Genomic DNA, 284,339 nt, shown 5'->3' with positions numbered 1-284,339 from the left:
GAGCATAATATGGCACCTTTAAGATGCAGAGATCGGGTTCAGTTACGAGCTTTGGGACAAACTCCACTCATTTCCACAAATAAGGATCTTTATTATTTAGTTACAAGATAAGGATTAGCATACACACAAAATTTCCTTAACAGTATGAAAAATACTCAGCATGTTATTTGAAAACATATCTAATCACTTTTTGCCTAAAGTTAATGCTTTAAAATATACTTAAATATATCAAAAACTTTGAAATAAAAAGTGCGGTCTTAAAAAAGGTTAGACACATCCTAATTGTATTTTGAAAACCCTTAGATTTTTATATTGGACCCTCACATGGACCCTCCACGTGAACATCATAGACCAAAAAGAGTGGATGTCATCCTGCATTAGTCAAAAGCCTGTTTAAACCATCAGATACTGTTCAAAGGTGAACATAAATTAACTTATTTTTTAAATCCAAGGCTCTAAAATGTTTTGACTTAGTACAGCACAAAACAGCTTAACTACTGTTGCTGCCACAAACATTCAGGAAATGTTTCATGATAGAGAGGGTGGTTATAATTTGACCTGACCTGAAGGTAAGAAGTATGCATACTTTTTTTAAAAAAGTTTTTGTATCCCTGTACAAGGATACAGAAGACAGACTGAGTGCAGAATTAAAACAAGTTCCAGGTACATGTCTGTTCAAAAAGAGGCTTAAAGAAATGATTCTCCTTGAGTATGTTATAGATTAAAAAAAAATATGAGATGTTAGCTTGTTGTAACACAATTTTAAAGGGTATGACCAATACATTTGTTAAGAAGGCATAGGTATAATAGTTTTTTTTTCTGTATAAATGATATGTTGTATATTCACTTTACATGGCAAATCTAAGACTGTTATAACTTAAGTATAGTAAAATTCAAAGGATGAGAAAAGTTGATACTTCTTCCTACTTCTTTTCACTTATGTAAATTGAGAACATAAAAAGTGATTGTTTTGTTGTTGTTTTTTTCTGATTATCACTTATTTTTATTTTTCACTGTTTAAGTTGTCATCTGGATAAATGAAATAAAGATTAATTCAATTCAAAGGTTAAAAATATGCAGGTCTGCAGCAGGATAAAGCAGGTATACAATCAGTTTCATGTTAACACTTTTCATTTTATGTAGTTATGATCAGTGGAGACTGAAAAGTTAAACCAAGGCTTTTCACACATGCACATAGTCTCAACACACCTTTGTTTGAAAGTGTTGTGAGCAACAAACATATTCCCCCAAAAAAGGTTTTGATGGATAGACAGGTCAACAAGTTAACCTGACAGTTTGTTAACCTGACTTAACTTGACTGTTTCACAATGTTATCAGAACCACGGAGGATCGAAAAAAGTGAAGTTACTCCCTTTCTCTTTGATGGAAAACTGCAGCACACTAACATCTTTAAGTTGAGATATGAGAGAGAATAAATAATTCTCACTTTCACCTCACTGTGCAGCCCAACCCTAAACACACCCCCATCCAAACAGGGCCTCACTCCAAACAGAGGGAAAAAAAGCTGCATCATCACAGGATAGATAACTGTGACTAAGACTATTAGCTAATTGAGAGTTCTGTTGGCCACTTCTACAGCCGCCTACCAAGCTGACACAACAAAAAATGCACCCAGCTTCTGCAGTGATCATCTCTGACTCCAAGAGATGCCCGCAAAGTAACTCATAAAGTATTCTTTACATGACGAAAAAACATCTACCCCGTTTCATAAGAAAAAAAAGAAATGTCTTATATTAAACTATGTGCTGCACTTTGATTTTATGAGTACTGGTACATCTCAACTTCAGGAATAGAGGGCAAAATTATGCTTAAAAGGCAAGATGTGAAATGACTCTGTTGAAAAATGGTGAAGCATGCCTGAAAATTCTTTCTTCAATCTGATCCCTATTGTTCTACTACCCAGAATCCTCTATGTCTGTGCATGGTTTCAACATAATGCAAAGAGAATAACTGACTGGTTTTGAACTTATATTTTGAAAGGAGCAGGCACTGTCAATTTGTGAGAAGTTACCCACTTTCTGCACAAATGCAAAAAACAAAACCTGTGGTTATGTGCAGAAATAAATCTGATGTGAAAGAGATAAATGAGAAATGACAAACGATGAAAGACTATACAAATACCTAAATAGGGTACAAATAGATAACATATACTTCGCTCCTGTGAGGAACAAACAGTTTGGGTTGATTTCAGTGCTCTCTGAACATCCTTCAAGAGTTATTTTAGTCTTCCACATGGGATTGTATGAGTTACTAGTACTGTGTGTCACTAAGTGAGTACACAGGCAGTAATGAGTGTCAGTAAGCTCGACCCCTTCAATGAGAAACTGCTTGGAGAAACAAAGTGCAAGCTTGGTCACAGTTTTCAGTCCACTGCCACATAATTAAAGATGTCATGAGGAGGATCCGTTTTAAATAGATTGCCTCACCATCTTCTGACCTGGAGTCTCATGCACTGTTGTAAAAATGTGATTTTTAACCAGGTGTGTGTTTGTTTTGGAACAAATTTTCTTCGTTCAACACAACCTTTGACCAGATTCAGGGCGACGAGGTAAGGTATTTATCAGCACAGTTATGTAGCGCTGTGGGTTGAAACATAACAAGCAAACAGCGTGAGTTTGTACCGTACGCCCGTAGCCAGCTAAACGCCCAGTGCTATGGTGTTTATTTAGGCTAATGTGACAAAAAGCACTGTCAGTTCATACAGTAGTTTAGTAGCTGTCCATTTGTAGTGCTACTGACAGCCTGATGCTGTGAGACGTATCGGTAATGTGTAATGTTAGTGAATCCTGGTTATGTCCTGCCAGTCGTCTACCAAGCAGAGCTAACATAACCTCACTCTTCATTTTATTGATAGACTCTCAAGTTTGAACAGACCACTGCAGAGTAACTGCTGACTGTGGGTTGTTATGCACATCATCACAAACAACTTAACCCTTTAGCCTTTAGCTCGAGCTGTATCACTCTCCTGTTTATCTTTTTTCTGCTCTTCTGTCCTTTTTCTGTCTGACAGTCAGGCTCCTGTGTCCACCATCACTACAAAATTACTCACGGAAATAGTTTTTAGCAGAGAAAAACAGATCTCTCTTCCCTCTTCTAAACGTCATCAGCCGGTGTGGTGTTGTCATAGAGACTTTGACGTACCATAAATCAGTCCAGTGTTGCTCGACCCGATTGAGAAGCTACAAAGTAGCATTTTGAAGTAACCTATATTGTGGCTGATAATGTCATTTTACAGTGTGAATTACGATCGGAAAGAAATCTAGAGGGAAGACTGTTTCAAGATCACTGTCAGGCTCCTCACAGCTCCTTTAAACAAATTTTGAAAGACCCTGGCAATTTTCTTGGTTTAAGCGTGCGCTCTGTTTTTAACTCTTCAGCTTTTTACTTTGCCACCTGAAAGCCCTTTTATTTTGCAATACTTGAAGACACAACACAGTCGTGTTCTTCCACCTGAAGCTAGCACCTCAGTTTGTTTTTTTTACTGAGAAGATGGTATGAGGAGGATCTGTTTTAATTGCACTCCCTCACCACCTTGTGGCCCGGAGTCTCTGCACACTGTTGTAAATTACTTTTAGTGAGGCATGTGTTTGTTTTGGAATTAAATGGAGATCGAATCGAAATACATTTTCTTTGTTCAAGACAACTTTTCCCTGGATACAATGTGCAGGGGTCTTCATTTTATGGATAGACTCTAAAGTTTGAACAGACCACTGCAGAATAACTGCTGACTGTGGGTTGGAATGGACATTATCACAAACAGTTTAGCCCCTGTGTTACAGAGAGATACAGCCTGAGCTCAAGGCTAATTAGCCTTGAGCTCAGGCTGTATTACTCTTCATTTAGCTTTCTTCTGCTTTTACATCCTTTTTTTTGTCTGACAGTTAGGCTCCTGTGTCCACCATCACTACAAAATTAGTCATAGAAATTGCTTTTAGTAGAGAAAAACACAGATCTCTGTGTTTTATCTCTTCTCACTACTCATTTTTGTCAGCTGGCGTGGTGTTGTCATAGAGACCTAGAGGTACAGAGAGGTCAATCTGGTCCAACTTGACCCATCAGAAAACCAAGAAGTAGCAATTTAAAATAACCTGTAACCAGCAATATTGGGGCTGTTGATCTGATTTTAAAGTGTGGAGAACAGTCAGGCATATACCTAGAAGAGAGACTTTTTCAAGACCACTTTCAAACTCCTCACAGCCCCTTAAAGAATACTCAGTAAGTTAAAACTTAAATTTGAAATTATCCATTAATTAGGTGCTTTGAAACATCCTTAGTGCACACTACACTCAACAGAAATAAACAGAAACCATGTCAAGACTAGAGACAAAATGCCTTTAGAGGGAGACCAGGCCACAAAGAAGAGGTGACAGGCAGATACAAAAACTCATGCAATGTTGATCAATGTAAAGAAGTCAAAAAATCTAAGAACAGACTCAAAGCAGTCACACATGTCCTGGCTTGCAAGTTTGCTTCTAAAAGCAGTTATAAATGTCTGATATAATGTAAAAGTGCATACTGTTATCTGAATTTCAATAATTAAGCTCCCCACATACAATACAAGGTTCAGTCATGTTACAAACAGGGAGAAATACTTTGTACTTTCAAACTTCAGAAGTATCAAGACTGAGTATAAATTACCTTAGTTTGTGTACTTCTACTGTCTACGGTTCTGGTAAACCACAAGGTTTGATCAAATCTTTGAGCAGAAAGTAGTGGTAAGCAACGGGTTAATTGCTTCTGTACAGTAAGACAGTGTGCATTAATGCATGAAGTACATGCATTTCCCTGTGCGTGCTTTAGTAGAAGGATATTTGTTCAAAGTGCTGCCTTGTGCACACTTCACTCCTCGGAGAGAACAGACTCCCTCCCTGCAGATTTCTCCTCATTAAAATAAAGGACGAATCAATGATTTCTAAACCTTCTGTTTATGAGGGAAATGGAGGAAACTTGCTGAGCAGTCTGGCATGTTCTGCTTTACTGTATCACAGACACATTTACACTGATAGACATAGAAATCCACCCACTTTGTCCAATACATTTTCATTTAGTTGTTTGTGGTTAAACCATAAAAATTATCATAGGATTGATGGTTTTTCACTTTGGTACATTTAAATGTTGAGATGTGCTGTAAATCTGACTGGGAACACGTTTAGCTTTGATAGCATGTCATAAAACAACCTTCATAAGAGAGTTTGATGATTCCAGTTGTGGCATTTTATTATATTCTCTATTTTATTTTATTTTCATACACCTCTCCTGCTATCGGGGTGTTGCTACAATTTGCGTTTTCTTTCTGTCTTTCTTGTTTATATGTTTATAAACGATATCTGCAGATGTCATGACAAATTAAATTCATTAGCAAATGGTGATGGAGGTACTGAGGTGGAGTTGATTCTGTGACTGAGATCAGTAACACAACTAAGACATCATAACAGTCCTCTACTGACACACTGTGGTTACATCAGGTACTGCAGATTTTTAGATTTTCATTTACTTTAACGTCCCCTGATTTTATTTGATGTTGCTGTCAGGGTGGCAATCTGTACTGTATGTGTCCACCACATCTATTCAGTAACTAACTGAGCTAGGTAGATAGTTATGATGTGTTGATGGAGGAATTACAAGAGGAGCCTTTGATGTGTAGGAATTGAGCCAAACAAAGTAATGCAACAAAAAATTGTGCAGAAACATTCTGCATTAAAAATCTAATCTTATTAGACTTTTTAATAGACCATTACATCTGATGATATTTTGACTTTTGGTCCTTAAAGTGCACTTTATGTTCGGGATGCACACCGCACATAAGGCTGTCATCGCTGTTTATGATTCCAACAAATGTATCAACCAGTAAAAAGTTCCCTTCATTTATTTTCGAAAAGCCTCTGCATCATTGTCTCATCCTCTTACTTTAATCTTGTGGGAGTGATGTATTATTTTTTACCACTATTATTATTGTAGTGTAGTGGAATGGTATCCTTAGTCCCAGCTACTTTGCAAACCTATCACTACCTGGCCTGTGTGACGTCAACTCGACTCTCAAACACAGTCTGATCAAATACATCAGTGAAATAAGTTTAACCCACAGACTGTATAATTAATGGAGGTAGTCTCCCTGTCACCTGTTAATTTCTAGAACAGGTTTTTAAAGCAAATCAGCTGTTGCGACCATATTTGTGATGAAGACTTCACCTGAGTGTGAGCTGTGCCTCTAATTTGGCACACTCGCAATCTAAATATCCTCTTAACTAACCGAGTTAGAAAGAAGTTCACCCATCGTACTGTGTGTGCCGATAGTGAAATAAGCGATTCAGAAAGTAGGTTGTTTTTTTTTTTACCAGGCTGTAAATATGTTTATTTCTGCTGTGTGAACTGCTTTTTTTTGGCTTGGTTTGTATGTGACTTCCTGTACTTCCAGAGCCAGCCTCAAGTGGACACTCGAGAAACAGCTGATTTTAGCACTTCCACATTGTGTCATATTTTTAGACCGGAGATTGCCGCTTGGTTCAACCACAGACATAATGACATCTGACGTTATTCCACTGAGCAGAGTAGAGGTTGACAACCCAGTGACTAGATGACAGGATGACAGAACAGGAATTTTCTGCTTTACAAAAAAAAAAGTTAAAGAAACATGAAGAGCCAGGACTGTTCTGAGGTTGTACAGGGTTTTTTTTAGTTAGTTGTCATGATTGCAGTCAGAATTGGTAAAGAATATTTCAAACTTGCATCTTTGCACAAATTCTTACCTACATCACCTCTAAGTTCACATACACATTTATCAATGTTTCCTTCCAGTTCCTGAAAAAACAACAAAAGCAATAACGAGACCACTGTTTTGTGCATTCATACACCACAAGTAAACCCTTCAAAACCATACTGCTGCATATGTTTGCATCTGCTGACATCTACTGGTCACGTTTCGACCTCAGTTTTGTTTGAGCAAAGCCTTCCTCAGTCGAACATTAATACACTGAACTTCCTGCTCCCTGTATGTTCCTCTAAATTCTCTCTGAAGGAAAGTCTTTAAGATTCCAGTCTAACAGGAAGTAAGCAATTTGGCTATGCATGTCTTCTGAGTGCTTTCATACACATCAGATTTATTCACACATGCACAACATTCCTGAAAATTTTGGAACAGCCAGCATAGTTGATAGCAAACATTTCTGGACTCTTTCCTGCCAGCCTTCTGATAGACTTTCTGCAAGACATCAGAGCCAGCCAACGTGAAAACACAGTAGGAAGTACTTGAGAAACAAAAGCAAGATGAGAGCAGCACACATCAGTCTATGTGCAAGGAGGATTGATAGAAGTGTAAAATCTGTCATCATAGTGATGGCCTCTGATGTTTGGTCATGTTGTACATATCCCACTGTGGCTCTTCAGCGTATATATTCGATCTCCTGCTTCCTGAGGCTCACCTCTTACCCAACAAAACCTCATCAAACAGGGCAAGACTTTATCCTGCGGGGGTTGGTAAATTTGGGTGCAGATTTTCTATAAACTTCAAGAATGTGGCAGGAGTAAAAGAGGCTGTTGATAATTTAACAGTACATAGCACTTACACACTCAGTGTGAATGTGTCTCCATGAGTTAGAGCAATATGAAGATAAGGCCAAGGTCAGGTGAGGAGCAAACATTGTCAAATAACATTTTCAAGTTGTAAAACAGAGTTTTCCTTTTTCTTCCTCTCCTCATCCTGCTGACTCTGAGTGACTTCAGACTAAGTCCCAACCTCAGCATCCCTTTCACAGCATCCCAGACAATTCACTGAGATGAAGCTTCAAAGCCTTGAAACTGGCCTCCTTATCATTAAATCATGTCCAGTGTGTACGTGTGTGTGTCAGCATGGAGCCTGCGTCACAGTGTCTGTCAGCATGACGCATCTGGTCCTGTTTGACCTTGCTGTTGTAAAAAAAAAAAACACACAGATGAGGAAGGAGATGGAGAGTTCTGATTTATTCTCTCAAGCTCATAAAATAAGCCCATTAAAGATAACAAGGCCACTTAACAGCATCAACACAGGGGGGCAGCAGATTCACACACATGCACTACTACACACTACACACAGCCGGCCTTCTACACTGACTACTCAACTGTGCCCATGTGAGAATGTGTGTTCTTGTGTGTGTTGATTTTCAAGGTTGTCAATCAAAACACTTTGATCAAACTGACAGCTGAGTGTCATGTGTATGTGTGTGTGTGTGTGTGTGTGTGTGTGTGTGTGTGTGTGTGTGTGTGTGTGTGTGTGTGTGTGTGTGTGTGTGTGTGTGTGTGGTGGGGGGGGGGGGGGGGGGGGTCAATATAACTGAATGAGGTACAGAGGGTCATGGTAGAAGATTTACAGCAGCTGAAGATTTTTTTGCACAAAATGCCTGAAAAAGGAAAACTTTATGGAAATAAAACTGTCTCATAATTTAATTTTTAAAAAGTTCATGTTTGTCATTGAAACATAGTTATAAAACACACCAATCTGCATTTTTGTTGTTCAGTATGTTTACAGTGCACACGATTCTCAGATTAAGGTCATGTTCCCACTAAGGTGTTCATGTTTAACACAGTGCTGAGTAACAGGAATATTCCTGTTTATATTCTTATCAATAAATGCTAAATAAAACAGAAATGTATGGTAATACTGGCAGCAACATTAAAATATATATTGACGGGGGAGCTTTTCATGCCTTTTATCAGGTAGGAGAGGACAGTGGAAAGAGTAGGACACGGGGCAAGAGTTGGGAATGGCATGCAGGAAACAGGCTGGATTTAAACCTGAGCCATCTGCCCTAGGGTGAACGTCATGGGGCACAACCTAGACCACCAGGCCATCTGCACTCCTGGAATTCAAAGGACATGAAGGAGATAACAAGATTTTATTACTGTTATATTTTTTTATTTTTCTTATTTACAATGCCTGCAAAGTGACCAAAATCAATTTATTTCCTTTTAAATAAGCATTTAACAACCAATTTGTTTACATGAGCCAATATTCTGGTCAGAACAGGCATATGCCAGGGGCTTTATTTAGGTTTGTCAGTAGGGATGTCCCGGTATCGGTATCGGATCAATACCAGCCTTTTATCAAGGTATTGGTACTCGAGAAGGCCTCAGACACTAGCAGCAGATACTCTAGGCAAGAAAATCTTACGTTGGGATCCTCCTCACCACTAGATGCTGCTACTTGCTGCGGTTTAACACCACTGCAAATGTGTGCCAGGTCCTTTTCAGACAATAGCTGTGTCCCAATTCAGGGGCTGCAGCCTACGGAGGCTGTAGCCTTCGGAGGACCCGGCCTTTGTAGCATGTGTAGACCGCAAAGGCCGAACTGAATTGAGACGGTCTGGTCTACGAAGCATTTCCTGTTTGTAACCCTCGACGTCACACAGCGCCGCCCTTACCTGTCAGGCTTACATTACTTTTAAACACACATAAACCAAAACCTCACATTTAAACAGGATGATTTTTACTATCTTTTTATCATTTTGTATTATTATTATTATTATTATTATCCCTATTGATAGAGTAGAGAACCACCATTTACATGAGAGTAAGGCAACAACGTACATTTTCAACATTTGATCAAGTGCTGGGGGGATGATAAATGAAAAAGTATAAAATACAAGCTGCTGAAATGATTTAATGTGTTTTTTGAATCCCCTGTAGAAAAAAAATAAAAAAAATAAAAAATAAAAAACACTAAGTTTTTTTCCCAAGAGAATTAACATTTATGAACATATTTTTATACAATAATGAGATGATTTATGAAGAACTGTTTTTATATTAAGTATATTACTTGAAAAGAGCCCAAACATTTTCACACAGAAAAACAAAATATTCTTTGATGTTTTAGAAACACAATCACATAGTTGTTGCCAGATATCCTTCATATCTGTATAAATCAGGACTCCTTTTGGAGTTTGGCCGTGTCTATTATGTTCGGTGTTCATGCGCAATGAATCTTGGGATATGTGAGGCTATGAAGGATTCACCGAACCCATCCTTCGCGGCCCCCGAAACGGAGGACGGATTCGTCAGCCTCCTTTGGAGGAGCCTCCGTATTGGGACAGCCTCCAACGCACCACTGTGACGTAACCGGTCTTCAAATCCAGCCTCCATAGGCTGCAGCCCCTGAACTGGGACACAGCTACTATGATTGAACCAGGAAGAGTTAACAGTTTAACTTTTTTATTTTGCACTTTAGTTTAATTTAAAACATACTTTAACTCTAACAGTTGTAAGTTTTATTGTGCACTTTTAATAAATATATTTTTAAATATTTATCCAAAAAAATCTTAACTCAGAAGGAGTTGTTTGTGTTTTATTTGGACTTAATGGCAGAGTGGCTGTGCTGTCTTTGATCAAAATGATCTGCCACTGATAATTGAAATTTTATGTATCAAAGGTGCGAGTAGTATCGGCACTCGGTATCGATGAGTACTCAAGAAGGAGTACCCGTACTGGTATCAGCCTGGATAACAAGTGGTATCGAACATCCCTAGTTTTCAGTTGTTGAAATTTGATCTTAATGAACTTATGGCAATCAAAACAAGATGATTTTACATAATTCATTAGCAAATTGGAGTATTTCCTGTATTCTCATTTAAATGAGAATATGATGTTTGTGTAGACGTACTGTTTGTACCTCCAACTGCTGAGGCAGTCAGCCTTGTGGTGCAGAATTTAGTTGTTCATGTTAAATCCAAAACAAATGAAAACTCACCACCTTCTTTGCCTGGCGTATCTGATGAAAACACTGCAGTATCTTTACAACTGCACCAAACATCAACATGCTCCACGTAACAACACGAGTAAGTCTCTGTAGAGACATGACTACTCAGTGACTGATTTTTAATACTTGACTTGAACTCTGTTGAGACAATACAGCCAAATTGTGCCAAGTAAAAACAAAACTTTTTGATAAAATATATAACCCTTGAGGAAAACCTGCCATCACTTGAGGTCACCGTCACATGAATTAATCAGCAAAAGGAAATAGTCCAGCCTGATATGAAAGAGACAGGAGCAGACAGACTAGTTGACAGAAAGGTGTGAATGGAGAAAAAAGAAAGGAGGAAAGGACAAATGAAGGATGAATGGGATGTAAAAGAAAGATCGGAAAGTAAAGGAGAGAGGAAATAAAAGGAAGGAGAGGGGAGGACTGATGGCTGAATGGACAGGAGAGGTGGAAGGAGAGAGGGAGACAGAGTATAAATATTAAAATGAATGATGTGCACTCTCCAGTTAGAAGTGCAGCTGGCAGCGGAGTGATGTCGCCGAGCCAGCAAAACAAACTGAGTGATGTTGGCACTAATACAACCCAACAGAGAGACAGCTACAGACAGTGAGACAGAGACACAGACAGACAGCTACAGACAGGGGACACGGACAGACAGGACAAGGGACGTTTTACTTTCCCCACCTGTGTAAACATCTCTCACCAGCTGAGACTTACACAAAGCTGTCTGCAAATCACCCAACACTTTTGGACCAAGCCATATATACTTCAGAGGAAACGTGCTGTAATTTCAGGCTGGATGATGGCCGAAAGCAGCGTTGCAACTCCAGCAAATGAGATGAATGAATGATTTTCTCAATGGAAAGATATCAGGGAGGTGGTGAGAGTGATTGGGTGTTAATTTGAGAGACTTTTTAACTCATTACACTGTTTAAGGTGAGGTTTCAAAATCCTCATAAAAAGGTTTGTCATTTTTTAATCAGCTCCAACTTTATCATAATACAAGCTGAGAATGCAGTGGGGAAAGAAATTCATGATCTGCCACATTAAAGAAAGACCACACTGCTGATGAGTGTTCGGACAGAGTATTGCAAAGCAACGTAAATGTACAAACCTGCCTTCAAGATGAGGAGCACTCCTCATACTCACTATTTAGGCCCTGTGAGGACTTAATAAGTGCTATTGAAATTATCAGTGCAAAAATCAGTTATTTCCAAATGTTATTTGTTAGTATCCATGGTCAGGTTGAACATAAATCTTTTCAGGGCTCATAGTCTGAAAGTCCCTTTGACAACACCACACCAGCTGGCAAAATTAAGCAGTGAGAAGAAAGATCTGGGTTTTTGTCTGCCAAGCACAATTTTTTGGATTCATTTTGAAGTTATGGTGGACAATGGAGCTGGACGATCAAAAAGCAAGAGGACAAAAAGAGCAGGAGAAAGCTAAACAGGAGAGTGACAGTGTCTGTGATCGTGTTCATTCTAACCCAATTGCAGCAGTTATTCTGCAGTGGTCAGTTCAAACCATAGACTGTATAATTTATGGACATAGTCTCCCCAGCCTCAACCGTATGTTTCTGAAACAGATTTTGAAACATGAGTTCATGTTCTTTTCAAGGTGAAATATATTTTTTGTTGGGACAGTAAGAATTTCCTGGGAATAAGCCTCTACTCACTATTTTTGAACTGTCTATCTGATGGTGAGGGTTGTAACACTGCTGGTTTAATTACTGATGATTGAAGTTGAACACACACACATGCATGCCTTCTTGTATCTTGTATAATAAATTGACAAAAAATATATATATATTCTTGTCCAAGTGTATCTCTGCAGGGTGTCCTAAATTTAAATTCATCACCCTAAAATGTGAGATCAGTTTTTCCAGTAGACACCCTCAGACCTGATGTGTGCAGAGTTTTTGCCATTACATTTATAAGGACCTTCCCGAATAATGTCCAAAAATGAAATGATGTGAGGATGAGTCATTTTTCACATAAATTAGGGATCACATTAATCCACCAGTTCCAACTTTTCTCCTTTCTGGAGGCTTTTTTTTTAAGTTTTGAATGTCAGACATCACATGATCCAAAAGTCAAAGAGTGTCATGCTGAAAACGTGAACTCTACCAGGAAGTTTCGTAACTGATGGTTTAAGTTGAATGAAAGATGAATATTACAGTGGTCTGCTCATTAATGGCATGTTTGTTGTCATCACACATGTCATTTCAGACCTTTGTTCAATCATTCTTGTAAGTACACTGAGGCCTTTACATGCTTTCATGCTCAGCAGGTGAACTCATGTAAAGGTTAACTCTACCCTCTAACCCTGTCCTTCACTGTTTGTTGCCTCATTTTCCCCCAAACCACAGGCTTTCTCATCTTACCATGACCCTGACAAATGTCACTGCCTGGAAACAGACAGTATCTGAGAGCTGCTGGCACCAAAGAGGTTAAATAAACATGGCTTAAGAGTGTCCTGTGTGACTTTCAGGGAGAAATCTCTCATTTGTTTCTTAGCACTTGTTTTGTTTTCTTTGTCCCATAAAAAAAATCATAAATGTACTTCAATCTTTAATAAAGCTGTATTGTATTACTTTAACCTCACATTGGCTGCTGGAAAGTAGTAAGAACCAGTTGTTTTTCAATGTTCAGATGATCAAAAATGTCAAACATGTTGACCTGACTTACTGCAGAGATTTTTTTACTAGAATTTTGCAGCCTTTAGCTCATGATCTATCACTCCTGTGTTTAGCTTTATTGTGCTCTTCTTTCATTTTTTGTCAGACAGAATTATGTGTCCACCATTACTACAAAAGTAATCCAATAAATTATTTTCAGAAAAATACAGATCTATCTTTTTGCCGCTTAACTTCAATGGCCAGCGTGGTGTCGTCATGAAGAATTTAATGTGCCGTAATCAATCTGGTCCTGCTCATCCGTATCAGAAGACATTCACTGGAGGATGTGCTGAAACTTGCAAAGGATATGCTTCACATTTTAAAACAAATGTCCTCTGAGTGTTGACAACATACATTAAATCTGATTTTTTTTGTCACCACACAAAGGTAAAAATTACTGATGTGTGTGATGTTTTTAATGCTGTGAAATAGGCAGACATTTACACAGTCAATCATGGAATTACTTATTATCACTTCTGGTGCAAAACTAATGATTTTTGCTTCTTGCAAATTCTGACTTCTGTGAACAACAAAGAGCCAGCGACTGCACACAGAGCCAGAGACAGCACAGAGAGAAACTGTGCACTCCCCCAGAAAATCAGAGAAGGATAGTTGAGAGTGATCAAGCTACCGCAGATATCGTGTTTGCACTAATCCCATTTGGATGAGATCAACCATTCAGTGTGGACAACCATAAAGTCTAAAGAGGCTTTAGGAGAGTGGGAGTTACAAATTCACAAGACCAAGGGTAATAAAATGTTTCACACCCATCAGCAACTTTTACCTCCATGTACTGCAACCTGACATGGTAAGTGGGGTTTTAACCCATCGTGTCTAATAAAAATCAACGTCCCCCCTCCAGGCATCTCTGACACACCTGATCTGATCTGCAGCTGGGTCAGCAGCTGTCTGCCTGCCTGCCTGCCTGTCTTCCTGCTTGTTTGTCTGTCAAAACAAAACATGGCAACATAAAGTCTGTCACCTCCAACATTGCCTCTGTTACAAAGCTCAGGACTCCATGGGCTCAAGGACACGTCACTCTCATCATATCTCATTAGCAGCTGTTGAGGAAGAAAACCCCAGGTAATGGTCAGAGCAGCTGTGTGGCGTTCAGAGTGAGCAGTCCGCACGCTCTTTACAGCTAAACTCACTTTCCTTTCACTGATTACTTCCTCCTCTCTGTGTGAAGGTGTGTGAGACGCTCAAATCAGCCGCTGCAGAGTTTGATTGCAAGAAAATACCTGCAGACTAAAACTTCTGACACACTTTGGAGACTCCAAGAGCTTGTTCCACCTCTAAAAAAATACACACCAGCTTTAAGGCCACGTTCTTCATTGGTTACCTGGGAAAGAATCACTTAACTGTGTTTTTAAAACTTTGCAGGGTTTTCAACATATTTGGTGTATAAATTCTAATGAACACACAGGAAGTGAACATTGAAATGATAGACAAGCATAACTGGACTCAAAATGAAAAGTAAGTGGAAGTGATAAGATGATTTGCAAACAGGAGCAGTTCAAAGGAAGAAAAGTCCTCACAACAAGAACACAAAACTCAGCAGAAAGCCGAGAAAGCCAACAGATGGTGTTTACTCTCTCATGAGCGAAATGCTATCACAGACACCTCAGCCTGATTTAAAATTTGATATGACAACTTGCTGCTGAAGACTCTGTTGCAGACTTCACAGCAAGTTTTGTGGTTTTCATCTCAAATATCAAACTGGACAAAATTTAGTCAAAAAGAGCCAAGGCTTTAAAATCAAAACTTTATATTTTAATAGTCTGTTTTAACACTTAAAACAAGCGTAAACCTTAAGGTACAGCACACTGTCGTGACTAACCGCACTGACCCAGTGGACCAGTGGAGGTCAGGGCCTCCTGCAATGACTCAGTCAAAAACCCTTCCCCAATGCTCAGGTTGAAAACCTGGAATTATACACCGAGGACTGTGGCAAAATCTGAGGCAACAAGAGTTCATACATTGCAAATACAGCAGTTCATTCTGAGTCAACCTTCAGAAGAGCCTGAATAACTAGCTTGAGGCTTCTGCTTTTATTTCACTGCCTAGCATCTCATGTTTGTCTGACTTTTAACCCTTTGAGCCACGGCCTCTTTTTTTGGTCTCTGCTAGGATTATGACCAACCCAAATTGAAAAGGATATCTCTGCACCTACAAGGTGTATCTGAATCATTCTGATATCATAATAAAGGGGACACTTGAGAAATTTATTCAGAGGTGTCTGAATTACTGGCTCAGATGAATAACTCAAGAATTACTTTAAAAAGAAAACCAGCAATTTACACGTGATGAGTGTTTTGTTTTATGCCTTTTGTTGCAGAGTGACCTTAAAGTCCAACAATCAGGGACCTAAGGGTTTAAAGGGTTAAATCTTTTTGAAAGCAGATTCAGGTCAGACCTATAGAAACCATGGAGTTAAACTTTACCCTTCATTAAAATTAGTCACATTTTTTTGAATTCCATGCAACTCCTACCTTGCAAATGATCACAGCGGACATCGTTAACCATGAGTCACTCTTTTGTTCCCACGGTGACAATCTGCACACGGCTGTGTTGTGACACCAATAACCTCAGGTCTTGGGCAGGACAATGACGAGCTCAGAGTTACAATTAATGATTGTAGGACCACACGGCTGACTGTTGCACATGATTTCATGTTAATTCAAACTCGCACAACTGGTGTCATACAAGGTTTGAAACACGAGTTGACTCAATCTCAATGCACCCATTGTATCTACCACTGCACTGTAAATGATGAAACCTGTATTACAAATTAACAGGACAAATAAAGAGAATTTTTAGCTGCCTGCAAAAAAAACAACTGAAAAAAACTTTATCTTGTGACAAAACAATTAATCAGTGTTTCTAAAATTTTAAAAGAATACTTTTAATGACTAATGCAGTCTAAAAATGATTTAACTGCCTGAATCACTTTAAGAGGGCACGTTTGCAAATCACAAGTTTCCTTAAGCATGCTAGATAAAACTAATCAAGGGTTTCAGCTACAACAAGTGTGCTTCAGATCCAAGAGGCAACATTTGATTAGTAAAATGAAGTCTATGCAGAAGTGCTAAGATGACTGTTCATTGAGAATCGGGTAGACCAGAAACTACGCACACACCAAGCCAGAAAAACTGACTTTTACAGCATTAAAAAACCTATTTACAGCATGGTTTAAAAAACAGCTTGGGTCTAAAACACAAAGCTGGCTATGGGCACACAGTGTACAGGGGTGATTTTTTTTTTTTTTTTTTAACTCTGGGAGGAGAAGGTATTAGGATCCTCTGATTGTCCAGTCAGTAAAACAGCCCCTATAGCTGTTAGAAAGGAAACTCAAAGCCTGCGTCATGACCAATGTGGCTGCATCTGTGGATTGGCTTTATTTCACAGTTTCAGGAACAGAGGTTTGTTGATGGTGAAGATCTACTGCATGTTGTTCAAAACATGAATAAGTCAAAGACTTGTCCAAAAAGTTTAGAAATCACTGCCACGCAAAAACAAGGAAATGGATACAAAAGGTATTGAATATTTCAAATGAGGGTGTTGAGTGCAATGTTTCAAGTTAAAATAACAGTGTCTACACTACCTGGACATGGCAAAAGTAGCAAGTTATCAACAGCAGATTTCTGAGTGGACAGGTGTTCAAAAACCCTCTGGTGACTGCGACAAAAAACACACATGAAGAGCACATGCTAAACGCTGAAGGTCCCTGTGGTCAAACCCAAAAATGAAACCCTTAATGACCCAAAAGTATGAGAAAGGTCAACTTTAGTATGCCTAAAATGGTACACAGAAGCAGCAGGAGGTTTGTGATTCTTTTCTGTGGAGCGATCCAACAAAATTGGAACTTTTTGGGGCCCATGGGTGCGCAGTATGTCTGGATAAAAAAGAATACACTACACATTGAAAAGAACACCCTGCCCACATTTCAACATCACAAAGCGATACTTTTAGAAAGAGGTGGTGTTTTGGTGTTTCAGAGATTTAAGTCTGAATGACAGGGCAGAGAAAAAAAGCTATTTTACACTAAATCGAACTCTTAACTGCTACTCACAGTCTCTCCTGTCTTCTCTGGCAGCAGCCTCTGAGTGATTATCAGGACTACAAAAACAGCCAGTGTTGATAGAGAAAACACTTCCCTCCTCAGACTTCTTTAGGGGGCGTACAATCAATGAAGACACAAAGCTAAGGATTTCCTGAGTTGTTTGAATTGCTGTGGGGTAAAAGCTCCAGCACTTTTTGAACACACAGGTTATTGATCTCACAATAAATCTTTCAGCTTCCAGTTCAAACCGCCATCGGCTGTAAACCCTGTTGGGAGAGAAGCTCTGCCATCTGTCCCTGGATTGAACTACCCAGCACAAAGTCAGCTCTAATCAAGAAGAAAGAGGCGGTACATGGGAAAATATCACTGGAATAAGGAAAAAAAGATACTGAAAACTAAACAAAAAAACACCTACATGGCAAGGTTTTAACACTTTAAAGTATGCAGTCTCTAAGATAAGAGTCAAAATAAAAACAGCTACATTTGTATTTTTGAAAGAAATGGAGATGAAGAACTGTGCTCTGATGGCACCCACAGAGCTCAACACCAGCATATTAAGCTCAACAGGGTGATTATCACTGTAAGTAGTGAAATAATAAATGCACTGAAAATAAGATATAAGAAAAAAAATCCTGTACATTTATTTCTACAAATATTGTACAATGTTTTTTTTTTTTATTTTCAATTCACTATCAGATTATTTTGTATGATCTAGTTACTCTTTCCAGAATTTTTCCTTGAGTTTATGACAAAGTGTTATTAATGCACAGGCTGTTTTATCTGTTTAGAGCCGGTTTAGAAACCCAAAGTGTTAAACACCAGAGGGATTTTTCCCTGCTCACAGGTGACCTAACATGACCTCCCTTTGCAGCACTTTTAATTTCAGGTCTTTTCCTTGAGGCCCTTGGTCTCTGCCTTGTCTTTGATAATTGTGTTTAGGGGTGGACTGGGACCTTGTTAGGACTGCTGGATCCCAGATATGATTAAAGTAATTAGTGCTGCACAATAGTAATTATGTTTTATGGCACCTCCTCTGTCTCCAGTTAACCTGCTCAGAGCCATATGTTAGGTTGGTAACAGATAAGCTGGAGGAGTTTGTTTGTGTGAGATATGAGGTGTACAGGATAATGAATAAAGTCTCCATGGGAAAAAGGGCGGAGGATAAAGGGATGGACAAGCAGATAAAAAAAATTGATGTTCTGACACAAGCTGATTGGCTAATACAATCAGTGAAGGTACTCTTTATATTTCAATCTAGTTTTCTACTAAAGAAGCTGAAACAACAAGAGTTCCGTCAGAAAGCGAGAAATAAGTTCACATCTTTACCTAAAACTGTTTGAGATGCATTTTTTAAGCTTTTTGCTTAAACAGAATAAATAAATTACAGAAACATGTCAACTGCAACTTTCCAAAATGTCATAAACCATGGCCTCCATTGGCACATGATCACACACGCTAGGACATCCCCAAGACACAACTTTGTTGTTGTTTGTATGAAAACGCCAATAGTGGAAGAAACGACTGTTCTTTCAAGGCTTATTGATGATGTTCAGAAGTTACTAAATGTGAAAGAGAAACCCAGCTCTACAGCTCCTCTTGGTTTCATTTTTGGATATTTACGTAGTAATCGAGTCTCAGCTCCTGTCTCCAGCTGCAGCAGAAGCTCTTTTAAACTCATAAGACTTCAAATCTTATCCAAAGAAACTTATTAAGTATGTTTAACTTGATGCATAGGCTGCTATTTCTACTTCTTAAAAGAAATTCAGGCCTTATTTTTCATTGTTGAGATGAAATAAGATGTTACATCAAGAATTATCAGGTGAACATAGCTTATCTAAAGTGCCTCAAGATACTGCATGTTGCTCCTTTGTTGGGCTAGGTCTTCAGAGTGTTACCAAAATCCCCTGCAACAGTAAGGGCACCAGTTCAGGCCCCCAGTAAAACTGTGATGCTTCTTCTCAGACATCGGCCTATTGCAGCTTGAAAGGTTCTCTGACAAGGGTGTCAAACAAGATATTAAACCTAATTTAAAAAAGTCAAAGAATTTAGCTTTCTCTAATTGCAGATACGTTTACATTCAGTTAAGTCCTTTTGACCTTGAGGTGCTATAGGTCTATTGATTGTCATAAAAGCAGGATGCACAGATACTGTTTGGGAGAAACTGATGCCTTATTCAACTGCTGATTAAATCCAGTAAAAGTGGTCCCAATATACAACCCAATGTTTTTTATGACTATAATTTTGGGGCATTTACTGTTTCAAACAGAAAAAACAACAACAAATTCATAAAATGTGGGAGTATTGAAACTGAAAGTCATTACTATAGACTATTTTATAATCATCTCTAACTCTGCCGTTCTGAACAAGGTGGGAACACATCCTCCAATCCATGACTCTGTTGTTATATGTGGTGTAGAAAGTGAAGTGTACTCACTCCCACTGTTTCCTCTTGGCCTGTGGTGTGTTGTGCTTCTTGTGTGCCTGATGAGCCTGGATGACATCACGGTAGTCCACCAGTCCCCCCCTCCTTCGAATCAGCGGGACTGAGGGGTCAGAGTTACTGGTCACCAGGGACATGGACCCCCGGCTGGAGTGTAGTCCGTATCCTCCCCCTCCATTCATAAAGGGCACTTCATTGTAGTGCTCCACTCGGACATCATAGACAGTGTGATAGTAGGTAGGCTTGGGACCCACGCTGCTCCCACTGATTGGGGGAGGACGGCAGCGGAGCGGCCGGTTGAGGCCCTGAGAGGAGGAGGAGCAGGAGGAGGTCTGGGGCCACACCACCGAGCCACCATGGTCCTGATAGAGGGGGGACAGCATGGAGCTGGAGGGGGACAGAAAGAGCCAGAGAGGTGTACTTAGCAGCTCCAAAAACGTGTGTTCATTGAAAGATGTGTCATATATCCACATGAAAATAACAAGAGGTGGAGGATCCAGATGCAGATGAACTTAAAAAATGTTTTAGTTTAACTAAACTCAAAAGTCCAAAACTAAAAAAAAAATCCAAAACAAGGGGAACACAAGCGGAAACACACAACACACGACAGGATACACAATGAACTGACAAGAACTCAAAAAACACAAAGACTATATAGACAAGGGAGCAATTAAACACAGGTGTGAAAGGAGACACAGGTGAAACACATGAGGAGCAATCAAACAGGACGGAAACACAAGGTGAACTTAAATGAACACAGGGAAACTAAAGACAGATACAAGATAAATCCAAAACATGGAAACACTAAGAATGAACATAACAAAAGACCTACACATGACATGAACCAAACCAAAGCCAAAAAGGAATAAGAACTATGGACTAAAAGAGGAAACAAAGGGAAACACAAGTCAAAAATCATAAAGAATAAACACTAAGACACATACGTAAATCCAAACTCTGAACCCAAAAGACAAACCAAAGATCATATCCTCACAAGATGTTTGTTTTCTATGTCTTTTATATTTTCAGCTGTTTTTAAAACTTTTATGACCTCACCGAAGCTATGTTTCCACCAACATGTCTGGGGTATTTGTTTTTCTTTGTGCAACCCCAAAAGCTTTAACAAAGTCCTTTCTGGAATGAATAAAGTTGTTTGAGACTCGTAAAACGTGTATTTTTTTTTTGCTTTTCCAGATTTGTGGTTTTTGGCTTTGAATGTGTGGCTAAAGTCCCTTTGGGTTCCAGAAAGTCACACAGTTTTGGACTCAATCATAATTTTCCCACCATGGCGAGCTCCTTCAGTGATTGGACTGCTGATGCTTAGCAGGTTGTTGTCCTGCTTTTTAACACCATGCACTACTTTATCACTCATCACTTTTTTTTGTTATGCTAATCAAAAAAATATTTTCTCAAGACACTTGAAGAAGAAGCCACCTTGTGCAAATAACAAAAATAATTACCCTAATTCAAATGTCAGAAATTCAGTTTGTAGTCGCCAGGAAGAGTCTGTAACAGCAGCTTTTTTTAAGTCCACATTTGGGTGTGGTTTTTGCTCTTTCACTCCTGAAAGTAATCTTGAAATAATCTGTGTCAGATCTGTGTCACGTCAAGATCCCCCCCCTACACACACAAATATACACACACTCACACAAATACAATGGTACGTCCCCTCTCTATTAAACTAACATATTTGGGTAGAATTTTGCTACGTTGGTCGAGAGCGTACAGTGCAGCTGGTCTAAATGCTAACAGCTTATTCTAGTCAAAACACAACTACAACAGACTACACAGAGCCACTGAAGTTAGTTTGCTCTTGAATATAATATCATTTTCGAATTAGACCTTGGGACAGAGAAGGGCAAATGATGAGCAATAAGCAGCCACAACCCATTCTTATCAAATTCTCCCTCGTTTGCTTAGAGCTCTGATACACACCAGAATGTTTGGCAGGCCCATTTTTGCAGTCGACTTTGTGGTTTGTCCCTTCTCAACTTTTAATCACAGGAACAAGTGTAAGTCAAAAGACACAGCCGAAAAAGGTGAAGAATATAACCCACATTATTTACAGTGGCACATTAATTAGCCAGACAATAAATAAAAGTAAAAAATAAATAAAATAATACAAAGGACATAAGAACATGAGAGGTCTGGAGAGAAAGGGGAACTGACAGAGCAATAAAGAGGAAAACTCATCGTTGACAACATGAAAAGAGCAAAGACACCAGCCTCGTATTTTGATTTAAACTATGTGATAAAAGATGCTTTCTGTGTGCGTGTCTGTGCATGTTTAAATGTTTACTGGAAACTGGAAACCATATTTTCCTTGCCTGTTACCTGCTGAGACTGCATTGCACATTATTTCTGCCTGACACTGTGTAAAGCGAAAAACTAATTCACAGAGACAGGCACACACACACAAGTACACACACCAAGATTTACGCTCCAACACTGCAGGTACAATGATGGAACATACTGCTATGGTAAGGACTTTGTCGGTGATTGAGGGTGTGTGTATGTGTGAGTGTGTGCACGCCGCAGGGCTTGAATAACACAGGTCTGGTTGTATTAGTGGTAGCAGCAGAGAACACACAGACTCAGGACCATGAATATAACACAGAGCAAGGGCAAAGTACAGAAGTAACACGGACACAGAGGGCTCTCGGGGAGGGGAAGAGATTAAAAAGAGGGAAAGAGAGGTGAACGGTCAGATAAAGAGAGAACAGGGGGGTGAGTAGACAGGAGAAAAAGGAACAAAAAGTAAGAGTTTGGAAAGTTGAAAAAAATGCAGCCAGCTTTTACCCCAAAGGCTCAGCAAAATGATGGAGAGATCACTTTAATAAAAGGTACAAAGGCAGCAAGAACGGAGCACAGACAGCGAGATTAGGGGACATGACAGATGAGTGGGGGAATGACTAAATGCTGAAAAGCAAAACTCACTGTCAGTTTTTCTGACTGTCTCTGACCCTTTTTTTTACGCCTGCACTCCAAAAAATGTCTCAACACTTTCACTGGGAATGAGGAGAGGTCCATGTGTCAAGGCTGATGGTCAAATCAGCTCACCCCAACCTACGTTCACCAGGAAACAGGCAGGGGGATGTTTGACTGATTTAAACTTGTTTATTCTCCTCTCATAGTGTTTCACTGAGAATAAAAAGTAGTTTAAAACAAAAAAAGAAGGGCTTTTGCCACTTTTTAACTTTTCATTGCTCTTCACCTGTAAAATCCTGCAAGAACCTGCTGAAATTTGCAGTAAGATGAATCCATTATCTGTCTACAGACAAATATCACAAACTGATCCAGAGGATTGCAGTGGTGGAGACAAAATTTCAATGCCTAAAAGTAAATGTAGATATTGTGTTTAACTTTCATGTATCATTTAAAATAAATGTTGCTGGAAAATTCTGCTCACCACTTGTTGTCATATAAAGTACAGCAATAAATCAATGTTTGCTCCAGATATAATTCAGGTTCTTGCAAGAACAGAGAAAAACAGCTTCCATTTTCTTAAGATTTTGGTACAGTTATACAAGGCTGGCTTTGAGGTGCACATCTGAAAGGTCTTGGTGGAAATTTAAGGACCTGAACACTCTGGAGCTGTCTGGAAATTAACTGTTACAAGTTTATGATGACAGCAGAGATACCAAATAAGGAACTACTACGACTCAACATCATATGGATATACAGTACAAAGCAGCAATCATAGTCCTCAACAAAATGTCTCCAACAAGCAGTAGTTACAATTAATCTTTACAGGAGACTATGGTTGGTTGTCCGATTTTGGCTCTGGCCAAGACACATGACTCCAACATCATGTGAGGTGCTTTGCAAAGCAGCCTCCGCCATCATAGCATGAATACAGTATGAGTGTGAATGTGACGTAGAAGTGGTCAGAGAACTGGTGAAAGAAAAACAGTTCATTTTAGAATAGCAACTTGTATCTTACTTAACGAAGTGATTCCTCCTGCTGCCTCCTCAAACGTCACTGATGTAAGAACTGATGAAAAATGAGACGGCTCACCAAATCAAACATGGCTCAGAGAATAAGATTTTTTTTATCAGATATTTTTCTATTGTTTGAGTGATAAATCTCAAGGCAGTGGTTTCATATGAGAGGTACAGCACAGGTGCAGAGTTTTGGTGCATTTAAGAGGCAGAGAGAGGAAAAGACGAGCGATGCTTCAAAGTCACAGAAGAAGGATTCTGATTGGAAGGTCATTGAACTGAATCCCTGGGTAGCACTTTGTAAAAGGAATGGCCACAGAAAGTGGATGAGTAAAACCTTTTCCTTCCCCTTCAGCAGTTCTAAGCAACTACTTGGTCCATAATTTCTCCAAACTTACGGTGAAAAACACCTATTCATCAGTACAGTGCAAGGTAGAGAATCATTACAGAGGAAGCTGACTGCTGAAGATGTTTTGCAGGAACAAGGCTGGACGTTTAAAATCTTTGTGTAAGGAAATATCTATTATTACAGCTGAACAGTGCATTTCTTTATCTTAGCTGAACATGCACACCTGTCACTTTAATGTTGTAAAGTATAGGCTACTGTTCCTCTAAAAATGTATATTTGCTTTTTTCAATACCACTGCAAAGTAATTTTAAAGATCTTCAATTTTATTTATCTTATGTATTGGGTATTGTAATTGATTGTATTAACTTTTAGAAATTGTTAGAAAAAAGTGCATTTTTCTGACTGCGCCTGAAGTGATCTGTTTCGCTCATTGACAATAATAAAGAATAATGCAAAGACTGAAAAAGGTTAAAATGAGTCATGCTCTGGTTTGCTTTTCACCAACACTTGGCCTTTGTAACAAAAAAATCCTTAAGCTGTGCCACTAAGTGTAGAAAAATGTCAAAAAGAACCTGTTTCAAAGGATGAGTGTTGTAAATGGAGGACAGCACAATGCAGAGCAGCTCAGTCTCTCACTATTTTGCTATCAGCTCTGGTTCCTGACGCAGCAGAGTCAGCTCAAACTTCTGAACCAGTTGCTGGTGTAACCTCCTCCATTGTTGTGTGATTGAGTAGAATTACAGCTGACAGCACTGTCAGCTCTGACCGGAAGGTATTATGTTTCTTTACACAACCTAGATGCACACTCCACTTAATACGAGGAAATTTAAAGCATTAGGATTTCAATGTGCCCTTTGGATAAACTAAAGGACTAAGAGAGTAGTTATTAAGTTCAATATGAGGTTTCTGCTCTGTAGGTACACTGAACCGCTCAAAGAGTTTTGCAGTTTTGGTATTTTAAGTTGCTCTGAAAATCTACCCCAGAGTCGCCTGCAAAGAGGACTGACCTATCCTTCTACTTGGCAGCTAAACACAGCTCCTGTCTGACAGCCCTGACCTCTTTCTACCTGTCAACCTCCCAAACGCTCTGACCTCTCAGGTCACTGCTCCCTGACTACTGCATCCATCACAGAGCAGGTGAATGCAAACACAATTTGTCTTTCTCTATTAGGTATTGTATGAAACTGAAACAGCCTCTTAATCTGCTAACAGCTAAAAACCTGCCAAGGTCATATTTTTGCACTACATGGTGAAGTTTGATGCGTGAAAAGGATTCTGAACATTGTGTCTGATTGTAAACTATATAGACCTTTAGTTTAGCTCCAGAAATAAGGGCGAAAATGTAACATCTCAGACAAATCCTAAATAGTGCTAAAATAAGTGTTTTTAGAGATGCCAGGAGAAATTTTTAAGCCGCAAAGCTACTTTGAAGGTGTGCCGGACTGATATAAATACAGAAATAAAGGTTATAATGGTTCTCCTTTAAAGGTGCTGTGCGGAGTTTCTTGGTGAACTTGCAAAAGTCTCCCTTCCTGATATATCCCTGATATCATAATCCACACTTTAAAATGAGATTATCAGCACCAACATAGGTTATTTCGAAATGCTACTTCTTAGCTTCCCAATCAAGTCAAGCAGGACCTGAATCATTTACAACACGTCTAGTCTCTATATGACAACACCATACCGGCTGACAAAGTTTAGTAGCGAGAGGATACATCTGTGTTTTTCTCTGCTGAAAACTATTTCTGTGATTAATTTTGTAGTGATGGTGAACACTGGAGTCTAACTTCAGAAAGGCCTCTCCAGATATTAATAGATTGCATCACTGATTCTGTGTTTCATGCCTTTAATCTAAGCCAAACTCAAGAAAATCAAAATGTCTCCATCACTGAAAAACAAAGGTTATTAGCCTAGTCAGCTCAAGAAAATGTCTTACTTTCAGTAGTTCAAGTCATATCCCTCACCCTTAAGACCTCAGGTTTTTACCTTTTTCCTTTTCTCCTTGGGACCATCATCCTTTGATGCAAGTGATGTAAGGGTATTCTACATATAAGTAACTGTAAACAAGGATTCATCCTAAAGCACACACCTATGGGAGCAAATAGGTATGACATCAACTGTACCCAACAACCATTGCACTTTAATAGTTTAGAGAAGTGCTTTCAAAACATAATGCAGGGTAAAAAGTGAATAAGCAGTATACTGGATTGCTGCCATCTTTGTTAGACTTGTAATCCTGTCCAGCTACTGTAAACTAACATTCTTTAGATTCAGTAATAGAAATACATACTTACACACAACAAAACATAAAGATCACAAAAACCCATGAAACAACCCTTTGATATGTTATAAATAGAGAATCTGTGTTTGAGCCTCAGCAGGTGGGTAGATTATGAAATCCAAGCAACAAAATGCACATCTCATGTCTGCAGAAACATTAGCCAGGAACACTGAGGACTTCTGCGGTAAATGAAGTGTGACAGTGTCTTTCCTGGATCGTTGAACCGTAGGGCAGTGCCCATTTATAGAGTGTGTGTTTATTGCTTGCTTTAAAGGTGAGTTCTTTAAAGACAAACCATTAGGACCAACAACAAACTGCCCACTATAAACAGCCAAATCCAGAAGTTCAACCCTATGACGTGACATCCTGAATTTAAAAAACAAAAAAACAAAAAACAAAGCAGTATTCAATTAGTAAATGGAGATCAGGCGATTTTTGGCTTTGGGAAATGTAATTAAATGGTAAACTGTCTCGGTGAGTCACCACACTAGCTGGGGACATGAATAAAATCAGCTGGCAGTGCGCTGAGATCCATTATTCAGAGAGAGTTAGCCAAAATGATGGAGCCACCGAGGAGACAGAGACAGACAGAGATATTACTGCAGGTTGTAAATCTGAGTTACTGATGGACAGACAACCATGACGAAGACGGACAAAGATGTCTCTTTTTACCCAAACACAATCAAACCTCTGACCACATCATTGCTCCTCTGATCCCAGCTGGTTTCTCACTGTACAAGTATTTACCTTTGGTTTCACCCAATGAGACACACAGACTGCTTCACTCCCCTGAATCCCCACTACTACAAAGAAGCCACATCATGTTTACTCATCTGAGCCTGGTTCGCCCATGGCAACCACTTTTGATACCCATCAAAGTCTGGGAAGCAGGGAAAACAGAAAAGGAAGAAGTACCAAAGATAACTGAAACCAAGTCAAGGACAGCAATGGAGAAAAAATTCTGATAATTGATTTCTCTACAGGAAGAAACTGCACAATATTTAAGTCTGTTGTCTGTTCAGGTGAGCAAGAAACTAGAAATGCTGGTGGTAAAAGTTTAAGCAATTCTTAGTCTGTGATTTCAGAAATAATGATGCCAGAGACTCATTGAGTCATGAGGTCTTATGTGGTTTAAGTCTACGTGCTGCATTATTGTTCAAGTATGAATAATTACATTCCACATTGGCTGTTTCAGGAGAACTTTGAGGGGAATGTAGACAACAGAGCTTGATGAAAACATTGGCAAAGTTTTCTCTTTTCTCTCCCTGACCTTAAAACTAGGGCTAATTTTGATGGCCTACAAAAAGCTACTCCTGAGAAAGACAGAATAAGAAAGGAAGAATATTAATTAATGGAATGTAGGTATGAGGTAAATACAACTGACTGAGTCTGGCTTGGTGTTTTTGAACCAGATGCATCCATTTCCACAAGATTCTGCACAACCACTGAGGACCCCAGTTTGAGACCTTTGGCAGCTGTCACAGATCAAGATGGCATCCACCTCTGCTTACAACATCAGGTAGGATGATATAATAACTATGCCAGGCACGCTGGGTGTGAAGCTCAAGTTCCCGCTGATGTGCTTGGATGTTGCCAAAGTATGTGTCATCCTGGGCAGAAAGGCTGAAGTGAGCCTTCTTCAGTGCCAGGATTTACCCTGCTGAGGTTCAGAACAGACAAAGTTTTTCATGGGGTGGATGTTACACACAGTGCCAATGAAAGCTATGTCAAAGAATTTTTCATTGTGTGTTTTAACCCCCGTGAGCAAAGCAGTATGTTCCACCTCTTTGTTTATCTTGTCCTGAAAAGCATTCTCCTTTCTTTTTTAAAACAGGTATATTTGCCTTCATGGGCAGTGTGCTGTTAACTGCTTGTCAAACGCAGAGTTTGGTTTTGAAACAGTCTGAAATTTACACCAATGCCCTTCAATGACTTAGTGCACAGGGGGGTATTTGTGCCGTCCAATGTTCTCTGTGAGCTGCTTGACATGATTACGGTGGGGGTTTTTTTATTACTTTTGATGTTTATTCAGGTCAAATGTATTTTAAGGCCAAACTTTCAGACTGTGTGTTCAAAAAAAAACAACTGATTATTTTTTGTTCTGCATTTGGTAATCAGTAGATTTCAAAAAGGTGGTGAGTATGTGATGGAAAGGTAAAGCTGTATGAAGATTTCTGGCTTTCAATCAGTCAATAGTGGGTGAATGACTGTTCACACTGTTTCTTATTTGAATGCTGTACACCTGCTGTGTTGTTTTTTGTTTCTCCCTATCACAGAGGCCAGAGAAGCAGCACACCTGTGTGCTCTTACAGTGAAATTATTCAAAGTGCTTCACTTATTCCATATTTTTTCATGTTACATCATCAAAATTGATTTCTTCAAAAATGAAAAATGTTACTTTTTTCATAAAAATCTAATCAAAACACCTCATGATGATAAAGTGGAAAAAAATATTTTCGTTAATGTTGTTCTTAAAGATGCTATGAGGAGAATCTGTTTTAACTGGACTGCATTACCACCTTTGGCCTAAAGTCTCATGCACACTGCCATGAAGACATGACTTTTGACAAGGCGTATGTTTTTTTGGAAACAAATGGAGATTGGACTGAAACAAATTTTCTCTCTTCGAGACAACTTTCCTGGTTATGTCCTGCCAGTCATCTACCGAGCAGAGATAACGTAACCTCACTCTTTATTTTGTTGATAGACTCTCAAGTTTGAACAGACCACTGCAGAATAACTGCTGACTGTGGGTTGGAATGAACATTATCACTAACAGTTTAGCCCCCGTTTTATCCTTTAGCTTGTGCTTTAGCCTTAAGCCAATGCTCTATCACTCCAGCTTTCTTTTGCTCTTCTGTCCTTTTTCTATCAGACAGTTGGGCTCCTGTGTTCACCATCACTACAAAATTAATCCACGAAATCATTTTCAGCAGAGAAAAACACAGACCTCTTTTCTCACTACTAAAGTTCGTCAGCCTGTGTGGTGTTGTCACAGAGACTTAGACATGCCATAAATCAATCCAGATCAGAAAGCTAGAAGTAGCATTTAGAAAAAACTATATTGGTCCTAATAATGTCATTTTAAAGTGTGGGTTACAATCAGGCATATACCTACAAGGGAGTGTTTTTCAAGATCACTATATTATAATAAAAGCAACCAATAAGAATCATAGTAGAGGAAACATGCCTGAGTTTTGTCCACAGCCAGCAGAAGGTCAGTGTAATTACAATAATTTTGTGTTAGTTAGTGTAATTTTTCAATCATAAATATGTCTGTTTTCTAATAATAGAGCATAATTTAAGAGCAGGGCAAAGGTGGTTTCAGTATACTGTGAAGGTGATGATTTATTCTCCATAACTGGACAAATACATGTGTACTGGCTACACTAGATCTATGCTTTATAAGCTTCCCTTATAAGCTATTTTATGGCGAGACCACTAATTACAACAGTGAAGACAACACAAGTACCTCTTGTGAATACCATGTGACTCTTAACTCAATAACCCCTTTGTTGCTCATGTATTTTCTGTCGTGATATACTTTTTAATCATTAGTACATCAATATTGTTTTTTGTGACGAGGAGTAAACCTGCAAAGGATCCAGCATCTGCTTTTGGGAATGAGACTTAAAAGAGTACTCGAGTGCATTTACATCATGGATTGTGAAAAGATGATGTTGATGTTAAAAAGAGGGACTTTGTTGTCCTGATCTACAGCTCTGTTGACAAATATTGGCTCATGTGCTTCTCAGGTTATATGACTTCACTGCAAGAGTGCAACAAAGTCATAAACATCTCGGCTTGAAAATACAGCTTTTGTTGGTGAACAACATGCTGATATCATGAAGAGCCTACTATCAGACTTTCAACAGATTATATTGACAATGTTAACTTTCATTTACCGAACAAAACTGAAACATCGACTATTAAACTGACATCTCTGTTTACAGTTCATGGGGCTACCTTTTGATCATCTGCACCTACTCCTTGACATCCTTGTTTTACTAAAAGCTGAAGCTCCACTATGAGTCAGGAGATGAATGGCACAACTGACACTGTGCTTGGGACATCACCAAGTATAGAAACAATCTGATTTATGTACATCACAATTTTTTATCTCATAGCCAACAAGTCCCTGTTCTCCTGCACTATATCCACTCTGAATCTGTCTATTTATTCTCTTCCTTTATCCTGTTTATCACTGTTTGTCTTTATTGCCGGGCACCATTGACCCCTTTATCTTTAGTCAGTTCTGTGTATTCTTGTCTCAGTTCGACAGTGTCACACTCTGACAGCATCACTGTTTTTTCTCAGGCCAGTAAGGATCTATTCAGTCAGGCAAAACTGATAAACAGAGGGCCAGAAAATACTGAGCTCCACTGATGAAGGATAGATAACCTGGGGTCTGAAACAGTGGGTTGGGAAAGAGATGACCCAGAAGAAACAGGTAAGAGTGCAGGTGTGAGACTGTATTTAGTCAACAAGGATACAAACACACATTCACACATCTGTCAGGACGACTTGGCTCCTTTCTACAGCTCAGATTCTGAGGGGGTGGAAGCAGGAGGAAATCGGCTCATGGATCTGTTGGTGTCAGCTTTGGTTCAAAATAGTAAAACAACAAAGAGTACAGGGAATATTTTTGCCTGAGAGGTACAGTATTACCTTTGAGAGATGTGTACATGGGAGTTTTATATAACTCACTCATCCAGTGGCACATTCATCGATGCTGTACAACAACCTGGGAGAAAAAAGCGTAAAGTCCATCATCGCCACAGACGTGTTTTTGGTTGGGAGGGGTCCCAACCGAGTAATATGAGCTGCAATTTTTTGAGGGTCGGCAAGTGCTGTTTAAAATTTTTAGCCAGAAATGAGCCTTTTGATTTTTGCTGGAATTACTACTTCAACGTTTTACTTGAAAAATACTACACCCCATCATTACAGCCTGTAACTGTAATTCTGTTGAATTTATTCCAAACAAAAATCTTTTCCCAAATACTTGCAACTATTCGAATTCTGTATTGAGCTGTGTTACTTTTTCTTTCCAAACTATGGCACCAATAAGGAGAGCAAAGATCTCTGCAGTGAAAGGTACATTACCTGCTGGTTTTCCTCTCTAGGTCCTTTATCTACCGAGGCTGAGCAAAGACAAACAGGGTTATTATTACATTGAGCTGAGGACGCCCCGGGGCCCGGAGGCTTTCTGTTCTGTGTTCCAGTTTGGATTGAGTCTTGTCTGTTTGTCAGTCAAATGTCATTTGACACAAAGCCTGATTGACTGTGGAGAAAATATAAACATTTGACAAGAAAAATGCCACCACATGTAAACAAACGCCTAAATATTTCTTGATTTGCGGATCTTCTGTGGTCTTGCATTTGCTAAATAAATTTACTTTCATTCCTCTCTACCAGTCTTATACACTAAATGATTACATTAACATGAGACAGCATAAACAGTTTCCCTTTTCTGCAACTACAAGCCTATTTTTACCCATGCCTTTACCCAGTTGGCTTTTCTGTCCTCTGACCAATCATCAGTCTATGATAAAAGCAATACCATCACAGTTATCTGTGGTTTTCAAGAATGGCTCAAGGAATATAAGCTTATTTTGATACTGGCAAAGTGTAAAAAAAAAAAAAAAGTGTCCAATTAGTTCCAAATAGCCTAATTATGATCAAACATACCATGTGGTGTGACACTGAGACTCTGTAAAGACTAACGATAATTATTTTCGCCTGACTTGTTCACTCCCGTGTAGTCTTCCCAATTTTCTGCCATTAATTTGTTTGTTGTGGGGAAAAAAAGACTTGGCGTGACTTCTCATGGCTATCCCGTGGTATTTTAGATGCCTTGTAAGCCTTACCTGTCTGTCAGGTGCTCTTCTGCCCAGCGGGTTCAAAGCCTGTGGGTTCCGGGGACTCCAGACCCGCCCCCCGGCTCTCCGGTGGCCCCGACCTGCTCACCTGCCGGGCGTTCTCAGCTGAAAACCAGTCAACGGTGCTGGGGGGACTGTGCGTCCGGAGAACAAGCTGAACCGTGTCTACCACCGGGGGGAAGGAAAACTCCATGATCACATCCACAACATCCCGAGAAAAGTCAGGTCCGCTGGTTAATGAATGTCACAGTGACGTCAGCTTGAGAGGGGATCCGAGAATGTGTGAGAACACCACGGTGTAAACTGGAAAGCTGGGAAAAAATCACGGTATGTTCCGATCCAAAGGTCTGATGTTCTCTAAAGGACGTTTGACTCTGTGCACTGAATGTTCCTCTCCTCACACTGCTCCCTCCCTCTCCTTCTCTCCCTCTAAATCTCCCTTTCCTCCCTCCTCTCTCGTTTTCTCTGTCCCTTTCTAAAAGTGTCACCCTCACACTTCTAGCTGCTTTGTGAATTATACTGCGTGATTTGCACTTTTGTTGATTACTTCTTAGTTCTACTCAGCCTAATAAAACTCAGTATATCATAAAGTGTCACCCTACTACTGCTGTTTCTATAAATAGAACCACATGTCTCCACCATCATTGGATGTTTTAGAATGAAATATGCCTCACATCTCCTAAAAACTATTCACACTTCTGCACATGCCGAAGAACAAAAACACACACAGCCCCAAACAGGTAAGATAAGGCTATTTTTAACTGGGGGGAAAGAGTAAGAAGAAATGTATTTATGAACCTGCATGCCAAATGTTAGGTCATCTTGTCAAAGTTTATTAGCAGGTTACAAAGTAACTTGTGCTCAATGTCAGTCAATCAACTTGTGTCAGTTACTTTCTTGGTGTTGCTGCAACCAAATAATTTGTTCTGGTCACCATTTAAGCGACATCCTAAAGGCGTCACCATGAAGCCGATGTGGTAGTGCTAAAATGTGCAATTCTTTGATATTCTGCTTAAGGCTGGCTGCAGAAACACCAATAACCAAATACACAACAAGTTCGGTTCAAACTACAGTTTTGGTCTTTAAAACTAATTTCCCCTTTGGCTAACATTATATGCACCCACAGCTGTTGACAAAAAGGCTTCATGCCTCATCCAAACTCAGACGTTCGATGCGTTAAGCTCAATTTTATCAAAGGCCCAAGTCTATGAGGGCCTACAAACAGTGGTCTCAGAAGCAAACAGGTGACATCTATTGGTGGAACTGTTAAACAGTGATATCTTCACTGTACCCTGTCATTTGCCGTGGTGTGGAAAAATTCTGCCCTGTGAATTCACACATTAGTCTAAACACCACACTACACTTTTGTGAGGTTCTTGTAAAGGGAAAAGTAATGGCTACAGAGTTTTTTTATGTTGTGAGATGTAAATAAATAAGTGCTGTAGAGATTAAAGTGTGCCTATGTTCCTACATTTCTAAGATCTGTTTCAAATTAGGCCCTATGTTCCCACAGCTCTGAAATTTTTCCAAAGTCTGGTTTTTGTTTGTGTGACTCAAGAAAATAAAATCAAAGCTTGGGCATCTGTGAGATCTGCCTTAGACAAAACCCTTATTAATCAGGCTTTTTAATTTTTTCTTGTAATTGGTTGTGATTGTGAAGATTTCTACTGCTGATGATCAAAAGAAATTAGACATTCATTCATTTACTATTAAGTGCTTCCAAGAAGTTCTTGTGAGAGGATAAGGCTTAAATTGAAGCAAAATGTAGGAACATAGGGCTGACCACATAGAGGCAAGGATTGTAGATCCTTTGTGAATTTGGACTTCTAGGCTAAAATCTGAAGAACAAACTGACCTTACTTTGTGAATTTATGATTTTTTTTTTCTTATTTACTGGTCTCTAGTTTAAAAAGAGTTAATACGTTAACATGCTACTTCAATCCAACGAAGGTCATAGTCCGATTGTATGGCCACGAACGTCTCACTCCACTTCAATAGGTGGCACTGTCTCCTTTTTAGTTAAGCGAGACTTCATGTGTATCAAACTAGTTTTGGCTCACCCATGAGAAAACAACATTCTGACAACAATGAGACAACAAAAATAAGCTAAACGGGAGAGTGATAGAGCATGAGCTAAAGGCTAAAACACAAGCTAAGCTGTTAGTAATATCCATATGCAGCAGTTATTCTGCAGTGGTCTGTTCAAACTTGAGAGTCTATCAATGAAATGAAGAGTGAGACTCTGTTTGCTCTGCTTGGTAGATGACTGGCAGGACATTAGCAGGAATTACTGGTGTTACATATTACAGATACATCTTAAAGCACCAGGCTGTGAGCAGCGCTAAATATAGCCAGCTACTTAACTACAGTACAAACTTACAAAGTTTGCTTGTCATCATGTTTCAAACACCTAAAGTTGTCTTGAACACAGTAAAGTGTTGAAAAGAATATCTGATATTCATTCACTTTTGAAAACAAATACACTTTGTTAAGAGTCATGTCTTCATGACAGTGTGCGGGCAATTCTGATCAAAGGTGTCGCTGCAGTCCACTTCAAGTGGATAGCCTCACAGTCCCTTTGGCTGGATATAAAAGACAGCATACAGGGAAGGTCTGGCTGATGTTCTACCAGCCGCTATAATCAACCTGTGAAACACTGTGTGCTCCGACACTTTTCTATCAAAGACACCTTTGACTCTTCAAACAGTTTGAGCTACAGCAGCTCCTCTGTTGGACCTCACATATACATCACTGAGCCTTGGCAACCCATGATCCTGTCTCCCTTGACCAGTTTTCGTCAGGGCTCCATCTCACAAGAGCTAAGGAGATGCTCCAACTCGTCATCTTACCATCACAGTACGTCCCTTGTCAAAAGTCATTCACTTCTTTGCACTAACCTTCACAACACATTAGCTTCGGGGACGAATATTCACAAGATCATTAATGTTATTTTCTTCACCTGTCAGTGGTCATAATGTCCTGACCTGATTAAGACCTGCTGATTTGGTATATGCAAACTGAATCAAACATCTGGCTAGGTATTTTTTGCTGAACCTCAAATACAAACCTTGATTTATCAGAGATTGACAAAGGGACATAATAATGAATTCTGGCTTACTGGCTGTTTCCTCCTTCTCTCTGTTTTGTATTTCTTTTGTAATGCTCCTTTAAAAAAAGAGTGTCTCTAAGAGGGGGAGAAAAGGGATTAAGAAGTTAATAGAGAAATGTGGAGATCCTTTAGTCTGTCTGAAGTCTGAAGCTGAAAGACCAATGTCACACAGATCTGACTGTTTCTCTTTGAGGCTGCAGCTCAAGAACTTTCCTCAAAATGCTTGCAAGCTGCTGAGCATGCTAACATTTGAGTGTGTGCAAGTGTTGGCATTTCTGTATGGCTTTGAGTATTGTGTTATGGTCCAAAAGTCTTTATAGTTTGTGTTTATGAGTCTGTGTCTATGTGTGTTTATTAGTGTGTGTGTGTGTGTGTGTGTGTGTGTGTGTGTGTGTGTGTGTGTGTGTGTGTGTGTGTGTGTGTGTGTGTGTGTGTGTGTGTGTGTAGAATCTCAGAATCAGCATCTTCTCACAAACAGTGCTGTTGTTCACGTCCAATAATAACACCTTGCTCCCGAAAATTAAAGCCTGTGGCCTTACACTCCTCACGAAACACACACACACATACACACACACACACACACACACACACACACACACACACACACACACACACACACACACACACACACACACACACACACACAACACACACACACACACACACACACACACACACACACACACACACACACACACACACACACACACACACACACACACACACACAGGAATGAAGTATTGCAGAGGTTGAACACAGTTTGACCTCATTTGAGGACACAGAGAGGGACCCTGCTCATATCCTAGTGGGACTTGGTAGAATGCAATAGACATGCAGAAACACATGACTATACACACACACACACATTCACAGCACACACACTAAAAGTAACACAGGCTGCAGTGTTGAGGCCACTATGCAGACTTAATCTAGAGTAGCAGACCCTCCACATTTTTAACAGTGTGATAAAAGTGATAAGCAGAGTAGAACGATACCTAGAGGTAAGGGTGAACCTGCAGTGACTGAGACGGTAATGTGGATTTGTAACTGATCCAAGTTTGCCATCTAAGCAACATGTATGCATCAACATTTTTGGTTGTATCCTATTTCAATGAGATTTTCTTTATTCCTAAATCATAATTAGCAGTGGCATAGCCTGACTCATGATGTGGCCTCTAGTAAAGGTTTTCAACTTTTGCCTGATTTTGGATTTATAACGGGTTTAGATCATGTTTGAATGCTTGACATGCTACCCCCCAGCTTGACCTTTAACCCTGATTAAGCAAGAGAGAGATGACATAGTTTGCGATTTGTTGGCTTTGATGATATAAACCTAGAGTTACTTCAAAGAAAGAACAAGAATTAGAAAACACAATGAATTCATTCCTTGAAGGGATTTTTTTCTTTCCTGTGTTGTTTGACACAACAGGCCTGGATACACACAAACAGGACCCATAAACACAGATCGATAAGGAGAATAAGAAGAAACATCACAGGTTTCTTCCTCATCATCAGCCAGTGCATTACTGTGTCCGCTGCCATGTACACCTCAGGGCACCTCAGCAGCTCTGCAGATACCTGTTTAAACTCTGTGCCAAACTCTGTGTAGTGGTGAGCCTTAACAATTCCCCTTTCACATCCCAAGTGTCCGCGGACTGAGCTCCAGCTGCCCTGAAAGCAAAGACAGCATAACACACAAAAAACCCATCAGTGTACTGGGTTTAGTTAGATAACTACACATTTTGTCATTTCGGCAAACAAGTATGTTTAAATTCAACTGATCTATTTTTTTGCTTCCAGCATAGCTTTGTTTTCATTTGCACATAGCTTAAGTTAAATAGATGTTTAAATAGTTACTATGTTCTGTCATGCTGCTATACGGGAGAGCAATGTTGTATTTTAGTTCTATAACATCTATACCTCTCTTACTGTCTATCTTAAATAATAATGTAAAAATACAAAATACAAAATGTAATAAAAATATGTAATAAAGCCTGAAATGTGATAACACGTCGATAATGAAACCAAAGCCTGATATGTAATTTAAAAAATGATAATAAATTAAACAAAAATGTCATAACTGGCCCAAAATGTAACCCAAAAAGTTATTACATTCTGGGTCAGTTATTTCATTTCAGGTTTTATTATATTTTTTAAATCAAATTTTTGGTTGTTGTTACGTTTCAGGCTCTATCAAGCCTCTATAGGAGGAGACCCACACCCCATAGATATGAAGGCTCATTTTAAGTTAACCAAATCAAAATGATTCAACAGACTTATAACTGTTATATTTCATCTCAACAGGTCTGTTCTGGCAAATATTCATCCAACTCACAGCTTTGACTGAGTAAATAATATGTGGGGCTAAATAACTTTTATTTAAAGACATAAAGCTAAAAAACTAATCACTCTTACCTTTTCTTGTCCACACTGCCAATAAACAGAGGAGGAAACAGCTCTATTATGAGCAGATTAACTCAATAGTGAAGTCCACAGACACCGTACTCATGTTATCTTCTCATGTTTCATTAGAAACTCACTCATTAGTAGAGCTGCTCTGCCCTCTAGTGTCACAGCATGAGAAAGAGGCTTGTTTTCCTGCAGTCTGGCCCAGCAGAGCAGAATATGGAGATTGCATTTAATTAAAAAATCGCCTCCAGCCCGTCACCCACTGAACTCCAGATCTACATTCAGCAAACAGTGGCAGTTTTTAATATCCAAATTACACAGATCAATTCAGGTGATAACTGCTGACTCAGACAAATTCAATATCCTCTCCAGTGATAGCAATCAACAACAAACACAGCATTATGACTGGGATGGACTGGTTCAGAAATGAGAACAATGGGATGAAAAAAAGAGAGTAAACAGAGTGAGTCAGGAAAAATTGAGGAGAAAATCCAGAGCAGTTTGCTGGAAATGTAGCTGCAGTGTGCAGCTCTGTGTGTGAGGCAGAGCCAAGCCTGAGGGGACATGAGTTATATGTCACTAAATCAGTGTCACATGCAGCTGACTCTCCAGCTCCATGTCCAACATCAGCACACACATATACAAGCAGTTACTGCTGAGTGTGCGTGATGAAGGAGAAAGAGCAGATGTGAAGATGTAGTGTGTGTTTGAGTTTGTGTTTGGTGACAAGTCCTGAGCAGAGTTGAGAGGAAAATTACCACTAGATTACGTGACATATATATAAAACGAAAATGTGCTCACTGAAAACTCAGATGTGATAGATTTCTGTTCAAAAAGGTAAACAGTTCAGGACTTATTCTTCAGACCTCCTGAAAACTGTAAATAGCCTTTAGGTTCATAAACGGGTTAGGGTTAGGGTTAGGGTTAGGGTCATATTATAAATTAAACTGTATTATCACTTAGGCTGTCAATAGCAACAATTCACAGACGTCTTCAGGAGGGGGTCTTTAACTGTTGCATTGTTGGTAACAAGCAACTCTTAAACCTGGGACAGTGTCAGAAAAGTCTGACCTAGGATAAAAGAAAAAGAAATGGATTATTGCACAGTGGTCCAAGGTCCTCTTCAAATGGAAGTTTGTTTTTTATTTTCGTATTGGAAATCGAGATCCCAGAGTCTGGTAAAAAGTGAAGATGCACAGAATCCAAGGTGTTTGAAGTAAGGGCAGAAGTTTCTGCAGTCGGTGATGGTCTGAGGTGCCACCTTATCTGCCGGTGTTGGTCAACTGTGCTTTCTCAAGTCCAGAATCAATGCAGCCATTTACCAGGAGACTTAAGAGCACTTTATGCTTCCTTCTGCTGACATTTATTTTTCAAACAGGACTTTGCACCTGCCCACAGCCCCCACACCAAACAGTCTATTAGCCACCATATTACTGTGCTGGACTGGCAAGCAAACCCCCCATCAGGAATCAAGAGAAAGATATGAAACTCTCAACTTCAAAAGACAGATCTGTAAAAGGCTGCTATGACAGTACCTCGGCTAAAGCAGTACCACAGACTGAAAGCACCCACATTGATGTTTTAATTCTTGATAAGGAAGCCCAAACCATGCTACAAGTGTATAACGGAACATAATTTTCAAAAGTTGGACCTTTCTGCATTGGAAATCCTATTTTTGATTACTTCTAGGAATTCTTTTGGATCCCTGATTTCCATTACAAACAACTAAAGTTATCAAATGAATGACAGCGTAAATGATACAGATTCCTCTAAGTCAGAGGAGATCTTTTGCAGGCTTTAAACCAACTTAAACTTCAAACTTAGGCTTAATGCCTACAAACCTGTCAAAATCCTGGCTCTTGTCCTAGATAACCAGCTTTTTTCCCAAACCAGTGTTATTCCAGAGGACTCTGGTTTTCAATCACAAAAATCTGTACTTTTTTGTAGATATGACCAAAATCGCCAAGTTCTTCAACTTCATAAAATCTACAAAATTTCTTACAGAGACTTATCAGTCTGAACTTTTAAAATCTATTATGTACTTTATGTATATTTAAAAAGGATCAAGTTGTATATGTAGGTAAAAAGTGTGCATAGAGATCTCCGTAAAAATGTAAAAGGAAATGAGTGTACAATAAGCAATGGTTTTTCTTCTATCTCCTTTCTGTTAATTGGATATGTGTTGTAGGACTCCCTGGATGCTGACTCAAGGTTATTCAGTGATGTGGAAATTTAACAGGCACCTTAATGTGACCGTCATTGTTGGTTTTTGCTTTTCTTCAGACACGCCTCAGTCAGACTAATGTGAGCTTTAAGATGACACAAAAAGTATTTTTAAGTAAAAAAAAAAAAGTTAAATTTGAAAAATTGAAAAATTGAAAGTTGTGTTGTTTCCCTCTATTTGAAATAAGAGTAACCGCTCTCTTTTAAAACCATACAACTTTATTTACGACCTCCTGCAACATTTCAGCAAATCAGAGAGTAACATTTTTCATCAACAATTAAATGTAGAAAAGGTTAAAAAAAGAGGAAAACATCAGAGTGCAGTCAGAGACCATTTGATCTCTTTGTCGATGCAGTGTCCATCTGTTTTCGCTCTCCTCTCTATGTCTGCTTTAATATCCTTCTCTCCATCTCTGTTTTTCCTCCATGATAGCCGGAAGGCCAATCCGTTGATTCATCATTAACTTAAAACATACCCAATTTAGATTTCGTGGCTCTTCTGTGATTGACCCTGGGTTACCATGGCGGCGACATTGGCTGTGGGTTCTGGAGGTATGACATCACGACAGCTGAGATGGAGAGCCTGGAGAGAAAGGGACGAAACGTCATCTCAAGAGGAGCTTCAGCTAAGGTCCTGATCACTTTCATAAAATTTAAAGTTCATTATTTCCTAGCAGACTTCTTAACCTTTTCTCAAAACTCTTCCCTTTACAATTTTCTGTCTTTATCTCCATTTATTCAAGCTCTTATTTGTTATTTTATCTCTTGTTAATAAGTTATAAGTTAAGTGGTCAGTGTTTTTACTTCTGATGGCCTTGTATGAACAATCTACCCCAAACCAATGAACACTTAGTGGTAATATAGGTGGGGGACCAATTATTGGCCTTGGAAGATTAAAAGGGCTGATAGTTTTTTTGGTTTGTTTGTTTGTTTGTTTGTTTGTTTGTTTTTTGCTTTTAAGGTGTGTCTTGTTGCTCTTTGAGCTTTACTATGACTATAATGCATCAGTGAAACACCTGTGTCGAACAATAATTGCTTTGTGGACAGACATTGTTTCATCTGCGTTAGTGGCAAATGTTTCTCTTTATCTAATCAATTCATGTATCTTTGTTATACCAATTAATTACTGCCAATTCAAGTCAGAGATGTTTTTTTAATCATGAAGCATGGCAATGTGGGAGTATTACACTCTCACTGAGTGGAAGATCAGTGAGATCCAGTTTGCAAGAAATGTTCCAGTGAAATTAAAAGAAGGACTTCAAAGAAGAGCCCACTCAAACTAAAAATTAGAAACAAGTCGTGCAAATAAACATTGCAAGATAAGTTAGCTTTTGGATAAATTGTTTTATCAAAAAACAGACTTGGCTTTGATTTTCATAGTTCATCTCTAAAATAACCTTTTTTTAGGGCTGGAAGCAGACCTCTGTGTTTTGGCAAAAGCCATTAATGATGTGTACGCGTCTCTAATCTTTGCATTTGTTTCTTCAACACATTTCTTTCTGAATAGCTGGCATGTAATCACACCATGAAGCTTAAACATATACAAAAGTCCCTGAGAGGCTTTAGTCATCCACGCATGTAGGAAGGCACAGCTCTTTCATATTTTATCAGCACTCACCCTTGTTTAATAGCACAGAGATACTCTCATTATATCTTGGCTACTGACAAATGTCCTGAAACTGGCCTTGAACCAGGTGCCAGGAAGGAGCATTTAGTTCACCGTCTAACATTAAATGCTGAGCCAAACATCTTGCGTTACGAAACTATGAGAGCATCAAGCTTGTCTCCATGCAACCTCATCTAGACGATTGGCTCAGAAGGTTTCTCCTCATTGTGAATCAGTCTGTGAGGCCTGGACGGGTGCCCTGTTGTAGTAGTCTTTTATAAGCAAATGGAAATGTCCCACCTCTGGAGGTCAGACAGTTAAAAGCTTTTGGGCATTAGAGCTGGCTCATCTAAGCACCAGTAGCAGACAGACACAAGTCTAACCTACAGTTTGAAATCTGCATAATTCAGGACTCTAACATAAAGACACAGCATGTTCTTGGGCTCTTAAGAGTTGGAAAAAACATTTGGACTCTAGAATCTCCACATCAAGGTTTAGAGGGGCACATGCCGAAGAAACCTTGATAGTTTCCACTGTTCTCTCATGAATTGCATTGTCTCCAACCTTTAGGTTTAACAAAGGTAAAATAAACATTTGAACTGTCTCCTCTGTAAGAGGTCAGGCAGCACTTGTTTCATCTTTTTTATCCTTTCTTCTAGTCTCCTTGATATAATCCTCTCAGTACAGCCCTTTTGGTAAAATGCAGCTCACTGTGCTGAGACATTTTGTTATATTTTAAAAGAGAGATTCTGGTATTTTTTTTAATATTTACATATTCAGGATCAAAATGGATTACTTTATCAAACAGCAGCTGAAGCTGGCACTGACAGCATCCCCCAAGGTTTTCAGTTTCAATTGGAGGGGGGGCGGCATTGTGGTGCCCTGGGAGCGCTAAAAACCCTTTTTTCCTGCATTTCTGGTGGTGGTTGCAACATTATTTCTCCCGACTTTATGTACACTACACTGAGTGTGCTTGTGTGTGTGTGTGTGTGTGTGTGTGTGTGTGTGTGTGTGTGTGTGTGTGTGTGTGTGTGTGTGTGTGTGTGTGTGTGTGTAACCTTGTTTCTATTTTGTCTGGCAAAAGAGAAATGGGATCATGTGGAGACAGAAATCAGATCCTGACATGTAAACAGGATACAGGAGACTAGTTTGTTTGTTAAATACAACAAACTACAGACCTAGGCCCATATTCACAAAGTATCCTAAGGCTAAAAGTAGCTCTTAGTGACATCATTCTTTAAAAATTTGGAGAATTCATTTTTTATAAGAATAACACTGGAAAGATACTTATGTTGTCACCAGAAAAAGCTCTTACATCCCTCTATTGACAAAAAAAAGCTCATAATACATATAGGACACCACTAAGTGATGGGTTTGATTTTTTTTTACACAACAGACAGTGGTGTTGAAGAGGTTTAATTTCTTTTTAGGAGTTCCAAAAAAAAGTGAAGTCATAGATGTTTCGAGGGAAAAGGGAGCTTAACCTAATGAAAAGGTTTTTCTACGATGCTGCTCAACAGATTAGCAAATTGGCTTATTTGGCTGATTTATGTTAAAGAAAGTAAATTTTTAAGTAATCCATGGTTGCATATAGTGCTCAGGGCTGATTAATAAAAACAGCGACTCCTTCATGAATAAACCCTTGATACTCACATGAAGCTGCTCATCATCTGTTTAGTGTCCTCTGAGCTTCTTGAGTTTGCAAAGCTGATGAAAGAGCAGTACACGGCAATCCAGGCACACCACTTCAGCTGAAACACGTAGACATAAAAAAGGTTAGCCAGTTGAAAGAGCCAAAACTGATATTAATACAATGGCACAGCTCAAGGCAGTCAAAGTCAAAAAGGAACATGGCTTAAGGTTTGCTTTGGAGATGCAAATTTAATTAACAGTTGACACCCCAGCAGAGTTGACTAACGGCACTGGATCAATTTCCATTTTGGTTTAGTTTGCGCTTGTGATAATTTACAGCTGCTAGCTTCCATATCATGGTGTATCCCCAACCCAGTTGTCCCCAACCTGTTATTCACACGGAAGCCTTTGTTTTTAAAAATGTGCAACCCTCAAATTCACCTTCAGTTTCAATGAATGAACTCTGAAAAAGTTCCTGGAAAAGTTGTTTGTATTGAGAGAAAGAGAAGAAGTTCTTTGTAGATGCAGAGTAAGTCAATTAAACAAATGACACGCTATTATACTGGGATGCCCCTTGGGCCTGCGGATCTCCCCCTTTTGTTTCATTTTTGTGTCCACTGTGGCCAATGTCAAAAGCTTCCCTTCATCCTTTCATCTAAAGGTGAGTTTACCTTTAATCTTCTAAATGGACTGACTGGGCTGGACCAAGGTCTACCATTCATCCCTTTATTGTGGAACACACATATAAAACCTTGCAGAGACTGAGGATCAGGGAGAGGTTGGAGTCAAACAGTGTGTGTGTGTGTGTGTGTGTGTGTGTGTGTGTGTGTGTGTGTGTGTGTGTGTGTGTGTCTGTGTGTGTGTCTGTGTGTGTGTGTGTCTGTCTGTTTGTGTGTGTGTGTGTGTGTGTGTGTGTGTGTGTGTGTGTGTGTGTGTGTGTGTGTGTGTGTGTCTGTCTGTGTGTGTGTGTGTGTGCTTGGGTCACCTTCAGCATTAGCCCACACATGCTGAAAATCATGCCTAGCAGGTTCATGTAGTCAGGTGTGGGGTCCTCCAGGGTGGGGTTGGTCTCTGTGCTGGGGGGTTTGTATCTGGAAAAAAAATACAACCAAAACAAACAATGAACTGCAATTGATGAGATGAACAGCTGACTCCCCCAAACCGCAGTTCACCTACTTTGAAAGTATAGGAAGGGAATTGCAGAAAATTTCTCACCATACTTTGTATGATACAGCACACAATATCACTATACTATACTACACTTTACTATGCTATACTATACAATTGTCTTGCAATAAGTGATGTGCTGTAATGCAAAATAATCCTCAATAACAAATCACAATATCTACTGAAAAATACAAAAGCCTTTAAAGGTTAAGCCCTGGAACGGTATTGTTAAAAACACCACAAATATCTGTTGAGTAGTGACGCAGTGAGCAGTATTGATTGGGAATTTTTTAAGAACTTTATTAGCCTACAAACCATACCACTTATGATACGATTGTAGCATTGAAAAAGCCAAGACTATGATAAAGTATATGAACATAAACCTAATAAACTGTGGTCTGTTTTGAATCAATTAAAAACTTAGAACTGGTGTTTTATAATTTGTAACTTGACGTTTTTTTCCACTTACAAAACAACTTGGGCATGGACTCGTTATGAGCCGGGTTTATACATTGGAGGCTTACTTAAACAGCAACTAGGATTGAGTTCATTTTTCATTCATGAGGGTATAGGCTTCCTATCGCACAAATTTTTTACGTGTTAAAAAGCAGAAGCCTGCTCCACAGGGGTGTTAACATACATGAGAAACGTTCAACTTCTATTAATACAAGCTGCTAATAATCAACTAACATGCGATAACAACTATAAATTGCACAGTAAGTTACACTTATTTGTAGGTTTATACGTATATTGTCGACGTTAAATAAATCTTCCGCTAATCTCTTTAAGCTTTCCCCAAGAATTGTGTTAAAGGTTAGCACGTTAGCTGTTAGCTTACGTTACCCAGGCTAAAGTGCTGAGAAATTACCATCATGAATAACGTCCTTTTTTCTTCATGAAATCCTCACCTTAGAATCTTATTTTGCCTCCTTGGATCTGCCATGTTGTTGGAAGACATATTTGAGTCAAATCAAAGCTTCGACTGCCTCCAATTGACGAGAATTTTCAACTTCGCTGACAGTAAGACAGCTGATAAAGCTTCTCATGAATGGAGCAGGGGAAAGGGGGGATCACTTCCGGGTAATTTCAAAATAAAAGCAAGTGCTCATCTTTCATCCAAGATGTAACATGTTAGTGGAATTGTAGACTTTTATTTTGACATGACTCTTTTTCCCAATGTGCATTGCGCACACCGGCAAGTGAATACTACAGAAACCAGAGGAGACCGTCATATAAACAAAACAGTTTTATTAACTGCTACATGGTACCAAAATGTTAATCCACTGGAAACACGTTTAACCTTGAAGTGAGTAAAAAAATGCTTCAAGTAGGAAATGTTTGGTTTCAACTTATTGAATGCTAGTTTTGTCTAAACTTCCCCCATGCTCCTGTACTGCAAACGAATCTTGTCGGAAAACTTCCCATGGTAATGGTGTTTGCTGTTGTCTTTTTTTATTTTTATTATGTTTTCAGCACAGATTTTGTCATGGCGTTCCCCCAGCCCAAACCTGAGGCTCCTCAACTCCCCAAACACCTACTCAGGACCATTGATTGTCAACAAGGAGCTGTCAGGGCTGTTCGCTTCAATGGTACAGGATGAGTCGCAAGTGGCATGCCTGATAACCAATTTTTGTTCTTTGTTTTTGCTGGGAGTATCTCTAATGCTATTTTTAATACTTTTAAGCTTGTTTGTCAGAGGACAGATCCAGCTGAATATATTAAAATATTTCTCACAGCACCCTAAAGATAACCTTTAACTGGGTGTCTTCAAAATCAATCTTAAAATTACAGAACTTCAGTTAATGGTATTTGTTTGGTTTATAAATTGTTTTACTCAATCTTTGTCCATCAGAGGGCGCTCCTACTCCATAAGATACATTACTCTCAACACTGTCTACAGCTCAAGAAGCAGAGCATCTTGCTGAACATATGTGGGTCTCGAGAAGGAGCTTTGCTGAGTATGTTAGGAATGCTAGATTAGTAAACACAGGTGTCCAATCCGTTGCCACAACCGTTAATGTTCATATAATCATGATAATCATGATATATAAATTGATATTTTTAACAGTTCTTCTTCCAAAGCTCTTTTACTGTTTACATTATGGATGTAACTTGTTCATGAAATATTTTTTATTGCCTCCCTCTGTCTTATGCCTGCTTGTTTAGCCGATGGGAACTACCTGCTGTCTTGTGGCAGTGACAAATCTCTAAAGCTCTGGAGTGTAAGCAGAGGGACCCTACTCAAGACATACAGTGGCCATGGATACGAGGTCCTGGATGCTGACAGGTGAGGAAAATGGCAAGACTGTCTGAACTACTCATAAATGTCACATCCATAAAAGCTAAATAAGAATATCTGAAGAGACATCTTCACTAAAATTTAAAAAAGTGTTTTCTTGCTTGTTGTTTCAATAGTTCTTACGACAACAGCCAGATTTGCTCCTGTAGCTCTGATAAGACAGTGATTCTGTGGGACGTCGCAACAGGCCAGGTCACACGCAAACTCAGAGGACATGCGGGGGTCAGTTCTGCACTTTCAATCTATATTTCAGGATATTTTTCTGTCTTTTTAATGTTTCTCCATTTTACTTAAGCTTTTGCTTTTTTAACTTTTAATTAATGTTAAATGTTCTACTTGCAGAAAGTCAACTGTGTTCAGTTCAACGAGGAGGCAACTGTCATGTTGTCTGGTAAGTTTTCCTGCAGAAAATATTCTTACAATACAGAATTCATCAATCATTACTGGGTAGGACGATGTATGTCCTGGGAAATATCCTGTGATCTAGAGACTGAAGTTAAAATTTCTGTCATGTTTTAACCTACCCTTCACTCAGGCTCTATAGATGGGACAGTTCGGTGCTGGGACACCAGATCCAGAAGATTTGAACCCATACAGATCTTAGACGAGGCTCGGGACAGTGTCAGCAGCCTGAAAGTTGTACAACATGAGCTACTAACAGGGTCAGCACAGTCAATCACAATGCCATCGGAAAAATCTGTTATTTACATTTCGGAGTGATATCAAAATGTTATTACACTGTGCTTAAAATATTTCTCTTGTTTTCAGGTCAGTGGATGGCAGAGTGAGGCGCTATGACCTGAGAATGGGACAACTGCATGTTGACTTCATCAGCAGTTAGTAGATTTATATGTATTAAAAACAGAAAACAATAATGACAAGCAGTAAAGAAAATTGCTTCAGTGGAAGTAATGTATTTAATGGTAACATTACAACACTAAGAATATCTATTTATAATTGGGGAAATGAAACCAGGACACTGCAAACAATATTGAAAAGAAAGGGCACTGTAATTTGTGTATAAATGCATCTCTGGGTATGTTTCAGGTCCCATCACATGTGTGTGTTTTAGTCAGGACGGTCAATGCACCCTGACCTCCAGTCTGGATTCAACAGTTAGATTACTGGACAAGAGCACAGGGGAAATGTTGGGGGAGTGAGTACTTGTCATTCCTTTTTATACAAGAACTTCATCTTAAGGTGTTCAATGATACAACCAAGCATATATTAGAACTGTTTAAATGTCAAGTTTTAAGTTTTTATGTGTGTGTCACATGCTTGTTTCGCTCAGGTATAAAGGACATAAGATGAAGGGCTATAAGTTGGACTGCTGCCTGTCTAGTAAAGACACCCACGTCCTGAGCTGCTCAGAGGATGGACACGTCTACTGTTGGGACCTGGTGGAGGTAGTTGTCTGGTTACTTTTGTTGTCATGTGCATTTAAAGCCACAGGGGGTGAGATTTTTTCAGCTGAACATGCTCAGCAGAGCAACTGAGGTCAAGTGATCATGACAGGGGGAGATAAAAATGGTTGGGAGTTAGAAAAATGAAACTTTTTTTAGATTTGGTTTTATAGTGCTTCTTTTCATGAAGTACAAATAAGTGTACATTCATCAATCTAAAGCTCTGCAAGAGGAGAGTGATGGAAGCAACACTGTTACTAGGTGGCTACATTATTCTCAGTTCTGATTTCACACACTGCAAATAGTTGGCTTGGTACTTCACAAGAGTAGAAACATGGATATCCTGAAACTCCAGCTTTCTAAAATTCAAGCAATGTCAATTTATTTCTCTAAAATATTTCATTTCTTTGTCTTATTTTTTTTTTACCTCCAGGGTTCTTTGTCCTTGAAATTACCCGTAGGAAAAGCTGTCGTCCAGTCATTGTCCTTCCACCCCACTGAGACCTGCCTCCTCACAGCCATGGAGGGACGTGTCCAGGTGTGGGGGGCAGAGCTCGAAGACACAGAGGATGCTATGACCACATAGCATCTCCTTCAGGTCAAATTCCTATTCCCCATAACATGTCTTTGTAAACTCAGCAGCCAGACATGGGACTCATAAAAGGCTTGTGTGGGAAGTTCAATCAGAGTAAATTTGATTTGGGATGAAACTGAGCTACAGAGACACACAGGGTTGATGCAGGTCATTATGAATATTAGCTCAGGAAAGATTTGGCTCTGGGGAGACAATTATTGAACATATGCTACTGATACTGTGACAATTTGGGGAGAAAGTTAAATTGAAATTTTATAGATGTATATTTTGTGCATCTGAATTTTTAAATTGCATGTCATACCATTACAAAATAAATATACTTTTGTATTGAATAATAAACAATTTCTGTTTAAATACCAAAACAATTTTTTTTCTCTTTTTGTTCAGTGGTTCTCAAAGTGGGACAAGGGGATTCATTATTACTACTATGATTTCACCAGTAATTAGTAATTTATTCTTTATTTCTTTCACTTTTTATAAATAAAATGTCTAAAAGCATAGTTTCATTCACACCATGGGCCAAAACCATTTCCTGAGGGAGGCTGTGCTCTAAATCTGGTCAATAATGTCACTTCAACCAACTCTGTTTTGTTCTGTAAAAGTTTATCTTTATTAAGATCTTAATATACAAATATTCAAGATATGCAAAATAAATTAATCAGCTTAATATAAAGGAAACAAACAAATAAATAAATAACTTATCTTACATAAATACATTTCTTTTGTCTACAAGGCTGGTCTGCTTAAGTCAAATGCGTCTGAATTTCAAAGAGCTTCACTCGGCTGTGTTTAGATTTACACAGCTTCGTATGCATGATACATTCTGTATACAACCCCAAAGTTAAACTAAAAATTCAAATGTAAAACAATCAGCTTGTTTACAAAAGTAGTCAAGTACTTGTTTTTAAAATCTTGTCTTTGCTTGGTTTTCCCTTCTCAGAATTAGCCCAGAAATGCTTTTACAATATCAGAGAAAAACCTCCTTTAACCAGCATGTAAACTGTTCGTGAATGAAGAAAAGACGCTAACATTTTAGCTTGTTATCACTGATGTTTGTTAAATCTTTTTAAGGAAGTGGAAGTAAGTCTTAACTTGATGCCCATGGAAACTCTTGAATCTACAAAATCTGATCCATGAGGTTTTCCACCCAAAAATAAAAATAGATTTTAGCTTCTTCACTGAATGAATGGAATGGAAGGAAAATCTTCAGATACCAACTTTACAAGAGAACCTGCCAGCAAAGTCATCCTCACAAACCATCTACGCTTGGCTGTCTATCCAACACAGCTGCAGCCTGCCGCTGACAGCTTCTCCACCTTGTGCCAGCGGTGAGAGTTGTCGAGGAAGGCCATGTCCTCATGGTGGGTGGGCCTGCAGCAGGGTACGTTGTGCCACAGCTCCCCAGGCGCAGGTTGAGGGAGTACCCCACTCAGCAACAGGTTGGTGAGAGTGAGGTCGTGGTTAGAGCGAGCATGGGGACACATCCCGCTGCAGTATTTAAAGAGGACAGTCTCATCTGAGTCGTAGCCCAGCCCGAGGTCTCTGACCTGCAGCAAGATGGAGCGCAGGCCACACTGAGAGTCAAGGGTGGATCGGCGGGAGCGAATCATGGGAAAAGGTGATGGGTCATCTCTGGAAGCTTTTGTTGGGCCCTCTTCTATAGCTGGATTTATTCTTGTGTTGTCCAAGTTTGTTGATGTGTCAGGAGATCCAGTTGCTTGTGTCTGATCTAGAAAAAGCCAAAAATATCTTTACATTTTTCTAGAAATAATTGGGATAATGTTACAAGTAGAAATACAATTTAAGTTTCTACAATAATGCATCCGGGATTAAGTTGTAATTTTGTTTCAGCAAATCAAATTTGAATGTTATGTGAAAGTTGCATGAAGGTTTGAAAATCTCATTTTCCCTTAAGATTAAAAAAAAAAGCTACACAACTTTTTCACAATTTATTGACTTTACACTTCAGCTGGTATTCAGATTGATTAGAAACATTTAACAAACAGCTGTCTAAGCAAGCAGAAATCATATTTTAATAGAAAGGTCAAAGGTCATGAACCTCCTTCATGGGAGAACTTACCCAACAGTGACCTCAGCCAGTGGCCCTCTCCCCTTCGGATGCAAAACAGAATCACAACCAGCTTCAACAGGGACCTCATGGTTGCAGCCTGCTCTTCGTCTGAGACGTCTCTCTACGTGAACCAAACACGTGTGTGTTAGTGTTCGTGCGGGTGCAAGTGATGCTCAAGATGCAGACGAGTTGCAACCTCCAATATATAGCCCCCGGAGATAAAGGGGGGTTGAAAGGATGAGACAGACGTGCACTAACCCGTTACTCGCCAGCAGACTATCCCCTCACCTGAACTTGACAGGGAGTGTAGGAGGGCAGGCGGGCGCTTGACCCAGAATTTGTCCTGTTGGGATTATCTAATTGGTGTAAATCACAGGATTATTGTTTCGTTTCCCCCAGATGTTTTCCAGAGGATGCTGGATTCCCAGAAGTTTTTGGGGCTCTTTATAAGTGGACGACGATGTCATATTGATGATGCTGAGAGGTTTGTGTAATGCATGATTAAGTAGATGAAGCAGGATGGACACGGATGTGGAGATGGGCAATGAGACAGCACAGAACTAAATTCTTTGGCAAAACTTTATCAATATGGAAATGATGCATGCTGTAAGTAAGGAAACCGTGCGATGGAGGGTTGAAAAATGCTGGATGACTCACTGTACTATGAGCTAATATGGGCCTCTGTTGTACAGCTCGGTTCCTGTCTCTTCTCTTGTTGTGTACCTCTGTGACATGACATAAGGAAGCAGAATGTACTTGAAAAGGTTAAACAGAGACAAAAAGCAATGTGAGGTTATTATTAGAACACAACAGGCCCAGTTTCAGCAGACATTCCATAATGGCCGACTCGTCTCCTTGAGCTGGTCCATAAATTGGGGGATTTCTACCGCTATGTGTGTCTGACATGTAGAATATGTAGAATATGCATTATGTAACAGTTATAGGGCCCAAACAGGTGGTGAATGGAATTTGGAGTTTGTAACAAAATGCATTTTCTTAAAACCACTCAAAATGGCAGTTTTACCTTGCAGGTAATGCAGTAGAAATGCTCACAACCCCCCCTGATTTAACAATCAAAGAGCCAACGATTGGCTGAGAAATAGGTGGACCCAGAACACCTCACTTTCAGTGAAAACTTTTGCCCATGAGTTGTGGTCTGAGCAAAAAACTGACTGATACAGGGTTCAGTCTTCTATTTATTTTTATGATTATAAAACTTGAAAAAAAAAAAATCAATCTAAGCCTTTAGGTGGGAAAAACTAGCTATGAACCAGCAGTTTAATAAGGTGCATCTTCTCTTAAGGATTACAGTGCAGGTATTACAGGCTGTTCTTGCCCTGGACCTTCTGAGGACACAGGTTGTGAAAAAAAACTCCCTTAGTTTTATTGCCTGTTGATGTTTTAAACCGAGGCGATTCCTCCAGTCACACGGGGTCAAACTCATGGTCTATTGGACCCTGGCAAACAGAAGAGACAATTTGGTTTTTTCTCAGACTGATGTGTTGGAATTTGAATCACCAGATCTACACAGTGCAAGAAAAACACACATTGATAAACAGTCATTTCAGTGATATGTGATACCATATTTATGATTAGCAAAAAGAAAAGACACGTAGCATTCAAAAAGATTAATCAAAAGAGAAATAGCTTTAAAAAAGTAGATTGGTAAAGAATAAAAAAGAGCGAGTCAAGCTGACTCCTGGCTTCTCTTAGTTATATTTAGACATGTGCAATGTCCAGGGAGAGTTTTGGTTTATTTATTGCTCTTTAACAGAGCCATTATTCTTAAATTTTAGCTCCCTTGATATGAATTACAAAGAACCCCCTCCTAAATCTTGAACTAATAGTGGACCCTGGAATTTACTGCCAGGAATTTCAGCACCTCTTTCTGGGATTCTGTTTTCAGACTGCACTAAATTAGACGTTTGAAATGAAGAATGGCAGTGTATTCTTAAGTGTGCTCTTCCTTTGTAACAGCCCAGTTCATAAAATATGTCTGGCTTTAACCCATTTGTCTGGCTTCTTTAAACTATTTCAAAAACTGAGTGATTGTTTTCATTTTTGTTTGGGCTACTTTTAATTCACACAAACATTAAAAATAAATAGTTTTTACTACTCTTGTCATTTACAGCAACATCGAGATTCAACTTTAGAAGTCAAGTTTTGGGCAATGAAACTCAATGAAAAGGACAATACTCAGTGACAAAACTGGAACATGAGATATTCAGTGCGTCAAACCTAAAACAAAAATAAAGACTAATTTGACAAGTTTTTAATAAATATGCAAGACTTGAGTTATCAGGGAGAGCAGTTGTTGTGGACTCATGTGATGCTGAGTTGGACGTGTTCAGTTTGGACAAAGATTATTCATGCCTGTTAGGTATTTCAGCCCCCTGGTCTTATTAAATGATAAAAAAAAAAAACAGATCTTAATTCTGCTGAAGTCAAAAACAAATTTTGAGTCATTTATCCTTAAGTGGAGTCATTTCCCGGTTATTTCTACAGAAAACAAGAACAGCAAAGGGCATGGGGCCTGAAAACATTCCTTCCATCTCTTGGAGAGACAGGAGTGATCAGGGCCAAGCAGCTGATAAAAAGTCAGAGGGAAAGTGGAGGAGGTGCTTGGAGAAATACAGTGGTTGATAGAGCAATACCTTTGGATTAGGGTCTGAAGCAGCAGTCTGGTGTTCAGGCCTGTCAGGGGACAGGAATGGAAAGAATGTTGAATCAATTTCTGTAATAAGGGAAACTTATCAGAGCAGTTGCTTTCTGGTGGTAACCTGAAAACTGCAAGATGTTTCAAAAATAGACACCTTTCTCTTCAAAATGCCTCCTATACTTTACACTAATAATCAGACCCCTTGACCGCTCAGATAGTTAGCCTTAGAAATATACATTAACCTGCTAACAGCATCATTTTTATCCAAAAGATTTTCTGTATCGTCCTCATGCTGTATCGAGCTGTGACTTTACTGGGTATAAAGGGGGATTCCAAAAGAGGTTGAGTCTCCAGAGTAAAGATGTAAAGAGGTTCACTACTCTGCAAGAGGCTGGTTGAGGAAATAGTTCAGTAATTTCAGAAAATGGCTCTTCAAGCATAAAATTGCAAAGGGGTTGGATATTTCATGACCTGCAGTTAAGAAAATATAATAAGAATCAGAGAAGCTGAAGAAATCTCTTCTCAAAAGAGAAGAGGCCAGAAACCAACACTGGTGAACACATCCATAAATGCAGGTGGTCATTTTGACATGTTGCATGTGCACTATTTTATTACTATTTTAAATAAATATGATTTGAATTATTTGCAAACCATCCAAATCTGTTCTTCTCAACATTTTACACAATGTGCATTTTTTTTTTATTGGTGTTGTGCTATTTTAGCCCTTAATACTACCCATCAACCTAATAAGCTAGTTTCAAAAGATTGAAACTTATCATGTATAGATTAAATGTGTTAAAATCTTGGCAACAAAACTATTTAAGCTGTTTAAGGAACACATTAAGGTTTTAACGAAAATGACTTTGGAGACTGATGTAGACTTTTATTCCAACAGTTGTTTCTTGTGGTTTAGGTAATTTCCAATAAATGAAGAAATACTAATGTAATGTACTTCTTTTATTGTGAGGTGTCCTTGAGTGCCCTGAAAGGCGCCATTCAAATATTTTTTTTTATTATTATCATTATTATTACAATTTGTATTATTATTAATTAGAAGTAATTCAATATTGCTGGTAACAGTTTTCTTCTCTATTAACACCATAGTAGTTATAACAGCACCCATTAGCTCCCAGTCTTTCCTAACAGTGACACTGCAACTTTTCTTCTCTCAGGCCTGCTTTCAGATCACTCTAAAAACATCCCAATCATATGAATTTTCATCTACTGTAAATCTTTTTCAAGGCATCATAGATCTCTGGGTAGAGAATTCCTCCTCCCAGCCATCAGTCTTCTCTGGCACATTCCTGCATGTTCAGCCCATCTATTTGTTTGTCTCATGAAAGCAGACGTACATCAAAAAAAGTATTTCTTTTATGAAGTGCTGCTTCCTTTGTGTCTAGCCCTTCTATTAAAAAAATGGACATAAATCACCCACTTTGATATATTTATAGATTATCAGATATTCTCTTTTCTGTTGAAGGTTTCAGGTTTAACCTCTACCCTGGACTCAGCACACTCACTTTGTGTTTCTGTTCACTGTCTGCCAGACAGCTGAGGCTCAGGCATGAATCCAGACTGGACTAAATGTAGCCCAAGATCAAGCCAAAACCGAAGAGTCCCTAGAGGTCCATGGTGTAGTAGTAATAGGTGGTTTAGCCTATAATGTTCCTGCCTCTCGGTCAAGTCATATTGATCATAATGTGGAATGTTGGTGTTTGTGTCTCCAAAGATAACTTTGAGAATTTGTTCCTTGTGATGAGATTAAGTTTTATCTCCTGAAGACATGTAGTAAGATTTTACGAGAAATGACCACGTAACACATTGTGTCACATTTTAAAAGACAAAAAAAACAACGGGATGAGTTGTGCAGTGAATTCCTGGATGAGCTGGTCAGACAGTCAGTCCATGTAGGGCTCGTCTGAGCTGAGCAGGGCAGGAATGTTAAGGAGCAGCCTTCCTTTAATGAGAACTATCCAGAAAGGGTTTATACTTGGAATCTGAAACTCGCACAGAGCTGCTCCTGTTTATGCCATAAATCTGTTGGTGGAGGCTGAGACACTCCACCATGTGTCACTAAAGCCCAAGACTGCAGATCTCCACCACAGGTGAAGTCACAGACAGCATGCACCACTCCTTTGGTTGAGATTATGCAGGTCAGTGACAGTGGTTGAAGACACCAGGACCATTATAACACCAAGTCTTGAGATCAAATCCTGAATCCATGGGTGATACAGACAATTCCTACGGATGGAAGGTATAGTCTGTCAAAATGATCAACTCTTTGCTGCGTCTCCCACTCTTCTATTTCTTACATCCTGTATACCTTAGGCTACCTGAGAAATAAAGATTAAAAAAATACCCAAAAAATACACTTTAACCTGAAATGTTCAGATCAGAACAGCCTTTATTTGCCAAGTACCTTAAAAAAAAAAAAAAAAGGATTTGACTCCGGTTTGGGCTGCACTCTCTCCATACAGTTATAGTGAATAAACAATAAATAATACAAAAATAGAAATTAAGTGAATAATCAAAATAATAATGATAAACTGCAACAAAAAGTTGGACACTTTCATGGATGCAATTTTTTGTCTCATTTGACAAGTATACTCAGTATAAGTTTAAAATGTATTTCAAAAGCACAGATAAAGAAGAATAATTACTGTTAATCACAGTAAAACAAACTCTGGATTTAAACTTGATTTGCAGTCATTTATGATGTTACGTGTATGTCTGAGGTGTCCTCAAGGGGAGTAAACGAGGTTATGTCATGAGCATTTCCTACACAAAGACTCGTAGTGAATGAACAGCTCATTTATATGTTTTAATTATCTCGGTCTTTAGTGAATGTTTGGAGCATTTTTGATTACAATTGCCAGCAAAACAAAAGAGACATGAAACAGTGGAGAAAACAGGAGTTGACATGCAGCAAAGGTTGACGGCTGGGAGTTGAACTTTTGATCTTATGACATGATTCATGAACTCTGTTCATTGGGTGCAACTTAACCACTGGGCTGAAAAATGTCCCTTAAATGAACTTCTAAAATCATATCCTTTACTGTTCAGAATCTAAAATCGAATGTGAAGTTTGTGTACACTTCTATGAAGTATCTCATGTTAGGCTCACCTGTTGAAGGTTAACGTTTTTAGCTTAATTAACCGACACAATTCAGTGTAAAACGTGTATAGCCATCCAAATCCTTCAAATAGTTAAAAGTTTACTTTAACAGTAGAGCCTTCTTATTTAAAAAAACAAAAACAATTAGGACTCACATGCAGAGGAAAACTATTACATCAACGGGTTTTATTAAAACACTTTTTTGGCAACATTATATATTTTTGCAAACATTTTACATTAAGTTTTCTTCATTCAACAGAATAGATGAAAATACATTCTTTTTATATGATATGACTTTGCATATACAAATGGCTCCTGAGGATGTGAAAAGCTGTCAGAAGGATTAAAATAGTTTTCTAGATAAAATGTATTCATCTACCAAATCTAAAACAAGAAGTCAAATTTTCTTTGCTGTTAACATCGGTCTGTTTTTCCTTTCAGAAAAAAAGGTTAACTTGAACAAATCCATTTTACAGCTAAGTCTTTTGGGTCCCAGCACAAAACCACTTATCAGCTTGCGTGTACAGAATTGTTAAGCTCTTGACGATGACTTCACACTGATAAGACAAACTCTGTAAAGTGCTTAATGTCCTTGCTGTAAAAGTGTGAATGCCTTCATCACACTCTACATTGTCAAAGGTGGTGACAGTGAGCAAGTTAATGTGTTCACAGCAGGATTGCAGAGCAGAGACGTGTCCTGAAGGAGGGACACCAACTCAACAGGGCCTGGTGGATCAGTCTGGTTTTGTGCAGACTTTGAGACTCTTCCGCGCACCCTGTCCTTTTTGGGGACCACATGCTTTGTTTTAATATAACCACTTAACCTTGAAGCCAGAGATCTCTTTGGTCGAGGTGTTTTAATCTTCTTCCTCAATGGGTCATGGATGATGCAGTGACGCTGGAGACTCTGCTTCATGGCAAAGGTCTTTCCACAGCCTGCATGGGTGCAAGTGAAGGGCCGCAGCTCCTCATGAAAGGAGCTGATGTGACTCTGCAGGTTGAAAGCTGTGGTGTAAGACCTCTCACAGCCGTCCCTGGGACACTTGAGGACCACCCGCACATCAGAGTGAACTTGCTGATGCTGGTGCAGGAACCAAGAGTCCCTAAACTCTTTGCCGCACTGGTCGCACCTGACAGTGTGCCTGTGCTGATCCTTCCTGTGCTTCTGGTAGTCAGTCCAGGTCTTTCCCGTGAAGCTACAGCCTTTCTCATTGCAGGGATAACCTCTGTGCACTTTCTCGTGTCGCTTTAGCTTGCTGGGGAAGGTGAATCGCATTTGACATCCTTCATAAGTGCACTGGTAATGTGGCAGTTGAGCGTGCTGCTCGACCATGTGGGACTTCAGCTGCTTGTTCTTCTTGAACTCGAGCCCACAGCCCTCGTGTTTACAAACATACTTCTTGTGCCCATCGGTGTGCGCCCGGCCGATGTGTCTGGCCCGGTTTGAGTTTGTGGTGAAGGCCTCCGTACAACCGTCCTCGGTGCATTTGAAGGGCTTCTCGCCGCTGTGAGTAAGAGAATGTCTGGCTACATGGTAAGGGCTACAGAATGACTTACCGCAGCCATCATGCTCACATGTGTACGGCTTGACTCCTGTGTGTTTACACAAGTGAGCGTCTAGTTTCCACTGTTTGTTATAAGCGGCCGAGCAATCCGGGAACGAGCAAATGTAACGTTTCTGCGGCTCCGTTTTGATTTCCATTTCTGAGGCATCGATAAGTCTAACTAGTTAAAAACAGCTCGCTCAACTAAGAGCACGTTTTCCGTCGTGTTGGACACCGGTAACTTCCCACAATGCTCTTCACAGTGACGACACTTCCTGAAAACAGTATATTCACGTTCTCGTTGAATGCTCGGAGTTCTCAGATTTCTACAACTTCGTTGGATTGTTTGGTTGATTAGCTTTTGAATTGTACCCTTTATTATACAGTCTGCGGTTGTATTATGAGGACACTGTATTTTAATTCCACTCTGACCGTTTCATTCAAATTTTTCCCAGATATTCTGGGTCAATCTACAGCAAATGCTTATTCTACTTCCACAAGAAGAATGGGGCCAAAAATTATATTAATGCGTTTTTGCAAACATTGATTTTAGCTTACTTGGCAGGTAGAATCTTCCTCATTACTGCATTACTGTGTTTTGGTAAAGTCACAGATCATGTCGGTGGATTCGATGCGGGGAACAGCCGCGAAAATACGTTAACGGCTATTTGTGAGCATGTAAACGCATCCTTACTTAGTGGTTACCAACAGAGGACACGATTATGAAATTTGTATTCTTAAAGTTTAAAAAAAACGGGGATGTAAAGAGGGATATGATTATAACATATATTTTTTTGATGATTTTGAATATACATATATAAAACAGACATTATGTGGGTACCTATGCTAGTCTGTAAGCCCATGTAGTATTCATTCCACACCGGAGGGTGGCGGTTACGTTCTACATTTACTGTTTACAACCGCCATTAAAAGGAAGGAAGAAGAATTGGGGGTTGTGCAGCTAAAACAGATCCTGTAAGTATTTTGTTCAAGCTTTAAATTAACAGCTCATCAGTGTTTGTACCAACAGCTAACTTCGAATTATCAAACAAATAATTTTAGTCGCCTTCGTCGCTCAAGCTCGCGATTTTAACAATTGCATGACAAAAGTCGACCAGTAGCAAGCTAACGGTTGCTAATGTTAGCTTCGCTTGACCAATTTTTAAAGCATATGAGAAACGTCACTCAAAACCTAACCAGAAACTCGTTTAACGCTTTCATTATGATTATTAAATCAAAAGTATGTATTCACGACTGTAATAAATGTGTGTTTAAACAAAATTCATAAAACATTTGTTGACTTCTCCAAACTATCAAGACGCTCGATACTTGATGGTGTTTTGGTATACTAGTTCTCACATATCGACAAACCTCAGGGCACAAGTCCAAAGGTTAATAGTAATATGAAATTTTTATATTGAATATTACTACACATTATCCAAAAGTCCAAGCATGACAACCAAATAAGTGTCAACATTCTTGCATTTCGATAGTTCGTCACACCAGGTGCTATCCAGGCTTTTCATTTTCTCCACCGTCAAAACATAAAAATAAATTTGACTGACTTTTAATTTATTTAACCAGATCCCCCCCCCCCCCGTCGCAGATTACTTGCTGGAGAGTATTTTCCCATCAGTAGTTGTTGAAACGTAGTTATTCGTATGTTAATGTTACTCTTAAATTTAAGTTAAGCTAATTTCATGCCATTTCATGTCATTACTTCGTGTCAGTTATGAATAGACCAAAAAAAACTTTCAATCATTTGCCAACTTGTGTGGGGTTATTTCACAGTCATATTTGGCTTTCCTTGCTGAATGCTTTCTGCCAGACCCCTGAGAGCACGGTCTTCCCTGAGAGCTGGGCCACATTTGGTCTGAGGGAGTGGGCAGTTGAGGGGAGGGAGTGTGGCTTGAAGATGGACATCACTAAATCTGGACTTATTCTTTGATTTGTTTCATTTCTTGCTCTCTGAAATACATTTTGTTGCATCGACAGCTCTTTCTTTAGCCTTGTTGTGCTTGCTGTGTCTGCTCATCTCTCTGGTTCTTTGCATACCGGCCTGCATGTTGAGTTGAATAATGCCCAGTGAGGTTATACTCCTTAAGAAAGGCAACTTACTCTTTGCATGTCAGACAGGTGTCAACAGAAATAATCATTCTCTTGAAACACTCTGTGTCAGACATCACCCTTCCTTTTGGCCTTTGAAAGACCAGGACGAATGTGCTGGACCAAATTTCACCATAAATTGAAATCAAGTAGCGGGCCATATGAAATGGTTTCATGGGCTGTCTGGCCCACAGGCTGAGTTTGAGACCCCTGTCCTAGTTATACAGGTGCATCTCAATAATTTAGTTGCTCAACTCAATATATATTTATATATTATGGTGTTAATAAATATATTATAGATACATTATGCCCACCAAGTTAAATATTTCAGGCATTTATGTATATCAATTGTGATGATTATAGCCTACAGTTAATGAAAAAAAAAAAATCAGTTTCTCATACAAATGGAAGATTGTCACTCTGTAATCAGCTAATTATCCGGAAACATCTACAAAGCAGACTCTTCATACTTCCCTTTGCTGACCAGCTTTATGGAGTTGCTGATTTCATTTTCCAGCATGACTTGGCACCTGCCCACATTACCAAAAGTACCAGAAGCTTGTTTAAACCTGAGCCACATAAAGAATCTACAAGATACGGTCAGGAGGAAGATGAGAGACACTAGACTGAGTTATGAAGACATGCTGCAATCAAAGCATCAAGCTGCATTGCAATGAAATCATAGAGAAGCTTCTGTTGACACGCACTTTTAATGATACAAGCCAGTTATTCTGAAGACTCAAAAACAAGACAGCTGACTATGTAGAGTTGGGAAGACATTTCGCCTCTCATCCAAGAAGGCACTGATGAAGCTTCTTGGATGAGGGGCAAAACGTCTCCCCAACCCTTCTCAGTCCAGTTGTCTCTTTTTTTGAGTCTTCAGAATAACCATGACCTGGATGATTGAGAATCTTCATGGGGACACAAGTCAGGACAAAAATCACGAGAATATGCTTCATCACTGTCAAACACTCAAGTTTAGGAGCATAATAACTTCTAACTCATACCTGAATTTTAACTTTTAAACTGGCACTTAAGTATATAATATTGTATCGTAATATGACCATATTTGTGGCTTTACAGTTTGCTTTCAGTGACATATGCCCTTGGTTTGTGTCTGTTAAAAAGGTCAAAGTAAGAAGTGGTGCGGTGAGGTGAGGACATCTAGGCGTCAAAATGGTAAGCCACAGCCTGCATAATGTACCATAAATAAATAATCACAAATAAGGAGGCAAAGTAATCTGTTTTTTTACATTCTACTTCAATATTATTTTACAGGGTGAAAGAAAAGGAACAAACAAATACTACCCTCCTGATTTTGATCCAGCTAAGGTGTGTATTTGAAGACAGTGACTGAAAGTGTGTTTTTCAGTTCAACTGAATCATATTGAGGTAAATAAAAACATCTGATATTCTGTCTTCAGCATGGATCCCTCAATGGCTACCATAAGACCCACGCTCTGCGTGAGAGGGCCAGGAAACTGTCCCAGGGAATCCTCATCATCAGGTCAGTGAGAGAAATGACACGTGATTATTGTTTTTAATCCTCATCATGGCATGTTACCAGATATGTTTTATCTATTTGTTTCAGTGTGTAGAGCAAAATCATGAAATCCTTTGTGGGTTTTTTTTTGTGTTTTTTTAGCTTTGATGTTCAACTTAAGTGTGCTCATTTACTAATTCTGTCTTTTAAGGTTTGAGATGCCGTACAACATCTGGTGTGATGGCTGTAAAAACCACATTGGCATGGGTAAGTTAGGAAAAAAAAACACAACCATTTCATTTTTGTTCAGTCTCACTCAGTGACTTTTGTATTCACACCATGGCTCTGCTTTGTACAGGGGTCCGTTACAATGCAGAGAAGAAGAAAGTGGGGAACTACTACACCACGCCAATCTACAGGTAAACACAAACAGACTTGGTTGGCAAGTGTCGTAATCTTTACACTCTGAACAGGAGAATAAATCAATTAATACAGTTTCTGTATTTCTGTCCTTTCAAACAGGTTTAGGATGAAGTGCCATCTGTGTGTCAACTACATTGAGATGCAAACAGACCCAGCAACCTGTGACTATGTCATAGTAAGCGGAGCTAGTCGGAAGGAGGAGCGCTGGGACATGGAGGAGAATGAACAAATCCTCACAACAGGTATAAAGTCATGTTTACAATAAGCATGTGGTTGCTCCTTGCTATGCTAAAGAAATCTGTATTTCTTACGGTAAATTATCAATTGTGAAGTTCATTGGAGATAATCTTTTTGGTGCACTGTTTTCTCAAGAACACAATATGCACACATCTCTCTCCTCCATCTCTCCATGCAGAGCGGACAGAAAAAGAGAAACTAGAGACAGATGCCATGTTTAAACTCGACCATGGTGGGAAGGACAAAGAGAAGCTCAAGAAGTCTCTGCCCTCTCTGTCTGAGATTCAGGAGTACCAGTCAGGCTGGAAAGATGACTTTCTGATCAACAGCTCCCTCCGCAGGAAGTTCAGGGTAGGACAATCATTTACCAACGGTTACTGATCTTTAAATTCTGGTTTTGTGTTTTAATTCTCTTTGGCACACTTATAATTAAAAGTTAAATAATTACCTCTCTATGCATGAGAGGGAAAGGTATGCATTATGTGAAAGCTTTGAGATTTTGTTGCCCTCTTTCTCTGAGCAGAATGCTCCACTTTGTTTTTATATTCAGAATGAGAAGAAGGTTCTGGCAGAGCAGGAGGAGAAGGACGACAAGGTGAGGATGAGGACCAACCTGTCCATCCCACTGCTGCCAGAGAAGGAGGAGGACAAGAAACTTGCAGCTCTTCTCACCTACCAGGCACCTGACTGTAAGAAACACATACAGGCTCTTAAGTCAGATACATGATGATCGTATTTGAAGTTCATGAAGTGTTCATAGTCATCCCCAAAGTTTGAGCTTTATATTTTTTTGAATGAACTTCTAATCAGTAACCCTTTCTCATCAGCGTACGAGGACAAGCAGCACAGCAAGCGGAAAGAGATTTCCTCCCGCTCGTGGTTTAACACGTCTCCAGCTGCCCCTGGAAGTGCAGCAGGCAGTCTGCTGCATAAGCTCAGCCAGCAGGGGAAGGAAGCAGCCGTGACCAAAGCCCTGAGCTCCTCACACAGCCCCCTGATCCGCAAACGTTCAGGAGGACCAGGAGCCAAAACAGAACCTTGTGCCACCATCACCCGCAGACTGTCACAGCCTGAAATCAGCACATGTGGTGTAGAGGTTTCGAAAGAATCCCCGATTACATTACCAACAAATGGAGGACAGGAGGTAACAGAGACAAAGAGCTGCAGCTCATGGAAGACACATGTAAAAACTACACAGGCCCCAGATGGTGGAGAGAAAAACACTGAGGACTGTATGAAAGCAAAGGAGCAGGACACATGTTTAGGGGCAGTCACATCTCTGGTGGCAGATTACAGCGACTCAGACTCAGATCCTGGGATGTGAGTCTAGGTTTGGAGCTCAACAGACAATTTCAGATAAAGGATGTCAGTTTCATTTTGTGAGGGCTAAAAACAAACCACAATGTTTGTTTCTAGATTTTAATGTTTGTTGCTTTTCAGTTCTGGAAAAATCTCTTGCAGTTGACTCACCAGTGTTGAGTATCATGAATAGATGCCTTTATTTGTTCATTTTTGAGTCCTCAGCTTTACCAAAAGCCAGGTGAAAATACAGCAGTTATTTATTAATAAGTTGACTCAGTTGGTAGAAATATTTACGTATCTATTTACATGTTACGTGGCCTCTGAAACTGACTCTTTACTCCGTACTTTAATGTCACTTTACATTTAAAAGTTAATTTATTTGCGTTTCTGCAGGTGTCATATTTTTCAAACCCTACCCAGTCTAACCTGTCACAGTGACAATATTCTGTTTTCCAAACGGTGAAATAAGAAGTGGATTTTGTGGATGCACAGCAACCTTCACATTGTGTTGGCATGACTTTTTAATTAAATTGTCTTTTTGCTAACACAGCAGATTGAGCTGTGCTGTTTGATTTTTGTCTCTGATGTGTGAAAATGTAAAATTAAAAGTACAACACTTGAGTGTCAAGGAGAAAATCTGCCAGTCTCTTGAACAATAATGGTAGACTGAGAAAATTTACAGGTCCTCTTGTCTTGTTTCTTTATCGTCAACATCATCAACTCGAGCAGCCCTCAGCCTTGTTAAATATTTCCAGGCGGAAGACTCTTCCAGAGTTGCTTGTAAGACATTTCAAATCAGATGACAGGTTTTTACAGGAAACATACTTTTCAAGTTTAGATCCTCGAGATCAAACAGTGTGAAATGCAAATTTGTGCAAGTTTTCAACTGGTCTTCAGACTTTGATCAGGTGTATATGTGAAAGCACTTGAAAATTTCCCAGCAAAGCCTGTACAAAACCAGAAGGCGTGCTTTCAGGGAATAGTTATGTCATTAATCTGCAGCTGTGACATGCGAGTGTTTCTTCCAGTAAGTCACATGTTTTCATCTGTTTGTGTTAAAGACTTGTTTAACTGTTGGATCTGAGAGCTGCAGACTTCATTACTGAACACGATGGATAATTCAAAATAAGAACAAGTACTGGTTTTAAAAATAACTCAAAAACAGTACCGAACTACTGCAACTGAGTAAATGTCATTAGTTACTTCCACCTCTGGTCACCACTTTGTGACTAAGAACCTCCACTGAGTAATGATCTGAATCTTTCCACTCTCTGAGGACAGGTTTGGGGATTTCTCAGACTCTGCTTCACTGCAGTTCATTTTGATCAGACTTCCTGGTTACATGAACAAAGAATGTCGGGTGTTAATTTATGTCCACTGAGCTTGACGTAGAGAAAAACAATCATGATAAACCGGTTAGTCTGAGCCTTTACCGCCAAGCAGAAAAATCTGGCACATTGCAAACGTTAGAGCAGCAAACAAATTGTTCCTGTGTTATCAACTCTTTCAAATCCATGAGCAATGAATTCCAATTGATGCATAACTTGTGAAAATGACTGTGCATCACTGTGCCGTGCTGCTGTTTGCATGCATCTGAGTGGACCAATCATTCAGGGTAAATGCCCCTTTCTGCGCAATTAACCTTGTTTCAATGATGGTCTGAGTCTCACTGCATCTGAATCAGCATCTTCACTCTGTGCACCCCTGAGCTGAGTTGGAGTTGGTGGACTGGATGTTGACAAGAAGCAGACAGTGGGGGTTCATGTGCAATTCTTTATCCTGTTCGTGGATGCAACCCTTCTTATTAGAGTCCACAAACAAGCCTGTTTATGTGAAAAGTGGAAGTGCACAGCAGACAAATATTTAAAGGTTTAAAAGTTCATTTCATCAAGCATTTCCTCATACCCACAGTATCAGAGCAATTTATTTGTGGCCTTGAACTACTGTTGTTTTCTCAGCATCTCAGCCTTGTTTCCTTGTGACTTCCTCCATCTTTTGATATGTTGGTCTTGAAAGCCGTTTGTTTCATCCTCAGGCATCGGTGGATCATTTTTTTGATGTCATAATAGGTTTTTAGGAATGTAGTCTGACACTCATGGCAGTCTTTGTGGATTTATCAGCCGTGACTTTCACAGCTTCCTTGTTCCTTCACAGAAATGTCACAAACCATGACAACAAGTCAAACAGGTTAGCTTACAGGAAGTGTGTATTAATGGTATAAACACTCAGTGCTTTTGTGGAGAGGCAAACATCCAACAGCAGAGTCAGAGAGAACGTCACATCTGTAGTTGAAGGAGAAAGGTAAGAACCATCATTTTTCTCCATCTTTTCTTCATGTCTGGTTCAGCTAAGCTAAATGGACAGAGAGGATTTAAAGATGTTTTTCCTAACAAAAGCGTCCAGATGTATGAGCAGAATTTATCCAGCCAATTCTAATGTGGGATGGGATGCTTAGGGTGCTTTTGGATACTCTGTGGACTTGAACATGCTGTTCTCATATCTTTTAACTGCAAAGCCAAAAAGGATTTTCAGCCTAAGTTCCAGCTGTAAGATGAGTGTATCTTTAGGTAAATGTTTTTAAAATGCAAGAAAAAATGTTTAGAAAGGTAATAGAAATGAGAACTACCTCGGCACAGTAATAATGATAAGTACACTTGATTCTTTGAATAGATAATCAGCTGATGTCTCGTATTTTTGTTAGGCTTATTTAACCAAGGCAGCCTCATTAAATTAAACAAGACATTACAACATAGACAAGAGGTGACATAAGATTTTTAATACTAATAATGTAGAGCAAAATAAAATGTTTCCTCTGAATAATCACTCATGATCTAGAAGAGTTCTGGGGTGCTGATTTTGCGTTGTTGATTGTGTAACCCTGTCTGTACACAGGTCAGGAAAATAAAAATTATAGAGAACCAGGGGACATCACTGCCTCTGTTCTCTGTCCATCTGCATCATAGAAAAACATCAAGTGTGGGTCTTTAAGACTTTTAACTCTCAGGGGTAATCAGAGATATTTTTTTCTCGATTTTTGGCCAAATGATTAATTGTGTTCCTTCACATCTTCACATCTTTAAATTCAAATTACATTTTTTTTCTAATGTCAGCAATACTGGGGGCAAATTTACAACCCTTTGAGGTAAACAAAAGACAGAAATGCCCTGTAACAAAAACTTCTATAAAAACATAACAGATTATTTTGTTTTTTTTTCTTTGCTCAGATCTTTCAGCCTTTCATTTTTTTGTTGTTGTTGTTGTTTTTGTTTGTTTTCAGTGTAAGAGTTTTAATATATTACCCTTTCAGATAATTAGAGGGGGGAGGCCCATTTAGTTCTATTACTACCACAGCTTTTGATCACAGTAACAACACAACATGACCATGCTTTCTCTAATTTCAGGGTTTCATTTTAGAGAAAAATATTTCTTTTTTTTATTTTATTGTTTACCATGAGATAAGACAATAATCCCATTGTGCATCTATACATAAAACGCTCACATTTCTTAATGGTAAGAAACTTTCAAAATACAAATGAGCCTTTGAAGGGTTAAAATAATAGAAAATGAGAAAATGATTTAAAATTTGTTGTTTTGATAAGAACTGAAGTTTATTGTCAGATCTGAGGTTTAAAAAAAGGGGGGACAAAAATACTAACCTGTAATGTTGTACAGCATTTTTGTAGAAGACATTTTGTCCTGTGTCTCTAAAGGGTAGAAAATTAAGAATCTGAAACTGAAAAACAACAACAACAACAACAACAAAAAAAAAAATGCATTTAACTTGATTTTATTACAAATCTTAGGTATGTTTTAGCCAGATCTCAAAGAAAAATCCTGATCCCTCCAACATTTATCAGATATGAAAAATAACTTTTTTGAGTTGTTTTTTCTTTTTTTTTTCAATGTTTTTTTTTTTTTTTTTTTTTTTTTTTTTTGATGTGGACAGAAGTTGTTTAAACAATTGGAGCAAGAGAAGAGAAAAAAAGGAGAAAAGTAATCAGAAGTTTGTAGTCTTTGAGAGTGGCCACTGTGGTACAATAAAATAATGTCATATTCAAATGTTCCATCAATTTAATTTTGTGCTATTTGTTTACTTTATCTCTCTCTAGTTTAGAATATGGTTAATGAATCTGTTTTTTAATGTCTGTTTTTTAACTTAAGTGCTTTTCAGTACCTTTTAATGTTAAAGTTTAAGAATATTGCTCGGGTTTGGAGCAAATTGTCATGGAAACTATTTAAGTGTTTTATTCAGACATTATCTCAATAAGCTAAGGAGTTCTCCTTTTTTTTAAAGAAACACAGATAAAATTTACAAAACAAGTCCTCTCCTAACTGCACTAAAGGTTTGTTTAACCTTTTGTTTAACCAGAAGCTGTCATCATGAAGCTGAGTCTGCTGGTGTTGACTGTGGCCGTGGCGGCAGTTCTGGTTCCTAGTCTGTCTGAAGGCCGGGTTGTCTCCAAGTGCGAGCTGAAAAACAAGCTGTGGAACCGCATCATCGTGCCAAGAAAATTTGGTACCGCGAACAAAGAACATGTCCTTGCAGTGGGTAAGGTTCACAAGTCTCTTAATGACAGAAAAAACTCTAGATACATAAAGAAAATATCATCTGAAATGCACTACACTGTAATATACAGGAAAATACTGATGCTGTTTTAAAAGAAAAAAAAGCATTGGATAACTTCAATGATAAATGTGGATTGTATCACATCAACAAACTTAAGTTCACCGTCAAAATATTCATTTCCTATCACAATTTATTCACAAGTTTAAAAAGGTGCTGATTGCATTTAATTTTCTTACAGAATTTTCATATTTTAGTCGTGATTACAAATGACAACTTTCATATGGGTCATTTAAGACTTCATTGTCAAAAATAAGTACATCAAGGGGAGCTGCTAGCCTGCCCTGTAGGCAGTGACAAACAAAAGAAAAAACAGGCCTTAAAGTTTCGAAACTGTCACAAAGAACCACCAATCAAGAAGAAAGAGAAAGAAAAAAAAACACAAAGCACAGATAGCAACCATACTGACAGGAGGGGGAGGGATCTGTTTACCATCTGTTTATATACAAGTCATCTTTTATGTATTGAATGGTGAAAGATTTAAGCAGATACATTATGAATGTTTAAGTTGACTGACTAATGACTGTGTCTTTTCTTATTTTTTTCTTTCCATGCTTGAATTGCTGCAGTGATTTGTGAATTGACCAGGATGTCTCTTCTCAACACCAGCATGGTACAAATAGAGGGTGAACGTCCGTCAACATCAACAACAACAACAACGGTTCCAATGATGGAGGAAACAACTCTCTCAACACCTTGGGTTGATGAAATGGAAAAAGAAGCAACAACTGAGGAAACATCCATTGAGGAAACATCCATTGAGGAAACAACCACCGAGGAACCGTTTGCTGAAGAATTGTCTGCTGAAGAAACACGCACTGAAGAAGCACCCACTGAAGAAGCACCCACTGAAGAAGCACCCACTGAAGAAACAACCACTGAAGAATCGTCTGCTGAAGAACTGTCTGCTGAAGAAGCACCCACTGAAGACGCACCCACTGAAGAACCGTCTGCTGAAGAAGTTTCTGCTGAAGATGTGGAACAAACAGAAGCGACAACAACTGAGGCAACGACTTCCAAGACAACAACCACTGAACCCGTTAAAACAAAACTCAAAGCTGGCAAGAATCGACCAAAGCGTATGGTTGATATCTTTAGTGAGGAACTCATCTGGACAGAATTTGAGTTTAAAATGGAGGAACTGGTGAACCAGTTAAGTAGCAATTGCAATGAGATGGAGATAGAGGAGGTTGAATACAAGACTGACGACGAAGACAGTGACAGCAATGCAGTGGGTGATGAAAATAACTATAAGCTTTGGTCCCTCGGGAGGTACGGGGTCTTCCAGCTGTCTGACGGCTACTACTGCAACTCTGGTTATCGCAGGTCCAAAAACAAGTGCAAGAAATCCTGCAGTGGTACGTTTCTTACCTAGTTTGCCATAAGAAAAGTTATTTGTAGGGTTTACTGAAGGGGCTGGCTGATAATCTGGTTTATTTATTCTATATGTGCATTTGAATCTTCTCTTTTTTCTCCCTCTCTGAAGCCTTCACTGATGATGACATCACAGATGACATTGAGTGCTTTATGAAGATTGGTTGCTGGAAGTAAGTTTACCAAAATTACGCCTGCTTACTCTCTCTCACACATCTGAACAAATAAGGGACTTAATGTGTGTATGAAGATCTTTTAAAGTTAAAGATACTTTGAGGGGGATATATTTTACTTGGACTGCAGCTCCACCTTTTGGCCCTTAGTGTCATGCACACTGCCGTGAAGATGAGACTTTTAACAAGGCGAGTGTTTGTTTTGGAAATGAATGAAGATCAGATTGAAAAAAAAAATTCGAGACGACTTTTTACTGGATAAAACGTGCTGAGGTATGGAATTTATCCACCTCACTCTTCATTTTATTGATAGACTCTCAAGTTTGAACAGACCACTGCAGAATAACTGCTGCATGTGGGTTGGAATGAACATAATCACTAGCAGCTTAGCCTGTGTTTTAGCCTTTAGCTCGTGCTCTATCACTCTCCCATTTATCTTTCTTCTGCTCTTCTGTCCTTTTTCTGTCTGACAGTCTGGCTCCAGTGTCCACCATCACTACAAAATAATCCAAGAAAAACACAGATCTATCTTCTTGCTTCCAAACCTCATCAGCGTGGTGTTGTCATAGAGACTTCATCGTGCTATAAATCAAAAAACCTTGACGCAATTGGGAAGCAAAGAAGTTGCATTTTGAAATAACCAATATTGGCACTGAAAGTGTGGATTACAATCAGGCATATATCTGGTAGGAAAAAAAAAATCAAGATCACTTAGGAACTCCTTACAGCCACTTTAATTATCAAAATATTTGAAGTTGAACATAGATAAATACGTATAAATAAGGATACTGAAAAGCTAACATCTCAGCATTATTTAGTTGTGATCAGGGCTCTATTTTTCAGTTAAAAAGTAAAAGATGCGTCAAATACTGCAAAACTTTAAACCCTCAAATCTAAAGTTCTCCTCTGTTCTTTTTTCCAGTCTACTGCATTTATAAAGAGAGAATAATTTTTTTTCCAAGAAAAAAAAAACTTTTAGATTAAGTATGTGGTGTGCATAACTTCTCATCATTCAAGGGACAGAGACAGAAATAACCCATGTTTTCTCCATTCACTTAATCAGTTACTAACATTTCTGAGAACATTGAAATCTAGCATGGATGTAATACAACACTCAACTGACTTAATTAACATGATGCATAGTGATGGGGTAACTGTAGGATCTATTCATGATCCTGTTTTTATCTGAAGTTAACTTTTTTTGCTCTTCATGCTGTAGTACAGAACATAAGACAATCATAATCAGTCGTGAGTCATAATTCAATGACTGAAGTGTGACACTGTGTATGTTCTGCTTACTGACAAACGAATACTCATTGCTCTAACAAACTGTTTTCTGCCTTTTTTCTTTGACAGGAAAATTTTTCAAGCAAGATCGCTCCAGTGTTCTCGTGTCAGGAACTACTTTGATGAATGTTAATGAGCAAAGCATTCTCCGTTTTTTTTTCTCTTTGAAATGAAGGACACCACAGAAGCAATGGTTATGTTTACTTCATAAGAAATGCATCAAATGTGACCTGCAAACTCTGGCATTTGTTGTCTTTTCTTAAACACTGTGATCATTTTTCATTGATATTGTTTTAAGTGTCTTGAGATGAATCAAAAAATGATCCTTTTCTTTTATGTTATCACTTATCCCACTTATATGAAATTTATGTTTTGGTATGTTGTATGTGCCAAATTTAATGTTTTAATAAAGTAAGATCTGACTGATTATTGACAACATCAACACTCAAGAGCATTTGTGGAAGTGGGAAAAATACTAAACAGTAATAACAAATTTTCCCTGTGATTAATAAAGTATCGCTGATTCTGAAAAGGTTTGACTTGGCTTATTACAAGAACCATATAGCTAGCTAGCATGTTTGCAACTTCACATTCACTGATTGATAAGAAAATCAAAGAACTTCATTACGTGACATTAAAATTTTGAGTGGATGTGTAAAAAGCAAAGAAAACGTGAAAAATGTCTTGAAAGGCACACATGAATGACATGAACTATTAACATTTGTCTCTTTCTCCTTACATGTTCTTAATCTGTCCCAGACCTTTCCTGCCCAACTTTCTTTGTCAGGCTCACTGTATACGTAACAGACTATATCCTGTTTCTGTTGCCTGTGTGTCCTAGCTGTCATGGCCTTTTTATGTTTTTTTTTTTTTTTCATCCATTTAAACATGGATCCACCGTCATTTTTCTCTGTTACCTTTTACTTGACTGCCTACTGATGGGTCCAGAACTTAGTCCAGAACTCTGATTGAAGTTTGACTTTGGTGCTGACTCAACGGTCTCAAGGCATTACTAACTGCCTTCCCCCATGTTTTAATTGATACTCAAGCATTGGAGATTATGAAAAGGCACAAATTTCTTTGCACTTTTATCAATAATGAACTTACATTCAAGCATCAGGTTGACAACTTTTGCAAAAAGACTCATCAGCAGATGTATTTTTGTAGTGAGCGCAGGGTTTTTAATGTTGACACAACTTTCGTGCAGATGTCTTATTCTTGTGTTTTTGGATCTTTTTTTTAAAACTTCTTCAGTGTTTTTTGTGGGGACAGGTAAATAACTTTAGATATTAAAAAAAGACTTTATGCCACTGTGAACATATGCGGCAGGGTTGCGGTACACCATACCTGGCATGACCAGCCTCTATCAAGCCAGGGCCTTCAGTTAAAGCCTAGTCCATCATGGCTGACCTGTGCCATCCTCTCTCTAGTGAGTTTCACCGACTTCCCTCAGTTCATAGATATGCACTGCCAAAAAGCAGGACAAACAGGAAGAGAAACTTTTTTTTTTATCCAGGTAGCAATTGGCCTGCTTGGCAATGTCACTACCACTTGTATGTTGCGACTGTCTTGAATGTTTCAGTGTTGTGGTTTAATTTTTTTGTATTGGTTTATCTATCTTTCACGACTGGTTGTAAAACAAATTGCCACCCGGGGATAATGAAGAAACTTTTAACCTTGGACACTGATGAAACAAAATGGACTGAGGCTGAAGCATTGAGTTTTGCATCATAAAATTGATGTGCACCAGACTTGTCTTTACTGATAATACCAAAGGGATAGGATTTATAAAGCTGCCGGAGGGAGGAGGTATTTTTCTTAATACAGAAGAAGAAAATTCTGGTGTTTGCAGGAAGGAAGTGAATGGGCACTGGTGTATGAGGGGCCTTTGAACAAAAGACAGGAGTAGGTTTTTGTGGGACCTGTACTGGGACTGATGGTGGACGCTGCTCTGTCAGAGGAACAGGCCACGGACACAGAGGTTGAGTTCTGAGTGTTGACCAGGAAGTGGATTCCTAAGATGACTGTTTTTCAGAGAAAAATTAGATGGGTGAGTTTTAATAAACAGATCTGTATGAGGATTAAAAGATTTCCCATCATGGAAAACTTAATCACTGAAACTGGAACCCTGCTCATCCTCTCTGTCTCTGTTTCTCTGCTGCTGCTATTGTTGCTCTTTTTGTTGGCCTTAACATGGCATCTGTCCTGAGGATACTCATGTCCTCATATTTTAAAACACACTCTTTATTCTCAGTGCTGGAGCTGACATCTGATCCCCTGATAATATAAATGTCTTACGATGACGAGGGAAGATAAAGTGCTTTACTTTCCCAGGCTTCCAGTCTCATGGCCTGGCCTTTTCATCAGGTGAAGGCGTAACCTCAAAAAGACAATAGATGTTTTCAGGTACTAAGATCATTTTTCCTCGCCGACCTCTTTACAGCTTGAAAACACGGATTGAAGAATGAGATTTGGCGGCACATTGCAAACTTCCAGGGGCTTGTTTGAAAACCCAGAGGGAGATCCTTTATCTGATGAGAACAAAGGATGTATGTCCGCTCTGATTGGTCCCTGCTGCCTCTGCAGACAGTATAAATATTAAATCACAGGTAAGTTTGCACATTTGGAGTCAAAATGAAGATCCTTGTGGTGTTTCTTTTGGGCTTCAGTCTGGCTGAAGGGATAATTGTCTCTAAATGTGATCTCAGGGACAAAGTAGAGGCGGCCATTGGTCCCCTAATGGGCGAAAGAGGAAGACGAGGAAGAATGACTGTGAGGGACACAGTGGCCAAGCGTGAGTTCTTTTTGTTACCAATCAATCAAATGCAATTCACCCGCAACAATTATTTATTTATTTTAATAATTGAGGAAAATCTTACCAAGCTGTCACATTTCTTGACCCAATTCATGAAATTTTTGGATGAGGAACTTTACATTTATTAGGATAGATGAAAATGTTTGAAAGCTCCTGGACTGAAATCATGAGTTATCTTCTCAAGATGACGAATAAGTAGATGGAAAACAGAAATCTGCCCAGTAGTTTGTGGAAGAGTGGCTGTGTCATTTGGTTGTTTTTCAGCATGTGTCTTTCTTCCCTCCTTGGCTTTCAGTTGTTTGTCACGTAGAGCTGGCGTCAGGTTTTAACACCTCTGCAGTGAATCAGCTGAATCCGTCGCGCAATAAGCCCTCAGCTGCAGATCACCACCACCCCCCTGCCAGCAGCTCTCATCACTCAGAAGAGGTCTGGACGCTGTATGGTCTTTTCCAGCTCAGCAACCACCTGGTCTGCAGAGATGACGAGAAAACAGATCTGTCAGAAACTATCTGTAAAATGGACTGCAGCCGTAAGTTTCATCATCAGTTTACTGTAGTCAGCTAAGAACACTGAAAAAAAATGAAATCTGATTAAGTGTTCATCTCTGTAAAAAATAAAAATAAAAAAATGTCTTTTCAGAATTAACATGAACCACATTTACCAGATCAATCCAGTGATATTCAAAAACACAAGTACGCCCTGAATTTCTTGTAAGAGAAAAGTTTCTTTTATTAAGATGTTAATTTAATTTAAAAAAAAAACTTGACAAGCAAATGTTTCTTTCCCCATTGGCAGATTTTTTTTTTACTTGTTACAAGAAATTCAGAGCTTATTTTTGCTTTAGAATATCTTAAATAAGCTTTTTTTTCTGGATTGGCCAGGTGAATGTGGCTCATTTCAAATATAATAAGACAATTTTTAATAAAAAATAATACAAAAACACCTGCTTACAATTCATTTAGCCATGTACTGCCTGTCAGTTTTTTGAAGGTTTACTGAGTTAATAAGCATTTTTTAAGCAGCACTTCTTAAACAAGCAATCCTGTTTCTCTTTTCAGAACTGATTGATGACAATATTGATGATGGGGTTAAATGCCTTCAGATGACTGTTGAAAAACTTCTGTAAGTCAATCCTTAAATTTCTGTAAATACCTACCGATATGGCTTTTGCTGTTTTTTATTTTCCAAGTATGTTTAAGGTTGATTTCAATTTTGATCCCACAATCACTCCAGGGAAAGGTGTCTTGGAAATTATTATATCTGTTTTTTTCCCAATATTCATATTGAAAGGACATCATTGTATATGGCAAGTATAAGTTATATATCAACAAAGGTTGAGAGACTCTCAAGAAAAAAGGAAAAGGGCCAAGAAACGCTGGTGACCTATTCAGGCCAGCCACACACTAGACAATTTCCAGATTGTTATTGATTTCAAAGTTGTGAAACAGTTCAGAGAAACTTTGAACATTACAGCGCTCAGACCACAGACGCTCTAAACAGTCCCATAAGGCTGCTAGGCCACACACTTAACACTTTTGTAACACAGACATGAGATCTCACAGAAGCTTATGTGATTAAAGCCGATATCGTTGGTCAACCATCCTGGCTTGAGTTGCTGCAACAAAGGACAACATTACTCCATTTGAAAAATCAAACTGCTACTGTTTTTGTTGGCTGCCATGCGTCTGATCAGTGAAGCAGCGCAACACACCAGATGACATTCCTCTCATTGGTTATCCCATGCAATCTGTCAGCAGCAGGCTAACCTGGAATTGTAAGAATCAAACTTATTTATTATTTACAATTGGAGGTCATGGACATGGTCAAGGTTTGTAAAACAGCCTTACAAACACTTAAATCTTCAAGATGATTGGCCCCTCTGATCAATGGGGGCTGGGAGCTTTAAATAAGGCCTCAGACTTTCAGCATGTGGTCAGCCGAGGATGGACTACAGTGAAGAGGAAAATTTTGTCCCTGGGCCTGCTGAATCCAGATTCAAAACTCTATTTAAAATCCCTGGACGTGGCATTCGTTGCTTTGAGACGAGAGGGGAAAGGGGCACATATCCAAAAAGCCAGTGTCTGTGTGTCAGTCTGGTTACTACGTATGCATTTGGTGTTGGCTCTATACTTGACTCCAGTAACAACAATCTAAAAAGGCCAGAGTCTATCAACATCATCCGTCATTTGTGGCATCTGGGAGACTAAGGCTTTTACATCAAAATGTTTTTTTGTTTTTTTTAAGTTTTGCTTAAATTTAACCAGATTGGTCCGAGCCAGATGCAAAATCAGTTTTTCAAAGAATAACATAAGAATAAGAATAACATCATTTCAGATTTAAAAACGTTTTCCAACATTCTCCACAGTCAACTTTATACAGGGCACACTTTTAAAAAAAAGAGCAGGTGAAATCAAAATGGAGTTAACAGTAATTTTGTAGACTCCAACTTAACCTGAAATAATCTATCATAATTTTACCTCTTTTTTTATAATCTGTATCTACACCGTATGAGTACAGCGCTTTTCACCAAGCAGGACTGAAGCAGACAATTGCATAAAACAATAAAAGAGAAAGAGAAAAACTTTTAAATCATAAAGAAAATGTTCTATATTATACTTTATCACTGATAAATGTTGTTTTATTTGATTCTGGATACTTTACAGCAAAGAAGGCTGGAGGAATATGAAACTCATGAGAATGTAAGTTGTCAGCTTCTTCATCTTTAACAGCATGAGATGTCAGTAATCTGCTATTAGATGCAATGAATGACCAAACAACCTGTTGGCCATACAGAAATAATCATTTGAATGATTGCTGAGGTGATGTGAATTTGTGTTTTCTTGCAGGATCAAGCTCATCTTTGAAGAAAAGTGCAGAGATAAAGAAGCAAAGGAGTATTTCTCTGACTGCCCGTAATCTGAATTCAAAATATCTTCACAAAGGATTTACCTTTCCTCCTAATATATAACTTTAAGTATACTGCACCTTTTTCATTTTTGCCTCTTTACCTACATCCTTTTAATAATTCTCTATGTGCAGATTAATGAAGATAAATAAAATGTTCTTCTTCCACTCTGTACTCCTTACATTTCCGGTCTCACTTCAGTTGTTTAATCAAATAAAGACATAGAAAATAATACACTTTAAGAAAAGTATTCATATTCATGTTCATGTATGGAAATTAAAAACTTGATATAAGTTTAATTTCGACTCAGTCCTCTGTCAAACCAGATGAAGTTTTTGAGTCTGTTTTGTCCCTAAGCATCCCAAACTTGTTAATACGGTTCAGAGGAAAGAGGACAGAAAAGAAGCAAAGAAGAATAAAGGAGAATCTGAGCCCTAAAGTCTTTATGTAGTGGAGTTTTATTGGTTTAATTAAAACCATTTTTTATTGGTTATTGGACATTATGGGCATAGATCAAAAAAGTGGACACATAGACATTTACATTTCAACACATCCAACAGACACAGATAAACATTATCATCCTATTGGAGGTGTGTTTTGATAAATGTGAGTCCAGTGATGGTATTCTGCTCTTTTTGCTCTGTGTGATCTCCATTCACTGAAATATCTGTCTGTTTGGCTGCTTTTGGCCTGCTGTTTGGTCCGACGAGGGGTGAATACAGTGGATTTAAGTCAACAGTCTCTGTTTTGTTACAACTGGTGCCTGCTTTGCTGAAAAGAAGGTTTATGAGAGTGGAGAGAGTGAATCAGACAGTACCAGACATATCAAAGAACCAAAACAATGAGCTAAAAGGAGTTTGAAACAGTGCAAAGCCGCATGAAGCTTTCTGAGTTCTAAATCACCCAATATTGGAGTTTAAAAGTCTTTTATTGCTGCACATCAACTCGTTGTTAAACAAATCTGCCACTGGACTTGAGCTCCGGACACAGCTTGGCCTCCAGGTCTTCAATCTTTATCGACTCCACATCTTTGGAGCTGGAGAGACTGGCGGCTCGGGTGATCTTGGTGAGTGTTTCTTCATAGGGCGGGGGCAGGTAGACCATGACAAAGACCCCATCTGATCCGTCAGAGCTTGTGCTGGTGTGGCGCTCTGCATTCCTGGTCAGTGAGGAGAGGAACTCAGCATTGCTCTCGGTGTCCTGGAGGTCCAGAGCGATGATGTCAGCCAGGCTCAGTTTGCTGCGGGAACACCGGCGGTAGATTACACCCACCAGGAGAGCCATGAGCAGCACAGAGATGACCGGAAGGACCACATAGACCACAAGCTCTGTTTTTCTGTCATCCCCTAGGTCCAACTCGTTCCAGTTTCTGCCCTGGAGATCAAATAGAGTAGGTTACATTCCCTTTTTTCCTGACAGTTAGTATATACCTAATACTGTACAATATACAATATATACAGCAAATAATATGATAGTTTAATAATTATTGTGGCCTTCTAACCACCTTCTGGTACTTTAAGCAGTGTGGGTGGGTGCCATGTCTGGAAAATGCATTCAGCATCTCCAAAAAGCTTGTCAGCAGAAGGACACCAACAGAAGAACAAACTATCACCGACTGTAGAAACTTTACTCTGGATTCAAGACACTTGTATTCTGTGCCACCTCACTCTTCTTCCAGACTCTGGGTCCATGTTTTCTAAATGTAATGCAAAAATGATTTTCATCTGAAAACAGGACTTTGGACAACTGAGTATCAGTCGTTTTCTCTCCTAAGCCAGGGTAAGACTCTTCTGATGTCTCTGGTTCAGGAGTGGCTTGACTTGTGAAGTTCTCCGAATTCTTGAATGGGCTTTTGCTGGATAATCCTATCATGGCTGCAGTGATCCCTTCTGTATGTCCTATCACACTTTTTTCTGTCGCTCAACTTTGGAGTAATACACTTAGATTTAGCACTCTGTGAAAAGCCAGAGTGTCAATGCTTCATGAAGGAAAACTGCAGTTCAGATATTTCTGTGAAATCTGTTGAAGCCTTTCACAGACTTCTGATCTGCAGCTGTGAATCTGTGTGTTGTTTACCACGTAGTGAGGTGTGAGCAGTGAGAAAACAACACGCTAAGGTCAGCTCAGTGTGGCCCAAATTCCTGACAGATTTATTTTTAATCAATTAGTTAACAATGGCTGGATGACCCAGCAGCCTGCAGACGATACACTCCTGCTGGACAGGTCTGTTTACATTCTCATCCTGACAAAGTGCTTGGTGCAAAATGTTTCTGTCCTGATTGTCTACAATCTGAAGGGAATAAAGGATCTGTCAATTCCATTCCCTTATATCAATTTTCATACTTATCTATTGCATGTAATTCAACTCCATTCCTTCCACTTATTCCCGTCTATCCCTGCCATCTAATAACATTTCATATTCTATTCTATTCTATTCTATTCTATTCTATTCTATTCTATTCTATTCTATTCTATTCCATGTCCATCCTATTTATGATATGTAATTTCATTTTCTTTTTTTCTGTTCTATTTTATATTTTATGGTGCAAAGATAATTTTGATAAGGACTACATTTTTACTTCTCTGATAATTAATTTCCTTCTTCTGATACTTCAGTCAACACAGGGCCACTTTGAGTAAATCTGCTAAATTGTTGGAACAACTGTCTTAAATTGCCAGTCAAGGCTTTTGGTTATTAACATGAAAACACATGAAACAACCAAAAGAACAAAATTAAGTAGAAAAAATCAAACCGAACAAAAAGCATCTCATCTTTCACTTTCAAAATGACAATTTCTAGCAGTCTCAGTAAACCTTTTTTTTAACCACTTCACAAGAAAGTTCTGACAAAAGCTTTTTTTTTTCTATCTCCAATTTCACAAGTTTTAAAAACAGGAGAGACAACTTATGGTGTATTTTACTTTCATCCTCTGGAGCTCGATGACCCCATGACATGGCCAAGCAATATTCAAAAGGACAGTATAAGTGTTTCAGATTGCCTCAAAAATGTAACGTCTCTAAAGACTTCCATAAAATTTGGCAAATTGAGTGAGACTTATCTGAATATTATTATTTGATACAAGGATGATGATTTTAATTTGTCTGACAAGAATTCAAGTGTCTGTTTTACAGTAGCCATCAAATAAACCACAAACAAAGAGGAACTCAACCCTCGATCCATCATTTAAAGGTTTTCAGGGTTGTTTTCTCAGATGAACTTGGAATACACACCTGTTTGTCCTGTGTTGATGGTGAACCGGTCACCCAGTCATAAGACCCTCTTCCTGCAGGTCCAAACTTCATCCAGCTGCTCTCCAGAAGCACCCGCATCATGCTCAGGTGGAGGTGGGGGACAAAGAAGCCTTTGTCTGTGGAATAAGTAGAGTGATCAACTGAAGCTCCAGTTGTTGTTGATGTTGAACAGTGAAGTAAACAAAGCAGAGAGCAGGGAGGGGATGGATGCTGTACCAGGCATGCTGGGGGGAAGGAGGAGAAGGAGGGAGGGGGAGCTGTTGGGAGACTTGGGTGGGGCAGGAGGGGGTGGAGTCTAATACAGGAGGAGCCCTGAGTTAAGCAGCAGCTCACATGCCGGCACATGCAGCGGCAGAGCAACAGGATTCAGGCCAATGATGAGATTTAGAGCCATGCAGCTGCCCTATATCAATCTGTGTGTGTGTGTGTGTGTGTGTGTGTGTGTGTGTGTGTGTGTGTGTGTGTGTGTGTGTGTGTGTGTGTGTGTGTGTGTGTGTGTGAGTGTGTGTGGGTGTGGGTGTGGGTGTGTGTGTGCCACTAAAGCTCTATGACAGGAGGGGGGGTGCTCCTCTTCAGATCAAATCTCTGGCACGTGGATCAAACTTGATGGGAAAATTACACAGCTGCAGCTCTATGTTTGCATGTGCATGTTTGTGTTTGTGTGTGTGTGTGTGTGTGTGTGTGTGTGTGTGTGTGTGTGTGTGTGTGTGTGTGTGTGTGTGTGTGTGTGTGTGTGTGTGCGCATGTGTGTGTGTGTGTGTGTGTGTGTGTGTGTGTGTGTGTTCAGTAGAAAAAAATTACAAACACAGTGTTATATTTGCAGGTCTTACATTTAGGGAGAAATTTGGATTCATTCGTTTATTTATTTATTCTACCATAAAAGTGAAGCATTTTTAGTGACTACTCGTTTACGTCTTCCTTTAGCCAAGTCATCTTTTTGTTATATATCTAAATATCCAAAGTTTTCCTTAGGGATCTTGCAGTCGCTGAAAAACACACTGCCTCCCTTTGCTTGATTCTGGGGAAAAAACAAAACAAACAATCCCGGATTTAAGGAGACTAAGCTTAGAGGTTTGAAAATAGTCACTCATTCCTCCAACAACTCCACTTGTCGGAAATAAAGCTGGAAAATGAAAATGTTTTTGTTTGTCCTAACCCTTTCTTGCCAAACATAGGACAATGATAGCTAACTAGGCCAGTGTTCATTTTAGGTGTTGTTCCTACATAAGCTAGCTTCTTGAGAGAATTGTTCTGTTTCCAGTTTTTTTTAATGCATCATAATTTGACAAAAGGGTCTTTACAGTGACGAAACTTAAAATTACATATTCAGTGCTCTTTAGTCTTCTTTATGATGTTTTCTTTGTTGCTGTTGTTTTCTGTATTGCTGTGTTTTAATTTCTTTTTGAACCAAACCATGGACAAAATAACACTGGTCATTGCAGGTTTGAGATTAATTAATCTATAAATAAAACAAAAAAAGTTCTACAACAAAGTACTTCACAAAACGTGCATACTGTTATACAAAAGCCAGCACAAGGAAAGAAGACACATCATGAAATAACACATGATTGAAATCAAAACACTTTAAACAGGCTGAGTTTTTGTTTTGCTCCTGTCTTATGTGACATTACATGGCACCCAGATGTTTACAGAAGATCCTTTAAGTCCTGGAGGTTGTGAGGGGGGTGCCTCTATGGATCAGATTTGGTTGTCCAGCTCATCCCACAGATACTGGGTTGGATTGAGATCTTGGATCTGGGACTTTTGCGACCAGGTCAACCCCTAGAGCTCATTGTGTCCCTCCAGGCCACCATCTACTTTTGCTCTGTGGTCTGGTTCTGATACTTGAGTGTCAGATGTAAGAGAAGAGCTGCCAGAGGTGAACAGAGGTCAACATGGACAACCTGACTGGTCTGCAGCCGCACAATCCCATAAAGAACAAAGTGTGATCACTGTGTGTCCAGAGACCTTTCTATCAGAGGCAGCAATATGACCACCTTGGTCATAATTCATTCCAAAGACATGCACATCAGTGGCCGCAAATGATTCTTGTTTTTCATTCCTTCATTCATGGACAACTAACGACCAGTTTTTCCCACCTGCAGACCTGGAAGAACCCAGAAAAGCTGTGGTTTGGGAGATGCTCTGATCCTGTGGCCTAACTATCAGAGTACAGCCCTTGTACATACATAAACACAACAGTTATTGTTTTCCTTAAAAGACAGTTCTTAAGTTTCTGTTCTAAAGTTGTATTACAAGGATTATCTTATTAAATGCTGCACAAATAATGAGCTGAAATCTGAATTAACTTTTTAAAACTCCAAAGTCACACATTCACAAAAATGAACAACCAAGACAGATGTAGACCAGCAACACCTGTGTTCTGTAATAGAAATGATTGTTTGAGTCCACTGCTTTGTAAAGAGGGATGTGAATGTTGTATTTTGTGACTGCAGCCAGTTTCAGAAGAGAGAAATGCTACAAAAAGCCCTTTCCTGTCTGAAGCTTAATTCTGCACAGACTTTACAGATCACCAGCACTCACTGTGTTTAAATCCTTCACACGCCTCCATCAAGGGATTTAAAAAGCTGTTACTGATGATGATGATGGTGATGATGATGATTATGATGATGATGATGATGATGATGATGATGATGATGATGATGATGAGGAGGAGGAGGAGGAGGAGGAGGAGTAGGAGGAGGAGGACAAGCATGGTGATGAGTGCTGACTCAACAACTCTCATCAGGCTGAGAACACACACACACACACACACACACAGACACGAGTACCTTAATTCCCACACCTCACACATATTATTTTATTGAAGAAAGATGTAATTAACTTGTTTAGTTTTCACCTTCTGGCTTTATACCTAAACAGTACATGAGAACATAATTGAAGCTATTTCAAAGTTAAGATGCTGTAGTTTTGTCATCCTGTTGTGCCTGTGGAAATTTACTCCAGGATCTTTTAGTCTGTCATTATACTATTAATTAAACAAAAAGCGCTGAGTGTACAGGATTTTCTGCTGATAAGTCCAGATGTTTTTTTCATGACAGTGCTGATTTGGACTCTGATCAAAGACGCCTCTCTCCAGCTGTGAGCTTCAACATCTGTCTGGAATCGACCGAGTGGTGTGCCGGGTGTGGAGTGGCATTGGGTGGGATTTGTCTCTGCAGGATTACCGTCCTAGGCGTGCAGGCGACAGCTGTAATTACTCCTCACGTGGCCAGCGGAGTGGACAGAGATATGAGGGCTGGATCCAAACATATACAGAGTCACAGAGAAGGATCATGGGTAAAGTGAGGCCTGTCATGAAACGACTGAGTAATCTCACTGCCCTGCCTGACATCACATCATTTTAATTCTGTACATCTACCAACTGTTACAAGCTCAGCAGTGATGCAAGAGGCTTCAGATTATTTGATGGGGAAAGAGAGCAAACATGACAGTAGAGAGATGCAGCTCAGAAATATAAAATTATATCATATTATGAGAAAAAATATATATATATCACAAAGTCAAGGAACTATTTTTCCCTTTCAACACCCAAAACAAAAAGTGATAGCAGCAGGACTCTTCAATAAGTCATCTGAACTTACTGGGCCGATGAAAGGAAGGAAGGAAGGAACGAAGGAAGGAAAGAAGAAAGGAATGATAATTTTTTGTTCATCTTGTGCCCCCCACACAGGAACACAACAAGCTTTAAGGGGAGCTAACCACTGCTTCACTTGCACCACAAAGCAGGCAGATGTCCGACAGTTCTACAGTTTCATTTGGCAGATGCTTTTGTCCAAAGCAATGCACAACACAAGCAAGAATTTACAAGAATTGATTCAGAAGGAAAAACCTAGCTAGTGCGACAACAGTGCTACAAGTTATTCAGCTGCAGGTGTTGTACAAAAGTCCAATTTTTTTTTTTTTTTTTTTTTTTGGGGGGGGGGGGGTCCAATTATTAACAAGCCAACGAACCACAATAAATTGCTGCAACAGTATACTTCAATCTTCATTAACATTCAGTAGTAGTGCTAAAAAATCACAAGAGCCGAGTCTTAGACCTTCTGACTCATTCTACCCCTGAGGGCAAAGAGGAGAAGGTTCAGATTACGTGCGCAGGTGTTCCCTAAACAGATGAGTCTTCAGACATCTCTTAAAGTAGAAAGGGACTCTGTGGATCATATAGAGTTTGGTAATTCATCCCACCATTTGGGCACAACAGAGGCGAAGAGTCTGGCTAGTGATTAGGAGCCGCACTGGGATGGGAGCACCAGGGGTCTTTCACAGGCAGAGCGTAGTGGGCGAGAAGGAGTGTAGACCTGGATGAGGGACCCCAGGTACTAGGCAGGAGCCATTCTTCTCAATGTTTTGTAAGCCGGAAGAAAAGCTTTGAATTTGATTCGAGCTGCTACTGGAAGCCAGTGACGCGAGATTAACAGCTGGGTGATGTGTGCTGTTTTGGACTGGTTAAAGACCAGATGTGCTGCTGCAATCTGGATCAGATGTCCAGTCATTGCATCCCCCAAAGTTTGGGTTTTGGAGACTCTCCCTGAATCGCAAGGCATCTTGTGACAGAACCAGAATTTTGTATTTATGTAAGAAAAAAAGTACTGAGACAGCAGGATTTTCGGTCACCTCTCCAATTATGTCTCATACACAAAAATTGTAGTGATTGTAATTTCAAAAGACATATTGGTGGTCAGGTCCAGCTTCTTTCGACGCAGAACCGTATCTTAAATCCATAATTTCCTTTAACAAAAAAATAGCCATTTGTGCATTAACATCATCCAGGACCTTTCCCGTAGCAGCTTCTTGGCTTTTGAGTGAGCTGCAGGAGGTTATCAGACAGAAAAACTCTGTCTGGGCTTTTAAAAAACACCCCTAGATCTACTTTTAAATCACTTGCAATTGCGTGTTATAAATTTGTGTTTAGACTTTACTTTATTATTCATTATAGTTCCTCTGTACTGTATGTGTTCTGTGTTTTTATGCATTCTTGTGAAGCACTTTTGTGCAGAACTGATTTTAAGGCCTCTTTCGAATCATGAAAAAAAAAACTATTGAATGTTCACTCCAACCCTGAGGGGAGCTCTAGCTGTCACATCTCCTGTGTAATAAGTTACCTTTTGTTTCTTACCTTCTGATTCATGTCTTGTCTTGGATGATTTATGGAAATAAACCAATAGTAATTTTTTGTCCTTTGTAGTTTCAAGAGCACAGTAATGTGAGTGGTCATTGCTCCTCGCTTCTTTTCTCTGTATCTGATTCAGTAAAAGACTGCAGCTGTAATCCCATAAGAGGATTTGCGTTTTACTCTGCTGGAGATAGACGTTATATTCACATGGTGCGATAAACATGCTTTGTCACAGCAGCTTAGGCCAAAAATGAAAACAACTGGACAATAGACTCATGATATGAGGCGAGACTAAAACATATTCTGTAACAAATATTAATTTCATTTGATTTTATCCAAACTGCACAAATTTACTTGATCAAGCTTTGGTTTGTTACATTATTACATTTAATTATTTATTTATGTATTCGTACCAAAAAAATAACTTCTTATTAGCATTGTCATAATAACACATCTCTTAGTAAGCATCCCTTTAATTACATTTCAGCATTTTGGGTATCTCTAAATAGAGAATAAAGATCTTACTGGCTTTCACACCTGAGGTAAAATAAATGGATACATACATACACACATACATAAATACATTAACAAATAAAACTTCAATTTTTGGGTGTGTTAATAAAATAGGTTACCTAGACTCTCTGCATTACTTTTTATATTTTTAATAGCTGACATATAAATAGAGATGTATGATTTGTCACACCCCAGTCATATAAAAATTTGATGCCCATATCAGGGACTAAAAGAAGTGGAGTAAGCCACCGTAGTGTCACCCAGATGCTAACTGACCATCATTTTTAGTAAGCTTCAGAAAATCAGTTATTTCTGAGTTATTAGCTAATACTAGTGTTAGCTTTGAAGGCAAGCGATCTGTACATCTTTCAAGTTCACTTTTTTCCTCTTTTATCCACTTTAGGCAATAGGCTGGAGTTGAGTTGGGTAGCAAAATCACATTTAAAGGGTAGCACAGCGCCCCCTGCCTGCCCCCAACCTTTAGTTTTACATTTTTTTATTTCCCTATGTTGATTGATTGAAAGCAGGAATTACTGTCACCATTTCTACCAGGTTAACATAGCATTAGCTTGTTTGGCAAGGTGCATCAATAAAACAAGTTCACAGCAACATCAATTGAGATGCTCCTAAGGCCAAATAAAAAAAAAAAATCTAGTGAACCAAAACTTCTAGAGTCATCTCCTTGATTTTTATTCAGCAAGTGACAACTAAATGAGATTTTTTTAAAGACTGACATGGTAGCTCCTTGAAAACAAGTAGTATAGTGAAACAATTACAATTTTTCTCAGTTGCTTTGGTTCATTTCTTAGATCAGAATTCAAATTCTCAAAACTACTTGTTCAATCTGCACATCTTTGTGTCACTTGTGCACATCAAAACAGCAGTTTGCAAGCATGCTGTGTCCTACATGAGCAATTGCTCATGTCATGTTGGTCAAAGTGGATTATCGTGGTCTTTGTTGAATAGTCTTACCCCCACAACATTTAGTCATTAGTTCAGTGCATACATTTTCACGTGTAAAATGGTTGAATAAGTAATCATAATATGTCAAGCATCTCTCCACACAGTTTCTGTAAGAGCCATGTGTTACCTTTTTTTACTTACTGACTTACTTACTTACTTTTTATTTTACTGTTGTCTTTATATTTAACTGGGCCACTAGAGGTCATTGTAGCATAATGGGATGCAAGCTGAGGTGGGCACAGGTGTTGAATGTTTGAGTAAATAACAGTTTTTCTCAGTTGCTTTGGTTCATTTTTCAGATCAGAATTGAAAGTCTCAAAACTTCTTGTTCAATCTTCACTCACTGTGTCACTTTTGTACAATAAAAAAGCGCAGTTTCTCATTTCTTTGAACAAGTTGTAAATACTTTGGGACATTCATGTAAATGATTATGGACAATTTTCTGCTGTTTCCTACATTATCAGTTGCTCATGTCATGTTGAATAGTCTCACCCCCACGAAATGTAGTCATTAGTTCATCTCATAAGTCTGGATTGGTAAATCCCTGGTCAATTGCAACTTTCTCTAACAAATGGAAACGTGTAAAGCTTTAGATCAGCCAATGACCAACCAATTCTCTGAAATGGCTCAAAGGTGTTTCTCATGAACCATCAACTGGTTAGTATGTATGTGTACTTTCCACTGCCCAGACAGTGGTCACAAATTTCCTGTAAAAAAGAATGGACAATACAGATCTATCACGGTTGTGGACCATGTTCTCATTCATCAGCTTACAATGGCCCAGGTTGGTTGAAGGATGCAGCCAAAAGTTGGGAGAACAACTGTGTCCTCAACCAGTCAGACTTTTTGCTGACAAAGAGAATCTTTGTTGTGATGTGGATGAGAATTTGTGGCCCAACATACAGGAACATTAAGAGGTGTAGGAAGACTAAACTGTGTTCTGATTCCCACTGCTCTGCATGTTCAGTTTTCCCTTTAGATACTGTCTTATGTTCACATTTTTACTTTTTTCTTTGTGCTATGCAGCGCCTTCTTCTTCTTTCTGTATCACAATGATAGGGTCAGTCAACAAATTACAGCACAAACAGTGTAAGCGAAAATGTGAATTTTGTCCAGTCTCTTGCAATCAATCTCCTACATACACTAAGATGCAACTTACAATTTACAAAAACTGTCATCAAAACTTAAGGCACAGTTTACATCCGAATGTCCTTTCAGGGTAAACTGTTATACTGACAACATGACTAAGCACTTTGACTGTCTTGTCCATACACAATGACATGAGGACTCCTTGCTCTGATGGCAATGACGTGTTCACTGACGCAGATATTTTCTTTTAACAGAAGAACTGCGAATTTTGAGAGAGAGAGACTTGCTTTTTCAGGTAATCCAAGGTGTAGTGCTATTTGTACAAAGTGTTTTGACAAATGAACTTACTGTTTTGTAAATGGCGAGGATGATTTGAGAAATGTACCAAAGCAACTGAGAAAAACTGTAAGTAGTTCCCGTCTCTGGTTTTGTAATTTTGGCCTTTGTGTATTTTTGGAACAAGCAAAAACTGGCTAGTAAAGTTAGAGAAGTGTTTCTAGGTGCCTTTGACACCAAAAACTATCAAATTCTTTTCTCCACACTCTATGAACTCAGCATCTTAGGATCTGTCCTGTTGAGGTTTGAGTCCTACCTCACAGGCAGATCCTTCAGATTTTCATAGCTAGGAGTGTCTAAATCACATGGCTTATCAACAGAGGTACCCCCGGGTTCAGTGTTTGGTCCCCTACTCTTCTCCTAGTACACCATCTCACTTGATGCAGTGATCTGCTCTCATGGTTTCTCCTACCACTGCTTTGCTGATGACACTCAGCTTTTTCTGTATTTTCCACCCTGACGACACAATGGTTCCAGTTCAGGTATCAGCGTGTCTGGCTGGTATCTCCACATGGATGAGGGACCTTCAGCCAAGTCCATCCAAAACTGAGCTCATTGTCCTTCCAGCATGTCCCACGGTTCAACCACAGATCAATGTCCTGCTTGAATTCATTCAACTTGTGGCCACAAACTCTTGGTGTCATGATTGATGACCAGCGGACCTTTAAGGTTCATGTGGTCTCAATTGCTTCTCGATACGCCCCCTATAACATCAGGAAGATCAGACCCTCCCTGACAAAACAGGCCACACAGCTTCTGGTACAGGCTCTCGTGATTTCACGCATCAACTACTGCAACTCTCTTCCAAAAGGCCTCCCTGCTCGTACATGTACATTGCTTTGGACAAAAGCATCTGGTTGTGGAAAAACACGAGTTAAAAATCACCCAACACAAATTAGAAACCAAGATAAAAACTAGCCAGTAATATATCACAAAATGTAGGACATGATTATGTCATCTTTAAATCTGTGAGCTCATCAAAACAACTCCAAGGGCTTTGTGAGATTTAAGGACTTGGAAAAAAAAAAAACCTGATAACAACACAAAACAAGACTAACAGGCCAACAAGACTTAAATTTTAATTCAAATTCATTTAAAATAGGATAGGTTGTTTTATCCTAGTCTTTAGCAAGTTTGATTAAAAACGAAATTCTCGTGGAAAAAAAGAAAGCATGTAATGGCTTGCGTCACTCTCGTCCACGCGGTGTATCAGGTAGAAGACCGCCGATAGAGGCAGGTGCTCCTGAATTCATGTCAAGGTGTGATCTGTGGGTGGCGACAAACACCAACCTGTTCAAGCATTCTCACCTGTGCAAATGACGTTGGAAACCCCGGAAATCAGAGTATTTTGTTAAAAATGGGCTTCACAATAAAGCGTCTTTAATGTGCGAAAAACATAAATTTAACTTTTTATCAATAGCCTATTATCTGTCTAAAGATCTACCTATCTTAATTATGCAGGATTATTTAATTATTGTCGTTTCCTTTTATACATCATTTCAGAGGTTGACATTTTTGCTTGGTTTTATATTTCTGACTTACGTTTTTTCATTGGCCTGTAATTATTCAGCATAGCCCCCTTTGAAAAAAGAATTAATCACAAGATTTTTTTAAGTTTCAGATGAGCCTATTGTCATCAAGTCTTTTTCTTAGGAATCCTTATTTATTTATTTATTTATTTATTTATTTATTTATTTATTTATTTATTTATTTATTTTCAGTTGTTTGAGGGGATAACTGATTTTTGTGGTGCAGTTGTTTTGCGTTTCTCTCTGGGATTAATGAACGAAAATAGTTTAACCTGCTCTTGATTTCTGTCTTCTGATACCGTATGATCTTTACTTTGAAAAGCGCGTAGTTAAACGCCAGGCGTCATTTATGAGTTTTCCCAGGAAGCTCAAGTGAGGCAACACATTTGTATTTCCTCACACTAGTACTACGGAAGATGAGTGGTGTCCCAACATGAGAGTCAGCGCACTCGGGCGAGTTTCTGAGGAAAAGAATAACGACTACTACTACTACAACTACACTGCCGATAAACCACGGCCTGCTGCCGCGATTTGTCAGTCATATCTAATGGAGACTCATTGGGGTTAATTTGATTTTGGCTCCTAGTTGTTGAGGGAACACTTGATTTTTTTGCGGTCGAAATTTTGAGCGTTGGAGGCCCGAGGTCATGCTGCTAGATGGTCAGTTCTGGGTCCTCCTCATCCCCCTCCTCCTGGTTGTTGATGGGTCATCTGAAATAGGTAAGATTACCGACTCCTTTGAAACTCAGAGTTTACTGTTTGGAAGCATCACTGTGACGGCGAGAAGAGTTAAATGCGCCTTTTCACATGAGAAGCATTTTGATGTTAAATAAGAAGAAAAATCTGTGTTATTTGTGTATTATTTCTGAAAATGTGTATATGTGTTCACAGTCATATGATTTTTAGGTAGAAACTCTGAAGTTATTTTTATGATGAAGTAAGTAGCCACACAGGCAAACTATTAGTTGGATGACTGTTGCCTAAAACATAAAGAAGTTTGGGGGAAGTGACACATCTTTTGTCCATATTTCACCATGTTGTGTTTCGGGATAATCCCTGCCTCTTTCTTGGAAGAAGCAGGCAGATGTCTGAGTCACCTAAAGACAATCTGTTCAAAAATTTGTGTAGAAAATGTGGGCAAAATTGGGATTGTTTGAGTTTTTCCAACTCAGAAGTGCCCTCATGGCCTTGCGTTGCACTTTAAATCACCTGGAACACACTAAAAGGACCTCCAAGTAATGCTTTCTCTGCTTTTTCACGTTTGTTTTGTTTTGTTTCTTTTTGTTTCACTCTACCTGTACTTGTCTGGAAAATATGAAGGCTTTGTGTCACATTATTTTCCTGTATTGGAGCATCTTAGGGTGCCAAAAGTCATGTTTTCCTTCTTAAACGACACCTTAGACCAGTAAAAGAACACTTTTATTTCTTTTATCCACAGTCCAGTTGAACTCTCTTTGTTGTGTTTACTCCTTTTTTTCTCACAAAGGTCACTCTAGATAAGACTGTATTTCATTTTTTTTACCAAAACGAAATGTATGCACTTTTTGTGCCTTTAATGCCCAACAGTCTCAATTTTTCACCAGAATGTCATACCAAAATGCTCTGTCACATGTTATTTTCCATAACAGGCTTAAGACCAATACCTCCACCTGATAATTGCCATATAGGGCCATACATTGTTTACCCTCAGAAAGAAGACTATGCAAGGTTCTCTTATCTAAGCTTACAATGTCTATGTCTCTTTCTTCCACAGTTAAGGCACCAAATAAAGTACATCCCATCTTCTCCACTAAAAGGCTGCAGAAGTCTTTAATGTTTTTTTCACCTGAAAGGCAAAAGCTATGTTTTTCCTCCAGACAAGATTGGCTCTTTATTGTGTTTTTTCCACTCAACATGCACCATGTAGAGGGTGCTACATTGTTTTCTCCACCTGAAGGGTGCTAAAAAGGGTCCTTGTTTAAATTACCTTGACTGAAAGGACCCCTCAGAGTGCTCATAACTAACCACCTGAGACACCCAGAGATAGCCCATAGCTATTTCTTGCTCTTGTGCTTGAAGAAAACTCTGAAAAGTTCTGATTGTTTATTTTTTCTTGTATCATTTCTGAATCTGTTGCTAAAAATGAAGGTCAATTAAACAACACACTTTGCAACACTGACAAATCTTTAAAAAAGAAAGTTCTCTGAAAACGTAGATGATCTGTAAACTGGAAAGAAGCACTATAATGCAACTTTTGAGAATTTTACAGTAAATGGCGCGTTTGTTTTTTCTGTAATGTTTGTTTTGAAGTGGATTTTAGTCTGCTGCTACCCGCCTCCTGAGACAATCAAAAACATGTGAGACAAAGAGTAAAAGACTGGAATGTCGAAGAGCAACCACAGTGGTTTTTAATACACCTCTACTGATGAGCTTCCTTATTGCTGACCTTTAAACACACTGCTGTTATCACACAGGGCAAAGGGTGGTGTATTTAAGTCATGTAGCAAAACTTTTTTGATTTGAAGATTGTCCTGCACCACTCCCTCTTTAACACTGTATGATGGTTCATTTGTTGTTTAAACTGTGGTTAACTCTGTTGCTGTACAAAAGGCAACATTGGACATAGTTTCTTGACTAGAAACTGAAAAAAGTGCAAAAATGTCTTTTTTATGACTTCCTTCTTGTTTAGTAGTAACTCATTGATACATTTGTTTTGTTTTGTTTTATAACTCTTGCAGTTCCTCCTCCAACAAACTTGACTCTGAGCTGTGATAATTTCCATGTTACTGCAAGCTGGAAATACAAACACCCAAACACCAGGTTCAGGGTGCAAATCAGAGATGATCCAAGGTAAGAACCAACACACTTCATCTGTATCAAGGAAATCAATTATTTGGTCATCACCTAAGTTTATGAATTGCCAAGTAAAGGATAACTAGTGAAGGGTGCGTTGGTGGCCAGAGTGATCTTCCAAACAGAATCACTTATTTGATTCTGTTTGGACCTGTTCACTATACATTACCCTCACATAGTACTCCACCACCAACAGTGGACATTAACATGTCAACAGAAAAAACTGATAAAATGATGGTTTTATTTATTTCAAAGGTTTGTTTTTATAGCATGATCAGGTTGTCCTTGGCTCTGCTTTTGTTGTTGAGCATTAATCACTGTTGTTAAGTTATTCAACACAGAAGTTCACACATCACTTACAAAATGACAGCAGTCTGACCTCTAGAGACTGTAAATGCTTTCACTAACCCACTGTTTCTTTTGGTTACACAAAATGATTTCTTCGATTCATCCAAGATGTAAATTTCACTAAAGATTTATAGATTCATTTAAACTGAATTGCCTGGGACACCTACCTCCAGTGGTCACTTATTGTTGAAAACAGGAGTCTTTTTAATCAAACCAGTACTCTTGGGATTTATCTTTGTCATAGTGATTCACTTTCTTTCTTTAAATGCATGATTATGACCCAATGAGGGAGCGAAGCAGTAAAAGTGGCACCACCAGTCTGGTGAATGGAGGAAATCCCATTTTTGTTCCAATCCCATTGGGTTAAGTTCAGTGGGCAATGATGACGATCATTTCAGTGCAGATGGATGAAACAAAAATTATTAAAGGTGTATATTTTTTGCACCAGATCTAATGGTACCTTAAACATTTATAACATATGTAATCCAGCCCAGTTTGATTTTTTTTTCTTTTTGCGTCAAAGTTTTACCAAACCAACCCAAAACTTTTGAGTAACAGAAGTGGAGTTCTTACCATGATAGAAACCAGATAGAAGACCAGGTTACCTGAGATCTTTTTGTGCTTAAATACCTTTAAGCCTAGCTTATTGACCAAAAGGCTGTAGCTCAGAGGTAGAGTCAATGTCTCATTTGGAAAGTCAAGGGTTCAATCCCAGCTCCTGCAGTCACATATCAAAGTGTCCTTGAGCAAGATGCTGAACCCCAAAATGCTCCCACTGTTTATCAGTGGTGTGTGGATGGATGTGAATGTGTTAGCTAAACTGATGGTTCTTTACAAAGCAGTCTTTTATTAGAGTGTATGAATGTGGTGTAGATGGGTGAAAGAGACTAAAAGTGTAAAAGCACTCTGAATAGTCAGAGAGACAAATGTTTGCATTGCTGATCATTTAAAACGTTCTTATCAGTTTTCTGCTTTTATTTTTCTTTTTAGGACTTATGAAACCACCAAGCACTACTTTGACCTGAGTCCCTCAATCTGGACATCTCGAGAGCAATGCCTGGCAGTGCATTATGTCTCCATCACAGCCATACTGGGAGAAAACCAGTCCATTCCAGTTCAGTCTGAAAGTTTGACCTATAATAAATTAAAGCCAGCCAAAATCAAATGTAAGTATGAATTTTATAAATTTTAATTAAAAAAAGAAAATAAATGTGTGGTTATGAGTTTATCCATTTTCTGTTGAAGAGCTAAAATGTAAAATTTTTTCCTCAGGTAAATTAAATTTCCCTCCTGTGGATCTGGAAGTGGTCGATGGGAAGATGGGCATAGTGACTTTCCAAAATCCTCTCATCTCAAACGAATACCTGCAGCAGGCTGTCAAATCAGAGCCTATGGTCTTAGAATTCAGAGTCATTACTGCAGATGGTGTAAGTAGCATAAAATCTACCATTTTTTCAATAAGTGGCACCAAATATAGATATTGAATATTTCAGTTCAAAAATGACTCAGCTCTCTAAACAGACTTTTTTCCCACTTTGTCACTTCTTCTCAGCTTCTCATGAATGTGCTATCAAGGAAATCTTGTGATTAGATTTTAAGAACCAGTTTTGTAATATAATAAAAGTCTGAGTTGACAAATTTGATTAACTAAAAAGCCCCAGGTGTCAGAAGTAGGCCCTGCAGTTTTCCTTGTTGATTAAATGTTAAATTTGTTAAAGAAAGATCATTGATTTGGTTGAATTATCTGACTCTGCCACAAAACAATGTAGTCTAAAGCTCCAACCATTTTGATCTGACTGTAAAGATAATGTGTGAGTAATGCAACTTTTCTTTTTACTGTGACTTTCAGAAAGCTGTTAATGGGCAGTGTAAGGCAGAAGAGGAGTGTCAGAAAGAGTTCACTTTGCCTGAGGGTTATTCTCAGTGCGTCAATCTAAGTGGGCGGTTATGCGACCAACCTGATTTCCGCTGTGTGATGTTTAACGAAACAGGCTCCATTTGTCCTGATAAAGGTGCGTCTGAACTGGGACCATTTTTATTTTACAGGAAATTAGAAATTAAAATAAACCAGAAACTGCTGTCAAACTGTGCTCTGTAAAGCTGCTGACTTCACTCTTAAAAACGGCCATTTTACATGACAAGATGGGGTTTTTCAAGTCAAAGATTTCAAACCGGAAAGACAAAGAAGCTTTGAATGTTTTGTTTTGATTGACAGTTATGAGTTTTTGTCAATGGAGTTTCTGTAACACTTGTTAAAATTAGGATATTACAGTTGACATGAAGGTTTATCCATGCTGCAATCTGAACCCATCATTGACAAAAAAAGAACGATTAATGGACTGGACTGTGCAGACAGGTTCATGGCCAAAGGAGTCTACTGAAAATCTTTCAAAGACTTTATGTGCATTTGGATCCCAAAACATGTCGGAGACATAAAGAAGGCACAGGTTTAAAAATGTTGTTATGTCGTTGTTGTTGTTATTGAGGGTTTCCATAAGATGTTCAAAGTATTCATCTTGTATTTACTTTGTTTCAGATTTCCCTTGGATCCTGCTTGGTGTGCTGATGTCAGTGATTTTTGTCATTATCATTGTGTTAACAATTCTGATCTGTTGGACAAAATCCTGGACGCTGAGGTGGGAAAGACCTAGTCCACCAAAACCTCTGGTAAGGAGACACATTAAAGGTGTAGTTGGGCTTTTAAAGTGAGGCTGGATGAGTTACTTAAGGCATTAACTGCACTATGTACCTGCCATGGTTCAAACTGGAAAGCTAGTTTAGCTGATGTACCGCTCATACAGGGGGAATACATGGCTGCTATACAGATAAAAACATGGTGCAACAAAAAGGAACTTCTAACATCAAGGTGAAGCAGTTTAATAAACAGCAAAAGTTCAACTTGAACATATACATCTGTCTTATAGGACATATTTTAGTGTCTAAAGTGTGTTTCTTGTCACTCTGCCTGCAGTGGTACACACAGTAACTCAGCTTTTTGCTATAGGTTCCAGCCAGCTCCTGATGTTTTTACTGGTATCTACCAGACATGCTACACTTGTTTGGGCTCTTGCAATACCTAATGTTTTTAATTGTGATGCAGCACAAGTAAAATTGCACAATATTGATGGCCAAAAAGATAGCACCGAAACTGAAATTAAACGAGTACCTACATTTAAGTGTGTTTTTTTTAATTGCAAACAGGTGCAGCCTCTCACAAACCACAAGAAGTCATACTTTACACCTGATAATGCTCCTCAAAATGACTACAGTGCTGTCACGCTGAGCGATAAAAAATCCTGCAAGAGCTCCTTAGTCAGCTCAGAGGAGGAAGACCTGCTGGACAGAAGAGACAGAAGAAACAACAGAGATGAATCCGGAGCCAAAGATCACGACAGCAACTACAAGGACGCACATTCGTTGGAAATGGGATACAGCAGCTCAGATGACAACTCTGCAAATGACTCACAGAAAACAGAGAGTTCTGAGATAGGTATGGAGTTCGAAAGAGGAGAAGAGCAGCATTCAGAAGATAATGGAGACAGTGAAGACAATGAGGTAGATGTGTCTCCCTATGACTGCCCACACAGTCACACTGTAACCTATCCAATCGAGGGTACCCCCCAAATATGAAACAACCGTTATATGTTTTTATACTTGGAAGGCAAAACTAGGACACTCAAGGATCAAGTGCCTTTCTCAAAAGACGCCTAAGTGAATTTTGGAGTGATTTTATGCCTCACATCAACTTTTTTGTTCTTTTTTCTTTTTTTGGTAAAAACTGCAACACTGAAACCATACATTTTGCACTCTAAGAAGAAACCCGGTCTTTATCTACCCTGACAGATTTTTCACAGGATTTTGTTCAACTGCTTTATACAAATGCACCAGTGGAAACAGCCCTTAAAATTTGTACAATAGAGGAACAAGAATCACAAATTTGTCAACCATCAAAACCTTTTGAAGGGCCATTTTTTTAAAACATTATCATTTGTTTACCTGGATGATGTTTGCAAGGAAAATCTGGGACATCAAGGAAAAGGTTTGAGAAGAGGACGCAACATTTGATTCCGTCGTCTTTGGTAAAAGGTGGTGATCTTCCAGTCTGAGTTTACTGTTGTTTCATAGCCGTACCTACTCTGCTCCTGTCATTTTTATATACATGCATCAGTGAAGAGTATCGTTTAAGAAACTGCTGCCGAAAAATTGCCGTTGAACTTAATTCTTCTTATCAAATGTTTTAATGCACTGTTTTGCTGGTTGAAACTGGAATTTGTATGTTTGGCTGAGCATCTTTCAGGACTGTCTGACAGAAATAAGTTTGTTCTTCACTAAAAGTTTTTAATGTCCCAGAAACAAGAAATTCAGGGGTTATCAGATTTTGCTGATCTCTGAGCCAAATTGCTTTGTTTTTTGTCTCAGCAAGCATTTCCTTTTTTTATTCTTAGGAAACAAACAAATAAGAAAACGTGTATATTAAAAAAAAGACATTTTCTCACCATTGTCAAATCATATTTTAATATTTTTGATAGTGTTTTGCTCAGGATTGAGATAATGAGAAATCTGTACCTCATTGGAAATTCAGGGAATAAAATTAAAAAGCCAAAACACAAAAACAGCTCTTTCTTTATAAAGTTCAACCAATCCAGTTTTTCAACCAGCGTTACTTTGATCATTTTTTTGTCAGCTAAATCCAGTTACTGAGGGTGCATTTGTGAAAAAAAAAAACTTTTGTGTTTTACCTTTATTAACACTTGTGACATTTTTTAAAGCAGGTGTTCTCAAACTTTTTCAGACAGTTTTCCAAGGACCCCCTCATTATTGTAACATTGATTAACATAATATTTTTACTATGTTATAATGTACTATGTAGTACTTTATTCATTCACTTTTTTCATTGATCTAGCACACTTTTTCAATAGTTTTGTAATTCTCCTATGGACCCCCAAGCTATGGTTCATGGACCCCACTTTGAGAACCACTGATTTAAAGGATGATTTTAGAAATTGTAACAGATTTCAGCCTCATTTCTACAAAAGTTAGTGATGAAAGAAAGCAAAATCTTTTCTGCTACTTTAAAACGAGCTTCTCAGTTTTAAATATGTTCATTAATAATCCATTAAGGACTGTCTTCCACCAGAAAGATTCATCATCCAGTAGTAACAGTCTCAATATACAGTCCTCACCAGGTCCAAAGAGGAAGTGTTTCTGGACTTTACCTCCTCTGTCAGCACACCTGTCTGTGTGAGTGCCATAAATACCTTTTAACCTCAAAGGCAGCTCCACACCTCCTTGGGGCCATTACACTGCTAATTATCACAGTATGTTCTGATGCTGCTGGCAGCGACCTGCTGAACAGGCTCTGTTGGAGTGTGTGGGAGTGTTTGTCTTCTGATTGTGTGAGAAGGAATTTACAGGTGTGCTGGCATTCTGTGATTTTGTCTAAGACTTTTTAACAGGAATAAATTAACATTGTCAATTGCTCTTTTCCTTATCTACATCATAAACAAACCTTTAAATTTCTGCTGCACGTACATATACCAATCACTTAGCAGCCACTTTCGCACTTTGAGATCACTTTGATGAAAAGTGCTCTACAAATAAAATATATTATTATTATTATTATTATTATTATTATTATTATTATTATTATTATTATTATTATTATTATTATTATATAAGGAATAAGTTAAGATTGGTTGGTGGTTGTACAGAATCACTTTGTGGCAGATTCAAGCAATATAACCAAACTAAGACATTAAAGGATGTTCTTTAACTTTGTTTTTTTGGATAAACTGTTTATAGTGCTGCGAGCTAAAGCACCCAGTTCAGAAGCTCAACCCACCACTTCTGGCTCCTTTCAGTGCGAGGACTCACAGCTTTCCTCCATGGTCACTACAGATGTATGGGTTCCTGACCCTCTCTCTAAGGCTTCAGCTTGGAAACACTTTAAAAGAAAGTCTTTTTTGCTGCTTGTATCAAAGATTTCATACTTAAAGATACAAAACTCAAAGCTCGTAATCACAGACGAGGTTTGGAACATTGAGCAAAGAAGAAGAAAAACAATCTTGTGTTGGTTGGTTGACACATAAATGTTAACCACATTAGTCAAAATGAAACTTTATCAAACTGCATTAAAGTGTTTTAATAAAGACGTGAAAAATATATTTTCTGAATACATGTTGATTGTTGGTTTTTGATGACAAATTGGGATAGTTGTTTATTTTACAATACATGATGAAGGACCCCAATCCTTTACCTGTTAAACCTTTCTCAATTAAATAAGCTAAAGTTTAGTACAGTTGATACATTTGATATAACACAGTAACCCCTGTAATGAAGCTCTTTCTCTCTTTATACCTTTTTAATTTACACTGATCCTGCAACAGTGTCCCAATTTATAACCCAGAGTAACAGCCACACTCTTAGGCTGATCTACCTGCTCTGTCAGCTCACAGTAGTCCTGTAACACCTCTGTTATTTCATGTGACACTGATACAAAGGTGGAACTGCATGGTCCCACCATCACTCCTTTATGACTTTATGTTTAAAAGGAGGAAGTACAAGAGTGATAACGTGTGTCTGACTAGCAATATAAAAAGGGCTAGTGCTAGCAGAAGAAAACACACCAAATGTCTGCATTTGTCCAAAAGTTACCAAATCAACCCACCAGCATCTCTAAATGAAAGGATGACCATGTTAATTCAATCAAACAAAAAATGTCACCCTCACTCGTTTCCAAACTGTTGCACAGCCAGCTACCAGAACAGATCTATGTCTACTGTCATAACGCTCGTCTCGTAGCTCTGTGTGGTTTGTCAGTATCTGATCCAGAAAATGCAGATGAATGCTAGTGATAATGCTTGTGTTAGCCATACCCAGCAGACCAATTTCACTTGGTGCAGACTCAGATTTCTGATTAAGGAGTTTGAAAGATGCTGGTAGGAAGAGCTTTTTTCTTTAAACACAGCCTCTGGTAAGGACCAATTCTTACGAGTGAACAAAAGCATCAGGCAGTGGACATTGTTAAACTGCTTTATGGAAACCTTTTGATTTGATACCATACTCATTCTAGCATTGAGCATCAAAACAAATGTCATTTGTCTCAAGATATTGGAGATCACTCCCCATCACTCATACTGTCCCTCATGTTGGGGGTAACGTTCATAGTCCTGTCAGCTCCTGGGTTAAAGCATCATGTCCACTTATGAGGCTTCAAACAGGAAAAGTCCATGCTGGCAGAGCCCAGCTGTCAGCTGCTAAAGCTTCAGACCCTGGATGTTTGTCCTCAGGTTCACCAGCTGCTTCTCTTGTCTGGCTTTTTCTTCTTTGAAAGCCTTCTTGTTTGCTTTCTTCTCCACTCTCCGCTCCTGTTCAAACAGAGGTACAGTTTAACACTCTGAGCTTTAATGTTGAACAGTATTTGTTCAAATCTTCTCCTCCCTGAATAATACCAGTTCCAACTATTCAACCATTATCTAAAGTTTACCCAGAGATTTGAAAAATTGTTGATAAGGTTTTAAAAGTTTTTAAGGTGTCGAAAAAGCCTCATGACGGGAAAAATCTCTGAAAGAACAAGAGAGTAAACACAACAATAAGAGTTAATTAAAAAAAATGAAAAATGTGGAATAACAGGATGAACCAGAGCATTCATCAGGTCTATTTTCAGCTGCAGATTGATTCATAGTTTCTCTGTTGAGTTTTTGGGGCAGCAGAGCAGTTAACATGAGAACCAACTAACCAGTATGTGTGTGTGAGGAAAATCAGGGCTTAAGAGCATACATTATGTAAATCAGTCACTGGTTTAGTGTTTTTATTTGATATCAAAGGTTAAAATAATAATAATAAAACATCACCAGAAGCCTTATAAAACCTGAGCCCAGAGTTTCTTTGTAAGGGAAGGGAGCGGTCTGAGGATTCTGACATCACAGTTCGAGCTGTTTATTTTGCACAAGCCTTTTTGTTCGCGTTTTGGTTGTCCCTCAGGTCACAGGTTAAAAGTGTGCCAGGCTCAGGTAGAAAAAGCTGATTATTGTTAGAGAGGATTTAAGGAGATTTGAATCAAAATGTGATGGCAGAGGTGGCCCTGTTCGTTGGTTTTATCAGGTCACGGTCAATCATGTACCATCAAAACACACGTGAACAGTCCTGAGGAAGCAGATTAGTCTGGGTTTTTTTTGGTTCAGGGTTTAAGAAAATATTCAAATAAATCAATAAGGACTTTACAATGGTAGGGTTTCATTTAGGATTAAGGAGGGGGTATTGTGCTCATTTTTAGCCTGCATCTTGTCCCTGAAATGGCTCTGTGGCAGCTTAACATGATTTAGAGCTCAAACACTATTCATCTATCTCTGGCTGGAGTCTTCAAAAACCATCATTTCAGCTTCTGTGTGTTACACTTAAATTCAGCTACTGTCTCTTTGAGAAATTCAAAGCACTTCAGAACCTCCCCCATCCAGAAAACAAAATTTTTGATGCCTCCCTGTACTGTTACTATGGAAAACACAATTTCTCTCTTTAAAAGAGAAAAAAAAAATCCTCAACATTCCCCAATTGTTGATGTCATGATTTGAGCAAATCTTGTATTGATCTTGCTGAATTCCCATGTTAGAAAGAAGCCAGTCTCATCTTGGGATTTATGTTTAGCAACTAATGTCCAACTTTTTAACGGTTGTTAAATCCTAATAAAGCAAGGATCGAGTCATAATATGATAAAGTTAAGTTTTCAGAGGAAAGTCACACTTAGTGAATAAAGTCTTAATATTATGAAATTGAATTTTTTCCAGAATAAAAGTGTCAAAACCTCAATTCCTAAAAAAGTTTGTGCGCTGAGCAAAATATTGATTAAAAAATGTTTTTTTGTTTGAAAATCACGTTAAATCTATTTTCATTTAATAGTACTGCTAGGACAATAAATTGAATGTTGAAACTTAGAATTTTGATTATTAAGTGAAATAAATTTATACCTGGTTTTAAATTTGATGCATAAAACAAAATTATAACAGTCTGGAAAAGGAGAAAAAAATGAAAAAAAGATGTGTAATGCCAGAATAAACACCTGGAGGAACATCTCTGAAAAGGCTGGGTTAAATTGCCTGAGGTAAGTAGAGGAATTGTATATTTCCTCTTGGATATTATGACTTTTGTCTCATTATTTCAGGCACTTTATCTTGAACGTAGCCTCAACACTCTGCTGAAATGAAATCACCAAGTTTTAATCAACTTCTGTTATTTGTTGACCCTTTCAGAAAAATAAAACTAAAGTTATCCAAAAAAATAAGTGAACTTGTTAAAAGAGGAAAATGGAAAATGGATCTTTTTTTTCCAAACAGTTGGATGGAAAATGAAGCAGCAATTTCAGATAGTTTCCTCTACATATTAATGTCTGTCTCCTCTCCCCCTCACCTTGCGTTCTTCCTTGATGGCTTGTTTCCTCGCCTTCCTTTCCTCCTTGTCCTCATCCTTATTTCGGGGCTGGGTGGAGACTCGAGGCAGGTCAGAGTCATTGATCCTGGTCATGCGCTCTGCCTGTTTGGTGGTCAGACCTTTTGCAGGTAAGACATCCAGAGGGATCCCCGTCTTCTGGGACACACGAATTGGTTTCGGCTGAAGAAACAAAAACAGAGTTAGTTCCTGACTTTTAGTCAACTGCTTAAAACCCTGGCTTGTTCTAACTTTCCTGTCATTGTACTAAGACACTGTTCTCCTATACTGCATTTTTCACTTTGTCCACCCACTTCACATAGTTTGTAATGATGCCTATCTGTGATGTTTCATATTTTGAGAGATATTCTGAAATATGCCTTGTGTTGGAGCTTCTTAAGTTTTCCTTTAGCTTTTTCTAAAGCTTAGTTTTAAAAAACAACCATCAATGCAGCAGTAGTTTCAAAATTTTTGGTAAGTACTTCAATATGTTACTCTGAATATTGGCTGTTTCAAATAAGAATGCACTTTGGTGGTATTTCCAGGATTTCCAACCCATTTTTTCAAAGAAAATTTTATTTTACATTTAAAAATTGCTCTTCAGACTGGTGTGCTGGGTCATCTGTATCTTCATCTCTCTCCTTCTTTGGGTCAGGCTTAAGCTTTGGACCATCAGCTGCACATAAACCTATCCTACATTCTTGGCTCATACAAATAAACCAAACCTAACAGTAAAAAGAAAACAGGATGATTTCCTACCTTTGACGGCTCCTCAATCACTTTGGGTCTGTTGTATATGTTGGAATATGTGCCTGGAGACGATAAAAAAACATTTTCAGATTATTTTCTTCAAATCAGACCTGAAACACACTCTTTATTACAAATTCTGTCTAACACAAAGGCTCTTAAACTGCTTTCGTTTCTTTTCAATGCTAAACCAAAGAAGAAGAATGACTTGTAAAATCACTTATCCTCTAAATGGGGAGAACTGATGCATTTTTGGGTTGCAGCCTTGCCAGAGGCAAGGCTGCAAAACTCAAACTGTGATTTTCAGGGCATAAATTTCAGGCATAAAGAGTGAAAATTATACATCACACCTGAAGACATTCAGTCTGTTTTGTGTAATCTACTGTATGAGTCAAACATCAGCCTACTGAGCTTTATTACACTGGCAAGCTTCCAACCTCTGGTTCATGTGAAAACTAAACACATGGAAAAATACACAGTTCCTTTGTTTCAAGTGAGAGCTAAGAGATCTTAATTTTCAGTGTCTGTTATTCAACGTTCAAGATTGAAGTTAGTATAAATTTCTGTTTCAGTAACCAATCAGATTTTTAAGCCTGGTTTATACAATGGTGTTTTCTCAATATGGGGGCAATTGCGAGCACTGACTGCAATAATATTGTGTTAAATTAGAGCTGTCAAATGGACTAATCAAGGCTTGCAGTAAGAATTATCTCAATACACAGTTACATTTTGCAGGAGGTGCATGTCAGACCTCGTGTGTAAAAACTTATGCATCAAAACAGGGCAACAGAACCTACAGCATAGTTGATTATCCTGATTCAGTGCAGAAATACAAACCAGACTTTGGTGCAAGTAACACAGCTCACAATCACCAGGTTTGTTTGTTTGTTTGTTCAACTGGTATCTAACTCACTGATGATGGTTTCACAGTCCCACTTTTCTTCTGGAGCCGCGATAACAACAGTCTCCAGCTCTTCCTCCTCTGTATCCTCCTCCTCCTCTTTCAGGACAGGGAGCTCTTTGGGACCCAGGTCTTCAGGCCTAGCATACCTAGACCAAAAACAACACAGGACATTAGTAAGCTCAGTCATTGGAATCTCATTTTTCTACAACACAACTATTATCTGATTTAGGAATAGGATGCTGCTGTTTCCAGAACTTTCAGAAATAAGATAAACAAGAAATAAGGGGTGTAAGTGAGGAGAGGTGAAAACAAAAGATAATAAGTCCTTACTCTTTCTCTTTCTGAATGAAGTAGTCTTTGATTATTTCTTCAAGGCGAGCACTGTCCGGTTCAATAAATCCCTCCACCTCCGCGTTATCAAGAGCGCCGATCTCATCATCATCAAACTGTTCGTAAAACTGAAACCAAAGGCACAAAAATAAGTGCTCTTAATCATTTACAAATACATTGCTTTCATACTAACACACAAATGGTATCAGTCACAAAAATCTCAGGACAATTTCTTTTCTGAAAACAAACATCTGCGAGCAGCTAAAAATCTGTTCTAGATCAAACATTTGCATTAAAACGCAAATCTGCTTGATGATTTGTTGCTTACAACAATCAGTGTACCACTTCAAAAGAAGTTTTCTTCTCCTTTTGATGACAAACCTGACAAATTTTGACTTTTGACCAATTAGTTATCTGCATTATGACAGTGTTACTTCAACCAACGTAAGACAAACTCAGTTCCTTATAGTACAAGAACAATACAAAAATCAACACAAACAGACGTATGTTTTCCCTCTAAATGACCAACACATTACATCAAATGATCTGGGCACAAAAAAAAAAACTAAAAAAAATTTATTACCCACTAACCACCTGCTGCCCCTAAATGCTATAGATGTTGTTCACAGAGGTGCAGAGGTCCTCAGACCACAGCTAAAAGGACCCCAAGGATGGAAGTCAGAGAGAAAGTACAGAAGATACAGAAGAAAACTTCACCTTTTCAAAGCGGTCATCCAGCAGGGTGAGCTGTTCATTTCTCCTCATCACAGACGACGTCAGCGAGTACTCCGTGAAACGACTCTTCGTCTCCTCGTCCATGAAAAGAAACTCTCTGTCGTGGCAACCATCTTCCATGTCTTCATCACCTGAAAACCCGCCCTCAGAGTCAAAGTCACCTTCCTCGTCAGTGTCCTCCCATTCATCGTCGTCGTTGTCATCAGATCTTTCGTCTCTGTAAAAAGTTAAATAGATTCAGGGCTAATATCCTGTCTCTCTCTAGCTGTCCCATCACAATAATCAGCTTTTTTCCTGCTTTGGACTGCCAGACAATTTAAACAAAATTGATTGATTTTGATTTTGTCAATAATTGATGGTAGTTTAGTGACAAAACAAGAGGTCAATCCAAAAATAATAACTCACTCAAGCTTCGCTGCCCCACTTGCACTGTTTGCCTTGACGATAAAATCATCATCCAAGATGTTGTCTGGGTCATCAAAGTCAAAGTCTTCATCGAGGGCAGCCACGATGTCAGGGTCCATGTCCAGCCGAGGTCCTGATAGAAAACACAGAAAACACTCAAACAATGCTAATGGTGGGAAACAAAGAAAGATGACAACAACTAAACTTGGAGGAAAATTAGAATGAACAGCAGCACAGCGTCACAGTCAAAGCCCCACCCTGAAAAAAAAACACTGATACAATTCTTATATTAAATAGAATACTTTTTAACTTTTTTAAAAGGACAGAGTCAAGATAATCTTTGAGAAATGATGATCTCTAGAGCTACTTCTCCACTAAATAAGCATCATCCTAAAAGGCTTCTCCAGAACTGATTTCCTTTTCCATCATTACTGGATGTCATGTTTATTCCTTTTTAAACAAACTGTGTTGTTACAGTTTCTCCCAGTCACTGTCAGAGGTGAAGTTCATAAATTACTTTATGATGCTTTTAAAGGAATCATTTGCCAAAAAATTGAATATTTTCAGAACTAAATGTGACAATATGAGACTTTTCACAAAGATTTAGAGCTGCTTCTACTTATTGTCCACACTGGATTTAAAACACTGTGTTACAGGACACTTGAGGTGAGGTGTGTTCAGGGAACTTTCCCCTATCTGCTTGAAAGACCGTGACTATTCATACTTCAAATTGTGAAAATGAAATATGATAAGTTTTTATGATCAGATATCAAGTCGTATGGGGAATCCCAGAGGAGCACACTGTCTGTGGACTCTGGTTGTTGGGCAACTGAATCTGTTTGTGTGGTGTGTTATGTTGGTCCCATACAATAACAAAACAATAAATCCCTCCTTATTTGCCTTATTTGCCATCATGGGTGGAATCATTAAAAAAAAAAACTTTTGGTGTCAGCTTTTACCTGAAATAGGAGCAGCTTTATTCAGAAGTCCAACTTCTTCTTCAAACTCAGAGGCAAACACTGAGGAAGGCAGTTTGATGGAAGATGCCTATACATCAAACACAACAGAAATCATTTCATTTTCATTCATTTCCATTCATTTCATTTTCATTTTCAACAGTTATATTATCATCTATGTTTAGTGTGCCATCACGCACAAGTGGCATCTGGAATTAAAAGAGGCCAACACCGGAGCAGCAACATACATTATTCACAAATTATAATAAAAAATGTCTTAACCCCAAATGATTTTCAAACAGAATTGTATTACTTTCTAGTGCTGTCAAAGTTAAGGGTACATGTAGAAGTAACTTACAGGAATGGCTTTGTCTGTGTCATCCTCCTTCTCCTCTTCCTCCTCCTCTTCTTCATCGTGGACATGGATTTGCGAGGGTCTTGCTGCCACCCACTCAGATGTGCTGGATGCCTCCTTTAGGTGCTGCAGGTAATTGTAGTCATCGTCAAAGAAAACGCCATATTCCCTCTGCTCTGCTCGTCTCTTCTCTGTATCCACCTGGGGGACACCAAAAGCACAATCAGACATAAAGATTAGGTTTGTAAATCAGAATGATTACTCACCAAATGTTGTTATGGGTCCTAAAGTCAAAAATGTATTATAGTACCAAACAAGGCAGGATTTCTTGGTGGTTAACCATCTCCCAAACAAACACTCCCAACAGCCCCCAATACAACAAAAGCATGAATTTACATCCACTCTATGACAGTGACACAGAGACTCTACCTTAGCTGCAGGTAAGAGGACATGCTGTGGGGCTTTCTCATCTGCAGCAAGTGGGTCCCTCTGACTTCTGTGGACGAGGTGAAAGGTCACGGCTTTCTTCTTTTCTATGAACGATTTCTTCTTTCGGGGAGCCTGAAAATAAAACAAGCAGTGAAATATTTGAGCGTCTTATACAGAATGTCATGTCTCTCTCCCACATTACCAGCTGTAGGAACATCTAAAGCAACGCTGTTTTATTGATCCACAGATCACACTAACAAGACAAACAAGGCAAATACAAGGATATAGCACACTTCAGTGTTAACACTGCGACTGTTGAGAGAACATAGAGAAATGAACACACCACTTTTAAATAAACCACTTCATACCACACAACGACGCTGTTACCATAAATGTACTAAAATTGAATTGAATACGTTATTTTTACCATAATACACTATATAACTGATTGCTACACAACACTGGCATTAGCCCACATAAGCTAAGAGGTTAGCTCACGTTACAACCGTTGGCTTACCATTCTGAAAACTGATATTTGTCAGGGAGATTTTGGCCGGTTTGACTATTGTAAAACTCAAACTGCTGATAGTTGTAAACCGTCTAATTCCAAAAAGAAGTCCTTATTGTTATTCCACGTTGGCCCTGCTTCACCATGCTGCTGCAACCATTTCTGGAAAGAACCATTTAGGAATATGACGGGGGTCAAAAACAGCAGAAATATATCTTTAGGTAACGGGTGCACGGAACTGAGCCTGACTTTCGTGGAAAAATATATGCAATTGAAAATAAAATGTATATTCGAGCTTTTATGTCACTGTATAAATCGGCTGTATTGTAAACTGCTGTTTTATTCCACGACACGATGAATTTTTGGTATAGTCCAAATAACTCTTTCTCTCCTCAGCAACTGACGGTCGGTTAACCAGTTTGTATGTATATACTGCCATCTACTGGGGACATAAACTGTAAGCGGCGAAGGGGGATAAAATGTTAAACATGCCTCTCTCAAACAAGCTACATATTTAGCGTACATAATGTGAAATTCATGTACTCACATTCAGGTCTGCCAAATTATGCAAACTTTTACAGATTGCATCTTTAATGCTGAAAATTTTTACTAAGCAAATTTAAAAAAAAAAAAAAAAAAGACTGACCAAATTTGGAAGTGGTTTTACTTTTTAAATTTAAAGTTCATTATCAATTAATTTCAACATCTAGGAAACCTTTAGACGCCAAAAGACGCCAAAATTTCAACACATGGACTACTGCAACTCTGTTTTTGCTGGATTTGGGTCTCTCAAATGGCAACAGCTAATTCAGAAAGCTGCTGCATTAAGGTGCAAAAACTGCTTACATTACTTCCTCTCTAAAACTCTGCACCGAGTTCCAGAATCGGTCTTAAAGTTGTTTTTTACTTGTTTGAAAGCTCCACAAAGCTCCATATATGGCAGTTCTTTTTTTATTTTATGTTAAGGTCAGGTCCCTGAGTACCTTGAATGTTTCCCTTGATTTTTTCTCATGCACCTTTCTGCTTTGATTTCTGCCCCATTACATATATCATACCATACATATCCATATCATACATATCTACACAGATATAAAGCTCTCTGTGTTTTTTTAAATAAAACCTAAGACCCATGTACTGAAAACATGTCTCTTAACAGAGTAATCTAAAGGTTGAGTCAAAGTTTTGATTTACTCGACAAAAGTTTTATTTTTTGGTATTTTACTGGTTTCGGTTGATTTTATTGACTTCTATTTATTTAACGGTTTTCCTCATAAATAATCAATTATGTATGTTCTGTGCAGGGTCATAGATAATGTTTTAACACCTCTAGTAGTGAAAAAGTTTCTTTTGGTTCCCAAGGACCAGGACCCACCCAAACAGTGTTTTTCCACATCTCACTTCAAACACAAGTAATGACGAAATGTCTTAAATCCAGTTTTTCCAGTTCAGTCAACATTCTTCTTCTGACTCAACCTACAACATACGATCAAAAACCTACCATTTATAACCTGTACGATGAAAACCCTGATCCTCCTCCAGAGGAACTTCTTTCATTGTTATGCTGCAGAGACTAGTTTTGTCTCTTACACGTGCAAACCTGAACATTTTGAGCAGTTTTAATGAGTTTTGTGCATGTATCAAACCCATCTGCATATTATATATAAACTCACATTTACTTAACATAAAAAATAAGCAAATCAATTTTATGTCCTGCATTAGTTGTGGAATTCAATGTAAGCATTTGGTGTAGTTGCTCTGAAAGTCAACATTAAATTGGACCATCATTTATCTACTACTTTTACTTCAACACAATGCAGAAATAAATCTACTTTATTTATTCCACTTCAAGTTTTTCTGTTGTAATAATTTCAGGTACAAAATTTAAATCCTGTCTTAAATTCAGATGATCCACTGTAAATTAAGCTACAGGGAGAGACCAGAGGGTGAATCTGTTATATCTCTTTTGGACATATCTGTATATCTTATGTAAAGAAAAAATGGGTCAGTGGCAACAAATACTGGAAAAGTAGTGTAATACCAAATGAATTTGAAAAATTAAAAAAAAAACATAGAGGAACCTCTTCCAACTGGTAAGAAGAAATAGCAACAAGTAGGAAACACAACAGGGTAACATCAACAGTTATTCTGATAAAGGTAACAGGGTAAAAAAAAAAAAAAAAAAAAAGACACACTGGAGAGACTGAGTTTCTCTAAATAAAGATTGAGAGAGGTTCACCACTGTGTGAGAGACTGTGTAAGCAAACAGTTCAACTGTTTTAGAATCATGTTCCTCAGAGTAAAATGACGAATGATTGGTGGATGATTAGCCCATTGAAGATGGACTGAGGTGAGAAGGAAAACAATCCTCTGGTCAGACAGATTTTTTCTTGATTTGATTTCTTTTGAGGATTTCCAGCCGCAATGTCTTTAACTTTGAACAGAAGAGGGACCATCAAGCTTGTTATCAGTACACTCTCCACTATTCACTACACTTGGGAAGACAGTAAAAGAGTCAATGACAGAAAAATATACAACAAAGAAGACTCTTAACAGTTGAGCAGCTGTAATCTTATATTAGGCCAGTTTGACTCAAGATTTCACTTTATAAGTTCCAGAAACTTGCCTCTGGATCGACAAATGTTTAACAAGTGCCGTAGTATGCACTCCTCCAGTCCAGTCCACTTTTATGAGATGAGCTAATCATAACATTAACCTCATCGTAAAACCCCTGTTTGTGTAAAACTTTCAGTTCTTCCAAAACATTTTTCTGCTTTGCTTTTTGTACTTTTCCAAATGAAATCCTGACTGCAAGTACTCATTTACAATATGTGAAGATTAATATTTTTCTTCATGTGAAAGTGGCTGACCATGCAACTGTCTGAACTATTGAGAAATTTCTGAGTTCTTTCAAGAGAAAGGCAGAAGTTTTTTTATTCCAAATGTACTTTTATTTATGCAGAAAGCTGAGAAGATGAAACTGTATTTGTCCACATGCTCAATCAGGTATTTTTGACATTTGATCCCTCAGTCCCAACACTTTGGCACAGAAAATGTCTCACATTATTTTTCTTTTAACAGTGATAGATGTTGAGAATCTGTTGAATGAAAAAGAAAATCCTTAGATGCACCATCGCTGCCCACTGTCACTTTGTTCTTCTGCTGGCATCAGTTTGCTTCACCTCAGACATTCATCGACAACATCAGGAACTGGAAGGAGAAAAGTTAAAACAATATGTCAACATTAAGTAAACTTTGATTCTCAGAGCGTAACAGTAACATTGAACACAAGCTACCTAACACAAAGACAAACTGATAACCTGAATAAATCCACCCAACTGGTGTGACAGGTGTGGTAAAACAAACACAGAGAAGTATTTGCAAAGATAAAAAGACACAGTGTTGCATGAATGTGGTTTTACCTGCATCATGTTCATTCTCACACGCCCCCTCTTTGAGTTATCCAAAGCCTGGAAAACTCCTGGTTCAAAGAAAGTCTTGTGGTCAGTACAAAGTGGCTAAAACTTTTTCAATGCTAAATAAATTTCTATATTTTCATCTTCCAATATCCATGTATTATCGATGACTTTAACAGTCTAAGCTGTGAAATTTTTTTTTCATTTTGTGACGTACTGAACATATTCTCCAGACGGACGATGCAGGTGAGGTAGTCGTCAAAGTCAATGTCGTAGTTTTGATCAGCAAACCTGAGGCCGAGCTGCTGCAGGAGCTTGTTGTTCAGCTGCATGCCTGCATGGAAACAAAGCAGCAGAGTGAGCATTCAACACCGCTCTGAAAAAATCAATTTCTGTCAGTCAGTCAGTATTTTTAGCTTAGAAATGAAAGATCTCAGATTTCTGAGATAAAAATCAGAAGTCTTCCTTCATCCATTGCAGGTCTTTGACAAATGTTGACTGTTGACAGAGTATTTGACTTAAAAGAAGTTTTAGTTCCCCTCAACAAACTTGTGTATTTCTTTTTTGTATCAAAGATATACAAATGTATTTCATACAAGTTTCACAGTTTTAAGTTGTTTTTTATATAAAATGAAAATAGTTTTCCAACTGTTGATTAGTATATTACAAAGTGAACTTTACTGACCAACAGTGAACAAAACAAAAGCTGTTTTTTTACTTACTGCACCTTGCATACAGTAAAATATATACTCTTCAGTAAATTCTAGATTTGATTGAAAATAATGTTTCAATTCAAATAAACTTGTTTTCTTTTTTTCTGTTCATTCAGAAGGTTTTTTTTTTTGTTAATCTTTGAGATCAGAATTTCCTCATTTTGTTCCAAAGACTGAACCAAGTGAATTCTGTCCACTCAGACAAACTGTGAGGTTTTTCACAGTTATGGAAAAACTAAAAACAACACTTAAGTTTAGTTTATATTTGTTTCCATTGACATATCATGTCCCAGTCAAATTAAATGACACAAACCAAGGGTTAGAATGAAGTTGAATAGCTTATTGATGTCTCTCACCGGCAGCTTTGAGAGCGCTTCGAAGCTCATAAGACGACATTTTCCCCGAGCGATCTGTGTCATAGGACAGGAAGAGCATCTGCAACAAGAAGAGTTCACCTTTAACAACCTGAACCAAAGAAGAACTAACCAATGGGATAAAGAACCCAATAACTTTTGAATTTTAACTTTTATTCTTCACCCCTGATTTACATAAAGCAACACCTACAATCCACTTCTTCATCTTTTCCCAGAAGACCTTAAACTCCTGGAACTCCAGCATCCCTGTGTTGTCCACCTGGTTCTCTGTCAAGGAAAAAACAACTCCCCCCAAGTCCATTTCCAGTGTGTTGTGTCTAATATTGATGGTTGAAACCAGCGAAGAGAGCAGCAGAACAGAATGCAGACAGAAAAGGTTACAGCCTGATATAAAGCACACATATGACACACATCTGATTCACCCAGTCAGTGAAATGTAAGGATACATCCATCAGGTTGATGATACTGTGGCAGGTGTTGAGACTCAGGCCGTCAAATTTAATCTCTCTTCCTGCAGATGAAGAAGTTGATATCTTTAGGGAACTTCAGAAGTGACTGAATGTAACTGGGAATTAATAGTGATTTTTATGTTGATAAATTAATATTTATTTATTAAAAAGATAAACCTAAATGGTTGTTTGAAAAGAAAGACATCTATAAGTGTTGGATTGACTTACGTCTGCTGAGAACACCGTTCAACATCTGCTGTAGCTCTCTGACGGAGATCGCTTGGTCCTGTAGAAAAGACAGGATTCAGGCGTAAACTCAGGTCATGTCATACATTAAACTTCTAACTCACACAAATACCACTACTGAAAGCCACATTAAGACAATCTCAAAGTCACCCAGAGATTATCTCAAACATTGAAGGGGTTATGGGTCAACAAAATTGATTCATATTTTATCTTTGCTTTTGTTTTTTTGCTCTGATTTGATTTTTAAAAGTTTTTTATGATGAGTTGCCGTTTCTTACGTCTCCAGCGAGCTGATCGAACAGCCTCCTCAGGCCTTTCTCCTCCTCTGTTTCCTCCTCTGGAGCGCTGGGCATCGGCGGCTGGTCGGGAAAGCCCAGAATCAGAATGATGAAACTGTAGTGACTGATTTACTGAGTGATGCAGCCTTATCAACTTGTAGATGTTTTACTTACATCTGGCAGATCAGCATCCACGGTGCTCCCCATCTCCCTTTGAAACAAAACCAAGCACTAGTCAGACACGGTGGTTTGTTGGCTGTTTGTTGAGCTTTTTTTTTTGTCACACATGACAATCTGAATGAATGAAATAATGTTTTGGCTGCTTTGATTAAGAGCCGACTAAGGGTTGAACACTCACAGAGCTTTGGCTTGCTTCTCAGAAAAGATCCTGACAAGGAAGTCAGCTTCATGGTGGGGTTGGAAGGTGGTGGGAACCAGTAGGTATTTCCCAGGAGCCAGTGTGAAGCGCTCTGATACCTCTCGCATGTTGATGTAGGTCTTGCTGCGAGCTTTGGATGCGTTGTAACGAAAGAAATCTTTCCCCTGCTGGTCTTCATCGTCTGGGGCCTGGATGACATGAAACTCATTTATCACATTATGAAAGCCAAGAACGATTTTCCATAAATACATCTCCACTGCTCTCATCTTGAATGGTTTACCCTCTTTAACTCCTGGTCAGTTTTATTCAGACTCTCATTTACCTGCACATATATTTCCTGAACATTTCCTGTTGTGCTCATTCAACTTTTATACTGAAATTTTCTCAGGGCCTGCAAGAAATTTTAGCTGTTTAGTTCACACATGAAGCTCACCCCGCAGACTTTGGGCAAGAGTTTTGTTAAGCTTTGATGACATCTATGGGTCATCCTCAGGGAGTTTTTCTTTATTTCACTTATTGATGTTTTTTACATCAGTTTAATTGCTGTTAAATGTTTTATTCATATTCATATTTCATATGATCTTCTCTGACCTCATACACTGCAAAGCCAATGGTTTCCATGTCCAGGCCTTCCTTCCTCAGCTGTCTCCTGTTCTTCTGCATCAGAGCGATCACCACGCTGCACATATCATCGTCATCATCAGCGTCCTCCAGCTGCAGCTTGAACTGCGGGTTGGTCCAAAATGTGTCTGCAGATTGAAGATTTAGAGCTTTAGAGGGAATTTACCACCAACTTCATTTGAAGGAATATGAACAAAAACTTACAAGTTAACCAGTGCTGTTAATGTTTGTGTAAAATATGCAAATCTTCTCAGCACTGCACACTTTGAAAAAATGTTTAACTTTTTGTTTACCGATGAAGTTTCTGCAGCCTCCAGCTGTGGAGCCACGGATCCAGTTTCCTTCAAACAAGTTGACCTCCCAGTGACGCATTGTGTTGTCTGTGAGGGCATCAGGGGTCATGTTGCAGATCTCCACTTTATCATAGTTCCTCTTGAAGTCCTCAAACTCCATCCTGAAGACAAACATGCACAATTTCGGGAAGATCTATGTCAAATTTCTGCACCAAACATGGTCACATAAATAAACATTTAAACAATAACTTTGGTGCTTAATTAGGGTGCTTAACTTTAATACATGTTAAATACATGTTGGGGGTTTTAAGACAAGTAAGGAAATTCTGCATATTTTGTTCACTAAATGTAAAACACATAAAGTTCTATTTTAAAGCAGCCTGAATTTAAAGGCACTATGAAGCATTTTGAATTGATGCTGCAGTATTACCAGTCCAACTGAAACTTCTTCGTGACCTACACACTGAAATGAGTTTGTTGGTCATCTCATCTTTACATTGTGTTTCCTTTTGAAATCATTATTGCCACTTGTAAACTCTGCCAATAGAGCTCAGAAAGTTGGGAGTTTTTTGTTTTTGTTTTGTTTTTGGATAATTTTCTGTTTATGCATACGGCTGATACTAGGACAAGATTAGCAAAGGTAGTACTGTTTTTGATGGTGAAACTTGACAACCAGCTCATTGAAAAAGAGTAAAATGATTACAAGCAGGGTTTAATATTATTTAAATTCTGCTTCGTGAAAGCTTCACTCTTCTTTAAGGGGCGGAGAGTTGAACCGTGTGAACTCACCAGAATTCGCCGTCCTCCGAGTTCTGCAGAATTCTCTTGTCAGACGGGTCGACATAATCCCACTCTCCGGATCTGAAACAGCAGATAAAGAGCATTGTTTTTGTGTTTACTGAACAATAAAAACTTTCCTTCGGTTTCTCAGACAAATAACAATCAATGAACAGATGGATATCAGCTGTTAACATAACTCAAAGACCATTAATAGAATAAACTACTGAACAGTTTTTTTTCAAAAGGTCTACAGGGAAACAAAATGACCTGCACTAAACAACAACAAAGAGGGATGCAGATTTGTTAAACTGTAATTGTCTTAAAGAGAACATTTTGACCGCATGTTTGATGTATTTTTGAAAGTCAGTTAAAAAAAAAAGGTGAATCTTACTTGTCACTCCAGGGCCCGTTCCACTCAACCTGACCCCAGGGGTTTCTGATGCGGATCAGCTTCACTTTCCGCCCTCTGTAATTAACCTGAAAATCAGAGGAAAATCTACAATAAGAATTTAATTGAGCATTTTCTTTTCTTGCCTTTGAGACTTTGGTCTTATCTCCTCAAGGCCTGTGTTTGAGTTTGGATATCCTCACCAGCCTAATATATTATTGTTTTTAAGTTTAGCTTGTATTCCTCCAAGCTTCCACATTTTATTGTGTTTATACGTACTTTTATCCTTTAAAGTGATACAGGAAGAGAGTTGGGGAAGACCTGTAGCCAACGGTCACGGCATAGATTCAAACCTGAGACCAACTGCTCAGCCAACAGCTTCTGAAAACTTTTTCTGATTTTTGCATTCACTCTATATTCAAAACTTTGACACTCTGCGATGTTTTTAAACGTTCTTGTTGCTAAAATTGCCCTTTATTTGGAACCATACCCTGTATAAAGCATGTTGATAGTCTCACTCAAGTGGACACTGGAGGAACTGCAGTTATTACGTAGTTACTCTACATTTCCTTTTGTTTTGTTTTTTAATCTGGAAGTTTCTTTTTTTCTCAGAAAAGGGTTAGGGAGTCAAAGAACATAAGCTTGACTTTTTCCAGAAATCTCAAAAAATTGATTTTATCTTTGCCGAGTCTTACCTCCTTCAGGTCTGTGATAGAGTAGGCATGTCCTTTCACCAGGCCGCTGCTTGTCTTAGCCTCAGACTCTGCAGAACTGGAGATCTGGAGAAAACCATTAAAAAATGAAAATAGCTGGACTGTAGCACCTTAGCACTTGATTTCAGCAACTTATAGAAATTTCAATAATTAAATAATATATTAAGAAAAATTTTCCAGGTTATGTCTTTACATCAATAGAGCAGCCCATCATGGATCCTCTGTCCAGAGCCTTCTTCATGATCGTAAACAGGTTATCTGGAGCTTTCTTTGTGTCATACATTTCACCAACACCACCAGTGAAGTCCTCCATGGCCTCCATGGTGCTGCCGCCCTTCAGGGACTCATAACTCCCGTGCATTCTGAAAAATAGATGTGAAAAATGTAGTGGTTTAATTCTTAAGTTTCAGTAAAGTGTTTTTCATTGTCTCCATTCTTAACAGCATTGTTTCAACACCATCATCAATGAGACATTAACCATGATATATTTACATCACACAGCCGTGCTGGTAGGTCATATTGTTAAAGTGAGTATCTTAAATCTTGTTTTTACTCATGGATTTTTGTTGTAAGCAAAATGTATTTTTTTTGCTAAGATGTTTCCTTTGGTGAATACGATAAAATAAACTCCAGAATTGTATCTTGTACTAGATAGATCAAAGTTGGTTTGAGTCAGCATTTCCAAGAAGATAACCGCTGAAAATCAGAGGCTACGACCATTTTATGTCCAAGACTTCCTGTTAGCATGGCTAATGTCTGACTTAATTTCCATGAAATTAAAGACAACATGGGCTTCATTGAAGATAAAACTTTGCCAAATCACAATTGCAATCCATTCAGGGCAACTCTCAGAAAAAAACATTGCCACCAGAAAACTTTTGCTCCTCACTTAAGGTACTAAGCTTTACAAATGCACACCTCTGTGAATGTTATTGTTTCATGGTCATCATCTGTAACTCATGGGATTAAAATTGAGCTGTTACTTGGCGTAAGCTTTCTCCAGCAGGGCACTCCAGAACTCGTTGTTGGAGGCTGAGTGTAGCATGATGAGATTATTTCTCACTGATGGGAGCTTGTCGTCCACCACAACGTCCAGCCATTTGTTGTGCTGCCAGAACTAAAACAGAGATGCAAAGAATTGTCAGGGGAACATTTCAGATCACCCACTCTGTACTGATCGTTATTTATCATCAATGTGACACATAAAGGTTTGAGAAGATCTTCACACTGCACCTAAGGTCTTTTTAATAGGAAAATTATGTTTATACGTTAACAAAAGCATTTAGAGGAGGGTTGTCTTGAAGTGATCTTACATACACCAATGTTTGTGATTCAGCTATATTTTTTTTTTTTTTGCTACACTGTGCACTATCAAGTTTAGTCTGGGTCCAAAATGTTTTTGTGTCACTGTATTACAATATTTCAGATAGATGAGGATTTAACTTAATCTACAAAAGGAGTTTTGATCATTTAAAAAACACGTTACTGTATTGGTATCACTGTTTATGTTCCACAGAAACCCATTTTATTCAGCTTTTTAAAGATAATTTTGTTCCCTTTTTTAATTTGGAGGTAATAAGACTTCATACAGAGAAGCAGAAATCAACAAGAGTAAACCTCTGCTCAGACACATCATCAGTCCATCATCTTGAAGTGTACCTGGAAGTGGAAGATGCCGGCGTATCTGCGATCAAAGTCCTGGTCATGGGGGACGACTCTGGCCAGGGCATCTTTCTTGAGTGTCAAGGATGCAATAGCTGCTAAGAGCCAGCAGTCCCCTGTCATGACAAACAGGTGCAACAGGTGCATAATGGGAATATGAGTAAAACAAATCCACATGAAAGATATTCAAATAAATAAATACACAAAAGGCTGATGTCATAAGTACCAACCAAGCTGTCCTTGGCAGATATCTGTCCTGTCAGCACCGCCAACGATGAACTTTGGGTTTTCACAGATCTCCTGGAAAACAGGAAAAAAACAGGTTGGTTGTTAAATGAAACACAAAGAATGACAGTTGAGAGGTGACACAGTCCCATTAGTAGGTGTGTTCACATTCCTGGCATATTAATCAGCTTTAAATCCCAGTCAGTGGAACACACACAGCAAAAACTCCACACACCAAACACAGGCAGCTCAAGCATTTACTCTAAAGGAACGCCCAGGAGAGAAATGTCACTGTAACAAATACCACTGATAAGTTTTCCACAGATCTGACTGTCGGCTCAGTGCTGAAGGCATTCAAACAATTTAAGACACTCGGAAATTAGCTATTTGATCGTCACCTCCAGAGTAGGGTGTCATTATGAAAAGCTCTGGACCAAAAACTTCAGCAAATCTGAAGCCGATCAGCTGAAACATGATATATAAACCCTCTGATCATCTGCAGAGTGTCTCATAGCAGTGTTAAGGTAGATAACAGTGAGGCGTGTGGGGATAAAGTCTGTCTTTGGAGCTCAGAGCAGAGAAAAATGCCTGCACTTGGCTCTATTTACATTGTTTTCTAGCAGGACTGGTTTTGCAGCAACAACTGGATAAACACTCTATTGCTTATTTTGTGTTAAACAATAACAAAAACTAAAAATGAATGCAAACTTTGTCTAATAATGTCAATTATTTATCCACACTTGTCAGAGGCAGCTTTGGTATCGATCATTTCCATTTATCTAAGTTGAACGAAACCAGAGTTTTCAGAACCTGAAACATTTAAGACAGATATTGACTTGATTGCACCAAAAACAACCTCTACATTGTATTTTTTCACAGATTTCAAGCCACATCCAGACCCTGGCCAAGGACCCATACCACATTCTTCTTACAACCTGCTCACTGCTTCGGATGCTGAGATGTTCAGAGCATCATTGGCTTCCTAAAAATCATCAACCTCCAATTATAAAAATGTCATAATGAGCTTAGACATACCTTAGGCCTCTTCCATTCAATGTTGACAGGAACATTCTGGCTGAAGAAGAGAGAGGAGTCAGCAGCAGGGAAGTCTGGGTCCTCAAACAGGACCCCCTTCTGCAGACACTCCTGCCTCAGCTCTTCGAAAGACTTCCCATCCGACTGAGTGTCCAAGGGTTTGGTGGGGGCAGAGCCCCTGCCAGACAGAGTGGACTGGAGAGGCATCTTCTTCACTGGGGGAGCAGGGAGATGTGAGGCGGTGTGTGATGGAGCACGGCGCCTGCTGTGTGTCTGGGGCTGTGTGTCTGGGGCAGGGACGAGCCTGTCAGGTTGGGCAGGGCTGGTACACACCCTCCAGACAGAAACTGGTTTGTCCTCCCCGGGCTGGTGAACCTCGCCCCTGCTGACTCTCCCTCTCTCTCTTGCTCTGTTGACTCTTATCTCTCTCTCTCTCTGTTTGGGTTTGGCAGACAGGAAACTTCAAGAATTCATTTACACTCTGACACCATGAATAAACTTGTGTCATTTTCATTTCAATCAGCAGCCGTGAACAAGACCGTTTTATTTTCAAGAACCACTAAAGTACTTGAGGAATCCTTCTGTGTGGGGTTTGTAAGTTGGGGAGTTTAACCAAGAACTTTCAGTTATTTAAAATACTTGTATTTAACTTAGATATTATAAGCTAGTCTAACATTAACTACCCCATAATGTCTTGGTTGTGCAGCAATCTGCTGTGCAGAAATAGCAGACCCTAGAATGCCCTAATTCAGGGGTGGCCAACCTGTGGCTCTTTGCCTTTCGGTGTGCAGCTCTTCGATCCATTCATAAAGAAATATATATAGTTATGTGTAGTGGTGTGCCAATCAATCTAAACTATATATATGGATGCCAACGTAGGGATCAGTTGGGATTGATACTTAAGTTTCAGTTTCTCTTCTCTTGTACGAATTTAAACACACAAACACAATAAACCTCACTTTAAAAATTGGAAATGTATTGATTTTCATTTTATGTTATTTTGTTTATGTGTAAGAGAAAGTTTGTAAGACCACGTGTGTGATGTGCCTCTCTGTAGTACCACGGTAATTTTTGTGGCTCTTGGTCTCTGACTGGTTGGCCACCCGTGCCCTAATTGGCCAATCACAATCAAGTGTTCTATTTAGGATACAACACTGTTTGACAGAAAAACGATTTGAAACAATATCATGCAATCTGGTTCAAGGAACAAATAAAGTCATTAACACACTATAAACAAAGCTGTTTTTTCCTGGCATTTTGCCTTCATCAAACAGGCCAGCTGAAGAAACACAGGAAAGAGAGGGGGCAACCAGCAACTGCTGCATAGACTGCAGCCCTCGTAGAGTGTGCTGAAAACAGAAGGACCCCCCTACCACCACCAGAATGACTGCTTTAGAAGACACGATATGACACAATACGATACGACACAATACTAGACAATACTAGACAATACAATACAATACGATTCGATACAGTTGATATAAAAACAAAGTTCTGATGAACAGGATACAACATTGTACCTCACAACATAAAATAATATGACACAATATGAAATGACAAGATATAATATGATACGATTTGATAGGATACAGTACAATGCCATACTATACCATACAGACGCAGATGCGGTTGCTATGCGACAGTGATACAATTGATTTGATACCAAAGGTTCTGATCAACAGGATATTACACCACACAGTATGACATAACTTGGTTTGATTTGATAGATAAGATTTGATATGATCAGTGTGATAGGTTATTGTTAAAACAATAAAATATGATATGATACCATGGCTAAATCTCAATGTTATGACACAATTTTGTACTTGACAATTAGTAGAATAGAATAGAATAGAATAGAATAGAATAGAATAGAATAGATTGTACATTATTAATTCCCATGGGAAATTCAGGATATACTGAATCTGATGAACTGATCCAATGAAATGAAATCAGATGACATAAAATATAAGATGAAACACAACTAGATATGGTTTGATATGATGTGAATCTATATAATAAATATTACATCACCAAAATAGAAAATCCAAATTAATACAGAAAACACAAAAACACCAGCAAGTAAAGTAAAATGACAAGGAGATACAACTCAAGAGGGGTAATGAATGATCACATGTAGTGCTCTGATACAGCTTGGTTGATGGGTGTTTTCTAATCTTGATGCACAGGAGATCATTTTCACAGAGTCTGTCCATGGTTACAGATAATAATCCCTCACTATGCTCTCCCTTCCACCTCCCTCCCTGCATCCCTCTCTTGTTCTCCCTCGTCATGCCTCTGAGCGGTGCAGACCGAGTCTTGGGTGTGCCATCATTGTCCTTGCTGCACCTTGCCACCCACCCACATCAGTATCTGACTCTGTTCTGGTTTCCGTCCACTACAGCATCCACATTCCTGCTGCACACTGTCACAATTCCTTACATAGCTAAACATGAGTGTGTATTTACACAGATGTGCTGTGCTACTTGATGAACACTTAAGCATTTGCATCCGTTCAAATGTTAGCACCCGTTGAATCCCACATTAGAGCTTTGTCTAGGACATCAAGCAACCTTAAAGCTCCTGTGGGGAATTTGGATTGTGTTGCTTATCATGAAAAGAGAAAATTATTATTGACATGATGCAGAAACATCAGCTAACTCTCTGAGCCTGAGCCCATCTCTGTCCTGGGATATAGTGACAAACAAAGAAAAAAACATTTTTCCTTTTCTGGTGCTTCAGTGTCCATCTGGTCAACCATCAGCTCTTTAGTTAATGCATTTAGCAACCACTGGTCTTCATGGGCATCAATACAACAAACATTCCCAAGAGTTGTAAAATGTAGCCTATAACAGTTAAACTCTAGTTCACTTCAGAGGGTACCAGTCCATCACATAGAACTGATCCATATTTGCAGTTTCACATCAAACCTCAGCAGAGAGCAAACAATGCAACATTTGTTTCAGTGTTTTCTCAGTTTAAAATCAAAACAACCATCTTCCTTTACTTTGAAGCTCCTGTGACAAACTGTTGGTTTTTTCTTGGGTTTGGCGCCCCCATGTGGACAAGCTGATGCACCTTGTTTGTTTGCTGTTTGATGATCTTTCAGCCAGCCTTCTCCACTTATGACAGATGTGACATGGGTCAAACTTAATGTCTAATAAATGTTTTGCAAACATGGTTTCCATAGTTACAGTTTTTTTTTATCTTATGATTTATGTCCAACATTTCAAGTGGTCATTTCTCTGATAAGTTGAGTATAATTTGATGGGAACCAAAATAGGAAGTAGGGTAGAGACAAATTAAGTTTCTCCTTTAAAATCCAACTTCATTTCAGAATTCAGACTTTTTTCTGAGCTCATAGTCAATATTCTGAGAAGAAAGGATCGCCATAACAAACAGTTTGAAATACCAACGCAATGATCGACAGCTCTGTTGACTAATGAGACTCCTACAGTGTTCAAGAACAGCATATCAGAGAAAAGAAGAAACAGCATGACAAAAATGAACCCAAGAGTTGTTGAACTTTTCATAACCATGAGTGTTTGCTTACCTACACCTGCCAGATTGGTGCTGAAAATCTTGGCTCTCCCATCACAATGTCTACCATGCAAAATGTAAAAGGGCCATTTCCATAGCCTGCATCTGACACTGACCCTAAAGCAGCAATTTCAGGCCTTAAAACCACTAGAAACTTACAGGAACTTCAAGATTGATTTCCAGGGTTATTATTGTAATAGACGACACATGTCCCCCTTACACTCATTATACTGGAATGGGAGAGTAACCAAGTTGTCAGTAGAGAATGCATTTTGGTTGTGTTTAAAGTATGGTTTGGGGACAAAACAAAAACAGAAAGTAAAAATTATAGAGTTAGCCCACTCAACATAAATATGTGTTGCAATAAGTGGTTCATGCTGCCCTGCTGGTCTCTTTGCTGGCCAGTTTTGGGGGTAGATTTTCACACAACAGCAAAGCTACTGATCTGCTCCCTTTCCAAGAGTTACTCTCTTCTGAGACTGAATCCAATTCTACCTGTGCAAATACTTCATTTTCAACACATCTAATTTTTTCTACAGCAGTTGGGACTCACAGCTTACTTATACTTACTAGAATGATTTTTGTTGCAAATATATGAGAAGACACTGCAAAAAAAAAAAAAACTATTACTGAAGCAGAAAATAGCTCATCCTGTAAACAAGACTGCTGGATTATGGAAACCAGCAAGTGTGGAAGCAAGTAGGACGATAACATCCGCTTCCACTTTTTGGTTACTTGGTTATTCTTTGTCAGTTGTATGACTGTGATCTACTTCTATTATACAACAGAAGTCATATCACCTGCAACTTGCCTATTGCTACACTCCACTGCACAGCAGGAGATATTCATGGTCGAATACCTTGATTACATATTACCACAGTGAATTTTGTAGACAACAATCCTTTTTTGGTATTATCATCCAGTGAGTAATATTAACTGTTTGCTATCCAGGCAAGGGCGGGCAGACATTAAGACTTCACATGCAAAAGGTCAGTAGGTTATAACAACTGTGGATAGGGAGGGAACATTTATTGACCACTGAGGCATTATAAGAAATTCTTTAATACTGACATCTATTAAAGACATGCCTGTTGACAAAAGACAAATTATACTGAATCTGAACATTAACAAATAAACCAGGTTTACAGAATGAAACTTATAAAGTACAAAAAAATATATCCAACTTCTTTCTTTATATCACAAGAACTAATGAAGACGAGTCAGTTCTGATTCATGTGCAGGTGGAGCTCAGGAACGTCTTATTGTTTGGCTCAAATATCAAAGAAAGAAAAAATATAGTTCAGGCTACTGCTCCGTTTTCTCTTGTGCGGTTCCCGTGACCAGCAGCAGATTGCAGGCCATGAACTGGACGTTAAGCACGTTGCTGGTGTTTCCTGTGTACAATCCCACCAGCTCACTGGACGAGCCATCAGCTGGAGTCCCTCCGTGGGAGTTACGGATGTCCCATACTCGGACAGAGTTGTCCATAGACGATGATGCCACCAGGCTGCTGTCTGGGCTGAAGGACAGGCTGGTGACACTGTCAGTGTGCCCCCGTAGATCTTTGAACAACGTTCCTGATGATAAGTCCCACAGCTTCACCCTCTGGTCCTCGCCAGCAGATGCCAAGTACTTCCCATTAGGGGAGAAAGCGAGCGACAGCACCGGGCCTCGGTGTCCAGTGAAAAGGCGAACAGATGCCCCCTGCTGAGTGCTCCAAAGACGGACAGTTTTATCTGTGGATCCAGTGGCCAGGTAGTTCGAGTTTGGGTGGAATTTGACACAGTCAACATCAGAGAGATGCCCAGCGTAGAGCCGCAGTGGGTAAGTGCGAGAAAATGTCCACAGGCGAGCAGTGCGGTCGTGTGAGCCGCTGGCAAAATACAGGCTGCAGGGGCTGACATCCACGTCCCACACCGGGTAGACGTGTCCTTGATAGAGCGCTGTGTTGGTGAAGCTGCCCAGGTCCCAGTAGCGGATGGTTGTGTCCTCAGAGCAGGAGAGCAGACCAGAGCTGTCGGTAAGGAAGGCAGTACGAAACACGGGGCCACTGTGACCCCGCAGAGTCTTTATCTCACTGCCTGAACTGTCCTCTTCATCCACCTGAGGAGAAGCAATGGGACGGTGAGCGAGCTTTAAGAAACACTTCATAAACAACAAACATTAACTAATCAGTTAACTTATGCAATTATATCGCTTGCAGCACAACGAAGAAGTAACTGAGAATGACAGTGTTTGTCCTTTAGAGATAGATACAAAGTAGTTTCACTTTTAGCACTCAGATTTACACAGGTCATAATTTCCACTTCAGTATACTCACTTCCTTCTCCAGTACATCACAGGCCAGGTGGATCTGGGACACGTCAGCCTGATGAGGTTTGGCCTTCAGCTTTCTTGCCCGGAGGCTCCACAGCTTCACAGTAGAGCTGTCGTAGCCAGCACTCAGCAGCCGGCTGTCAGCCGAGACCTCTGCAGTGTTCAGCATTTGCTCTGTGTGGTGGAAGGCGTAAAAGCACACAGTGGTTAGTGTCGGGGGTCCCTCGCGCACTTTCTTGATGCAATCCTGCAAAGCCTGCAGGGCTGCTTCATTCTGAGGGATCCCCGCAGGGACCTCCACTCCTTCCCCACTCTCTGCTCCATCCACTCCTGCCCAGGTTGAGGTGGAGTTTGGGGCAGCAGTTGCTCCGCCAACAGCGCCGTAAAGCTGGTAGTCTGTACGCCTTGATGCAGAGACCTCCATCTGTAGGTGTGTGGTTATTGCCCTGCAGAGCGCACTGTTGTCCTCGCTCTGCAGGTACCGCAGCAGGTAGTTGTAGGCTGGCTCCGTCAGGTGAACCACGTATTTGTGCTCCAGAAAGGCACTCAGTTTTGGGTTTATGGCCACATCCTGAGCAGTGAGAACATGGCAAAGCTGCTCAATGATGGCCCTCTGCTCACTGTCCTGAAGAAAAGCTCCGTGGAATCGACTGTAGAAGCCATCGACTGCCCCCTTCAGGCCACACTGCACCATGTCCAAGTGGAGGTAGACAAAGAGGGGGTAGAGGATGCTGCTCGCCTCCTTTGCCCAAGATATGTCGGTTTCTAAATTCAGGGGATATAACAGCATCAAAATCAATTTTACAATCACCCAAATACAAAAATTAACTAAAAATATGATTTGAAGAACCCCCCCCCCCCCCCCCCCCCCAAAAAAAAAAAAAAAAAACAGAATAGAGGAAGGATATTTAAGCTGCAAATTTTGGGTTTTATAACAGCACAAGATGTGATGAGATAGGGTTGAAGAAATGTGTGAAAAGTGATACCTGACAAAAAGGCACGCAGTCTGGAGTACTGGGTCTCATACTGTTGTGGGTCAGACTGGCATGGAGCAGCAGAGATGATGTTGGCACACCCTGACTCTGTCTGCACTGCTCACAGAACCAAGAAGACACACAGAAAATAAAGAATATTGTGATACTTTTTCAACTCCGAAATACTTAGCTATGACGTTCATTTTAACCCAAGCTGTACATGTTAAAAATGGCGAAGGATTAAGTTTAAATTTATTTTATCCCACTCCTTTTTTTTCTTTTTTTCAAAAACACACAAATATCTAAAGACACAGGGTCAGTAACAAAAGAGGATGTACTTTAATCAGTTCATCCAACAAACTACCCTATCTGGTTGCTGACACATCCATCAAACACAATTCTGGGTGTGTCAGAGAGGTTTTTTGTTGTTGTTATTTTTTTGATGGGAACAATTCAATTTAATGTTAGAGGTTTTATTATAGAAGGCGAATCACCGGTGTTGTAATTGTCTCATGATGGCAAGTATGATGCAGAGGAGTCAAAAGTATCATGTTTGTTTCAAATATAGTGGGGTAATACTTACTCTAGTAAATTTTGTTAATTTTGTCCACCACTGATAACATACATATTCTCAGTCACTATAATGAACCATATCAGAAAGAAATCCAATAGCCCCCTTTTGTAAGATGCTAAATTCGTCACTCTAACACCATCATGTTCCTCTTAAATGTGTGCTCACCTGTGAGGCTGGCCGCCATCTCCTCAGCTGACTGGAAGAGCTTGGCACCTTTCAGGGAGCCATCAGTGTCCACGTACTGCCTCCTCTTCAGGTACTGAGCCACAGCATACTGGATCTGCTCAGTTCGAACCCGCTTCATGACCTGGAAACGTGGAATAACATGATATCACACACCTGGGACTACCGGGATAAGAGGACACCTGCGCGTAGTTTGCGTTCTCATTTTTTCAGACTTAACTTTTGGGGATAATAACGAAATGAAGTATTTCAAGGAGTCACATAGTACAAAAAGATAATGCATGTTTGATAAAAGTATTGTTCATCCCCTCTTTGACAGCATGAACCCTCTGGAGAACGCATATTTAATGTGGCTAGTTAGCTAGCAAAGAAGGAAGCTAAAATGGTAATCAACGCATTAAACGTTGAAAAACTCTGGCTGACAGGCTTAACTTATTACCCTAGAAGAATAACACATTTATTCTTGTTCAAAGCACGGGTCTATATATTTATAGAAGATGCTTGCACAGAGCTAACTGGTGTTACGGTTACGTCGGCGACCTGGTTGAATGGCGGTCTGTTAGCCTAATGCTTCTGCGATCGCACGACGCATTAGGCTGCGAGCCACCAGTTAGCAGGGAAACACATTTAGTTACAACACCGGTTAACTTAGCACCAGTAGCCATGGGCCTGGTGGTTACAAACTTTAAGCGGGATAGATTTGTTTCCGCTGGAAATCGTTACTCACTGCATAACGGTCTTCTCCACAGTAACGGTACGCAAGATGGTGAGACTTGAGTGCAAATAAGTTTCCAGTTGGATCTACACTGCTGCCTGTCGGCACCGCTCCATCGTGCTTTCCACCCACCGGTCAGCCCCCATCAAATCAGGCTCTGTTAGCCCGGATAGTTAGCATACCGCTTCCATTTCTGACAGGAAGTGCAGACCGCGAATCTACTTGCCATCCTGGCGGTGGATATAACGACGATCTACTTGCTATGTCTTTATCAGACCAGGAATATTCGTGTTTTCATTTTACAGTCTATAGTAAAAGGCATAGACTGTGACCATTGTTTGCTTATGTTAACACCCGTGACAGCGACACGTTTCCAAACGTTGGCACATGAGAAACAGAACACTGAAAAGAGGTTAACTGGTGATAAAGACCCCCTGAATGAACAGTCCCGTACAATTAGTCAAATATTGATTATATATTGATTAATTTCATTTTCATTTTCATTTTTGGCTTAATTTCATATTCAGGAAAGTAAATGTGAAGACAGAAAACCATCTTCATACTTGACATTAATGAACTTAACATGGGAACCATCAAACCCTCTGAGAGGATCTCAAAGCCCTGAAGACTCTCCAATACTGTTATTATTTTAATTGTATATTCAGATGTGCCTTCTATTTTTATCCTCTTCTTTGTTTTTACTTGTACCAACCCCCTGGCATGTATGCTCGCAAACTGTAACATTCTCTCGGTGTGCAATAAAACTTAAAAAGAAAAATGAAAGATATATAAATAAATGCACAGTTGTACATTTTCTTCTAGTTTCTGGTCTCAAGTGACAGAATATTTGTGTTCCAAAACTAAACTTAATGTCATTTTTGACTGCTAATCAGTTATCGTTTATTTTAAACGTGTTTTGAAATATATGATATCATCGTGTTTAATGTATCTAATAGGGAGTGCGGCTCTAGTTTTAAATGAGAAAGACACACTTATAGACATAATTAAGAGTAAACAGTCTTTATTACGTCCATTTGTACGTGTATACGTCTCTGAGAGCTTTTATTCGTCATTATTTTTTTCGTCAATGTCATTTAAAATGTACCTCTTCTGAAAAATTAGATGTTATACACATTTCTTATCACTCTTTGATTATTAGTTTCTTTTTTAATCTTCTCTTCTCAGTTGTTTCGTTTTGTAGGTGGGCGGGATTTGCCGCTGTCACTGTTGACGTATATTTGAAGCGACTGCACCGCGCGCTGTTTGGAGAGGGTTTTCTGGTGTGTGGGGGGAACATTTGAGTAGATTTCACCTGTAAATTCGGATATAATCCTCTTGTATTGAGCTGAACGGGGTATCCTAGCAGGAATGTTTAGCCCCCGTACCGCCCCAAGCTCAGGCCGGAGGCAGCCGGCCAGGACCACCGGGAGGAAGAGCGTCTCTGGTGCGGCCAGTAGCCTTCTGTTCTCCCCGCGCAGGACGCCTCTTTCCGCGAGGTATGTTGAGACGAGACTCCACAAACCCAGGATAAGGGGTTAAGCCGGTTAATATTGGTTATCCTGGAAAAACAGCCTCAAGTCGGTTGGACAAAGCAGGCCAAGTTTATCCAGGACAAGTAACCATGGTGCTGTATTCTCTGCTGCTAGCCAGCTTTTAAGACTAAAAGATTGATGCTGAGGTGGTTCTGCTGTCAGTACTGTTAGAAATGAGTGTGGTTTACAGCATTCTCGTGTTTTTTTCTACATGTTACATCATTTAATCATCCTGTATCCAAATATCTCAACTGTGGTCATTTAATTAGCCGGTTGACTTATAGTGTTATTTATTTGCACAGATTATATGAAGACAAAACCACATATGAAAAGACTAAATATTTGCGCATTTAAAGTTAAAACTAACTTACCTTCAGACTGATGGCACACTGCATCAATGCAGTAATAACTGCAAAAAGATTGTACACAGGAGCCTACCTTTAAGAAGCTGGACATTTTTGTAGATTGGCTTTTTTCTTTTACTCTGGTTTCCATAAACTGTGAGCCAAAATCACAAAAAAAAACAAATGAAATATCAATATTTCACTTTATATGTAAGAAATTCAAGGTTACATATAAAAGTTTGTCTTTTTGAATTGAGTTATGAAAAAAGAACTTGTCAGATTAAAGTTATATATTGATCTGTTTAGATTAAAAGACTCAATGCACATAAAATCTTTCAGGTATGTTCTTTTTTTTAATTTCACTTATGGTCTGCAGATCAAAAAACAGTCAAACTACGTTTTGGCGGCAACACTTAAGTAAGGTTCAGTTTACAACAATAGCATTGCATTGCTGTTGAATATTGAGCTCATCTCATCATGTCTCTGCAGCAGGTCAACGCCCACCAGAGCACAGAGCCATGCAGCATCAGAATCTATCAACTATGACGTGCAAACCTTCGGCTCTTCCCTGCCTGTCAAAGTGATGGAAGCTCTGACGATGGCTGATGGTAAAGGACATTATGTTTCTTGGATATTCTGTTTATTTTCCTCTATTTGGTCTTGCATGGTCAGGGTTTTTTAAAAGTCCTGTTTATAGTTCCATTATTAACCCTGATCTATTTTGTTTTTTGTGATCATAATCTAGCTGATGACCAGATCTCAGTGAAGGTGGATGAGAGTGGTTGGGCGTGGATGGTATGTGGGGAGAGATTGATCATCTGGAAGATCTGCCAGACTGCTGTGGCCAAGGTACAACTTAAGATCAACATACTAAAACTTCTAGAAACAAAACAGTCAGTGCTTCTGTTTGCTGTGAAATAAATGACACAAATAACTTTTGTAATATTGTGCAAAAAACTCAAGTCTTAAAACAGAAAGCATTACCAGTTCAGTTCATTGTAAAGTGTTCAGGTTCTCTGTACAATTTCAGCCTTTTATTACCATTTTAGTGATTTTTGGGATCCTTCAGAGCCAATAAAAGTCATAATCTAGGGTACGGGTCACAAACCTTTTTGATACCAAGGGCTACCTCACGGGAAATGAGTGGCATGAAGGGCTGCTTGTCTGATAAAAACTTTCTGAACAAAATTGCAAAGATCACTTTTTGATAACATTAATCATGGTAAAAGAAGTAATACTATGTGAAGAGACTGCTCACCGGTCAATGTTAATTATTCCACAATTATTATTAATGATTTACAGAAGAGTGATGGTAGGAAGGAGCTCCGTTGTGACCAGTCCTTTTTTTTTTTGGAACATGTCTCACGGCACCTTTAGTGGTTTTTGAAGGCACCACGTTAGTGACCCCTGATCTAGGGTTTAGAATCTACTGACCATTTGTTTTTTGTTTTTTTTCCAGTTGTCAGTGTGCAAGGAGCTGCAGCTGCCCAACAGTGAGTACAACTACACAGCCGACCTAGTGGCTGTTACATCTGCAGCTCCTCTGGAGACGGCAGCTGTTCAGTCCATCTCCGTTCTGGTGGTGGCTGCAGAGGGAACAGCTCGTTTATGGCCCAGTCTGTCCCAGGAGGGAAACTTTTCAGAGACAGAAGTGGACTTGGGAGATCTGTGCAACTTTGTTGTGGCTGTTAGAGTAAGTCCATCTGTTTTATCATGAAGCCACAAGTGGTTTTCTTTGTTTTGATAAATTTCAAGAGCTAAATTAAACTACAATATATAAGCTTTTTTAGTCTTTTTTGACCTAAAGAAACCTGTTTGACCTGTGTTGTTGTTCTATTTTCTGGTCTCCATCCCTGACTTCCCTCTCCTCTCAGGGTGGAAGCTTTGTCCTGTCCTCAGTGAAGAGCCGGTTGGTGAGAGCAGGCGCAGATTCTTCTGGAAAGCTGCAGTATCGAGCCCTACAGCAGGGTCAGGGCATGCTCTCTGGCATTGGACGCAGAGTCTCTAGCCTTTTTGGCATTCTCTCCCCTCCTGCCAATGACACAGTGAGTCACATACACATGAAAGTCTCTTCTGCACATTCATTCCTTACAATTTCTAGAAATTTCCATGACCTCCGGCCTCAAAAATTCCCAAGGTTGCATTTTTAACTTCTTCCTCAAAGTGTGAAGCTTTCCCTGGTGAACTGAGTTGTGTTTTTGACTCTTCTGTTTGTCACTGCAGCTCCACAGCGTGCTCTGGGTGGGTGGAGCCAGCAGCCTGTACACACTGACCAGCTCCAGCCTGAGTAAATGGGAGCTGGAAGACAGCTACGAGCACCAGATCCTTCGCTGGGATGCAGAAAAAGCTCTGACTGAGAGCATTGCAGATGCCATCTGGGTACAAAGACAAAAAATATATATATAATCTGTACATCTGTTTATTATTTACTTTAGAAGAGACCCAGCCTGGAGTAGAAAACTTCCAGATTCTTTCCTAATTTAAATGAAGTTAAATAAAGTATTTCTTGACCCAGGGCTCAGAGAGCAACTACGAGGAGATGAAGGAGGGAGTCAACGTGACGTACCTGGACATGAAGCTCAGCCAGTAAGTGGGGGTTTTTTTTGTCTGTCTGTAAACATGCATGGTTTTCTTCTTTTCTTTTGATCTTTTTTAACCAGTAAGTGCAAAGGCTCATTTGTGCTTCCTCTAAAACGAAAACGTTTGTTTCACGTGAAATGTTCCTCATACTTTCTCGTGTGTTCTCCCATCAGAATGGACGGTAAATATAACACTCTGTATCAATGCCTCCATTATTTATTAGTGGCTCTGCAAAATTTAGTCTGGCTCTTTATGTAGAACAAAATGTGCCTAAAATGACTTTAAAAGTGTTTCAAACCAAGGTAATCTTTTAACAGTAAACTTTGTATGATACTTGTGAAAATTTCAACTTCCTGAATAATGCCCATGAATTCACCCCTGAACAAATTCAGAAAATTGAGACACAAATTTCAAAATGCTAATCCCCCAAATCTGTGATTTCTGTAGCAGAAAACCCAACTGCCTTTGTGAGAAAATCAGTTGAAAAATCATTTTATGAATCAGAATAAACTTTATTTGTGGAATCCTATAAAAGTCATCCCTCTAGCACTGCTGCTAGTCAAGGCGTCTGCATCCCCGTTACTGATTAAGGCTTGTTTTTTTTTTTTCATTTCATTGAGCCAAACCAGAGTGTATTACAGGAAAACTAAGCTGCTGTGTGTTTTCAGAGCTGGTCTGGTGGTTTTGGCTGCAGCTTGGCACCCCTCAGACACTCCCTGCCTGGTGTATTTCTGCCTGGTCACCCTGCAGGACAATGGAGCTGCCATCTCCGACCACTTCACTGTGGAGGTTACCAAGTACAGCGTTCCTTTCCAGGTCGGTTCTCAAGCCCCCAGCACTCTGGTTACTACAAAATGACTCGTCTTATTTTAACTTTACTGCATTTTCTTTTAGTTTTGTTAAGTATGTTTTTCTCCCACTTATTGCTGCTATTTTCAGGTTTCAGTTGGCCTATTTAAATAATTTTAATGCATCTAGTTTAATAAATCATCTTTAGCTGCATTTTTATTATATAAACTTCAAAAATAAAATCATCATTATTAAAAAAGCAGCGTATTTTCTCTTGTCTATTTTAGTTTCTATCAAAGCAGTCAGTTCAAATTTTGTGAGATCAAGTTCTTAGATACCTTGGATACAAGCACAATAATCAGATCTTTATCTGTAAAACCTGATTATTCAGCAGTGTAGCTGACTTCTGATGTATCAACAGTGGCATGTATTCACTCCTCATTTAGTGTAAAGACCTTTTGAGTTTACCCACCAAACTGAAAATTGGCCTGCATTCACCACTTGGCAGAGTTTTATTTTGGACTCTTTGATTATATTTTCATTTCACCCTTACCATCAAGACTTTCTAAACCCAGTGGGTCCAAATTTAAACTACATTTAAGAAATAGTTTTATTTCCAAAATCTTAGCGGGAGCAAAGGTCATCTGTGTCGAACATTGAGATGCTTTTAGGTAAACCCCTCCTCCTTCAACAATCAGTCAATGATTTGAAAGATCCACGCTTTATTTTAGCATTGTTGTCTGTCTGGTTTCTTCAGAGCGAGGACGCCCTGCAGTCAACCCGACTGGTGCTGCCACGCTCCCCTGGCTCAACCGCCTTCCTTTACAACGAAGAGCTGGTGTTTGCCTGTTGGACAGGAACCAGCAGGGGAGGACTACCTGATGAGAAAATCAGCTTTAACTCCTCAGGTGAGGAAAAAAAAACTCTGAAAACTGACCCTGGCTTTATGATGGGTCCCTAGAGAGTGAGAAAACAATAAGACTTTTTTGCTTGTCACATGGAGAACACAGACTGTGTGATTACAACAGAGAACTAGTGAATAACAATCACAATATTTGCAAAAAGTAAAGATTTAGCCTTTTAACCTGCAAATATAGAAGACAGAAAGAAAAGAAATGCGAACATAATGATTTTAAATTAAATATATGATGATGAAATTATTTGACCAAACTCTGAATATGTCTTTCATCTGTTCTCTTTGCAGGTGATGGTGTGCGTGGAGGAGGCTGTTGCGCCAACCTGCCTGTATTTTTCTCCCAGAACAGCGGCCTGGTCGCGATTGTGGCCCGGGAGAGCGCCTCCATCCTGCCGGAGACGATGGAGGACTCTTTGTGCTCCTCACTGGCTGCAGCCCCAGAGGTAATATTCATGAACAGTCGTCTCATACCCTCTTACCCTCATACCAAATCCCTCCATACCCATCAGCCTTTCAGTGTGCGAACCCAGGGTCTAAATGTAGTTCCAGTGAGAAGCCTGTGCTCCAGGACAGTACTTCCAAGAAGCACAAGGAATCAGTGCAAGATGGTCTCCTCCACGCTAACAGACTAACTGCGGTGATGCTGTGCTGTCTTTTACCTCCTAATGTGTCGTCTTGGCTGAATGACCTTCTTCTCTTTCATACTGCCCTCTACTGGTCTGGCAGTGTAGTGCAATCACTTTTGTTGTGTCTCCATTAGTGCTGCACGATTATCGCAATCGCAATCGCAATGTCAGCACATGCAATTACGTAATCGCAAAAGAGGTGCGATTGTGCAATTATTATTATTTCAAAAAAGTGTAAAAAAATGAGCGTGTTTGTGTGAGTGATATGTGTGTGTCTATGTCTGTGTGTGTGTGTGTGTGTGTGTGACTGAGTAAGAGAGCGAGCGTGAGATGACTAATCAGTCCCTGTTTCAACTGGTCATGTGACTACCTGCCCCCCTGGTACGGCAGTTTAATCAGACAAGCACCTTGAAGAAAGGTTCCTGGAAGGTTATTGGTACCACCAGTTAAAAAGACCCTTTTGACTGTGAAAGAAAAGAAATTGAAAATATAACACATTCACCAGAATCCCTTATGATATTATTCATGGAGTCTCACATTGCCAGTCCAGTTGAAAGAAAATGTCCTGAACCATGTTACTACTAACTCTTTAATGTGACTTAACAAGTCAGATTCTGTTTTTGTGTTCAAGGTTTCAGCTATGGAGACGCCTAGCCGAGCAGAACCAGTCGCTCAGGAGGACAAAACAAAACTCCTGAAGGCCGCTTTTCTGCAGTTCTGTCGGTAAGACAACAGATGAATGATTTCACTGATTAACTCTAACATAAAGAGTTAACTGCTGGTGTCACAAATACTTTATGACAGAGACAGTTTGATTGTTCAGTTCAAAAACTGCTGTGTTCCTGATGCAAATGTGCTTTTAATGATAATTACTTTGAATACCAGTTAAATCAATTTAACGAAGTGTACTTTTACAGATAAAAGAGTTTAATTTGTTGAATTTTATGGAATAATTTGTCCTCAGGCAGAGCTGAACACTGAAATAACTGTATCCCTGTGATGATGAAAAGTAATAATCATCTCTCTCCTGTCAGTAATGATCTGGTTGGAGCTCAGACAGTCACAGACGAGCTCTTCCCTGCAGACAGTGACGGGGAGGAGGGCGCTGAGCTGGACGGTGTGGTGACTCAGATCAACCTGGATCTGGTGGACGATTACCCAGCCTCAGACCCCCGCTGGGCTGAGTCTGTCCCTGACGGTGAGGATAAAAAAGAGCCTTAAGATTAATTTTGTCATTTTCTTTTTGTGTCGCATACTTGCACTCAAAACCCCAGTGCATTTAATGTTTATACACCCAATTGTTAACAATTCACAAATTGAACCAGAACTAAAATAGTTCAGCGTGTATAATATTTGGAAGTGTTCTCTCAAATTTCAAGATCTACCATTATTTTGAAGTATCTTTTTTATCATGGTCAAAAATAAGTTCCTGACTTAAACATTTTTTATGTTTAAGTCATAAAAATCAGCAGTCTTGTGCTGCTTTTATTCTTTTTTAATCATAGTGTGTCAAAAATCCCAAAACATACAAATTCTAAGTCACAGACTCCTCCTGCCCAAGTTCTCATATGTTTTTACATACATAATTAAAAAATCAAGACAAGTGAATTTGAAAATGTGTTCCCAAAAAATGCTTCAGCTTAGCAGCAAAGTTAAAAAGCACTGATAGATGTTACTTATCTTGTCTTTTTTTTTTTCCTCTGTCATTGCAGAGAGCGCTGGTTTTCCTCTCACTTCCCTCATCATCCTCCACCAGTTGGAGGACAAGATGAAGGCCCACGGCTGCTTCATGGACTTCCTTCTTCAGGTTAGCGCACACAGACACAAATCCAGCAGAAGTGCCTTAAATATGCCAAAACAGTGGTTCACAGAGCGTGTGTTGTGACCTTTCAATAAAACAATGTTAGGAAATAGAGATGATTTATATGGTTTTCACTAGAGTATGTTGTAGGAATGCTGGGTGAACACAGTAAAGCCCACCTGATCAGGACCAGGTTATGTTCAGAGTCTCAGTCTTAAACACTCAAGACATTAAAATGTTATTCAAACAGTTTTTATCCTCAGGTAAACCATTTGTAATGTTACATTAATTTAGTCTCAAAAAGAAGCAATGTAGCAACAGTAACGCATGTGGTGTGCATTACATCGCAGATCCTCTGTATTGTGATGACTGTAAGGTACACAGACATTTTCAAGCTTTTGATTCCATTGTATGGATTACACTGGGTTGGGTTGAGGTTATGGCCTCAGACTGATGTTTCTAACTCCGCTTAATGAACAAATCAGTGCTCCCTGCCCAACACTGAATCTGTTATGGTGGTTTTTCTGACAGAGTTAACCAAAACTTATGCTGCTGTATATAATCCTTGAAATGACTTAGGTGGGTCTGCTGGACCGGCTCAGCCAGGTGACTGTGCGATCATCTCCCATGGCCACACGCCTCCTCCTGTGTGAGCATGCCGAGAAGCTCCAGGCAGCCATGGTGCTGAAAAACCACCACACCAAACACGCCGAGCTGGTGAACCGGGCCATCAGCATCGCTTTACAGAGGAACAGCACCGCCGTGCCACCCAGCCTCACTGCTGCTGACGTCTTCTTCAGAGAGGTGTGTGTTCACCTGTGAGCTGTTACTGCTGTCATGGTGAGTGTAAGTTGGTGGTTTTAAAGAAGGGTTACTTCTTGTGCTCCCCCAGGTGTCACAGATCTCCTCAGTGTTTGACTGTCTGCTGGAGGAAGAGGAGCGGAGTCTAAAGGAGAACCCTATCGACTCTGTGCAGTGGGCAGAGGTGGTTCTCACCGTCAACAATATTATCAAGGTACAAAAAGTTCATAATATCATGAAAGGTTACATTTTGGATCATTAAGGGCAGAAAAGTTAATTTTATAAAGATTATTTTAGAAAACAATTACAGTATCCTGTACTCTTATGTTTTTGCAGGACATTCTCCAGGCAGCCGGTCAGTACAGAGAGACAAAGTCATCCATGTACAGAGCTTCAGAAAACACTGCTGCAGAGCCTGAGTACATCCCATGGACAGGTGAACAGACTCACTTCATTATGTTAAACACCTTTTGCACAGCTTGTCTAACTTGAGGCCATTATGCCCTTGTTAGGCTTTACCCTCTGTGTAAATATTGAAAAATATCAAAACATCCATTTTCCTCCAGCATCAGGCGGTGTTGGCGGCGTCCGCACAGTCATCTCCCGTCAACATGAGATCATCCTGCGCTCTGTGTACCCTCATGCTGACTCTGAGCTGCGCAGTGCATTGTGTGAGCAGCTAGTGGCGCTGTTAGATATCTATTTAGGTGGCTATGTGGCCCAGTTAACTTCACTGCAGCAGCAGAGACCCCCTGGAGCACAACAGGAACGCTACAACAGCCTGGAGATGGAGTACAGCCAGCGCCGCTCAGAGCTACTCGCCCCACTGTGTAAGTGAACCATGACACTGAAGTGAGATAAGATTCACTTTCTGTCACTCATCACAAGTTGAAGTCTGCTGGCTGTATGATGGACATATTTTTGAACAATAATGTTGTCATGTGTTGCAGTGGAGCTGGGTCAGTACCAGTGGGTTGCAGCACTGGCGGAGAAGTACTGTGACTTTGACATTCTGGTTCAGATGTGTGAGCAAACAGACAACCAGAGCCGCCTGCAGCACTACATGACCAAGTTTGCAGACCAGGTACTCAGAGAACAACAGTTTATTAACCTTAACTTCAGGGCTGTAGTGTTATGCTGTATATATGATCATTTTAAGTTCTGTTTGTCACTAAAAGTGTGCTGAAGCATGACCAATGTGAGATTTTTGAGTCCAGTCTTGAAATGTGAAGAGAAAAAAGTCAATGATATGTCAAAAAGAGTCAGAAAATGTGATAAGAACCTGCCTCTCTTTGCCCCCTCCAGTCAGATAATGTGTTAGATTTCTACACAGGTTTAAACGCTAAGCTCTAACACCATCTTTGTCTTACTCGCCACCTCCTGTCAGAACTTTGCAGACTTTCTGTTCAGATGGTATCTGGAGAAAGGAAAGAGAGGGAAGCTGCTGTCCCAACCAGCCACTCAGCACCAGCAGCTTGCCAGCTTCCTGCAGTCTCACCAACACCTGAGCTGGCTGCACCACATCCACGTCCACGACTACACAAATGTATGACAAGCACAGACATACACAGAGAAAACCCATCATTACATCTCCTGTATGTTCAGTTCATGACAGTGCATGTGGTTTTAGTCTGCTGGCTGAGTGTATCGTGTGTCTTCAGGCTCACAGGACGCTCTACAGCCAGGCCAACATGGAGACTCGGTACTTTGTGAAAAAGAAGACGCTGCTGGCTCTCAGTAAGCTGACGGTGCTGGCCTCCAACCTGCCAGAGGACCAGCTCAATAAACAAGTTGACGGTAAGTTCACAAGCTGCTCATCAGATGAAGTTTTTACTCACATAGAAGTCTATTTTCAGACAAATACTACCCTGGCTTCAGGTTTGACTCCCAGTCCTGTTGTTAATTAGTGCAGTCATTCCTCACCTTCTCTTTACTTACTCACACACTCACTGCCCTGCTAAGGTGACACAATCACAGTGATAAACTCATTTTGTAACTTATTGCTGTTTTTTTTCTGTTCCATCAGACATTGTGGAGCAGGAGCGCTTTCTGCTTCATCAGGAGACTCTTCCTCGTCAGCTGCTGGAGGAGAAGCAGCAGAACCCCGACACCATGCCTCTGCTCAGCGCTCACAACCTCATACAGGTGACAACACACAAACTCACACATTCACAGCTCACAGAGAAATCATTATCCCTTCAAGAACATTAGACACAGTTCTTTTTCATTTAGGGTTAAAATAATTTACTCGGAAACGCTTCTGAGTCTGTACATTGATTCCCCCTGGAGTCAGATTACAAATAATTAACTTTTAATTAACTTTGTTACATAATCACACAAATCTCTGCTTACCTCAGTGTGTCCTCTCCTCTCCCCAGCTGTATATCTGTGATGACAACAGACGAGCCAACGAGTATGACTTCAAAAAAGCTCTGGATCTGCTGGAGTACATCGAAGAGGTAACGCCTTGATTTCTTACTGGTCTGTTTGGGGTTTGGCAGGTTGGGATTGTTAAAGAAGTCAGCTTGTATGAATGTCCTGTATTTTCAGGAGGATGATGTAGACCTGGAATTGCTGAAATGTGAGATCTTCGGAAAAGCACTCAAGAGAGACGAGTAAGATTAGTCTGTCATGCTTTCTACTTGTTGAGGAAGAGACACATCTTAAAGTCACCAAAATGTTATTTAATAAAAGTTGGGTTGGAGGAAGTTCCTTCTAAACACAGTGAACTGAACATGCTTACTGTGTGTCACGGATGTTTTGAGATTTGTCATTGATCAGTTTCATTTCTCCTGCTCTTCTTCAGCTGGTCATCTGCTGACGGTACAGATGACCCTCTGGAAGCTGCCAAAGACAGCATCTTTGTCAAAATCCTCCTCAAACTCATTCAGGAAGGTGAGATGCTGACAGTTCATGATGCTCTGTTTGTCACAGGAGGGAGGATTGCAGATTAGATTTCATCTTGAGTAATAAAGTAACAGAAAGTAACAACATGTCTGAGACACCACAAGATGAAACTGTTACAGTAAGAAATAACCCATTTTAAAAAGGAAAATACAAAATTCTAAAAAGTCATTCTCAGTAGGGGTCCACTCACCTCCCTGTCTCATCAAGTCCCCCCGGCAAAAAACTTCTGTTACTTTACCAAAGTGAAAAATCTGGACACTTACCTACATGAACCATAAATGAATGACAGGTTCTGGTCCTTAAATTTTGACAGAAGGACTACTAAAAAACATTATCAGTGTTAGCAAAACGTGAATAACTTAAACAAGTTCAGGCTCCATGTATCTTTTTTAGATCTTTAATGTCAGATAAAAATTTGTGTTTCAGGTGTTCCTCTGCAGACATACCTCCCTGAAGTCAAAGATCTGCTGGATTTGGAGGAGCTGAGCAGTCTGAAGTCCAAACCCTATTTTGAGTTTGTGCTACGAGCTAATTATGAGCATTATCTCCAGGCACAAATGTGACATCCCCTCACCTCCGGGTAACTCCTCCTGCACTTCAGATCTCCTTCACCTTCTCATGACTTTGATTTGTGCTCTTTTCTAAATAAATGTAATGTTATTTCTGTATCAAGACTGGAAGATTTTTTTTAAATAATAAATCCAGATTTGTTTAGAGTCAATAAGAAAGACTTCAGCTCCAGTTTTAGGAGCTCTCTATTCAGATATTGTTCAGAACACCCTCAATGACAAGAATTTAAGATATTGTAAACCATCTTTTAGCTTAAAAAACATGTCATATATATATATATATATATATATATATATATATATATAATTAAAATTTCGACATCATCACTTTAAAACAGGGTTTTGTGAATATACTTGAAAGTGCAAAGTCCTAATTTTAGGACAGAAATACAACTTTGTAGCATGGCAACAGCAGAGGAGGCTTCTAGAGTACTGGAAGAGGTTCTGCGGTGTGGGCCTCTGAAGTGTCTTAAAGAGACAAACTAAAATGAAGAGTTACACTCAAAGGCTGACAAAGGAAGAATCTAAAATGAAAATGAGAAAACACTAAATAACACATTAGCTGTGTGCCAACAAGAAACAAAAGAAATCATCAGGTGTCAGAGAACATGAAGTCATCTAAATAATATAAGGTACATGAAATATTCTTTTTCATTACTGTTCACACTCTTGCCTAAGTCATTTTTGGGTGACATTAGTTCAAGGACTCTTTGGTGAGTGAGTTTAGAGATAAAAATTACATCATAAAGAAAATCAAAAGTGAAGTCAATTAACTTTCAGTGCTTTGAATTTTTCTTCAAGTAGTACAATTTATACTACTTTTAATGCTCTAAATTACAGTCTGCAAATAATGATTTATAGATAAGTTACGGTGCAATATAAGAGTCCTTGCACCACATTTTCTCTCTGTTACTTTGGAGTGATTAACACTGTGTCATATTCTGAACCCCCCTGGTGTATGCCCATCTTATCTTACCTGCCCTTATACTGTACGTCTCAGCATCAGAGCCAGTGTCTAACTACAATGGTATGATAAGAATAACACAAGTGTATCAAAATCAACCCCAAAAAGGCTTGATTTTGGTGCTTACAATTATGACAGCAACATATTTAGGCTATTCTTTTGATTCAGTATGCTGCTAAAGCTGAAATTTTATTGTGAGAGTATTCCCACCTTGTGGTACAAACGACAAAAAACAATGTTGTTTTGAAATGAAAAACTTGAGTATGAGATTCATCACACAGGAAACATGCTTTGTTTTCTTTTTTCTCTGTGACTTCTTAACATGTGATATCAGAGCCATCAGCAGAAGTAAGCTTCAGGAGTACTAGCCTTCAGACTCCAGGAGTTTGCCTGTTTTCGCCAGGACTTCCTCCTGTTAGGTGACGAGGGACAGATGTTGGATATAAATAGATCTGTGCTTCTTGGCTCACCGAATGCCACCCTGACAGAGATCCTTCCACAGTTCAGCTCGCCTAAAATTAATGCAATTAGGTTAGATTAGAGATATCTGCTTTATAATTGTTCTGTTTTATCTGCAAAGACAAACCTTCAATGGGCAGGTAACCAAACTTAGTCTTCTTTCAGGGAAACAGTTGAGAGGGTAATTCGGTGCATCAGGTTCACATGGTGAAATAGTCAAAGCTTCCCAGCATCCAACTCAGATACACATTACCCATAACAAAATTTTAATGAACACACTAGAACATTGGACAAAAGCCTTACATAACATTTCAAATTGTAAACAATAAAATGTACTGTTCAAGGGCTCTTTAGGAAGGTTGAACTGGTTTAAAAATGCTTCAAGTTAATACTGATCCCTTTTTTAAGACAAAAAAAAATCACAGCATCAATTATATTGCAAAGAACAAAAACTTTTACTTTTGATACTTGATTAAGTCACATGGTCTCCTCTTGGGTTATACGTAGCAACATATGCTCTCATATAAAATGGCCCCAGTCTAAGCATTTAGCAGCATAACTAAGAGCTAGTCAAAGCCTGAGTCAGTCCTAACCATAAGTTTTACTTATAGAAGAAAAGTTTGAAGCATACTCATACAAGTAAATAGGTATGTATACCTCCCAGACCATATAGTGGATGATTCCAACAAAGAGGTGCCTGATTTTTCCAAGGCTCTACCTCAGTACTGGTTTAAGAGACTTTGAGTACCCTGAGATGGCCTGCATTCACAAACCATGCAGTTCTGAAGAGAAACAAAATTGTACTGAAGATGTGGTCATGGCTGTAAAAGGGAAACTATTTTGCCGTTAGATACTTTTATAACATCAGCTTTCCTTGTAAGATTGATGACAACTGCTTTGTGCCATACTTTCAGTCTGGTCATGTTCCATTTAAAACTCTCTCAGTCTCTCTGATATGCAGCTCTGTGAATCCCAACACCTCAATGAGCTCATTGAACAGTTGGACAAACACAGGCAAGTCTGTGGGCTCAGTGCTCTTCCCTCAAAGGGATCCTGTCTCATCCTGCAGCTGTCTGACATGCTGGAGGTCCTGACCCTCGTTCTAGAAACTGAAGTGTGATGTCGCTCAGCTGCTGATGTTTTTGCTTGAGACTCAAACCTGAAGAAATTCTCTGAGATTTTGTTTACTCTGGATTATATTTACTACTGTTCAAGATTCAACAAAGAAAAGTTTACTGACAGATTTAATGGGATGTTAGAGACTGGGAATCAATCATTGCTGACCAACACATCCATTTATTGCCCACACTTTCATTGTTAAAACTCCCCAATACAACTAATAAATCCATGTCACCTCAAGTTTAATCTACACAGTACAAAAAAAAGAAAAGAAAAAAAATCAAAAGGCTTTCCTGCAGCTCAGATTCAACGTCCGGGTTTCACAGATTCAAGCTGATGTGATTACTTTCTGTTATTGTACTTGAAGGTACGACTTTTCCTTTTTACGTTTCCTAAAACGGGTCGTGTTGTGTCTAATGATTTAAACGATATGATATTTTGTAAGCGATCATACTGGAAATATTTTTTATCATGTTTAGTATTTCTTAAAGGGATATAAATTCTGGTTGTAGTACATTAATCTCTCCATCATCATCCATGACACTGAAGTTGTAAGGGATTTTGTCAGACCGTCCTGTCAAACATATAAACTTATATATATATATATTAATATATAATATCTAGCACAACAATAATAATAATAATACTAATACTAATACTAATACTAATACTACTTCTACTACTACTACTACTAATACTACTACTACTACTACTACTACTACTACTACTACTAATAATAATAATAATAATAATAATAATAATAATAATAATAATAATGTTCATTGACCTCAGCCATAAACCTTTAGATTGATATTTGTACTATCTGTAAACTGTGTGTGGATGTAGTGGTACTCCACATTAGCCATTAACGGTTGTTGCGTCGGTCTGGTCTCGCTCCATACACGGGCTCGAGTGCTCCGCAACGGCCTCGCGGGGGCTGCCTCTCCATATATGGCCCTCCCGGCGCGCGAGCCTCCGTGTGGATTCTTGCGGCCGCCCTCTCGCGCGACCATGTATGGACGAAGGGCCGAGTGAATTCCTCTCGAATACTCCGACATTCCGAGCGGCTGTCTGGGGGAAGAAAAAAAACCCTGCCCGGGTGGTATGGAGGGGAAACGGGTATATAAGGACCCCGGTGGTCGCCTCCTGTCACCCCCACTTAGCTGGAACCAGCAGCAAGCAAAGTTTCTCACTGACAGCCAGAGGCGAGCAGAGGTAAGTGGGCTGATTATTGGAGTAGGATGGGCTGGTTGAAACGGAGAGTGGTTAATTGAGCTCAATGTGTTCATTGATTATTGTGAAAATGATGTGCGTTAATCCCAGTTCAGTGGATAACCAAAGGAAGCTGGCAGTGAACTGTAGCTGGCTTCTGTTCACCTTCAGTAGTTAGAAAAAACAGGTTTTGTTTTGACAGGCAATTGGAAACTTCCTGTAAGGCAGCCAGACCTGCTGCGTTCAGGCACTACCGGAAAATTAGATGTTTGAGAGATTGACACCAGATGTAGGTATACAGAATGAAATTCAAAAATGTAAGATGTTTGGGTATGAATTCATAAATGCTCGACACAATCTCAATAGTCAGTTTTGGCTAGGTTTTCATGAGTTTTAACCAGCTTCTTATTATTCTTGAGCAATTCCTTCCTTTCAGTTCAGATGTAGGAGTTTATGAGGAGTACTTGAAAGCATCATTACTAGAATGAAGGTTAATGGTGTTTCTGTTTCAGTCTGGCTTTATAAACTGTGGTCAGGTCATTTATAACCCTCTTATTTAATGACATACAGAACCCAGATACCTTAAGTGTCTGCAGTATAGTGAGCCTCAGCCATGACATACAGAGCTGAAAAAGAAACAAGAAATCACAATGTATTGTTAGTTAGGATTAGAAATGCTACAAGTTTGAGGACAGAGAAAAGGGTGTGTAAACAGTTTCAATATTTTCAAGAACATTAAAAGGTATAAAAAAGTTCAAGATGTTAAAAGAAAAGAAACTTAAGGAAATCATTTAAAAGGTGAAAACAAGTCTGATTTTAAACTTTGGTGTTCTTTGCCTGACATGAAATAAATAACACAACTGTTTACATTGTTTCTGTTTAGATAAATTGAATCCCTGTGTTTCTGCTGTACAGCTTATCCCTTGTGACTCTCTTCTATAAGATTAACCAGCAGACATGTGTGACGATGATGAGACTACCGCCCTTGTGTGCGATAATGGCTCTGGCTTGGTGAAGGCTGGCTTCGCTGGGGATGATGCTCCCAGGGCCGTGTTCCCCTCAATCGTCGGACGTCCTCGTCACCAGGTACATATAAGGAGCACTTATTCCCTTACTGACCTCTCTGTAGTCTCAAACACAATCTGACCTTTGAGTGCTTGTGTTTTCAGCTATTACTGATTTAGTTTTTTGAAATGCACGGCAACTTCTACACTGACCAGTTTTTGTAAATGTTTGAGTTTTCTTGACTTTAGACTCTTATCCCTCTCTTCTCAGGGTGTGATGGTTGGTATGGGTCAGAAGGACTCCTACGTGGGTGATGAAGCCCAGAGCAAGAGGGGCATCCTGACCCTGAAGTACCCCATTGAGCACGGCATCATCACAAACTGGGACGACATGGAGAAGATCTGGCATCACACCTTTTACAATGAGCTGCGTGTGGCCCCCGAGGAGCACCCCACTCTGCTGACAGAGGCCCCACTCAACCCCAAGGCCAACAGAGAGAAAATGACTCAGATCATGTTCGAGACCTTCAATGTCCCCGCTATGTATGTTGCCATCCAGGCCGTGCTCTCTCTGTACGCCTCTGGTCGTACCACCGGTGAGTTGTATTTTATTTCACTCCTCAAAAAAAGAAAAGTGTGAATCTCAGCCATTTATTTAAATGGTTTTTGACAGAATTTGATAGGAAAGAAATTGTGAATCAGAGTATTGCTTAGATTTAACCTTCCTGTTTCTGTCTCAGGTATTGTTCTGGACTCAGGTGATGGTGTGACCCACAATGTGCCCATCTATGAGGGCTATGCTCTGCCTCATGCCATCATGCGTCTGGACTTGGCTGGTCGTGATCTGACCGACTACCTGATGAAGATCCTGACAGAGCGTGGCTACTCCTTCGTCACAACAGGTGACAAAAAACATCAGTCTAGCCTTAACATAAAATACATGAAGCCTTTTTTGACATTTCTGTTTCGCTAACTGGGAGTCTGGTGTATATAAGGAGCACTCTTTGTGTGAACTGTAGACAATTTACAAATTCAACCCCCCAAGAAAAACATAAAGTTAAAAATGTATTTGGTTAAATGTAAAATCTTGACATAAACACTCTATCCCAACCATTAATTTCCAATCAGATATTCCTGTTGTTATGGGCTAAGTTTGACCTTTCCTCTCTGTTTCCAGCTGAGCGTGAGATTGTGCGTGACATCAAGGAGAAGCTTTGCTATGTGGCTCTGGACTTTGAGAATGAGATGGCCACTGCTGCCTCCTCATCCTCCCTGGAGAAGAGCTATGAGCTGCCTGATGGTCAGGTCATTACCATTGGCAATGAGCGTTTCCGCTGCCCTGAGACCTTGTTCCAGCCCTCCTTCATCGGTACGTAGAATTAGCTGTTGGAAATGTATTTAATGTTGGGAAAAACTGATTGAAACTGGCCAAATCTCACTTTTTGTATTCTAAATCTCTCTACTATGTTCATTTATCAGGAATGGAGTCTGCTGGTATTCATGAAACAGCCTACAACAGTATCATGAAGTGTGACATCGACATCCGTAAGGACCTGTATGCCAACAATGTGCTTTCTGGCGGCACCACCATGTACCCGGGTATTGCTGACCGTATGCAGAAAGAGATCACTGCTCTGGCTCCCAGCACCATGAAGATCAAGGTACGGCAAACACTCAGATTAATACATGGGGAAATTTATAAGAGTGTAAGAAGAATTCTAAGGCACAAATTACTACAACCTGTGTCCCTTGTCTCCTGCAGATTATTGCCCCTCCTGAGCGTAAATACTCTGTCTGGATTGGCGGCTCCATCCTGGCCTCCCTCTCCACCTTCCAGCAGATGTGGATTAGCAAACAGGAGTATGACGAGGCCGGTCCCAGCATTGTCCACCGCAAGTGCTTCTAAACACCACACTCCCAAACATCAACTCAGGATCTGCAAGGCTCCAGCATCCCAGGACTACGGTTCTCAGACCATGGCCTTACCTGTACATATGTTATTTATTCCTTCTGTTATTGTGTATGTGACTTTCTGGTTGTGAATGATTTACCATGTGAATGTGCAAAAGAAGTAAGTGTTGGCTTCGAGGTACGACAAATTACAAAAGACCAAAAAAGAAACAATTAAAATTCTTTTATTTTCCACATACAGCTTTTGTTGTCTTCTCTGAATGACTCTGAACAAATTTGAAAATATCTGAAAATATTGAAAATAATTTAACAATATCCAGTTTATTATCCTGCCCTTCAACAGAATACACTATTGAAAGTAAAAGTCAAGCATTTGATTTTTATCAAAGGGAAAAAAATTGGATCCAAATGCAATACAACACCTGAAATGAGCAAATATGAAAATACATGAATCTAATACAAAGTATTAGACGCTAGCAGGCTTATAAATAGGATAAAGTTGATAAACAACTACTCAAAGCCTCCTCATAAAAGTATCTGTGTGACATAAACAATTAAAACCCACTTCGTTTATTTGAATCCAGAAAAATGAGTGAAACCAGATCCTTCATTACATTTATAAAGCTCTTCAAGCAAACACAAAGATCATGTTCGAAAGCTGTTAAAACCCAGCTGCCGCTCTGTGCCAACCTAAACAACAGTTTGGCACACAGAAGTTACCCTCTGCTTGCTGACACTGTTGATCATAGCCAGGGGTTACACTGTATACTTTTGACAGAGAATATTAGCCTAGATGTCAGGGGCTTAGTTTTTCCCCACTCTATCTCCGAATGCCCACTAGAAAAAATATAAATTATTTAAATTCATATTTTCCAAAACTGACTGGAAAGAAGAAATGACACAATTCAAAAGAGCTTCTGTTTTCCACTTGTTGCCATGACTGCACATATGGAGGAAGAGTATACATGCGCAGTCAGTTCTCTGCATCTTCAAGGGAAATCATATTTCATTTCTTATTACCACATTCTCTGCCCTGTTCCGTCAAATATGAGGGAGATAATGCGATATACACCGGAAGTATGTTGTAATTTCTAATTTCAAAATAAAAGCTACGAGTACTTAATCTGTTGTTTCCATTAACTGTATGATGCCGACACTAACAGAGACATTTTAATGTTTTTTTTTTTGTTTGTTTGTTTGTTTGTTTTTTCTGTAAGGACATTGTTTAAGTGCTATTGGCCAGGAAAATGCTGCTTAACACAATGTTCGTAACAGCAACATCAGACAACTGTATTATATATAATGATATATTACAATTTTGTGCAATGAAAACAAACCCCAAAGATGAAAATTTTGCACGCAAGGTTGTTTCAACAAGTGGAATAATTAAAGTACAGCATTATCTAAATTTCTCCTCCAAAACAGATTTATTAACTTGTTCAGGTTTTAACTTACTTTTTTGTTTCATAAAAGTTACAACTGTCATTTGAAAAAACATATATTTATAATATCTGATTTGATTTTAAAAATGGTAAATAAATAAATGTGCACAAAAGACAAACCTTTATGTCAGCTTTGTTGTAGCTTAAAATGATTAATAGACCAAAAACCTCTTCTCTCACCTCAGGCCTGTGTCTCTTGAATTCACTTATTTAAGCCAGTGTAAATTTTCTCATTTTAGTTCCTGTCTTTTAAGGCCATTAAGCTCTTTAGAACACCTTCCCCCTGAGCTTTCTCCGGCAATGTGGAACCAAGCCCTCTAGCAGCCTCCACTACTGTTGCCATGGAGCAAATTGTGCTTCGCAACTGAAAATGATGCGTAATGACTTATGGTTGTTTGTTCTGACTTAGAAAGTTGCAGAAGAGAAAAAAAAAATCCCCAATAGGATGTTTCTTTGTAGTAACATTGTGTCTCATGTTATTCTTTTGTGATTTTTGAAACAAGTTGCTCAGAGCGGCCTTTAGTGTCATTATGGGATTATTCCAACACACATGCATAACACACAGTTAAAAACTGTTTCTGCATTAAGTACTGTCATCAAACATTGTAGCTTACAAAGCATGATGAAAAAAAAATCATCATCTTGATGTTGAAAACACTCAAATCAATTTTGAAAATGTAGCCTATTAGAATACAAAAATGAAAAATAACAACAACAAAAACAACCATGCACAATGTACAAAACTCAAAGTCAATATCAGGAAATATTTTCAGTTTTCATTCATGCTTTACTTGTGCTTTTATTTTGGTACTCCACGCCGGAAGCTCTTGTTATACACTGAAATAGCTTGGCTCGTAGCGCTTGCTGTTTGTGAGCTGTCAGGTAAAGAGAAGCGATGCCAGTCGTCTCACCGCGGGACAAAACGGGCAGGCTGGGTTTAACAAATTAGACTGGGCGTTTTTTGGAATGAGGTCTGGGTAAGTAATATTAAGCATTAAATATTCAGCTATTTATAGGTGGACCTCGGTGTTAATATTCTAGGTCTCACGGTGTTTACAAACGGGGCTGAACGATGGCAGGTGAGGATAACGGTTGTGAATACGGCTGTAGCCTGTTTTTACACCATATTATTGTCAAACTTAAAATTAGCACTCTAAATGTCATTGCGTACTATAATCGGCCGATAAATACGTTTATGCTTATAAAAAATAGGTTTTGAAAAATATCAGGGGTTTGGGTGTGACAACACAATTTGAAGCCTCAAAATAAGATACTGAGTAATACTGCAAAAATGTACATGCGTTTACCAGCAACAAGAAGCTGTTTGACATAAATGATGCTAAACATTGACCCATTTTTAAGGGATCATGTAGGCCAGCTCAGACAAATAAATATTTAATTGGATTTGTTTCCATTGCAGATAACAGGTAGTCTCTTAAAATGGTAAAATAGAAATAAATAAAAACAGGAAATTTATGTGTAGGCGGGAGGACTCCTTGCAGAAATATATGGTTTGTTTTCAGTCGTGAAGTAGAACAGCAGCAGTTTGACACTCAGTGAGTAAATCCATAATAAGCCTCAATCCTCCTCTGGCCTGGCTTTAATCTGTTGAGACGAGAGATGGGCGGAGCTTACAGGTAAACCACACCTGTCAGAGTGACGCCAGCAAGGACAGAAAGTAGAAAACATTGAGCAATTGTGTAAATTTTCCCGTTCTACTTCATTTTTTATTAATGTTTAGAGACAGCTTTAAGGTAAGTGTATCAAACAAGGAGTAAAATATCATTATAGGGAACACATGCTGTATAGTATTATATAATACTGTATCTTATCATATTGCACTACATCATCATATCATCACTGCATTGTAACACATTTTATCTTATTGTACTGTATTATATAGTGTCATACCGTGAGGTGTTGTACGTACTGTGTTGTATCAAGTTGTGTTGACTGTGTGGTAGCATATTGTGTTGTATCAAGAGTCAGTGTGCATTTCCCACCTCTGCTTAAACCACACTGTTTAGTAGATACAAAGTCACTGAATTTTTTTGTCTCCCAGCCTTATTTCAATTCTGGTCTATATCACCCCCTGTTTGTCCTCAGTGTTTACAGAACAAGACACAAGCAATAGCAAGAACAATGGTGACCAAGAAGATCCGCACAGAGTACATGAAGAAGTTCAAAGACCCCCGATGGGAGACCTTTTCTAAATGCTATGAGGACTCTGTCAAGTACCGCCTGACCCGTCGAGTGATGGAGCACTCTCACAAGCCCTGGTTCTGGGAGGGCTGGGAGAGCAGCTCAGAATCCAGCGGTTGGTCCACTCCGAGGCTGACCAGGAACAAAATTGTCCCCCTGTCTCTGCCTCCACCTACATCCTTGGAGGGAAAGCAAAGGCAGCCTAGCCCTGCATCCAGACCGCATTCTGAGGAGGGAGAAGCTGAGGATGGATGTGGAGAGGAGGTAGCTGTAGACGCTGCACCGCCAGCAGGTGAGGAAACCTTTGGTTATTCTTTACAGAAGATTAGTGCTGAAATGTTCCTTAATTCAGTATTTAGACACAAATTTGAACCCCCTTTTATCTATTTATGACAATAAAGTGTCAGATATTCATTGACTTTAACTTCGATGATGAAAATAATTTCTACTTTCTCTTTTTTAAAACATTTAAAATATAAACATTATATAGCCTGAAACATTTGCTCAGTTTGTGCAAGAATTAATTTATAAACACCTGCCCAGCTGATTCATTCCACGATGACTCAGATTCTTCAAAAATGATTATCCCACAGTGAGCTCATCCTGTTCGCACCTGTTCTCCTGTTTCATGTTCTGCTTTCAGGAATATTTCAGGATAATGTAACAGAGCCTGGGAAGAGTTTCTCTGCACTCCTGAGAGAGTATCTTTTCTGTCAGTTCAATGGCCAGAGGCTTCAGCTAAAAATATTAGTGGACTGAACGTTTAGTGATCAGATAGGACTGTGTCCTCCTGTTAGGACTCAAAGATTGAGGACATCTCGTGTGTTTCCATGTACAGGGATTCATTTCACACAGCAGTGAGTCAGATGATCAGTTGATGTTTTTTAGCTCTAAAAATGTCCCATCAAATGTTGGGCTCCATATTAAATCCTGTACAAAATCCATAAAGATTAGATGTTATAGGAAGTTATTTCAGGATACAAACTATCTGCAGCATGTGCACATTAAACGACACAGCAGATCTGAATTGCAGTTATGCTGAAGGCCTATCTTAAACTTGGATTCAAACAAGTAGCAAGGAAGCTTTCAGGGACCTCTTTATTCATTTTGCAGATGCCCCAAGGGGTGAAGTAAATTTCATGTATTTGCTGAAAGTGCCTTTCTTCTTCTACTGTCAAACACGGCAGAGGAAGATGTCAGTAAATGGCTGTAAAGCTTTGAATCTCTATGCCTTGAGTCTAGTTATGACTTGAAATTGAAGGTTTAAGGTATAAATTACAAAAACGTATTTTTAATAATAAGTCGTTTTGTTTTTTGAGGTCATAAGGAGGGCAAAATTTCCCTCTGTGGCTCTAACCTGCAGTGTGTGACTGTGTCTTAGTAATCGAAAACGGTGTGAATGAAGCCAGTGGGGGTTCAGTGGAGGTTGCTGCAGACAACAGCGGACCCTCAGATGACACTGACAACGGCCCGGTAGATACGCAATCTTCTGATGGTGAGCCAGTGAACCCTGCACCCAAAAGACGCCACCGCCGCCGTACCCCTCGATCTGAACCCGAACACCGGGACAGTTCCCATGATGAAAAACCAGCTGTCATCCGCAAACCACCTAGAGCTAAGAGCCAGCCAGCGATCAGCACCAAGGAGAAGGAGAACCGGAGACCGTCTAGCCGACTGGACTGGATGGAGAAACAGACAGAGGTCAGGAGGACGCCAAATGATGTGAGTGTTCATATACGCACAAAATGACACTTTTTATTAGATTAAAACAGCTTCTGACAAAAGTTTAAAAGGGGAAGAGGTTTTCAATTAGCTCATTAAAATAAAAGTAGCTTCCCTCAGAGGACAATTAACTCATCACTTATTGCACTGAATTAATAGCAATAAAATGTTTATCTCATACCACTTAACTTTTTATGCTTTTAACAGTCTCTTCAGTTCAGTAATGTCTTTGTGGTGTTTTTGCATCACGTGATGTAAAGAGCAAGTGGAAGAGAGAGTATAGACTTTTTTGAAGTGTGTCAGAGGAAATCGACCTGCATCACAGGAACCAGAGAAGCAAAGCCGTGTCACCAAACACTCCACAGACATTAATAATGAAACACTGGCATGCTCTTAGAAATGACCCTTTCATCTCTGGTTTCTTCTCTCAGAGCAACACATCCGACGCCTGTGTTCAAACCCGCAGAGAGTCCAACAAACGGGGCTCCAACCTGGACCGTCGGCGGGCTCGCTCAGCCGACCTGGAGAAAGTGAGGAAGTCACAGCTGACTGTTGTGGATGACCGCTGGATCACTGAGTACATGCGCTGCTTCTCTGCCCGGCTGAGGTAGAAACGGGCTCCTCCACCTCAGAAATGAACCTGAAAAATACGTTTCCTCACAGAGCAACTATCAGACAGAGGAGCAAGAGACAGTTTTGACTTTTGAGCTGAAACAACAAGAGAAACTGAGTAAAAAAACTGGAGTTACTGCAAGAAAAAGTCAAACATGGTCAAATATTTTACCTTAAGTTCTCAACATGACACTTAAATGTCATCGATTGATGATAAATAGTCACATTTCCTCTCAAAATAACACAATTTTATTACCTTATTTCGCTATTTACAGTGATTTTGATACTAAATAGCACAAAAGTCCCAGTAGCTGGTCCTCACTCAGTTCTCAACCAGAATTTTTCCCAGAAAGAGAGCTATAAAAATCCACTATACACCATCTGCTCAGAAGCGAGCCTCAGATACTAACAGTTAGTCGCCAACGAGCCAGATATCTCCCTCAGGAGGTGGGAGAAGCAAATTAAAACAAAAAAGCTTGGATCAAATAATGTTGGATTCACATTTATCAAATAGGCAAATAAAATCAACTGAGTGATTATGATGCTTTATACTTTAAAGTGGCTAAAATAGAGACGAGCATTGTAATTTTAGTACATTTCTGCTTTTGCTGTGTGCTGTTTATCACTTTGACTGGCACCACCCAGCAGCGACAGTTGCATACATTAAGGTCCCATTCAGCAGTGTGTTTATCTATTTACAACATGTCCTATTTGTCATACAAGCCAGGCTGGATTAAGCTACCACAAACTAAAGCCACACTGCAGTTTCTACCCTTATAGTTAATGCCGTGATCTAATTGGGTGAAACACTATGACTGGCTGCCTTAATGCTGTATGAGAGAGAAGAATGAAGGCTGAGGCAGACAAATGCAGAAGCAGAAAAACACCAGAACAAACATGGCATGTGCCCCAGAAGAACCCGTGACAGCACTGAGTGAAATTTACCATTATATACACTGTGGCCATGCTTACTGAGTGCAGCCTGCTTTTGTTGTGTCATGATCTGTTGGTTAAGAGCTGTCTGAGCAGCAGTGGCTTTTAGCACGCCTCAACTTTAGACTGCACATTGTTGTCAGAAATAAAAAAGCAGCCACTGTTTTCACTGATTCTCCAGTGCTAAGATAAAATTAAGACATCTGTGGTCAATGCGTGGTTATATTTTGGAGGAGGTCTACATCAGGATATACATGTAAGCTTCTAAGTTGATAAAGTTCTTCGTAAAACTGAAAGAAAAACTGGCAACAAAGCTTCCTCCACCAATTGCAAACTGGAAATATGTCGAGAACAACAAGAAAAAAAATGGTGCATTGGAGTTTTCCTCATTTAATTTTTTGTCATATAACTTCCACACACATCATGAGGACTTTTCTTTGTACATCCTGGCGACCTGAGATAAACAAAAAAACTAATTTCTTGACTATAATTCACAGATGATGATGATGATGATGATGATGGTGTTACTGACAATGTAAAGAGAGGACAGTTTACTTGTTGTTTCAGCTTTGATGGGGAGCAAATCGCTGCCATGGAGAAGAAAAACAACTTAACAATTTAACTACAATTTTATTTACCATAATGTGTAATTTATTTGAACTCAGTCACGTGTCTCTTTTAAATTGATCTGCTTCCAGCTGACAACACAAATGTATTTTAACATTCAGGATGGTAAAAGATCAGCTATAATCAGTACATATTCTCTTTTTTAGTTACAGGATGCTGCAGGGTTGTCTTCAGTATCTTTAAAGGACATTTTTTAATGTCCTGCAGAGGTAACCTTTATATTTTAGTACATCTCTATTATTACGTGTGAAAAGATCTGAGGCTGAATGAAACCCTGAGACCAAATACGATTGTTTTCATTTTTTTCTTATTTTAACACTTTATGAGGAGTTTCCGCCACTTACTTCATTTTTTTGTTGTTGTTGTTTTTCTCTGACCGCAGTGACACTCTGCAGAAACACTGGAGACATGCTGGACTGTTAAATCTGTTGGCATGTCTCCGTAGAAGCTGTGTAATGATAAACAAATGTTTTGAAGTTAACTCTTTCTAAGATTTTATAAAAAGTCAAAGAATAATATTTGAATGTATTTAGTTTTTGAGTGTGAAAGTCTCCTCTGGGCTTTTTTTTTCCAGTCATTTCAGTTTTGACTCAAAAAGGCAGCTGTGTGTGTTTCTAATTCAAAGGCAGCCGAAAAGACCAAACCCGAGTATTTTTGATATTTGACTACTTTGGATGCAAAGATATGAATCTAGATTAGAAAAATGAATACATAAGATTTATCACATTCTAAAATTAGTGTATAAGGTTTTTTGTGCGTGAATAACTGTATATGAATCAGTGTTATATTTATAATAATTGAAGAGTTTACTTTGTTGCAGCTTTATTGCAGCTTCTTAAATAAGAAATAACTTTGAAAGCTAACACGGTGCTTTACTTTATAAACAGCTGTGCGAAAAAGCTAAACAAATTCCTCTTAAATCAGCAGAGGACCAATGAACCAAACAGAGTAAATGATACAGAGATTTGGAATTTTAAAACAAAGTTCACACTCTTCTAAACAGACTTTTATGCTTTTATTTAGAGGTTTTAACCACTAACTTTAAAAATGCAGCTCACTAATATTTTTTTTGTTATGTTGCTCAAGGCAGCTGAAGCTTATTTGCCTCTCATGTTTTCTTCACCTCACCTGTGGTAAGGAACACCTCAACAGAAAAGTTAATGTTTTATCTCTTAATGTTCAGGGTTTAATGGTCTGAGTGAGACTTGAGAGTGAAAAATGATTAAATGTTTTAATGATTTAAGATTTACAACCACAACTACTATAAACAACTTTGAGAGATTCCAGTGCGGCTTTTTTAAACTTAAGATGTCATCCTGATGATAAAGCTTTGTTTTACAGGTCTGTAATTTTTCACTTCACTTTGTGAATGACAGGGCAAATGGTCTTCACTTTACCAGAAGGAATACAAAAACTGTGACTAATAATAAAACAGCTGACTTTAAGGGTCGAATTGAGAAAAAATATGAGAAAAAAAATGAAAAAAGTTTTTCATCAGAAGGTTAGGGTTAGTTCAGTGTAAGGCCAGGGTCAGGTGGGGGTTAGGGTTAGGGTTAGGCTTAGATCAGGGTTAGGGTTAGGGTTAAGGGTAGATCAGGGTTAGGGTTAGGGTTAGGCTTAGATCAGGGTTAGGGTTAGAGTTAAGGGTAGATCAGGGTTAGGGTTAGGGTTAAGGGTAGATCAGGGTTAGGGTTAGGGTTAGGCTTAGATCAGGGTTAGGGTTAGAGTTAAGGGTAGATCAGGGTTAGGGTTAGGGTTAAGGGTAGATCAGGGTTAGGGTTAGGGTTAGGCTTAGATCAGGGTTAGGGTTAAGGGTAGATCAGGGTTAGGGTTAGGGTTAGGCTTAGATCAGGGTTAGGGTTAGGGTAGATCAGGGTTAGGGTTAGGGTTAGGGGGTATAAAGGGAACGCCTCAGATGATGAAAGGGAGTATAACATTAAAGTAGGACTTAAGTGTTGCGTGATAATCACAATATGCTTGGTGGAGGTCTGCGCTCTCTGAGTGCTTTTCTAGTTCTTTCCTGTGGTCATCATGATTTGATGGAATAAGTAATACAATAAAGAAATAAGATGTTGATTTTAGGGTTTACTCCTTCAATTGTGAAACCTGGAGAACTTACAGACCTGTAAAACAAAGTGTTACCAGTGAACCAGTTTCAGTTCAGTGTTTATGTTTAGTGGTAGGATGCAATTAGGATAAAAGGGAATGCTTAAAAACAAGAGTACACTTAAAAAAAAACGGATCAAAAAATTTAACTCTTTTCACTAGACTTTGTAAACCTAATACTTTGAAAAAAAGTGTTTTAATAATCAGACTTTCTGACTGTTGTAGTGACGTTTTTCTGATGGTCTCACCTGTTAGTTGATGGGATGTAACTAAAGATTGTAAATACATGTGGATGTCATTGTGACTGAAACTGAGGGCTAAAGTTCTTCATTTCTTTGTTGATTGTTGTAATATATATTTTCAAGTTTAAAATCTGAATGTTTTTAACCTCACAGAGAATGTTTACTGATCTTCACACACCGGCTGAACCTCATCAGCACAAATGTGCAAAACTATTTTTCACTTCATTTTATTTCATTTTGATTCAGTCGTCTGATGTTTGTCACATTTTTTAAGAGCTCAGGCTTTATAACACCATGTGCTTCCATTTCTTTTCCAGTGATGTTTGTATTGAAAGTTGTTTTTATTTACCTTTCCTCACTTTTCAGAACACAGCTCAAGACTTTTGAGGTAAAATTTACACAGATATCGACAATTCAGAGAATAAGCAAGATGAAAAAAATGCTTTTTTTTTTTGCGATGGTGGTTTTATTGTTTTAGTTTTGGTTCATTTTTTCCCTTCATACTGACAAGAAGAGTAAACTATCCAGAATATTAAAAGAGAAGTGTAATTCTTTTTCATAAAAAGTTCAGACAGACAAGGATAATAAAATGTGCAGGGAATTTGGCTTAAGATGTTTTGATTATAGTGTAAATCCCTTTTAAATGTGTGAACTGAATCTCAAGTTATTTAATTTGTGGGAATGTAGAATATGTCAGTATTCTCTCCATAACATATTCAGAAAACTTGTTTAACATCTTCAGCATCTCAGGTGGAAAGAAGCTAGTGTATAACAAAAGCTTAAATGAAGAGGCTCTGATTTTTGTGTATTTAAAAAACTGTGTGGTGTCATCATTCATTCAGAAAATTGAAAGATTAATTTTGAGCCAGATCGTTGAGACAATCACAGGATAAAATATACTGAAGTTTTATTGAAGAAAACCTCATATTCAAGTTGAAAACATGCACCAAACTAAGAATCTATACTGTAAGGAGTTTGTGAAATGCACTTATTTGAAAGGGGTTTATATTTTCTTGCTGTATCTCTACTTTTACTGTGTGTTATTGTGGTTTAATGGCAGGTCGTGTTATAAAATATATATCTTATGTTATACTTGATCAGAATTTATCCTTCATCTGGGCTCATTTAAAGTTTTGCTCACTGTATTTGAAAATGTTCACAACAGCTTTTATTTTCATCCACTCTGCTGTGAATAAATCAGATTTCAATAAAAATGAAGGTAAATATTTTATGACTGTCCTGTCTTTTAGCTTGAGCCCTAAATTCACATTTTGAGATGAGACTGTAACATGTTTATTTTGTTGCTCTGTTAGATTCTTCAGCCTGCAGCAATGAAACAGGCTGGGATGGACGCAGACTAACATACTGAATGACTTTAGCCTTTGGGAAAATCTTTGCTGTATTTTCATTAATTGGACCAATCAGAGCTGGCTTTGGTTTCTTTTGTAAAGAAAAAAAACAATCTGGTTGAAATTCCTGTACATCACATGTTTATTTACAGCATAAAAAGGATTTTTCCCTGTCCAAACTTAAACAGATGCTGTCTTTCATAACAGACGATATTTAACAACTTTCAAAAACTCATCGTCCACATCAGTATAAAAAGAACAAAATCATTTTTGTAAAATTCTGTACAGCTTCTCGGTACAAACGAGAAAAAAACAAACTAACCAGAGAAAAATCTTGGTTTTTGAATTCAAAATAAAAATTTGAAATAAAAACATTAATGTCATCAGGAGGGGAGTCCTGCAGCGAGGATGCTGCCCAGCAGCGTTCGATCCTTCAGAGCATTTTCAACGTCTTTCTCCTCGATTTTCAGAAAAACCTGAAAAGAAAAATAAAATCCTGCTGTTATTACTGAGCTGCAAACCTCTAGATAACCATCGCTGCTCTTAGGCACACCTGTGTGGTATGTCATACATAAAAGAAAGATGTTTGTCTACCGGCCTTAGATGCAAGCAGAATGTTTTATACAACATGGCGACTTGGCCTTCGGTTTGTGGTAAAACATGTTTTTGTGTATCTTTCTTTAGATTTTTTCACTGGAACAAGGACAGACATGATTTGCATGCAGCTTTGATACGGATTAAAAAGTTAGCTCTTTTTACCTTAGTGAGTCGAGCCTCTTTTGCTTTCTTCAGAGCGAAGATTCCTCGACTCTCCAGCAGGCTGCATAGAGACAAACACTCGCCCTGACCGACAGCAGTCACCTGCCGCTGAGCACATAGACGACTGTACACCTCATGGAGCTAGAACACAAACAGACACTTTAGTTAGATGATGTGCACGTTGGAACACATTGAGCTGCAGTAACACCTGCTGGACATTTTAAACATTGCAGTCTGGTAATTTAGGAACTACCAAACTCAATAGCTGTCACAATTCAGGGGCTGCAGCCTACGAAGGTGAGATTTGAATACCGATTAGGTCAGTGTCGAAGGCTGTCCCATTTCAAAGGCTGCTCCAAAACGCGGCTGACAAATCTGGCCTCTTTTTTGGGTGCCGCAAAGAACGGATTCAGTGAATCCTTCTTAGCCTTGCATATCTCAAGGTTCATTGCGCGTGAATGCTGAAGATGATGGGCATGACCCAACGCCTGTGACGGATTTCTGAAAACAGTGATAACGGTTTTATTATACGGTGGAAAAATGTGCTGTACGGGGTCGTTCTATGTAATTTACCGAGAAGAAACAGCTTCTTTATTAATCTTGTCATTATGGAAAAATTTTGTTCATAAATGTAATTCTCTAGAAAAAAATCATTGATCATTTTTTGTAAAAGAGGGAATTCAAACAATGCATTCCACTAATTCAGTACTTTGAAAAAAGAGAAGCAGTTAAACTAAGAAAGCTGGTACTTTACTCATTTTTTTGTTCTTGATCTAACAAACACCCTAGCACTTGTCCAAAATTTGGAAATTATTTTACTTTATAGCTTATTTCTGTTTTATGACGTGATTGTGGTTCTATACTCTATCAATAATAAAAAGTTCAAAGTACAATAGTAAATACAGTAATAGTACAAGAACCCAAAAGCTCCGTAGACTAGACTGCCTCAATTCAGTTAAGCCTTTGCAGTCTACGGCTATAAGGGCCATGTCCTCCTTAGGCTGCAGACCGTGAATTAGGACACAGCTCCTCATAGATCTGGTAACCTACGGTTACCATCTCTGTGGTGTAGTGGCTCAGAAGAGAATGATTCATCGTGTGGTGCTTGTTGATGAAAATCATTTTGACAAAAAGTTCTCTCTTTGCTTCTTTTTAATCACTCACCTTCCCCAGGACGATCTCTTTGCTCTTCCCGTTGCGTATGAGCAGCAGCAAGCAGCACACCAGGAGCTTCTGCTGCAGCGGGAAACTCTCTCCATCTGAACCGCTGCTCTGAGACGCCATCCGGTCACCGTAGACTTCTGACAGCACTCGCGCCACCTGAGGAAGGCTGACCCGTGTTGCTGCAGAGGACAGTAAAGATGAATTTTGTTTCTTTTGTAAAGTCAGATAAACAGAACTTTAAAGAGTTGCAGTAAATCTCACCTTTATCTTCAGATGTTTGATCTGATCCTTTTTTTCTCTTGTCGGACTCTACGACCTCAACAGCTCTCCTTAAAGAAAATAAACATCACAATATTTGTCAAAAAATAAGTTTTAATGACTAAATTTGAATTAAATTAATAGGAATCAAAAACACAGAATCTTAAGTTTGAACTTTCTTTGAAACTCTGCAGAAAGAAGAGGTAGATTTTTTTTCCTGAAGGCAGAGACTCGTACCTGCAGATGTCCAGAGCTTTTCTGGCATCTCCTGACACCGCTGACACTTTCCGGGCACAAAACTGGACGGCTGAAGCATCCAAGAGCCCTTCGGCAGACGCCTGCAAGGACAAATGAGGATTTGGATTAAGTAAAAAAAAAAGAGGGTCACTGGATGAACATTTTTAATAAGTGGAATATGAAGCAGTTGTGTTTACCTGTGCAAGTCTGTCCTGTACTATGGCTGTGAGCTCCTGTCGGCTGTAAGGAGGGAAGTGTAACAGCAGGGGGCGACAGTGCGGACGAGCCTGTAGTCTGGGCAGGATGCGGTCAGTCAGATCCAGAGCGTTGGCGATACCTGTGAAGACATCAATAATGATGTTTTTCTTTCTCTTCTTTTTCCACAACCCTCACTGACTGAATATTAGAAATCTGGACAAACGGGGAAACTGTCAGTTTGTTTCTACCTGTAAGCTACTCACCAATGAGACAGAGACGAGACTTGGGCAGGTACGGCCACTCAAAGATAGTGTACAGGACATCCTGTGCTTTACTGTCCAGCTGATCCATCTCATCAAGAACCAGAAGCCTGAGGATGAAAAAGAGACCAGGTCAGACCAACTTTTTTTGTCCACAGCAATTTATTAAAAGAAATAAAGTGAAGATAATGCTCACTGTAGAGAAGCTCTGATCACATTTATACAGACAACCGATTCTTTTTACATGTATTATCATCACGAACACACTACTTTTAAAGACAAGGTTCATTTCCAAGGTTCAGTTTGTGCTTTCTTTAGCAAATCTGTATTCAGGTAAATAACTTTGGGGCCAGTGAAACTTCAATTAAATCAGAAGTTACTCTCGCACAAGGCAGATTTCCTCCCTCACACATGTATGTTGAGTTACTCACACAGGTGGCCCCGATGAGGTCAGGAATTTCTGGAGTCCGTTCTGTCCGCCTGGTGCTTTTAGCTTCTCAGCCAGCAGTGGAAAAATGGCGTGGGAGCTCCGGAGAGTCATACAGTTTACCACCACAGTCTGAACAGACGACAGCTCCGCCTGACAGGTCAAAAGTTTACATGATTACATGCAATTAAGAGTATTAAACAGAGAGAATTATTCAAATTTAATTGCTGGATTTGCAAAGCACTGCAGCAGCAAATGACCCCACACTGATTCAGTCTGGAAGAAGTACCTTCATCTCTTGCAGCACACAGTTGAGGCAGGCCGTCTTGCCAGTGCCTGGAGCTCCTGAGATGTAGACGCAGCCTGGTTGGTTCTGAAGCACTTTCTCCTCCAGGAAGGATCTGATAAAGCCCCGCTCAGTCTCCCTGGACAGGAGGCGCTCTGGGATGGCGGTGTGAAGAGCCTGTTTCACGCTCAGAAACCTTGACTCTGGAAAAGGTGATATGGTGGGAGAATTTTAGAGGAGAGTCTCTCATAGGTCTCCATTTTCAATCATTTAGGTTTTGGAACAAACTTTGTCAAATACTTAACATTTTTAATGGCTTTTCAAAGCCATGTGAGGTGGACCAAGAAGCTTTAACATGATATTTTATTTCACTCTTTATCTCTCAGATTACATGCTTATCGTACACAGAAAACAGTACTTTGCTAACTTCAGTCAGTGATGTGAAATTGCAGGTCTAAGTCATATTCAAAATTAAGGAACCAATCCTCTAAACAGACACTTACTTTCTGTAAAGAGACGAGCCACTGGTGGCTTCTTCTCTGAGTTAAGAAGAGTTGGGCTTCCAGTGGGGGTCTCCTGGCGCCTTGGTGACGACTTGGCAGCAGGCGACCGTGTGAGCCGGGGAGAGGAGGGGACTAGCTGTCTGCGAGCTGAGACGGGCGAGTTCTCATCAAAGCCAAGTTTCCTGGGTGAGGCAAGAGATGACTTGCTCTGCTTGGGAGGAGAACCCAGCAGAGCGGGGCCAAGGTTACAGCTGTTATCATCACCTGAGGAGAGAGAAAGATCAGGCTGAAATGATGTATTTACTTTAAAACTGCATTGGAGTAACAGTAAAACTCTGTATTCGTTGTGCAACTGTCTCCAGTTCACAAAAATGCTGATGCTTATTCTTGATATATTTTGAAAAAACTGATGTTATTAGATTCAGAATCCTTAAACCTAAAGTAATACTCAACCTTGGTCACACCCTATGTTAGGTCTCTCACCTGTGCGTTTCCTTGGACTGAGTGGAAGCCGTTTCTTAATGCTAGGGGACAACGGTGACAGCTGTTGTTGGGCTGCGGGGTGTTTTGGTGAGAGTAGGGTGGGCTGGCTGGCAGGGGAGAGTGGTCCAACCCGGGTCATGGCTGGGCTTAAACATGGTTTTGGCTTGGATGGAGATGGAAGAGGAGATTTGTTCAACTGAGGCGCCTTGGGGCGAGAGGAAACTCTGCAGGACTTGCGACGGGGAAATGAGAGCGTGGGCTGAGGTCTGCCCTGGGAGCGTGTGCTCGGCATGTTGACTTCAACCTGTAACAAAAACGAGATATGATCCTTTATTTTAAGAAGAATCAGGTAACTGCATAAGCTGTCAGCAGTATGAGAAATTAATCAGGTGCCTTCACAGTGTGGAGTATTTTGATGACAACATGAAAGGCTAGAAGACATTTTAAGGATGCACATTCTCTGCAACTCAGCTGCTGAGCACACAATCCACAGAGGGTGGGGGTCTTATTGCAGCAAACTAATATAATAAAATGTGTCATACACAAAAGATGTACAATTAACAAGCCTGGTATAACCCTTTCAATCGTTTTTATCGTTGACTTAACAGGAAAACTTAGTTATTCTAAAGTTGTTGAAAAGAAGACACCATGAAGTTTCGAAAGGCTACGTTACTCTTCGAGGTACAGCACTCAAAACTCGATTTGGGTTGGCCCAAACTGAAAGACCGAGCACATGGTTGGGCTTATAACACATTAAAACTACGTAAATTAAGGCTTCTGGGCGAATTTACAGTTGGTAGCCGCAGGGCAAACAATACAGTGAGCTTATGGCGCCAAGAGAGCTGAGCTCCAGGAGGCGCCTGAATAAAAGAAATATACCCGACTGTTACTTAAACAGAGGTTTGGCCGAAACTATATTAAAAAAAGTTAATAAAGACTGGAATTGATTTCAAGGTGAAGTGATATGTACGTCTTTACGGATATATATGCTGTAATACGAGTGAACTCTGTGTTTGGGCGGCGTGCGAGCAAAAACGCAGACTCCAGCTTACAAACAATAAAATATTTAACATTTTCGCACCTGAGTAAAAGGACAAGAGATTGCATTACCTTTCTTAAAAGTTGAAGAAAGTCTTCTCAACTCAGAGTAGAGTAGTTTCTCTTATCTTGGTCACCGTCTGGAGTCTCCTTCCCCCGTCTCAACCTGCACTCAGTCTTGCGCCAAATGTCTTCCGCCTCCTCTTGGACCAGCTGTGTTTCCCGCTGCTGCTCCCTGATTGGTTCATTCCGCCTCGTTGGACCAGCTTCCTCTTTGTTCATTGGTTCATTGTGATAGGAGGATGTGACGGTATCGTCAGGAAGCCGGCAACAGGACTGTGGCGGGAGTTTGAACAGACGTCTGTTTGGCGGAATATTTTTTTTCCCGGGAACTATTGCGTGTTTTGTCGTACCACTTTGTTTCGTAGAGGCTGTATACACAAAACTCATGTCGAATCATCACGATAATAACACAACTCTTCGCAATTCTTTTACATACCTAAAACAGTTGAGGGGATTACGTATGTAGTTGGTCCTTTTTACTGTTATGTAGAAACAAATACTGCAGCATCTGACTTATTTGCAAGATCCACTCCAATATATGCATTTCATACATTGGTACATTTCAAAAAAATTACTGATTAAAACGGGTTTTTTTTCTTGAGCTGTAGGTCTTATTATCATAATTAAAAGAGATAAATTGCTTGAAATATTTTGGTTGAAGTCTACAGATTACCACAGTTCCACTCGCAAATATAACAGATTAAAAACACCAACCTCTTTGAAGATTTCGGCCCCCCCCCCAATATGGATGGATAAACACAAAATCATCAAAAGAGGGAGAAAACAAAACCAAAGAAACGTCACAAATATATATAAAGAAAAATCACAAATTTGGTACCAAAACCAAAATGTGTTTTATCTGGCTTTTACAGAATACAAACACTTATGCCAAAATGAATTGAAAAAGAATCAGAAAATACAGATACTTTGATATTGTTGAGCAAATTTTTGAAACATATTTAAAATATAGACACCAATTCCTGTTTGATTTTTTTTAAACAGATTTTTAAGAAAAAAAAAAGGTTTAGCAAGAACGTGTCTTAAAGTCAGTGACTGTGTCAACATTGATACTGGGCATTAGTCTGCCAGTGTCCGCTACGGGGTCCTTCCCTTTGAGGTTGACCTGAAAGTATGCTTAAGGCTCTGATGGTACATTTAAAAATGTTGCACCATGTTGCACGATGGAACAGTGGTTGCTGTCTCTACCATGACTGTGAACTCAATCTGCTTTTATGTGGCACCTCATTGAATGTCACAGCATGGAAATTTGGTGTGTTGACGCCACTGTGTCAGAATGACCACAATAAAGGGTGGGGGTCATTATGGCCATTATTCACAGGGTAATTCATCTCTGCAAGCCAGATTATATGGGAAAGCTGGGGTCAGCTTTGCCTGCTTGGCTGTCCATGAGCCACAGAAGTTTACTGTTTACTGTTGGGAGTGTGTGAAAGACTTCTGGAAACCTGGCAGCACAGGGACAGTCCAACTAGGTCCTTTAAAGATATCCAACTTCTGAGTCTCTTCCAAAGTCTTATCCAAAATTGTGCACCTTACTAGCCGGGTGGTTCCTCTCTTCTTTAAAGTGAACATCTATGACAGAAATATAATGTGCTGTAGGTGATGAAATCCTTTTATTATTTGTTTTACCTCTCTGGAGTTTACTTGTCATTACCAGTTAGACATTGCCTGTTAATAATTAGCCTCATTGGTTCGGTACGATTCCTAAAAGGTTTTTTTTTTTTTAACATAATACAACTTTTTCAGACATTTCACGTCCCAACTGTTCATAAATGTGTTGCTGTTATCAAATTTAAAACAAGCATGAAACAAAGCCTTTTCCATTTTAATATGCGATGTGTTGTATTTTCTCTATTTTAAATTCAGAAAACATCAACTTTGTGAATTGAGGTTGTAAAAACAGTGAAAGAAGAAGAGAAAACAAACAAACATTGCTTTTGTACCCTTTACCCCATATTTATTTGAAATTATTTCAAAAGATAAAAACATGGTTGATTAACATGAAATGACCACAGAGTTTTTTGCTCTCAAGAGTCAACAAGGTGAGAACAGGAGGGGACATAAGTGTGTCAGGTCCCCTGAGTGTCAGGGTGAGCAAACATTCCGGACAGGAAGTGTGGTCCTATTGGTTGTTAGGTGTTTCTGTGACCCAGGCCTCACACACTGATCATTTTTACAGGCATGATCCCCAAAAGATTGGCTCGTTGGCAAAAAAAAAAAACCTGCACTCACGTCCATTCAACTCATTCATCTGTTATGGCCAAACATCCAGAGAAGTGCTACAGAGAGTCTATTCAATCAGACCAAAGCTCACTACCTGGAACATTGTTATAATCATCTCTCTTTCCTATATTACAAGCTTTTTACAACATAAAAATAGATCATTAACTATGATTACCTTATTCCTTAATGTAAATATACAATATTTATTGCATTTTCAAATAAACTTGTTTCTTATTTACTTTGTCATCATCATCTGTCCCCCTACAGAAAATAATAAAATAAAAGGTACCGATGAGAGTGACAACATATTTGAGTGTAAGGCAAAGAGCAGCAGGGGGCGCTGCATCACTGAGAGTGAGGAAACAGACCTGAACAAGCGTTTCTTTTTTGTTCTTTAAATATGTTATGTGTATTTAAAAGGTAGATACCCCGTCTGCTTAAACTCTTCTCTGGCACTTAAGTGTTCCTTTTTTGGTTCCTTGTTACCAACCATCTGTACAAACTGCCCCTTGCATAGCTTTAAACGATATAGCTTCTCTGGTTGAAAACAGTCCTTCTACCATAAAGGTCACCAGCAGCAAAATAAAATGATTAGTGTAGAACAAAGTTGAGCTTTTGGGACAACTTACTCCGAACAAAAGTTTCAAAACAATCCCTTAAACACACATCTATCGGCTGTACTGAATCGTCTCCTCTTGGTCCAGAAAACAAATCATAATTTCTGTTTCTCTTCGTCTCTGTGGGAGAATCAGTGTGTTTGAGGAATGACGGGTAAAAACAGACAAGTCAGGAGAAAAGTTGGGATAAACCCTCTTAGTGTTTACATTTTTCAGGTCTTCTTTTACCATAAGTGCATTAAAAAGTGTCATGCACAGTGTCTCGGTTTAGCAGTCAAGCTGCCGTGCAACATCGCCGAGTATGGAAAGATAACCACCCTCAGTACAGGACTGTAGGGGGTTGGAGGAAAAAAAAACACAAAAGTCCCCTCAAATGTATAAAAAAGGACGAGGCTAGGTTTCTGTCAAGTAATGCATGATGACAAAGAGAATTTAAAACATGCTGATTATAAATATACAGAGCATGTAAAGAAACTGTCCTCATTCTGTGCAAGCTTAACCAACTCCATCCACTTTTGGCACACTGACACAAACATTTGATTCAAATGCACCCTCACCTGGCACTGCTGGAATGGCTATTTAAGACAACAACTAACAAAAAAAACCCTCCAAACATAAGCGTCAGTAAGCCCCACATTCATGGCATCATCTTTGATGAAAAGGAACGGTATCTGCTGACATTTAAATTCAACAGTTTACGTTCAAAGTTTTCCACTTTCCCTCCACAAGCTGACGCTGACACCACAAATAATAAAATCATCAAAGTAAAAGATGTCACTCAGAATTACAAAAATCTCCGTTATTACTAGTATCATGAATATGCATTAAAAACAAAAAGGTGGAATGCACTGATTTGAAGTTTGGTCCTGATATGTAGCAGAAGTACTTCTTCTTCTTCATCCAGTCAGCAGAGGAGAAGTCAAGCTGGTCACAGTCAGAGAGGTCGAGTTTTTTTTTTTTTGTCCTCTCGTGCCAAAGACAGAAGGTGATCGCTGAGTAGTGTCGAACCTGAATGGTGTCGTAGTGTTTACGCTGCATTCCAGCTGGTGGTTTAGTGTTAATGTGTGAGAGTGTTTGGTGGTGCATTTGAGTGCTCTGTCACATCCTTACAGCCCGACCAACGGATAAACTGTCCATCAAGTCGGCTGATGGGGAGTTCAAGTCCTGAGCTGAGGTCTGTTCACCTCCCAACAGGGGGCGCAGGAGGAGCTCCTCTCATCATGGCTGAGGAAAGAGAAAGAAGAGAGGTCACTACAGGTCAGTTTTTAAAAACACTCTCACAGGTAAAACTATCCTGCTCTAAGTGCAAAAGCATGTAGGAAACAGAGCGACCACTGCAAATAAAAGTTTAGCCGGCCAAAATTTAACATATATCAATTTCGATGAAACAAACAACAAAAAAAAATCTGCCACTGCATTGTCACACATTCACAACTCTCCTCTGCTCTCTGTATCATGCACAGCAGAGTCATGACTTGATGTGTTCACATACACACAAACACATGCACACACAGACAAGCACACTCCGTATGGCAGACAGAGAGTCGGGGAAAAAAGTGTCACAACCACCACAAGAAAGGCAGAAAAAGCATCTCCGTGTAGAAGGCAACACTCGCCCTTGAGAGTAGCACATCATCACAACGTCCATCTTCTTTTTTTTTCCCATCTGAGAAAAACGTCTCAAGCACTTCCTGAAATCTCATTATTCTGGCTATCATTAAAAGAAAAGAAAACCACCATGAATCTGCCACCCCACAGTTGAAATAAAACAGCAGTATTAGTACCCTTGTTGTTCTTGCTGGGGTAGACCTTGTTGAAATGCCTGTACTCCTCAGGAGGTGGAAGGTCCTCAATGGGGTGGAAGTTAAACTTGGATTCAAAATCATCTGAGGAAAAAAAAAAAGAAAACCCACACCTTTAAGACATGATGCACACACAAAACGCCAAGAGAAGACGTTGGCTACTTTTAGCTTCGATAGTCTCTCAAACACTGGGTCCAAGATGTTTTGGCTAAAAATTCTGATAATAACAGTTAGCCTGTAGGCATCTTTAATTCATTAGTGTTTGTGGTTTGTTTATTTTTAAGTAATGTAAAATATTTTTGTTTCATGAACTATCACTTAAACCATGTTTCCACCAAGCAGACCGGTTCGGTTCATCTTGGTACTGCGCGCATTTTGTGGCGTTTCCACTGACTAATCCCGGGATAGATCCCTAAAAACCAAGACAAGCTGACCTACTTTTTTGGGACCCTTTCGTGTTGGTGCCAGACTGAACCGATCCACTCCCGGGAGGTGGAGCAACAACACCACAGACCGTTGATTGGTCAAAAGAATCGTCACTTACCCCAACAGCAGCTGCATTTCTCCTGGCGGTACACAGACTTCTCTGAAACAAAGCTTGATTGCACTTTGTATCAAAGAGCTACATGCTAATCACAGAGGACGAAATGCTGCATGTCTTCCATCTATGCTCTTTGTTTACTGTGTCGCGTTTTTCTTCTTCGTTGGATTTAATAGCGGGGTAAGCTTCTATGGCGTCACGCTATTGTTTAACAGCTGCGGCTTTAGGCATCCAGCTGACACACCTCCTACCACGAGAGGGCACAGTTTGCTGTGGAAACGCAAACGGGATCAGGCTTAACTGTACCAAACCGTCCCAAACCGTACTGAACCGACGTGAACTGCTTGGTGGAAACGCGGCTTTAGTGTGTTATGAAATGTTGCGTATACCGAGAGGTTTGTGGCATCCACAAAAATTAATTTGGTGTCCATGTAATATTCTTATATCACATTTAAGAAGGGAGGGTCAACAGTTAATGGTAGTAATGCTCTGATTATAGAATAATGTATTGGCTCAGAAGAAAAGGGTAACAGTACTTGAACATCTAAGGGGTAACAGTAAAACCTTTGAAAAAAAGACAGATTTTCCAAAGCTGTAACACTTAACACAGAGAACAAAGGTTCGACAGTAATCTAGGAACCATCCAATCAAACCTGATTGAAGAGAAATTTAAAAGGGTTTGTTCGAAGTAAGTTATTTGACTATCATAAATTAGTAATGTGTGTAAAAATGAAGGTCTTACACTGAACAAGTGTTAAGACATTAAAGAAAAATCAAATCAGTTTTTAAAACACACTTTGAGACTAAAGATATAAAGCCTGGACGACACGATGATGCCCACTCACCTATGATAGACTTGGAGGAAGAGATTGAGGAGTGGCCGTTCCTGATGGGTGGGGGTGGGGGAGGAGGTCCTGCCGGGGTTCGGGAAGAGTTTGATGAGTAGGAGGAGGAAGAGGAGGGAGGTGGAGGAGGCTTGCCCACACGGCTGTGGGGCTCTGAAGTGGCAGAGCTGTGGACACGGTACGGAGGCGGGGGAGGAGGAGCGTCTCGACCACCGTTACGAGACCCCGATTGGGGCACCTGGGGAGCTGTGTGGACAACATGCAGACACAAACACAAATGATCAGGAGACATGAAGGATTTTACTCAACTTGTAGGAATTAGATCAGGAGACAAGAAATATGTCTGCTGCAAGCATCTTGATCACACCTGCAGCTGGTTTCAGGATGTGACGAGGTTTACTGACTCACCCTTACTTGAACTGTTTATATTTCCTTCTAAGAATCTTATAGGGCTTCAGATAAATCACATCACTCAGATGATTGGACAATAATCTGTCAATTAGTACATCCTGCTGTCATCAGTTAAGTTCTATGCTCACACATCTTTAGATGTACTTAATTTATTGTGAATACATTTAAATGTGTCACTGTTGGCTTTGAGGGAATTATAGTGAGCCTTTATTTTGTGACGGTACACATTAGTTGAAACCTTCATCCTAAAAACAGTGTGAAGGGGAGCAGAGAAAAGCAAGATGTGCTGTGAGTTGATATGAAATGTAGGGGAGAAGCAGAAAGAGTGAAAGTGAGGAGGAATGCTGGAATATTCCACTGGGCTTCAGGAATGCAGAATAACCAGGAGGCCTCGTGGCGATCACTTCAGCGTCCAATCACAACACAGAGCCTTGCCTTACAAGTGCCTTCCTGTTTCGTATGTTCACCCTGAATTCAAATAATGAGTACGTTTCCAGCTAAAGTCTGTTCTGGGGAGGAAGCAAATTCATCTGTAGGCTTGATTTCCTCTAATTATGATGCTGTAATATCTCTTTCTCCGGAAGCAAACAAACTGTAAACTTGGAACATGTTGGAAGCATCAGAAATGTGTGAGATAATCCACAAAGAATCTGCCCAATCAAGCCTGAACATGTACGCCAGCAGAGAGTGGATCTGCACCACGTGCTGACTTGCTGTGATGAGAGATGAAAAAGTGATTCCTGTAAACAGTGATGTTGTAAAACATAACTGGAGCATGCTCAGTGTCTGCAGAATGCTGCTGATGGTGTTATTGTCAGAAGAGAGAGATTTGGGATGTTTTTTGCCCCTGCACTCTGCTGTTGTTGTGATCATACAGAGGAAAAGTTAAAACCTGAGTGTGCCTCTGAATGAGCATTCCGCCAGCACAGAAAGTAAAGCAGGTGGTGTCTTCACCACTGATAATGTTTGGGTACTGAGTTAGAAGGACAGAAAAGCCTGATTAATAATCTTTACAGCTATAATTAAGCACCTCTGGATCACTATTTAAAATGACAAAATGATCATAAATTTTTAAAAAAATTAAATCAATTTGCTTCCTTTAATGAATGAGGTCCTTGATCTTTGAAGGACAAGACGTGTAATGTCATTCATTGGTCCATTTTCAAGGACGTCACAGCTCAAATTTTTTATATCCTAAGCTCAAAGGTTAGTTATGTTTATCACCTGGTTGCTATGAATACTAGATCCTGATAGTTTTAAAGCCTACTGTGAATATTTCTCAACAATATAAGCTACACCCCGAGCAGCCCAATTACACATCATATCAAATAATCCACAGAAAGGAGTCCAGCACTTTTCAACTCTATCTGTCAACTTAGTGGCAAAAACACAAGTTTCCAACTGCATGGGAAGATAAAGCATCTGAGTATTTTGTTCTCAGCAAACTAAATCACTAGAAATGTCCTCAGAACTGCCTTGGCTTCAAAGTTGTAATCCAGTTCACTTTTAGCAGTGCAAATGTCTGTAATTCACATGATTAATAACTCTGTAACATATCTTCTCTGAGCCTGATAGCAAGAACGCAACTGTCAGCTCTGGCCTGGGATGATAGTCAATTAATCTAATTGTCACATCATACATGAAACGAACTTGATATTTTTGTCAGCCTCAATATATTTCCATTTGCATGCGTTTTTGTTTTCCTGGTCTCTCTCCTCCAAACAGGCTGGATGTCAAGAGGGTTCACTCTGTGCATCACTCTCAGCACCTGGGCGCGTTGGTTCCGTACTGGAATGAACAGAGTGAACCCTCTTGTCAGTCATCCAAAAACTTTGTCTCTAGGGGAAGGTGGTGCTGCTAGCATCGGGCTGGCGTTAACACATAGGGCCTTTTTCAAACCGCCCCCTACACACTCTCCCTACCCACTACCCCTCCGTTTGCGCATTCTCACAGAGGGTCCGCCGCATTAAGGGCCGTCCCAAACCGATCTGCGGGGAGGGGTAGTGGGCTATAAAACCCTCCACAAGCGAGTCTGCACGGATGCCAACTCGCCAAACACGTGCAGCGCTAAATTGTGTCTGGTGTCAGCCATGGAGGAAGCAACAGACAAATGAAAGTTCCACGCATATGTGCCAGCACAAACACTGTTAAATTAACACAAATATTTAATGATTGTCATGCAGATGTTCACATCTTTAGATGTACATGTCATTGATTAAGGCCTGCCTTGCATTTGTTCAGACAGTTCGTGTTATTATTATTATTATTTGAGTGTTTAATATTTACAGGGACTGTCGCAAAAACAAAAGAATTCACTCAAGCGACAGTGAAACATGAAAAACTCTTCATTAAAAAAAGAAATGCAGCCAAAGAAGCATGGGAGAACGTTTCTTTTATATTTTCTACATTATATTTTCTTTTTTTTTTGTCTTTTTTTTTGTGCACTCCGTCATGGTGGGGGAGTGAGTAGGGGGCGGTTTGAAAAAGGCCCATAGAGTGCAGCAAGTGAGCCTTGTGAGCTCGTCTGGGCCAAGCAGGTTGACGTAGTTGAAATTAGGAGGAAAAAAGATGATTGTAGAGTGAAAAGCCACAGCTCCAGTGTAGAGATACTTTAGTTTCAAACCAGATGAGCGAGGTGAGCCCATCAACACGGACGAGCTAGTGTTATTTAAGTTAGATTTTTGACTAAGAGCCAGTTTTCTTTTATTTTTAGAATCTTTGAAAGTTATTGTTATTCCAATCACAAAAAATACTGATGAGAAGTCAATTTGTAATGCAGTTGAAAGGGTGTGCTGCATTATCATGACATATTTTTATTTATAGTAGTGGTTAATTTGGTCTCAAAAAAACATTGTCAATAATAATGTTTATTGTCAATAATTGTGGGACAATATATTGAACGGCAAAATTTGTTATCAACCCAGGCCTAGTCAGCTCCCACTCTTATGGTTAGAAAAGTGACCGGGCAAAGAAGAAACCGTCAGCTGGATGTGTCAGTGGTAACTGAGGCCCCGTTTACACGGAGACTCCCGCAAGGATTCTTCCTTTGCGTTTTCAAAAGCCACCCGCGTTTACATGAGGACGGCGTGAAAACGATCCGCGTTCATACGACTCCAGGAGGAGAAGTCTCCTCTTCTGTTCTTTCTTTTTCTGCCGTTTTGTTGTGTGAGACGGTCGGCAATCCAACCATAACGCGCATTACCGCCAACTACTGGCTCAACTGGAAATGTGGCTGAGCGCGGAGCCTTCACCTAATGAGTGTGCATGCGGTGACGTCAGTGTTTCACCCTGAGACGCTCCGCTCTGTGTTTACACGAAGCTGGCTGGAGGAGCGGATTCAGATCTTTCCACTCTGGGGAGCGTTTTCAAAAGTTTGCGTTTTCACTGAAAACGCAACGTGGTCTCGTCTAAACGGAAGGCCAAAACGCAACGAAATGTTTGCGGAATCGACCGTTTTCGGCGTCGTGTAAACGGGGCCTGAGGTCATAACAACTCTTGAAACACAGGAAGAGTCATTGGGAATGCATCCTAGTTTTTTTTCTATCAAAATGTCCTCATCAGATCAGTATTTATTGATTAAGTAAATACAGCTGACAGATGATGCATCACCAGGTAAGTGGGTTGCTCTTTAAACTGTTAATTTCTCTTCTTGCTCTAAATTGAGCATTTTAGGCATCTTCAATCAAATTTTGTCACTACAGCTTGTCTCTTTCATGTGTCAGACAGCGATTCTGGTCTGTGTTTCCACTTCTAAAGGCCCATTTATCCTCTCTTTACATATGTCCTTTTCAATGATGTTACCATTACTGCTCACATACTTCCACGTGTCCTTTAAACTGGCATTGCTGATGACTAATACATCCACCTGGTGGTGCAGCCCAGAGTCAAAAGTTTATGACAACAAACTCAAGCATGGCAACTCGACTGTGGAGGGGGTATTGCTAATGTACCTCTTGCATCAAAGATAAAATGGAAGCAGTTTTGACTGATGCTGTGGTCAGTGAAGCCGTTGAACACATTGCAAATGTGCCACTATTGTTATTTCTTCTTCTTGTCTCAGTAGAGCTATGTATTGCTAGGCGCTACCCAAGTAGCTGCCTGTTGCAGCAGCTCTCTCGTCTTTGTCCGTTTCTTGTAATTTTTTCGTCTCTTTTTCGTCATCTTTGTATTTGGAGTGGATCATCACTTTGTGTGGTTCATTGTCGGTCACGGACACCAAACTTTTTGTGGCTTCGGCGATATTTTTACTACTTTTCTCCTGTGTTTGTCTGGAGATCCTACATGTAACCATGGCTGCATTGTTTACATGCGAAATTAGCTGTTAGCAGCCTGTAGCATGTCAATGCTAACTAGTGTAGGGCTTGATGATTTCCCTCGAGCTGAGGAGGAGGAGGTGAGGACGAAGTGCTGGTTCTCGGATGTGAGCTGGGAGGTGACGACGTGGACCTGCCCTTCCATCCATCGTTGTTGGGAACGTGGGATCTAGCTCCGGGGGATGGATGAGCTAGCTGTGCTAATCCAGCGGCATCGTGCTGTTCACGGACGTGGCTGACGGAGCAGACATCGGACGCCGCGACACATCGGAGGAGCTTCGCCTGCTGTGAGCAGACAGGATCCAGGAGACAGAGACTGAACAGACTTCTGGGGAGGCTCAGTCCTGGACCCTGTGGAGGTGGAGACTGGCTGGGCTGGAGAGTGGTGGACGAGTGGTGGACGGGAAGTCGTCATCTAATTTCTTATGGACATTTTTGCACTTTCTATACTCTTTCTTACTTTTGTTTTCTTAAATGCTGCGGTGACTCCTGAATTTCCCCTCGGGGATAAATAAAGTATTTTCTATTCTATTCTCTATTCTATTCTATTGGGTTGTAACAGCAACACTGGTTTCCAGTGGTACTGCTCGATTTGGCCTGTACCCGTAAGCTTTATGGAATCATGAAGAAACGTGGAAGAAATCAACGCAGAGCACAGGCAGAAGGCTCTGTCTGTATCTGAATCCATATTTAGCGCTGAGCTTAAATGGCCTTTCAGGCGTCATCTTTGTGGTAGACTCTTTTTGCCTGACAGTGTAGTGTGCTTATTTTTATTGCTTCTCTAAGCATCACTGGGCCACAGGAAACATTAAGTTCCTCGACCCTCGGACTAAAAGTTCCTGGCACTTTTGGTCATAAAGCACCTTTAGATGTACATCCCTTGAATGAACAGTGTACAACTAATAACCCTAAAGGTGTTTTAAGTATTGATCTACTAGAGTTGTTTTCATTTTGCATGAGTGTAATCAGGATTACACAAACCACTACCTTTAGCAGCGTAATAAGGGCATGCCATGCTGTGTGATCGATGTTTAACCTGCAATAAAATGAATGAGAGTAACTAAAGTACAGCTTTATGACACCAAAAACTAAAAACTCTGCTTTGAGAGGAAGAAGAATGAGTAGAAGAATGATTGTAGTTTTAATTTCAGATCAATTTTAAAAGTATTTGCTAAACAACAATCCTTTGTGATTGTCTGTGCAGGTCCGTTATTATATAAATGGATGATTCAGACCTGAGATATGCAGCATTAACTTGAGACTGTCTGAATAAATTAATTTGTAACTTTGACTTTGGTCAGAGCTCTGTTTCTACTGTCTGTATTCAGATACTGGAAACAAATCATTATCTACTGTTCTGGTGCCTGTGTTAGGACACAAATCCCTCATGAATGAGGAAGAGACACACGACACAGTTTATGTGTGATTAGGAGAACAGATGGTTTTACCTGCTCTGCGTCCAGGTGGCTCTCTTGCAGGTGGTGGTGGTCTGCCACCCTGCTGAGAGGATGGAGACGATGAGAGAGGAGGTGGAGGAGCATGGCTACGTCCCATGCTTCCGCCTGCTGATGTGTGTTTTTTGTGAAGGGAGTTCTGCCTCTGAGGCAGCTCTGGAGCTCCACCCGAATCTACCTGTGATGGGCCATTAGACATGCCACCAGATGAGTGTGGCCTGTATGGTGGGGGAGGTGGGGGAGCTGAGGATCCACCTGTTGGTGGTCTGCTGGAAGACGGAGGGGGCCTCACAGAGCTGGAAGGGGTGTGGCCTCTGTTTGGAGTTGGTGGGAGGGGCTTCTCTCTGTTGTGAGCTGAAGAGGAGGGCAGAGGGGGTCCTTTCTGATTAGGAGTTGGGGGAGCGTTGGCGCGGCTGCCTCTGTTAAAAGGTGGAGGAGGAGGTGGGGCTGAGGTGCTGTGCTTCATCCCGCTGCCTGTTGAGGAGCTGCTGCTGCTGCTAGAGGGGCGGGAGATGTCAGGCAGGGAGGGGCGGTGAGAGCGCTGGTGCTCTGGAGGGGAAGGGGAGCTGGAGCGTCCTGTTGGGGGGCGAGGAGCCGCAGAACGGGACCCCGGAGGTTTCAAGGCAGATCTGCCCACTGAGCCTCCAGCTGGACCATCTAGATCAAAAACAGAGATGGAACATTAAAGACCCCAGGATAGCTTTAACTATTAATGTTGAATCCAGTTTAGGAAGTTGTGTTATTCTGTAACAATTTTTGGTGGAGCTTTTCTATGCAACCATCAAGTTGCATAAAGACTTTGGCCCTCCTTTTTGTAAAACTGATTAAGCCTAAAACCAATTTACCTCATGAAATTCTTTTCAAAATCCTTGAATCAAATCTAATTTTTTACCAAACGTAGCACTTTCAATTAATGTAAATAATAAACACATTTCTAAGTATATCTATATACGCTGTGACATATTTATTATTCCCCCTGCTTTAGTGCCCATCTTGGATATGTTGAATAATTTGGATAAAGGTTGGTACAATAAAAACAAATGTATTATAAATACAACATTTACCTCCAATGGGTCGCAGTTTTGGCACACCTCCCTGGAAAAGACCTCCCAATCCCATTGGGCCTCCACCTCCAAATCCACCACCACCGCCGCCGCCACCTCCTCCTCCTCCTCCTCCTCCTCCACCACCTCCTGATTCTGGTGGAACGATGAGACAAATGTTGGTAAAGATCAGTTAGAGAGCAGAACTGGAGCAACATTTCAATATTCAAATACTGAGATATGAAGAGCCATGCAACTTTATTTAGTGGAGACAGACCAGTTTACGAGCACAGTCAAAAAGAAGAGCACCAAGCAGTTTACATTTTGGTTCATCAGTTTCACTCACATCCATAAACTGCAACTCAAATTACAAGCACAGAAGATGTTGTTGAGAATGAGAAATACAACAATGTTTGGCTGTCTTGGATGAGTATTGAGTATTTTGGCCAAATCAACAAAAAAATCTTGAGGGTAAGGCCAACTGGGGGCCACACACGAGCAGGCGACCCAAGCAGCTGCGAGTATGGTACTTTGCTCAAGGGTACCCTGGCAGTGCCAATTTGACTGCTCTTCCTTGTAATAAACTCAGCTGGTTGAACAATCTCTTCAGAGTTCAGGGATCAAGTGAACCAGCTGGGTGTACACCAAACGACTAGAGCTGAAAGCTACGACCGGCTTGGAGTCAAACCTCAGCCTGTTTGTGACACACCTGAGGAAAACTTCTGAACCTAGGACTAGGGACGGGTAACAAGAACCTGTATTTTTTGGTACTAGTAAGTGAATGCTCAGTACTTAAAGGACCGTTAAAGGGATAGTTCCGTTTTTTTGAAGTGGGGTTGTATGAGCTCTATGTGACCACTAAGGACATTAGATACAGTAGAAAGGTGTCTCCTCTCCCTCAGTAAGACACAAACTGTAATCGATGGTGACGGGGAAATAGACGCTAACAGGGAGAGACCGTACCAAATTCAAAGGCTATTTTCTCTGCCTACAAGAACTAAAATCAAAAAGTAATACCACAGTTTAAGAGTACGCTACATAAAATATTTTTTAAGTGCATTAAGTCTTCAGAAATATTAACATTTATCCGGACCTAACTAACTGGTCATGTGTCCTTCCCCGCACAGCACTACTGCACTCCGTCCCCCCTCCTCCTTTCAGCTGTAGGGAACGTAAACAAGCTGTGCTTCAGCGCCGGTTGTAGCCTCGTGTAAGTTTGATCAAGTATCGTAATTCTTTTGTTTGTACTCTAAGGATTGTGAGGCAGTGCAAGAAATTCAAAATGAGTGACTATGACAGCAACGATGAAGTTTCATTCACTTTGGAACCAAAAGGATACCTGTATGAACCGGAGCACACAGAAGAGGAGCTGCTACAGATGTCAACTGAAAGGAATACAGAGGAAACATCCGTGGACTCTTAGCGTACTCTTAAACTGTGGTATTACTTTTTGATTTCAGTTCTTGGCAGAGAAAATAGCCTTTGAATTTGGTACGGTCTCTCCCTGTTAGTGTCTATTTCCTCGTCACCATCGATTACAGTTTGTGTCTTACTGAGGGAGAGGAGACAACTTTCTACTGTATCTAATGTCCTTAGTGGTCACATAGAGCTCATACAACCCCACTTCAAAAAAACTGAACTATCCCTTTAAGCTCATGGACAAACAGTGCTCTTATCTGTATGTTACAGCAATACTGCCAAATAGCAGGGCCATGCATCTTTACACGCCCTCTGCTGGCCATGCAGCATAAAAATCACCCAACAACAGTTAGCTAAATGGATCTGTTGTTGATTTAGTAAAATAATTAAGCAATCAAGTTACTGGCTTTACCCTGTGCATTTTAAGAGCACACCTCTGAATCAAACCAAAACAAGTGTGGGAAATATCCTCATCTGTGCGTCAGAACCTGACAGGGACAGTGTCTGCATGCAGAGGAAGATGACAATCAGCTGAGAGGTTGAAAACAAAACAATTAAAGACCAGAGATAAACTGTCAATTGGCTGCAGAGAGGTGAGTGATCATCATTAGGAGCTGCTCCAGAAAACACTGAAAAAAAAACTGGCAGCACAGTAAATCAAAATTTGATTTTCTACACTCTATATTTGGCATTCGTAAGAGGTTTGTGAGATAGACAGTAAATAATGAAAAGTAGTATCAGCAAGACAACAGAAATATAAAAGGTTTCAAAACCAGGTAACCAACCCATAACAACACAAGAGTGGAAAGCACCTCTTTCTGTGAGGCAAGACTACACCCACAATATTTCATCTGTCTTCCCATGTGTATTTAAACAAATCCGGCTGCAGTTCATCAATCACATGAACTGACAACGGTGGCATATGATGTAAAATTAAAACACAACAATAAGAAAACATACTTCTGCCCAACAAATAAACCTACCAGGGACAAACTCACTGGCTCCAGGCCATCAGAACGATAGGTGTTTATGTGTACAATGACCGTGCCTATGTGCGTTACTCACTTTCTATGACGGGGGCGCTCCGATCATTGACCACGCCAACCTTCTTTAGCCTGGTGCCTTTGCAGATGTCAGACAGCAGTGCTCCCCTGCCTTTAGCCTCAGAATTGCTCAGTTTTGGAGGAGTAGTGTTTGCCTGGAGAGGAGGGGAAAGTTTGTGCTCTGTATTTGTCTGGGTTTGACACCACACACAGAACTCAAGCTGGGACACAAAGTTCAAATGCCAATGAACTGTTTTCTGGACCACTTATTGTCAAGAGATGTTTCCCCCAACCCCTGAAACTGCAGATTTAACCCTCTCTACTGTCTATTCTAGTTAAAACAGAAACAGGGGACATGATCATCAAACACCACTTCAGTTTGGGCTCAATCTGACGACACGTACCTATGTTTCTCCAGGAAGTATTTTTATCTTGCTTGTAGAAATAAAATATGCTTCTTTGACTTTGCACTGATGTACTTCTGTTGTTTTTCTTAAAGTCCTTTTTGCTTTTACAGCGTTTTAATTCCCAGTGATTCCTTGTCAAACCTGTTTTCTGTTTTTAGTTTTCTTAAGCAGACTAAAAAAGTTATTTCTATCACATTAACAATACTCCTAATTTCAATACAAGTCTCTGTCACTCTGTTCACTGACCTCATTGAAGGTTGGGGGAGGTGGGGGTCCAGGGGGAGGAGGGGGAGGGGGAGGAATAGGCATCCTGTCCCTCTGTTGGCACCTCTGTATGGGAGACCAATGTCTTCACAGTCTCAACTGGGACGACACACGACAACTCCTGAAAAATAACAGATATATACAGTGAACAAGCTACAAGAGGATCCTTCACACTTGGGAACATTCGTGACTGCAGCCAAACTGCTGAAGCAATCCCAGGTGTACCATGAGCTGTGAACCCTCCTGTGGTTAGCAGACATGAAGAGTTTCTTTATTAGACATAATGAAAGCTTTACAACACGACAACAGAGAGACAGACTGCAACTCCTGATGCCCATGATAACTGTTTGGTCAGAGTCTGACCTGCCAGGCCCCTCCTTTCTTTCTTTCTTTAGAAAAAAAATATTATTTTGTAATTTTTTGTTTATTTGGAAAGGCATGTGACATAGCATCTTTTGGGGAAAAGGGTACAGTATACAACTTACATTCCACACGTCTAATGTGGTTATGAAAATGATCATTGCCATTCCTTAGTTTTAATAGATTTAAGAACTAAGAGAACAGGTGAGCGGAAGGAGGGGTCTGGCTCCAAATCTTAACTTATCTGGAATAAGACACATCAAGATTTTTACATTTGCATAAACCTAAAACGAAATGTAAACAAGGTAAATTACAGGGATTACTAGGGATGGGTACCTTTCACATTTGAAACGATACGGTACTGATGCCCAGTACCTGGCAATCGGTACCGGTACTCAACGGTACCAATTTTCGATACTTTTTTGTGTTTATGTGGTAAAAAATATCAGTTTGTTTAATAATAAAGTATAGATTTTTTTTTATTTGACATATTTATCCATCAGTATATAACCTTGCAATGCTGTGTTCATGTCCAGCATGGAAAATAACCTATTCTTCCACTCCCTCACAGTCACAAGGATGCGTTTAGGTACCTAAACATGGTACCTTTTGATTTTACATGAATCGATACCTGGTACTTTTGACAGGATTTGGTTGGTACCTGTAAAAGTACCTAATTCGGTACCCATCCTTAGGGATTACTGGTTTCACATAATTTGTCCAATATGACCAAGCCCTGAAAAAGGATTCCCTTTGACCCTTGAAAGAAAGTGACAACCTCTCAAGACTGTTAAAATATATATTATCTTAAATCTTTCCTTAATGGATACTTCATTTTTTGCTCACAATAGAAGACTGAATATTCTCTACAGGAAACTTCAGCTGAGACATTTTGTTTCCCGTTTTCTTCTGTATTTTATTGCCACAAATTATGGTGGAAATGTCTTTCTGTACGTAAAGTCAAACTAACTAACTTATCTGTGCATTTTGGTCAAGTTCTTAAGACAAAGTGTCTTTAAATTACTAAATTTTTAACATTTCAGCAGGGTTACAAAGAGGATGAAAAGAAAAGAGTGGAGTATTAGTTATTTTCTCTGTCTGTCAATGGAATCATTCTTGATTGTGTTATTAAAGTATTTCTTATGGTACGGCCACACTAGACGCAAATTTGTGACAAGATTACATACAAGGTCAATGCAAAGACGTGCTTGGATGCCGATTCGCCCCGGACATGCTCGGTGCGGTGCCTCTGCGCGTTTGGAGTGTTGGCTCGAGTTAAAGATATTGTACTTTTGACACAAATTCGCGTGAGGCTGCGCCGCGGCAGCAAATCAGCGATGACATTCCCCCACGACGTCATGGATTTGATGACGTGTGACGCTCCCACCACCTTCTCCTACTCCAACCCCGCCCGAAGATGGAGAAAACAATCTGTGCGGTGTGTCATCATCCAGAGTTATACAATATGACGTGTGTACTGTACAGAGACCAGAAAAAAAGGAGCAGGCTTGGGTGAAAGTTGCTGAGGAGACAGGTTTTGAAGGTAAGTTCTGTTAATATTCATTTCTAGCTGGATTTGCCTGCACGGGTCATCACTGAGTCCGACTGTGTTTTCCTCAGTGGAGTTTTGTCGTAAAAGATGGAAGAGCCTCAGGGACACCTACCTAATAGAGAGGAGAAAGGAGTGGGGCAGGGGCAGAGCCACGGAGACCCAAGGGAGACCTCTAGGAACATGGGTCGGGGGTCGAGGATGAGGTCGCAGGGAGCAGCCAGGCAGGGCCAGTGGAGGTGGATTACCAGGGAGAGGCAGCAGGCCTTAACTGTAATCTTTCACACACTCTCCTGCCATGCTTTTGAAACCGCAGCTCACTGTTTTTCAGATGCTCTTTTGGACTTTCCGTCTTAAAATGAGCGGGCTCTCTACTCCGCCTGCACAGAGATGCGCATCGCCCCTCAGCTTGTCAAAATATTCCAGCGTCCAGCCTCATGCGAGACGCGCGTTTAAATTCGCCAATTCACGTCCGGTGTGGCCGCAGCATTACTCAGAAAATTATAAAAATGTCCATCAATGTGTCTCCAAGCAGAGATTTTTGTCAACTTGTTTTGGGTAGAACCAAGATACTCCGTGTGCAATTACAGAGAATGAAAGACACCAGAAAGTATTCACATCCTACCAGCTGGAACTTTAAAAAATGTCACTATTTTTCCATTTTGACATCCCCTAAATTGATCCATTACCGAAAAACAGTTAGGACAGGGTTCAGGAGAAAAGAAAATGTTGCGCAGGATGCTAACTTGTTTCACTCCACCTCTTTACAGAGGACAAAAACAGATGATCCCAGTAAGCTGTAAAAACAGACATTCTTAGGAGGAGGAAGCAGTCACTGATGCAGCTCCTTGGATACACCAGAGAAGAAGATGAGGGTTTTAAAGAGGATCTTTAGTTCAACAGCCAGGGCCTGATGAAGTGTTGCCTCAGTGTTGTAAGTCACTGCCTCTGACTCATTTACAGCTAAAGAAAGACTGCTACACTGATCCTGAGAGCCATTAGAGAACCATTTTTTTTTCAGTTTTTCTAATTGCCCTGGTTTCTGCCTGTAGCACTTTAGAGTCCAGGTAATATGGAGCAATCAGAAATCAGTCAGCTTTGGTGTCTGCAGGGAAAAAAAGTGAAAATCTAGCAAAAATGCTCCCAAAAATATGGCTGTAAAAGAAGTGATGAGGGGATAAATGTATATTAGTTGGAGAATAAAAAACAACTTTAAAAAGAGTTATGGAAAGCAGTTTGTGAAGTACTATCGAAGATGAATGATATGCGATTCTATAAAGAAGATATTAACTAATGGTTCAGGCAGATTGGTGGGAAAGAATGGCAAGAAAGTCTCTCTTAGGGTCAACATGAGACTGTCTTTTAAGAACTCGTATAAAGCACACCCGTCACTGAGTTTATGTTTTTTATTTGCCCGTCTCTATTTACCCATCCTTCTTAATTAAAGCTAGAATACACCTGTTCCTAAAACAGCTTGAAATGTGTCATCAATGCATACAATACAGGCTGAGGTCATTGGATCTCCCCAAACCAGTTAGCAGTCTGGGCCAATTGTTGGCTCATGCAGGCAGTGCTGGCTCTCGCACCCCACCCTCACCCTTCACTGCTGCTCCATTCCTCAGGCTGCCTGGCTCAGAGTCGTGCAGGTTTTCACTCATAGAAACCAAAGGAATCTCACCCAGCAAGCTCTCCAGTCAGTGAGTGACATAGTATAAAGGAAAAAGACAGCGGCAGAGACAAAAAAAATGAGAGTTGGGGGATTGGACCTTTTTCTGGAGGTGAAAGAGACACTAGATTCAGTATCAGTCTTTTAATGCACTAAGCACTTTGTCAATCAGTTCAAAGTCAAGCTGCACGATATGGTCGAAAACCAATATCTCAATATTTTTAAGCTGTATTGCTTGACACGATATATATCTCAACATTCTGATTTCTCCTCTAAAATACGCACGCCTAGGAGAGTTTTCTGGGTGGGCGGGGGAGTGTGCTGCTTGCTGTGACAGGAGCACCAGCAGAAAGTGAAGTAAGTGAAACTCGAAAGAGAATTACATACCGATGTCTTAAAACATTCACGTGAAAATTTGTACTTGATGGTCGCATTACAGTCATTTCATACATTTCACACTCCCTCCAGAAATATTTAATTTATTTGATATATCCTCCAGTCACACAAAGCGCGTCTGCTGCCACACTCCTCCCCTGGTTGGAACTAATAATTGTTGATGATTAATCTGCCAAAGTTACACACCAAACTTTTGAAGTGGGGTTGTATGAGCTCTATGTGACCACTAAGGACATTAGATACAGTAGAAAGGTGTCTCCTCTCCCTCAGTAAGACACAGACTGTAATCGATGGTGACGAGGAAATAGACGCTAACAGGGAGAGACCGTACCAATTTAAAGGCTATTTTCTCTGCCTACAAGAACTAAAATCAAAAAGTAATACCACAGTTTAAGAGTACGCTACATAAAATATTTTTTAAGTGCATTAAGTCTTCAGAAATATTAACATTTATCTGGACCTAACTAACTGCTCATGTGTCCTTCCCCGCACAGCGCTACTGCGCTCCGTCCCCCCTCCTCCTCATTTCAGCTGTAGGGAACGTAAACAAGCTATGCTTCGCCGGTTGTAGCCTCGTGCAAGTTTGATCAAGTATCGTAATTCTTTTGTTTGTACTCTAAGGATTGTGAGGCAGTGTAAGAAATTCAAAATGAGTGACTATGACAGCGACGATGAAGTTTCATTCACTTTGGAACCAAAAGGATACCTGTATGAACCGGAGTACACAGAAGAAGAGCTGCTACAGATGTCAACTGAAAGGAATACAGAGGAAACATCCACGGCTATCAGACAAATTTTGCTTTTTGTTTTGAATATTTCCAAATGAGTGCCATCTTAAAGTTAGTTACAGAGTTGCTCGTAAAATGGTACTGTTTTCATTTTCTACCACAAACTGCTCAGTTTATGACAGCTCAGTTTAATGGTCGTGGTGGGATGATTATCTTACACTGATGATTCCTGATCACTAAACGCTGAGATTGGCTCAGATTGGTTTGTTGTGATTGGTATTGGAAGATCTAGTTATTCTTGCTGGTTTAAAATACAATATACATGCAGTTTTTCGAATTAATATAAATTCAAAAATAAATCTCTAGATCTCCTATCTAATGCCTGTCACAAAAATAGCCAGGGTGACTTTGTAAATTGACATAACAAGTATTAACTGAAGTGGCCTTGTGTAACCTGTAGAACCACACATAAAAATTTCGCTAAAAAGCTGGAGGGGTTGTTGTTTTATTCCACCCCAACAAACATTGGGTCAAGTCAAACCCTGCAGCTGGACATCAGAAGCCACATTTCCACCAAGCAGCCTGTTCGGTTCAGTATAGTTTGCCACAGCAAACTGTGCCCTCTCGTTGTAGGCGGCGTGTAAGCCGGATGCCGAAAGCCGCAGCTGTTAAACAATAGCGTGACGCCGTAGCTGGGTGACACAGTTTACCCTGCAAATAAATCCAACGAAGAAGAAAAATGCTACACAGTAAACAAAGAGCATAGATGGAAGACATGCAGCATTTCGTCCTTTCTGTGATTGGCAAGTAGCTCTCTGTTACAAAGTGCAATCAAGCTTTGTTTCAGAGAAGTCTGTGAGCCGCCAGGAGAAATGCAGCCACTGTCGAGGTAAGTGACAATTCTTTTGACCAATCAACAGTCTGCAGTAGGGATGCACGATATTATCGGCACAATATCGGTATCAACTGATAAAAGCTTAAAAACATGTTTATCAGTATCGGCAGATATGAAAATTTCTGCTGATATGCCCAGCCGATAAGGTGCTATTCAGTTAGGATTATTATTATTTTCCATCTGAAAAATAAGCTCCTTAAATAAAATGTAGCACTTCATTTATTTGCACTGCAGAGCTCTGTGTCTGTCACTAGGTTGTTACAGTAGCTCTAAAATAATCAAATGCAACTTGGTTATGTTTAAAAATGCATTGTACATTTAAAGTTCATGTGATCTAAAGAAATTATTTTTCTGTATTTCAATACTGAATGTTTTGAGTTCGAATAAATAATACATTTCTTATTTATGGTAAAATCAAATGTTTTTTGTCTTGTTTTATGTGTGTTTCTTAAACAAATAAGACCGTCACAGTAAGAGTAACATATAAATTCCAGTACAGGATAGACTTAGCTTTCTTTACAGTGAAAAAACAAACAAACTTGTGATTATCGGTATTGGCCAAAAGGGGTTTCGATATAACGGCATAACGGCATATTGGATATCAGCAAAAATCCAATATCGTGCATCCCTAGTCTGCAGTGTGTTGCTCCACCTTCCGAGGGCAGATCAGTTCACTCTGGCACCCATACGAAAGGGTCCGAGAAAGTGGGACAGCTCGTCTTGGTTATTTGGGGATCTGTCCTGGGATATGTCAGTGGAAACACCACATAATGCGCGCCGTACCGAGACGAACCGAACCGGTCTTCTCGGTGGGAGCACAACTAGAGTGATGGTGCATTTTATCAACAATGATTGACCTCTGCCTCAGATCAATTTCCTGATGACCACAAAGGTGAGCATAAAAAAAAACTTGTTTTAAATATTTTTTTGTCATTTGTTGTTTCTAGGAAGAAGAAAAATCCATTCACATCATACATTAAGTTTGGTGTGAAAATCAGAGATCTTATTTTTGGGCTTTATCCCCCAGCCCCAAAGCTTATATCTCTTTATTATAGATGCTGGAAACAAAGATGTAAGAGAAATTAGAATATATATATATATATATATATATATATATATATATATATATATATATATATATAGAGAGAGAGAGAGAGAGAGAGAGAGAGAGAGAGAGAGAGAGAGAAGTTTATCGTTTCAGCTTGTTTCTTCATCTGTTAAAACCATACACAGCTGACAGCTATACTGATAAAAGCAACAGGTCTTGACTTTTGACTCTTATAATCTGACTAATCCTTTCCATTAAACATCATGTTGGAGAACCAAAGCAGGTCAAGATCATGTTTGCTTCACAATAAAGCTAACAGTTAGTCAACACTGAAGTAATGGCTGTTAAAAATTAAGTTTCCATACATACACAAAGTGTTGCTGCACAGTTAGAAATACAACACGCGCATGTGTGTGTGTGTGTGTGTGTGTGTGTGTGTGTGTTGGGGGGGTATGAGGAAGTCAGATGCTTTTGTGGTCAAGGAAATACAGACAGATAAAGACCAGCGGATGTGTGTGTACGTGTGTGTGTGTGTGTGTGTGTGTGTGTGTGTGTGTGTGTGTGTGTTTCTAGGATTTGAGGCTCTGATACTCTAAGATTGTGAAAACATACCTTGGTTTAAGTCTTCACATAAGCATAGGACAGGTTTTGCAATTGACTTTGTATAAAAGGTTGCCACTTTCAAAGGAGAGTAGGAGTTTACAGGGCAATATAACAAACCATGTGACAATATCCTCAGTAAAACAGGATTTAACAGGCATATCAGGATATTGGTCACATCTGATGAGTTTTTCATTTCCAAACATGTCAGAGTCCAAAACAACTAATAGAAGTCAAAGAATACAGTCTGTTTTGAGTCTGCATACAGTGTTATAAGGGTAAGGAAAAGATATGGTTTATGTTTGTGAAGACTGTGTAGGAATTTAACAGTGGGTAGTGTGTTTTAAAAGAAAACATAATCATAATACGCTGTTATTATAACACACAATCAGATTTTGTACCATAAAAAAAGCTTCAAGTTGGACGAAATCGTAACACCGCCCCACTGTAGTGTAAGTAAAACTGCGTTTTGCGTTAACGCTTTATAACTTAATGATTCAATTAATGTAACTTACAGAACATCACATTAATATATGACCTAAAAATTTCTTTTTCAGAGTTTGGTTGGAGCTACAACAGGATTTAACAGGCCCAGACAGGTTGCTCTAGCCGCTCCCAGGTAAACTCCGCTGGATCAAACATACCTGCTGGCACTAGCTTAAACTTAGGTGGAGTAAAGTTAGCTTCAACATCCAACTTACCCTGGCTCGCAAAAGAGGCGGTTTGGTAGTCCCGTCCTCCTAACCACATGAATGGAAAGTGCTGTTGTGGCAATCTTCCGTCCGAGCTCAGTGAGAAAATCTAGGATGGGAGGGTGCTGGAAAAACACCAAAACATCCACTCAGGTTAGCCGGCTAACGTTAGCTAGCTCTCGACTAGTGGCGGTTAGTCCGGAGCCTAGCAGTAGTTAGCAGGTTAGCATTGGGCTGTTTACTTTCCAGCTGTCAGTGTCAGCGCAGTCCGGCTGGCTGTAAATATCGTTAAATAACAGCTTCCTGCGATGAGTCAGCGCTTACAGAAAAACACAGAAGGCGTTAGGAGTCACTTTCAGGAGCTTCGTGTAGCAACGGAAAACTTTACCCGCACTCCTGACCTGCAAGCACAGCCATACTCCCCGCTGACACCGCTCGGTTTTATCGGTCCCTGCTCAGAAACCCGGAAACGGGACGGGCCGACACAAAATGGAGGCAGATCTGCGCTATGTTTAAGTGCCGTCGAAAACTCCACCGTTTATACTCCAGGTTCGCACTTATGACAAAGAGTGAAAGAAAACATTATACTATACTCAGGCTACTTCTTAGTTAGTTAAATGCAATCTTAATAACACTAATACCAAGCTTAGACAGATTCAAATAAATAAAACATTTGTTTTGCGCCAAAAATAAAAATAACCACTGAATATAGCTTAATATAGTTATCTTGTGTACAATAAACATTTATCACACAAAAAGTATTGCATGCATGAGACAGTACTTGTTCTTGATTGGCCTGTTCTCACAATATCATATGAGCACATTATACTGTCTGGTTTTCATATAATCCTGTCAACTGGCAAAGTGTATGTCCCACGAGGAATTTGTGTTGCATGCATGCATACGATTACCTTTGTCCCAAATGAAAATCATATCATAATCATAATCTTCCCATAAAACAATTGTATTTAGAGCTCAAGGTATTAATATGTTTCCACAAGGTAACTGTATTGTGCTCCCAAGACAATTAACTTGTTTTCACAAAATAATATCTTAGTCTTGTGCTCAAAGGATCATAACTTGTGACTGCAAGCCTGTACTGAAGTATTTATAGGGCAACATTGGATTCAAGGTTAATGTTTTTAATAGTGGTCAGGAGGTTGTATGCAATTAAAAAAAAAAAATCTTTTACCCACCTGTCTCAATGAAGTAGGTACGTTTCTACAAATTTGAGTTAAAAAATGAAATAAAATAAAATTCAAAAGAGAATACATATTTATATACACAAAAAGCTGTCAGCATGTCAAGATTAGGTCCAAATAGCTGGTTTACCGCTTTGTATTATTTTTTTAAATTTACGATTAACACCATTTCCTCTTATCTTCAGCCTGACTAAAAATTCAGACTCAGATGATCTCCACCCATGGTTTGGTTGTTGTTCTCCAAGTGAAGTGTGTAATTCTAAGGTCATAATCACAATACTTAGAAAAAAAAAAAAAAAAAAAGCTTAGAGGATATTTGAAGGAAAATCTCAGACAACATGCATGCCCATTATTTGACTCATTCCTGATTTAAGAAAAAAATGAATATAGCTGAAGTGTTGCAGGAAAAATCATAAGGTTTAAATAAAAAAAAAAGTCTACTGTTTGAGGATCGAACTTGCTACTGCACACAAGAACGAGGTCATAGATAACGCAAGTAAAATATCACAATTCACGGCCAATTCACGGATATGGTTTGTCTGTGAGCTCTACCTTTTAGATCCCCTATCATTATGACTTTTTTCTCAAAACATAATCTTGCAGCATCACAACTTCATACTTGTGTACAGGAGACCAAAATGGTCACATTTCAGCTTCTTCTTCTTTTTCTTTGAAACAATTGTATTTATCCATATCAAATAACTTTCTGAGGGTGTTTTTGAAGCTGACAAAAATCAGGTGACTTTACATTGACGCCTGCGCAGATATGGTTGCAGAACCCACGCGTGCGCAGAGCACTCCGATACACTTCCTGTGAAGATGGCGCTACGCATATGTGCGGGGCTGTGGAGGACATGCAGCAGTCTTCTACCAAAACAACCTCTCCTGTTCCCCGCTAGTACCCGAGTGCAGAGTACCGTGAGCGGGGATCTACTGCCCCAGACCTCCCTGTCTAGTCCACCGTGGCAGAACCAGGCCGCCCCGGTCACAGTGGAAGAGGAGCGGAGCCGACACGCCGCGGTAGTGAGTACGGTGAACCAGGTTATCCACCAACAAGGTTTTGGCCGTCTGTTCGCCGTGGTTTACTTCGCTGGCCGCCAGTGGAAAGTCACTGACGAAGACCTGATCCTGATCGAGAACCACATCGAGGCGGAATGCGGGGAGCGGATCCGTATGGAGAAGGTGCTGCTTGTTGGTGCGGAGGAGTTCACCCTGATCGGAAGACCTCTGCTGGGCAAGGATCTGGTCAGAGTAGAAGCCACCGTGATCGAAAAGACTGAATCCTGGCCCAAAGTCCACATGAGGTTCCACAAGAGACACCGGTACCAACGTAAGAGGATCGTCGTCCAGCCGCAGACAGTGTTGAGGATCAACAGCATCGAGCTGGCTCCCAGACTGACATGATAACATGTTATACGGACTGTGATCATCCACACACAGACTGACTGATTGGTTTTGAATAACTATTAATATGTACAACAGTTATAGATGTTATGTTCATGTTTTTCAGGGTTGTTTAATTCAGCTACAAAACAACTGTGACTCTCTGGGCACAGATTTCTTCTGTAATAAAGTTCATCTTTTTGCTGAAGACTTGCCTGTCTTTTTCTCCCCTGAACAGAAAAAGTTTTGCAAAATAATAATAATAGTAATAATGATAATAATAATATGAAAAGTAATGATAATGAAGTGAGAAGGTGAGATTTAATCAATTCTAAGCTTGATACCACACCATGCCTGAGAAACTGAAGAATACAAAATACCATAAATGGTCTGTTACAGGACCATCAACAGTGCCACTGTGAGAAGTCCTGAGGTTCTGACATGGTCTTAAATTGGAGGGGGGCTAATGTCTATGTTATGTCTTATTTTTTTTTTTTTTAACAAAAGTATTTATATTTTGGGCTACTTATTTAGAATGATGATGCAATGCCCTATCAATATTGCGTCCCTTTCCTGTGTGACATGAATGATTAATGTCAAATGCATTCCTGATCTTGAATGTTGGTAAACACAAGCTTTAATAAGTGTTTCTTGCTCTTCTAAGTCATCATAAGGGAAACAATTTGGTGTTAAGTATTACTTCTGACTTTTAATGTCTGGCAAATTATTACATTGTTTGGTTTTCTACTATCCCACAGACAGCTGGAAAACTAATATTTGTAAATTAATTATTTTAAGTCCTGATTAACAATGTGAAGCAATGCATACCAGTGTTTTGATTTATGGATGCTATGAAATGTATCAATGATCTTGTTTTTTACATTCACATCAGATTGTTCTGAAACAATGAATGGGAGAGAGAGAGCTGTTTTTATTGAACAAGTCTGGTGTTATTTTCTGCCACAGTGGCAGCAAACACTGAGACACCGCTGTGACTAAGTAAAGTTATAGCATTCAAAATAGTAAAGAATAACTTGTGTGGTAATAATGTAATCTTTGTCCAAATATTAGTCATTTTCTCTATCAATATCATGTTGCAGTAGCTTCCTCCCTGAATTTATTTTACCAGGAGATGCTTCCATCAGATTTTCTCAAGAATCTAAGAAAAAATGATTTCTGAATTTCATTTAGGATTTTTTTTCCCCAAAGACTCAAATCATCAACCTACACTTTTTTTCTTCTGGTTCCACTTTGTAAAATCTGAAACCAAAGATCCAACAAGACACAAGACTTCTCCAACAGTCTGCATGACAGCTGCTTTATTTAGAAACCTGATATTCAATTGACAGCAGAGGACCGATCTGAAGGCACTGTTGAACATTTCTGTTCAGTGGTCACAAGTTATTTTCTGAATTGAACTCTAAAGCAGGAAAAGGAGCTTGTCCAAACAGGCAAAAAAAGCAGAAAACACCAAATTAAAAATTCTTACCAATGTTAACAGATTGGTAGCAATGTGTCTCTAAACACTGCCAAGACAGAATAAAAAAAAAAACCTTTCATTAGCTCCATCTTTAACAGACTGTTTGAAATCATAAACTGATCATGAGAAAGGACTCATTAAAATGCCTAAATTCTGGATGGAGTTTGGTGTGACATTTTTCTCCTCCTTACAAAACGATAAAATCTTGTAAATCATGGCAGAAAAAGCTAAATCTTCTCTTCCTGTCAGAGCTGGAAAACTATGTTCAAAACAAAATCTCTAATATAATCTTCAAAAGTCCAATGAGAATTGTCCAAAATATCGACTCCTCTTCCTGAAAGTCCTCCTCTGCTGCCTGAGGGGATTTTTTCTGTGTGTGTCCGTCTTCTGAAGTGAATGAGCCCTTATCAAACGGATCCTGGTGCACGGTCTGATCATAAAACACCCGCATTTCAAACTCACTTTCCTTGTATGACGGATGTCCGTAGATGCCGATGCCCACAGGCCTGGCAAAGTCCCTCGGCACCACCACCACATCCTGTCCACAGGTGACTGACTGCAGCTTGTAGGTGTCAAAGCTCGGTCGCAGGGTTTTGTCCGACACATAGAGGTCCGCGTCTCCTTTGAGGCTTTGCATGTGCAGGATGATTCTGCCATCGTGGTTGAGACGCAGGTAGCTGTAGTTTCCAGCACCGATGTGGCCTTGGACCACGTGGAGCAGGGCCCACTCCTCTGGGATGCCGTCGTCTTCAGAGGAGTTCAGGAAGCCTCTGACCTGGGACAGCAGGAGGGCAACGAGCAGAGCGCTGCAGCTCAGCATCATGATGAAGGCATCTGTCAGTCAGTCACCGCCTGGACGACACCAGACAGCCTGACAACAAGAGAGGCAACACTTTAAAGCACACAGAGAGAAAAGGGATCACAGAGAGTTATATTCATTCATTCATTCAATTTTAAAATCGCTTATCCTGTTCAGGGTTGTGGGTGGCTGGAGCCTATCCAAGCTGTCATTGGGTGAGAAAGAGTTATCTTAACATCTGATAATTAGACATGCGCCAAACAATTGGCAGGCTGATCAATAGGTGCCAATTTCCTTGATTCCTTACATATGAAACTGATCTTATATTCCTCGGGGAAGGGTTGGCAGCCAGCCATTGTTGCTTTTTGCTCTGAGACCTAAAACTGAGGACTTTATTGGTTAAGTTAAAACATAAAGATGTTTTTGTTTCATAGGCATCATTTAATGTTTTTCGATGAAATAAGATTGGAACATTGAAATTTAAACACTTTTATTTGTGTTTCAGTAGAAGTCATACACTGCAGAACAGACGAGCTGGCTAGATGACAGGGTCCCTTATATCTTTTGCTCCTGTAGATTCTTCATCAGTCCTCTGGTTTACCGTTGTTTCTAATATATCTTAACTGCAAATGTACATCCAAGATAGTTGACCTCATTAGCAAGTTGGCATCTGATTTGAACAGGAAAAAAAGTATTCTGAAGCAAAGTTTAAAGCCTGACTGCTGTTTTTAACACTTTAGCATCAGCTTCCTGTGTCACCACCAAAGGGTGCCACTTGGTTGAAACAGAAAGGTTTCAAAACATTGCTTGATTGTTGTCACGTCACTGTGTCACTGTCAGGAAAAGGTTACCTAAAATCTATCACAGCCAAGTTAACACAGCCGGATAGACCTGCTTATCAGGCCCATATTGTGCAACACTACCTGTCCCCTCTTACCGTTAACAACACAGGATCACTCATAACACCAGTGATATAATTTCCTCAAATAACTAACCAAAACCAGGAGGCTATCTTATGTCCATAAGTAATAAAGTCAGTGTCATTCGGTTACAGGCCTGCTGGTTACGAAGTCTATCTAACCTCCCTCATACCCACATGTAGCATGAAACACAAGGGTTAAGTTAATGACAACCAGTCAAAGTTAATGAATACCTGTAACTGTTGTTTTATCTAGGGATTTTAATCTACTTTATGACACAACCTCACTGACCAACACATATCTTTTTGGTTTGTCTTTAATCGTTGGTTGTAATTATTCCTTATTTTAAAAATATATTTCCTTTTTTTGAATGGTACAACTCCAGTTCAATTAAAAAAAGATGTGGCATAAAAAAATATCATATAGGAGACTGACTGTTCAGAAGTTGTAATACTACATCAGGACAGTTTGAGAAAACATTTCACTCTATAAACTCCAGAAAATGGTCTCTAAGTTCACAAACATTTACAGTGTTATTAAAAGGAGTGACACAACACAGTGGTAAACATGGCCCTGTCCCAAGTGTTTTAACATACATTACATACATCAATCAAAAAACCAACAATGATTCACAACCCCTCCAAATCTGTTTTTATCATCACCATTTCACAGAATCCCATTTCTTTTATAATTGGTTTTCAGTCATTTTTTTCAACCATGGCACAAATTCCATATTACAAAAATAAAACTAAAATTAATAAAAGTGCGTAAAATCAATTTGAACTAATTTGAAATAGAAAACAGAGACCCATTATATGTAAAAAATAAAATCTGCAGGTAGCACACTTACTTGACTCTGAATAACAAGTTCCCCAAGTAGACGATTACACTGATCTTTGTAACCAAAACAGTGTCTTTAAAGTTCATCTACATTTGTTCTTTAGCGATATAAACCGCGAAAATAACCCAAAACAAACTCTTGAGATACTAATGACGGGACCCTTGGAACAACCAAGATAACATGGTTCATTATGAAGGACACCTGCTAAAGTGTGGAAAAAATCAAGTCACCTAAACCTGTAGACAACCTTCACAGTAAAAGCTCAGTGTGACACAATCCATAGATTACTGGCTGACTGTAAGAAAAGCCCCTCAGCAGCTAAAAATAACTTGCTCGGTGAGGCTGACCTTTGATACCATAGAGAAAATAAGTTGTCTGAAATGGGAAGGGTGGACATTTCTTTAATATTCCGCTACATAAATTAAATGACAGTTATTTAGTTTTCAACAACTCGAGTTTTTCTCTGACAAACAATAAAAACGTTAAAAAAAAAACGTCTTAACGTTTTTTCGTGGTAAATGCTAACAAGCTAACGCGACACCTGTCCACATTTCCAACCTTTCACGTTAATTCTACAAAATCAGCCAATGCAAAGCGCATCTCTATTAATAAAAGATACCCCTGCTAGATCACATTAAAATGTAAATATAACAAAAAACGAGAACAGCATTAGCCTGAGCTAGCACCCAGCTACTCAATGATAACAGGTTAGCTCCTTCCCTTTAGTTTGCTATGCGGCTAACGCTGCTGCTAGGTGGCTAGTTCAGTTTCAGCTTTGTATGTCCCTCAAGATTTCACAAGAGGTGGACTGTTAAGTCACAGAAATACTTGATGATTCATTCAAAGTTGGATTATTAAATACATAAAAGTGAACAGTTAATAACTCCACTTGGTGTACTCACACAGCTGTCATTCCCTCACCAGCATCTTAGGTCCAAACAGCAACCTGCTGGAAACAAAGTTCACTTCTTCACCTCCTTTTCCTTTCACTCACAACCGAGAACAGCTCACTAGTGCCACTCAATGGTAAGAAATGGGAATTTCACCACCAGAAGAATGCGAAGCATGAACAGTGGGTCTTCATGAAGGAGTAAAATCAAAACGAAAATACCACAGAACGGCAACTGCAAAATATCCGTTAAAGAGAGAAGTGTTGTGGAAGTGTTGAACTCGTGAACCCCCTCGTTCTGTCTTCATTTACTCTAAACTATTGGAGGAAAAAAATGATAAAGCATACATTTTTCTTTTATTTTTCCAGGATTACATCTATTTTGTGCTGTGTAAAGCTTTTATTGCTGTATTGGAAAGTCGAATCCAAAAATTCACAAAACCTGATTCCAGCATAGTGGTGGATTAAGGCTTAAAATCATTGAAATTGGTCACTTCTATTACAAGGTTGATTCTCGAAGTGTTATTTATCTCATTTAATTTATTTAAATATTTTGCTCTTGAAATATGGATAGGGTTGTAAAACATGGCAAGTTGTCCCAAAATATATATCACCAGATAGCTTTGATAACCAAAAAAGTATTTGAATTTAAAACAACTGCTGAGATCTCTGTTAATTTCAGCAGCCCCTGTGGATATAGTATTTAGCACGTAGTCTCATTTTGAGCTCTGGTTTCAAATCATTTTCACCGTAATGCCCTTGAAGTCCAATCAATAGTTATATTTTTGAAGCAATGATTGCATGTTCCAACAAATGCCATTATAATCATTTTTTTATTTTAATGAGTAAAAAAAATAGATTTTTTTTTTTTGTGTGTGTGTGTGTGTAATACAGGGGTAATCTGCTCAGCATAGTTACAGATGCGCCCCATGTTGTGCGTTGATATGGAATACTCTTTGTTATTAATAGGCTAAACTAAGTCACCTTTTTTCTCAGTGGAAGGGCTGTTACTTCATGTGGTGTATTTTTAGAGCACTTCTGAATTTAACATCTAACACTTTTCGAGATGATATGGATTTGCTGTGAAGTAACTGCAGTTAAAATATTTTCTGTATTATTTTCTGTATTACCTTTACAACTGCAGAGAAAGCTGTGAGACACCTCAAGCTTCTGTTATCAAAATGAACAACATGGTGAATCTAAAAGTGAATGTTGGTTCCTGGTTCAATACACCAAGCGAGAGAAAGGGAACACAACCTCTTCCCAACAAGTCGTCTTGTGCACAGAAGATTATCATTTTTGCAGGACTTTGATGATCTGCCGTATCTGAATCAGGTTAAAAAAAAAAATCCATGTTTTTTTGGAAACCAGGCCAAAAGTGAGCTGGATTGCCTAATGCTGGATCAAAGAAAAAACATAGATTAAAAAATCTAGATAATTGTTATTTGGATTAAACTATAGACTATAGAAAAAACACACAGATAAACTATATCTAAAGCAATGTAGAAAAGATTCTATCGAGACATTGTGTCAGATGTGTAAAATATGTCTTATGACTGATTTTGTATCATCAAGTGTTACTTTATTTGGACTGCATATTTGCGTTCGCCTTGGGATTACTGTCAGCTGTCCTTCATGACAGATCTTTAAATCAGAAGCACAAAAACATCCCACAGGTTGAACTAAATTCAGCTTCATTAGAAAAAGACAAGAACATTTAATGTCTCTGCACGGTCGACACAAAAATCAAGCAGCCAAACGCTGCCTGAAGGTTTTCTACAGACACTTCATGAAAGCAAAAACATGTAGACATTTAAAATTTCTCTCTGCAATCTTCTAAGTCAATCTGTCACCATGTTTTATTCTCATCAGGTGTGACTCAGCTGTTTTATATATTTACACACGTTATTCATCAGTTTCAGTGCTGCTTTAACTGTTTGTAATCCAGTATGATCATCTCCTGGCCTGTGAGATAATACAAAATAAATTACAAATCTGTTTCCAGGCATGCACACTCACACCTCACTCATTAAAATCAATTGGTACTAATTTCACATCTTTGTTTTTTATAATCCTTTATCACTTTAATTAACACCAACTGTAGTTTAAACAAAAAAGAAAATAAAAGAAAACAAAAGAAAACAAACAAACAAACAAAAAAACCCAACAACAAATGTTCCAGGAAGGGGGAGGAGTCTCAAGAGACAACAGGTTGATGATTGGTCGGTATGTTTTCAAAAACCACATCAAATTGTAAATTCTATAGTAGATATACTCGTTCAACAAGTCTGCATATTCTGTCACATTAGATACATTTGACGTAATGTGGAAGTCACCAACTATCACCACTTCAGTGTTTAAATATTAACTGCAAACCAGTCGACCAATTTAAGGCTTCCGAGGTTTGACAGCGGAGTCACGTCGATCTGTCACATCCACAAAAAGTCCGGACCGGGCCTCCACCCTAATCGAAAGGCGTTTCCTGATGTAACTTCAGAATAAAAGGCCCCAAAAAAGTAGTGTTGTGATGTTTTTTTTTTCTCTTAGAATATAAGATTATCTCAACATTTAAATAAATCACTGCATCTTTTGTCTTATAAAACACGCTGATATTGTCACTTCAGTGAGGGTTGGAGGGAAAGAAACGAGTTTTAATCTGTCGATTTAAACTTTACAAACTCTGACTGGTCAGAGTTCGAGGGGTTTTATGGAGGGGTGGAAAAGGGTAACCATGAACTTTTCTTTTGAATTTTTTTAAAGGAACATTGTCTGCAAAAGAAACCTTGCATTTATGGTTTACACTGTAGTACCATGCTAGCGCTGCTCGCCTTGTCCTAACCGTTTATCAGCAAATGGAGAATCAGTGCTGTTGGAAACTACAACACACACACTCTACTGTTTTTAACTCCATTCTGCCCACACGCCTTCTACTTTCACCCAGTCAAAACACCAGAAAGAGAGGACTGAAGGTGTGAACGTTTAGTGAGAGTGGTGAGGGGATGTAAAATAACAAATTGTTTGTACAGAAAACAAACAGAAGTAAACAAAGCAGCAAATGCAGAAAATCACACTTCATGCTTTAAAATTTGGGCAGCAGGAAAAAAAGGGGGAGGTGGGTGGAGGAGATTCACAGTTTTTTCAGTTATGCTGCAGAGACAATGAGGGAGTGCATACAGGGCAGGGAGATGCTAACAGGAAGTTAGCAATGGCTGAGATGCTTCTTTGACTTCACTGAGCATGGGTGTGGTAACATAAGCTGAGGGCAGAATGGGGCTAAAACTACATTCCTGGTCTGACTAAAATGGATCTGCTTTGTTAATGTAGAAAGAGTCTCTGTGTTTCCAACACTTGGTTAAATTCTTGGCTTTGCCAACTTGTTTCTTACAGTTTCTTTGAGAAATGAAGCCTGCTGTAAAGTACGCTCTGCTCCGCACTGAGGGTTGGGATGGGGGAAGGTGGGGGCAGCTGTGATGTTGGGAGGTCCGCAACTGGAGGGACAGGGTAGGGCAGGAGAAGGCAGGGGGAGGGGGGATGGCGGCAGCTCAGACGGAGGGAGCTTTGCGCTGCAGTAGATATTGATGGATGTCGTCAGCGTCGCGCTTCAGCCAGCCGGCGTTGAGGAGGATGTTTTCACAGCACTGCTGCACCGTACGCTCGGCTGCCGGCGCTGGGTGACTCTCAAAGAAACTCTGTCCAGGTACAGAGAGAGAAAGAGAGTGTTGACTGAGGAAGGAGGCAAAACTCAAAACTACTTTAATGAAGCCACACATTCATGGCACTGCCCTCCTACTGATTAAGAAAGGCTTTTTTACTGTTACATGTTACACATGGGAAAATTCCTGGTGTCTGCTGCTAAGTGCTTAACAGTGGTTAAAAAAAATTGGAGGCTGTCATTTTATTACGCTTTTTTCGCCTCCCAGACTCCTGTGCTGGTAATGTGACTAAAAACTCTGAATGTCCAAATGAAAAAAGAAAAAAGGAGGAGATCATGTGCATCAGAGATAATTTCATTCAGTTTCTATAAATATTATCACTAAATATTAATGAAAAACAGAAATCTACAACTAGGAGTTCTGGTGAACCGTAAATTGTGAGCCATAATGACTTCTGTCAAGGGTCTCACCTTCACTTCAGCGGCCATCTTATCAATAGCAAATCCATCAACTGTGAGCTGTGGAGAACAAAAGACATGAATAAACAAACAGAAACACACACACAAACACACACACTGAGAACGGCTATGAAAATCAATCTGATCACTAAGCAGTCAAAGTATTCAGCCTTCAATATGGAGCAAAGATTACGAGCAGGTTACCTTGATGAGCCGTGATATGAGGAAGCCGCCCTGGTAACGGTTGTAAAGCTCCTCCCAGTTATCTTTGACGAACTTCCAGGCGGCTTTCCTGCCTTGTTTACTGCTTCCTGCTACGCCTCCGATCACTGACACCGTGTCCTGGGGACGGACTTCTTCCTGTTGGGTTGAGAAGCTGAGACTTAGCTTGAGTTCAGCTGGGGCGTCATACCAACATTACCCTGTCACAGAAAGCTTCTCCTGGCAGCAGGAGGCTGATGTGAGCCAAGCAGCCTTTCTATGAGTTTTAAAATGTCAAATTCAAGACTTTTGAAGACCTTTAAAAACCCTTATGGATGCAGTTTAAGACCTATTCAATGGTCATATGACAAATAACTAGGTATGTAATCTGTGTAAGGGGTGGCAGCTGCAGAGCTGTACCCTCTGTAGAGAGCTGAGCGTAATAATGGCACTTGCCCTGAAATTCCTGCAGAACATGTTATTTTAAGTATTCTGGTTAAAAATGAAAACACACGTTGTTTTAGAGACAAAAACTCTAACACTGAGTGAGCCAGGTTTTATGTACCGAGAGGGCAAAGGTAAGGACTTTCTGGATGAGGTCAGGGGCTGAGATGGCACCCAACACTCGCTCAATGCGGTTTTTCTCCTCCTGCATGTCGGCCTGTTTGTGAAGCTGAAAAAGGGGAACAGAAAACAAATATTTCAACAAACATAGAGACAGTTTGTCTGAGAAAAGACAGAAAAGTAACTTTATATATATATATATAAAAAATAAGATGTTATTGACCCTGAAGATCTTTCTGAAACATGAAAGTTGTATTCTTACCTTCAGCATCGTGTCCAATGTGGCACTGTCTCCATGCTTCAGCACTGTTAGATACACCTGAAAGATGATAACTCAAACTTAACTTTTCCTACATGCTGTAAAGGAATATAATCTAGATTGTGTCTCCAAAACGCTAATGACTATGGTCTGAGTATCATGTTTGCTCACCGGGCTCCTGAGGTCTGCAGGCAGGATCTGTTTGCCGTCCACATGATCCCGGAATCTCCGCCTGGCCTCCTCCAGGGTGGGTTTGTGGCCTGCCTTCCCCAACTTCCCCAGAACCAAACCTCTGAGCAGGGCATCCAGGTGACCTGGTTGACAGGAGTGTTACACTCATGTTACCATCTTTTTCAAGCTGCAGAACTGTGATCACAAGAACTCTGAATAACAGGGTCTGAGTCCAGCTCCTCACCTTCCCCTGGTTTGCTGTCCCAGCCGAGCTCCAGGCCGATGGGGGTAAAGAGGTCTCTGATAAACTCCTGGATCTCTTCGTGGAAGTCAGTGTGAGACAACAGTGAGGACAGCACTCCCAGGTTGCAGCTGAGGTCGCTCCACACCGTGTAGTTTGGCTCATTGACAAAAGCCTCCATCAGCTTCAGCACCTCCACTGTGCTGATCATCCCGGCACGAGACTGAAGCAAGAATCAGATTGAACACAAAGGATACATTAAGCTGTAACCTGCAGCACCATCTCTCACAAGCCTTAACTAAGCGATAATAGAAAAAAAAGCAGCACAAAAAAAATTAACAATGGGAATTATTTTGGTGGTTTAGACAACTGTCTGAATATTTTACAAGTCAAAGAACTCCTTTGGTAATTTCTTTCTTATCTTTGGGGAATAAACGTGTCTGAGTTATCGGGGTTAGACAGACTTCAGGGTGACAAAAAGTTTGAGCGAAGAAATAAGAGACCTGACATAAACTTTTTGCAACTTGATAGCTGATCTGCAATAAACCACAAACTCTGAAGTTCCTCCGATTGTCACTAACAGCTGACTCTGGTGTGAGTCAACAATGAAATGACACTTTAAAAACTGAATTTAAGATGTTTAAATAAAAAAAGTTGCATTGTTAAAAAATTAATTGGAAAGAGGAATGTAGTACTATTCTAAAAATAAAGTAGTCAATTGAAAAACAGGTGCAAAATTATGGTTTTCGCATTAAATAAATAATAAATAAAATGGTAACATTGTGTTGATTATACTCAAAGACTTTCTGTCTGATGACAAACAGTTGAAAATTGAGTCATGAAAGAGTTCACTCATTTTATTAAAGGAGCAATTCATTTTCTGAGAAAAAATTGTGATGTGCTGAGACAAAGTAAAAAAGTAGCTATTCACATCCACTGTGCTTTCTGAAGAGGGACAGCCTTGAAATATTTTGACATTTTTCCTTCTTTCTTTTCTTCTTTCTCAAATGACATTATTCTCCTAGCCTACTAGACTTTTACCTTTCATTACAAGTGTCAGGGATCAATTTCCATGTAACTCTAAAAACTCTGAATCTGTCGCAAACATTGTGTGATCTCACTGTGGTAGTTTGCACTTATTTACAGCCTGTGGTATAAACCCTTCAGCGAAAACATTTCGAGACTGCACTTTGTTTTTCAGCTCAAATATTCCCGAAGGCAGAGAAGAGGAGAGGAGACATTGTTGACAATGTATGACAACAAATCACTTCTGTTCCTGTGTGAGGGCATCAGGACATCTTTATTTTTATGAAGACTTAGATTAAATATTTCATTTCTCATTTTTTAAATTCAGTCCTCATGTCATTTTCTCCTCTGCCCCTTGTGTTCATTCACATGTTCCCATTTTGAAAACAATCTGATGTCAATTTGTTTATTGTTTCGTGGACAGTCCCCTTTAATTCACTATACAGTAACAGAGGCAGCTTTAGCCTTTCCAGCTGATTTGCAGCTGTAGTTCCTGGCCAGTGTTTATGTGTGCTACTTCATTTATGTGAAAGAGAGAGTTTTACCAGGGAAAAGAGGTCGTTCTGGAGGCCGAGTCGGTCCACAGGCTGCAGACTGAGGTCTCTGACGCCAGGCAGCAGACTCTCCAGCATGGGCGAGCTGTACTGAATACGATAGAAGCCCACGGTGCCGGGGTTGATCTGTGAACAGCAGGGACACAACTGGGTCAGACTGTGGAGGGGAAATGATGTAGTTTCAACCTTTTACCCTCAGACTGAGTACTTTTATACAGCATGGTTTAGAGGGAGGAGGATTATGATATCATCACATTAAAGCTGGAGGGTTCAGTCAACAATGGACTCGTCACTGTGGGAACATTTCCCTAAACTAAGCCAACACTGATAATTCTGACTTTGAACTAACACTGAAAGAGGATCACGCTCTTTATATTTGGCTGAACATTTTAGTTTGTGTTTTAGGCTGTGCCAGTAACATCAAACAGGCCAACTCTAACAGAGTTAAAGGAACTATTTAGAGGTTAGTATCAGCTGTTTCAAGCCTCATTCATTTTCACTTCCTTGTTCACACAAATTTCTTCCTGATGACTCCTCATTCAAGTAACATAGACAGCTGTTCTAATTTACAACTCACACCCATAAAGACTGAACAAGCTATCACACATCGGCACGTGATGACAGAGGTACCCTCCCACATGCCAGAGGGAAAATGTAAAAACCTAGGACTAAGAAACTGTCTTCAATTTAGTCAGAGTGAACTGTGTGTGGTTGATGGAGGAGTTGTGGGTGCGACTGTTATGACCACATCTTCTACTTCCTTTCTTCTTGACTAAAAACCAGAAACTCCAGCCTGTGAACTTGAAACCTGTACTTGAACTGTCTTTCACACAGCATGAAAACAGGGCTGACTGAGGCACTTTCCTTATGGCTTATCAAGTCAGGGTAAAGCCTGGTTTATACGTCTGAACAGAAATAACACTGTAGCGCTGTAGCCTTTCTGCACAGCCTTATTTTACTACAGAAGTCTAAACACATTCTTTAAACTATATCTACATGTTGAAACGGTGTGGACTTCAAGCCCTGTGACTGTTCTACTGGGCAGTATTGTATTTTCTACACAACATTTCCAGAATCACTGTTGTTCATCCTTCTCATAATAAACTGCAGCATTTATCAGCTCTACCTTGACATAACACAGTGTTAGTTTCTCTACAGGGGGTGAAGTGTCTGGGTCCTGCTCACCTTACCAGTATTCATATTTGTATGACCACCTGCTACCTATACATGGCCACTTCTACAGTCATCTATGACTTTTATTATAATAATCCTTTAAGTGTCACTTCACCATCAAATGACCACTAAGCTAATATCTGTCCATTTGGTTTGCACCTTCTGAGAGATTTTTATTTCAGTTATTTGTATTTTCATTCTGTTATTTTCACAATATTCAAATTATCAAGAGGTAAATTGATGAATCAGCTCATCCTATATCATCATACTGACTCAACCTTACCTTGACCCACTGGTCGGGACTGACGCCACTGAGGGTGATGGTCGTCTCCGGTCTGTCCAGCAGAACCTTAAGCTTGGTGCACGTGGGGTCCTCGCTGGTACAAATGCTAATGGGAACCATCCAGCTGGGGCAGTCCTCACCTGAATAACAGGCGTCAAAGACCTGATCAGAAGCTGGCATGCCAAAGTGACCGTGAAACAATGGGGTGGATTCTGGTAAAAGTTTAAGTGTAATCTGGTAAATCCTCACCATTATGTGGTCCACTGGCACAGAACTTCTTCTGAGATAACTTGAGTATTCGGTCGTCACCTTGCTATAAATACATTTCAAATGAGAACATAAAAGAAAGTAGGATTACAAAATAGGAACTAGTTACAAGATAAAAACTTCTGAATCTGCTGTTTCTCTTTTTATTTGTGTAGTCTCTCTTCATAGATGGTAAAAGGAGACTGTATTGTATTTTTGCTCTGTTGTATTCTAAAAGGCTGGACTGTTTCAACAGATTTATTCAAAATGAAAAAAAAAAACACTTAAAAGAGGGTTTAAATGTCTACTAAGTGATTCAAATTAAACTCACTTAAAGATCTTTTTTCACCCTTGACAGGCTCATGATCTTATTTTAGGGTCTGACAACATTATAGAAAAGATCCCTAAAAAGATAGACCTTTATGTTACAGAGGAAGATTAACTTCATGAGAAACAGATTTTACTTTAGTCTTTTTAAAGCAATCAGACTCCACTAATGATTTTACTGGAGGGAACAAAGGAGCTTTTTCAATTTCAAGTTTAGTTTTAGTATTTTCAGTGCAGAATTGTTGGTTTAATTTAGTTTTTAATTTTTGTGTGTTTTCAATCGGTTTTGTCACTCACTTTTAGTTTCTTATCTCAAATGTTCAATTACAGTCAAAGATAAACCTGAAATCTAGACACAATGTGTCGTGTGCTGCTACTTTCTGGTGTTAAAAAGACAAAGTCAAAAATTGGGATAAGGCTTTGATGTCCATCTAAATAACTTGCTGTGTGTATGATCAATCACGGCAAAGACAGTTTAGATGACGTGCACATCTTGTTACTGCAATCAGGCTGAGGATAGAGTTATAAAAAATGTAACTGAAGAATATCGAGTCTTGTAAATTGACTTTGTCTGTAGAAGAAGTCAAGTTGTTTTCAATTCTAGGCCTTTAGGCTTGTTGTGTGTGGTTAATTTTTGAGATAAAGTTGATGTAAAGTCTCATGTTCTTCATTCACGCTGATTCTACTAAAGGTGAAGCTGACCTGTTCCTGGTCCACCACTATAATGGGAAAACCCATCTGCTTGGTCCATGAACCCATCACTGCAGCAATAGGTTTTCCACTGGCCTGTTCCAGACAGTCCCACAGGTCCTCTGTTGAACACAGGCGAGAGTCAGGAGATTGAGAAACCGTGAAACCAATTAACACAACTGCTATAAAAACATCTCCAGCATGTTCGTACCTGTTGAAGCATTTTTATGTTGGAACTTCAAAAGATATGCGTTCATTCCTTTCCTGAAATCCTGCAAGGAAAGAGTCAGAATTGAATCTTAAAGAAGAGGATGCTGCGAGGAAGTTGAACAGATGAGATAACCGACCTCATCTCCAATGTAGTTGTGCAACATGCGGATCACAGATGCTCCTTTGCTGTAGGAGATAGCGTCGAAGATTTCATCGACCTCTGATGGATGGCCCACGTTCACCTTAGCACAAAACAACAACAGAGGTAAAGGTGTTTTTTTTCCCAACCATCATTACATCAAAGTCCTGCTTCACCTCAAGGATGAAAGCATGTTTCGTGCCAGAGAGATCATTTTACATTTCTGGTTTCTAAGATCATGACACTTTCTTCAAAAACAAAAAAAACATGCAACGGCAGCTTTCAGTCTCACAGATTTCAGCTCCTTCACAGCTCACCTCGATGGGATGGCTGCTGTCCAGTGCATCTAGGTCCAGAGCTCTGGTGTAGTCTGCAGAGACAAACTGGGTCCAGATGTCATACTCTGGGAAGCAGTGGTCCACACACAGATATTCAATCCAGGATGCAAAGCCCTCATTTAGCCACAGATGAGTCCACCATTCCTGCATGGACACAAACACACAAACTAAGATTTCATGTATGATGTGTATTCCAGGTGTTTTCTGCGGTATAAATGGAAAACTAAAACAATAAAGGGTTTTGATCTGTGAAAGAAAATTACAGATGTCTGACACCAAACGAGTGTTTCAAAGATTCAGGGACTGAGTAGCTGCATTACTGACTTATCAGCTGAAGATTTCCTCCCAAAATAAACTTAACATTTGGCCTATGCACAGCCCAAAAACATAATTATAGATATTAAAGGTCTTGTTTTATTCTTTAATATTAGCTTCCAAAAAAAATAAAAAGTACAACTTTAAAGTGTGTAAGGCTGAGAGGCTGTCTCTAGCTGAAATTATTGATAGAGAATTATGGAAGGTTACCATGGTGACCAAGTTCCCAAACCACTGGTGGGCGAGTTCGTGTCCGACCACCAGTGCCACCCACTGCCTGGAGGATGAGCAGGAGTTCTTGGGGTCGATGAGCAGAGCTGTCTCCCTGGAAAAAGAAAAAGAAAAGTTCATGTGTATGGTCTTGCTGTCAGCAGAGGCTCTCATCCTTCCAAACATCGAGATGCAACATCACTGCTCTGGTGTTTGTTGACAGAAGCTACATGACACCCTGTGATTGGTTATGGTCAGTGAATCAAGCCTACTGCTGATCACATTGTCCAAACAGCTGACAGGTGGACACTCGTTTTGCTAACCAGAAAACAAACAAAAAGTTTAAACCTGCCGGGGTGCCATTTGGCCTAGTCATTGAAACGTTTGCCCCACGCACATTGTCTGAAGTTCTACCAATCACAACCCTTTTCTACATCTACCTCCACACTACACTCCTCATGCATCCTGTTTCCTATCATTAACAGAAGCAAATCCTCAAAAATATAACTTGAAAAAAATCTAATTAAAATTTAACATCATCCTACATTACACAACAGCCATTGGCCAACCTGCTCTCTGACTACTGGCACTGGCACTGAAAAACTGCTATCAGTTGGGATGTTTGTACCCAGCATGTTTCACTGTATCATTCAGTTAATTTAATAATCCTGATATGAAAAAGGTATAAAGCCATTTGAAATTTGGACTTTTTTTCTGTACAGAGGATAATAACTATATTGGTTAAATGCCAGTATTACATGATCATTCTTTAAAAACTGTGATAAACTGTTCGTCATATTGACTTTGAACCCATTTTAAGTTACAGAGTGTAATTTCAGAGTACTCTAGTGCTGCAATTAAAATGGTTATTTTAATTAATGAATAACCTGTCAGTTATGTTCCACGATTAATAAATTTGTTTGGTTAATAAATGAACGATTGGTGCATCAACAGTTGATAAAATAGGAGCATGTACAGAGCTGGATTACATAATTTTTAAGTCTACACCAGGAAGCAGGTGTTTTTATGCAGAGCTTTACACAAAGTAATACTATAAGCTTAATGTATGATTTAAGGTGTAACTTGTGCTTTTACTGGGACCGCAGGGTGTAAGCTCAAAATTCAAATCGAACTCAGCTACATTTGCACAAGACAGCCAGCGTGACAATGCAGTTTACACACAATATATGAATAGAGAATGATGAGGTTTTGCATGTCTTAAATCTGCTGTTCACATCACAACCAAGCTCACCTGTAGGTAACAAGGCCCCAGTTTTCCATGGCACCTGAAACAGATGAAGAAAATGCTTTAAGTTTTCACATTTTTCTATTCAAAAGTTTCATATTGGTGGATGCAGAGTGACTGACAGCAACTCACCAGCAGCAAAATCAGCAATAGCTATGAGATCAATTTTAGGCAATGGATAAGGAACACTGAAGTAGTCTTTGTAAAAAGGTAAGGTCTTAGTCGCAACCTGTGTGAATAGAAATGTAAAAAGACATTTTAGTCAGTATGAAGTTTTGTGATTAATCCAAATTCAGCACAACGTTCTTACCTCCAGTGCAAATTTCCCTTGTTCTGCCTTCCCCACAGGTGTGTAGACGCGTACCGTTATACCATCTGATGATTGGCTCTCCACAAAATCATATTCACCAATGACAAAAGCTACAAGGTATGTGGACATGATGGGTGTGGTGGCAAACTTCACTTCCACAAGGTTCTCGTCCTCTGGATATGGCTTTCGATCAATGACATTCTGGAGTGAAGAGAATTTATATTTATCAATTTACAGTAAGCTCTGATCCATACATACAAAACAAGAAGTGATAAGTGGTTTTACTGGTATTGGTTTGCCCTCTAGTTGACACAATGCACTAAAATAGAAATTCAAAGGTTTAAAACACAGAATTACTAGACTTCATGCATACATACAAATATACCTATATTCTATATACAGTTCATGGTTTAAACTTGTATGTTCTTTTAAAGGAATATTAAAACATCATTTGGGACCTGTATTGATGGCTTTAACGTACAATAATATACATATCTTGGCAGGAAGGTTTCAGTGTTTTGTTTGGTTTGCTGAAAGATCAGAGCACAACAGACTTATCTTTTAAGTATCTATGCTGACATTTATGGCAGTCTGTTTGGCACTTATCCCAGCATTAGTGGATATCTTTCACCATCTGTGCTGGTGTTCAAACCCTCCTGCTTCACAGCTCTACCAAATGCAGTCTTGTGTTGCAGTGGGCTTTAAAGGTCACACTTTACTTGCTGGGAAAATAAATTTCAGCAGGTATGTGAATACAAAAGGTCAAGAGCTGGACTCACATCGATGTGTGACCTAATCAGATTCCGGTGCTGGAAGGTCTGCCGTCTGTCTATAATCATTTATATCATTTTATAAACATTATCGAGGGGTTTCCTGCATGATATTCTGAGGGTATTTCTTTTTATTCCTTAATTCAATTTTGCTTTCCATTCTAGCTGAAAATTGATTTGGATTCAACACAACAGGAGAGGACACTACAAAAACCCAAATACACAGCATGAAAAAAACAGACTGCATTCACAAACGGGCCCACGTTCTGCCTCATCATCGACCTCTCTATGAACCCTGTTAGCCTCAAGGAGAGTTGTTAGGGAATATAATCTATGCCAGATGATGTTTTCTGATGTAATTTAGCTGCAAACGCCTTCAGCTGGAATCAAATGGGCAGGGGACAGTCTGACTAATACAAAAAGAGATTTTTTTATATGGAAAGTGACCTCATTTGACTTGTATAGTAGTTACATTTCACATGCACTTATACATAAAACAAGCCAGAAGAAGAATGAGCAGTGACTGTCTGCCCTGTGTTACATAAGCTTCTAGGAGAAAAGAGAGGAGGGAAAACACACACACACACACACACACACACACACACACACACACACACACACACACACACACACACACACACACACACACACACACACACACACACACACACAAACATTAACACAGACACACATGAAAGAAACTCAGCAGCAAAGTGACTCAGGCAGTCTGGGGTCTGGCGTCTCTCTGAAGGCAAACATTTGACACGTACCATATTTGACAAGGCTACCCGGTCCTTTGGAACTATCAGAGAGATGTCAAAGGTGGCCTTAATAGCAGGCTCGTCCCAACAGGGGAAAGCTCTGCGAGCATCCGTGGCCTGGAGGGAGGATGAGAGAGATGGGTGTTAAGACTTGTTTTCAGGTCTTGTAGATCAGAGCCTGTTGTTGTTACACTTCACTGTAAGTAAAATTCATTTTATCAGTAGGGTACTATGAAATCTCAGCATATACACAGGTAAGGAAGAGTGTAAAAAGCATTTGTTTACATATCAGACATCATAATACAGAAAAGGAGAAAGGACAGGGTCAGAACAATAAGACTTGAGATTGAGAATAGAGCTGAAGTGTTGACAGAAATAATTCAAACTACTTAATAAACTGCCAATCAAACCCCTGAAACAACTGACATGGGACAAAAAAAAGCATGAAACCGGAGGAAATATACCAAGTATGAAGTGTGGCTAGGCTCCAAACTGGCTCCAAATGTCTGAGACCCACTGAGATCATTACAGGCATTTTGGTTTTGTCTTTGGTTATTAACAGCAGAATCTTAAGGATTATGTGAAATCTTTACATCTCTGACAGGATCTCCTGTGTCAAAGTAGCATTGTGTCACTTGTGATGCAACATGTCAAGTTGTGAGAAGAGGATCATGCTCAACCACAATAATGGCCTAAAGTCTGGCCAAGCGTCTCTAAAAATGTTAACGATGAGGCCGAGGTAGGAGCCACTTCTTTATGATGCCGACATCAACAATGTGATTTTGAGGGAACCCTCTGTCTTTGATGTGCTGCTGTCTCCTTTTCATGTAAAGGCCCCGCCACTGCTGTAGTAACATCTTGTCACCACCGAATCCAAAACACAGCTGAGCTAAAGTTTCCATTTATTAATCATGTCTGCAAATATTTCTTATAAATCAAACGCTTTTGTTACCTACAAGCTCAGAGATGTCCCATCCATCCTTTTTTTAAAGAAAATGGATAAATCAGTGTCACAGTTAACAGATAACTTTTTTGAACAGAAATGCCCCAACATTAAAGGTAAGCTAATTTTTGCTTTGTTACTAATTATTCTTTAATCTCATCACGAAATGAGAAACAAGAATCAGACAGACTGAAACTGTCACAAATCCTAACAATGAATGATGCCTGCGTGTTGAACTATCAGCATCCTAAGCCCCATGCATTTGGTAAATTACAAAAAATAGTCGCCTTCATCAAGTTAGCCAACCCCCAACCTTTTTTCCACCCTCTTCTGATATGTTACCAAATTTAAGAATGGATATACTGAGACAAGTATTAATGAATCGGTGAATGAAAATAACGAACAGTTGCTACACTACATAGGAATTCTGTTAAATTAAAAACACATAGAGGTGTAGACAGTCAACCAACTCCTTCTTTTAAAAATCTTTCGCATATTTAGTGGGAAGTTTTCCATCTCCTGTGTGTTTACATATGGAGCAGCTTAGACTTGGTACATTTCAGCAAACTTTCATGTTCACCTACTCAAGAAGTCTGAAAATATCAATGCAAACCTTCAGACTTTATGTAATTTTCCACAAGTCAAAGTGACACAGAGTCTGTCATGTTTCTGTGTTCAGCCTCTGGCTGATTCCTCTCGTTGCAGGAGCAGGCAGCACTTTTTTTTATCAGCGCCAGGTTAGATGTTTTTCAGAGCTCGCACACTAAAAGCATCAAATTTAGTTGTGGCATTTGAGGCACTTGCATGGAGCAGATAATTTTATCCAATAAACCACCTTGGAAAATGAGTGCAGATCAATTTTTTCCAATTGGATGCCTGGAATAGCTCCCATTATAGGCTGTCTGACTAAAGGTGCTGACCAGTCACTGCTGTTGACCTTACTTCTCTGCCTGTGTTCAGGTAACTTTCACAATATTAACCCATCTGCTGCTGGGAAAAATGGACGGCTATTTGGGCATTTGATTGAATCTGTTTGCCTCGAGTACAGCTGCATGTCAAGATGTAGTGTTTAATCTAGAAAAAGTTGTTGGATGCTTTTGCATACAGGCATCTACAGTTCTACAGTTTCATTTAGCTACGCTTTTGTCCAAAGCGACGTATACAACACAATTAGGGATACACGATATTGGATTTTTGCCAATATCCGATATGCCGATATATCGAAACCCCTTTGGGCCGATACTGATAATCACAAGTTTGTTTGTTTTTTTCACTGTAAAGAAAGCTAAGTCTATCCTGTACTGGAATTTATATGTTACTCTTATTGTGACGGTCTTGTTTGTTCAAGAAACACACATAAAACAAGACAAAAAACATTTGATTTTACCATAAATAAGAAATGTATTCTTTTTTCAAACCCAAGATATTCAGTATTGAAATACAGACAAATAATTTCTTTAGATCACATGAACTTTAAATGTACAATGCATTTTTAAACATAACCAAGTTGCATTTGATTTTTTTGAGAGCTACTGTAACAACCTGGTGACAGACACAGAGCTCTGCTGTGCAAATAAATGAAGTGCTACATTTTATTTAAGGAGCTTATTTTTCAGATGGAAAATAATAATCCTAACTGAATAGCACCTTATCGGCTGTGACTATCGGCAGAAATGTTCATATCTGCCGATACCGATAAACTTGTTTTTAAGCTTTTATCAGCCGATACCGATATTGTACCGATAATATTGTGCATCCCTCAACACAATGTGTCTGGTTATAATAATAATAATAATATTGATACGTAAATTCTCATCAGATTAGTGCCCAAGCGAGCTGGACATCATCACAGTGGGTTAAGTTCTACCTGTTATTAAAAAGACTTCTTCTCTGCTAGCACAAAAGTCTGCTAATTCCCGATTTGTCAACTCTAATTAGACTACGAACATACCAACTGGAAAGCAGAATACTTCTCATGGAGTCAAAGTCTAGATTCTTTGTTTTTCTGCAGAATTTATAAATAGACATTAAGGCTTCTGTATATTTCTTGCCTGCATTAGTTCTGGACGGGGAATCACAAAGCAGTATCCATATGAAAATAATACTGTCAGTAGGAGTGTGCCCTAACAACAGCCCTAACTGGATATCCTCTTTCATAACTGCATACCTTCCAGTGTGCATACACTGTTGTGGAAAACCTGTGTGTACACAGCAGGTGTTTAACCTGCAGGTGAAAGCAAATCAGACCCCTCCCCCCTACCGCACTATATATACCAGACTATTGTGACCTGGTTTAAGGCTCAGCTTTCTCAGAAACACCTCAACACACAGGCACATTTTCAAAACAAATAAAAATAGGAGCATATCTTACATATTGCTTCATCTTAGGGACAATTATGGCATACCACAAAGTGTCACATGACCTTCATACTCTCCTGGGTTGCAAAACAAGCAGCGAGTTAGGCAACACACTCCACTTTCCCAAAAGAAAACATCCCGCCTCCCTGCGGCTGTTCCCTCACCTCAAACTGTGTGACAGCAGCGTAGCGGATCTCTCCAGCAGAGGTTGTATATTTACTTCTATAGAATCCCTTCATTTTGTCGTTCAACTCCCCAACGAAGTCTATCTTCAACGTGCCGGAGCCTGGGGGAGGAGAGTTGCAATGCTCATTCAGCCACGACCAGAGGCTGAAAATCTGTTACTCGTCACTAGCAGTGATGATGGAAAAAAAATCCATAGCAAAGGGAGCCCTTTCTTACCTTTCTGTAGAGCGCTAGGAAATGACAGCGTGACTTTTTCATCCTCGTTTTGATAGTTAAATCCTGTCGCATTTATTTCTACAAAGAGAAAGAGAGAGGAAGAATGGAGCAAGGCGTAGTTAAATCCAAAAGAAGAGCTTAAATGATGAAGCAGCGTGATTAAAACAGAGGAAAGGTTGAAAAAGCTGTGACCCTTACCATCTCCTCCTTGTGGTGCAAAAGAAGCTGTGATGATGTCGATGTCAGCACAGTTCATCACAATCTGATTTGTGGCTTGTGTAACCTGTAAATAGTGACATAAAACAGGGTAACTTATACTTTGTGCATGAACTTTGATCCCAATCTGTTTGTCTAACATTACGTTGAATAAAAGTAAAACCATTTCATCAAATTATCCCCTCGCCTTGAGTTTTGAGTTTGGGAAAAAAGAGTTTATTGGTTGCATTTTCTTTGATTTTAAGATAGCAGATAGAAAGTCCTAAACAGACTTACTGCCAGGTAAACCTAAAGAGGCTTAAGGGCAGGACCGCTCGCAGATAAGGAACCTGTTAGGTTTTCAAAATCAGCGGCAAAAACAAAGACAGTAATGTAAACAAAGCGAGGGGAAGGCAGACTCTGGGGCTTCTGACTTGTGATGTGAAAACAATGGATGTGACTGCTGACCATAGTGGTATGCTTGGATGCTGTGCAGTTTTTAAAGAGGGCAGTAATCATGACATTCACAGTTTGTGGCACTGAATGTTGGATGCTGCTGCTGTTGTTGTTGGAGACACTTGAAGGCTGACGCATAGGCAGTAATTATAACTTATGCTGACCAAATGGCAGAAAACTGCTTCTTTCGGGTTGGTACAACCACAGATATGAGCAGGTTGGTACTAAACTGAACTGTAGTCACTTCTTAGTAAACACAGCATTGAAACTATCAGGAAGACTCAGCTGAAAAGGAGAAATGCAATTTTCAAGAGGAAACAAAGCTTTGAATATATTCAAAACAGAGGGTGTAAAGACAGCCAACAAAATTCAGTTTCACTTTGACTCTCATGTTCTTGCTTAAGATTTTGTTCTAATTTTGACATCCGCATGAGAACACGAGTTTCATGTGTTCAAGTTGTTGGTGAAACCATGTCTGGTAATGTTGGTTGACTTGTTCATGTCAAGCAGACATTTGTACAAGTGAAAACAGTTAATTCCCCATTTATTTTTTTTAATCCCAATTATGAGTAAGACAACTGGTCAAATTTAAGTCCATAATTTCTCAGTTAATTTATAAGGGATAGCAGCCCTCACACACATAGAGGCAAATATGTCAACATAAGAAAGAGAGCTTTTTAAACTTGAGTTTTTCAGAACTGAAAAATTTCCAGGTTGGTTAAAGAAAAGTTTAAATTCAGGCTGGCTACCTAGTTTTAAAGTCACAAAACATTCAGAAAGCAAGTGAAATAGAGAAAAAAAAATTGACGCAGCTTTACACAGGATCACAGAGTTAGTGGGCGAACTCCCTGAAATCAGTTTGCTGGGTGTGGCCAATAACAGCTTTCATGAAGGTGAACATCCACATGCCTGTGCTGGTTACTCATTGCTGAAGTCGAGTGATTATAAGTCTGTTAAACCAGACACAGCTTGAACCACTTTATCTCCGGTTTCTAGAGCCAAATACTGGCACCCTACACTGTGCTATGGGAGGACATTTGTAATCTATGCTAGTTTGCATCCAGGTAGTGGAGAAATAATAAATGATAGCAGTAGATATTGACAAAAAAAATGACAGCTATGTTAGGCCTTCAATAATTATCTAAACTGACTAAAAAATATAAAACCCATAAATTTTCTTTTGGATCCCATCACAGCTTGGCTGCTGAAGGAAGTCTTTCCCTTGGTCTGATCTTTTCTACTAAAGATGATCAATGTGTCTTCAGTGACAAGCTGCGTGCCCCAACTTTTAAAAGTTGCTGTAACTAAGCCTCTTCTAAAAAAACCTACAATTGATTCAGGCTCTTTGGTAAACTACAGACCGATATCGAACTTCTCTTTTATTTCTAAACTATTGGAGAAAGTTTCCTGAGACAGCCCTGTGAATTTGTTCATAGCATCAGTCTCTTTAAGATCTGTCAGTCTGGGTCCAGAGCCCAACATAGCACTGAAACTGCACGGCTGAAAGTAACCAACGATCTACTTTTGGCTTCGGACAGTGGTCTTCTCTCAGTGCTCGTCTCGCTCAATCATAGTGCCACTTCTGACACTATTGGTCATCAAATCCTGCTGAGATTAGAAAGTCTTCTCGGTATTTCGGGAAGAGCTTTAGCTTGGTTTATATTGTATCATTCGGATCAGTGTCACTTTGTTCATGTGAACAATAAATCTTCTTTGCACACCAGGGTGCATTATTGAGTTTCTCAAGGTTCAGTGCTCAGACCAATTCTTTACATCTTGTATATGCTTCTTCTTGGCTCTTTAATGAGGGAACACTCCATAAACTTTCACTTCTATTGAGATGATACTCAGCTTTACTTGTCAATGAAGCCAGAAGAAACCAGCTGCCTATCTAAACTTGAAGCATGCCTAAAAGATGTAGGGACCTGGATGAGCAGAAACTTCCCAACCCAACACAGTCGAGGCAGATGTCTAACATAAATCTGGTTCTGCCCAAGGTTTCTGCCTGTTGAATTTTTTTTTTTTTTTTGCCGTTGTATCTTGCTAAATGCTGAAAGTGCTGTGATATTGGTGGGTCAAGATGAGATATGACTCCTTATCTTGTCTTGATGTTGGGTTTCTGCAAATAAAATTTTACAAACATACACAGGTCTAGACCTGTTAATGTTTTTGGAAAGTGTCTTGAGATAAGGTTTGTACATATGATTTGTGGCTGTATAAATAAATGAAGATCGTTTGACTGCTTGACTGAATGAAGCTCATTCAAACAACAACCATCACAGATATAGAGCATGGAGTGTGTGTAAACAGCACATTCTGCTTGAAAATTAAAAAAAATAAAAGCCGGAGTATTCTTGGATTAAGACGTGTAGGACATGGTAATGTTATTAAAGTTTTAGGAAAATTCCAGTACCTTCTGAATAAAGCCTTCACCTTTTATACCACTACCGTTTTAACACAGAAATTTACCAATTAGCAGTCCACAATGTGTTTTGAAGCCAGCAGTTTAAAAATCCTGATGTTATTTCAGATAAGCATTTGGGCTGCACAACAACAAGAAAAAGTGACATTGCAATGTCTTTGATTTGGTTATATGCTGTACATAGAGCAACTAAATAAGAGACTTTCACTCCAGATATATGTTCATCTTTACATCAAACCTTTATGATGTATGAATTGTACAAGATCTGCAATTAGTTAAATACTGTGATAAACATAAGAGCTTTGATATACATAGTAGAACGCTTATTCGCTTTAACTCAAAGTTTCTGTCTGACGTTCTTCAAGTTTAACCAATACCAGTTTGCAACATGTCCTTCCTGATATAAAAAAAGGGTCCCAAAGGCTAGTTCTTTCCACCACTAAATGGGCACTAGCTAATCTAAAGATGATTGCTGCTTGAGCTGAATGAAAAAGTTTAAGAACAGATTTTTTTTTACTTTATATTTAGTTTTTCTTATGCAATGTGTTTCTTAAGAATACTCACATTGCCATATAACAAAACAGACCTTTTTGTGCAACTATAGTATTTTAACAGAGGATTAATAAAAAGTTCCTTTTCACTTGCCATGCAAGGAGAACAGAAGCACTTATGTCTTTTTACTCGTATGAGGAAGTAACCAATTTCTGTTTCTGCAAGGTTGTGGAATTACACAAGGCCGCACTTCAGGTGACTTCAAAGAAGCAGGATGACTTTTCAGTGTAGAACTAGTTTCTTCAGTTTTGCTGTCATCTCTGCCTCCAGTGAAAACCAGGGACTCACTGAAAAGTTCAGCTGCAGGATACCAGTAAGCCCTCTTTGTTACATCTGAAGTGGGCTTTAGTTTTAATGCAGGCACATGCAGGTAGCTGAGTGGAGCAGATAATCCCCGGTTCCTGCTTTAGGCTTAATGTGATATCATTTTTTTCACTGTAACCCTGCTCTACCAATAACAAATAGATGTACATTTATAACAACAATATTTTTTTCTGTCAGAAATTAGAATTAGCACCTGCCATTCAAAAAACAGGCTATTTAATTGCCAATTATTTATTTATCTGCACACCCTAAGGGATGAATAAGATCTGATTTTAAAAGAAATAAGGAGGGTGTGTCAGGAGGAGTCATGAAGCCACAGGGCATATACAAAAGGACCCTACTTTTCTTAGGAAACACAACTGCAATGAAATCACAGAACAACAACAATAAACAGTTCCTTTTTTAAGTATCTAAAGACTATGAGCTCTCAGCATGCACTTTTGAATTCCATATTTGTACACCATTTGTACTTCACTTGAAAGAATACAAGCAAAAATGTGAGTTTAATTTAAAAAAAAAAATAAAAATAAAAAAATAATGGAGGTAAGGGAAAGAGGTAAAAACATAGTTCTAAACAAGTATTCATACCTGATGAATATTTACACCGTATAAAAGACCTGAACATAATTTTTTTTATTATTCTTTTACAACAGATTACAACAGCATAAGTGATTTTTGAATCTCTTACAACTATTATTCACAATCAAATAACCCATCAACTCCAAGTCTTTTGATTTAATTAATCAATTTTTTACAACTTTTTAAAAATCTCCTTAATGTTTTTGTCTCATCAAAGTGCAGATGCCAACACTACTCTAAAGCTTACTGTACTTCTATTAAAATATAAAATGAATGCATGCTTTTTCATTTCAAAATATAGCCCAAGGTTTCATTGTTTAACCATCCCACAGATGGACAGAGGAAAAAATACATTTTTTGGTTGTCATTTACGCTAATATACCAGATTTATATTAAATAAATCACTGGTTTTGTTGCACCAGACTAAGGTCACGTAAGCAGCATTCTGAAAAAATAATTATCACCACATAACATAGCCAAACTATGAATTAAGACTGTTGGACTTTCCTTAAAAACATAACTGTATTCTTTACACAGCTGTCTGCTTTGTATTCCACAAGTAATTTACGTCTAATGGGTTCGAGTTATCTAATCAGTTTGGACTTGTTAGGATTATTTGATGTCTAAGTGATTGTGAAGCAGCTTAAAACCAGTTATAGTTTTCATTGCTGGTTCCTGCATGTGCTGTGTCTGTCTGCTGCATATGGATATTTTAGTAAAATTATACATATCCCCATCCTTGCTTTTATGGTGTATTTTATTGTAATTTTAGCCCAAGACATATTCTTTTAAGACTAGACTTTAAAAGATAAATTAATACATAAAAATATTGTATCATAGAAAGAGATGTATATTGTATGTAATAATGTGGTCTCTGTGTGATAAGAGTATTTAAAGAGGAGTATTTAAGAGAACTTAAAATGAGGTACTGAGCTTAAAGGCCTTTCTTTGTGCACAATAGGTGGATTTATAGTCAGTGAAAGCACACAGTGTATCTCTGAGGTAAATGCAAAGTGGGCTGGTATGCTTTTTATGTGTGATAGTTATACAGTAACTACTATCTACCCTGACTTAAAAAGGAGACACAGAGATGCCAAATGATTTACTGACCTACTGAGGTTGAATTAAGCTCACAAAAGCAGAGTATATTCTTTAGAGTTCAGCCAAAGAGCTGGACATCAACTAGAGCTGATCTGAAATAAGAAATGAGTTCAATTCAAGCAAAAACAAACAGGTTGAAAGAAACTACATGGGGGCTGGTACTGTGTAGCACTACACCCTTTTTCTGATAAATTCAAGATACTTTCATTTTCTGGGTTGCTTCAACACAAAAATGTATACTCACTGGTAATATTTCTTCAGTTTTGAAGGTATCTTATAATGCAGTAATCAGTTTTTGTTGCACCAGTCTATCTAAGGTCACTAAAGCAGCGTTCTGAAAGCATTAATAAAAGCAACTCGGTCAGGATTCAGACTTCTTCATAATTCTGGTGTGGTGCAGATAGTACCTTACCTGCACTTACTGTTGCCAAATTAAAGGAAATCGTCATATATGACTGACAGAGATTATTTAGTCTGTTTTGAAATTAATTCTGTATATTTGATTTTAAGATCTTTTTGGGAAAAAAAAGAAAGAAAAAAGTACTAAAGAAGAACTAAAGAAAACGAAAAAAGAAACCCTGTTCTAGGAACAGCAGAAGCTCTACAGCTGTCAATTGTAAACTCAGAAAAAAATAAGTAAAAAGGTTTCTCTTTCACTATGGTTGACAAAGTTGATGTCAGAAGTCTGGAACATAAGCACTACAAACTGAAGTAAATGTAATACATAATAGCTGAGTTATTAGTGGCAAGTTACTTAATGAAATATAAGTTAACTGCTGCGCTGTTTAAGTTGAATGACAGCTGCTCAGTTCTTTTACTGTGTTTTCAATTTCTTAACTCAAGTCACAAAGAAATGTAGAAAAATAACCAATCTAAAAATACTGAACTATTTTGTGATAACGTTGCTTCTAAATGCTTTTTTAATCAAAGGGAGAGGCAGAATTTTTGTTTATGTTTTCTTTTCCATTTAGTGCGTTACAACATAATGACTGTTATGTTTGTTTGAAAAAATTGCAATGAATAGCATACTCAGCAGTAAATAGAATGATCATTTCGTGCTATCCACTGGCAATGTTATGAAAACTACTAATGCTTACTCATGATAACTGTGACATTGTGACCTCAATACTGAAAATGCATCAAGGAACTGCTGGAGACAAACACCACATGGGCCAAGGACAACAAGATCATTTGCATATATTATTTGTTGGATAGCACAAATAATTTAATACAAATTGAAAACTCCTTGTCCAGCCCAGACAGCACTGTAAACAACAACACCCTATCCCCTGTATTTCAACATCCAACTGAAATACATTGAAATTAATCATACAATCACATTTTATTTTAACAGGATACATTTGTGTCCAGACAATACAGTGGGTGATGAAGGCTTCAAGAAGTTAGTAAAAACAGCACAGATATGTCAATCCTTTATGCATTCAGCCCTAATATTTATAGCATTGTTAGAGCTAGATGTAAAAGTCTTTTTATATTGGCTTATACTTCAGTGATTAAACAATATTCAAACACACTCGGGAGTATTTTTGGAGCCATTGAGAAATTTGTTTGTGTGTTTACTCCATTTTACATCATGTATTTAATATTTTGTTTACAGTAAATGGCAGATTAAGTTTGATGTCATAGGTCTTAATCGGATAAATTTTAATCCTGATTTTAATAGACTGATAGTTTGGCACAAGTGACATGTGAATAATTTGGCAGGTGAGAAAGGAGTGGAAAAACCAAGGAAGGTGAATGGTGACTTTTTAGAAACTTCAATCTTGTACATTGCGACTTTATTTGACAGTTAATCTCCTACCTTACAACTTTAATCTTGCAGCATTATGACTTTATTTTATTTATTTATCCAAAGGCTTAAAGGCTAAAACTTGTTTTTATTGATATCTGTAGCGACTCTTTTGTCTGGCGGACTTCGATTAGCCTTGTTGATGAAATGTGCAGTATAAATAAACTTGCCTTGCCAAACATTAATAATTGATAGATAATAGTGTTGACAATACTGACTAAAAATCAAGCCACAAGTTTAAGCCATGTTAAGGAAACTGATGCAATTAAACACACCTTTTTATGATTCATCCACCACGTGTCGTTGTAAGGTCAGGACGTGTTTATATTTAACATCTAACTTAGTGGCGCTGAATGGGTGAGTAAGGCGGGGGGTGGGAGGGGGCGACTTCATGTTGCCATGATTTAGCAAACACCAGTGACTGTTAGCCAGCCATTACTTGGCTGGTCAACACCTACCCTGACTAAAATCCGATAAACTGATTGTGACTGGTGGTAATGCATAGCTTTTACAAAGGGTTAACGTCGCTGGCACACAACAAACTGCTCTTAAAACATACTGCCAAGCTCTGTTAGCATGCTAATGTCTACGCTATGAGCATTTGCTAAGCTAACATGAGAGTGCAAGTCTGCTGTGCGAGCTACCCTCATTTTACCTTGTGGCTGCCAGCAGATATACCCACCCATGATTTCTCCACTCATTAGTCTCCTTTGCTTAGTTTATGGAATCATTAGCACGTTAGCAACCACTAGCTAGCGCTGCCAACAGCTAACGCCATTATCAAATTGGCTAGCTCCTGGTTAACGTTAGCTGGTCAGATTACATAACAAGATCCCCGCCATGCACACACAAATCCATCCATGTATGTAGACACACACTCGGGTTCACGTACCTCAACCACCGCCTCCAGCTTGCCCTCGAAAGTGAAGTCGATCAGGTCGGGCTTCAGACATAAGCCGTAGTTAACGGGGTAAACGTCAGTTGGTAACCGTACGAAGGGCCTTCTTTCGGGCATGGTTCCTGTATTTTGGCCGGCTGCGCTAACGAAGACGCTGCTGTGTGTGACTCTGGTTATCGCTCTAAGCTTTATTAATACAGAGCTGAGCAGAACGGGCCTCGACAGTGAGGGTGGACAGCAGGTAGTGAGTCTGTGTGCGAATGACAGCGGAACCCTGCGGCCCAGGAGCAACAACATCAACTGAAACCCTCTCTGCACTGCCAGCTACAGTTCTGTCCTCGTAGACAGCCCAAACAACTCAAGTTAAGCAGCGTCGACCTGCAGACACAATACGTCATCACGTTTCAGCGTACGTGCCAAACGCGTGCTATCAAACACATTTACTATTTGCCTTGAAGGCCTCTTTGACTCTCACTTCCCACCTTATTGGTTGACCAATTTATCATTTATTTTTTATGTATACTGCACAAAGACAATTATTTACTCTTGTTGTACTATATACATAAAACAAAATCATTCAGTATTTATTTAGTTGCAGAGATAAGGGAATTTCTCCCAATAGACAGGCTTTTTTTTTTCTTTTTGCTGAACTAGACCCATAGCCATTTCCAACGACAGTGTCGGATTTACAGAGAGGGATAGAACGAAATGGAAACAGGGAGTCCATGGAAACACCAAGCAAACATGAATACATTATCATTTATCTCTGACAGAGTTTTTGTGTACATCTGTGTTTGATATGATCATACCGGACAAGCAGAAACAAAATTTAAAGAAAAGGTTTAGTTGAAGTCAATCAAGCCTGTAACCAGCCCCGGCCTCTGAATGGTCCGAGGGTACAGCAGGCAGCCAGGGTTGGCTGGGTTAACACAGTCAAAGCGCAGCTGGCACGTTCGTCTTTAACGGTGCTTTATGATCAGTGCTCAAAGTTTTGAATGCATTTCTTATGTAAATAAGATTTTCGGTAAATTTTTTGAAATGACTAATGACTTAAGTTTTTTTTTTTTAATCAGACGAAGCATGTTTCCAGCTTTGCAGTTTGTGTTTGTATTTTTTAAGAAGATGGAGTACTAACAAAAACCAATCAAATGTACATGTCCTACCCTGTATTTAATATTACATGGGCATTCTATAGAAATATAATTTTGAATACTCACAAAGGTAAAGATTACCTTGTTGTTTCTTAAGTGTTACTTTTGGGGGCTTCAAGAGCTCCAATAGGATGGATCTGATTTTTAGTATTTAGAAGCTCTTGCACTTGGAATTCTTCTTCATCATCATAAATGCTGTCCAAATAACACAGGCAAATGAATGGTTGAATTAAACTGTGTTTAAAAAATTATTTGTTGAATAACAGTGTTACCGACATTAATATTATTGGCATCCAACTCTTGACCAAAAAAACCTTACAAGTGTACGAAGAATGAGGTCAGCAATGAGCAATGAGAGGAGTCAGAAATTCTGTTTTAGAGAATAAAAATTCAATGAAAATATATAAAATTATATATCGAGTTTCCTTTATTCCTCTTGCGTCGGTTGTTAAAGTAGAAGCGACTTTTTATTTCGTCGAACTTTTATTTTGAAAGTGGAATCAGGAAGTATCTCTCTGTCAACGACAGGCAAGATGGCGCTGCCCATGAAGAGGACACTGGTGGCTCTTCAGAGAGCAGCATGTAGCAGTTTAAAGGTAAATATATATTCTAAAAACGTTAGATGCATGAACTTAGAATTAAAGTTTATTTGATGGTAGCTGTTTGTTTTTGGATTTTTTCATGTAACTGTTGATTATTAGGAACTCAGCCAAGCTAACGCTAGCTAACTGTCAGGACACTCACCTCCCCATAGTTGTAGCTCATGAAAGCATCTTTTCACATGAAACGGAACTAGTGCTTTAACTTACTGAAGTTCTTGTTATCACGTCAGAAAATTTCAGGTGCTGACTCAAAGTGTTAAACCCGTGAATAAGTCCAAGTCAAGTTACTGTTGGATGGGCATGGACATGAAGGATAAATCACGATAAGATATGTTGTCAACGGAGTGATTCTATAATTAGGGGTAGATTTCAGGTATACAAAAACGTGAAAAAAATCTGTGCACTTTTGTTTCACATCCTGTTTGATGGCAAATAACACAACTGTATTTAATCAATTAGTTAGCAAGCTTAAGCTCTAATGAACTCTTAAATATTTAAGTAAAAAAATAGAGCATATTTTCAGTTATGGACAAAAATTGTGACTATTTTTCTAACTTATATCCATATTATACTGAATTTAGAGTTATTCAACATTTCTATGCAAGAATTAGCTCCCTAGAAATGTCCCTCATCATTTATACCACGGTTTAACCAAAATTTAAAGAATCATAGCACAAAAATCACACGTAACACGGTTGACAACACATGGTAACACGGTTGACAGGACAAATCCATCTCTACAACATTAGATTTTGTGATGGGTAACATGGTTGACAGGTAACAAAGTTGATATTTTCTCCAGTTTTGCCCTTGTGCTAACTGCAGACCTTGAACATGGCACCACCTGACCTCAATCACCTTCTACTTCTGTGTATTTCTCCACAGTTTAGTGTTTTTAAACATATATAGTAAGAACTCTAGAAAGTATTGGCAACATGGTTAATGAACAGTTAAAGCACACCATGTACAGACAATCATTCTGATGAAATATTGATGACGAGGAGTTAAAACATGCAACACTTTCTTCATGGTTCCCACCAGAAAGGATGTGACTTCAATTGAATCAAGTCATGACTTTGGAGCGAACCATTGGTGATTTAAAGGCCTTTATTCAATGGGTAACACGGTTGAGCTGATTTCTCAGGCATACACGAAATGAATTATTTTATCTATATTAGTAATTAAGATAGTTTTTAAAACACCTTTGTCATATTTTAATGATTATTTAAAACAAATAAGACTGAAAATAATATTCAAACATGTATTCTAGTGTTAATTTTGAAGAGCAAACTTGACAGTTGAGAATTTGGACAGCACAAAAACTACAAATTCCAAAACATGAATTGCATTTTTAGCTAAATAAATTATGGAATTTGTTTACTTTCTGTGTTAAATAAAAGTGAAATGTCACCCAAATTACCCACTGTAAAACTAGTCATTGCTTAAAATTAATACTTTGTAAAATTGATAATTATATCCCATGGACACGAAATGTTCCTTTCTTTATAGAATCACAATGATACTACAATACACAGTCACCTCCTGATGCCTCAGTCCTTATAGAAATATTATTTCAGAATGAAATTTTTTCTTTGAGTGGTGGTGCGTGATCATTAACTTATTTTTATGTCATACATATATCCTCTGAACAAATATAACTGTCAGACCTTAATCAATGTTGTGTTTAATTCATAGCATTTTTATCAAGAATTTTTGTAGCTACACAACACCATCAATAACTTATTATCAGCCACTACCTAATATCATGACTAGTCACTGAAAATTAACTGAAATATTTTTGATGTCTTCCAAAGGGAAAAAAGAATTAAGACGTATGTGTTCTCCTTTACTAGAATGCTGATGCATCCCTAGAAGTGCGGCACCCTCTCCCACTTGTTCTCCCTGTACGGACCAAGAAGAGATACTTTGTTCCTCCTGCAGTGAAGACAAAAGAGAAGCAGCAGGAGAACCCTGAGGCCAAGGCCAGAGCAGCAGGCATTGTGTACAGACAGGAGTACTATGAAAGGCCCATCAACGTTGCATGCTCAGGTACTAAAGTTTTATTTGCTTATTGTATGTAAGGTTTAAACTTATTTACAGCTGTTGTGTAAGTCCTCTAGTTTCCTGGTTGAGTTTGAAATGCTTACCATAGGCCTTATTTTTGAATGACTTAGGGCCTCATTGACAAAAAGATACTTTGGGGTTTGGAAAAGTTTTGTCAGTAGCCAAAAACAGCATGTAATGGCTTTTATCCTAAGGGAAAATTGGTCCAATCAAAGTTTGTTGACAAAGCTTTTAAATTGCTTGTTTCAAGTCTCTGCTCTCTTTGTATATGAGTTATGTTGACTCCAAGCACCCTAGTCTAATTCCTATGCCTATTCTGATTCTGTTCAATTTTTTCTAATCAAATCTATTCTATTCCTGTGTGTTGTGTTTACCAGCGGGAATATTTGATCCATACATCCCTCCAGAAGGAGACGCACGTCTTTCCAGTCTTTCTAAAGAAGGTCTGAAACAACGAACAGAGCAGATGCGACAGACTGCTGCTTCACAGCTCGCGTAAGCTTTGATTTCTCACACCCTACGATACTAAAAGAGATTAGCTTGATGTAGTCGTTTCCTGAAATTGAAGACATAAGACATACTCAAACATCTGATGTTCTCTGAATCAAAGTGTCTTGTTGGGATGAGTTTCACAGAGCAATTTTTTATGTGTGTTTTTCACAGGATTCGTAAAATCAAGGAGTATGACTCAGAGTTCACCACCAAAGGTTTTGCAGAGAAAGCACAGGAGATTTTTATCGAGGCTCACAACGCATTGGCAAAGTAAGAAAATGGTCTCACATCTCTTATTTCACCCAGCCGAATGGCACGGCTCAACTCAGCCTTTCAGTGAAAGAGGTCACATCGAATATTAGTGAGACATTTGTGATGGAAGTGAGATAAGGATTCATGCTGCCTTTGTGTCTACTATGAGAGAGATTCTTTGCTTTCCATGCATTTTTATTAAGATTCTCTCCTGCTTCACACGGTATTGGTCATTTGGAGGAATTTTACTTTTTTATAGAAGTAAATTAAATTTGACTCAACCCACTCCTTAAGAGAGCTGTACCCTGTACATTTCCTTGGGTTGTTTCTGGTTTTGTTGGAAATTAAAGTTCACATTCGTTAAGTTGTTCCAACAAGGCTCTAATAATTACATTTAAGCTTGAAAAAATATTTGTAATCTTAAAATACAACTTTTGTTTTGAATAATAATGCCATTGTTGGGAAAGAACAGAACCAGAGGAGAAGAGTCAGATTCAAACTAAAAGTTGTAAGTTTAAGAGACCCAAGTTGCCAAGTTAATAGAATAAAAATATTTTTAATACAGCTTGTCCAAAAATCTCTTCACCTGTCACTTTTGTGCATCAGATGCCATTATTATGCATCATGCCTTATTTTTTTCTTTCAGAATTTGGACATCCCCTTTAAGATAAAAGTTAAACATTTCTTCATCAATTTATTTTTAAGTTAACTTACCTGATGTAGCCATGTTTTTACTGCTGGATCTCACTCAGCGTATGGCATACTGTATTCACTAGTTGCCTTTGTGGCTTAAATAGGATTTTCCAAAGTGAAGTAAAATGGTTTCTGTGTTTTTCCAAATTTTCTCTTTTTTAATTTTTTCAGTAGCCCTAAAATGTCATCATAGAAATAAAATTCTCCCCCCTGCCTGATCAAGGTATCTCAAAAATCAGTATTTTTGCTGGAAAGCCGTTCTCCATTAATCTGTTTATCTTGAATATATTTCTTTGTTGTTTTTATTCCAACATTTTCTGATTCTCAAGATGATTCTAATGTAGGAGAATAGACTAACACCTATTTTTTGTCTTTTTGCAGTTTTAACAGAGACAAACTTCACTCCTTGGTGACTGAGCGATGTTATCCTGTGAGTCCCCCTCTCTGAACTCTGCTGAAATTCTTCAATTTACTGCATTTTATTCTTCTTGTGACTTCTTTGTTCTGTTTTAGGAAATGACGAGGGGTAACCGTTATAAAACAATTCGTTGGAGGTTTCTGGAGTCCTTAGAGCCGCCCAAAGTGGTCCATGCCCGCTGCCCCGACATGGTCACTAAAGGCAACCTGTACGGACAGGTGACGGTCCGTATGCACTCCAAACAGGTATGACTTATGTTAACTTGACTGTAGTGTGTACAGGAGCTGAGTGTTTGTGTGCCAGTGCTTTCTCAAAGTGTGTGCATTATTTTTAAGTTTTCCCTCAAAAATGTTTCTGTTGAGTCAAGTTTTCCTGGAAATTTACTGCAGTTTTATATTCAGGGTCCTATTTTTACACATTTCAGTTAACAAGCACCTTTAACAGACACAGGACTCACAGGACTACAGTGCAGTTGCACATATTGCCCTAAGCAAACTCAGCAGCTGTTTTAAGAGTTTGTATCTGTTTTAAGAAGTTCGATGACTACCCTGAGTTTCTTTACATCTCTCTCCTGCAGACTCTGGCCATCTATGACCGCTTTGGGAGATTGATGCTGGGCAGTGAAGAGCAGCCGAAGGACGTCTTGGAGTACCTGGTCATAGAAAGACATCTCGTCAACCCTTACGGCCTGTGGAGGTTACACGGAAAAATAGTGCCATCCTGGGCTCCAGCCAAAGACCCCGTTATAAAGGTGATACCCGACTCTATACTGTCAGATAAAATCTGTTTTATACTTCTTTAAGTAAGAGCAAAGCAGAGGTAGAAATCAAACTTCCTGTCAAAAGAAAATGAAAAAGCCTTTATTGAGCACTCAGTTCATGCATCACTTTCATTTCACTGTGTTTTGGAAGGGTCCAAGTTCATTCTGCTACAGACTTCCTGTTATAATCAACCTGCATCCCTCATTTTAATATGCTGCTTTATTAGAATTATCTTAATATAAATGTAATGGAAGAATAGAATAAAATTAGATAAAGCAGGACAAGTTGTCTCCAACCTTTTTACCAAAGTGAAGCCAAAATATCACAGTTTTGAGTATTATGGCGTAGTGAAGAAATGCCTTCTATAACCAAAACATGCATTTTAGTTACAATAGGTTGATCAAGCTCCCTCAGATGGGTCAAGTCCACATTAAAACGGGTTCTTGAGTCAGTTTGAAGTAGATATTTCTGGTTATGGAAACTTCAGTGACAGTGTTTTGTGTTGTTGTAGGAAGATGATGTTGAAATGTGGCTTTTGTCTATAAACTAGTATTCTCAGTACAGTTCAGAATCCAGACATTACCGAACACTAAAAAACACTTCTGTAAGCAAAGAGTTGAGCTTTTTATGTGATACTTTTTGCTGCCTGCACAGACTTATCTTTTTAGCAGTGCTTCTCCCTTTTCATGTACTAATGCGTTCAGAAATGACAGTAAACCTCTAAATAACAAACTAAGCCCTTACAATTCTGTCTTCAGCAGTCTTCCCATTATTAGCATAGCACTACAGCGTCACTGCTACAGATAATACAGATCATAATCACCTTAAATCTGTGAGTCAGCCCCTGCTGTGTCTCTGATACACAGGACAGATGGAGCAGTAATGTAGCCTGGAAGGTGTTTCTCACACTTCTCTAAAAGCTTCACCGCCAGTGGTCCGGAAAAGTTGTTGATCACAGTCTAAGCTAATCCCTCTTCACTTATGTAATTTGTTCAACAACAATAAGCTGTGTTTAGTCTTTAGAGGTAGTTTAAAAGAACTGTTCCCCCCATCAGACGTGGTTATCACTTCTTTAATCATTTTAAACTTACAGGTCCTGCTCACATAATGCCACGTCTGTCTCAAAATCTGTCAGACCAAACCTCTGAAGTGTGAATCATTTTTGGTGGTTATTTCAGTCTCAGCCAACCTTTCAATTTCAAGCTGCCAAGCCAACTGACGGATGAAGGCAGGACACCAGCTGTAGTCGATCATGCAAAACAGACATCATGATCCACTTGAGGCTGTCTCCCAAAGCAACGCATCCCTCTCACATGTCTTTAGAATATTATCAAACACAAATTTGATGAAGATATTTTGACATTCTAATAAAAGATAAAAAAAAATAAACTAGGTTGCAGTTCTAAGGACCCCCTCTGTTTCACAGCTATTGTAAACTTGGTATCCTATGACACATTTGACTGTCACCAGATCACTCTTCAAACTGTAACACTGGGAGCTGATAGAGATGTGTTTATGTAATTAGTCTCAAAAAAGACAAATTAGTGAAATGTTATTTTGGACAGAAGGAGAAATTAAAATACTGTGGGTACCCGACCATTTAGAAATTTTCATATTATCCCCAAAACTCCTGGACCTCTTAGAAGGTTCTACCTCCAGAGCAGGAACCTTTAAGGGGCCAGTTTAGTTTCCCTGGAACTAAATTTTCCTGCTGCTAAAATACTAAAGCTTCACATTTTTGCCTGTTCTCCATATATCAATGTTTTTTTTGAGTCAGCATTTTCAAATGCAATCCTCGGGCATCAAAAAGCATCTTGAGAACCAGCAGGTGATGCCACAGAGACTGTTTTATAATGTCAGTTGTTTTCACCCAGTATATCTGACTCAGAAATATGTTTTCTTTAAATATCAAAACAACAAGTAACTTTCCATGGTTTGTAACAAGCCCTGAGGTTTGGTTAAAGCCAAGAGAGTTATCCTGAGAGAGGGGAAATCCGATTCCCCTCCTGTTTTGAAATATGGTGAAATGACGAGGTTTTCTGCCTGTACCTTGAAGAAATTCATTACACACTATCTGATTCTCATTCCACTTTCTTATGATATGGCACCTTTTTAAAGAGTGAGTGTGTTACAGAGAACAAGCGCCAACCAGCGAAATAACTGTAATGGATTGATTCTGGTTTAACTGCATTGTGTTGTAGGCCATGAGGATCTTAGTGCTTTTACCTTTATCTTGGACCTCCCTTAACCTTGCCTTGGTTTAGTTTTATGGTGTCAGTCCTTGACCTTTAATCCACTTATCAACTAGTTACCATCATTAAGACCTTTTTTGTTTCGCATATGGAGGCAGTTTGTCTTCCTTTTCCATTGTTTCTGTTTACCTACATTAATTTATCTAACTATGTATGTTTTCAATTCTGTGTTGCAAAAAACATAAATGCTTCTAAATTCAGAGAAATATGTAAAGTAACATAAAACAATCAGAGTTGACTGAAACCACTTTTCCATTGCCTCCTCTTTGTCCATCAGACTGTCATGATTCCTGGTCCAGATCTGAAGCCTGGAGAAGAGTTTGATGCCCTCAACTACCAAGTTCCCAAACCAGAGGCTGTTCAGTGGAGTAAATAGACCACCAGGCGGCGCTGCTGTTAGTATCAAACCATAATAAGACTCAGAGCCAAACACTGTTTAGATTTTGTTTATGGCCAGTTAGTTTGTCTTCTTTGGAAGGAAACCAGGCTTTCTTTGGAGCGTCTTAGAACGCTGCCCACTGTGGAAACAGCAGGTGAGTTTTAGGACAAATAAATAACGATGAACAGCAGTTGGTAACTCTGGGTCTTTCACAGCAGCTGATAATGGAAGAATAACAACTTCAGTTCTTTGTATTGTTCCAATTATCACCCTGCTTCACACTCTTCCCTTTTTTCATGAGAGTAACTTCATGTGCACATGGTGAATAAAATGTACAAATCTCCAGGAATTGTATGATTTATTTCTCTGATGAATGTGCTGCATGTTGACCCCAAGAGATACAAAAATAAAATGTTCCTTCTGTTTTTCCCTCACATAAATACATTTTGGAGGAATTTCATTATCAGAATAATCTCATATTTCATAATCTCTCAGAAGACATTGCATAAAAACTTTAAAAGGGGCTGTTTCTTTATCTAAATCAAAATGTGTTACAATGTGATTTTTAACCAAACAACAACTTACAGTACACTCATTCAAAAACACACTTTACTTTACATGCAGACAATGCCACAGATCACTTAATCCACAGAAAACTCAGTGTCATGTTAAAAAAAAAGAAATCTCTGAACAAAATGAACAGGAGTCACCTCAGAAATGCTTAAAAACAAACACCTGATTTTGCAAACTGCTGGCATAGACATGACTTCACTACAACAATACAGAAATGGTTGGTACTGGATTTCTTTAATCTCCATTTGACTTTTATATACATTAAAGTCCTTCTTATAAAGCTGTAGTTTCCTCTCACTGACATTGTAGTTTACTTTTTATAAAAGTTAGAGTGAGAACCTAAAGTAAAGGGCCACATCATTCGTTTTAGACAAAGATCTAAAACAGTAATGGGATATTTTTTTATTAAAGATGGTATCCTGTCTGCTATTGAGTAAAACTTTTAGCTTGTAACTATTCAATTAATCAAAAACATTCTCTTTCATCAACACTACGGTTTTACCACCACTAATCACATAAATTGCCACAAAAAAATTACATTTGGGGTTGGAAAAAGTCAATTAATTTAAACAAAAAGTCCAGGACATTTTTTCGTTTTTTGCTTTTACCAAACAGTCCAAATGTTCATTGTGAAGTTTTTGATGCTTAGCTCACAGCCCCTCCTCATTTAAACAGTCCATTTGTCAATGCATTCACAATAAAAGCACCTACAAGACTAGATTCTCAGATGTAAAGTTTTATTCTCAGACTCACTCCAATTGTTAGGGGGGGGTACTATTTATCTCCAAGTCTGAGTCTCCTGTGATTTCTGCTGTTTTTTGGCAAAGTGAATCATACATAGATATTAATCCTTGGTCATCCAACTTGAAGCTACTTGAGTAAACAGTAATGTGTAGTTTAATTAATCGTTATTATGATAAGAATTGAGAAATAAGGAATATAATATCATTGTAGACTGGGCAGCACAGCTTTATACTTTTATCATTTCAGCACAGGATCAAAACTCAAATCCAATATATGTTGATTTAACTTTAGATTTCCATCTTCTAAATCCTGACCTGAACGTTATGACATCAAACACTAGACTTGCAAAATCCAGGTTTTGAAACATGTACGCTAGCTGTGGTTCAAACATGATGTGCCTGCCTGGCAAATTTTTTGAATAGTCACCTGGATATATAAAAACACACAATAACACATTTATTTAAATAAGGGGATGGACGCAGGAAGAAAAGGGACTCCATCTAATTGACTTAGATGCCCTTCATCAGCCAAGAAATGTCTGTCTGCAGGTCATTGCAGTGGAAAACTTAACAAATCTGTCATTTGTGTGATCTGTAAAACTTATTTTCTCTGATTCATCACACCCCTCAGTCCTTTTTTTGATTTGCTCAAGTAAGAGTCACACTGAAACAGCTTTTAGCTTTTCCAGCTATAGAGGAGCCACTTGTGGGCTGATCCTGCACTACAGTCTCCCTGTGGAGCAAAGGAACTTAAACCTTTGACTACTGGTAGGGCGTCACAGAGTGGTGCAAGAAAGAGCAATTCCCCTTGATTCCGTAGGAGAGGCCAAAAGTGAATGCAAATTCTGGTGACATTGAAGTCACAAGTCTGGGGGGAATACAAGAGCCTCAGCAGCACATTCTGCATCGTCTTCTTCATCTTCCTCTGGAATATTCTCAGGCTCCCATGTAAAAACATCTGATGTATTATCTGTGAATGAACCAGAACTGCTCCTTACCATCTCCCAGGGACACAAGGCATCACGGCGACCCAGGGCTAAGTTTTCTTTAGATCCATCTATCTGCTCTGAGCTGGTAACTGCTGGACCCTCCTTTACACAGAGTGTCTCCTGATTCTCTGTTATGTGATCTTTGTAAGTTGGATCATCTTCTGTGCTTTTGGTGAAGGTTTCTGGGTCCTTTGATTCCGTGGGACATGTGTCTGTTCTACAGCTGTCCTGCTGTTTGACAGGTCCTGGTTCCTCAGTCTCCCATGGACAAACATCTGCCCGGGCACTGTCTTGCTTTTGTAGAGTCTTTGGATCTTCTGTCTCCCATGGACACACGTCTGCTCTAGAACTGTCTTGCTTCTTGAGGACTTTTGGCTGTTCTGCCTCCCATGGACAGACACCGGCTCGAGCACTGTCTTGCTTTTTGAGAACTTTTGAATCATCGGTTTCCCATGGACAAACATCTTCTCGAGAACTGTCCTGCTTTTTGAGAATGTTTGGGTCATCAGACTCCCATGGACAAACATCAGCTCGAGAACTGTCTTGCTTTTTCAAAACTTTTGGTGTCTCACTGTCCCATGGACAAACATCAGCGCGAGAACTGTCTTGCCTTTTCAGAACTTTAGGTTCCTCTGTGTCCCACGGACAAACATCAGCTCGAGAACTGTCCTGTTTTTTGAGAATGTTTGGGTCATCAGTCTCCCATGGACAAACATCAGCGCGAGAACTATCTTGCTTCTTCAGAACTTTTGGTGTTTCACTGTCCCACGGACAAACATCCTCTCTTTCACTCTCTTGTTTTTTTCCATCTTTAGCATCTTCTGTCTCCCAAGGACAGACATCTACTCGAGAGCTGTCTTGCTTTTTTAAAACTTTTGGTGCTTCTGTTTCCCAAGGGCAAACATCCTCGCTGGAGGTTTTTGGTCTCTGAAGTTTCTCTGATGAACTAAGTATTTCACTTTTTATCTCCCCCGTTTCCACTGTATCCCATGGACAAACGCTTGCATGAATACTGTCCTGCCTTTCTTGACTTTTGGAGGTCTGTGGTAATTGTGATTCTGGGTTAACACCTGCCAGTCTTTCTTGTCCTAGTGACATTGTTGTTGTTGTTGTTGTTGTTTCTTCTGGGGCCTCTATTTCCCAGGGACAAATGTTTACCCTTGAGCTATCTTTCCCATTGCTGGAAGTAGCCTCTAGAGGACTTTTTTTTGAGTCTCCTGCTCCACTTTGATGTCCAGATTCCCAGGGACAAACATCTACCTTGACAGTCATTGGTAAAGCTGAGCCTGTATTTGTTGGCTCTGGGCTCCCTTCTTCCCAAGGACAAATAGTTTCTAGGATTTTAGGGGGATCAGGGAAATCCCATGGGCAACTTTCTTCAGTTTTGGTGGCTTGTCTCCCCAAATGCAGGGCAGTTGATTTTGTGCAGTATTGTTGCTCATTACTCAAAACTTCACTCGATGCACCAGGGTAGACGTCAGGTTTGATAACTTCTTGCTGAAGGGGGACTGTCAATGATCCTTTGTCGACCAAAGGATTGATGTTTTCATACACAGCCTCAGCCTTTTCTTGGACATCCCATGGACAAATGTTTGCATATTCATTGTCTTCCTTCTTTGATGACTGAGCAGTCTCTGCTGTCTCCCATGGACATATGTCTGAACCTTTTAAAGACTCTTTGGACACAGTTGTATGATAAATAACAGGAATGTCTTGTGATTCCCAAGGACACGCGTCACTCCGACCACTTCCTTGTCTTTTCACATCCCTGTGCTCTTGAGATTCCCATGTACATACATTGGATTGCTCCATAACCTGTGATTCCCAAGGGCAGACATTTGCATTGATGCTCTGCTGCTTTCTTTGTCCTCCTCCTTCCTGGACAGTGCCAGCTTCCTCCCATGGACACACATCTACATGGGAAACATTACGAACTGGTGTAATTCGATTACTTCCTCTTCGGTGAGTTGAAGGAGTTCGACAGCTGCTGGTAGTTTCCCAAGAACTCACACTCCGCTTACTGTTCTGCCGTGATAAAAACACATTTTCGTAATTGCCATCTTTCTGCTGCGTGTCATCCATCTCCCAAGGGTAGACTGCAGACTTTACAATCACAAGCCTTCTTGGACTTCTCTCGGATGAATCCCCAGATGACAGCCGAATAGCATTTTGCTTCACAAGGCATGGTTTTCCATCTGCTGTTGTTAGACTTCTTTTTTGCAGTGACTTCTTTTCTATGCTTGGATGTCTACTAGAAGCTCCTGATCTTGGTGTGGTTGAACTTTCCTGGCTTTTTTGTGAGACAGAATCCTCTTTGTTTGATCCTTCATCCTTTCCAGACTTACTTCCTGCATCAATCGAGCCCATAATAGATTTAACAGAGAGCCACTTACTGGTGGTGGTGCGGAAGGAAAACACACGTTGATCTTTAGTCACTTTTGGCCTCGGCGAGCCTGGTGCACTCGCAGACACAGAGAGTTGTTGTTTAGTGGAAGTAGTTTCACCTTGGGACACTTTGTCCTCTGAAGGGGTCTTTTCTACAGGAGGTAAATGGTCCCAAGGACAGATAAGCACCTCCGGAGATGCTGGACCTTTTTCTGCACTGTCCTGAGAGTTGGCATAGGTGACATGCTTGTGGTTTTTGTCTCCTGTCTGTTCTGGTTCTACCTCCCAAGGACAAACCTCAGACTTGTCAAAGGACTCTGACTGGAGTGCACTCCTTGTTTGATCACTGATGGAAATGCTCTGTCTGGATTGTGCCAGTACTGTGCTGGACCTGGTAACCTTGGATATGTTCTCTATAGAGCTGGGTGTCGTGGAGGTTAGGCTCCAGGACTTATGCAGTCTGGTGTGATCAGGGTGCAGGAGATTGGTATCAATTGTCAGATTTTGGGCACTGGCTGACTTACAGACCCCCAGGGGAAGATCCAAGGAGTCCGTCTCAGAACGCTGTGAGAATCTCTTCACCAGTGAATGGGCCTCTAACATGGAGTCTCGCAGGGAAGCGTTCCTCTCCCTGACATAGTGATGATCACTTTGGGACTTGCGCAAAGATGGAGATGGTGATTTAATTGAACTTCTGTAACTGATACTGGCAGCATCTGGAGCTTGTCTGAAAGAATCATTCTGATTTAAAATTCTACCTCGGAAGGATCCATCTCTCTCCTCGCGGCTACACTGACGGCTCATGGTTTCTGGGATCTCAGCGATACGTTTAATAATTGACCTTCCCAAAGCACATCGCGAACTTCGCTTCTTTGAGAGATGAGGGTTGTTTGCTGCCATCTTCTTGGTCTTGTGGACTTCTAACTGGGCATATAACTTCTTCAGCTCATCCTGGTGCATATGTAGAAGGAGAGGAATTGATGAAGGGATGGAGGAAATGGTTGATAAGAGGAAAGGAATTGGAGAAGGACAAGCCAGAGGAAAGGTAAATACATTTTCATTCAAGAACAGAGTTTAGGAAAAGAATAGGATAAAGGATAAAGAAAATATATAAACATATTCACTACACTGTTTGCTGAATTTCATGTAAATTTATAATCTAAATTATAATTTATTTTAGATTTATTTATGTCAGTCTTTATGTGTTTATTAACAGGATATTTATGTTTCTAGTTTAAATGTAACTTTTGGGATTTTGTCTCTATTTTCTAAATTATGTCCCAGTGCAAAGTGATAACATCGATTTGAGTGGACGAGAGAGTTTACCCGAAAGTCATCTGGGTCCACACTGGGCTCACTCCAAGCAGAGTGAAAGCTGCTGTTAAGGTACGAGCCAGATCGCCTTAAGTCCACTTCGTCTTCATACACCTCTGCTGCAATCTCCTCTTTTCTGGGCTTGGACACATGCAGAAACTGTAGAAAACATACAGGTACAAAGTTTTAAGTTTGCATGTACGTTAACAATTGAGATTGTAATTGCCAAGCATCAAACCTTGTTTTCAATACTTGACTTGCAACCTTTTTCAACTTTGATTCTCTGAGGGGTGGGGGGCTAAAGAATTTGAGGCTCTTGAGTCACAAAACTGGAACAAATGAGTCAAAAAGACATCATCTGATTCAAAAGGCACGCACAAACTGCACTCCAGAGGACTTTAGCATCCTGTGTTTTTTGCATACTTTTAAATAAGCCATAACACTTTCATCTCAAGCAAAACAGGCTTTTTTCTGAACTTAACACAAAAAGTAGGAAAACTTTTGTTTGGTGGATTTTTTTCTTTTTTTGTAACAATACTTATCAGCAATAAATCTTATATCGTTGGAAAATCTGTTTATTTCACTTTTAAATGGTGCCACATTTGTGAGGAACATGCATTTGTGGAATGAGTTTTTGAGTTGCACCCTTGAAAATTTTGTGAAATCTTCTCTCCTATTTTTCATAGGTGCAACCCACATACTGAGCTCTGCTGCCCATCCTGCACATGCATGTTCCTCACAAATGTGGCACATTCAAAAGTGAAATAAACAGACTTTTCAGTGGTATAAGATTTACTTCCAAGAAGCATTGATCCATCAGCTGAGCTACAGTTTTTCTATATATCAACACATTGAGTCTGTTATTACTGCTCTGAATTCTCAATTGCTGGAATAATAAATGAATAAATAAAAATGAAAGGTTAAATGAATTTGGACATGTCTGAGGCTCAATCCCTGCATAACTCCATGTGACCTAACTCACAGCAGAGTAATATCAAAGAGCTGCTCTTAGCTTGCTAACACCACACAGAGCATTTTTGCACTGCACAGTGTTGAGCTGTGGCAGCACATCTCCATCACCGTTTGGTGCAGAACTGGAGCAAACTGCATAGAGCTGCAGGGCTGGTAGATAGATGGTTTTTGCACTTTGTGAATTAGACCTCAAGACGTAGCAGACAGTGGGGGCTATGAGCGGCCACTGTCCTTTCTTAGTGAATTCGCCCCTGAGTACCTTGGGAATGAAGAGCAGGGCAAGTGTCACCGTGATGGTTACATGGGTGTGTGTGAAGGAGAGCAGCAACATCCAGTCAGGATGGAGAGAGGGAAAGGTGAACCTTTGTGAGACAGAAAACAGAAAAATGTCACACCACCACCCAGCTCTTCACACTGCTGAGACTTTTTAATTAGTCCCATGCTAGAGATGTGTCGGGACATGCTTACCTGAAAAGGTGAAACATGGTGGAGAGAAGCAGCTCATTGTGGATGGCGATGCCCATGTAACGGGGTTCATGGAAGGCTGAGGGAACAGGTCTGACGGCGGTCCACAGGGAGCTGCCCCAGCACAGGAACAGAAGCTCAGCTGAGGACGGGAGAAAATGCTGATCAAGGGTCTTTTTCGTTTAAGTAAAATTAAATTTAAAATTATTTAATGCTTGTTTCATTCATCGATGACCTTATTTTTTGGTGATGTTCTGCAAACTGCTGATGAGCATGCACAGACTTTCCATTAACTTAATAAGTATTACTTTCTGGTATTCTTATGTCCGCATATTTAGATGATCTGTCAGATCTTTTGTTTCTTTGTGCTCCTCACTCCTTGTACTATTTTGCAGCAACAGAGCCTACTTCTCTGTTATGGGCTACTGACTTGACAAGTTAGGTGTTTTTATTACTGAGAGAAGTGATGGCCCAAACTATAAAAACCTGAGAAGTTCTCTGGGTCCTTTTTGTACTGAGTTTTTAGTCCATTTAGTGTTGTCCCAAACAAACAACAATTCAGCTTCTTTTCAGGGCTCATACTGCTAAGGTGACTCACCAATGGCCATCATGTAGTCCCAGCGGTCCAGGTAACACAGGTTGAAGCCCTGGCCGTCTGATGTGCTGGTTGTGACAAACACTGGAATGTTCCTGTCCCGGTTCTGGAGGACGCCGACTGTCCATGCACAGAGAAACCAGCTGACTGTCATCAGCATCACACCAAGAATCCTCAGTAGGTGGAGGCTAGACATGTAGGGAACTCTCTGGGCAGTACGGGAGAGAAACACTTTCAGGACCCTGGGAAAAGAGACAAGAACATAAAGTTTGACAAACATAATACATAGATAAACCAATGAAATCCAATGATTTTACTTAACTAAATTAAATCTTTATTTATCATCAATTTGGGTTCATAGTCTTTTATTTTGTGTCATTAAGTGTAAAGTGATGTGTCTGTGATTGTGTGAAGTATAACAAAGCAACTCTTACCTGTACATTTTCAGGGTGACTGTGCCATAGACGATGGAGAAGCCCAACATTCGAACCCATCGGAGCAGAATACACCTAAAGGTGCTCGGCTTGAAGTACATGATGAACACCTGCAAAGATAAAGAGACAGAACTGTAAGTGAAACTATCTCACCTGATTGTATGTAAGAAACAACATAGACATACTGCAATTTCCAGTCCACACTAGTTCAAACAGGTCGACATCCTCTGATAAATAAACTTGTGCTGTCCCTGACTGTAGTCCATCTCTGCTGATTAAATCTGCCTCCTTTGGATCTTTATGTTTCACTCTAAATAGTTTATCCCCTATGAGTGGTTTGAACATAACAGTGTAAATTTGTGTTCACATTTTAGGCTTTAGCTGATGCTTTAATCCAGAGTGACCGAGACCGACTGTCACTGCGGAGAGAGCTTTAGTTCCTGGATTACAGTCATCCGCTCTATGTAACACACTGGGCAGACACTAAAGCACAACCTGTTGTTTGCTGTAACAGATTGAAAGTATGCACAATATATATCATTTTTCCTTAAAGGCCAGGCTTCAGAAACAGGCAGCTCATGTCTCTTAATGCTGATGAGATGTGTCATTTAATGTCTGTTGTATCGAGTATGGGTGAGTCATATGACGGTCAGGCACGAGTAATAACAGTTAGAGAAATACTCCTACTCAGCATTAAGAACAGTAATTGGTTTGAAGTTGAATTAAATATATTTTAAAACTGGCTTAGTTATCATTCGATTTCAGATTCTGTTCACGGGTTTTAAATGAAATGAACATAGACTCAGAGGAGGATTAAAGTAGTCATGGGCCCCTAGGCTATTCTTTTTGTGGGGCCCCCTCTTGTAGTTCATGCTGTCCCACAGGCACACGCTCGTAATAACAGTATTTTTTATTTTTTTTGCAGTAAATGGCAGTAAACGTTCAGCATAAAAAGATTAAATAACTTATTTTTTAAACTTTTATCAAAAGAAAATACATGTGTATTATGCATAAATAACAACAAATTGACAATACACAGTCAAAAAAAAATGTTTTTTTTTTGATTCAAAAATAATTTATGAAACAGAAATAATTAAAATAATTACATTGAATAAATCATGATAGATTTTTCTTGTTGCTTTGAAGAACTGAGAGAGAATCAGGCAGGAATCACACAGGATACTAATCATACCCCTGAAGCCTAGGGCCCCTGAGCATGTTGGGCCCCTAGGCTGCAGCCTAGGTGAGCCTGTGCATTAATCCACCCCTGCATGGACTATAAAATATGGACGTAGTCTCTGTGACATCACCCGTCTGTTCCTGACACAGTGAAATGAGGCCAGTTGTCAGATGAGCCCATGTTTGATATGGCGCAGACTCTGAGCTCCCTTTCTAACAGCTATAGAGCTGAGCTGTGTCTCTGATTGGACAATCACACGATCTTCTAAACCGTAGAGTTAAAAAAAAAAAAAAAAATCACCCTTCGTACAGTGTGTGTCAATAGTGTTTCAAACCCGAGCCATGTTTTGAACAAGGCTGTAAATATTTTCCATTAAAGTCAGCTTTCTTGGCTTGGTGTGTACATGTTTTCCAGTTTTTCTGCAGTCAGCCTCATGCAGATCCTCAGTGAACAGCAAGTTTTAGCTCTACATAGACTTCATTTTTTTTCTAAACCAGACATTGCCCTTTGGAAATGAAGGACTGTAACCAGCAGTTTCCCCCCTTTAAAATAGTGTTTGTTATTTCACACTTACCTAACCCAAAAGTGAAGATTATTTTTTTCATTTTCTCTTTTAATTACTTTGACAGTTGAAAAGTACTCTCTTGCCGCAGAAGTTATTACCTTTTGCTCACAAGATAGTCATCATGTGTGAACAGGTTGCCTTGTGCACACAAGTCATTAAACTACAAATGTGGCAGAGGCAATGATTTTACTTTCTATTAGCCACCATCATGTGACACTTGTCTTTTGATACCAGAAATTTAGCTATTTAAAATGTTACTGTAGGAATCATGCACCCTCTACTGTGCAGGATTGGTGCACCCTTTGCTGAGTTGATTTATTATCCCTGAAACTTGTCCCTGATTTTCTAAGCAAGGCCTTTCTTTCACTTGGATTTTGGAAACTTAGACACAGGTAATTATTATTATTTTAAGTTTAACACAAACAAATTTAACTCTCAAGCAATACAATTCCTTTAAATTCCTTCATGTTTTTCAGGAACATAACATACATCAAGCTTTAGCTATGCCAGTGTGGTTACGACAAACCTGCCCTCCAAAGTGCTGTGTTTGTAGATTAAACAAATACCTCCACAGGGACCACTCACTGAGATGAGATGCTGACCTCTGACCTTTCATGTAGGGCTTTCAAGACTACAGTCAGGTGTGTGGGCAGAATCACACCTTTGAATTTCTTTGAAATCCAAAATAAAAAAATAAATATCAAAAGGCGACATAGCAAAATCTCCCCCTAAAAGATGCACAAGAAAAATGATGGTGTCATAGCCTTCATGAAAGAACAAGATGATTTATTCACCCGAATATTCTGTTTCTTCATAACATCTTAGTCAGGTGAATATCTGACTCATATAAAACAACTTACTTGCTATATTATATGCCTGGCTTATTTTCATATGCTTTTCTAAACTTAGTGACATGTTTAAATAATATTAAAATGTTCTCAGAACACCTGCAGTGGTCGTTTTAGCCTATATTTGTCATAATACTCCAAAATCTTGTGTGCACTCTCTTTGAATTTGCCCAGTTGCTAAATTTTGCTTTACGTCTGGAACAGAGTCGTCAAAAGCAACTTATATTCTTTTTTCCTGCACCCCGTCTTTAAAATGAAGCCCATGGGTGTGTGCAGCTGCCACATCAACAGCTCATTGATACGTTCACACTTCACTTTTAAAACTTGCAGTACAGTATCTACACACACACACACACACATGCACACATAAGCACACACAATGAAACTGTGGGTCAGCCGCGTCCATCGACTTACACACAAATGGATAAGAGTTAATGGCTCACATACATTGACTGTACTTTAATTTTAAAATGAACTGAATGATTGATTAATAATCCTTATGAAAACCACTGACCCCTCTCCAACCAACTGTCTTTCTACTTACTTACACACACACACACACACACACACGCCCACACCCTCAACCCTCCCACAAATAGTCCATTATGATATAATCCTTGGCGCTGTGCTGTGCAGTGATCTGTAGAAGGGTTTAATCTGTCTGACTCTCACCGGGAAGTAGAGGAGCAGAGAGCCGAACAGGATCGTCTCCAGCAGCAGGAGCCCAGATGCACGGATCCTCTGAGAAAACGAAGAGAGAATAAAAAAATGATTATTTTTTTTAGTCTCAGTTTTGAGAGACTTTTATTACCATTCTGTAGCCTTCTATATAACTTTCCATTTACTTGAATTTATCTGAGAACTCCACTTAAACTCATCAAATCTGTTTTTTTCCCCTAACAAATCAGATTATCAGATAACTTTAACAGTTTTACTTTTGAAACAAACACAAGGTAACTGTAGGAGCTTGAATCTAATTTTTCATGGGTAAGTTAGTAAGCATGGTTTTAAGATATTCACTCTATATCCTTTGCCATTGGAACTCTGAAATATGTTTAAAAAAAGCGCCAAAGATCAAAAATGCTGAAGCTTTCATTTAACAGGTCAAAAACTTGAGACCCAATATCAAGTAAATTTTTAAATGCTTGATTTAAAATGGAAACTCATCAACTTTTACCTTTAGCTTTTTTTATTATGCAACATGAGGATCTCAGAGATACAGTTGCATGTTGATAACAATAAAGCATTGTTTTGTTTTTTAAGGTTATTGATGGATAGCCTCTTGAGATGCAGCACCTTGTTTCCCAAAGGAGGTCGACTTTTCTGTCTCTTTTACTGAGGTGTTTGGAACAGTCATGCGACCCATTTGTTCATTTTGGTGTGTGTTTGTAGTAGGGCTGCACGATTATCGCAATCGCAATCGCAATGTCAGCACATGCAATTCAGATTTTTCTCCATGATAACCAAGCAAGTCTGTAGACTCATCATAACACAATTTTTTTATTAAATCGCAAGCACAATCGCAATCGCAATATTGTCCACCTAATCGCAAATCGCACATTTTCCCCAAATCGTGCAGCACTAGTTTGTAGGGACAGCATCATTTTTAGACTGTCATGGGAAACATATTAAAGTAACCTTCTTTTATTTATTCTTCTGAATAAACAAATGTGTGAAAGAGTCAAAGCTTTAACTCCCAGTCTTGTTCAGGTGACGATTTGTAATGAAATCTGTGATTTTAATGACAGATCATGCAACAAACACAAATTTATGGTGTAATGTTTGATGGCCCAAAGCCTGAGACAGATCCTCTAATCATCACTTTATCTCATCCCATCTGTATGGTGGCCCTCCTGAGCCAAAAAGCCCTGACTCACCCTGTTCCTCCGATGTCTGTAGGCCACCAGCATGCTGACGAAGATGAGAAGCATGAAGACCCCCTGGACGGCAAGCACAGTGGCCCTGAGGAGCCAGGCCTCTTGGACCCAGCAGGGGGTGCCGTCCTGACAGCTCCTGCAGCCTGGCCAGCACGGCAGACAGATGGGCAAGTTCGGATAACACACACGGCTGTCCTCACTCCTGTTCACAGGGCCGCCATCTGCATCAACACCCACACAAACCAAGTTATGTGAGGAACTCGTGTACAAGTGACAAATCAATTGATAATTTATACTTTTTTGTATATGATGCCAAAGTCAAAGAAATATCATCTCAAGATTACAAAAATAATAGCATGTCTAGACCACACCTGCTAATATCATCAGACCCAACATCAAGACAAGATAAGGAGTCTTATTTCAACCCAATCCACTTTTAGAAGAGCACTTTGCAAAATTTAGTGTGTGGCAAACTTTCTTTAACAGACTGTGAAACAGCCATCTGCCTAAAAACAAAAAAAAAAACCTCTAAAGCCTCACACAGAACACGCAGTAAACTCTGCTGAGATTCTGCACAAAAAAAAGGTCAGGCTATATCATTCAGGCTCACTCCAAATGTGCCTACATGAAAGGACAAGCCTGAGGTGGGGAGAGCACACCTCTTTCACCAAGGAGGAAGACATCATTGCTTTTTTCTGAGCTGGTACTGGGGATACCTTAATAAGATGTGTAATAAAAAGAAAGATAGTGATCATTTGTAGTAGCACAATTGGGTTAGGAGGGGTGCAGGTGTGTGCATGTGTGAGTGTCTGCAGAGTCTCTGCACACCATGCCTCTCGCGCTTCTGCAACATTGAAATGCAAGGTTTCTGTATATTACATCTACAACATCGAATCAGAGTTCCATAAACAGACTCACCAAGGTCTTGAATGAGAATCTCTGGGTTGTAGTAACCTTCTTTACATCTGCAGCAGTACTGACCCAGTCGAAAACCTTGGCCTGGAATTGGTACACACTGCAAAACACAGAAAGTTTTATTATTCTTTTGCAGTGTCTCAGCTGTTCTGGTATTACAAGTAAAGTAAATGTAAAGACTCAACAAAAGGCTCAAAATGGATAGTTGAAAAACCAATGCAGATTTGTTTTGTAAAATCTTTGGTAAAACATCAAATGAAATGTCTAACTCTGGAAACATGTCACTTCTGCTTCAGCTGCTGAATGAAAAGAGGTTAAAACAAGAGGTTGTGTCACTCCGTCTGACTCTCACTGTAGCTCTAGCTTCAATTTAGCCCACACACACACTTTGTCGGTCTGTGTGTTAATCTAAGTTAAAAGCTAAATGGACACATAATGCCTCAACTGAGAGCATTATCCTTTTCTAGAAAAATCCTGCTCCAAACGCTCACACACATAAATGGGCCTTACATTGGTATATAAACCCACACACCCCTTATCAGGAGCTCTAATGCTACAGGCTGACAGGCTGGACATTAATGTGATATGGATTACTCAGAGCCACCACTTAACTCCTCACGGTCACATCTTAACTCAGCATAAAGTGAAAGCGTAGTAAATTAGAGGATCCAGTCATCTGATGTTTGAGTTGTAGAAACCTGGTTAATGGCACTGTGATGCTCAGTGTTTATTTACTCGGTGCCTTTCAGTGCAACCAAAACAAACTCCTCTCTTTTCACTTTACTGTAAAGTGACGAGACCGTCCACTGAGTAAAAGATGAGATGAATCATCATCTTAACCAAAGAAATGTACAAGTGTTGGTCCGATCTCTGAATTCAAAAGGCAACAGAATTTAGTCTGAATTCTCAGACATTTTTCTTCTGATCTGGAAGGACTGAGTCCTAATAACCTGAGCAGCCTTTAAGATCTACTGCCGTGCTGTTATAGCTTAGCCAGCTGATCACATGCCAATACAGAGAAAAAGTCCTCAGTGCATTGATTACTGCAATAACTTGGGCTTGCAACGATTGGTGAATCTTTTCAACACTTTCTGTTATTGTTTAAAAAGCCAAATTAAATTCATTCAGTAAAAATGTTGAAGCAACATGATCTTAGTAATACAATATTTTGATTCCTTGGCTGTTGTTGTTATTACAGTTGGAGCAGCCAAAAAGTGAAGCTGAATGTGCTTCATTTTAATACCTCCTATTTTGGGAAAGTGCACAAATATTTTCTCCAATAAAAGATTGGAAAGCACCTCGGAAGTGAGAAAATTAGCCTGGATGTGAGCCTGTATTCAAGCACAGAAAAAGGCTATTAAAGAAAGAAGGTATTGCACTGTATTGAAAATAACTTGGCTGACATGCTTTTGCCACAGTTTTCATACAATGCTGTATTACAGTGCATGACAAACACCCAATGTGGCTCTTTGAAAACCACATTTTTGAATGGAAGGAGTCTCATGAATCTTTCTTCTTTGTGCAAACAGCAATGACTGAAAATCTCAAAGGATATGAAGTCTATTTACTTCAGCTATGCAGGAACTTCTGAGCCAAGAATAATGCATGTATTAGGCTAAATCAAAATGTATCATCTTTTAAAAACTGGAACCTCTCAGATATGGATTGTTAGACCTTTTCCCCTGAATCAAAACCAGGATAAGACAGGATACACAACAAGGAGGAATGAGACTGATGACCTAAAGCATGCCCTGTTGAGAAATGAGAGATGTCTGCTCAGTCAATGGGTTCGACTCCTCTCAGCCAGGTATGACAGGTCAGGACAGAGGGTGCCATGTGGATTTGGGGATTTTTTTTTTTAGGGCTGTTCTCTTGTGTTTCAGACCTCTTTGCATGAAGAGGAAGTATGTCATCAGGCCTGGATTATCGCAATAATCCATCAGATCATCCTGTAGCCCGCCACCCAGCGCTACCATCTTTAAATAGACAGTTGAGATGAGAGGTAGAGGATGGGGTCAGAACAGACGACTGGCAGGGAAAAGGGAGAGTAACGCTTCAAGACAAGTAGAGGTGGAGTTGAAAGGGATGCTGATATTAATATTTAGTCTGTAACCAAATCCACTGGCCATCATCTGCTGCCAATCATAAGTGAAAACTTTTCAAGTGTTTCTGGAAAAGCTAGCTATGACCAACAACCAGCCAGGGCTTCCTTTATCTGTGTGCTGCGCTGTTTAAAGTCACTTTACGAACCTTGAAAGTGACCTTGTATTCAGATTTAAATCAAGAGCAGAGATAAATTCACTCCACCAGATTTATGAAACAAATGCAGTCATTTCTCAATTCAGTATTTTCTGCAGTGTTTGTATCCTTCTGGTTGAAGTAAGTTACTGATTTACTGTTATTAGTTGCAAAGAGGCTTCACTGATGCTTTCTTCAGGTGTATGAAACCTCCCAAAGAAGAAAATGATACCCTCTGATTTTCTTGCGATATGTCTTAAGTTTGCTGAAATAACATCATGTTACAGATTTCTTTCAAACTCTAGATTTGTGAAATTTGTTCTCAAGAGGAGGACACAACTTGAACAACTCTCTTGATGGATGGAGGTTGGATCATTTTTGCTCCAGGCTGAGATCTGAAAACTGATTAGCTTTCCTAAAAAAAACAGCCAATCAGAAGTGTTGCTTGGATTAAAATGTATTTTAGACAGTTGGCAGCAGTTGCATGCAGATATCTATTTATCCAAGATGAATTTATCATCCACAGATTACTGCTGATGAGTGCTGGGATGTCATTACAGTGGAGTGTGTTCTGCCTGCTTTTACACTTTCCACACAGACTGTTTCCTAAGCAAGCACCAGTGCCTGCTGGTATGTGGTTGATCTATACTGCTCAGATTCAACATTTCTTGGTGGAATCTGTGGAAAAGTCATACAAACACTGAAGAAATGATGAATTTATGAACCAAAGTTCATGCAAATAAGTCTAAAACAGCCTTGTGTTGCTGCTCATTCAGTCCTTCCTTGCTCACAATTTTGCCCCCTTTTCTGTTTACTGTTGATCTTTAGGGAGACACCTCCTATTTGTTAAGAAAAAACTGTAATGAAATAAAAATATGTACATATAAGAGTGATCCACCCCTCCCCCTGTTCGAGAAAAGAGTGGGGCTGCTCTATTAGAAATCATTATGAAGGTTTAACGTGTTCAGTATTGACGATCTGATATCCTGTACAATCAGACAATCCACTATACATCTTGTTTTCATATTGAAGCAAGCTGACTGAAGAAGGAAAAACAAAAGAAGCAGCCATGGCAACAATGGTAAACCTGAAGCATGAAATTAAACAGGCATCATACATGAAGTGTGTTAGCATGAGTCTTTCTTTGACTGGTCCTGTTAAAAAAAAAAAACTACTCTAAACCTGCTCGAAAGTTACATTTGACTGTGAGACATTTTGGTAGATTTCCAGTGTAGAGAGTCTGGACTCTGGCTGTTGGTCAGGGTATCTAAGCCTGTGGTTTGCTGTGGTGGTCTTGTTGTTGTGTTTAACCTCTAACGATTTGTTGTCATGTGTGGGTTCTCTTACATTTTCAAAATCAGTTAATGTTTTGAAATCTTTTCATGTGGGTCAGGCTTTAGTAGTTGCAGTACATCATACATTAACTTAAATCCTGCCCACCACCGTCACAGACAACTTATAGATTATTATTGTTTCACTTGATTCATTAACAGATGAGACTGATAGGCTGAAAGCGATTTAGTGGACGCAGCAATGACTCATTAAACTAAGCACAGGACGGTGAGAGTGATGGGTTTAAGCAATGCCCGGCTTTGTTACATAACAGCCCTCACCTCTGCTTAAGACTTTCCATTATTGTGAAAAAACAATATTTAAACACAGCGCCTATGTGTGATTTAAAGTAAAACACGACCTGAAACAACCAATGATTTCTGTCACAACATCAGGACTGAACCCTTTAAAATAACTTGCCCCTCCTGCTATCCTGACCAACCTTTTGTCTGTCACATATCTTGGTTACTTCTTAGAAAAGTGGACTGGTTTTTGGGCTTAAGTGCTGTGGCTTTTGTTCAGTCCAAAACAAATTTCCCCAGGGGGACAATATGACCTTTATTTAAAAACTTATATGATGTTGTATGAAGAAGACTTGATACTGGAGACTGGGACCACTTTTTTAAACCTTGTAGTTTAGAGACTCCAGTTTTCAATGAAATTTATAAACTTATACACTCCAACTACATCTGGAGTCATTTTTACCAGCTTTATTTCACTCTCACATCAAAAAAGAGGATAACTGGATCTGACTGGATCGTATCGTATCGTATCGTATCGTATCGTATCGTATCGTATCGTATCGTATCGTATCGTATCGTATCGTATCGTATCGTACTGTATTGTATCCTATCGTATCGTATCATATCTTAACGTGTCAGACTGTATCGTATCGTATCGTATCGTATCTTAACGTGTCAGACTGTATCGTATCGTATCGTATCGTATCGTATCGTATCGTATCGTATCGTATCGTATCGTATCGTACTGTATCGTATTGTATCGTATCCTATCGTATCGTATCTTAACGTGTCAGACTGTATCGTATCGTATCGTATCGTATTGTATCGTATTGTATCTTATCGTATCGTATCGTATCGTGTCGTGTCATATCGTGTCGGACTGTATCGTATCGTATCGTATCGTATCGTATCGTATCGTATCGTATCGTATCGTATCGTATCGTATCGTATCGTATCGTATCGTCTTAGTTTCATGGGTCCAGAATTAACCTATTTATAGCTTAATTGGCTGTGGAAATGACCTTTATTTACAAACTTATATGATGTTGTATGAAGAAGACTTGAAACCGGAGACTGGGACCACTTTTTTAAACCTTGTAGTTTAGAGACTACAGTTTTCAATGAAATTCATAAACTTATACACTCCAACTACATCTGGAGTCATTTTTACCAGCTTTATTTCACTCTCACATCAAAAAAAGAGGATAACTGGATCTGACATAGCATAAGAGAGTCCCTCGAGCTAAGTCAATGTCCATCATAAACACTTATAGAGCTAGTGGTCAGTTTTGTCAATAAAGAGGAAGAAAATATTATCTTAGTTGCATCTGACGGACCAAAAGCTTTGAACAACAAACCAGTTAGAAGTCAAAGAGAGCAGCAGAGATACAGATGACTCACAAAGAAAACAAGAAGATGTAAAATGGATCAGTGTGTGTGTGTTAAGTCTCTGTCATGCTTTACTCAGTAAGGAACTCGGTCTCCTCCATGTCTCTGTCCACAGTAAGATTTGATTCATGAAACAGATCTCAACAGGCTTTAATCTGTTGGATCAGTAGTGGGGAAACTGTCTGTGGCTCAATAATAATTCACTGAGGTGCAGATACTAGCATTTTATAAGTGGTTGTGTGTTTTTATCACACAGACTCCAGTCTGTAGTTTAAATTAAACAAAACTGTCGACAAATCATCATGCTGATGAAAAAAGGTTTATTTTACTTCATTTCAGTCCATGATTATCCTTGAAGCTCTCCATGTGTGTCTGCATTTCTGTCTTTGTGTCTCTGCATCTCAGACAGAGGGATAGTGCCCTTTTATTTTGTTTTATTGGTGTTTGTGTTGGAAATGTCAGCCTCTTATTTTCAGCCTTCTAATGGTTTGGGTTGTTCTGAAGCAGAGCAGGAAAGCCTGAGTGCACAATCTGACCTACTATGACTCCATATCAAAGAAAAGGAAAATAAAGCTTCTTGGTAGAATACCTGAAAAGTTCTGCTTTTTCCTCTAAATTTGCCTCTTATGTGTCATAAAACAGCAGAGTTAGGTATCAGTGGTGTAACCTGGGAGTTGCACTTCAATATCCAACTTTTTTGCAGCAAGTAGAATCAACCCCTGCTGGCTATGAGACAGAATTCAGGTTTAAAACACCACTGTGTTGGCCTCTTTCTTGCATCGATTTTTAGTTCGCACATTGAAAAGTGAGAATATAAATTAAAAGCTCTGCGAGGTCCTTGTTTCAACTTTGGTTTACCTCCATGGTGGTGCGGTTGCACTGGTGAGTGTTTGCAAACCATCCATCACCCTTCGCACACTGGTCCAAATCAATGTCCTGAATGTTGACATCCGCACGGATCACACCTCTAAAAGCAAAAAGAACATCCAAACAGCGTTAGACATTTCAGAAGCTTCCCTGTTTTCTCCATCAGCTCCGCAATCCACTGCAGATACCTGCTCAGCCCTTAATTCAAATCCCTTTCAAATGTCACATTTCATTCAACTATGTTGATTCAAGCATATTTTTATTCCACATGCGTTTAAAACTTTCCTCTCGAGTGCTGCAGAGAAGGTCACAGGGCCCAGAGCAGAATTAGACAGGCAGGTGGAATTCAAATACTGCTGCTGACAGCTACCACACTTTCATTTTTCAGTCATTCCGGGACATAAAAGTCTTTTGAAGTAAAATTTTAGAGAGCATTTAACTGTTTATTAAAAGGACAGCTGAAAGGAGACAGAAAATGTGGGGAGCAGAGAGTGATGAAAGACCTGCAGCAAGTGGTTCAGGCTGGAAGTTGTACCAGTGATCACTTGGAAGTCTGAAGCACAGCCAATGACATTTCAGTTTTACTCACAGCAAAAACTACATTATCTACTTTATTAGCAAAACTTGACTGATGTTTCTCCCACAAAGTGTTTTTTATCCAAACCTCCAAGAAAGAAGTCATTTTTTGTTTTATTTTATAAAGATTGAAAATTGTGATTTAAGACAAAAGTTTGAGTTTCCAAACCAAATTTGTTAAAAGCATAATGTAACATATTTATGGCCTGGTTCAAAATACGTCTCCTGTCTGAATTGCTACTTTTACTATCGGCACACTCTGTACAGGGCTGAATTTTTTTCCTAAATCTGCAGTTCAGGGGACATTAAGGTTGTAAGCTTGCCCAATCGGAGGGCGCACCACTTCCAATATGGCCTCGATAGCCAATTTGCTTCAAAAATCTGTTTCAGAAACAGACAGGTGGCGTTGGTGAGACATTTATTAACTATACAGTCTATGGTTGGCCTCTTTCTTAACATCTAGCTCCAATTCACTGTCCATCAATTTTGAGATTGCACATTGAACAGTAATAAATAAATAAAAACCTCCTTGTTTCAACTTTGGTTTACCTCTGGGGGTTTTCGTTGTTGTTGTTGTTGTTGTTTTTTGTAAAGATTGATAATCAAGATTTTAAGATAAAAGTTTCTGCTTCTAGACCAAATTTGTTATCTTCATTAGTTATGGATACATGTTAGTGGACAGTTGACAACCTTAGATACTCTTCAGAAGTTGAAAATTTTCCTACTTTTACCTGTTTTGGACAGATTCTCTGCGTGTGAGAGTGATTCAGTTATCATCTTTATTGTAACAACACATTTAGCAAACTTTGCTCAGAAACAGCTAATAGAAATTCCTGTCAGAGGGGCACTTTTACTTTTGCGTTGTTACAACATTTCAGAGCCTGGACTTCAGTCTTTTACCACAGATGAGATGATCTTTCACTTCATTAACCAGTTATTCTGACTCTTCTCCTCTTTGTCCTCAGGGGTAGAATGGATCTCACACCCAGCCCTTAGTGAATATTTAGCACCGATTGTTGGATTTTGTTGAAGGTTGGATGATATTGTTGACGATGATTTATTTTGTTCTGGTTAGCTGTGGCATTTCTTAGATGCCAGCACCTGCGGCCAACATAACTTGAAGCACTTTGTCGCACTTATTCTTGATTGTGTTGTCTGTTACTTTGGACAAAAATGTCTGCTAAATGAAATTGTACGACTGTAGAATTGATTAAGTTACTGCTTTGAACAGCTCTTGACTTAAGACATTTGGGGGGTTGCATTATGTGGGTTTGTTTTTGTGTGTGTGTCCTAACCTGAACTCTGGAGTTAGGTCTGGTTTGAGGCCGTAGAAGGATGTGGACAGGGTAAGCATCCAGCCAGGCACAAAGCGTCTGTCAGAACAGTCCAGAAAGGGGGCGCTAGCCCATCGAACCCCACTGCGGTTGGTCACATAGCTGTCACCTTGTCTCCACTTGGGTGTTTCAAGGGTGCTGAGGTCATTGAGGAGGATCCGCTTTGAAAGTGCCGCCATTTGCTGGTTGGACTCTGGAAATTTAAAGCTCCTGAACCAGCTGTCGTCAGGGGCGGGGGCTGGTGGATGCAGGCTCTCCCAGGCTTTTGATAAGTCCTGTAGTATGATGGTTTGGACCTTAGCTGTGGGGTTCCTGGACGCTCGGAGCACCAGCTGTGGTACTGAAGCTGTTGGGTCTGCATCAAAGGTGAGCAGGGCTCGCTGGATGAGGCGGTCAGCCTCCAGGAGGGCACGGACCAGAGCGTGGTACCACTCCATGTCCTCCTGCACCGTACTCTCACGCAGGTCACTTGCCTGGAAGATCATGTTCAAGAAATTTGCTGTGTTGGCCAGTGCATTCAAGGCTGGTCTGAGGGGGACGCTGAAGCTGCTGGGCAAAGTCCCGGTCTGCCCAGGGGGGCTGTACGGCCGTGAGCAGCGGCTCCCTGCTAGAGTCAAGGGGTCTCCTGTGTACATGAAGTTCTCTGCCAGGGACCAGTCGTCCTCTGGCTCTGTGGGAGCTTCTGAAGGCATCACTGGGGATGCAGAGGGCTGTGGAGGTTGGAGGGAGCCAGAGGGACTTGGTTGGAGATCTGAGGGTCCTGTGGTGTTTGTTAAAGAGTCAGAGCTGTTGTTTGACTCCAGTGTGACCCCTAGTGTGAGGTCTGGAGTCACCTGTGCTCTGAGGAGGGTCAGAAGCAGAAACAGAAAAAGCAGGTGAACAGGACCCATCCTGAAATCACTCTGATAAAGAAAAAGACGTGGAGGAGGGGAGGGGTCACACGCACACTCTTCCTGACCCCTTGGTTATTTTCCTTTCGAACAGAAAGAGAAACGTCACATGTTTTCAGAGACAGTGACTTTCTTCATCTTGCTGCAGCAGCAGGTGTCCGGGAGCAGCGCGGCCACTCGCTCCGCAGCGCTCAGAGTGCACAGCTCCATCTGTATGCATCACAAACACGCACACGCTGGCTTCTACGGTCGCTCAAACTGTCACATGAAAACATCAAACAAGCTCGGTATCCTCGCCGGCGGGAGTCCGTCTGGATCAATCCCCTCATCTCTGCTTGTCCTGTCTCTTCTCTCTGCTGTGTGTTCGCATTTTAAAGTCGCAAAGCTGTGAGCTGAGCTCCAGAGGAAGGTAAACACAGGGTGCGCAGGAAGAAGGAGGAGGCAGGGAAGAAGGAGGAGAGGAAGAGGGAAAAGCCTCAAAGTTGGGGGAACCCCGCGCTAAGTGGGAGGAGGGGGAGGAGAGGAGGAGAGTAGAGTGTGAAAGAGATGGAGAGAGAGGATCCTAGATTCCCTCCTTTTCTCTCCTCTTCCTTGTTTGTCAGTCTGCGTCTCTGCTATCTGTTGCTCCGAACAGCTTCAAGCCCGTCTGACGGAGGCTTCCGATGCATGTCCATCCTCCCTGCCTCACCCCTCCCTCCTGTCCCCGATCATCCCCTCCCTCCCCTTCACTCACCCTGTGCCTCCCTCCCATCTCCTCCTCCTCCTCAGTATCGACAGGGAAGCTCACCATCGCTGAAAGGTGATGAGAGTGGTGCATCTGGTGCGTCTGTGTGTGCCCGCGCGCGTTTGTGCGTGTGTTTGTGTCTCTCCATGTGATCACAGAGTAGAGGATGATGCAGTCGGTCAGAGAGCAGGGTTAAGCTCTGCTGCATTTAGGCTCCATCAAATACCTGCAGGATGGATGACTGGATTAACCCTTCACACACACACACACACACACACACACACACACACACACACACACACACACACACACACACACACACACACACACACACACACACACACACACACACACTAAACAGATATACCAGTGGATAAGCATGCTCTTTTAACATGCTACACACATGCGCACACTCGTTTGATGCTCTTTTAGATTAGTGATTAAACCAAGATGAGATCTGAATTTTTAAGTTGTAGATTTTTGCAGTGTCAGGGAATCCCCACTTTGCATTATTCTTGTGTGTTTATGGGTGTGTTCGCGCGCACGCGTGTTTGTGCTACTGCGTGTGTGTGTGTGTGTGTGTGTGTGTGTGTGTGTGTGTGTGTGTGCGCGCGCGCGCGCGGGTGTCTTCCTGGAGTTTGGTGCATCCGTGTGTGCGCCAAAGTCGGTCTCAATGAGATGCCGCATGAGAAGCGTGAGAAAAAAGCGAGCGAGGGGGAGTGCGCGCGCTCACTGTGGGGAGTGATGCAGGCAAGAATCCTTGTATCGGTGGCCATGGCAACCAGTTTGTGAGAATCACTCCCTCCAACCTGCACCCTGCACTCCCAACTCCCCTCATACATGTAAACACACACGCACGCACGCACGCACACACACACACACACACACACACACACACACACACACACACACACACACACACACACACACACAGACACACACACACAGTAACACTACTCTCCCAGCTCCCACCCTGGGACTTCACTGCAGAGCATCAAAGATGCTGCAGTAGTACATGAAAGCGACAACAAGGCACCGTGTGTGTGTGTGTGTGCGCGCGCGCATGTGACCTGCCCCTGCATGTTTTGCTACGTAGACACGTTTTTGTCTGTTTTTTTTTTTGTTTGTTTTTTGTAATATATAGAAAAAGAAGCGTTTTGAGTTATTATTTTAAAACTATTGTAAACCAATAATCCTCTATGTTTGCAACCAGCCAAGTTATACTCTAATTTACAGACTCAGTTGAATAAAACACAATGCAGACAATGTACAAAGCTAAAACTGGACAATAACTACAAAGTATACAGAGGCTGTTGATAATAACAGACAGTCACAACAATCTGAGGGGAACATTCACTTTTTAAAAACCAAACAAACAAATGCTAAATCTCACTGACTGTCAGTTAGAGGGGTGAATCTGTGGAATTCTTCTTCTGAAAATGTAAAAACATGAGGTGGATTGGTACGGCTTAATCACTTGGTTTTTGAATGCACCATGGAAAATGAAAGTTAATATGAGTAAGTAACTCTGCACTAATTGTCAATGATTGTTAACAACAATGATGCATCAGAGTTGTTCTTGCTATGCACCTATTTTTGTGATGGGAAGGTTTTAAATAAACTTTAGCTTCAACCTACTCTCTTACGGTTACCTTGGAACGCAAGAAATTTCAATTTTAGCTTGTAAAATTATTTTAAGTTTTGCAAGTGAACTGAAACAAATTTTCTTCATTCATTCATTCATTCATTCATTCATTTAAACAAACAGAGAGTTGATGAGAATACACAATTGGTTAAAAATATATCTCACTTTTTTTAGTTTTTGTTTCATTTTCACATATTTCTCTGGAATTATTATGGTCAAATGTTAAATCAAACATTCATTCATTCATTCATTCATTCATTCATTCATTCACTCACTCATTCATTCACTCATTCATTCATTTTCCGAACAATCTTTATTATTATTGGCCCAAATCGCAAAAAAAATCTGTCTCAAAACAGTACATAAAACCTCAGTTAGTCCAGAACTTGTTGCATTTAGGAAGTTAAACCAGCAAGTAGAAACTTCCTCCCAACAGGCAGACCCAAACTTATGTTAGTCTTGCTTAAAATAGAATAGTAAAGGTATAAAATAAATAGCATAGAAAAATTCTTCATTGCCCAGCAAGCTGGAATCTTATCTTTGGCTCTCAGGTACACATTGTGGGCACAGCATACACGTATATCCATTTAACCCATTACTTTGTCATGTGTCTCACAACCTTCCACGCAATCTTCTTGTCTTGTTCCTCCTGTTTTTTTCTGGCATCATTTTGTAATAGATCATGTTCTTATGGTGGCCATCCTCTTATTCCGTCACACAAAGGAAACTCATATATTAATTGTCTTACTGTGGTTCAAGGTCCTAAATCAATCAAATCTTAATGAATTGAGGTCATTTGACTACTTTACAGCCACAAAGACGATGGATAGGAAAAATCCAAAGAGACATATGTTATATTTCACAACTATCAAGCTATCATGTAAAAAGAAAAAAAGGTAAACTTAGAAATCAGAAGTTATTTTTCAGACTTCTGAATCAAAAATCTTAATGTTTTATCAGTGTCAGAAAATCTTTCTGATGCAGAGTTTTTAGGCCTGTTGAGGCCATGTTGTTATGCTGATTTAAGTGAACTTTGAGCTAATATAAGACAAAGAGGTGGGCCTTCAGCCTCCTTGCTAACAGTTATTGTGTGCGTGTTAATCAGGTCAGGTGCCTCTGATCATGTGAAACTCATAACCTATATATCTAATATATATCTAATATTTATGACTGAACTGCTGAGGTATTTAAAAAAAGAATTAAAAAAACAACAATGAAAAAACATTGCAACGTTTCTAAGAGTTTGAGGCTCTGTTGTCGTACAAAACCAGCTAGGGGAGGGAGACAGATTAAGACCAGAAAAGACAAACTTCAATGATACTCCATGAAAAAATGTATCTGTACATGATAAGAAACAACACTATGAGACAAAGTAAAGTAACTGAAAGAGGTCAGAATGCATCTCAATAAATTCTTCTGGTCCTTCTGCTTCCGTTCTCGCATGTTTTTGTGTTTAATATATTTCATTTTTAAAAGTTTAACTTTCTGTCAAACACTTTGCATTCATTTTGCTTTGTGTATTATGGCTTCACACATTTCATTTAATATTCACTTAATGCTCAAATCAGAAAAAAATAACAAAAAGAAACGAAATACAAGATGAAAAGATGCAAATAGATACACCATTGATGAGGATAATCAAAACATAAAACCTGACCACACAAAACATTAAAACTGTGATGTAATATCAATGCTGGATGCTGTTGACCTTTGACCTCCTCATTAAATCACATCAATACTCAGCTGTGCAGGGCAGGCCCTTAGTTTGATTACTCCACATAAAGCTCAGTCATGTACACACACACACACACACACACACACACACACACACACACACACACACACACACACACACACACACACACACATACACACTCAAACCTGTTTTTCATCACTTCTGAGAGCATGGCATTGATTTGCACTAGTTTTTAGAATACCCAACTTAGCTTTAACCACTGCTAACCTTTGACTGAACCAAAATACAACTAACTAACCTCAAACCAAGCTTTGTCCAGTTTCTTGAAGATGGAGTTGGACCTGTGTTATTGCCTCAAAATGAACACAGTCATCATCACAATATGAGTACAAACACATTTATGTCCTCGCAACATCAGTAATACCTTGTTTACACACACACACACACACACACACACACACACACACACACACACACACACACACACACACACACACACACACACACACACACACACACACCACACACACACACATACATCATACACATACATCATACACAGGTACACACAAACACTGTAAGGATTAATGGCCCTTCATCCACTCTCACATCATTGTCTGTATTCAGCAGCAGCATCATCCATCAGTACTGGATGGCCTGTAGCACCCTCTGCCTGTCACAAAGTGAAATGCATCGATGTAGATCAGTGTTTTCATTGACACTTTGGTGACACAGTGTTGAGTTCCTGCAGCCACTAAAAATAAAAACCTGTTTATTCTTACTATATTTTTTCTGGTAGAAATCTGATTCTCAGCCTGTATTTGTCCTGAGTCTTTCCAGAGACAAAGACTGCTTATGTGTAAGTCTCTATGACCTGAATTATGTGCTTTTGGCTTTGACTAAGGGGTTACACTCTTCAGGTGAACAAAAATGGCTCAAAACATAATTAAATTATGACACTGAGATTGTGTGAGAAACACCACCAACTTAGGTACCTCAGACAAAAAAATGACACATCAAACTGACATCAAAGATGCTATGAGGAGGATTTGATTTAGTTGAACTGCCTTGCCACCTTCTGGCCCGGAGTCTCTTGCACACTGTCGTGACTTTTAACAAGGTGTTTTTTTTTCTTTTGGAACAAAAATTATTTTTGATCAAGTTAAATTTTTACCAGATACAGTGCAACAAGTTAAGGTATTTTCTTAGTTCATCTGCATAGCGCTGTTATTTGAAAGGGGAAAACAAGCAAACTTAAGTTTGTACCCTACTCCAGTAGCCTGCTATTAACATTATCACAAACATTTTAGCCTTTAGCTCGGGCTTTGTTGCTTTCTTCTGCTCTTCTGTACATTTTCTGTCTGACAGTTCTCCTGCGACAGGCCCCTGTGTCCACCAAAATTAAACCAAGGAATCATTTTCAGAAGAGAAAAACACAAATCTCTCTTCTCTCTTCTAAACTTTGTCAGCAGGCGTGGTGTTGTCATGGAGACTTTGACATGCCGTAAACCAATCCAGTCCTACCCGATCAGGAAGTTACGAAGTATTTCGAAAAAACCTATTTTGGCACTGATAATGTCATTTTTAAGATCCAGCATATATCTAGAAGGGAGAGTTTTCAAGATCACATTGGAACTCCTCACAGCCCTGTAACTCAAATGCCAACCCTAGAAAAACTTAAACTAGTGTTTAGATGGGCAGCTGCTGATATAAATTATGAATTCACTCCAAAGACATGTTTTAGCTCTTAAATGTAAAAAATGTAGATTTTGAAAGATTTATTGATTTGTTGATAGTGATAGTCTTTAATGTTGATTTCTTTCATCCTGTATATTCAAACTACTTTTTTAAAATTTTCCTCTCTTTTCCTCCTTGACATTTTGCTGTTTTATGGTGTTTTCCATACTCATTTCCTCTGAGCTACTTTGGCAGTAGGCTTATGATTACATTTTATTCATTCAAAGATACACATATACATAAAACATTCATATACATACAAAACTACTTCTGCACACCATATTCAGACAGTCATTTTTTGCACTATATGAATTTAAACTGAGATTTGTAGACAGTTTTTCTTCATTATTGTAATGGGTAAAAGATAGATAAACACTGGTAGGACATAACCAGGATTTACCAACATTACAAGTAAGTGACACGTCTTAGAGCACTGGGCTGAGTAACCCTAAATATAGCCGCCTACCAAAATATGCTACAAACTGAGTTTACAAAGTTTGCTTTTTGTCATATTTCAAGCAATAGCAATACCTAACTACAACTAAATACATTACTTCACCCCTTTGTATCCAATAAAAAGTTGTCTTGAACAAAGAAAAGTTGTGTTTAAATAGATGATCTGCTTTCCATTTGATTGTTTCAAAACAAACCCATGCACTGGTAAGGCTGGGGTCCTCACAACAAAAGGTCCAAGTTTTAATGGGAAACGTAGTCTTGATCCTGGAAAAACACTGGCTTCTCCAGGTAGTCCTCCTAGTTCCTTTAATGATTTATGTTGATACAAATTTTAGAGGGTATAACTCCAACAAAGGTGGCTGTGAGAGATCTGATAAGCTTCTGCTATTATCATAATAATTAGTGACCCCAATTAGAGAAACTTATCAACTGCTAACTGTATGTGTTTAAGATTATTAACCTGTGCATACATAAAACAGAAAGTATTAGCACTAGATCATTATCTTGTGTACATGAAATAACACGTGTGCACATGACTAAAACTTTTGCACAGGATGATTTGTTCCGATCTTGTGTGCAAAAGATAATAGCTTATTTGCACAAAACCAATGTTTTTTTTTCCTTTGGACACCAGGGAAGCTCTGTGGTGGAGGCCAGTTTGACAGCAATTCCATTTTTTCTGTCCTTCCCCATAATCTAAGGTTGAAAACAGAGCTAGTATCCTGTTGGTTAGAGCTTGGTGGTGATCTGTTTTATAAGGCCCAAATGGTATAAGTCTTCAAATAACACAGAAATGATGACAGACCTTTCTGAATCAGGGAGTTTGCAGCCAAGAAAGAGATCATTGAGTTGACGATGTGACAGCACTCCGAATGAGGACTTAATAAACTTGTTCCTAACTTGCACAGATTTCTGGGAGGAAGCCAAAGAGAAGCACTTACTCTCCAAACACCTCATTAAATGTGAGCTGTAAAATAGTTCCAAGAAAATTAAAGTAGGTGATGTCAAGCTGTCGCAGAGGAAGGATTCAGAGCCTTACTTTAGAAAATGCTCCCAAACATATACTCTTTAAATACTCCTGTAGACGTAATAGTCCTGTATTTGGTTCTAGCTGAGTAAAAGTAGTCAAGCATGTGCACAGTGAACAAGTATTCAAATGGTATTAGTCTATAAACATGATAACTGCTTTTAGAAAATTATTATTATTATTATAGTTAAATTTGATGTTTTGGACTAACACTGATCCTGGAGTAAATAACAGAAATTTACTCATCCTGGTTTAGAAATTTGTGGGTAGGACAGGATACAATAAAAACAATAGATGGATAAATAAATAATTTTTTTTGCCCTTTCTCTAAAAAGTCTGAGCCCAAAAACCCCACAGAGGGAAAGTCAAGCTTATTATGTCATCACTGGTAATAAGTGAGGGAATGGGAAATAAAATGACCTGTCATCATGCATCATGCATTTTATTTATTTTATTTATTTATTTATTTATTTATTTTGCATAGACTCATTCGTTTTTTGCAATGCCCCCTGCTGACCATTAAAAAGAATGCGGATTTTTTTCGCACTTGCATATTGTGGTTTTCCAGGTCTATATGCTCCATTTATTTCTTTTTCAGCCCAAATTATTTCAAAACACGTCTGATAATATCACAGAAACATCCTTACGGTCAATTCTTCATGCAAACTTCTTTGTTCTCCCCTGATGACATGTAAATCTGGGCTTTGTCTAACTATGATGTTCACTTTTGATTTATGCGAATCACTATTTACATCACATGAAATCACCTGAATACTTTTTCTAAAAGGAAACTGAATGCTGAAAAATATATGTGATAATTTTTTCTGGAATTTTTTCACCAACAATATTGACAGATCAACTTCTAATCAATATTTTTGTAACATTGGTAGACCCCCACAAACCTCTGTGATGTAAAAAAAAAACACTGTAGTGGTAGCATTTAGAAATGGTGTAGGTGCAATACTTTTGATAACATGCAATGTGAACAAAATAGATATCAGTACAGCGCAGCAAAAACATTTCTATTCCTCTACAAATACTTTAAGATTATTGTAAAAATTCAGTATTTTTTTTAACCGTTTTTCGTGTATTTCTCCTTATAATGAATGAAAACAGAAATCAGCTGTTCAGAAGTCGAGCTGATTCAGGTATCGCCCTGTGATATTAAAATGCCACAGACTAATTTATAGCTCTCATCATCGGCGCTCATAAAGCGCTGTTATGGGCTGAGCGGAGGAGGAGGAGCGGGTGGGGCCTGGCTGTGAACACAGAGGCAGACTGTGGTCACTGACCGGAGACTCTGCTGCTTTTATTCCGCTCAAATCAAACCGCATGTCTGACCCAGGGGTCCGCCTGCTGCCCGGAGCAAACTATACTCATTCCCCAGATATTTGACGGATGGATGCTGTCCTGCTGTAGGAGGGGAGGATGAAAACGTCGCCTGGTAGATTATTTGGCTTTTTCGCTCATAGCCTATTTATGGGAGGCAGCGGCAGCTTGGCCCTTTCTTTATTATAGGAATCAGATCTCCGCGGTTAGCTATGTGAAGAGCAGATCGCCCAATCATTCTCATTTCGCGATCCTGAGGAATAATTATGAACAACGCGCAAGATATGTCGCCCGATTTCGTCTTGATGCGCCTGGTTTCCGCGGCGGAGGATGACCGCTTGGACGCAGAAAACGGGAATCTGCCGCCGGGTGGAGTGGTGGCAGGGCTGGGGAAGGAGGTCCTGGCTCACAGCGGCGTCAAAGCGGGGTTGGATATAAGCCGAGATCCGACAGCGGGCCTCGAGCATCCCAGCAGCCGCCTGAACAAAGCCCCACCGAGCGGGGAGGGCACGGCTGCACCTGACACCGGGGGGACGGAGAGCCGAGCCCCGCTGTCTGCACCTCCTCCGCCGCAGAGCCCCATGGAGGCCCAGGGTTTTGACTTCGCAACCAGCCCCGGCCTACGGCCTCAGCTGCTCGTCTTCTCAAATATAATGCGGAACGGTGAGGGGATTTTGGAATTAGACCATCTGAGTCAGGGGAGGGATGCTCTGAGTTTGGAGCAGAGCGCGGGGTCTGTCTGCTCCGGCCCGACTGTCAACAACAACACCCTGAGTCCCAGAGACGTGCAGCAGCAGCAGAACATGCTGGACCGGACATGGGGGGCACATCCTCCGGTCTCTCTTACTGGGGACATGCAGGGTGCTGCGGAGCTGTGTCACCGGCATCGACTCATCACCACCCCGCCCGAGTGGCCCTTGTTGTCGGAGAGGTCCAACCCTCTCACGGTGATGGAGTCTAAGTGGGGGTGCGCCACCAGAGATCGAGAGGGAGCCGTGTTTGAGCTGGCCCGGCGGTTCGGGGAGCTGGGGGTCGGTGCGGTCCCCAAGATGCTGCTCAAAGCGGGGGAGATCCCGCAGTGCTCGTGTCAGGGGGCGCACGGGCCGGGAGGAGGGGGTGAGCCTAGGGATGACCCCACAGAGACCAGCGATGCTCTGTTGGTCCTGGAGGGGCTGGGGAGCGGGGATGTTGCCGGCCTGAGCATGGACGAGTGCCCGGAGGCAGAGACGGAGGATGAAAACGGACGCAGGGAGTTTTTACTAAACAGAAAGAGGGAAATAGTTCAGAAGATGTCCGGGACTTTCTCTATCAGCAGCTTTCAGGCGGAGCTGAGGCGGCAGGTGGAGGTGATGGCCCCGGCGGCGGCAGCAGGCGCGCAGATGTGCAGCCTCCATGGGAACTTATCCAGCCAGCTCTCACAGGTAAGCCTTGGGGATTCAGAGGTTGTCGCCCATGTCTCAACCATGTCACCTGCACCTACACCGGCCCAGAGCACACCTGGGGCAACCACCCCAAACCTGAGCCAGGCGTCTACGCCTAGGAGGCGACCGGAGAGGTGCGCCAGCGCGCCACGGACTCCCACGGGCTGGGATAAGACACTGAAAGTTCCAGGGAAGTCCAAAAAGGGTCTAAAGATCCGTCTGAGTAAACTGTTCCGGACTAAAAGCTGCAGCGGCTCCAATCACCTGCTGGACAAGAGGCCCTCAGTTACGTACTCAGTGTCTTCTGCTGGGAGTCTGGTGGACATGGCGAGCAGTGCTGGAGCTGAGCAGGACGCAGACAGGTGAGCGACAACACAAGGCCCCAGTCTGTCCAGGAATATCCTCACCGTGAAACATTTTTCTTTAACACTTTTATTCAGGTGGCAGAAATGAGTGTTACACAGGACACATGAAATCTTATGGGAGCAAATAAGGCCACTTATTCACCAGTGGTGCAAAATGTATGGAAACTGTGTCTTTTGGTGTTTTTTTAAAGTTATTTTTAAGCTGTTGAAAGTAAATTACAGATGTAAAAACTTGAAAGGTCAAAAAAGTGAAAACATCATTGTTTTCTCAGATGTAGGTCAGGAGAATCTGAGGAAGTCATGCAGAAACCCTCAGACGGACCTGATGGGCAGTAAACATTCAATATTTTAAGAGCTGTGACACATTTTGAATCCAGACACTGTTTTTCTTCTCTTATAAACAGAGTTCAAACATGTTGATTTCTCTCCAGGTTTGTCCATCTCACTTTGATTTTTTTGTTTGTTAAACCAGGCAGTTATTTTTCTCTAACACATTTAACCCTCAAACTGGAATCCAAAGTCATCCACGCTTTTTGTTTGTGGGAAGATGTAGAAGTGTTGTGAAGCCTTTGTTGCATGTCACCCTCTGTCTAACTCAGTGTTCAGTCATTATTCACAGCAGCAGGCTCAAGGAGGGCTGTGATTAAAAAAAACATTGCTCCAGAAGTCTGGACTGTCAGGGCTAAGAGCATCAAACAGAAAAAAATGAAAAAAAGAAGAGAAAGCTTCAGGACACAAAAGTGCTCACGCTCACACTGAAAAGTTAATTTTCTGAACCTCTGCAGCTGCTAACAGCGCTCTCACTCTCTTCTTCTTCTTTTTCTTCTCCTCCTCCGTCTGCATGCCTTGATGTGTGTCCTGCAGCCACAGCCAGCCCAGACTGACCAGGGCCCACAGTGCCTTCTCCCCCGCCTCCCTTTCTGCCTCCTTCTCTGCTTTCACTGGTAAGAGCTGCTTACTGCTTTCCTGTAACTCTGGTTCCTCCTCAGGAATGTTTTCTCTTGTGGGCAAAAGATCCACCTGACTTTCCTTCCAGCACACACTTCACAACAAAACCCCTTAGCTGGCCCAAATAATTTGAAAAACAAGAGAAGTCGAACAAAGTTGAATAAAAGATGCCCTTGAATATCTTTTTGACACAAAACTCTTCTGCAAGATTGAGTTGTTTGTCGCTTTGGACAAAAGTGTCTGCTAAATGAACTTGTAAAATTGTAGAGACATCATTTGCCATACCCCCTGACACAACTAACAGTTAGCTTCCTCAACACATCTGAGTTGTGGTGCACACACAGTTTGGTGATTGACATGTGCAAAACACTGAATGACTTGGAAGAGACATTTGAAAGATCACAGTTTAGTCTGAAATCATTCACCAAGCTTAAGGATCTGGAGGGTCACTCACTTTTTCACATGACTGCAGCTACAGTCTTGTTGAGATTTTTCCCCATTGTGTGTATCTGTTTCTAGTTTTGCCGTGAAGTCCTGCAAGGATAGTCTACATTGCCACTTATCTTTGATCATAGAGATGTAGTATTTGAATGCAACAGCCTTCACAGCCTTGACTGTCTTTGACTGTCTAGACTTACCATGGCAAACTTACTCACTATTGTACTTCATAGCCTAAAGTCAACCTTAGTGCTTGTTGCACACTTTTGCTCATCAGTGGTGTATCTTTATCTTCTGAAAATTTGCATGTGGTGTCACAATGTCTGCCTGTCCACACCTGTACAGACAAAGGGACGTGTTACTTATTGGATGTTTGCACAAAATGAATTCAGTTCTCCTCAGTAAACCTTTATCTACATATTAAACCATACTTATCTCCTGTTCTGGAGTAGAAGTGAACTGATGGGCAAGTTAGGTTTACAAAATCAAACATTTATTGTGTTTACCTGATAGAATAAGTCTTTGTCTGCTTCACACACAGGATTCCCCCCATATTCACAAATGATCTCATATTTGCTGTAGTTAAAACAAGTGTAAGCAGTGAATTACAGTCCCTCTTTTTTTCTCAACCAAGAGAAGTGATATAATTAAAGTTTTACTTTTAATTTTGGACCTTTTGAGGGATTCAACAGCTGAAAGTGTGTTAAACTGGAAAAAGTGAGTGACATGGTTAAGGGCTGCTGGTTGGATTTGAACCCTCGTTACTTCCTTTGTGGATTACTTCAGTGTATGAGACACCTGGTCCCAGTCCTCCCGTGGGGGGTCAACCTGAACTAGTGTTCCAGCATCAGGCTGAAGTCCTACACAGCATGCAGCATACAGGACCACAAGTAATGCACATATGCACTTTAAAAACAAATCACCAGTCTAGTATCATGATCAACAAAGCTGCACTCAGCTACAGGACCATGGGACAACTCCTCTCGGCAACCAAACAGGACACTCATGCTTCCCTTTCCCCTGGGTTTTCCCTCACAAATACACACGCATACGTGCTGTGAGCTGTATTACAATTTTCTTCTGTATTCTTATGAAGGAATACATCCTTTATAATGAACTTCCTAAAACAAACTTGACGTGCTTTAAAGTGACATTTGTTGTGAAAATAACAAGTGCAAATGTGATGTTATAAAAACTTCTCAAGAACCCACAAAATTTAGCAGTTGGGGCTTTGAAGAAATCTCTTGTCTCAATTAAGGGGTCTCAGACCTGTTATAAAAAGGCGTCGTCGTGACATCACCCATTTGTTCTTAAAGTCGAATTTTAAAACATATATATTGTTGGTAGTTACCATGTTGGAAATACTGACTCAACCTAAAAAAAAGGTGCTCGGTGGTCTCTTCACTAACAGCTACAGGGTGTCCACCTGTCAGCCAAGTCAGCTGTGCTGTAAAATATTCAAGGATTATAATCTCAGTATCTTCAGAACAAAGAATTAAAAAATAAAAAAATGAATTGGTGTATATGTTGTTTGGTACTTCTGGAGCAAGTTTAGTGGACATTTCAGGAACTGCAAGGACCAGGTGTCCCCTCTGAATTGGCTTTGTTTCTCACTGCCAGAGGTTTGAGCTTGTTATCAAGAGAAATTCAGAGCCGCTTAAAGGTTAATTCCTCAAAGTTTTACAGACCTAACTTTTGATGAATACTTTAAATTTTTGATCTCAACCAGGTGAGCAAGCTCGGACCATTTCATCCTATTTATGTAGAACCTTACTAAGTGTTTCACTTTTCTTAAGCTTATCTCTTAATTAAGAAAACAAAAGCTCAAAACTGTGAATTTGTTTTAGTATTGATATAATTTCAGGTCTGAAATGTTGCATATCATTTCAAGCTGCTTGCTGCAAATGCTTGTGTACTAGTCATGTCGTAACTGGTGCAACAGATAAAATAGGACAGGCTTCAGCACAAAAGGCCTGTGGGTGAGACGGGTGAGGAGGTCTGTAGCTAAGCAGGCAAACATGATTTAGCTGACTTGATGAGAACCAGCCCAGAACCTCAGCAGGGCTCAAAGGAGACAGTTCACACAGCTCTGTTTGGCTATTTTTTTTTTCTTTTTGTTGTTTTTATTGTTTATTGTTTATTGAACATGTGCTCTGCATGGGGCTAATCACTAATTAGAAGAAAAGTTGCACAAAGCAGCCTCCCTGGATGCAGGGGTGAGATGTTTGAAAACCAAGAAGTCCTGTGCACAGCATGCTCATGTTTACCAGCCCAGCCGGTCTATGATGTTTCAGCGCGAGAAAAATAAACAGATAAATAAATAAATGAGCAGAAGAGATGATAGGAGAAGAGATCTGAAGCGGGTGACTTTGGCGTTCTCTGCTGTTCAGGAGATGGTGGGGATTTGGCTCATCTGTTTGAATTTATTTCTTTCCCTGCCAGAAACCGTCCCTAACTGCAGACTGTCACTTTGGTAAACAGTGAATCTGCAGAATCTCATTTAGCTGGGATGGGATGTTCTTCTTTATTGCAGTGATCTAGGCTGATTAGCTGGGTGTAATTTTCCATAAACATCCTGCCTGGTGCAGCTTTAATGTTTCTGTCTCACTCTGCAGAACAAACACAACAAAACAGCCACAGACTCTCGAGCCACACACACTTCTTTCTTTTTTCAGCCTCACTGTTCTGATATTCATCTCACCTTTTCTTCTTTTTTTCTTCTCTGTTACTCCTCTGGCTGTAGGTGAGACTGTGTCCTTGGTGGATGTGGATATTTCACGAAGAGGGGCGAACACGCCACACCCTCCCACACCGCCCCCTCCTCCTCGCAGAAGTCTCAGTTTGTTAGGTAGTTTGCTGAGATTCCTTCTTCTGTCTCTCTCTTGTTCCTCTTATTTTCTATTCTTAACTTGTTTTGTTCTTTCTTCTGCCACAAATTAACTTAGACACATACCAAACTATCAAATCCTTGTCAGTCAGATGAATCTTAACTTCCTTGTTCATATTTTCTTTGGCAAATACTCTGAACACAATTACATTTAGCTGCCTGAACAAAATAACAGGAAAAGAAAGCAGAGGAGTATTTAACAGTGCTTTACTTTAGCCTTCAGTCAGCCTAAATGTAAGCTCTGCCCTTTTATTTAAATATTTCTCTTTGTCAGATACTCACCTTTACAGACACAAACAGGTTTTCTTTTAATCTTGCTTGAAACTGATTTGAGATGCTCTGAAAGGTCATCTGAAAACTGTAGATTTCATTTTAGTGCGATGACTAAGTCATAACTGAAATGCTTTTCCTTCATTCCTGGAAAAACAATCAGTACTGGCTTTTATTTTTAGTCACTACTTTTTTTTTAGTGATGCAGCATTTGGAGAGCATTATGGAGAGATTAAAATGTGGTTGCTGTAAACTTGGCATAAGATTACCTTAAACCAAACCCAAAATGAAGGTGAAACACAATACTTTTTGTAAATATTTGGGTGTTTGTGCAAATTGGTCTGATTCCTTTTATCATCTAACTTGTTGAAAGCATGATCTTTGTAGCACCGCGTCATTTTCTGACCAGCATATGCAACAGATATTTTTTATTTTTAAATGGAAAGATTGTCATTAACTATATATAGCATCTTTTTATATTTTCCTTCGTTATTCGTCACAATAGAAGGTTAAAGTGCATTTCAGGAGCTACAAAGGGATTTGGGCAGCAGATTTATGGAATTGAGTCAAGGATCTACACAGGACTGTATGTTTTAAAAAGTTAAATCAGCCTTCGTAGCCTGCATTTATTGGCAAGGCCAAACTGAATGTAGAGGGTCTTGTCTGTGGTTGTTTCTCTGTGTAAGACACCTGCTGTTCCAACCTCACATAGCATCACCCCTCTTGCCTATAAGAAGGATAGGTAGCTAGCTAATGTGGCTAACTGCCTGACACCACTAGCTTTCTGTAAACTAATCCATCCCCAACATTTCCAAGATAATTTTGAGTTTACATGCGTTTATGTTTTGCACAGTGTTAAAACCATATACTCTATCATTTATTGTTCTACAATCAATTCATAAGAGATGATGTGCAAAGAATTATGGGATATGCAGGGCCATGAAGGATGCTTCTGTTGTGTCCTCCGCAGACTGGGCAAGAAAGGACATTTTTGTTGGCCGCATTCGAAGGACGAATGATGCATTTGGTGTATTTGAAGTTTGCAGGCCCTCACCTCAGAGACAGCTACTGTCCAAGTCAGTGTATGTAAAAACAAGGCCGGGAGTTTTGTGCTCAGCAGCCATGGCCTTTTGGTAGTTTTGACACACAGGGTGATCTCCTACCAATTCGTGTAATAAATCAATAATTCTAAAGAAAGAATAAAATCAAAGCTATATAACAGAAACATTCACACCACATGGGACAGTCTGCAGTCTCAGATCCTCAGGTGAGCCCATCTGGCATTTTGAAGTCTTAAGACAATTATGATCTCAAGTTGGCTTTTTCCATTTTAGGACACCATAACTGAGGAGTTTGTACTTGTCAGTAATCTCTTTTAAGTGACTTTTTCAAACCATTTTTATCTACTTGTCTTTATAAAAAGTCCCTGTCTGTCTCATTGAGCCAGACTTAGCTGAGTGTGCTTGGTTATGCAGACACTTTATGAATGGAGAAAAAGGGCACATTTTCGTACTGACACTAAGCACATAACTGCATGCCCAAGCAAGTAAGTGTGCAGAATGGGATTACCTGCTATAATACTTTTGGTTCTATCTGTCTTCCATGCTATCGCTATTTAGCATCATTGCCCACCCTCTCTCTGCTGTGTTTTGTGTATTTTATACTTTATTTAAAATTTACTTCTTTTTTTTTGGATTCTGTTGGTCCTTTGCCTTCTAAGCCCATTTTTTTTCCTGTTAAAGCGTCTTTTAAATTGTGTATTTATTATTGTGTTCACGCAAAACATTTGTCATGTCATCTGAGCCAGGGAATTATATTTAAAGTCAATCAAAGGTGTAAGTAGATGCAATTTTGCGGAGCAAACTGAAGAAAGAAGTGAATTATATTAGCTAAAGGTGCATGTTAATTTGAGATATGGTCAGCTCGTGAATGCAGTGAACTCAAAACACTGATGTTCATATACATACAGGTTAAGCAAGTATTTTTGTATGGTGTGAGCACAACACAAAGGTGCTTTATTTAAAAAATCTCACTCAATATGACTATAAAACTCAAATTTACTACTGAAGTTGCAGTGGTTTGCAGAGTCATGAGATAAAAGTTCATAGTGTAATACTTAGACTGAATATTATTTCCAGACAGCAGATTTAATTTTGGTTTTGGTCTGTATTGTGGTCACTAATGAAAAAACAAAGGGTTCTGTTGGTGTTGTGGACTGAGGCTTTTTGAGTTTGATGGTGCTGAAAAAATGTATCCTTCCTCACTTATCCTCTCTTCCTACCTACCTTCTTTCCTTCATCTCCCCTTTCCTTCTTTGTATTGACAATTGCTTTGCTTTCTTTCCTCCCTCCGTGTCCTTATTGTACCCTCCCCTAACCTTCTCCCCTTCTCCTCGCCTTCCTCTCCTCCCTCCAGATGACATAGCTGGGCCTCAGCCTGGTCCTTTCCTAGTGAGTGTTATGGGCGCCTCCCTGCAGTCCCTCCCCCTGCCTCTCCCTCCTCCTCCTCCTCCCTCCCACACCACCATCCAGCACAGTCTCAGCCTCAATGGTAAGATGTGAAGGAGACTTTCTGGTACAAAAAAAGGGTTCTTCAAAGCAAATGAGGCAAACACAGACTGTGGCTCATGGAGAGCTGAGGAATGTTGAAACGTGTACTCAAAAGAAGTTTATCGGGAACATAGACTGTATAAAACATGAACAAAGTCTCAGTGATGTCATTGATTAGTCTCTGAAGATGGATTATGACCCCCAAAGATGTGGTCATCAGAATGGAAATGCTGACCACAGTTAACCCAACTTATCGAGATCTGCAGTGAGGTGGAGCTGAGTAAGGCTCCCAGCCAAACAACTACAACACACCCAATAGTCACACTTTAATTGTGCAAAATTATGCATATCTCACCTTTACAATTACATTTTGATATGGTACTTAGTGGAGATGACTCACTTTTAGAGCCAGCCTCAAGTGGACATTAGAGAAACTGCATTTTATACTCATGAGGCAGCAGACCTAGGTAGTTGTAGAGTTGTATTCAAGCTCCCTGTCAGCTTATACACATGGTTATTAGAGTAAAGTTGAGTGGAGCTTCAAGGCGGGGGAAATGAATCTAAGTTTAGTCCCACTAAATAATTTTACGTAATCACTTTTTTTCTTTTTTTTCTGGTAGTTTTTCTTTTATCACAAAGTCAGCAGAGAGGGAGAGAAAGGAAATGCGGATATAGTGAGTGGTGGATGACATGCAGCAAAGGGTTGGGAATCAAACCAGCGACCACTTCAACGTCTCTGTACATGGGGTGTATTGTTAAACCCAGCTTACTCTTACATTTTTCATTTTTTTTTGTCCTTCTTTCCCTGCTTCAGACGCCTTCCTCCGGGCTCTTCCTCATTCAAGCTCAACATCAGCAGATGCCCCGGTCCCTTCCAGACAAGCCCCGCCCCCCATGCTTTGCGCCCTACGGAGATCAGAAGCCAGCAATTTTACGGCCTCTCTGAGAGAGCTGGAGAAGGTAAGACTGAAATTTGAGAGCAAAGGCTGTCAAAAGACATAATCATTTCTTTTAGCACATTTTTTGTTTAGGTGTGATGTTTGTTGAATTTATTTTGCGAGATTCATAAACCTTCAGGTGAGAGCTGCTGCCACTGTGATGAGCTTGTCCCTTAAGTATCCTCTAGTTCTGAGGCAGCATTAGGTGTCTTATCAGTGCAGATACAGGCAGTCAAACTTATCTGTGCACAACTTTTAAAAAGAGTGGTGATGCTATTTCATTCAGGTGTACTAATAGTTTTGTTTGTCTCTCCCAGTGTGGCTGGTACTGGGGTCCGATGAACTGGGAGGATGCTGAGATGAAGCTGAAGGGTAAACCAGATGGATCATTCCTCGTCCGGGACAGTTCAGATCCTCGGTACATCCTGAGCCTCAGCTTTAGGTCGCAAGGAGTGACACACCACACACGCATGGAGCACTACAGAGGTGAGACACACACTTATGTTTATGCAGTCTCAATGCTAGTGGGTGCCCTCATTTACATCACATGAATTTAAACGTCAGTCTTCTAAACAAAGTACTTAAATCACAAAACATCACAACATAATTCTTGCTAAATTATTACTTTTTACATCATCATATGACAACAAAGTCATTAAAATGTATCTCGGTGTTATGAAAACTCATCCCTGTAGAGAGGACTGGCGTTATTTCCCTTGCTGTTGCGTGACAGAGCACTCAGAGTTTGTTCTCTGGGGTTGCATGCTTGTGAGTGACTTTTTCAGGTGCTGACATTTAAATTTGCCATCTTGCCTTGACTGTGTCTGTGCTGTAAAAAGTCATTTAAATGTCCTTAGAGGATAGAAACAAGAGGCAATACACATTTCTATGCATATCTTAAACTATGCTTTACATATGAGTGCAGATATAAAAGCTTAACGTGCTCAGAGCAAACATACACTTTACAAACACGTGCAGCCATTTGCTGGCCATCCAACACCTAAGGCATGTATAAATACCACCACCATGAGTCACAGGGGACTCTGGTGTAAGTGACCATATACAACCCTTCAGCACATCAATGAAAATATGTGCTATATGTACTATCTGTAAGGAAGGATACATATTTTAATGCCAGATTCCTGAGCATTTCAATCAAAGGTAACATTGGTCAAGGTGAAGTGGACTTCTGCAGGAATACTTCTGTTGACATTTCTGTCCTCTTCTTCTTAGAGCCTCTGCATTGACAAACCTGTAAACATAAACGAGGCAAATGTCAAAATTTTGATCATAGCTTCTATTATCACTATCTCTTATGCTTTACGAGCCTTTGTAGAGATCAGCAGCCTAGAGATGCTCACACCAGCTCTGTTGCACTTGCCTGAATTGCACACAGGAACACAGGAATGCTGCACAACTATCTGTTATTATTTCCAACTCTCAAGACCAGCCTGAGACCTAAACTTACATTTTCACCACAGTGTTAAAAGATGAAAAAAAAAAAAAAAAACGCTAACAAAAACAAAGTCTTTGCTGTAATGTTGTACCTTTTGAAAAACCGACAGTCAACTGTTATTTTATCCAGCTGAGAATGCTAAAGGAAAGCAGCATATCTGCTACAATATTTTCTAATTTATGCCACCGTAAAACTTAAATTTCAGCTACAAGCAGAAACTAATTATTTTGGTCAAAACAATTACATTTTAGGAATGCTAACCAAAGCTAAGGTTGTCACAACAATGTTAACTAAATTTGGTTGAATGTTACGAGTTTAGAAAGCTAGCTAAAGGCAACATTTTTTTTGCCAAAAGTTGATCTGAAATAGGACACTGACAATAGAAAACCGTTTACCACAGTTTAAACTGACTGAGAAATCCAACTGATGGTTGGTTCATAACGTTAAACAAGTATTAGCCAATGGAAGCTAACAGTCTGGCTGCCATGCTGACTGATTTAGGATACAAAAGGGAGCTAACCATTTTACAACACCACTTTGTAAATGAAAAACTGCTAATAAAAAAAAAAAGAGTGTTGCTACAATGTCAACAAATTTAGCATTCTTATAGAAGCTATGTCACAATTTTTATCCTGAGACACACTTATAGGAACATGTATATTTCGCACAGTGTTTACTGAATTCAAATACTAAAGGAAGCTTAAGTTTTCTGTCACAGTGCGGGACCTCCTTCAACATACTGATTTGATGTTATGTGTTTGACCAGGTTATCCCTTAGTTTTTCTTTTACTGTTTATGTTATTACTGAGCTTTAATTTGAATCATTCCTGTCTATTCTGATTTCATCAGTTCAGTTCCGTATCTGGTTTGATACAACGTGTATGATCAGGAAGTTTGAGACTTAAATGAGGTTTCAACCAATCATAATATAAGTATTTAACATCGCTTAATGAGCACAGTAATAATTCAAGTAACAGCTCTAAAGTAAAGGGTTTCCAAATTGAATCTTTCCATAGTTTTTTCCTGTTGTATTTTATTGTATATTATTTTATTTATCGGCATAAAAACTCAGCGTGACTCCTTAACTTTTTAAAAATGGCTTGGGGGATTTTCTACAGCTTTTTAGACTGAAAATAACCAGAACAAATCCACAGGACAAAAATTAAAAGACAGAGCGCAAATAAATAACAAATTCAAATAAGTCTTATTGATGACCGTTAAGATTGCACTAGAACAATAGGGTATAAATAATCACAAAACATCACATAGGCCTACATATTCACATGCACGGCACATGTGTGACAAACTGACACGGTGACTCACATAAGATACACGTATAACCAGACACACACACACACACAAACTCACACTCAGGGACAGACATACGTGCATAAACGGGGCTCCACGTTAATGAGTCACCGTTATGAAGCTATAGACTCATGCCTGAAAACACATTCATTATTCAGACATGCAGCCCAGGCTGACACAACACATTCACATCAACACAATCATGTGTGCTCGAACGCATCACGGCTTGACGGGAAACCAGGGCAGAGGGGCTTTCAGATAAACAAGCGCTGAGCAGTCAACAAGAAGCATTCACATGTGTCCATTATGTGTCCAAATAATAGGTGTTGTGTCCAGAAGCTGCTTGTTGCTCTTACACATGCTTGCAGCAATTTTTATTGTTCTGCTTGATTTTGAGGGCCAGTATTTCTTGGTTTACATATTTTGAACAAGTTCTTTGATATTTAAAATGCTTTGATTTAGCATTTCTGTCACTGCTCATGTTTGATAATGTGGGCCTTTTTGTACAGAAAGGGGATTGTTGTTTTGCTGTTGTTCCAGTCTGTATGTTTGTGTTGCACCGGAGAAGTTGGCTGTCAGCGTGCAAACACTCTTTAACAAATCCTGGAAAGCAGCGTAATGCCACATCAACTGACCAGATGTTTGAGGCTATTTCCGAACTGCGAAAGCCAAAATATTTAATGGTCAAAGAGTAATTGTTGTCCTACTTCCTGATGAAATCCAGAGAAAGATTTTTATCCTTTAAGCCAGTGTTGCAAAGATGAGGACAACACTGGTGAATGACAAAACAGAAAGCTTTGACTTTGGTCACAAAAACCAAAACGAAGTTAGAGCTGCCCTGAAAAGAGGCTCCTGCAATGGCACGAGAGTCTTTTTTTCCCACATCATCCAAAACTTGGTACTCACTACAATGAGACCTGCTCTGGTGGAACTAGAACAAAACTGTTTTTTCTTTTTCTTTCTTTCTTTCTTTCTTTCTTTCTTTCTTTCTTTCTTTCTTTCTTTCTTTCTTTCTTTCTTTCTTTCTTTCTTTCTTTCTTTTGGCGTCTTTTCTATTTTCTTTTCCACTTCCCCCTTTCCTCCTTTCTTCTTTTCTTGATGATCTTTTAGTCATCCTCCATGTCTTCCTTTTTTAATTTTTTTGTTCCTTCCTTTTTCCTGTCCTCTTCCTTCCTTTCTCTCCTCCTTCCTTTTACCTCCTCCTTTCCTTTCTTCTCCCTTTCTGCTCATCTTTACTTTCCTCCTCTCCTTTGTCCTTCTCTCTTTTTTCCTTCCCCCTTTTATCCTTTAGTTTTTTTCTCATTCTTCCTTTCCCTTCATACTAACTTTCCTTCTTCCCACCCTAATTTTTCCTCCTGTCCCATTATCTCCATCCTCTTTTCCTTCCGTCGTAATTAGTTGTTCATTTATTTCTTCCAGCTTTCTACCCTCTTTTTGTAGACCTTCTTTCCTTTTCTTTTAATCCTTCTGCCTTTCTAAGTTTTTTTCTCTTTATGCCCTAACCCCTGTTTGTTTTTGCCATCTTTCATTTTATTTAACGTGGTTGCTAAGAAACAATGAGCTATGTCAGACAGGTTATTTTAGCAAATAAAATTAAACATGTTAATCGAGTTTTGTCCTCCCAAAAAACATTGAGAAAAGAGAAAATCCAAGGCTGTATCTGTAAATCTATTGATTTATGCAGGAATAGTTAAATATTGAAGATGCATTGTTTTTCCCTGAAGTAATCTTCAAAAGTCATGCTCTCATGTTCAAATATAAAGCTGCATAATGTTGTGTTTATAATCCATTAATACAATTCAGTTCTCTGCAGCTCTGCTTTTGCTGGTTCTGGGACGATCTTTTGGGATCTCGAGTCTTTAGAAACTCATAAACATGTTGTGCAACTGAGAAAGGGAGTTTCTGTCCATTAGTGAGGGTCATACTGTAAATCAGAGACTGGGAGATGCAGTTCACTCACTCTGATGTGTGTACTGTAAATCTACAAATATTTCATTATTAATGTGGGAATGATTTCTAGATGACGATGAGAGTCTTTATACACATAAAGAAAACCATGCCTCTCTGTCTCCAGGGACGTTCAGCTTGTGGTGCCATCCAAAGTTTGAGGACCGCTGCCACTCGGTGGTGGAGTTCATAGAACGAGCCATCATGCACTCCAAGAATGGCAAATTCCTCTACTTCCTCCGCTCCCGAGTCCCAGGTAAAATATAGGTCATATACATCCGCACGCAGCCTGAGATGATCAAAAATGCATCTGAGCTGCCACTTATGGTGATAAGAGCCTGAGAGACGGAGGAGAAAAGGAATACATCTGACTGTCTGCATTAAGCCTGTACATTATTTAAGTTTGTGAGAATGCACTGATGTGTTGAGACAATCCTCCATGAGCTAGAGTAAAGCTTTTGATGTTTTTGTTTACATTTATGAATTTTAAGTCTTCTGTGTATGGTTGAGTGTGTGTTTCAACCAATATACTCCCCTAAAAAGTTGTAAGGCTTTGATATGGTGGTTGAGGTTATGATTACATGAATGATTTGTTCAGCCTGTTTTAGATGAAGAATTTGTTACATTTAATATGAGTCAGAAAAAGGACATAGGACCCAAATGGGGACAACCATATTCATCTTCTTTTGTTGCAAGATTTAAATAACTTATTCATCTTAGATTTAATGAAGGATTTGTCACATTTGATAAGGCAGTTTGCATGAATTCAGGGCAGAAGACCCAAAGTGGTTAAAAAGAGGATTGCATCCGAACAACAACAGACAAGATCCAGGAAAACGAGGCATAGATCCAAACCACTAAGACCAAACATGGGGAACAGCTGGAACACTTAGCATATGGTGCAAGGACAGACTTCCTGATACTATTTAAACCAGGGTGTACAGACTAAAGGTTAATCCTGATAGCATAAGACATGAACTCCATGAATGTGTCTTTGGTGGGGAATTCTGCAACAAAATCAATGAGTGAGCTTCAAGTTTATTTTAGGGTAAATGACATTGAACACGTAATCCCAATTTTTATTTCAACCCACTGATTGATGTTTGGTAACTCAGCTTAAAGTAGTGAGGGAGGGATTGGAGAGGATTTAGTAATGTTGATGGTCACTGTACTGTCATGAGGACGGTTGTTTGGGGTTTCATTTGATTGCACGTCACCAGAACACTCTCTAGAGATTAGAGTTTTTCATTTTCTGCTTTTCACACCACTTCAACTTCAAAATTACATCATGGGTCAAACTGAGGTACTTTGTTAAATGCTGTGTAATGGAAATAATTTGAAGTACACTTTTTTTTTGACAAAATCCTGTATACTTTATTTTACTGCCCCAAATTCATAATATACTGCATGTTTAAAAAAAAAGCTACAGAGGAATACAAAAGAAAAAGTAGATTTCTGTTTTTGAAGGTCCAGAACTTTAAAGTAAATAATGATTGAAGCAATAGATGGAAAAGAGTCAAAGGGGCATTGAAAAGGTTGACTTTTTAAAAGTTAAAACTGGTCTTGACATGACATTTTTAGACATTTATTAACTTTAAGAGAAACATAAACTTACTTTTAAGGTTGTTTTAAGGTTATTCTCTAACATGTTGTACGTGTGTCTCAGGGCTTCCTCCCACCCCGGTTCAGCTGCTCTATCCCGTATCCCGCTTCAGCAACGTGAAGTCTCTACAGCATCTCTGTCGCTTCTGCATCCGACAAATCGTCCGCATCGACCACATCCAGGAGCTTCCACTGCCCAGGTAATGAGCTCCAGCAGGTTCACGTGATCATTTCAACAGGACAATCAGAGGAGCAGGATGTGGGGTTGCAGGAGAGCAAATTTGCAACATTACAAGGACAGGGTTCAATTCAGTAGTTCAGGAGATATTTAAGTCATGAATTTTGCAAAATTGGAGGCACAGCTGACTTGACTGATAGGCTGTAGCTGCAATAACACATCTTTTTACCTCATACCAAGTCAGCATTTCAAATGTGGCAACTGCTGACGAGGTTTTAGGAACACATTGGTGTGGTCATAGAGACTACATCCATAAATAATTAGGGATGACAAGCTTTGAATCCTCCCTTGCCCCCTTTATCATTGAGGATGAGCCCCAAATTTGGCCTAAATACCTTTGAAGAGGCCAGCTTGATAAAGGGAAATTGCCCAACAAATTATCAGCAAAAATTGTGCTTCATCTTAGGATACAAGGCATTTTATTATACAGTGAAAAAAAGGAAATGATAAAAAATAGCAGCAAGTATGACCAATCTAAATTATTTAACACTGTTGCTCGAATCATTTCAAAATGATGTACATACCTCTGCTATAAAGTGATGGAAAACTGGGATGATGATGATGATGATGATGATGATGATGATGATGATGATGATGATGATGATGATGATGATGATGATGATGCTTATGCTGATGCTGGTTTCTTTTATAAAATAACCACCAATCAATTTTTTGTACCCAAAATGTATCACACAAACTTTTTTGGGGTTTTGTTTTCTTTTGTTTTTAGACATTTTGGAACTCTCGTACCTGTCAGGATGCTGCTTGAGATTCTTGATGCACTCCAAATATTCATGTTTTGATCAGTCCTCCATGATTTTAGATTTGATTGTTGATTTTTCCCTGTTCCCTCCAGACCACTAATATCCTACCTGAGTAAGTTTTATTACTATGACCCTGAGGAGGAGATGTATTTGTCAATCAAGACCATCAGGAGGGTGATGGGAGCAGAACAGGAGGCGGAGTCAGAGACGTAGCAGCAGAGAGCTTCTGAGCCATCCCTGTAAGTTCAAGTTTGTCTTTCACTGGAGTTAATTATTTTCCCTTTAGGCTGAATATGCTTTTTCTGCTGATATCGGAATCACAACTGATTTAATCCTTCATTTCTGTGCAGGTTTTTGTGCTGAGGAGTAATCGCTTCTGGTTGACACCATCATTCAATCAGAGTCCCAGAAAATCTCATGGGTTCAGTAGGACTTTGGTGGACCTGCCTCACTCTTTGAACAGACTAAACTAAAAGAGGGAGGAGTATTTGCAGTTGGACAATGAAGAAAACTGTGATGATGCGGATTATGCATCTAAAAACTTGTCGGTGGAACAGAAAGGGAGCTTGAGTTATGAACTTGATTTGCAAATTTCCTGAATATGCTGAACTGGACTTTAAAAACACGATGCACTGGTCAATTTGTACAACTGTTGTTTGCTGCCGTTTCCTTGTTTTTCCTTCCATTCTGTCAAAATAAGGGTTTTTGGATTGAAAATTTCCTTCAGGGCAGGTATACACACAGAGGCAGGGCAGCAGGGGCTGGTCAAAAAGCATTCAGAGGTGCTTAACGGAGACAGTGTTAGAGGATGTTTTATCTTTTCAAATACTGAGTATTAAGAGTCATATTTTCTGCCAGGATTAAAGAAATCATCATTTCTAACAATGCTGTTGTGATGCTTAGTTTAATCAGATGCATCTGACTTAAAAATATCTCAAAATTAAAATAATTTCATTGTTTGGTTCTGACTTTGCTTTAAATAGGGGATATTGTTGTTTTCTATTTCTTTAAAAAACAAACATAAAGTTGAGTTTCTGGATATTGGTATTTGAAGTGGACAAAGTTTTAAACTGTGAAGTGTATGTGTGTCGAGTAATCCCAGGATGTGAGCACAGGCTGCTCTGAACTAACTTTGCAAAGCAGATGAATCGTCTGCCATCAGGTGGCTGTGTTGTGTGTGGTCATGGAAGTGTGCGGGGAGGACACTTGATTTGCTCAAATTTAAACATCACTGATCAATGACACATTCCACCAACCCGTGCTTTGTTGTTGGGGATTTTCTTTCGTCCATTTCCAAGCCTTTCTGGTCAGATTTAGGGTTTAAAACATACAGACTCATATCAGAAACTGTCATTTGAATAGAGAAACAAAACCCCTGCTTTGTTGCTTTGCAAGTGGAGAAGACTTCCAGATAGCTTGGATCAAGAGTAATAGGGAAAGCCATAAATAAAGACAGCAATTTGAGCCACTTCAGAGCTATCAGAGGGGCGACGTAAAGCCTGGAAAAGTGAGCATGATATCCCTCTTTAACTACCCAGCAGAGAGCAGTGATGTGTTCATTGCCCTCACTGGTTTTACACAGAAATTTAGTGGTTACTGGCACAAATTAAGCCAACATTGCTTCTACCATATGGAGATAGACTCAGATTTTCTACATCAGTAATTTATGCTCTACTTGTGATAGTGTTTTGGTCTCGCTCATTCTATTCACTGTTTTATGGTGAAGCAATGGATGTTGGAGACTGTTCTCAGTGAAAAAAAAAAGTCCATAAAAGCTGCTTGTGAACAAACATGCTTGTTGCAGCAGCAGCACATACTCATAGCACAACATTACCTGGACCTGCATTGCATCACGGCCTACTGAAGCTCCATTTAGTGGATTATTTTGCATCTGTTGTTTTTACATTACAAGGTTAAAGAACATATAATTGCTATTTAATTTTTAGACATGGTCAGAAAAAATACACCAAAGAGAAAAAATCCTCAATAATGCGATGTACTGCTGAAGTGGTGCATTTTCCAGCTAGTTCACTGGAGCTAAAGGTGAAAGCACATTCAAGGGTTTCTTTTTGGTTGTCTTAATGCAGATGATTAAAAAAACTTGCTGTCATTATAAAGAGGGTATAAATTAATTTAAATATACATATACATATCTATATAGAAGAGAAAATGTACAAATACAGTTAAGTTTTCTTGTGCTTACTGCAGTGGTCTGGATTTGGGTTTGTCATTAAGAGAAAACAAGGTGATTCTCAGATGCTTCATTTTCCCAACAATGCCCTGCTTCTGAGTGTGTATACCTGCCATGACCTGTTCGTTTTATCTGTTGAAATGCCCAGGTGTATTTTGCTCATTCTATTTCTCGGTACCCTGAAGCTGACGACTGGCTCAGCGTTTTCAGTAAAAAAGATGAAAATAAACATTTGTGTGTGGAATCATTTACTTTTTCTTTTCATATGATGATCACATTATTGACACTTCAGTATAAAAATCTGAAGTACTGTCAAGTCTTAAACTTCAGCAGCTGTTTTTTTTTTTTTTTTTTTTCCATATTTTCCCCTCAACCTTCTTCTGAGAAAAGTGACTGGCTCTTTCATTCCTAGAAGTTGATCTAGTTAAGTTTTTGGTGCTGAGCATGAAGCAGCACAGCTCTGCGTAGGCCATCCTGTCTGAAGTTAAAATTTATGTTTTGACCTAACCTGAAGCTACTTTTCTATTTCACCCACTACTAAATGAGCTTACCTATAATTTTTCCTCTCGATCAAGTTTTTTTTTTTCTTTTTTTGCAATACAATACGATACAATATGAGCTCATCTATTCTGCAAAGCCACTCCACAGACTGTTACTCGTTTAATTTTTAATGTCATTTGACATTGTGATGCAATACAAACACAACATGTTTCGTTGTGATTTGAAACAATGAGACAATATGAAAACATATTTTGTGATAGGATACGAGATAGTAAAATACAATTCAATACTACACACTATGATATAATATAAAACAATATAGTAGAAGTGATTTGTTTTGATGCAGTGTGATTATGTGATAAAACACAATGTGATAGAAAAGGACAAGATACATCCTGGTGTGATATGCTACAACAGGTTTGGGTGAGATCCATTGAGATGCAATGTGATAACTTGAAGTGGACTAATTATGCACTCATTTGGAAAACAAGCTTCATTTGGGTAAACACTGACATAAGGTTATGCAGTAAATAATCAGAAACAAAGTAATTATGCATTTTGTAATTATATAGCGGTCAAAGTGGACATTTTTCTACAAAATGAAAACTTTTAACGTCTTCATAGTACATTTGTGCTGCAATAGATCTTGAAGACAGTGTCTACATTATGACTTGGATGGCTAGTTGATTCAAAAAACAAAACAAAAGACAAACACAAATAAAAACACAAACAAACAAAAATTTAAACAAAAACAAACAAACAAACAAAAAACACAGTTACAATCCTATTATTGAGCTTCATGGATTGAATGGCTAATGAATTAAAGTGTGGTTAATTTTAGGATATCTACTTCCTGGGCGTCATTAGCTGAAAGCAGCTGTATCTAGCAGCTGATGATGCCCTAGGTCATAATGCTTTTAATGAACCCTCCATTACTTTTAGTAAAAACTGTAAGGATGCAAATCAGGGGAGGTATAAAGTCATAGAAAGTGTTGCATTTTCCATCTTCCCATATTCGCTTTGAAATGTTTAATGCTGAAAAGTCCACAGTAAAAGCTTTGGCTCACTCATGAGACCTGTGAAGTGAAAGCAAAGTGAGATATTGAAGTTAAATTATGCAGCTCTTTCTCTCTGAGGCTCTCCACAGAGGCGCCTGGGGAGAAGGTGATAGGCAGCATATCTGCATCCTTTGCTGGTAACTACAGAACTACTGCACACTCGAGCTGAAGAGGGAGAAAATGCTTCAGCTAGGAGCAGGACTCTGGTTTCCTAAGCTCGTCTGAAAGCCCTCTTGGGGATGTAGAGAGAGGATGCACAGGGGACAAACAGATGCAACTGCATGGGAATAAGGTCAAGTGCACTCTTTGGGAAGAGCGTATATGAAAAGAGACGCATGCATTGTGGATGTGAAAAGAGTCTCATCCAGCTATCCAATGAGAGAGAGGGACAGCTCATCATAGCCTACATGCTGGATGAAAGTGCTGGGGGCAACTCAACGGGTGTTGACAACAGATGGGACTGACAGTCACAGTTGAAACACTTCCTTCACAGGGTCAAAGGTCTGTGGTGGCAAAAAACAGAGATTGCGTCTGCCCTTTTTGTTTGGTGTGGAACTGAGCAGCACAAAGTTAGGCCTAAAAAAATCTCTGTTTGAATCATCCACATCAAAAGAGCAAAACATATTGTCTTAAACTAGGGTTAGGGCTAGATGAACTGGGTAAGAACATGTTAAGTTCAATTACACACACACACACATCTGTGCGCACTCAACAGCCAATAAGGCCAGGGCAGTAACAGTCCACAAATAAATTGCAAAACGTAAACGTATGTCTTGAAACAGAAAATGTCACAAAACAACCACCATTTTTGAATATTCTGTAATTTTTTAAGCATTTCATCATTTCTGAAAATGTTAATATTTCTGTTTTCTGTGACATGTATATCGGCTAAGTAGTTTGTTCTTTTGTGGCTGATTAATTAATTTTCACTGTCGTGAAATGTTTGTGCACTTGACCTTTTGGGCCGCCGTAGTTATC

General features: G+C 39.5%; 22 protein-coding genes across 38 annotated transcripts in view; 9 read left to right on the top strand and 13 right to left on the bottom strand.

Annotated features, from left to right (window-relative positions):
• Window positions 1–20,537, bottom strand: part of cacna1ab (calcium channel, voltage-dependent, P/Q type, alpha 1A subunit, b) — a 201,441-nt gene extending 180,904 nt beyond the window's left edge. For 13 of the 14 annotated variants that reach the window (XM_074665510.1, XM_074665511.1, XM_074665515.1 and 10 more), the window contains exon 1: window positions 19,925–20,537. In XM_074665510.1, coding sequence (XP_074521611.1) covers window positions 19,925–20,403 — 479 coding nt within the window. In that variant the 5' untranslated portion in view covers window positions 20,404–20,537. The remainder of the gene's footprint in view (window positions 1–19,924) is intronic. The other variant, XM_074665518.1, reaches the window with a different exon arrangement.
• Window positions 20,538–40,335: 19,798 nt separating this feature from the next.
• Window positions 40,336–45,618, bottom strand: wdr83os (WD repeat domain 83 opposite strand). The gene is made up of 4 exons (XM_074683738.1): window positions 45,439–45,618; window positions 44,349–44,454; window positions 43,385–43,482; window positions 40,336–40,708 (listed from the first exon to the last, which is right to left on the bottom strand). The coding sequence occupies exons 1-4, from the start codon at window positions 45,486–45,488 to the stop codon at window positions 40,642–40,644; spliced, it is 321 nt and encodes a 106-aa protein (XP_074539839.1). The 5' UTR covers window positions 45,489–45,618; the 3' UTR covers window positions 40,336–40,641.
• Window positions 45,619–45,670: 52 nt separating this feature from the next.
• wdr83 (WD repeat domain containing 83) lies at window positions 45,671–49,120 on the top strand. Its single transcript, XM_074683726.1, has 10 exons — window positions 45,671–45,836; window positions 46,004–46,119; window positions 46,697–46,817; window positions 46,946–47,051; window positions 47,172–47,220; window positions 47,365–47,491; window positions 47,598–47,665; window positions 47,877–47,985; window positions 48,121–48,235; window positions 48,666–49,120. The coding sequence occupies exons 1-10, from the start codon at window positions 45,691–45,693 to the stop codon at window positions 48,816–48,818; spliced, it is 1,110 nt and encodes a 369-aa protein (XP_074539827.1). The 5' UTR covers window positions 45,671–45,690; the 3' UTR covers window positions 48,819–49,120.
• Window positions 49,121–50,101: 981 nt separating this feature from the next.
• Window positions 50,102–50,986, bottom strand: LOC141800020 (persephin). Its single transcript, XM_074682480.1, has 2 exons — window positions 50,908–50,986; window positions 50,102–50,556 (listed from the first exon to the last, which is right to left on the bottom strand). Exons 1-2 carry the CDS (start codon window positions 50,984–50,986, stop codon window positions 50,102–50,104), a joined length of 534 nt encoding a protein of 177 aa, XP_074538581.1.
• A 5,355-nt stretch (window positions 50,987–56,341) lies between these two features.
• On the bottom strand, window positions 56,342–58,498 carry gtf3aa (general transcription factor IIIAa). The gene has a single exon (XM_074693872.1). The coding sequence runs from the start codon at window positions 58,372–58,374 to the stop codon at window positions 57,298–57,300; it is 1,077 nt and encodes a 358-aa protein (XP_074549973.1). The 5' UTR covers window positions 58,375–58,498; the 3' UTR covers window positions 56,342–57,297.
• Window positions 58,499–59,114: 616 nt separating this feature from the next.
• Window positions 59,115–64,451, top strand: yju2b (YJU2 splicing factor homolog B). Its single transcript, XM_074693659.1, has 10 exons — window positions 59,115–59,191; window positions 61,451–61,501; window positions 61,601–61,654; window positions 61,747–61,829; window positions 62,017–62,072; window positions 62,164–62,224; window positions 62,328–62,470; window positions 62,644–62,816; window positions 63,016–63,154; window positions 63,293–64,451. The coding sequence occupies exons 2-10, from the start codon at window positions 61,499–61,501 to the stop codon at window positions 63,787–63,789; spliced, it is 1,209 nt and encodes a 402-aa protein (XP_074549760.1). The 5' UTR covers window positions 59,115–59,191; window positions 61,451–61,498; the 3' UTR covers window positions 63,790–64,451.
• A 13,169-nt stretch (window positions 64,452–77,620) lies between these two features.
• smim28 (small integral membrane protein 28) lies at window positions 77,621–80,291 on the bottom strand. Its single transcript, XM_074684812.1, has 2 exons — window positions 80,177–80,291; window positions 77,621–78,319 (listed from the first exon to the last, which is right to left on the bottom strand). The coding sequence occupies exons 1-2, from the start codon at window positions 80,276–80,278 to the stop codon at window positions 77,897–77,899; spliced, it is 525 nt and encodes a 174-aa protein (XP_074540913.1). The 5' UTR covers window positions 80,279–80,291; the 3' UTR covers window positions 77,621–77,896.
• Window positions 80,292–90,102: 9,811 nt separating this feature from the next.
• ifngr1 (interferon gamma receptor 1) lies at window positions 90,103–97,076 on the top strand. Its single transcript, XM_074695157.1, has 7 exons — window positions 90,103–90,481; window positions 92,479–92,590; window positions 93,932–94,107; window positions 94,214–94,368; window positions 94,791–94,953; window positions 95,478–95,608; window positions 96,143–97,076. Exons 1-7 carry the CDS (start codon window positions 90,409–90,411, stop codon window positions 96,569–96,571), a joined length of 1,239 nt encoding a protein of 412 aa, XP_074551258.1. The 5' UTR covers window positions 90,103–90,408; the 3' UTR covers window positions 96,572–97,076.
• A 2,028-nt stretch (window positions 97,077–99,104) lies between these two features.
• Window positions 99,105–108,135, bottom strand: ltv1 (LTV1 ribosome biogenesis factor). Its single transcript, XM_074665531.1, has 11 exons — window positions 107,740–108,135; window positions 107,223–107,354; window positions 106,797–106,994; window positions 106,442–106,529; window positions 105,483–105,615; window positions 105,060–105,294; window positions 104,343–104,470; window positions 104,022–104,158; window positions 103,121–103,173; window positions 102,344–102,544; window positions 99,105–100,308 (listed from the first exon to the last, which is right to left on the bottom strand). Exons 1-11 carry the CDS (start codon window positions 107,740–107,742, stop codon window positions 100,198–100,200), a joined length of 1,419 nt encoding a protein of 472 aa, XP_074521632.1. The 5' UTR covers window positions 107,743–108,135; the 3' UTR covers window positions 99,105–100,197.
• A 2,567-nt stretch (window positions 108,136–110,702) lies between these two features.
• On the bottom strand, window positions 110,703–119,506 carry capn9 (calpain 9). Its single transcript, XM_074688138.1, has 20 exons — window positions 119,300–119,506; window positions 118,270–118,339; window positions 118,037–118,155; window positions 117,361–117,494; window positions 116,571–116,739; window positions 116,360–116,443; window positions 115,668–115,753; window positions 115,286–115,357; window positions 114,497–114,657; window positions 114,174–114,331; window positions 113,562–113,770; window positions 113,378–113,414; window positions 113,204–113,284; window positions 112,904–112,965; window positions 112,677–112,737; window positions 112,421–112,489; window positions 112,213–112,291; window positions 111,361–111,477; window positions 111,150–111,208; window positions 110,703–110,937 (listed from the first exon to the last, which is right to left on the bottom strand). The coding sequence occupies exons 1-20, from the start codon at window positions 119,504–119,506 to the stop codon at window positions 110,911–110,913; spliced, it is 2,061 nt and encodes a 686-aa protein (XP_074544239.1). The 3' UTR covers window positions 110,703–110,910.
• A 4,307-nt stretch (window positions 119,507–123,813) lies between these two features.
• Window positions 123,814–127,831, bottom strand: taf5l (TAF5-like RNA polymerase II, p300/CBP-associated factor (PCAF)-associated factor). The gene is made up of 5 exons (XM_074665497.1): window positions 127,614–127,831; window positions 126,869–127,010; window positions 126,142–126,246; window positions 125,160–125,920; window positions 123,814–124,942 (listed from the first exon to the last, which is right to left on the bottom strand). Exons 2-5 carry the CDS (start codon window positions 127,005–127,007, stop codon window positions 124,145–124,147), a joined length of 1,803 nt encoding a protein of 600 aa, XP_074521598.1. The 5' UTR covers window positions 127,008–127,010; window positions 127,614–127,831; the 3' UTR covers window positions 123,814–124,144.
• An 883-nt stretch (window positions 127,832–128,714) lies between these two features.
• On the top strand, window positions 128,715–140,549 carry nup133 (nucleoporin 133). Of its 2 annotated transcripts, none has more exons than XM_074665478.1 (25): window positions 128,715–129,097; window positions 129,970–130,085; window positions 130,223–130,326; window positions 130,937–131,170; window positions 131,352–131,522; window positions 131,701–131,856; window positions 131,993–132,063; window positions 132,726–132,873; window positions 133,604–133,754; window positions 134,051–134,205; window positions 135,020–135,111; window positions 135,423–135,586; window positions 136,101–136,195; window positions 136,769–136,993; window positions 137,082–137,204; window positions 137,327–137,426; window positions 137,557–137,820; window positions 137,941–138,074; window positions 138,378–138,536; window positions 138,652–138,787; window positions 139,017–139,135; window positions 139,369–139,449; window positions 139,541–139,605; window positions 139,797–139,885; window positions 140,324–140,549. In XM_074665478.1, the coding sequence occupies exons 1-25, from the start codon at window positions 128,970–128,972 to the stop codon at window positions 140,458–140,460; spliced, it is 3,417 nt and encodes a 1,138-aa protein (XP_074521579.1). In that variant the 5' UTR covers window positions 128,715–128,969; the 3' UTR covers window positions 140,461–140,549. The 2 variants fall into 2 exon arrangements, with proteins under 2 accessions (XP_074521579.1, XP_074521578.1); XM_074665477.1 differs by having other exon boundaries at window positions 128,718–129,097; window positions 129,967–130,085; window positions 140,324–140,548.
• A 3,445-nt stretch (window positions 140,550–143,994) lies between these two features.
• On the top strand, window positions 143,995–148,205 carry acta1a (actin alpha 1, skeletal muscle a). Its single transcript, XM_074683925.1, has 7 exons — window positions 143,995–144,223; window positions 145,164–145,306; window positions 145,496–145,820; window positions 145,965–146,126; window positions 146,402–146,593; window positions 146,704–146,885; window positions 146,987–148,205. The coding sequence occupies exons 2-7, from the start codon at window positions 145,178–145,180 to the stop codon at window positions 147,128–147,130; spliced, it is 1,134 nt and encodes a 377-aa protein (XP_074540026.1). The 5' UTR covers window positions 143,995–144,223; window positions 145,164–145,177; the 3' UTR covers window positions 147,131–148,205.
• Window positions 148,206–149,421: 1,216 nt separating this feature from the next.
• Window positions 149,422–156,312, top strand: ccsapa (centriole, cilia and spindle-associated protein a). Its single transcript, XM_074693091.1, has 4 exons — window positions 149,422–149,554; window positions 150,684–151,071; window positions 152,161–152,501; window positions 152,933–156,312. Exons 2-4 carry the CDS (start codon window positions 150,720–150,722, stop codon window positions 153,110–153,112), a joined length of 873 nt encoding a protein of 290 aa, XP_074549192.1. The 5' UTR covers window positions 149,422–149,554; window positions 150,684–150,719; the 3' UTR covers window positions 153,113–156,312.
• Window positions 156,313–158,530: 2,218 nt separating this feature from the next.
• Window positions 158,531–164,195, bottom strand: cdc6 (cell division cycle 6 homolog (S. cerevisiae)). The gene is made up of 12 exons (XM_074665546.1): window positions 164,056–164,195; window positions 162,946–163,249; window positions 162,463–162,726; window positions 161,963–162,162; window positions 161,678–161,826; window positions 161,250–161,356; window positions 160,986–161,125; window positions 160,789–160,889; window positions 160,555–160,622; window positions 160,294–160,472; window positions 159,130–159,270; window positions 158,531–158,846 (listed from the first exon to the last, which is right to left on the bottom strand). Exons 2-12 carry the CDS (start codon window positions 163,235–163,237, stop codon window positions 158,754–158,756), a joined length of 1,734 nt encoding a protein of 577 aa, XP_074521647.1. The 5' UTR covers window positions 163,238–163,249; window positions 164,056–164,195; the 3' UTR covers window positions 158,531–158,753.
• A 1,807-nt stretch (window positions 164,196–166,002) lies between these two features.
• Window positions 166,003–188,852, bottom strand: wipf2a (WAS/WASL interacting protein family, member 2a). Its single transcript, XM_074696772.1, has 9 exons — window positions 188,769–188,852; window positions 188,390–188,505; window positions 180,429–180,567; window positions 179,798–179,930; window positions 177,335–177,469; window positions 176,265–176,927; window positions 170,093–170,338; window positions 168,689–168,790; window positions 166,003–168,128 (listed from the first exon to the last, which is right to left on the bottom strand). The coding sequence occupies exons 3-9, from the start codon at window positions 180,489–180,491 to the stop codon at window positions 168,085–168,087; spliced, it is 1,386 nt and encodes a 461-aa protein (XP_074552873.1). The 5' UTR covers window positions 180,492–180,567; window positions 188,390–188,505; window positions 188,769–188,852; the 3' UTR covers window positions 166,003–168,084.
• A 1,483-nt stretch (window positions 188,853–190,335) lies between these two features.
• On the top strand, window positions 190,336–191,438 carry mrpl21 (mitochondrial ribosomal protein L21). Its single transcript, XM_074697470.1, has one exon. It carries the CDS (start codon window positions 190,402–190,404, stop codon window positions 190,984–190,986), a length of 585 nt encoding a protein of 194 aa, XP_074553571.1. The 5' UTR covers window positions 190,336–190,401; the 3' UTR covers window positions 190,987–191,438.
• An 809-nt stretch (window positions 191,439–192,247) lies between these two features.
• On the bottom strand, window positions 192,248–196,026 carry cunh6orf120 (chromosome unknown C6orf120 homolog). 2 transcript variants are annotated; one of them, XM_074684407.1, is made up of 2 exons: window positions 195,908–196,026; window positions 192,248–193,316 (listed from the first exon to the last, which is right to left on the bottom strand). In XM_074684407.1, exon 2 carries the CDS (start codon window positions 193,266–193,268, stop codon window positions 192,711–192,713), a length of 558 nt encoding a protein of 185 aa, XP_074540508.1. In that variant the 5' UTR covers window positions 193,269–193,316; window positions 195,908–196,026; the 3' UTR covers window positions 192,248–192,710. The 2 variants fall into 2 exon arrangements, with proteins under 2 accessions (XP_074540508.1, XP_074540518.1); XM_074684417.1 differs by having other exon boundaries at window positions 195,927–196,018.
• A 1,545-nt stretch (window positions 196,027–197,571) lies between these two features.
• npepps (aminopeptidase puromycin sensitive) lies at window positions 197,572–222,456 on the bottom strand. Its single transcript, XM_074695627.1, has 23 exons — window positions 222,074–222,456; window positions 213,941–214,025; window positions 213,743–213,820; window positions 213,505–213,626; window positions 210,049–210,156; window positions 208,509–208,709; window positions 208,331–208,427; window positions 208,205–208,238; window positions 206,953–207,067; window positions 206,407–206,571; window positions 206,088–206,192; window positions 205,952–206,012; window positions 205,753–205,862; window positions 204,727–204,790; window positions 204,478–204,617; window positions 203,013–203,147; window positions 201,445–201,664; window positions 201,201–201,343; window positions 201,033–201,089; window positions 200,772–200,879; window positions 200,210–200,365; window positions 200,018–200,065; window positions 197,572–199,583 (listed from the first exon to the last, which is right to left on the bottom strand). Exons 1-23 carry the CDS (start codon window positions 222,374–222,376, stop codon window positions 199,437–199,439), a joined length of 2,802 nt encoding a protein of 933 aa, XP_074551728.1. The 5' UTR covers window positions 222,377–222,456; the 3' UTR covers window positions 197,572–199,436.
• A 1,274-nt stretch (window positions 222,457–223,730) lies between these two features.
• On the top strand, window positions 223,731–231,459 carry mrpl45 (mitochondrial ribosomal protein L45). The gene is made up of 8 exons (XM_074688883.1): window positions 223,731–223,826; window positions 225,686–225,881; window positions 226,274–226,391; window positions 226,560–226,658; window positions 227,715–227,763; window positions 227,847–227,996; window positions 228,329–228,502; window positions 231,042–231,459. The coding sequence occupies exons 1-8, from the start codon at window positions 223,764–223,766 to the stop codon at window positions 231,138–231,140; spliced, it is 948 nt and encodes a 315-aa protein (XP_074544984.1). The 5' UTR covers window positions 223,731–223,763; the 3' UTR covers window positions 231,141–231,459.
• Window positions 231,460–231,602: 143 nt separating this feature from the next.
• gpr179 (G protein-coupled receptor 179) lies at window positions 231,603–254,524 on the bottom strand. The gene is made up of 11 exons (XM_074688870.1): window positions 252,938–254,524; window positions 251,058–251,166; window positions 245,002–245,098; window positions 244,084–244,304; window positions 242,879–242,947; window positions 239,614–239,723; window positions 239,183–239,421; window positions 238,588–238,726; window positions 238,379–238,481; window positions 237,160–237,306; window positions 231,603–236,784 (listed from the first exon to the last, which is right to left on the bottom strand). Exons 1-11 carry the CDS (start codon window positions 253,864–253,866, stop codon window positions 233,320–233,322), a joined length of 5,628 nt encoding a protein of 1,875 aa, XP_074544971.1. The 5' UTR covers window positions 253,867–254,524; the 3' UTR covers window positions 231,603–233,319.
• Window positions 254,525–262,417: 7,893 nt separating this feature from the next.
• On the top strand, window positions 262,418–282,007 carry socs7 (suppressor of cytokine signaling 7). Of its 2 annotated transcripts, XM_074664433.1 has the most exons (10): window positions 262,418–264,263; window positions 265,131–265,210; window positions 268,396–268,500; window positions 271,225–271,359; window positions 272,173–272,318; window positions 272,614–272,782; window positions 277,135–277,263; window positions 278,674–278,809; window positions 279,704–279,850; window positions 279,962–282,007. In XM_074664433.1, the coding sequence occupies exons 1-9, from the start codon at window positions 262,747–262,749 to the stop codon at window positions 279,822–279,824; spliced, it is 2,538 nt and encodes an 845-aa protein (XP_074520534.1). In that variant the 5' UTR covers window positions 262,418–262,746; the 3' UTR covers window positions 279,825–279,850; window positions 279,962–282,007. The 2 variants fall into 2 exon arrangements, with proteins under 2 accessions (XP_074520534.1, XP_074520543.1); XM_074664442.1 differs by lacking the exon at window positions 271,225–271,359.
• Window positions 282,008–284,339: the final 2,332 nt, after the last annotated feature.

The sequence above is a fragment of the Halichoeres trimaculatus genome, unplaced genomic scaffold (assembly GCF_033239565.1).
Source record: "Halichoeres trimaculatus isolate MK-OKI-2021-1 unplaced genomic scaffold, fHalTri1.1 fHalTri1_scaffold_2, whole genome shotgun sequence".
Taxonomy (NCBI): Eukaryota; Metazoa; Chordata; class Actinopteri; order Labriformes; family Labridae; genus Halichoeres; species Halichoeres trimaculatus.
This window is presented reverse-complemented; position numbering and strand designations above follow the sequence as displayed.

Bases quoted from the DNA above. Each gene is read 5' to 3' on its own strand.
- capn9 (XM_074688138.1), bottom strand. From the start codon at position 119,506: ATGCCTCTCCAGTCCACTCTGTCTGGCAGGGGCTCTGCCCCCACCAAA. The intron at 113,285-113,377 runs GTAAGTAAAACA...TTTCCCGACCAG, and splicing joins TGGATGCTGATCTGCCAGAT to CCGCCGATGCCCAGCGCTCC. The intron at 110,938-111,149 runs GTAAAACCACAT...TTCTCCTTCCAG, and splicing joins TGAGAATGAACATGATGCAG to TTCCTGATGTTGTCGATGAA.
- yju2b (XM_074693659.1), top strand. The intron at 62,225-62,327 runs GTAAACACAAAC...CCTTTCAAACAG, and splicing joins TACACCACGCCAATCTACAG to GTTTAGGATGAAGTGCCATC. The intron at 62,817-63,015 runs GTAGGACAATCA...TTTTATATTCAG, and splicing joins CCCTCCGCAGGAAGTTCAGG to AATGAGAAGAAGGTTCTGGC.
- wipf2a (XM_074696772.1), bottom strand. From the start codon at position 180,491: ATGCCTATTCCTCCCCCTCCCCCTCCTCCCCCTGGACCCCCACCTCCC. The intron at 168,791-170,092 runs GTGAGTGGGCAT...TTTTTTCCTCAG, and splicing joins TTCCTCCAAGTCTATCATAG to ATGATTTTGAATCCAAGTTT. The intron at 168,129-168,688 runs GTACTAATACTG...CTCTTTCCTCAG, and splicing joins CCCCAGCAAGAACAACAAGG to CCATGATGAGAGGAGCTCCT.
- gtf3aa (XM_074693872.1), bottom strand. From the start codon at position 58,374: ATGGAAATCAAAACGGAGCCGCAGAAACGTTACATTTGCTCGTTCCCG.
- mrpl21 (XM_074697470.1), top strand. From the start codon at position 190,402: ATGGCGCTACGCATATGTGCGGGGCTGTGGAGGACATGCAGCAGTCTT.
- mrpl45 (XM_074688883.1), top strand. From the start codon at position 223,764: ATGGCGCTGCCCATGAAGAGGACACTGGTGGCTCTTCAGAGAGCAGCA. The intron at 223,827-225,685 runs GTAAATATATAT...CTCCTTTACTAG, and splicing joins CAGCATGTAGCAGTTTAAAG to AATGCTGATGCATCCCTAGA. The intron at 227,764-227,846 runs GTGAGTCCCCCT...GTTCTGTTTTAG, and splicing joins TGACTGAGCGATGTTATCCT to GAAATGACGAGGGGTAACCG.
- acta1a (XM_074683925.1), top strand. From the start codon at position 145,178: ATGTGTGACGATGATGAGACTACCGCCCTTGTGTGCGATAATGGCTCT. The intron at 145,307-145,495 runs GTACATATAAGG...CTCTCTTCTCAG, and splicing joins TCGGACGTCCTCGTCACCAG to GGTGTGATGGTTGGTATGGG. The intron at 146,594-146,703 runs GTACGTAGAATT...TTCATTTATCAG, and splicing joins GTTCCAGCCCTCCTTCATCG to GAATGGAGTCTGCTGGTATT.
- cdc6 (XM_074665546.1), bottom strand. From the start codon at position 163,237: ATGCCGAGCACACGCTCCCAGGGCAGACCTCAGCCCACGCTCTCATTT. The intron at 161,357-161,677 runs GTGAGTAACTCA...TTTCATCCTCAG, and splicing joins ACCTCATCGGGGCCACCTGT to GCTTCTGGTTCTTGATGAGA. The intron at 160,890-160,985 runs GTAAACACAACT...TTGTCCTTGCAG, and splicing joins TACAGGACAGACTTGCACAG to GCGTCTGCCGAAGGGCTCTT.
- cunh6orf120 (XM_074684407.1), bottom strand. From the start codon at position 193,268: ATGATGCTGAGCTGCAGCGCTCTGCTCGTTGCCCTCCTGCTGTCCCAG.
- ifngr1 (XM_074695157.1), top strand. From the start codon at position 90,409: ATGCTGCTAGATGGTCAGTTCTGGGTCCTCCTCATCCCCCTCCTCCTG. The intron at 90,482-92,478 runs GTAAGATTACCG...TAACTCTTGCAG, and splicing joins TGATGGGTCATCTGAAATAG to TTCCTCCTCCAACAAACTTG. The intron at 94,108-94,213 runs GTAAGTATGAAT...TTTTTTCCTCAG, and splicing joins AAAGCCAGCCAAAATCAAAT to GTAAATTAAATTTCCCTCCT.
- ccsapa (XM_074693091.1), top strand. From the start codon at position 150,720: ATGGTGACCAAGAAGATCCGCACAGAGTACATGAAGAAGTTCAAAGAC. The intron at 151,072-152,160 runs GTGAGGAAACCT...ACTGTGTCTTAG, and splicing joins AGACGCTGCACCGCCAGCAG to TAATCGAAAACGGTGTGAAT. The intron at 152,502-152,932 runs GTGAGTGTTCAT...TTCTTCTCTCAG, and splicing joins TCAGGAGGACGCCAAATGAT to AGCAACACATCCGACGCCTG.
- socs7 (XM_074664433.1), top strand. From the start codon at position 262,747: ATGAACAACGCGCAAGATATGTCGCCCGATTTCGTCTTGATGCGCCTG. The intron at 264,264-265,130 runs GTGAGCGACAAC...TGTGTCCTGCAG, and splicing joins GCTGAGCAGGACGCAGACAG to CCACAGCCAGCCCAGACTGA. The intron at 278,810-279,703 runs GTAATGAGCTCC...TGTTCCCTCCAG, and splicing joins CAGGAGCTTCCACTGCCCAG to ACCACTAATATCCTACCTGA.
- wdr83os (XM_074683738.1), bottom strand. From the start codon at position 45,488: ATGTCTTCCAACAACATGGCAGATCCAAGGAGGCAAAATAAGATTCTA. The intron at 44,455-45,438 runs GTGAGGATTTCA...TTTTTTTTCCAG, and splicing joins AGGCAAAATAAGATTCTAAG to ATACAAACCCCCCAGCACAG. The intron at 43,483-44,348 runs GTGACCCAAGCA...TACGTGTTTCAG, and splicing joins TGTGTGGGCTAATGCTGAAG to CTGAAGTGGTGTGCCTGGAT.
- nup133 (XM_074665477.1), top strand. From the start codon at position 128,970: ATGTTTAGCCCCCGTACCGCCCCAAGCTCAGGCCGGAGGCAGCCGGCC. The intron at 132,064-132,725 runs GTAAGTGGGGGT...GTGTGTTTTCAG, and splicing joins CTGGACATGAAGCTCAGCCA to AGCTGGTCTGGTGGTTTTGG. The intron at 134,206-135,019 runs GTAATATTCATG...TTTGTGTTCAAG, and splicing joins CACTGGCTGCAGCCCCAGAG to GTTTCAGCTATGGAGACGCC.
- gpr179 (XM_074688870.1), bottom strand. From the start codon at position 253,866: ATGGGTCCTGTTCACCTGCTTTTTCTGTTTCTGCTTCTGACCCTCCTC. The intron at 238,727-239,182 runs GTGAGTCACCTT...TCCCGTCCTCAG, and splicing joins GGACTACATGATGGCCATTG to CTGAGCTTCTGTTCCTGTGC. The intron at 238,482-238,587 runs GTAAGCATGTCC...TGTCTCACAAAG, and splicing joins ACCATGTTTCACCTTTTCAG to GTTCACCTTTCCCTCTCTCC.
- LOC141800020 (XM_074682480.1), bottom strand. From the start codon at position 50,986: ATGAGGTCCCTGTTGAAGCTGGTTGTGATTCTGTTTTGCATCCGAAGG. The intron at 50,557-50,907 runs GTAAGTTCTCCC...GGCTTTTTCTAG, and splicing joins CTGGCTGAGGTCACTGTTGG to ATCAGACACAAGCAACTGGA.
- taf5l (XM_074665497.1), bottom strand. From the start codon at position 127,007: ATGAAGCGGGTTCGAACTGAGCAGATCCAGTATGCTGTGGCTCAGTAC. The intron at 125,921-126,141 runs GTATCACTTTTC...CCCTGAATTTAG, and splicing joins ACTGCGTGCCTTTTTGTCAG to AAACCGACATATCTTGGGCA. The intron at 124,943-125,159 runs GTGAGTATACTG...GCTTCTCCTCAG, and splicing joins GTGATGTACTGGAGAAGGAA to GTGGATGAAGAGGACAGTTC.
- ltv1 (XM_074665531.1), bottom strand. The intron at 106,530-106,796 runs GTAAGTTACTTC...TTTGATGTATAG, and splicing joins ACACAGACAAAGCCATTCCT to GCATCTTCCATCAAACTGCC. The intron at 102,545-103,120 runs GTAGGAAATCAT...TTGTTTCTTCAG, and splicing joins TGATTGAGGAGCCGTCAAAG to CCGAAACCAATTCGTGTGTC.
- npepps (XM_074695627.1), bottom strand. From the start codon at position 222,376: ATGTTGTTGCTCCTGGGCCGCAGGGTTCCGCTGTCATTCGCACACAGA. The intron at 213,821-213,940 runs GTAAGGGTCACA...TTCTCTTTGTAG, and splicing joins TGCACCACAAGGAGGAGATG to AAATAAATGCGACAGGATTT. The intron at 208,710-210,048 runs GTACGTGTCAAA...TCTTCACTCCAG, and splicing joins GGGTAGCCTTGTCAAATATG to AATGTCATTGATCGAAAGCC.
- wdr83 (XM_074683726.1), top strand. From the start codon at position 45,691: ATGACTCTTTTTCCCAATGTGCATTGCGCACACCGGCAAGTGAATACT. The intron at 47,492-47,597 runs GTCAGCACAGTC...TCTTGTTTTCAG, and splicing joins CAACATGAGCTACTAACAGG to GTCAGTGGATGGCAGAGTGA. The intron at 47,986-48,120 runs GTGAGTACTTGT...TGTTTCGCTCAG, and splicing joins ACAGGGGAAATGTTGGGGGA to GTATAAAGGACATAAGATGA.
- smim28 (XM_074684812.1), bottom strand. From the start codon at position 80,278: ATGATGCGGGTGCTTCTGGAGAGCAGCTGGATGAAGTTTGGACCTGCA. The intron at 78,320-80,176 runs GTGTGTATTCCA...TTTGATCTCCAG, and splicing joins CATCAACACAGGACAAACAG to GGCAGAAACTGGAACGAGTT.